Source organism: Dryobates pubescens, chromosome Z (assembly GCF_014839835.1).
Source record: "Dryobates pubescens isolate bDryPub1 chromosome Z, bDryPub1.pri, whole genome shotgun sequence".
In the NCBI taxonomy this organism is placed as follows: Eukaryota; Metazoa; Chordata; class Aves; order Piciformes; family Picidae; genus Dryobates; species Dryobates pubescens.
In genome coordinates this window covers 114,160,463-114,441,060 of record NC_071657.1, presented here as the reverse complement: position 1 = coordinate 114,441,060, position 280,598 = coordinate 114,160,463, and the positions used below count along the sequence as shown (strand labels likewise).

Below are 280,598 nucleotides of genomic sequence, written 5' to 3'. Positions count from 1 at the left end.
CCTTCACTTCCTGTTTTGTTTTATTTTATTTTATTTTTGTTGGGTTTCTTTCCCTGATATCCTTTCTAAATTTGGGGTACCAGAGATAGGTGCATTATTTCAACATCAGGTCTGGTGGTGCAAGAAGCAGAAATGAAAGATTTGATCCCTACTCTGAATTACACAGTCAGGGATTGTGTCAATCCTTTCAAAGAATAAAATGCAAACCATCACAGAACACCACACTGGCAGAATTATTTTGGGTGGCTTCTTTAGTATGCCTAAATCCTTCTCAGATGTTTTGTGCTCCAGTTCCTGTGTGTGTGGTCTGCTTGCTTAGTCTTAGACTTGAAAGCTTGCTTACAACTCTACTAAGAGCACTTTTGTGTAACTCCTAGTCCTCTCCATTATTTTCCACTGTTAGCGGCAGCTTTAATATTTACTTCCAAGTCATTAGTGAAAATATTCAATAGCACTCAGACCCATTACTGATCCCTGCAGAACCCCTCTAAAAATACTTTCTGACAGTGATTCCTCTTTGACAGCTTCTTTGTTGACATGTCAGCCAGTTCTTAATCCGTTTCATGTCCCTTGTATTGATAGGGTAGAATGCTAATTTTTAATCAGGATCTGCTGCACCATCAAGCACACATAAGTCAGAATATATTCCATCTTTGCAATTACTTTTATCAGCCAAAACCTACAATCACATCAAAGAATGAAATTGAGTTTGACAACCTTCCCTCCCTAAAAAAACCCATGTTGATTGGCAGTAATTGTTTGCCTCTTCTTTAACATCTTCTACCCCATTATGCCCATATCTGTATTTCCTTTATTTTGCCAAACTGATGTTAAACTAGCCTACCATGAACTGGATCATCCTACTTGCCTTTTATGAATGTGAACATGAGAATGGCACATTCCCCATTGCCTGGGATGCTGTTGGTGTGCTTAAAGAGTCCTAAAGGTTCATGTCAATGGATCAGAGCTTTCTGTCCCATTCTCAACCCAAGGTAGCTGGGGCTGTCTGCTTGGAAATACTTTAATAGCAGTGGTAGCATTTAATAGACTCTTACAGAGTTGGACCAGAAATTATCTTAGCCCCTTCCTGACATAGGTATCTGAAAGAAGAAAATTTATGACAGTTCCTTTTTCTCTGTGGCATAACTAGCAGCTTTCTCATCCCCATAAGCTTAAATTCAATGCAAACACGAACACACTTTGAGATTTTTTTTTCCAATTTGCCCTTCACTCCCAGGTAGTTGACAACACAGAGGAGAGCCATGGGGTAATGCATTTTTATATATATATATCAATAGGAAGCTTGGGTGAAGATAAAAATACTTCTTCATTCAGTCCTCCTCCTCTGAATAAATACAACCACTCCTGCCTGGTACATGTGAGCTAAAGCCCTGTGACTCTCAAGCAGACAGTGGAGAGGAATCATTACCACCTTAGGAGTGGGACCTGCATGCACAGAACCTATTAGAGAAGAAAGGTCCTTTGGAAATCAGAAGAAATTCAAGTTAGTCAAACTGACTCGACACCATGTGAGTGCAGAGAACAGGAGCAGAATTCAGTTGTCTTGGTAGAGTCACCAAGTATTGCCCCCAGCGCTTGAGACTATCATGCTGCAACCACTGCAGCAAAAGGGCACAGGTCTCCTTTAGGTCCTTTGTCATATCTTCCAGCCCAATGGGGTTTTCTCAGGTGTCACTAGGCACCTCGAAGCAATTCAGTCAAGCCCTAGATGACTAGCTTATACAACTCAGAGACTCAGGTGCGCCAAGAGTCTTTGCTCCCATGTTGGGCAACTGGTCAGCAGAGTTATTCTGCTTGCCTTGAAAGAGGCAAATTTGGCTCAATTTTTTAGCCAGATATAGGCATCTAGTGCTGTTTGAGATGTTCTAGAATCAATAAAACATCCATGAAGGGCTTGCAGACATGATGCAGAATGAATAGGACGTTTGTGACCTCCACATGGGCTATCCTAGGCCATTTCAAGGGCTCTAAATAGCATAAGCTGTGATTCTGGTGCATCCAGATATCCAGCTAAGGATGCCTAAGCTTAGAAGGATGTCTGGCAGCTGTTTCTCACTTTAAAGCCTTTATTCACTTTCCTGGGCCATGTTGGGTGCTCCAGGGTGACTCAAACAGCATTGATGCCTGCATTTATTTTTTAAAATTTGAGCTCTAGGGGTCTAATTTGTAGAAGGCTGAAAGTGAAATTCAGTGAATTCATTTGTTAACAAATGAGGCCCTGGTGATATTCCACAGGCCCTAAGTGGGAATTGTGTCAAAAAAGCTAACTGACTGCAGTGGGACTGCTTTTCAGGGGATAGGTGCATGCAGACTATCCCTATGACTGAAGGGCCAGCCCCCCGAGGATTTGTACTTACATGATTTATAGAGCACCTCTGACATTAGTTTCATTCTATTCAGCTTTTGGTGCTGAGGATTCCCATAAACAATCACTTAACTTTCTCATGAATGTGGCCAAAGTATCACAAAATTTGTGCCACACCAACCTTGTGCCTTGATCCTGGTGTAATCATGCCATACACTGGAGCATCCCTGCCCCCAACCACAGAGGGATCATAGACTTATTTAGGCTGGAAAAGACCTTTAAGATCATTGAGTCCTACACCTAACACTGCCTTTACTAGGCAGCTCTCATTTATGCCAAAATATAGTTCTCAATAAAAAAACCCTACACTATCCCATCTAGACCCATGTGCCTCCATTTTAGTGTTCCTGATACTCATAAAACAGTTGTAGTTGCATCCAGCTTCTGAACAGCAACAAGGTTGTGGAGTGAATGGGGTGTAAGCATTTCCACACCTACTGAAATTGTACTCGTGCTTATGCCACAGCCTGACTGTTTATATCTCCAGGATCTTGGCAAAATGGCTTGTCACTGGGTCAGAATGCAATTTCTTTGCCATAAATCACCTCCCTGGATCTGGTACAGGAGCAGATGCCAGCCATAAATTTACTGTCAATGGAACAGAGCTCCTGGATGAGAGGTCATGTTCCCAAGTGTCAATAAATAAAAAGTGCACAACTCATGGAAACAAAAGCTGGAGTGTAGCTCTGCAAGGAGAGGCAAACAGGCTTAACATGAGGTGTTCACAATGCTCCCCTGCTCCTCCAGCCTAATTTTCTTCAGCCTTACTGTTTTCTATTAACAGTTTTCTATCTCCCTGCTTGCTGACCGCACTCCCTTCCCTGGCAAAGTACAGAACTGTTTCCTACCTACACTCCCCACAGCTGTGGAGTTCAGCCCAGGGTACTGGTGCCAAACTGTCTACTTAGACATAAGACCTTTTGTGTGGCAAGCCTTTGGGCATGCTTATCTGAAGTTCTTGGTTGTTTGAACATCCTTGCACACCTATTGAGAAAGCTAGAGAGATATCACCAGATCTAGATCATACCTCAAGAAGAACCTGGTTTTTCCCACTGTAGAAGTGTGAAGAAGGGATTCCAGCACACAGACCTAAAGAAACAAAATGCAGCAAAAAAAAAACCTAATTAAAAATAAAAAGGGGGGGGGGGGGGGGTGGGGGGTGGAGGGGGTTGCGGATGAAACAAAACAGCCTTCCACCAATGTCCTTGGGAAAACAAGCTTATGAGGAGCATTACTATCAGTGCTGGAAGCTCTCTTGAGTCCCACTTCTGCATGTAAGCAGAACTGCCTTTCTCTGAGTAGCTTTCACCTGCTGAAGGCTGTTAGGGCATCGAAAAGGCTGCAGGGCTTATGTTCATTGTGCACTTACCACCGCTCCCATTTTACATCTGGTTGCCCAGCCATGCCTGGGGAACTGCCTGCATATCTTTTCCTGGTTTGGACTGACAGACATCAAAGGATACCTTCTGAGCAGAACACTTCAAGACCCCACAAGGAACTGTGTTTTGCCTTCCCAAATTAATATGCAAAAGTGAGCTGCATGAATCAGCCACAGGGCACTGCAGTGCTCCCAAATCCCTTTGACTCTTACTAGCAGCTTAGATTTTATGCTTGGAGCATCATTCTTTGCCCATTCCTTGCCTCTCAACTACTCTTCTCCCATCCAGTTCCCATTGCTTTTCTTCCTATGAGTAATTCTTGCTCTCTGCTCTGTATTCAACAAGTGTTTGAAATGAATGAAGGAGGTGATTAATTATTTACAATTGTACAAGGGAATCTAACTAGGTGCAGTGGGAAGGAATTAAGCAAGTGAGACATAAAGGCTGAAGATCAGGAAAATATTTCCTTAAAGTGAAATGTAATAGAGGGCAAGCCTGCCTCTGGGGCTGCATGGGAAGTTTCTCCTCCCATGGGATTCAAGACTGCAACGAGCAGAAAATGGTCTTTAAGAGCAATCCTTCTGGGACAAGGTTAGCTAGCCAAAAAGGCTGGATTTGTCTCTCCCTTCTAGGCACAATGGTGGGACACAGTGTGAGAAAGCACTGAAACAGGAACACAAAGAGATTTATTCATGCTGCAAGCTTAAAATGCAGCAGGCAACTTCCCTGCAGTGCAAACAACTCTTTTTATAACCTGTTTGAAGATATTTTTTAATATATATCTTTATTATTCAAATAATTAATTCTCAGCAATGAATGTGAGAAGACAACATGTTAGCATGGCAGGCAAATTTGGGAGTGAAAAGAAAGCATGCTAGCCCTTAAAATGAGAGTTATTTGTGAAGACTACATCTGAGATTTCTAATAGTCCTCCAAGCAATACCAGGGTTTTCTGCTTTCATTTGCTGTGCTGTCTCCTTTCATTATAGAATGTCCTAGCACAAACCTATCTGCCACAGTCTCGAATCCTTTTATTTCTCGTTAACTCTACTTCTGTTTTTTTTTTCATTGATCACTTCCTTCTCATGCAAAGACTTGATATGTTTAACCTTCATAATCTTCCTGCTTGGCAGTTGTGGGTCTGTAATTACAGGCTGTTTGAGGGCTCAACTAGCAATAAATGAAGTTGTGCTAATTCAATAAAAAACTTCTACAAAAACCTTCTCACTGAAGTGATTATTTTGCCTCTTTTGGGAAATCTTGTTGTTTAGAAATGGCTCTCAAACTTGTTGTTTATGTGAAGTCTCAGAATTATTTTGGCAACTCACAAAGCCCATCCTGGTTGCAGACAAAGTGATACCTTCCGCCAGGATAGGCTGTGTGCTGTGAGCAACCCAAATGAGTGGCCAAATGTCTTGGGTGAAGCCCATTGTCAGAGGCCAATTTTGTCTCATAGAACACTGTGACATTTTAGCACAAACATCCATTCCAGCCTGTCTGAGGGCATTGCAACTTAACAGTTCCCCGAAACATCCAAAATTTTGCAGCCTTTTAATAGCTTTGTTAGTGGTGTTCAACAATTAAAGTACGTCTATGCAACACAATGCTGTCTCGGGAGCAATTCCCACTCCAGAGATGAATTAGTTGCTCCAAGCCCTTGAAGCTGCTGGAGCATCGTGTTCCTCTTCACCTAATTAGATAGGCAGCGCACAAGACTATTTCATGCAGTAAAGTCAATATGCCTGATACATCTGTAGCACACACAGCCTGTGAATGGTGGCTCCAGACACGAGTCTTGAGTTCACAGCAATTGAGCCATGAGCTAATGTTGGTGCAACCATCAGGCATTTGGCCAAGCAGAAGCATGTATGTGGCAGCATCTGGCGACAGGACTCACAGAGCTGATAGGAGATAGGTGTTAGCACTGAACCTTCAATCTACACCAGCTTGCGGACCAGTATTGGCTGACAATAAATGATTTGTAACTTGCTGGTAACACCAAAACCATTTGTCTTCCTTCAACTACCACATTGCATAGGAACCCTGGCCATGCATATTCTTCTCTTTTCTCTAATTTACCACAGTTGAGGTGAGGACTGCCTAGTATCTTCAGGCAGAGGCTGCATCTTCAAACCTTCAGTGCTCCAAAGATCTGACAGATTCAGAGTTTTAAGAAGAATAATTTTATACCAGTTTCACAGTATAGGATCCTGATGCTTCAGAGTTGCTCACATGAAAAGCCCCAAAGAGGATGCAGAATAAACACAAGAGGAAGGTTTCCCGTTACTTTTTGTTCCTTTCAAGAGAATATTAGCTGTACATTGATGCCAAACAACATTGTGCATATTCTTTAGTCTGACAAAATACCTTCTGCTTTGCTCTTTATTTGACCTCCTGGATAAATCAGTTGACTCGTCTTCCAAAAACCTCAGCTGAAATTTCTCAATGTACCAGTAAGCAAACTTCTGCATGTCCCAGTGTTTTCAGATTCCTTCTATCTTTAAATTAGTTTCTGGTCACCAGGAACTGCCCTGGTCACCAAGTGGTCACCAAGTCTGCCCTGTTTTTCCCTGTGGATTATGAAAGTCTCATTTACAAATTATCTCAAGAAGCATCAGGTCACGCTGACCCTCAACATTTTATTTACACTTCTGCTGAGTCTTAATTTCCAGGCCAAATGTTGGGACAAACCAACATCAGTGGAGGATAAGCAAGTCAAGGATTTTCCTGCACAGTGCCAATTTTTGAGGAACAATTTGAGACTGTTAGGACACATCACCCAAGTTAACTTTACCAGCTGTCAGATCCAGGTCCCCCACCACTAAGAACCTCCTCTTTGCCCATTGCATTATGGCACACAGGCTGCTGAATACAGAGAGACTTGTGGCCAGCCTGATCTTGAATAGCTTCCAGCGTCAGTAACTACCCAATACACCCGAGCACCCCACAGGCATCTGAATGACATTTTCCTTCACAGAATATCAAGAAATAATGGTGGGCAAATCTGCACATGCCCAGAAAGACTTCTTATTGGTGGCTGGTAAGCAAACTTGTGGAGAAATGCTTATGTGCCTTGGATTCAAGAAAAGCATTGATAGGACCATGAAAAGCAAAGATTCTGTCCATACAATATTTCAATGAGCAAAGTTGTGGCAGGGAAAAGAAGGGGAAGGTTAGTAGGGAAAAGCAGCATTTTTCAATTCCAGTGGGAAAAAAAAAAAGAAGGGGGAAAAAAAAAGAAAAAAAAAAAACAACCTACCTCATGATATTTTTTTCTGTGAAAAATATTTCAATGTAAATGTCTTCTTACAGTGAAAAACCTGAAGTGAGTCTTTCCCATCTGTTTTTCCACGTTTCTAAATAAGCATATGATTATTTTTTAATGTTTTCTCCATAGGGTGTTAAAGTATTAAGTGACGCTGGCTCCTGAGCCTCTATTTTTAAGACCTCACCACGATTGCTTTGCAGCAAAGATGTGCCAAGGCTTGCATTTGACTCTGTATTGCTCACAGACTTCAAGTTCTCATTATCACTATGGCAACTATTAATCATTCGTTTGTTGTAACATGATAAATACATGCCCTCAACTAGAAAGCATGTCATAATCACTGGAGTACCCTCAGAGCTGCTCTGTGTAGCACTTAGTCACCCAAAGGAAAGCACAAGTACAGCAGCAAGTATGTGAGAGTGTGGCAGCAAACCTTGTGATTTGGGTCATCAGAAGACCAACACCATCAAGTTCTCAGGTTTTTGACTGGTTTCTCAAAACAGCATGTGCTCTTGGTGTAAAGCATTTACTTCCAAAATGTAGAGGTTTACATGTGTGATAGTCATGCATGTCTTTGCCATGCACTGGGAGATGGCATGGTGACCCGTGGCATTACCTCCAAGGAATAGCATCCACAATGCAAGGATGAAATTTCAGGTCTTGTATTCACAGGATGTTAGGGGTTGGAAGGGACCTCTGGAGATCATTGAGTGCAACTCCCCTGCCAGAGCAGGACCATAGAACCTAGGGCAGGTCACACAGGAACACATCCAGACAGGTCTTAAAAGTCTCCAGAGAAGAAGACTCCACAACCTCTCTGGGGAGCCTGTTCCAGTGCTCCATGACCCTCACAATAAAGAACTTCCTCCTCATGTTGAGGTGGAGCCTCCTGTGCTGTAGTTTACATCCATTGCCCCTTGTCCTATCACAGGGTGCAGCTGAGAAGAGGCTATCCCTTCCTTCTTGACACCCAGCCCTCAGATATTTATATACATTTATTAGATACCCTCTCAGTCTTCTCTTCCTGGGGCTGGTACATGCTCCAGTGCCTTAATGATCGTCATAGCTCTCTATTGGACTCTCACAAATAGATCCCTATCCCTCCTGAACTGGGAAGCCCAAAACTGGATGCAGCATTCTCACTAGGATAGAGCAGAGGGAGAGGAGAACCTCCCTTGGTCTGCTGGACACACTCTTCTTAATGCACCCCAGGATACCACTGACCTTCTTGGCTACAAGGGCACATTGCTGTCCCATGGATAACTTGCTGTCCACCAGGACTCCCAGGTCCTTCTCCATGGGGATGCTCTTCCCTTTACAGGAACATACAACAAAAGGACAAGAAGCAACACAGCCAAGATGACCACAAAAATTTTCTGTAAGGGCAATTCCAATTAGATATAAAGAAGGTAAAGTTCGCTGTGAAAGTAGTTGAACACTGGAACAAAGGTCCTAAAAGGAAGTGGGATCCCCATCCTTGGAAACACTCAGATTGGAATATTTTCCCCATTGGAAACTGGGCATGGCCTTGAGCAAACTGAACTGGCACAGAATTTAGCCCAGCTCTAAGCAGTGGATTGGACCAGGACCTCCTAAGGTTCCTTCCAGTCAAAATTCTACTATGGTGCCATGATATTTTACTTAGGTGATTTCTACCTAGCTACTACCTAGCAGCACATCACTGCAGAATACATGTCACTTAATCCATCACTCTTTGATCTTTAGGACTGCAGTCAGAGAGTGGATCACTAGATGAACATAGCTCTGAAGAGATCTCGTCTCCAGAGATTTATGACAGTTAACTACATTCCTTGCTCAGCCTACACGGCATTTTATTTTCTTTTATCCCACCCCCGCAACTCCCTGTGCCTGGTGTAGCAGTTCTCCTCTGTGTCATACAGAATCTGAAATAAAGAATTAAAAGATGTGTTAGCAGCACCAGGAAAGTCTTTAGAATTAGCTTGTTGCTGTACATCTTATATTCAGATTAATCAGGGAAATAATCACACACAATGTTGATAAATAGATGGATCCTGTGCTCCTAGCAAAGGCTAAACTTGAAAACAAAACAAAACAAAACAAAACAAACACAAGCTCTAATATAAAAGGATGATTTGCATCTGAGAACAGCAGGCTTAGCAAAGGGGGAAGGAAAATCTTCTCATGGTATTTCTATTCAAGTCCAGCTTCGGCATAAGGTGACCACATTATGTATTTAAAAATGAAAACCTCCCATTTTTCTGAAGGAAACTTTATCACAAGGATTATCTACAAAGGCTACCCAGAAAGATGTCACAGCAAGAAATAATGTGCCAGACCGGATAAGAGCAGCAGTAAAGGGGCTCCATGATGCCCAGCACAGTCAAGATTCTGAGATAACGGCCTCTTTGTTCCATAAATGCTTTCCTTAACGCTCATTGCTGAACTACCAGAGCACTTTCAAGTCATGCACTAGGCAATATGACTAACATCTATCATGGTTTTTTCCTTTCATCCTGTCCCCAGGGGAAGAAGCTTGTGTAGTCATGGGGAGAGTGAGTTAATTACATCACATACATACACTTGTACATACATACGTATGCACCCACGCACATATGCATCGATGATATCTCTTCATGGAACACATGTTGCATTATTTTGGGTTTTGTCAGTAAAGGGAAGAGCTAGAAGATGTACTTTCCACAACAGTAGGGGTGGAGATTTGCCACACATTTAGAAGCGGAGATACATTTCTTTGAAGTTCTGAAATTCAAAGGTAGCACACTCAAAACTTCATCCTACAAGTAAAAGCCAAATATTATCTTAAAACACACAAACAAAACCACCTCTCCTCCAAATTTGCAGCCCAGAATACCCTTCCCTTTTCTCTAAACAAACAACTTTTGACTGCAAAAAGCACCATGGGATGTGACAAGGCAAGAGCTGTAACAGTGTTCTCTTCCAAAGCAAACACTCCATGCTTTTATTGCAGTGAAAAATAATAATGGGATACAGAGTGTACATGATGTAAACACCTTTAATGCAATTCTATTTTTATTATTGCTCCAAGATCACAGATTGTTATGGCAACTAAAGAGGGAAGGGGGGGGGAAACCTGATCACAGCATTAATTTGATATTGGATTCATTTGTTCCACATTTGTGCTTCAATGCATGCATAATAAACAATCCTAGTTACAGAAAATTAATAATATTGAAGCTATAATAATGGCATAATGTAATATCCACTTAACCTCCAAGTCTGGGTAAAAAATTAAAATAAAAAATAAACAATAATTTCCCTATGAATCTATTACAGTTCCAGCTGCAATACAACTCCAGTTGTGTTCAACAACACTTGTAAAGCAGGGAGGCCAATTTTCAGAAATGCCGCCTATCAAAACACTGAAAACTGCAGCTGTGGCCCCATGTCCCAGCTATAAACTCTGGGCAGGTGACTGAGCAGCCACAGTAGATCCCACTCCATTTCCTCAGATGAGATAAAGCCATCATTTAACAAGTTCAAGTGCCGGAGGCTGCACTTTGGTTATAACGACCCCATGCAGTGCTACAGGCTGGGGACAGAGTGGCTGGAGATCAGCCAGGCAGAGAGGGACCTGGAAGTAGTGGTTGGCAGCCAGCTGAACTTAAGCCAGCAGTGTGCCCAGGTGGCAAAGAAGACCAATGGCATCCTGACCTGCATAGTGTGGTCAGCAGGAGCAGGGAAGTCATTCTACCCCTGTACTCAGCACTGGTTAGTCCACACCTTGAGTACTGTGTCCGGTTCTGGGCCACTCAACTTGAGAAGGACATTGAGACACTTGAACGTGTCCAGAGAAGGGCAACAAGGCTGGTGAAAAGCCTTGAGCACAAGCCCTATGAGGAGAGGCTGAGGGAGATGGGGTTGTTTAGCCTGGAGAAGAGGAGGCTCAGGGGAGATCTTATTGCTCTCTACAACTACCTGAAGGGAGGCTGTAGCCAGGAGTGGGTTGGTCTCTTCTCCCAGGCAACCAGCACCAGAACAAGAGGACACAGTCTCAAGCTGTGCCAGGAGAAGTTTAGGCTGAAGGTGAGGAGAAAGTTTTTCACCGAGAGAGTTGTTAGCCATTGGAATGTGCTGCCCAGGGAGGTGGTGGAGTTGCCATCTGTGGAAGTGTTCAAGAGGGGGTTTGACGTGGCACTTGGTGCCATAGTCTAGTAGGCATGAGGTCTTGGGTGACAGGTTGGACTTGATGATCTTTGAGGTCTTTTTCAACCTTGTTGATTCTATGACTTGGGCAGAGCTCCATCCATGATAGAAGAAAAAAATCTTGTCCACCATTTTCAGAGAAGTAGGCTTTACTCATACTTCTTTTTTTGAAGAGGTAAAAGCAGTAAGGCAGGATGGACCCTGATGGTCAGAAAAAGGAACGCCCTGTTAACGCAGAGTGAATTAAAACATGAAAACAAATCTCATACAATTGATTGATAAATGTAGAAACCAGAAATCAGTTTGTTCGGTTTCCAGACAATAGTCCCATTCAAATGTGATGGCTGCAAATCTTCTAACTGATTTCAGGATGTGCAAGGTGTAGGACCAGAGGCTGAACTTCCCAGGGTGGATCTGAAAGCTTTTTCCTGATGAGTTTTAAAGTACTGTTAGCTTTAATCACAGCTATTAGTGAACACTGAAGTACTCAGAGGTCATTTTCTTAACTGACATCCAAATTAAGTTTTTAAGGAGGCAGAGGGCATCCAAGTACTTTTGAGGTGCTGCAGCAATTTCTTGGTTTAACAAGTTGTGGAGGAAATCTACACAAAGCCCTATGCAAGCCTGGTCTGTCCATGGAGTACTGCCTACAGCCATATAAAACAACACTCAGAAATGCTTGATAGACTATTGTTTCAGGAAATACCCTCATGTTGGGAAGATGAGGACTAGGGTACAATCAGAGAGGCAATGAGCTCAGCTCAAACAAGTGATATCTTGGTGGTTCAGATCTTCGCTCAGGCTCAAGTGAGGAACTCCCTTGAGTACTGGGGGTTTTGTTCTAGCCAGATAAGTGCTATATATAGCTTGTGTAGGTAGGAAGTATAATATGTACATTTACATGTGAAGATACTCACACTCTATCAACAGGTCAAAATTCCTCCTTTTATCCTTCCTTAGAATAAAAACTAACTGCAAAACCTTAAAATTTTCCACTAACCAGAATATCCATTCTGCCCAGAAGATCAATAAGTGTAAAGCAGAAAAAGATTGAAGCTACTTAAGTGAAGATTCTTAAGGGAACCATATCCATCTCTGAAAAGGGGAAAAAAATAAGCTGCATCAGAGAATTGGAAGATAGAAGCTATTGCCCTCCAAGGAATGTGATGTCTACAGCTTACCCAAACATAATTCTGGAGGCTTTGGGGCATGAAGTGTGGTTTCACTTTGAAAAGGACCCATTATTAATAGTGTCATGGGTTTCTGGGATTACTGTGTCTCAGAGCTTTATTGTATGTTCATTTGCTCTGTTTACTAGCAAAATATTTCTCCTCCAGATTCTCATCTTCCAGGGCTGTAAATGTAGCTTAGGATCTGAAAGTCAAGATGAGCTCTACCAGGCTCATCCATCAAGAGTAATAAAGTGTCTCCTGGAGGTTACACATGGGTAAGCAAGAGCACAGTCTGACAGCAGTGGGATTACATCGTGTGTCCTGCAATTAGAAATTAATGATCAATTCTTTCAGATGATGCAGAAGATAGAAAAGGCTCCAGTTCTGATAGTACACTGGGGCTGATGGTGCTGAAAATGGCATACACTTCCCCAGCTAGAAAACAAGACAACACACAAAAAACATGCAGGCTTACACAGGTGGAAAAATGATTTTCCTATCACCACCTTTTTCACAGAAGTAGGTTTTACTCATACGTCTCTTTTTGAAGAGGTGAGACCAGTAAGGCGAGATGTGCCCTGAGGGTCAGAAATATGAACAGCCTGCTAATACAGAGTGAATTAGAACATGAAAACCAGTTTCATGTAATCAGCTAATAAATGCAGAAATTAGTTTGTTCTTTATCCAGACAATAACCTCATTCAAATGTGAGTCCTAGCGCAGTATTCAGAAGCATCATCCTGCGCCTGGGAGCCAGGTAAAACCATGCTTGTTCCAAATGTATCTGTATTATTCTTTCAGTGGTAAGAGTAAAGGCCACAGGTATCTTTACAAAGGATTTGCAGAGTAGGTAACACTCACATTTGCAAACCCTAAACAACCAAACTCAGTTCAGCAGAAACACTGCCACAAAGGCACCGGCTTCTAGTTTCAGTATTATTTAATTATTGCCAGAATCATTGATTCTGGTTTGGGGTTTTTTAAGCTTATTTCTGGCTATTCATTCTACACAAGGAAAATCACTGTCATAAACTAACCACATATTGTGTTAGCTGTCACTGACACTTAGTGCACGAGATGCAGCAGTAAATTCTTAATTAGTCAGAGCTACAGACAGGTCTTTTATCTTCTGTACTGAACTGTCATCAGTCACTCCAAAGCATGGAGTCAAAGACTTCTAATGTTCTTGGTGATCAGGGGTGACCAACATGCAACCTCTGAAAAAAGCTTCAGTCTCTCCAGGACAGGTCACCTCCAGAAATCTCATCACACAAAATCTTCACTCAAGCATACACCTAGCACTAATACAAATCTTTAAGTTCTTCTGACCCGCCAGTGTAATGTGTATTAATTGACATGTCACACTGAACTGTAGGAATTCATTTGCATGGCTGAACCAGCCATGATAGGAAATTGAAACCTGACAAAACCTCAAACACAAAACAGGGTGGAAACGATGGGGTTCCTATAGAGGAGAGCAAATTAGATAAGACAATGATCCTTTCTGAGCTTACAGGCCAAGAATTGCCTGTTTCATAAATAAACATGCAATTGGTGGATTGCTCATCCAGGTACTTGGATAATGGTGTTTTTTTCCTTCTTTTGCACACAAACCATCATCCAAGGCTAACAAGGACAGGCTATTTGTGCAGAAATGGAAATATTTGTCCTTCATAGTTCACTTCTCATTTGACATTCTTTATTCCTGATTGTTCTGCTTTAAAAGATAGAAGCATCCAGCCATGGAAAAGCAATAACAACCAGCAACAGAGGAAGCTGATGACACAGCACAAATGTTGTACTTTTTGCTTGGTGCATGGCACTCAGCAGCACTGTGGGAGCTGAATCCAAAGTGGGGTTTTGCACAAACCCATTTAGCAGGTTCTTCACCATAGCAAACATGTTTAAATGAAGATAAGCCCATAAGCAAGGGGTAAGCAATTTTAAAAAACCGAATTACCCACCCTGCAACTGTGTTACGAATGTTGTCCACGTGGTCTTGAAAGGAGGAATTTACCTTCCAGATATTATCTTCATTCTTCTTCTGGGAAAATGACCACTTAGACTGGGAGTTCCCATGCTGCTCACAACATCCTGTCTTTTTTGGGTCAATCTAAAAATGTCTCCTGTAATATAAAGGTCAGTGTCCTGGTCAGGTAGATAAATAACAGGCATGACAAGTCTGCTTTCCAGAGACACTGCAGCATAAAGGATCTCTTTATGTGATTTATAAAGGGTATAGTTTCTATAATGCTGTTTCCCATTATCCTATCACTGATCACTGCAGGGAAGTTGGACTAGATGACCTTTACAGGTCCCTTCCAACCCAAAGCATTCCATGGTTCTGTGATCTTTTTCCCTACCAACTGCTGCTGTTTTGGAACTTGAAAGCACATGTTGAAAGAGAAATAATCCCAAGTAAGGATTCTTTGGCAATTTGGGCAAAAATCAGATGTTGTGGTGGTTTGGTTTCGCACCACTGTACAAACTGGAGTTTGCCTTAAAGAGTAAATTACCACACTACTCAGAATTTGGAAATTAAATGAAATTATTATTTACAGAAGTAGGCTAAACATAAAAGGTAATAAAACATATACAAATACATATGATACATAGCACATATACAACTAGACAATAGCCCAGCTAATCCCCTGTATACCCTGCATGGACAGACACCCCTGGACAAAGCCCAGAGGGCTGTTACCAGCTAACAAGTTATTATCTCTCTCATCCCACTGCTGTTTTTTACCAAAACCTAAAGAGAAACCAGTAAGCCAAGCAAGAGACAGAGAGAAAGAAGCAAGCAAGCAAGAGAGAGAAAACAAGCTGTGTTTTCAGACTATATAGAAATTCTGCAGACCAATGAAAGGGGATAAACATATCTCTCATGTTTTGTCCAGCCCCTTAGGGACTGTTCTTTGCCTAGACACTCTTGAACTCTCTGGAAAACTCTTATTTACAATTAGGGCACTAACCCTACACCTGTAACAGATGTTCTTCCCCATGCCTTCTTTTCTATATGAAAATAAAACTTCTTAGAGTTCTTTTCCAGCTACAGAATACAGCATCAGCAGGGTTTTTGAAACTCCCCTCACCACACCATCTTGCAGTACTGCTGCCCAGAGCTGAGAATGTAAATTCAGATGTGATTTTTTTTCTTTTTACTTCTTCTGGTCACTATTGACCAGAGTGCAACCTCTAATAGGTTTTTTGTGGTATATCTTTGGTGAAGTTGACTTTTGCTAAAAGAGAGCAAGCAAGCAAATAGAGCAAGCCAATAGAGCTCGAGTTTGCCCTTGTTTTTCATCCACAAGGTCCCAGTTGTAAGCAGTATAAAATAATTATAACTTGAAATTCTGAAGTTGATTTTTACAGTGATTCTGAGTTTTTCTTGTTTAAGTTTGTAGTCTTTGGAGTATTTTGCTCTTTCAAGTCTTTCCTGCCTATGATGTCTCAGCAACTTATAGTGATTAATGGAAGCTCCAGTATACTCTCATATGATAGAGAAGACAGGATTACAGCAGTTTCTTCTTCAAGAAACGAAAATTTCACTCTCATAGCCACTAGAATAGAGTAACTGATGATGAATGTTAATGTTAGTGGCTACTAGGGATCTCTCACTCCACTACTAAAATTCAGCCACTCATAGGATGAGAATACAGCTGCCACCTAGCCATCTGCAGCCATGTGAAAAGCAGTTCAGAGGTGGCTGTTTAAGGGCTGCAATGAAACAGAAATGATAGTAAAATGCTGCTGGCATTCAACAAAAGTAATTTCCCTAATCTGAAAGTTATTTCAATGTGAAAATTGAAAAACAAACAAACAAAACAAAACAAAACAAAAAAGAAATGTTAAAAGGACTTACCTCTTTAAGTTAGGAATGGTTCAAAGTAAAATGTTTTCATCAAGCTGAAATTAAATATCTAAGGAGGTTATTTATTTAGAACTGTCATAATTTGCATTGAGGTTTAATCCATTTCAGAAAATGCTTTTAGAGCTGCAGTGTTTTCAGTGCAGTAGAAATACTGGTTATAACACTAACAGCACAGAGATGAGCCCCAAGATGCTCTGCAGATGGGTAGGAAAAGGCATCCCATGTCCCAAAGAAACTGGAGTCCAAAGAGATGAGTCAAAGACTGGAAAGAGATGGCAAAGGCCAGCAGCTAACCCAGGCCTCCCAAATCCCACTCTGGTGTCTTGAATCCCCCTTTCTGATGGTATTTCCATGCTTTCACTATTGAAGGACTCAGCAGGTTGAACTGCACTAACTTGCATGGCCAGACATGATGGCAGTGCTTTCATTCCTGATGTTTCATTCTTTTTTTTAGTGATTACAACTGGCTCAGGCTTAGACTAAAAATAAATGAGCAAATGATTTGCAGTTAATGCATTTGGCATTCGTGACCTTACCCAAAAGGTAGCTAAGGTGAGCTTCCTGGCAAATATAGCATGCTTTCTTTAAAGACATAAAAGCCATTATGCAAATGTTGGAGCCTGCAGACGCACCTCTCCCTTAGCCTCACAGATACAGCCAGCCACTGAGTGCAGGGCTGCTCTGATATCATGCTGTTCATGTCCTAAAAAAAAAACAAATGCCCCTGGCCATGGTTAATGTGGCACAGATTAAAGACCTCCTTTGCTAGGCAGCCTTCAGCCAGTATGGCAGAGCTCCTGCTGACTGAAAACAGTTGTGCAAAAACACCTTTAGTGACCCAGGCAATGCTTAACCATCCCATGGACTCATTGCCCAGGGAAAAGGCCTTTTATCTGTGAAGAGTGAGCATGGCAGGATCAGTTTTAAATATGCTAAGACCCCTCCTAACATAACTGAACATCACAGCTTGAGTCCCTTGGCCAGGATTTCCAGGTTCTCTGAATGTCCTACTCTGGGTCCACAAGGAGGCTGCACTTACCAAGCCTGAAAATGTTACACAGGGAAAACCCCAGGAGAAATAGTACATCACTTCTAAGCGATAAAAACATCTTCTCTCACCCTTCCTCTAGCTGTTAAGTAGATACACAAAAAATACCTGCTCAGCACAATCAATAAGCACTAATTGCTGGGACATGTTCTTCTCCATGGACATGAGACTGAGTGGCTGCAAGGTCATGCAATGCAGACCCATCCCTGGGAAGAACTCCTCTGTGCTATGCAAGCTCTCTGCCACATCACCCAGAGATGAAGCTGTCAGCTGTCGAGTGCATGTGTGGGAGACATGCTACAAGGCATCGATTTTTATCCTCTGATGAAGCTTCACGTATCAAATCTCCTGCAAAAGGGAACGAGTCAGAGATAAAAGAGACTCCTTAATACAAGGCAAAAATAAGGTTCCTCTCTCCCCCGTCAGATGAGCCCAAAAGGGCGTGCAGCCACTCAACCCAGCATGAGGCAGCCCCACAGTGGTGCAGTGGCCATGGTGAGGAAGATAGCCACCTTGTGCCCAAGGTTCAGGGCTGCTGGACTCCCCGTGAGCCCATCATGGTGGGCTTATGCTTGTCAAAAACACAGCTAACAGTTAAAAGAGGCTTACCATGATTTGCAGGAGACTTCCCAATATTGTGAGATGCCCATGTGGTGGATTCAGCCCCTCCAGGGCAGTAAGACTGTAAGAGGAAGGAAGAGAGGTGTTTAGTTAAAGTCTAATGATTGGCCCTTTGGTATCTCAGAGGAGAGGCTATCCTGACTGATGGAGGCCAAGAGATGGTGGTTTCTCCTTGTAGAGGTATGAGAGTCAAAACAAAGAGACAGGATGAACAGTTGGGAAGGGCTTCATCTCCGACCTCTACATGCCCATGTGGTGAAAACCAATCAGCATATCCCTGGTGCTGGCCCAGCCAGCCTCCCTGTGCTGCCTGTGGGAATCCAGAATGGTCTTTAGTGCCTGTTCACCCATTCTCAACCACAGAAAATGTCAGGATGGGGCAAGATTTCTTAGTAAAGACATTAAATGTGGCTTTCTGGGAAAAGCAGGATCCAGATATGGCAACCAGTGAAATGTCTCTAGAAAACACCAGAGATGGTGGGGACTGGAATAACAAATGTGCTGACAAGAAGGCTAATGGATAGGAAATGGAGGAAGCGATCTGAAGAATGGACAACTAAACAGTCAATCAAAAGACAAGGAACCATTGGGTGAAGTAAAAGTAGAGCAATTAGGCAGTGGAGAAATCCATATAATACAGTACCTGATAGGTAGGTTGGGCAGCCATGGTCCCACCAGGCAGGGGAAGGTAGGGAATAATGACAGGATCCTGCATTCAGGGAAGCTCAGGCTCTGAGGAAAAGCAACTCCCTCTCAGGATGGGTTGTTTTAGCTGAATGTGTGTGTTCATTTGGAGTAACCACACCACTTCCATAAGGTGTAGAAAGAGTGAGAGCCAAGCACAGAAGAAAGGAAGAAACAAAATAAAAGGTTAAAGGCAGGTCTTGCATATGACAGGCCTGCAGTGGTCTCTAGGGTGTCTGGGGCTCCTTAAGCCCTCTTTGGGCACCACCAACCTGAGCTGGCTTGGTACAAGGAATGTGTGAATGGGATCTGTATGACCTTCTCAGCTCATCTTGGGTTAGAGGGGAGGTGAGTACAGCACAAGAACTTCATTGTCCCCAGCCATTACAACAAATGGAGAACAACAAGGGAAAAAATAAAAAGAAAACTGAAAAAACCCAAACCAAACCAAACTAAAAATTACCTGTGACATTTGGGATAGCCTGTTTCCTGACAGATTAAAAATGTCACCACCAACTCCCCATACATCTGTGACAGATGAGCTGGCAGCTGCTCTAGGTCACAGCTAACCTTTGCTGAACTCATGCTGGCCCCACAGAAATGACCCCTCCAGCACTAAATTCCTGCCCACACACCCTCCTGCCTGTCCCACCACAAGCCCAGGATGTTATATAGAGAGAGTTTGCTCCCTGGAAAAGCAGCAACAGGTAAAACAACACTTTGTAGGTTTTTTTCAGTAGAATCCAGTAAATTATTTAGAACCAGAAAATAAATAAATAAATAAATGGAAACACATACACACACAAAAAAAAAAAGAAGCCAGAGAGCCTCCCCTAAAGCTCACAAGAGTTTAATGTTTCCTTTTCCAGGATTTCCTATTTTCCACTGCTATACCAAATTGTAACACTTCAATAGAACCAACACCGTTGGGATCATGAAATAGCTTCTGTGTGATCTCAAACTATTTTTGAGCAGGGTCTAGTTAAGAAAACTTGACCCAGAAAGAATAGAATAGAATAGAATTAACCAGGTTGGAAAAGATCTTTGAGATCATCAAGTCCAACCTACCACCCAACACCACCTAATCAACTAACCATGGCAACAAGCACCCCATCCAGTCTCTGACATAATTTAGAACTTTTGTTTGGCTTGGCCCCATTACTGAACACCGAGAAGCTTTTTTTGCTGTGATTCACAACTGTTTTATAAGTGTTTTGGATAACAAGAAGGAAATTACATGCAAAACTTTTCCTTCTGCCACAGATGGCTTTTCAGGACAGCAACCAAGGAAAAAAGCAGTACAGAGAATGAAAACTTGAAACACACTGAATTTTTCTAAAGTTGCCAAAATAATTGTTAGGATTGTTTTCAATAAATGATGTTGTGGTTCCTCTCCAAAATATGTTCTTGAAAATATTATAAAAACAGGTTTTCAATAATTAAAACCTACGGTTTTTTTCCCCCAAAGTACTATTTCCAAAGTTCATGAAGCTGGAGAAGGAAACCACTCTGTTAAACCATTTCAAGAGGAATATGATTTTTGCCACAAAACTCCATGTTTGGAACATTTGGCTTCTAGCTCATGGCAGCTCTGTGAGCCACAAGGTGCTGCACAAGACAAGACATCCCACTTCTCAGCTGTGTGAAGATGCAACATCATGAGCCCCTTTTGGTACTTTGCTCCAGCACTTGGGGTGCGGGGGAAATATACGTTCACAGGCTCAGTGCAGAGGAGGAGCCAGGACATACACTGGGAGCTGGGAGAATGGAGATGGTTGTGACACAGAACTGCCATGGACCAGCTTAATGTTAAGGACACATTGAATCCCAGAGTGGTTTGGATTGGAAGTGACCTCTAAAGGTCATTGAGTTTCCCCCCTGGCCCTGCAGTGAGCAGGGATATCCTCCATCAGATCATGTTGCCCAGAACCCTGTCAAGCTTGGCCTTGAACATCTCCAAGGATGGGGCTTCAGCTAACTCCCTGGGCAACCAATGTTCCACTACCCTCATGGTAAACAGCTTCCTCCTAATGTCCAACCTAAATCTAATTTCAAACCATTGCCCTTGTCCTATCACTATAGGCCTTTCTAAACTGTCCCTTTAAGGCATGGGCAAGTTATTAACGTTGTTCCTTGAACTGAAGGAATTGTCCCTTCCCTCTTTATTTCTTCCCCTCTTAAAGGAGAAAAATGTCCTTTGGTACCTTTTTGTGCTCCACACAAAAGGCACCATTTGGTGGGGAGAGAACATGGGATGCTCTAACTCATTCTTGTGAGGTTGCACCAGGACCAGGAATGAAGCAGCACAGCATTTCAGCTGATGGCTTTCCTTGGGCAAGGAATATTTTTAACTTTCAGCACCTGAAAGCTACAATTGTTTTTAATCTGAAGGGGTAACAACTTCACAACTTCAGCCTTTCTCCTTTGCCTCAGTGAAGTTTCACTGAACATGAATAAAGTCCAGCAAATGCTGAAATTTTTTTACTTTTTTTTTTCTTTTTTTTTTTTTTTTTTGGCTGTTATCAACTGGGGGGAGGTGGTGGAAAGAGAAGTCTGAAAAATAAACTTGCCACCTGTCTTTTCAGCTTGTGGGTGTTGAGATGATTGCAAAAATATTAACAGCAATGTCATAATGGTAGCCAAATTTAGAGCAAACATCATATTTCATGTGAACTAACCACATCATTATGCAACTTCTAAAAGACAGATGATAGCTACTGAAACCAAATTATAGTGAGTTCAGATGGAAGTGTTAGGAAAATTCATAGGCAAGCACACAGCTTAAGCTTGCAAACAGTGTGTATTGAATAGACTCTAAACTATATATTTTAAGTGAAATGAGAGTGCAATGTTCCTTAGAAGAGCAATGCCCTATGAGTTCAATTAGCCATTCACATGCTGAGCTCCTAAACAGACGTCGAATTTCATGTGTGTGAGCACATATTATAGATAATTACCCAAAAAAGGAACATTTAATTTCATGAAACATTTCATTAAATAATATAAAATTAGCATAGAATAGAATAGAATAGGATAGGATAGGATAGGATAGGATAGGATAGGATAGGATAGGATAGGATAGGATAGGATAGGATAGGATAGGATAGATTGGAAGAGACCTTCAAAATCATCACATCCAACCTATCATCCAACACCACCTAATCAACTAAACCATGCAACCAAGCACCCTATCAAGTCTCCAATTATGTATTAGAGTATGTGTATAAATATATCCATACACATTTATCTATCAACTTATGTTGTTTTATGTGCTAGAACATGCACACACATCTACCTATATATGCTGGTGGAGGCCTGAGTCTCGTGAACACGACTGATCATATTTTGGTATAATGGATTTGCAAAATAGAATGGCAAAGATCTGAAAAAAATGAACCCTGCTGCAAGGACAAATTAGCATATTGTGAGATCCCTGCAGAGGAAATCAAGCATTTATACATTTCAGCCTACAACGTCCTGCAACAAAGAGATCGCTCCAGTTGCCTGCAGCCATGTTTTTAAAGATGAGAAACTAATTAGCAACATTATCAGCATATCTTTATCAAAAAAGTCTTTATCTTTCCCAGGTTGAAGAATGCTGCACACAGGGAAAACATTGACTTCAACAACATAATAAGATGGCCTCAGTGAGTTCTTAGCATTATAACAACAACAATAATGACAATAACAGATAAGATAGATTTCTCTTTTTTCCATAGTGTTTGGTGACAGATCTCACGTACCTGATATCAGTCTCTCTTCCTTTGGATAGAAATAGAAAGATCTTAATTTAATCCCATTCCAGTTTAATGAAAATATGTGGTGCCTCACTGTGGGGTATAGAGGTATGTGAGGGCAGAGATGACCAGCCTTGGTGGAGTCAAGAGAAGAAATCCATGGAGCAAACCATCCTCAGAGTTGCATGCTGGGGAGAACAAGCTGGGTGAAGTCTGGGGAATGGACCTACAGCCATGTACACAGTACAGAATGCCCAGAGGCAACCAGAAAATCAAACCACTTGTATAGAACACTTTTGTGCCGGGAAGGGGGCAGAGGAGGTGGGGAGGGAAGTGTCTTCTCCTCTCCTTTCAATGGGATGAATCTGGAGGAAACTTCATAGTCCATCTATCAAAAACCCTCACTCTCAGCATGGGTCATCACAGAACTCCAAAGTCCAGGGACAGCAGGAATTTCATAGAAGATCAGAGAATTTGCAAAGAAATGTCAATACTGAGGCCAGAGAAGCACAAGCACCGTTAACACACTCAGAAAAGCAGCTGGTTTGAAGAGCAGCTGGTTTCACGTAGCTTATGTTTGTTGCTTGGTGTTATTAACTGCCATGGTTTTACTGAGAAACTCAGTAAGTTGTGCTAGTGTTCCTGGAGTTCCTGCACATAATTTATTACATATCACTGAAACATTCATGATTTCTGCCCTGTATGTACATCTGCCTAAACAGAAAGCAAAGTAGGTTTGGTTTTCTATCTTCCTTTTTAAGCCATTGTTGAGATTTACAGGAATGAAAATAAATAAATAAATATGCTGGACCCTTGGTGCCACCAAGCTCTTGATGACAGAGGTTTCTCCCATGAGTTTTAAGGTTTTACATAAGAAACCCACTTCCAAACAGTGCATGCCATGAGCTGCAGAAGTCAATGTATTCACTGCTGAAGGGCCAAATTATGCCTGATGGGTTGTAGTCCAGGGTAGTGTAGATGATCAAATTGAAGGTTCCAACAACTGGACTTGGGAAATGTCACCAAAGCCTGAAGAATAGCAAAAACATAGAAGCATCTCCTGAGGGAATGTGTGTCACTTACTGCTTCTGTCAAGGAAATTGCAGAAGAATCTCAGTCGACAAACAGACAAATATACACTCCAGAAGAAGGACTACCATGGATGACAAACCCGTCACAGCGAGGAACAGAGATTGCTGCACCCCTTCACACAGTGTTCTCAGTGCTCTGGAGCAAAGTGATTCATAGGAGACAAACAACCCCTAATTCATGTAAATCACCACACTTCCTGCAAAAATATCCTTCCTCAGATCACAGAATCAGGGATAGCTGTCCCAGGAGAGGGAACAATATAGTTTTACCCTTCACATCCCACCCAGTTGCACCAGGAGAGATGAACCAAAGCTGCTTGTAGAGTTTTTCCACCCAGAGAGCAAAAGGCAGCCAACGATTACTAAGAGTCCTTTGGACTTCTGGGTGTGGTTTCACCTGTGACTTAAGTGAAATTAGTCTGCAGGGACTGTGTGTGGCCAAAAGTGACTGTAGGTTCTGTGGTGACTTCATTGCTCACACACAAAAAATCATTTCTTGCTTTGGGAACCACCAGCAGTGCTGCCCACAGCATGGCCAGGGACAACGCAGGGACTCAGCAAAATACACAGGTTTCTTCACTGGCTCCTGTGCATTTGGTGCAGCAGCCCAACAGCTGTCCAAAAGCTGAGTCTGGAAACACACCTGCTTGCATGTCAAGGTGGAAGAGACGAAGGGAGAGCAGAGTTATATAAATCCCTGTAAATCTGTGTAGCATCTATGTTGTGTCTAAAACATTTTCACTGGGAAAACTGTGGACCTCCAAGCTCCAAACATTTGGAATGTTTTACCCGAAAAATAAATGAGGTGGTGCATCCACAGCAGAGCTCAGCTCTGAGGCACTGGATTTAAATAACGTTGTGGGATTTCAGTGCTTGGGCTCCCAGCAGAGCCCACAAAGCGAGTCAGCTCCACTGAAAATTGAGCTTTGAGCAAGGGGCTGGAAGATATGACATGGAATCTAAGGAATCATAGAATGATTTGGGTGGAAAAGGACGTTAAAGACCTAGTTCCAACCCCTCTGCCATGGGCAGGAACATCTTCCACTCAACCAGGCTGCTCAACTCCTCATCCAATCTGGCATCCACAACCTCTCTGGGCAACCTGTTCCAGTGTCTCACTATCCTTACTGCAAAAAATTTCTTTTTAATATTCACTCTAAATCTCCCCTCCTGAAGCTTCAATTAATTCCTTCTTGTCTTATCACTACAAGCTCTTGTAAAAAGTCTCTCCCCAGCTTTCTTGTAGGCCCTTCAGATACTGGAGGGCCCTTACCATATCTCCCCTGAGCCTTCTATTCTCCAGGTTGAACAGCCCCAGCTCTCAGCCCAAGACCTCTGCTCTTCTGGACTGACATCTGCATTGGGTCAAACAAATAAAGCAATGACTGTCTGGTCTGCTCTGCTTCTCTTTGGACTGACTTCATCTCCACTGAAAATACTAGAAGCTTAAAGACTTAAGCAATACATACGGAGGCCTAACATTGGTGTCACTTTAAGCTGAATCCCACCTTGAGTGCTAGAACTAAAAGGACAATTCATCCTTTGTTATGCATCTGCTTTATTTCACCGATTTTCATTTTGCCCATGGCCAAACATGAGAAAGGAACCACAGAATAAAGACAAGCATCAGCCACTGGCCAGGAAATGGACAGGCATCACAAAGTTCAGCAACTGAAGCTGCCCAGAAACTGTAGCCAAAGATGGCACAAAACTGTAAACTTGCAGATACAAGATGTGACCCTTGGTGAGGTGAAAGGAGAGAGAACAGTCTTGAGAACAGTCCCTGTCAACTGCACAAGTGGTTTGCGTGGCAGGCAGGCTTTTTGCTAGTGCGATACAAAGCCTGAAGGCTTTACACTTCCCTCTTATTCTTCTGTTCATCCCAGAACTCCAGTCTCATGAGCAGCTGAGGAACCACCAGTCACCAACTCAAGGGTTCAAATACAGCTATTTGCATACCCTTCCTGTTGGGTATTTCCCCAGGATTATGAAGCACTTGTGCAAAAACAGAGTCATCCTTCCTGGTGAGTCCAAGTACTGCACTCTACTTGGGATCATCTATAGATATCACTGAAGAAAATATCCATTAAAGAGTGAAGGGCCTGAGAGGAGTAATATTGTTGAGCAAGGAGTTACAGCAGCAAGGACTCTGCCACTGAAACAATACCCAAAAATCTTCAGCACTGCCAGGAAGGCCGAATCAGTTGGAAAGACACATTTTGTAACAGATAGGTAAATTTTCAGAGGCCTATAAAATACACTATGTTGGGAAAGCTTGAAAGCCCAAAGAAGCATGAACTACCAAGAGACAAGGCAATAGTCTTGAAAACTATGCAGCAAAAAGGCAAGGGAAAATCTGTTTTCCATCTCTAGGGCATAAAGGACAAGAACTAATGAGATTAAGTTAAGAAGAAGGGAAGGAGATTCAGTTTATATACAAGAGGAAACTTTCCAGGGGTTGGGATAGTAGAAAACTGAAGTGCGTTTTTCTGACAAGGTGAACTCTACATCATTAAAAGTAGGTTTAAAACAGGTACTTTAAAACAAGCCAAGAGAAAAGCAGTTCTCAAGAGTGCTACTGGCATAGCTGGTCCTCTTCCATTCCTTCTAGCACTATCATTCTACAAGTTAGTGTAAATAGCTGTTACAATTTGTACCTGCTCTTTGGAAATTTTGCTTTTAAACATGGTGCAGAAACACACACACACAAAAGAGGAAAACTTGAGTAAGGGAACACTTCAAAAGAAACACTGAGAGGTTTGTAGCCATAAACCTTTTGGATTTTAGAATAATAAAGTCTATGACAGGTAGCTATTCACATATTATTTTTGTAGGTTTATATATTCTTATAGTGATTTACTAGCAAGGTGCCAGGTTCCTCATGAAGTCATGATCTAGTAGTATTTATTTATCAAAATACGTGTAAGAAAGATGCCTGAGTCTGGAAAAAAAACCAAACCAAGTCAAACCACAAAACCAACTTTCTGCATGTCCCAAATGGAAAAAAATTCTGCTCTGAGGTTCAGCAAAATTTTGCAACTGCTTCTGCATACCCTATTTCAGCACCTGGTTCATATGAGTTGTGGTGGCCTTGGCAATATGCAATCTTTCAGCAACCTGCTCACCTGCTCCAATACAGATCATCACCTCAATAAATCTCATCTCTCTTATACATATGCACAAGCAAACATGTACACACAGAAATATTTAAGGTCAATGCCTGCAAGTGGAAATAAAGAATATTATTTGAGATGGGCCCAACAGATTGGATTTAAAAAAATGAATTAAACCAGCAACAAACAGCCCTTGAGTACCTGTGTGCCAAGTTTAATCCCCTCGTTAATTAAAAATGGCCAAATTATAACCCCTTTCAAAAATTAGGTTTACAGTGGAAATGCCAAGTGAACAGACTCTTCATGTAACAGCCCTGCTGGCACCTCCAGAACACAATCGCAGAACAGCAAAACATATTGGCACCTCCTGGATGTGCCATTGAAATATTCGCTCGGTGCCGTCTCTTCCTGTTAATTGCTGTGTGGAAAGTGGTCCCTGTACAACCTCTTTATCTGTCTGCTTCAGAAGCACTGCCTACCGCCACATGCACTCGAGGGGCACGCTTGGCCAGGCTGCTGGGCTCGAATGCCAAGCTTGGCGAAGTCGCCTGGTCCATCCTCCCCTCCCCGAAAGTGGCAGCTGGATCACCGCTTGGCTCCCAGGCTGCCACCTTGGCTTGCTCCGCTCTTGGCTGGTGTGGGGCTGTGCAACAGCTTGCACGCCTCGCTGGGCGGGATGCTAGCTCCCACAGTCCCTGCTGGGCTGGCTCAGCAGCCTCTCCTTGCTGTTCAGATGACAAGTGCTCCTGAGGTCCCCACTTTACTAACTTTTCAATAACTAACAAGTATCAGCATAACGCCAGAAACCCACTTTGAAAATCAGTTTGCTCTTCCATACATTTCATCCTCTCCTGTCCCTTTATTCTGTTTTCTACTTAAATCAAGAGCTTTATGCAGCTTGGTTACTCATAACTTGGAATTTCTTCAATACCTTGTAGGATGCAACAGCACCCTGAAATTTGCTACTAAAACCTATCAGGTAAATTCAGGCTGCAAAAATGGCTTCTGCCTTCACAGACGTATTCCTTGTATGAATTCAAGACCAGGGGCCAGATCTCCACTGGAGCCATGCCAGTCCACACCAGCTGTCAGCACAGCCACTGAAGATCAAGTATTTCTGTTCCCCCTCATCTCATCATCGCAATTGTCGGCTCAGGCCTCACCACAGAATATTTATTTAGTGGTGACAACAGAAATAATAGAAATATCAACTCTTGGGTTGACTTTTGCAAAGTCAGTAGGTAAAAATTTCACAGTTTGTTCTCATAAAGTGATTAAACATGTTGGGAAAGATGGGGAGGGAGGAACACCCTTGGGGCAGGCTTGTTTGTTTAATGAAGGACTGGCAAAGGACTGACACTGCACAGAACTTGAGATTTCTTTCAAATTCATATACAGGATTAGGAAACAGAGCAATTAATGAAGATACTAAAGTATAGGTGTATCTGTAGGTCTGACAATGGAAAAGTCATGAACAGTGAAGTGATAAGGGATGTTCTGCCCTGAGACAGTATAAGCCTTTGCTGTTGCATACCACCTGTCATCAAGGCTTAAGTGTTTCCAATCTTGTTACTGTATTTTATACTGTGTTTATGTGTTGGAAATTGAGGCACAGAGCCTGCAAGTCAGGGTGAAAAAAAAAAAGGACAAAGAAATACCAAATGAGGTGGAAGGGAATTCAGGTGCTTAAATGTACAGAAATCAATATTTAAATCCCTGCTCTGCTGCTGTCTAAACTTAGAGAATTCCAAGCACCCAAAGTATAATTCTTCATTAATCAAAAATTCTTTCAGTCTTCTACAGTGCACTACACCATTTGCAATCCTTACTGATGAATCATCAGTCCAAGCCCCCAGCAAGCATTGCCCTCTACATCCCACAGTCAAGTCTTGCCATGCTCCATCATCCCCCTTCCCACAAAACTGGGGTAAATCCCAGAGAAAAAAATCAATAAATTAAGGACTCCCTGTGTCCCTGGCTGGCTGTGGACCATGCCTGGTTGGAAGAGCTTCCCAGAGACCCATATTTGGGACAAAAAAAGGAGTTCTTTGGTTCTGCAGCTACCCAACAGATTTACAGCACTATTCTGCTCCCACATGGAAGGTGGTTGAGACTGACTCTTGTTTTAAGTCCCTCTTGTTTTGAGAGGGAGAGAGAGGGCAAGAGAAAGAGAGAGGACAAGAGAGAGAAGTGTGCACCAGGCCCCTGCAGTGTGATGTCTGTCACATGGTGCTGTAGCACACTGCCTTTCTGTGGTGCTGCTGCAGAGATTCTAATTAAAGGAAGAGGGGATTCCTACCTCCATAGAAATTATCTCATTTCATTGTTGAAAACCCCTGCCAGGCCAGCATCAAAACCACCACCCGGTCTATTCAAACCAGGTATGTCATACCTTGTTTGAGACAATAGAGTCATCATGGGATATCAGCCCAGCCCTGCCCTGCCATAAGTTATTTTGAGACAATGGAGGCCCATAGGTTTTCTGCTGGGGAGACATTTTGAGGTACCCCATGGGGACTCCAGCCCTGAGCACTGCACCTACAGCTGTAAAGGCAACTTTGTGGCGGGGCTGGGGGGGCTCGTGTCAGCTGATTTCCTATCTGGGCTTGCTAATAGGAACTCCTTTGACTAGGAAGACACCACCACAGACAACAAACCATCTCCTGATGAACTGATTATATTTACTGTAAAACATGGAAGCAAATGAAATCTCTGATTGAGAGAGAAGGAGAATGCTTTTAATCCCACTCTATGATGCTTGTGAGATTGACAAGCCTAGAAACACAAATGGAAGTGTAATTATACAAGACTCACTTATGTTGCTGTTTAGATTTACTCTTTCAAGTGCAGGAAGGAGAAAGCAACAGAAAGGCTTGGCTTGTTATATAGCTTTCTTTAGCTGTTAGAGCAAATTGATCAGAAATCCAAACTCAAGGTGTACCAAACTACTCAAAAATCTTCTTCTCTTAGATGTGGCACAGTCACAGCATTATGGACTCATACCAGACAAAAGGAAATATAAAAGGAAGAATACATCAATCTGGGGCAAAGTCATATTTTCATTGTTACAAGTCCTGCAGCTCCTCATGGAGGGAAGGGGAAATGAGTGTGCTGCTTGATCCCAGTTATTTTAACATTACAGGAGAAAACCCTTAGAAAACCCTATTAAATCTTTGAATTCAATCAGCAAACAAAAGCAACCAAGAGAAAGGAACACTGAAGTGTCTGGCAATGTATAGTCACTAAATATTAGGAAAAGATACATCAGGGGTTTGGGTCACGCTTGATCTCAGCACAAATGCACTTCTTTGAGGGCTCTTGAGGACACTGAACTTTTTAATTGGACTTGTACTTCCAGTTTGAGACCTGAGTATCCATCACACAAAGCTTTCTTTTTTTTTTAAAGCATCATAGACAGGATTAATTTTTTTGCTTAATTCAAAACATCCACGCTGGAGCCATCTGTGTCTTACTGAGCCTCCCATGCTTTGTAACTGTAAAGAGAAACAAGCACTTTTAGAGCACGCTCAGCTGACCTATTTTAGATATCAGCTTCAGGGCAAGATGAATCATGCCTTGAATGTGCCAATTTCCCTGTGGTGCCAAACCAAGACTAGACAACCAGTTTATTTGCTCAGATGAATCCCACGTGGCTGGGGCTGATAGACTTGTGCTACAATCTGGCTGAATGTGAACTGTCTTTGGCCCCAAATCTTACATCAGCCTATGGAGAATGCTGTGAGTTGCATGTATTAGCTTGGGTACTTAGGCAATAATTCCATGATATACCACTGGTACCAGAGCTGTCTTGCATCCGGCCAGATAAAAAGGACAGAAAGGTGGAGGAAATAGGCATATACCTACCCATTCACATACTTTCAATGCAGTAAAGAAATCATCACTGCTTTGGTGTCGCCATGTGAATGTGAAGGACCACATGAAGCAAAAGATGCAAAACCAACTTGGCCGAAGTCAAGCATGATGAATGTAGGACTAGAAGCCACTTCTTCCAGACCCACTCCTACCTATCTCAGTATTCATCAGCTGAAAGCTGATCGTTGCTTCTAAACACTTTCTCAACCTTTGGAAGCCTCATTCTCTTTAGGGAACCTCGACCTTGGTGTTTTAAGGGTGAACCAGCTCTGAGATGCCTTCAGGAGCCTCAAGGCCTCTCATTTCTCTTGAAACAATTGCAGCACCAGTCTGCAGGCCTCAGTGAGTGAATGTAGGTGTGTTTGGTGGATCCTTAGAGGTGAGTGTGAAAAGAAGAAACTGTCACCTGAACCCCTGAGTGTGGCTGTAATAGTGTGTCGACAGTTGCCATGGTCTACTCATGAATCTGGTTTCCTTTGAGAAACAAATCACCTGAACTTGTAAGTTGTCCCTTGAGATTAATTTTATAATGCCTGATTCAAACAATGGCAGATTCAGCAGTGTTGGTATGGATCTGCAGAGGGAATCATTTGCATTTTCAGATTTTGTTTCTTGGTGGATATATATTAATGCCCCAGATAGCCGTATCAGGAAAATAATTTACATTCTAGTCCTTTCTCCTTTGGTGAGGACTTTTTCTGAAAGACAGCTTTACAGGTCACACAGGGACACTGAATATTGAACAGGAACTTTCCTTCCAAATTTTGTTTCCAGCAAGGCTTAAGAAAGATAACAAGAATTTTATGTCTGATTAAAAAGCCAACACTCCAAACTCAGTGTATGTAGGGTTTTGGCATGATTTTCATTATGGTCATAATCAGCTGCTTGTCCATTCCAGCTGCTAAAGCACAGTAGACAAGACTAGAATTCCAAATATTATTCTCATCACCATGGTATCCTGTACACAGATCCCCAAAGGTAATTAAAGAAGTTTGAGGCTCTGACTCAAAAGGCCAGGTCCATAAATAATTTCAGCTCTTACAATTAGGTGACATTGTTTGGAGACTTGTGTTGCAGGGAGCGAATCCAGAGGCTGCTTTGTCTCCAAAGACAGGAAAGATCAGGGCACTCCAGACAGGCAAAAACCCCCAACAAACAAACAAACAAACCAACCCAACACACACAGAGCAGAAAGTCATATTAGGTCAAGCTCATAAAAGATGCCGCACAGAGGGACACGTCTGCATCCTCACCTCTCTTGGAGGATCCTCACCGAGGCTTGCAGGAAAGCAACTCCATCTCCTCAAGGTCTTTGGATAGGATCCTCCTTCTCTCCTGATTGTCAATATTAAAACCTATATTAAACTTAGACACAACCGGCACACAAATGACAGAAGATGGCTTTCTGGTCACTCCCTCCTTCACCTCCCAAATTCCCAGGAAGAGCTTTAATTGTGAAGTGATGAAGCAAAGACCCTTTGCTGTGCTGAATTGTTTGGCTCAGTATTCCCATGAACAATCTAATTTATATTCTATACAGCAGCTCAAACAAAATCAATCCACTCTCCCTCTTCCAGAAGAGAACTTCCAAAGGAAGTTCTGAACCCCTTAAAGATGAGGGATATGAACCACACTGGTATACATTTCCATGTTTTCAGAAAGGGAGATTCCACTACATTCTTCAAGCAGTATAATCTTGTCACTATTAGGTTTGCTCTGAGAACTGCTACCAGATTCAATAATACAGTGGATTTTCCTTTGTCTTTAATCCTCTGTCCCAAGATAAACAAGAATAACTTCAGATTGTAGCTTTTCGTGCTTTTACTCAACATCAAAAAGCATGACTGATGAGACCCAATGCAATGAGACACATAATCAAAGGAAGAACCTCCAGAATGAGATGGTGGTTGGAGACAGCTATTATGTAGTGTCTTTCTATGTTTTACTTGCATCGACATTACACTTGACTTTAACTCGTAAGTCCCTTCTGGACACTGCCCTTATTGCATTGCATGGCTAACACCTGGTTCCATTCGTTTTCTTTAAGGGAAGGGAGTGGAGAGCAATTCACAGACATTCATAAAAGTGGTCAAAGGAGAAAACAGCAGAAGGCTGTTTTGAGATAGAAAGGGCAGTACAGGTTCCTCACCTGGTTTTCAGGTCCTGCAGTAGCTCATACAGCAGTGCAGGGCCAGGCCTTTGGAAGGTCACCACCTCTACATAAGGAATAAAGGATTGGCTTTGTCTGTGGAGCAATGATATTTGACCTAGAGTGCCATCCTAAAAAATCCAACAATAGCAATAAATGGCTCTTAGCATGCAATCTTATGTACTTTTAAAGGTGGCACAATAGGCACAGGACTGGCATTATTCAGTTGCATGTTTACTCCTTTTAAGGTCCTACAGCCCCAAATTTTTCCTTTCTGTCTGCTCCAAGGCTGAGCTGCTGGTGACCCATCTCAGGTTTCTTGTTAGCCCTAAACACAGTCAGTTAATTGCCTTCTGAAGAAGACTTGGTCAAGCTGGTTTCTCAGTTGTGACCCTCTTTCTTGAAATTACAACCCAAATTATACCATTTGTCATAACATACAATCTACGAAGAAAAAGAGAATAAAAACATTGGGAAGAAGAGATGAATACTTTTCCCTCAAGTTCTCTTCTGTCCCTGACATCTTCCATCAGTCTCACAAAAAGCTGTTTGTAAGAGCCTCTTGAAATGAAGAATCTAATATTCAATCACAAAGAGATTAGCCTTTGACTATACTTCACTCCATGCTACACTAATACAATCAGCATGGGAAATGTTATCCAGTAAGAGGTTAGGGAGAAGATGGAAGACCAGGTGGTACAGAAGACCTAAATTATAAAGGTTTATTTTCCCTGAAGCATGACTTCTATTTGCTTCTAACTTTAGGAAGCAGCAATACTGGAGATGAAACACACAGCATGAAATGTTCAGCCATGTACTTGAGGGCAGGTGTGCTGCTGAGTCACTGCTTATAGCACTCCCATCATGCTGATCTTGGGCCGACCTGTGAAAAGAATACAGGAAAACTGGGATTACTTTGGAGAAGTTGATTCAAAACTAAAGCAGCCTGCACACACCATGCCAAAGGTGCCACAGAAGGCTCAAGGAACTGTAGGAGACCTGAACAGAGTCTGGGCACTCAAATGTAAGAGTGCAATTCACAACACATTTATCACCTGGGGCTCCTGAAGGGCCATAAACACATAATTTTGCCACTGTAATTATCCAGCTATCTGGAGTTTTGCTACTGCACTCAGGAATGCTGTCATCTCAGCAGGATTCTGTGAGTTAGCATCTATGTCATGTGCATGCCTGTTGGGATCTGCAAATTAGGTCTTTCTGTGCTTATGTTCCCTGAGCAGGCTCAGCTTTCTCCTAGGTATGAAGCACAGGGGAGGATGTTTCACAGAGATTTTTCTCTCATGACCTAGAAGCTCAGACACCTCTTTCAGAATGGGAGATCGAACACACCACCTCTCCTCCCAAAACTGCCTTGGCTTGGGAGGAAATCCGAAGCAAAAGAGAGAGCATGATATTGTGCAGCCTACCTACAAAAGCTCTGACCCTGCACAGATTTGGACTTTCTAGTGTCTTTATAGGAACAATGTCTGTATTTTTCATTATTTTCAGTAAGTCATACACTGGTTCTACACATTTGCTACCTCAGCAGTAAAAGAGGCTTCTGGTGTCCTATGACAGAAGCTGCCCTTGTAGGATAAACACGTTGTTTTTGTGAAGTGCACTGTCACATGCTCTCTCACTGCAGCATAAACCACAGCTCATGGCTTTACAAAGCGGATGATGAGTATCGGTAAATCTCCAACTAACTTTCCCCCCACCTCGCCCCACGTTGTCCTTCCTGAAGCTACGGTGAAGGACATTCGATACACACACGTGTCACCATTACTTACGTCAGTAATCTAGCAGATGAGACCGTGGGATTGACATGATGGCCACAGGGCCTGAATTTAGGTCACATACGAAATGAATTAAAAGCTTCTCTTTATCTTCGTGCAACATCTCTCCCTCATCCACATCCTGGCACAAGGACGAGGAACACCAACCCACTGCTTGCTAAGTGACTCTTACACACAATAACTCCTAAATCAAGGTACTAGACTACATTAAATTGGTTTAGCCACAGCAGCAAATCCCTGAATTGTGTTTGTCCCCATGTAGTTACTGCTACAGATCTCAATGACAAGGATCTGTCTATGAGCTTATCTTAAAAAAACCCCAAACAAACAAACACAAAAAACACCAACCACCAAACAAAATAAACAAACAAGACCCTCCCCCAACAACTTGGGGGGGGGAATGGACTAAATCCAAGTCATTGGCATATACAAGATCAAATGTACAACCCAGGAGGAGAGAGGGTTTTGAGAAACCTGATCTGGTTAAAGATGACCCTGCTTACTGTAAGGAGTAAGGACTAGATGATGTTTATAGGTCCCTTGCAACCCAAAGCATTCCATGATTCTATGAATTCTAAGTGTCGGTTGAGCCCTCCCCTAGGAAGGTATACATATACTCCAGTATGTTGAGGATGGGGTGAAACAGGGAAGGAGCTTTCCTGGTTAGGTTTGTCACTTGTATTTTTTGTTTGCTTTTTCTTTTGTTCTTGAGGAGCTTCTTAAAAGGTTGCCAAAAGAGGCAGTAGCATATAGGTGTGCATATAGAGATACAAGAGTAGATCATAGGGAGATGATAGGATGGCATGTCCAACATAAATATATCTGCCTGCAAAAGGAAGAGGCTGTACATTAGAAGCAAGTGGGCATAAAAGAGTGTGTGCTTGTGTGCCAGTGCATAGAGGTAGGAGCAGGTGCTGGACATCCACAGATGCCAGGAAGGGCAGTGAGCCAATGTCAAGTGAGAGGCTACTGGTGAGGTGAGCTGTTGAGACCTCCAGCCCCCTGCTTTGCTTCTGCAAAAATGTAGGCCAGGTCAGGGTGGTCAAGACACACATGCAGATGACTCAAATGGAGACTCAAATGGAGGATTTCTCCTCTCCTCAGCATTTTAGTCTACCAGACCAGGAATTAAGACAGCCAGTTTCAACACGCCTTCCGTTGTGCTTTAGTCTATTTCATAATTGCTCTGAGATAGAATTTGGCTTTAAACCTATCATTTTTCATCCCAGGGACAAAGCCTGTTTTCAATCAGTGTGCCAAGACATTCTATGAGATTAAAATTATGTCTGTCTCTTGCAAGACTGTCAAGATCCTGCCTTCAAGGGTCTCTTTCTAATTCTTTTCAGACGCTGCCAGCCTTGCAGGGTGTACTGCTAACTTCAGAAGATGTGGGGTGGAAAAGTCTTTTTTAAATGGTTTTTAAAATCAGAGGAAGAGAGGAGGCTATTTAATTCCATACAGAAAATCACTTCTTCCTGCCAAGCAGCAGTGGGAGCACAGGCCTTGGAGTTCACGGTTCAAGAGTACAATCATCTGACACGCAGTCATTGCCAGGAGGGAAAAAGAGGGGAGGCCAATCTAGGTGGAGACTCTATGACTCTGACCTTCCAAGAGAAAATCCCAATTTGCAGAGCTATCCTTCAAGAACCTGTCTCCACAGATATTCATTCCATTCACCTTCACCTGGCAATCAGAAAATAATGATAACAAAGGTATCAAGGCTGAAAAGTTTGGACATGGCTTACAAGACTGAGGAAAGAAAAAAGGGGCTATTCCCACTCCAACAATAACCCAAAAAGCCCTCATGAATATCACTTAGATTTTGGAAGAAGATCTAAAACTTTTAATTTTTCAGTCTCAATATTTAATTAGGAGACTTAAAAATGCAGAGGAGCAGAATGACAACAGCAAAACACAGACACACCCCGCCCTGGGATTAGTCTGATGCCTGGCATTGAGAAAGTCACCAAATGACAGACAGTATTGTGGCAATTCATGTTGGTGACATTACAGTGATTGGCTTTTAATGCACTCACCAATAAATTACTGCTAGTCAAACAAAGTGCTCTGAGGAGAAAGACAGACAGAAAGAAACACTCAAGGTTCGTGATTATTTATCAGTTGGCTGAAACATTTGGAGACCAAAGAGAGCATTATGTATCCTAGCCAATGAATCACCTCACAGTGAACGGTTTTGCATTCACATAAAGCAGTTTCCACCAAGGGTTGGAGGAAAAGGATGTGCAAACAGCTCGACTTAGCCAAGGTAGCATTAAGATACCATTAAGAGGCCAGAAATTCTTGAAGCCAATAACAAACTGTGACTTCAGCCAAGCTCCCTGTGACACAAAGGTTTCAGCAGCACAGGCAGCAAACTTAGATCCCCAGAAGCCACACCAAGGATAGTTCATTAAAGGGAAGTTATTGGACTAAATGCATTTCCAATTTCTGTGCTACCATCTTTAATTAAAATTAAGGATATTTAAACCACCCAATTTATTCTTCCCTCTTTGCCCTGCACTTTTTCAGGATGCTTTATGCAGCCACCTAAGCAGCTTAAAGACTTTGCCTTTCATGAGCTCATATTTTGGCTCTCCCACGCTGTACAAATGTTGCACCATGAAAATACCATGCTGGAGAGCAGCTGAACAGAACTTCGTCTCAGTTGACATTTTAAACCATTCAGGAAACACCGATTCAAACTAGATTTTTCCAGTATTCTGTAAAATAAACCAAAATACATTAAATGATTCTGCCATGAATCACTTCTGTTCATCCATTAGTGGATAATAACTCCAAAGTGTAATGATTAACTTGCAAGTGCAGTGTGATGGGAAGCACCACGTTGGTGGCAAGAGACAGCAATAGGAGACAAAGTACTCAACGTTTCTAAGAAACCAAACTCAACAGCTTGTAAACTGTTACAATACTTGTTTTTTCTTCCCCTGTCATACTTAAATTTGCTTTGCATGACAAAATCATCGCTGAGGAGCACTGTAGACTTTGTGCTGGTTGTTTACCAAGCCATTCTGAAAAACATTTCATACAAGGAGAAAAAGAAACTTAACACAAATCATAAGGCCCTGCATGTGATGGCACCCTCCTCACTGGTGAAGTCTCCCACACTGGATTTGATCTGTTCTCGGTGACAACACAATTCCTGCATGAGCCAAGGGAGATAAGGACCCCTGCAGGTCTGAGTTGCCGTCAAGCTGGACTGCATGCAAGTGATAATTTGGCACTCGCATTTTGGGATTAAAAAAAAAAATCATAAATAAATCACTGTGTATTTTACTCTCTTGGAACCTTCTCTTCATTTTAAACTGCCTTTTTTATGATAATTTGAAATATTTTCCTTGGACCTTGTCTCTTCAATAAAAGTTAGCCAAAGCCTGGATCATCCTGTAAGCTTGGGAAATGTTTTGCTGCGGACGCATTTTTAAACGAACATCTTATTTGAACATCCCAGCGGACAGTGTTAAAGTGGGATATGCTGCTCTAGCTCTTCACATTTCTACCCAAATCTCTCACCACATCTGTGATGCTGCTGCGTCACCTAATGTTAGCACATGCAAGTTATGGGGGGGCAGGGGAATTGGAGAGAAGGAATGTGCTGAAATAATTTGCCTATAGCAATATGCAGAGAGAGCTGATGCCAGGGCTAGGAATTAGAACTCAAATGATTTCTGGTATCCAACCCCTTGCATAATTCACTAGGTCACAGTGGCAAGATTTAAATATGGGACTAATTGAATGTTCACATATGCACTGCTGCTCTCATGGTCCAGCCTGATGCAAAGTTGGAGAGGGGGAAGGGTACCGAGAAAAAAATGAGGTCTCTGGGGGAAAATCCGGGCAGGGGGAAATAGTTGAGACAGAAAGCTGCTTAGTCCTTCTTCCATTATCTCAGTGGCAGGTTAATTCTGGATGACAATCTGTGTCTAACAAAGTCAATCAATTTCACTAGGGAAAAGAAACCATCTCCTCATATCTCCATTGACATGGGACAGAACAGAGAGTTCCTGGGCCTCTGGTGGATTGCTAAAAAGGAGCACGTTGAGCTCCCAGAGAGTCCCAAAGCTGCCTTCAGCAGTGGGGACATCTCCTGAAGGGTGTAACCACGCACTCAAGGGTCATGCAGATCATCTCTGAGTTACCATGAATCATTATAAACAAGAACACATGAGATGACAACAAATATTAATGTCAGGGTGAATGTTTCCAAAGGAAAATCCTCTCAAAGGCCTGAAAAACAAGACCTAGTTGCTCAAGGGAATTATAGCTTCCCCTTTTCCTGAGCTGTCCATCGTATCCTGCACAAGATTCCTCCTTCTACTTAATGGACAGATAGTTTTAGCCCCACCTGCTTCTGCTTTGATTGAGCTCCTAAAGGGATTGATGGTGCTGTTACCCTTGCTGGGAAGATGCTTTCTCTGAGTAGTGAGCCTTACAAGCAGCTGGTGGTATAGAACACAGCTCCACTGAGCCACTCAGGTATTGCTGCATCTGTAAGCAGGTGCACTACAAATATCCCTATTCTTCCCTGCCAGAAAGCCAGAACTAGCCTTAGACTCCTGGGGAGCTATATCATTCTACCCACACAGGAGAGGGCTTCATTGTTAACTACTTTAACCATGTGGCTTGTTCCTGGGGATGGATCCTGAAGCAATTGCCCAGGTCTCTTCCCTTACCTTGGCAGCATTAAAGGATATCCTTCCCAGGTCTTTCCCTTGCAAGACAGCTTGGGATAGCATGAAGTTTTTAAATGTTTTCTAATCTCCAAAGCAAGTAATTCTTCCTCAACCACATAGCACTCTTCAACCACCTATTAATTTATACAGAACATCTGGCAACCCTGGGACACTTGGAAAATGTTCTTCCAGGTATGTTTTCCAGCAACACCTGCTTTTCCTCCTGTGCCATAAATGCCACACATTGGCCATCTGCTCCCCTTTTAGGGCTTCTGGGATCTGGGCTGTCTCCCAGGTAGTTTCCAAGGAGTGCAATGGCAAAACGGTGAAGTGTGTACAGATGTCCAGACAATGCAGCATATTCTACTCTCCAAACATAGTTGCTACCAATTGCTAATGGTTTTGTTTCCCAGTAGATAAATTATCAACCAGTCTTTCTAAAAGCTCCCTTTAAAAAAAAAAATAATAAATTCCCTTTTTTTGAACTGCCACATTGAAATACTTTTCAGAGCTCCTTCAGAAACCAGAGCAAATCAGTGGTTCCCATCAGCACAGGAGAAGGCTGCTCAGCTGCTGGTCTACAAACCCCATTCCAACTCTTCAGTCCCCATGTAGAAGGGCTCGTTGAGCTTGGTAATATTTGAGGTTATGGTTAAAAATTTAAATCCTCCAAGTCTTATCCTCCCCCTAGAATGAACCCCTCCACTAAATCTGACCAAAAGAAAGCAAAGCCCATTTGAAAAAAAAAAAAAAAAAAGAAAAACCAAGAGTTTTTACTGTTTGCTTTTGTGGCCACAGACTTTTTATTTTATTATTTTATTAATTCATCCAGCCAAACATATCCAACAAAATTCCTCAGGAAAACTTCTGATCAAAAACTGTTGTTGTTTTTAAAATCACAAACTATTTAGAATGTATCACTCACTGCAAGCAGGACAGAGAGGTGATCTGAAAGAAAAGGAATGCCTGGTGTCTCTTTCATACGTCACCACCTGGGGTGTCTTCCCTGTTCTCGGCCAGGCAGCACTGATTCCTGTGCTGGCCAGAAGGCTGGAAACTCTGGACATGCCAGAGTTTCTGCCACACTCTGGTGGGGACAGCCAGTTCTCCCAGATCTCTCACACTCGGATGCTTTCTGAAGGTAGGATTGATTTATGGAAACCTAAATCCTTTGTCTGGACTCTGAAATGATTTAGACTGGTTGAGCAGCTACTGACTAAATTCATTACAAATCTTGCTCATCTTCACAGGGTCATTTGGAGATGAGCAAATACAACTCACCTTTGGGCTGCCACCAAAGTAATATTAATAATTGTGGGATAAAACACAACCTTTCTCTTTGCATGACATTGCAGATTTACAGTGCTACATCTGGAATTAGCCTTCCCTCAGTGACCAATTCTAAATAACAAACGTTCATAATACAAGTCTATGAACCATTGACTGTAAGAGAGAATAAATCCTTCAGCAACACGAGGAGAATAGGGAAAGCTTCCTGGTACAAATACTATTAACAGTGTCTGTGCATTAAAATGGGACACCTGGGACAGCTCTGGTCAGCAAATACAATGAAATCTTTTACAGAAAGTCTTTTGGGGAAAGGGAAAATCCTAAAATGTAATATAGGACATTTTTGTGGTAGTGTGGAAAGGTCACATACAACCCACTCAGTAGAAAAGCTGAGAGGATTGTTCCCAGAACCAGATGCAGAAGGAACAAGTGCTTACATCCACGAAGAGAACCGGAACTGCACCCAGATAACTGTAGCAGCGGGAAGTGGAGTCGCCGTCATTGGAGGTTTTCAGGAGGAGACTTGATGGGGTGCTTGGTGCCATGGGTTAGTTGTTTAGGTGGTGTTGGATTGGTTGATGGGTTGGATGCGATGATCTTGAAGGTCTCTTCCAACCTGGTCTATTCTATTCTAAGTGGTGAGTAAGTGCTTTCAGCCATGCTCACCTAGAAGAGTGCAGGCTGCACAATGCACCTACAGCTGTAGTTTGCATTGAAACATTGATTAGGGTTAAAGTTCTTCACACATGCCATGATACCTAGTACAGAAATACATGGTGCTTTCAAGAGTGGTTGCTTCAGACACCATTTATCTACCAGCAGTTTCACAGCTCTGAAGAAGGATGTAAATAAGCCCAACAATTATTATGCAAAATGTTTCAGATAAATGCTAGCTGAGGCAATACATCCACCTACTCTATTAAAAATATTTATACTTGTAATAGGAAAAGAAATTTTTCATTTTTTTCCTAGTATTTCATATAAAAGGTTTCCTAGAAGAACCAGACAGAATAATCTACTCAAGTAGGTAGGACAGTTTTTTAATACTGTTTGCCTCTCAAAATCATTCAAGTTTTAATTCAGCTTCTTATGGACAAGTGTCCACCCTATGGCTGAGTCCTCCAAGACACCCAGACTCCTAGGTGTTTGAATACTCAATGCTACAAGCAACACAACACTGGCTTCTGTAACACACACAAAAAAGAATGTTGTGAGATAACAGAATTATTCTTTAAAATCTGGTCTACAAGGTGGAGAAAAGAGAGCTCATCTCTCACATGGTGGACATAGCCTGTGGCTAACAAAATTTGGTGGAGGGGGAGGAAGTTTCCTGGCATGCAAAACCATGGGGCAGTTTGATTAAATTCCCAAAAGTAAATCATTTATCAAGAAATTAGTGCTGGTCTCAGTGCTAAGAATTGTGGCTTGGTGTCATTCACTGTGTGCAGCCAGACACTCAGTCTACACAAGCTTTTTGGGAATTTTTAAATGGCAATCTTTTTCAAAGTGCAAGAGAATCGTTGGCAATTACATTTGGGAACATTACTTGTGGAGCAGAAGATACACAAACAGTAAACTGTCCAAGGTCTTCCACCTGACACAAAGAAAACCCAAAACAACAACACAGGTGATGTTTAGAAAGTTATGCTCTGAAAAAAAAATAGGAAAACAAATCAATCCATCCAGCTAAAAGAATACAAGTGTTTCAAAAAGGAAAATGATAAAAAGCAGAGCAGAAAATGGCAGAGTGTTTCAATCAGGCTGAAAATACAGGCAAGTAATAATGAAGACTGCAGAATTCAATGAAAACATCATAAACTTCAAGAATTAAGCATAATAAAGAAAGCAACTTGAAACAAAGAAATCCCAAGTGACACATACTGCTTTGTTGTCAGATGTTAAGAATGTAAACACTGATACAAAAAGGCAACTTTGTGTAATTGCATTAGTAGGAGATATGAATCAGGCTTTTCCCAGAAGATTCCCCTAGGGACTGGCTCTTGGCTCAGTATTGCTTAATAATTTATCAATGTTCTAGATGTTCACATAAAAATCTGTGTAGACCCCAAATAGATGGGATGGTAGCAAACGATCAGAACTCAGTTTTACAAGATAAACTTGTCTGGAGGTTAGTTCTTCTGTTGGGGGGTTTGGTGGGTTTGGTTTTGGGTGTTGGTTTTTGAGTTTGTTGTTTGTTTGTTGAAGGATCACAATACGAGTAAATGGATTTCAACAAGACCAAATGCAAGGAAATCCTTCTGGGAGCCACAAAGAAGGATGTTGGGACTTTATCAACAAAGAATCTGAAGCAAAAACATGATGAGTTCTCTTCTGCCATAGGGGTCTCAGTTCAGCTGATCTTTGCTTGGGGAACAAGAATTTAGTTTCACAATTCCTTCATATTAACACACTTACTGAGTTGAGTTTGAGATTAAAAAAACATATTATAAAAAACCCTAAAGACCTATGATATACTGCACACGCTCACTAGTTTAACAAACATTAACTACATTTGCAAACAAAGTAGTTTGCAGATACAGGACAACAAATGGCCAAGGCCAAGGCCAAGTAGGGGCTGATTTACAGGGAAAACAGCCTGGCAGTCTACTTGGAGCTGCTCCCAAGCTCTAAGTGGGCAATCCAAGGCATATTAACAGCTTACTATCCTAAAACGTTCATGAAAAGCAGAAGGATATCCTCAGTTTTACAAAACACAGAACTAAGAACAATAAACTATTAACACCACAGTGTTTCCCTCCCAGAAAAACAGAGGAATGGGTACAGGTCCCTGTTAGGAGAAGCGTGGGGAATCCATCCTGGCCCTCCTCACCTCCCCCGTTGCCCTTGCACAATAAGTATGATGCCCTGCAGGTTGAGGGCAATGTGGATGAGAAGACAGAAGAGGAACCACCTGAGGGGATGCCTAAAGCAAATCAGTCCCCACCAACCATCAGGACTAGTGCCAAAAAGAAAAACAGGAGGGTAATTGTTGGTGGTGGTGGTGACTCTCTCCTGAGGGGAACAGAGGGACCTACATGTTGTCCTGATCCATCCCACAGAGAAGTCTGCTGCCTACCTGGGGCCTGGGTAAGGGACATCACCAGGAGTCTACCAAAGCTAATCCAGCCCTCTGACTATTACCAATTGCTGGTAATCCAAGCTGGAAGCAATGGGATTGATAAGAAGGGTGCCAGGACAGTCAAAAAGGAATTCAAGGCCCTTGGACGATTGATGGAGCAGGAGCTCAAGCGGTGTTCTGCTCAGTTCCCTCGGTGGCAGGGATGTACACTGAGAGGAACAGGAGAACCCATGCCATCAATAAATGGCTCAAGGGATGGTGCCAGCAGTGGAATTTTGGGTTCTTTGACCAAGGGGCAACTTTTACCACACCTGACCTGCTGGACCTAGATAGGGTGAATCTATCTAGAAAGCACAAGAGGGCTCTAGCACTAGAGTTAGCAGGGCTCGTTGGGAGGGTTTTAAACTAGGTTTGAAGGGGGTGGGTGAGGAAACAGTCTCTCCAGAGCAGAGGCACACAAACTAGAGTTAGCTGAGAAATCAGCAGCCCAGCTGAACTGCATGTACACCAATGCATGCAGTATGGGTAACAAACAAGAGGAACTGGAAGTCTTGGCTCACCAGGAAAACTATGATGCAGTTGCCATTACAGAAACATGGTGGGACGTCTCACACAATTGGAGTACTGCACTGGATGGTTACAAGCTCTTTAGGTGAGACAGGCGAGGGAGAAGAGGAGGAAGGGTGGCCCTGTACATTAAGGAATCTCTTGATGCCACAGAACTTGAAGTAGAGTGTTGCAGTTTGAGCTGGGTGCCCCCCACCTGGTGTGTTCACTTCCTGTGTCCAAAAGTCCAGCCCAGAGGGATGGACACAGGAAATTGTGTATTTCCTACCATAATTCTTTGCACCACTATAAGATCCAGTGCGGAGTCTAGCACGTTCTCTTTTCTTCCTCCTCCGCCAGCCGGTAACTGGGGGAGATGTCTCCTGGCTTTGGGCCTGGCTAGGCCCAAGGCCACAGGGGGATGGGCAGTCTCAGGCCTGGCCAGCTGAGACTAGCCCAGCAGAGGGAGGGGGAAGAAGGAGCCCTGAGGGTCTCGGGTGTACCCTCAGGTGGGAATGGGATGCCTCTGGGTCTGCTTTGGGATCTTTCTTTGTCACTGCGCTTTGGGTTTTCTGTAACATTCACTGCTTTCTATTTAAACTTTCATCACTTTTGCAATCCGTTTGCCTGAGTCGTTATTTCTGCCTGTGGTGGGGAGGGGACCTGCCCCAACCCATTACATAGAGGATGAAAGGATTGAGAGCCTGTGGGTTAAAATCAGAGGGAGAGCTAACAAAACTGACATCCTGGTTGGAGTTTGTTATAAACCACCCAGCCCAGATGAAGAGGTAGATAAAGTATCCTATAAGCAACTGAAGGCTGTCTCAGCATCATCAGATCTAGCTCTTGTGGGTGAATTTAACCTGCTAGACATCTGCTGGGAACTTAGCACAGAGGAGGCAGTCCAGAAGGTTCTTAAGAGTGTATGGAGGACAGCTTCTTGATGCAGCTGTTAAGTGAGCCTACCAGGGGTCGGGCCCTGCTTGACCTGCTGTTCTCAAATAGAGAAGGGCTGGTGGGAGATGTGATGGTAGGAGACTGTCTGGGGTGCAGCGACCATGAGATAGTGGAGTTTTCAATATGCAGGGAAATAAGGAGGAGCAATAACATAACCCTTACTTTGGACTTCTGGAGGGCAGACTTGAGCTTATTTAAGCAACTGATTTGAAGAGTACCCTGGGTAGCAGCCTGTGATGGGGTACGCCCATCCTGAAAGCAGGGAGGGGGAGGGCTTGAACGTGTCCAGAGAAGGGCAACAAGGCTGGTGAGAGGACTCGAGCACAAGCCCAGTGAGGAGAGGCTGAGGGAGCTGGGGTTGCTCAGCCCAGGAGGCTCAGGAGAGACCTTATTGCTCTGTACAATTACCTGAAAGGAGGTTGTAGACAGGTGGGGGTTGGTCTCTTCTCCCAGGCAACCAGTGACAGAAGGAGAGGACACAGTTTAGGCTCAAGGTGAGGAGAAAGCTCTTCCCAGAAAGAGTAATTTGCCATTGGAATGGGCAGCCCAGGAAGGTGGTGGAGTCACCATCCCTAGAGGTGTTCAAAAAAGGATTGGATGTGGCACTTGAAGCCATGGTTTAGTTAGTCATGAGGTGTTGGGTGATAGGTTGGACTTGATGATCTCTGAGGTCATTTCCAACCTTACTGATTCTATGTGTGGTAGGTTTATAAACATTTAGCCAGAGTGCCCCTTCCTTAAAGGCACAGCCTCAAATGGTCACACTATGATTCTATGAAAAGACACCACTTTTCTCCTCTTTTAAGGAAGGAATAAGCCACAGAACCCCTACCTCCACAAGAGGATTGGCTCTTTGGAAGTTCATGTATCTGTAAATCCACTCTCTACTCTTAGACAATATTTCAGCTTCAGCTGTAAGTTTTGCAAATCAACCAGAAGTAGAGACATTCAGGTTCCTCTGATTTGTTCCCATTTTTACAGCCAAATAATAGATATATTCTTGAATGGTTTTTTTACCCACATAAAATTATATCAAATATTGCTGAAGAAAACCTCATAGGTAAAGCAGGTCAATAATTTCTATGTATGCATGTATAATACACACACAGAGCCAGATCCTGCCTGTCTAGTGGTAAGTGGTGACTTTACTAGTCACAAACACAGATTGTACCTCACATGACACATCTTCGTGACTGTTTATTGCATAACGAAAAAAGCCCTTTCAGTCTCAGAGGCCAAAGACTTGTTTGGCCTTAGTGCTGAGAGATGTTGCTGAGTGCTTTTTTAATTATTATTGTGATTTCTCTGAAAGAAGCCTGAGCGAAGAAGTCTCACTTACATAGGAGGTCTGGGTCCTCCATCTTCAGCAAGCCTTTGTTGGCATCTTCGTCCTTGATTTCAATGCTCCTTTATACCTGAGACCTCTGAACCAAAGCTGTGAAGAACTTTCAGAGATGTAGTAAGTTTCTTGAAGTTTGTTAGAATTAATACAATTCATTTCCCTTCTGCTACATCTGCTACATTGTACTGCCACTTCACAGAGCCCACTTAGCTTCTTCTGGAAGACTTCAAATGTCAAGGCTATGAGGTTTTTGAGCCTCTTGGAGCAGTTACAATAAAAATCTAATTTCAGATACATGCTTTTTAAATAACATCTTTACAGGGGGAAAAAGAAAAAACCAAAACAACCAACAACCAACCAAACAAACATAGAACACCTCCAAGGGGGGGTGGGGGGCTTAAGTTTTTCAGGGTGAATTAACACATGTGTTGCAGAGCAACAAGTTCACCTAACTTGAAGAGACAAAAATACTTGGTATCACACACAGAAACTCAGGGAGCACCAACACTTAATTCAGTACTTCTGAGCAGACATAAAAGCATCAGCCCACATCTATGTATGCAAAAAGCCCTCTGAATTAAATGAAAGATTAAAGAAATGCAATCTAAAAGGAAAATGGAAATCAGACGTGGGAGGAATTGTTTGTGCAGTGCCAACCCTACATGAAATGCATTACTAATAGGTATGAAGACTTGCCCAAAATATTCAATCTCAGGTACCAAACATGTAAAGACTTTGCTTATGAAAAGTTCTCACATAAACATTGTGGTTCTGCTGAGCTCATTGGGCTCACGCACTGTGTATTTACTCCTGGAGGACAGAGCTTTTGCCATGGAAGGCTTTCCTCTCAAGGATGAAAGATCTCTCCAGCCGCAAGCAAGGACAAGCTAAGAAGCAGGAAATCCTGGGTAGGTATCAGGCAAGAAGAGCAAAGCCTGGGTAGGCATTGGGCAAGAAGAGTGGCCCAAATCTGTACCAGCCTTTGCTGTACATCTGTGACTGGTGATTTCTTGGTTGGTATGGTTAAGAAGAGTGATCAGGTTGGGCAGGGTGCAGTGCAATAGACAATGATGGTTGTCTGTGACAGAGCTTACACAGAAGAGAGCTTCACAAGCGGAGGGCAGGAGGGCAGCAGAAGGAATTGAGAGTGAAAGATTGGCAAGGAAAGACTATGCAGGACTGCAGAGAGATTAAAAAAATGCTGAGTGGGGCAAGGAGCAGAAATGCCATGGTGACAACTCTCTGCAGATGAGAGGGAGCTGTTCAGAGGTTGCAATAACCCAGAAAAACATGGCTGGGTTGAGTTAAGTCCTGGAGGAAAAGACCTGCACAGGAAGAGACTTAATGGGCAAGGGCAGAGAGCACTTAAATATTTAAGAATGCTCTTTGTCGCTCTGAATTCCAATTAAGATAATTAAGTATTCTAGCTGACATTCTAATACAGCCTTTTAAATTCAAAAAGCCATTCTCATTTTCTTTTGTAAGCTAACTGTAATGAAGGGTTCAGGTATACCTACTTCAAATCCACCAACAGCATCTTCTAGGTCTAGTTCAGTTTCTAGTTGGCAAAGAAATGCAGCAAGTGACCTAAAACAATGCCTCAAGCAAAAAATGAGTCTGGAAGGTCAGAGTAGACTTTGCAGAAAATGGTTGGATAAAACAAAAATATTTGAGAAATTCTGTTCATCAGAACAAAGAGCTGTTACAAAGATACCTTAGGAACCGCATGTTGCAGAGCACAGGACACCTTGCATCTTATTAGGCTGACAAGCATTTATTATTTTTTTCCCAGCAAAAGCAAAAAAACCAAAGAGTAAATTTCTCCCTAAGCATACTTGCCATTAACACATGGAATTAAAAATAACAGGGCTGCAGGGTTTTTTGATAAACAACCCTAGAAAAGAAGTGTCAGACAGAAGATGCAGGCTGGGAAGGTTTTATAAGTGGCTCAGCTATGAGCTAAGGGTAAAGCTGAGCATCTGTTAAATGCCAAGGATATGAGGAGAGGATTTCTTCCTTGCCTTTGCAAGCAATTTGGACATTGGCTCCTCAGATTCTATGAAGAACAGCAAGTGCTAAGTCACTTGAAAAGCTGGACACAAGTTCTTTGACCTGCTTCAGTCACTTAGAATAATTAGACCCAACTCTCTCAGAGGAATAATGTCACAGAGAGTGCTCTTCCCATGCTGCATAAACATTCAGTGTTTGCTTTATGGCTGAAAACAATTCCAACCCCACAGCAATTGACTGCTACTGTATTGCCTGAAGAGAAAAACAACTGCAAGGCAGGAGTTCAGGTAGTTCACCCTCCTTATTCTGAATATCAAACCTGTAAAATTTACTTATAGACCCCCAATGACCTCCACGGCTTCTGGCTTAGGCTTGCAGATGGAAAGTCTTTGGTTTACCTCTGCAGACAACTACTGAGGTGGCCAACTTGTCAACTAAGATTTTACTGAACCCACTCCAGCAAGTGGTGCACACAAAGATGAATCCTGCTGCATACGGTGCTGAGAGGATGATAAACCAACAGGTGTATCAGGTCCAGTTCAACTACCTTGTTAGTATCTGACAAACTTCTTCAATGGTATAGCTAACTCTGCACCTTTGGATGGATAGTTAAGTAAGATGATAATTATAAGTCATGGAAGTTTGACTTCCCCCCCTACAAGCCCCATCAGTCCAGCTTGAAAGGAAATCAGAGATCTCAGCTTAGGGTCATTCTAAACATTAGAACGTGATTCACTTCTAAAAGGGGAGGTAGACAAGGGAGCCTATCCTTAGAGTTAATAATAAAGTAATTATTAGGGTTGCATGAAATATGATTCTGCAACTTGAAGGCCTCTGTAAGAAATCACTTAAATCAACAGGGAAAAACACCACCTGACCAACCCTACAGACTACAAGAAGAGAGTTAAAATCAAAGTGATCTGCTTATGTGCCCAAAATCACAAGTTATGAGAGCATTTCAAAGCCTTTCAGACATAACATTTACAATGATAAATCTGTGCACAGTGTGACACCCCACCCATTCACTCAAATCATGTGTTTTTTATAATGGCATTTAAAGAGCAAAACTATTTTCTTCCTTGCCTGAAGTTTTGTCATCAGAACTTTTCTCTGCAGGGAGCAGATAGAGCTGCACAACTTCCAGCAGGTCAAGCCTGATGATGTTTAAGACAAAGAGAATTTATCATCTTCCTCTCTCTGATAGTGCATAACATCATTTGGACAGAGCAGGGAGGACCAGGTGAAGAAGATATTCTGAAAATTGAATTGTCTTTAAGCTTTATTGCAAAACAAATAAACAAAAAAACCCTCTTGCAAACAGCACCCAGGAGCCAGGTAAACACTCAGGAGAAGTCAAGGGGCTTATTTCTTGCACTGTGACACCAGGCATGCTCAACAGAAACTGAGCACATCAGCAAAACAGCTGCTGCAGGCAGGACATACACTGCCAACGTGGCTGCACAACTGCACAGCAAAGAGAACACCTTGGGTTAATGCTACATTTTTGCACGTCACATAGCAAAATTACAACTGACAGCATCAAAAAGGTTGAGGTATACCTTTGGATGAACTCCAGCAGCTATGAATGCTGGAGCATACTGGTGATATGGCCAAGAGAGGCTATTCTTTCTTTACTCACTTCATGTGATTCAATATTTACAAGTAATGCTGAGTTTGGCCATCCAATAAAGGCTGGCTTGCTCCCTCATGCTGGCAAGCAAAAAGATCTCAAATCATGGATGCTGCCTCCCACTAAAGGAAGCTATCACCAAGGGAAAATTCCAGCAGGCCATTTATCATCCCAGTCCTTCAGGGTAAGTAGTAATACACAAACACCTCTATCATTTTTTACCACCTAGGTGCTGCATACAGTAAAGCACAGCATGCCGACCAGATAGGCCCTTCTGAAGTGTTTGTGATTGGCTTTTATACTCACATGTGCCACTTTTATAGTCTCCAAGCCATGTACTTTATCCTTTTCCCAGTGATTTCTCCAAAGCAAGCTGCAGTGCTGTCACTTTGAAAACAGACTTTGAGATGGATTAGAGAATGCAACAGATAGAGCAGGTAGTCCATGACAAGGTGACATAAGAACTGGAAAGGAAACTCATTCACTGCAGTAGTGAACAGGTGGACGTTTCTACTGGAACTGAACTAACTGTGAGGGGAACAATCTGACACAGTAAAACCTGGTGAACAGAAGGCAACAGAGCTATGAAGGGTATCAGGAGTTACAGACACAAAGATTTAACAAGTGAAGGATGTCCAAAGCTCAGAGCATTAGCTGACAACAAATAAAGATTTTCTAACATGTCACTTTCTTTAGAGAGGGAAAGGTTGATGGTGAGTTGCCTCTAAGGGGACTGAGGCCAAGATGTTTCTTTTAAAACCACTTCAAAGAAATAAACATCTGGTTCTAAGTCACCTTTGCAGAGCACTTCTCCAGTAATTACAAACCTGTTGACTTGGTTGCATGGTTCAGTTGATTAAGTGGTGTTGGATGATAGGTTGGACACGATGATCTTGAAGATCTGTTCCAACCTGGTTTATTCTATTCTATTCTATTCTAATGGACCCAACCCATTCTGCTCTGAGAGTATGGGTTCTCCAGGATGCACTCCAGCTAGGGAGTCATTCAACTTTCAATGGAAGAAAGCCCAGGGGTTGCTAGAAGCAACACTTGTACTAAAGTCCAATTCCCTTCCCAAACATTAAGACAGTTAAGCATCACCACCTTTGAAAATCCAGCCCTTTTGCTTTTAAGCTTTGAGGGTTTTAGCATAAAACATAGACATTGCTGCTGGATTCAAGTAGTCTTCAGCCAGTAAAACCTTTCCACTTACCTGCACTGCAAAAATCCAGTTTTGATAGCTGGGTGTCAGCTTGGCTTAAAACACCATCCAACCAACCTGACAGTAGTACTGGAGATCACTTACTACTTTTGGTGTGACTCCCAGTAACACACAGCCCACCCTGTGGGGGAGAAGGTCTGCAAACTGCTAAGCTTAAAAAGAAGACACAGTTCAGACAAAATATTCGTGGAAACACAGAATGTTTGGAGTTTAAAGGGACCTTTAAAGGTCATGTAGTCCAAGCCCCACCCCTGCAGTGAGCAGGGACATCTTCAACTAGCTCACGCTGCTCAGAGTCCCACCCAACCTGAACACGTATGTCTCCACGGATGGGTCATCTACCACCTCTCTGGGCAGCCTGTGCTAGTGTTTCACCACCCTCATTGTAAAAAACTTCTTCTTTGTATCAGTCTAAATCTCCCCTCCTGTACTTGAAAACCAACCATCACCCTGTCCTGTCATAATAGGCCCTACTAAGACCATCCCCATCTTTCTTATAATCTAGCAGAGCTCTGTTATAAAAACCCAACAGAGATCTGTTTTCTCCTAAGGGGCAACACTGCAAAAGCATCTAGAAGATACTGTTGAACTTGCAAACATATCACTCAGAGTGGATGGCTTGAACCAAAACCCAGCTCTAGGCCTCCCAAGTAAGGAGAGTCCTAGTTCAAAACAGCAGCTTCAGTTCTCTGCCCCCTCTCACTTGGGAGCAGAAACGTGAGAAAAGCAAGATGCTATCAGAAATGAGGGAGTACTTACCTCCCCAAATCAAGCATGTTTTAGCTACATCTGACCTGCTGTCAGACTGAGGTGGTTTGTTGCTGTGGCACAATGCAGCACTTTGCAAGAAATGCTTGCTTGGCGCTGCCTGTAATGCAGCTTTTGTTGCTTGATACTGAGCAGAAGCAACCTGTGACTTTGGACTGCAAGGAATAAGGGTGTCTCCACACTACAGTGTCCTTCGCCAATTGCTACAGGGAATTGCTTTCTGGCAGGAAAAAAAACCACCAAAACCCACCAACAAAAAACCACCTTCCTGGAGAATTTCTGACCAACTGCAATATTGAGAATTATTTTTACAATTTTTTTTTTTAAATTTAATTTGCACATTGTCTGGAGAGAGGAAAAGCTGAGGAGGCAAACAGTAACCTCTGATATTAACTGTTTTATCATGCTCCCAGTGAACAACCAAAACAACAGCAAAAAGGCATCACGCAACCTCTGAAAAACACAAGTTGGCTCATTACTGGAGTAAGCAAGGAGGCAGAAGCAGCAGACACAGCTCACCTTGACAACGCTGATGATAAAATCGCCAGTAAAATAAACAAACTGGAAAAAAAAGGGGGGTGGGGAGAAAGAAAAGTTAGAACAAGGTATGTTCATTTTCAGGTTATTCAGGACATGTGGGTTTGGACCTTCATTGTTGATTTTCCACTAACGTATTAACTCCATGAGCACAACAAAAGGCAGTCAGTGTTAGCATAGAGAATCAAATCACTCGGGATAGGGACCTGTCTGTTACTGTATGAAGTACTCATGGCACACAGAAGCCAGAAAATGTTGTCTTTCTCCAGCTCACCAGGTCTGGCAACCACTTAAAAGGCTATCCTGAAATGACTGCAATTTTATTTCCAATTTCAACTGTGGGCCAAGCCACCTCGTTGCAACTCTGCCATTAAAAGCATTTGGATTATCTTAACATTCCCCTAAAGAGAAAAACACCACCACCACAACCAACCAACCAACCAAAAAAAAACCAACAACCAACCTTGCAGCAAACTCCATGGCATCTAAAGAAAGCCTGAATGATACTTGGTTAAGTAACTGTTAAGCTGTAATATACAACATTTACAGAGCTTGGCAAAAATGCACTATTTAAAGGACTACAGAAAAAAAATCATATTTTCCTCTCACTGAAGTATTGAAAGTAGAATGTGCTCTGCTGGAAATGAAACGGTGGGCGTTTGATGGCATATTTTAAATAGTATTCCTCTTTGTGCACGCAGTGTAATGCCACCCAAGGGGGAGATTAAAAAAAAACACCTCTGCAATTTGCAAGTCCATTTCAAAGTCATATTGAGGAAGATGTGAAATTCAGGATAGGATTCTTGAGATAAATCTGCCTGGAAAAATATGTCTGTACCTCAGGGAAGCTTTGGATTTGCTTTCCCACACTGGAAGGCTGTTCTGTCTTTTGACATTTCAGTGGTGTTTACTCCTTGCCTATAATTTTGGAATTACTGAGTGGTTTATTACAAAGGTGTATCTTTAACTAACAACATCACATTTCTCTTCTGCAACATCCAAGATTTCTAAAAACCCCTTACTGTTTGTCTTGAAACTTCTGTTGGCAGTGAGCTTACGGCAGTTACTTTCACAAAAAAGAAGTCATGTCTGTCAGGTACTGCAGAGGTAACAAACACTGACATGTGCGAACGAACTTCCTTCTTGGCCCTGGGAAAAACAGGATTGCCCACATTGGCCTGATCATTTTCAAGATCATTCTTTAGGTAGTCATCAGCAGGGGTTGGAAGGGAGCAGTCTCCTAAAGAGACTCCTGGCTAAATGAGTTTTCTCTTTCCTCTGTGTCATCCTCCCTGAAGTGTTACAGACTGGCCATGGATGGATCCATAGAGAGGAAAAGGGTAGGACAATTTTTCTGAGGTCAGATTCTCTTCTTTAGATGCTCTAGTGAGTGGGTGCTTAGATTCAAATTCATCACTGAACCTGGTGTCAGAAATAAATCTTTGCCTGGATGAGCAGTGGTGGCTTCTGTCTTAGCTTTTAGTGGATAACATGGATTGATTATAACCCACCTGACTATGTAATCAAATCCCACTCATCAAAAAAGTTCCAAAGCACCACAATCTTTCCTGTCTTTTTTTTCCATTGCTACAATTTGTACTGCAGACGACTGAAGTGCTTCAGTCTGACACTGAAATCTTTATACTCAACCTATCATTGCACCAAAATGAGAGGAAACAGAGCCAAAGACGAGCAGAGCATACACTCAAGTTATTTCCTTTTACTCCCAAATTCTAATTAATTTCACTAAAATTTAAACATACAGAAGTTGGACAACTATCCTTACTTAGTTCTCTGTGTTCTTCTGTGGTAGTGGAGAGAGTATGACAATAATCACCCCCCAAACTCCTACCCTGAGGTTGTCTCACTAGGCACAGGGAGCCACAACAATCAACTTGAGCAAGAAACCTACAGTTCATAGACCTCAAAGCCCGCAAATTTTGGAAAATGATGAAACCACAGGGAGAAAAAGCCTCAAGTATTTTACATTGATACTTACTGCTTGACTGTTTCCAGATTAAAGAAAACAGTGACAGGAAAGCTCTCACAAGGATATCTAATCCATTACACTGAGATGATTCCCTGTACCAGCAGGACAGTGGCACAGCTGTGCCTCACTTTACATGAAGGGGTTTTTTGCTACTGCTATGACTGAAAGGTTTGAATCCAGCAGTACCTTTAGTTTGGTTTGACCAGTTAAGTGAAGATCAAAGTGCATCTTGCACTACAAACAGATGAGACAAGGGGTTTTGTTTGTTTTAAACTCTATACCATCCTCTAAACACAAGATGCACATGGCAGCCACAGCCAGATGACTTATTCTGCACTTCGATCAATGCAGGTTTGCAAGTCTCTCATGCCAGCAATTCTCCACTTCCAATGACTAGTGTTGGGTGAAATTACTGTGACAAAGCCAGAAAATTATGACCACGGTTTATACTCTAAGTTTTTGCAAATGACAGGTTGAGATTCAGCAGTGTAGTAAACTAGAAGCAATAATCTTGCTGCCTTTGTAATAATGCAAAAGCACTGTATAGATTGTATCCATATTGCTTAGTCTAAAAATGAACATGTGGAAATTAAATAGGACATACATCAAAAAAATGCCTGTGTATATATGATTCCTTTATGAAAAGCAACTATTTGCGCTGAGAAGGGCCAAAGTCAGTTTTGAGCTGATGCAATAATGAAGACAAAACAAAGTAAGCGTAATAATTATTATTATTTTTAACATGTTAAAAATACAGTCACATCAAAAGAGGATACACAGTTATAAAACTGCTGCAGATGACATAAGAAAATAGTGTGTATATATTTTATATATAAAAATCTACAGTATGTACTAATGCTGATACATATTCTGGAGCCTTGTGTTGCTTGCACAAATAAATTGTACAGCTTTGTTATGAATTACAGAACACAGATTATTACACTTAGCCACAATGTTATATACATACATTTCTAAGCTGCTGCAACCAATTAGAACTAAGGTAAGCCCAAGTCATACTTATCTTCACAATTTTAGTTCAGAGTTTCAGTGTAGTGCTTTGCTACTGTTATTTTGCTGCAGTTTGCAACTTTTAAAATATAAAATTGCCCAGTTTTCATGAAAAATTACATCAGACACATTATATACACACACAAAAAAAGGTTTTGAAATACACTAAGTAAATGTTACTTCCATTTGTAAAAACTGTTTTACTTCTGTACCTTAAACTTACAGAACCAACCTGCAGCAATAATAGGCACTAAAGCTCATTCTTTAAAGGAAAACAAAAAAATCCATTTCTATCTTTTTGTTAACAAAACATACAACCCAAACGGTAACAGGACAACTTTCCAAACCATCTGAAACTGGTGTTGATCCCAATGTTTGGTCCTCTGTTAAGCTCTCCCAAGGACCTCTTCTGTCACAACACGCACTGGTTCCAACAGAAGCTCACTGCACTCAGCACTTCCCACACAGCACCCAGCAGCTCACAGGGCTGCATCCTACGTGTGCCACTTCACCTGCCTTTCCCCCCCACCCCCACCCCCACCCCCATTTCACAGTCAAGGAAAGGAAAAAAACCAAATGAGAAAAAGCTGCATACACTAATTAAAAATACTTACATTGCCCGGCATTTAAGCTCCCTATTAACAGTCAAGATCGTTTTAGTGTAAACCACCATACAGTCTCTCAGCAGCCTGACAGCTCAGCAGCACATGCCCAATCACAGACATGAAACCACCAGTTCTTTGGGGTAAAGAATGGGCACAACAAAATGGAATTGACAGGACAAAGATGAAGGAAAGGGACACTGCATACTCACACAGCTCAAGGAATATCAAGCTTTGACCAAATCTCAGCCTCCCACATGTACTTCATAGGAGTGCCAAATAGCTGGCCATTCTCTGATACCTATGAGACTTGGCCCTGCAACTGGTTCGCTTCGCTTGACAGCACAGCATGGCAAAAAGTGAAGGGTGCAGCACCATTTCTGTATCTGGCATTACACTCGCTCTGCTCCAATATTCTGCATATAGGATAAGCTTCTGAAAGTAGATTTGGGTGAAAAAGTAAAGATTCTCTGGTTTCAATACACCTAAAAAAAACCAAACACTGTCCTGAATTTTAAGCACCATTTCTTAGCCAGATTAGAGAGACATTTTTGGCTTTCTGCTTTTGCCTGCCTGCTCCTTCCTGCTGAGGACAATGATAAACAGTAGTCAAAGGAGAAGAAAGTAACTCATGTAAGATTAAATTAACAATAATCCCAAAGCATCTCTCCTGCCCAGAACAGATACTGGGATGCTGAGGCAGCTGTATTAAAACAACAGAAATTCCCATTCAAAATGAATGGCTTCTCAAATAAATTACAAAGAAAAATTAATATGAAATAAAAGTACTTCACATGCTTTGCCCAACATTAAATGCAGTTACATTTAAACCCTTTAGGTCTTTTCCACATGTGGTCGTGTATGGTAAGTGCACACTCGCACGCATCTCTACAGTGCATTAAGGATGTCAGTCAAAGTACAATTGGTCACTGTGTTACAGATTTTAGGCAGAAGGATTGTAACACAAGTTACTTCAATGTAAGGAACAATGACGGTATTAACCACACAGTCTATATGGTCTTATTGCTATGTCTACGTGCATCAGATCACTTCCAGGAGCTTCAATGCAAGTCTCAGAACTCAACTAGTCTTCAATCAAAGAGTGAAACAGCTTTGAAATAGTGTTGCTGCTTTTGAGACTCATGAACCGTCTGCATGTCACAGAACTGCTGTGGACTACTACTAACATCAGTGTTCAACTGGGGTTTGGGTCCTGCCATTTTACTAAGAAAAAACAGGTTCTCAGAGAAGCACGGATTCATGCATAGACAGTCCATCATTTCTGTTTCGATAGTGCTGGGCTTGAGCTGATGGGTTTGAATACTGGTATTGTGGTGAACCATGCTCTTCCAAGGTTGGTGAAGTCCTGTATCTTATTGGACTATCCACAGAAACAGCAGGAAGACTATGGTCTTGAAAAGGTGTTGACTGAAAATGCTGGTATTTCTGGAAATTATCCAAGTGGCCTCTGTTAACATCTTGGTTCCAGGGTTGTCTGTAGGGTTCATGTCTGTAGCTATATGCAGCATCTGGCCACTTTCTATCTTCTGGTAAATAATCCACTGGAGGAATTATGAATTTGACACCTGTGGGGGACCTTGAGCTTCCCATGTAAGCATCAACAGAGGCTACTTCTATCTGACCAGGGGCAGGTGAAATTGGATTTTGGTGACTGGGAGGATAGGAATTTATTTGTAGTTTATCTGGAGAATAATCTGCTGAGATAAAAGAACCATATGGCCTAGCAGAAGGGCTGCTTCGATTCCCATGATAATGCAGAGGTACAGAACTTGTATTGCTCATACTGGAAACATGCTTTGGGGAATTTCCATGGTAAATAGGTGGATTACTGTAACATGGCAGTGGCTGTTTTACATTCAATCCATGAGGTGGTCCCTCAGGGTCTGATGAATATTTTGGAGATCTGGGCTGTGAAGTGAAGGTGTAATTATTGGGTATTTTTAAAGGAGCTGGTATCTTTTCGGTTTGCTTTCTTGGACTGCTAGAAAACGTTACGTGTCTAGGGCTCTGCGGATGAGCTCGCTCAAGCACCTCCTCAACAAGATTCTCATTCTCAGCTTCTGGAACATTGTCATACTGAGATGCATTAGACCCTCGCTTACCCTCATCAGCATCCATAACCCTCATCTTGTGCTTTACATTCAAAGGCTGTGTTTCTCCAGGACTTGGTGGTGGGCCTGAAACCGAATGGTTTATTTGCCCTCCTTTGGCCTCTGCAGTAAATTTCATTGTCTTTTCAATTATTTTGGTATCAGATGGTTTATTCCACTTAGGTACAAATTCCCTTCTTGCATTTGAAGTAGCATTAGAATTCTGATTAGCAGCTGCATTATTATAGTGTCTTGAGTTGTCTTGCTCTGTTAGCAGAGGCTTTCTTCTTGTATCTACCTCGTTCTTAGATGTACTACTTTGTGTCTCCATCGGTCGAGTCTTCTGCTGTTTTAAGGAAGGTCTCTTTTCCAGTGAATTAATTCTTTTTCGGTTATTTGGTGAGCTTTCTGGTTCTTCTCCTGAGGATGGTATCCTCTCTGTCCTTCTTGTTGGTTGTGTACCAGTGCTGTTTTGTCCATTAAGCATTGGAGTGGAGTTAACCGTAGCAGGCTGAGGTTCTGATGGAATCTGCCCCAGTGGCTTCTTTGGAAATTCATCTTCTTTACCTAAAACAAGAAAAGCAGTAACATAAATTCACCTCTGCACAGAAGTCGTCTTTGATCTGTTTGTCATGCAAGCAAAAATAGCTAAGAACTCAACTTCCTGGGCCTCTGAGTCACCATTCTGCTAAACACCTCACAGGTTGTTCCTGTATACTGACAGTGAACAAAGGTTTTGTTTAGGCTGTCATCTCAACCAGTTACTCTGGTTCTCCTTTCAACAGCTGATGTGAGCTTTTGCTCATTCACAACACTGCTGTAAAAAATAATTTTCCTAGGTGACTTCAAGTTCCAGTGCCTACTCTGTATGTAACCCACTTCACATTATCCCTGTCACATTAACTACTTTCTCCACTTTTAAAAATCTTTCTCAGTATCCTTCTTTCAATGTATTGTCTTCCATTCATTCATCATTTAATGATCACCTCTGGTAAGCTATGCTACCAGCTCCTCGCTCACATGCATGCACAAGCACCCTGGCAGACATCTTAGAACTTTTTCTCACTATTTTTTCTGGATGGAGCTCCCATTAACATTTGCATAGTGAAGCCCTTATTGCCCCTCAGTCCCTGCCTAGAAATTTCAACTTCAGATTAAAAAGCTACAGTGTAACTAAAAGGCTTTACACAGAATCCTGCTTTTTTTTCAGTTCTGTTTTTTATCAGTTATGGAACAACTTAAGCAGATAGTAGTGATACTGGCTACATCATCATTTCAACTGAGTGTTCAATGGACAAGTTTTGCTGAACATAAGGACATCATTTACAGCACTAAGGATATGAACAGAAAGTTCTCCCAGACTGGAGCTCAACACATTGCAACAGCCAGTGGTAATCACTGGTTACATAAGGACCCAGAACAATTCACATTGCCACTGAAGAAAGAATAAAGAAGCATTTCATTGCTTGAAGCTGCTCACAGAACAATTCACATAGAATTTTCTACTGCAGTCTTTCTTCTAAGCAGTCAACACCCTTCATATTCTCAGCCAAAGTCTTTTATCCTATCTGCTTGCATATAACTTACTTAATCCTGTCATATATTATTTTCCCATTATAAGCAGAAAAGGTCACATACTTCTCATTAAATGTATTAATCTGAATGTAATTGATTTGATGTTCAGTATGTCCCAAATAATAATAATAATAATAATAATAAAAAACCTTTTAAAGTCAGCATAACAAAACAAATCCTACTCACTTTACATCTATTTATTAAGCAAAAAGTCTGCCGTAAAGAGGGAAAAAAAAGAAATTGCTACCCTTGCTTAAAAGTCAGGCAAAATAAATGATGTAAAATCTCTTTCCATAAAATAACTGTTAAATCCCTCCTTCTTCCTAAGACAAGAACTGTAGAATCTTTCCCAATCAAAGATCATAAAGTTAGCACTTCACTCTTTCTAGATATTTGCAATTAAAATGACTTTTATGTGTCTGTATGGCCTCAGAAGAGTGAATCCATAGAGATGTCTCTATACCTGACATGAGTGCTGCAGTTAGACGTGAGCTATGTTCATTTTTACAGTCAATAGTACAAGTCCTGTCTTTGATGACTGCTTCATGATAGAGATCACAGAGGAAAGGCAGCAGCCAAGGTCAGTATTATTTATTATAAGAGCTAAGAAACTACCATCATGGATCAGTTGCTATCTAAACCAAATGAAAACTTACGAGTTTGTGCCAGCTAGGACATAGCAGGAGGACAGCAGAGAAGAACACAACACCACCACGTGTCACGACAAGATAACTAAATAAGAATTACCTCCCAGAAACAGCGTCTTTGCCAAACAACTCCCCCAGCCTTTTCATAGAATCAGTAAGGTTGGAAAAGACCTCAGAGATCATCAAGTCCAACCTAATACCTAACACCTCATGACTAACTAAACCATGGCTTCAAGTGCCACATCCAATCCTTCTTTGAACACCTCTAGGGATGGTGACTCCACCACCTTCCTGGACAGCCCACTCCAATGGCCAATTACTCTTTCTGGGAAGAGCTTTCTCCTTACATTGAGCCTAAACTTCCCCTGGCGCAGCTTGAGACTGTGTCCTCTTGTTCTGGTGCTGGCTGCCTGGGAGAAGAGACCAACCCCACCTGGCTAGAACCTCCTTTCAGGTAGTTGTAGAGAGTAATAAGGTCTCCCCTGAGCCTCCTCTTCTCCAGGCTAAACAACCCCAGCTCCCTCAGCCTCTCCTCACAGGGCTTGTGCTTGAGGCCTCTCACCAACCTTGTTGCCCTTCTCTGGACATGTTCAAGTATCTCAATATCCTTCTTAAATTGAGTGGCCCAGACCTGGACACAGTAATCAAGGTGTGGCCTAAGTAGTGCGGAGTACAGGGGCAGAATGACTTCCTCACTCCTGCTGGCTGCACTATTCCTGATGCAGGCCAAGATGCCATTGGCCAGGCAGAGAGGGGCCTGGGGGTACTGGTCAATGGTAGGCTGAACATGAGCCTGCAGTGTGCCCAGGTGAGGAGAGGCTGAGGGAGCTGGGGTTGCTTAGCCTGGAGAAGAGAGGACTCAAGGGTGACCTTATTACTCTCTACAACTACCTGAAGGGAGGTTGTAGACAGGCAGATGTTGGTCTCTTCTCCCAGGCAGCCAGCACCACAACAAGAGGACACAGTCTCAGGCTGTGCCAGGGGAGGTTTAGGCTGGATGTTAGGAAGAAGTTCTATACAGAGAGAGTGATTGCACATTGGAATGGGCTGCTGGGGGAGGTGGTGGAGTCACCATCATTGGAGGTGCTCAGGAGGAGACTTGATAGGGTGCTTGGTTGCATGGTTTAGTTGTTTAGATGGGTTGGATTGGTTGATAGGTTGGACGCGATGATCTTGAAGGTCTCTTCCAACCTGGTTTATTCTATTCTTCTTGGCCACCTGGGCACACTGCTGGCTCATGTTCAGCCAGCTGTCAATCAGTACCCCCAGGTCCTTTCTGCCTGGCTGCTCTCCAGCCACTCCGACCCCAGCACTGCATGGGGTTGTTATGGCCAAAGTGCAGCACCCAGCTTGGACTTGTCAACCGCCATCATGTTGCACTCTGCCCATCTGTCCAGCTTGTCAAGGTCCCTCGCAGAGTTCTCCTACCCTCTAACAGATCAACACCTGCCCCCAGCTTGGTGTCATCTGCCAGCTTACTGATGATGGACTCAATCCCCTCATCCAGATCATTGATAAACATATTAGAGCATAGGGCCCAACCCTGATCCCTGGGGGACACCACTAGTGACTGGCCACCAGCTGGATGTGGCACCATTCACCACTACACTCTGGGCTCAGCCCTCCAGCCAGGTCCTAACCCAGTGCAGAGTGCATGTGATTTTCAAAGTCTTCACATGAGACCAATGGACATATGGAAACCTAGCCCTTGCTTTAGAAATACACAACTTCAGAAACCTCACTTCACCTATTATAAGCACAGCCTACTCACATTTTCTGGAGAAAAACCTTCCACTCTTATTTTTCCCTAGTTACTCTCTGCTCAGTAATCATACAACCATAGAATGCACTGGTTAGAAGGGACCTCTAGAGGTCACCTAGTCCAATACCCCTGTAGGGAACAGGGACAACCCCAACTTAGATCAGATTGCTCAGAGCCCCATCAAGACTGATCTTGAAAGTCTCCAGGGATGGTGCTCCATCACCACCTTGGACAACTTGTTTCAGTGTTCCACCGTCCTCATATTGTTATTAATAATACACAAGCCAATGCTCTTACACTGAAGGTCCCCAAAGGGGCGATTTCACATGTTGAGTTGTCTTCCAGCATCATACCCCTGGCACACCACACTCTGATGGAGAACACCTATGGAAATAGTTGCAGGACAGTGCAGCAGGTTACATGGCAGGGCAGGGCCTGTGCATTAAGTTCTGACAAGCAGGTCTTCAAGTCTTGTGGGTTGTTCACTTTTGCAACAGGGCCCCACCATCCCCAAATCAGGCTAAAATCTGGAGCACAGACTTTAGACTTGCAATCCCCAATAGCACACCACTGGAAGAACAGATGAAACGACAAAGAAATGAGTTGCATGGTTGCTGTAAATGGATGACTTAATAGCTCTGCAGTATATTGTCTGCTGCACCAGCCTCTTCAATTTTTTTTTTTTTTGAATCTTTATGAACAGGAGTTCACTTTCTGAGCTGGCTTTGATTTGGAAAAAAGGCATTTGTACAATTGAATTCCATTTGCATCTTCAAACAGCCAAACTGGCAAAGCTGAAGATCTTGTCCTCTAAAAAAGAATTGATTTCCCCCTCCCACCCTCCCCAATACTGGAACTACAAATTACAGTGCTTGCAATCTTAATAATTTTTAGGGATGGGATGTCATCCAGAGGGACCTGGTGGGCCCAGGTGAACCTCATGAAGTTCAACAAAAGCAAGTGCAAGGTTCTGCACCTGGGCCAGAACAATCCTCACTATCAATACAGACTGGGGGGTGAGGTGTTAGAAAGCAGCCCTGCGTAAAGGACTTGGGGTTACTGATGGATGAGAAGCTGGACATGAGCAAGCAGCGTGCGCTTGCAGCCCAGAAGGTCAATTACATCCTGGGCTGCCTCCAAAGAAGTGTTGCCAGCAGATCCAGAGAGGTGATTCTGCCATTTTACTCTGGTGAGACCTCACCTGGAGTACTGTGCCCATATCTGGAGCCCTCAACATAGGAAGGACATGGACCTGATGAAGAGGGTCCAGAGGAGGGCCACGGAAATGATCAGGGGGTTGGACCACCTCTGTCACGAGAACAGGCTGAGGGAGCTGGGGTTGTTCACCCTAGAGAAGAGTCTCTGGGCAGACCAAATAGCAGCCTTCCAGTACCTGAAGGGGGCACACAGGAAGGATGGAGGGAGACTGTGTACAAAGGCCTGCAGTGACAGGATGTGGTGGTTTTAGGCTATGCCTTTAAAATTTAGTAGCAGATTTTGATCAGAAAAGTAGAAAAATATAAATAAATCATTATTGACTGCAAAAAGGAAATCAAAAGATGATTCTAAACAATTCATTGGATAAATGTCTGGGATAAGAGGAGCTGTACCATATCATTTTTTTCTCATTCCTTTTTCTCTTCTGATCTCAGTGGTTTTGCTTTGCTCAGGATAGAGATAACATGCTTCTGGCTGGCCTTGGATAAGTCTAACCCAGTGCTTTCTCTCTCAACTCCTCTGTCTCTCTGGGACAGGGGGATTTGGGGAGGCAGTGGAATAGCTTCCTGGGTCTTTTGTCTGGGGGGGGTTTCGTGTTGTTTGCTAATTGTAAGTATCTGTATAATACTGTAAATACTGTATATTTTGCACCTATTCATTGCATTCCATTGTAGAGTGTAGTTTTTGCTTGTAAATACAGCTTTGTTTGCTTCTGAGTTAGCCTGTCTGAAGTTAATGCATGTGCATATATATGTATATATATATAAAACTGAAGACAAATTCCTCTAGTAGCTGCAGTGCTGCTTCATTTGTTCAAAGACATTAAAAGCATGAACTGCTTTCCTTTCTTCCAGCTTTTACTCTTTAAGAAACAAATGCAAAGCAATATGAGACTCTTTGAAATGCACTTGGTTGTACAATAAAGGTGAGTCTTGTGTGAGGTTCTTTTCAAAATTTCACACACTTAAGGTTTCTTAATTACCATTAAGCTCTAATAAAACCCAAGTGAGAATACTGCAGACATTTTCACTGAATTCTATCTATGCTTTGAAGATAACTTTCTGTCATCTTTCCTTCACATTTTAGGCTAAAAGAACACACAACAACTAGGCATATGTGGGCTGCACTGTATAGATGATACATGCTATAACATGAATTACAGCCGTAACATGAACACCAGTCTTGCCATGTCTGTTGTGAAGCTGTTAAAACTCAACATTAATTCATATACTGAGTAACAAGCAAAGCATTCCAAGACAATAGTTTAGAAGAAAACCTCTGCACTCCAACAGCATGACACCATGTTTATAGGCTTAGTGCTTTAAGGGAAAACAAAAATGTGGAACAATGTGTACAAGTGGTCAGTGAGAAAAAGAAGACATACGCCTTTAAATCTAAGACACCAGCCGTCCACAGAACGTAGTTTAACTTGACCTCAGACAGAAACAACTGACACAGCTTTCTAATCAACCACATCTGCATGTGAAACTTTAAGAAAGGCCATGCTGCTAGAGTCCCAGTGGCACTGCAGGTGACATTGGTACTGGTGGGCACTGATAAGTAAGGACACGTCCTGCACAATGCTTTGGCTTTGTGAGCAGAGGTTTAGGATGGGAATGCAGGAGTCACTGGAGCAGAGGACACTCCAGGAATGAAGCAGTTCAAGGCAGGACATTGTCTAACACACAGCCAGGTGAAAGAACATACACAAGGTCACAGGGTTAGCACCTACAAAGCTACAATATTGACTTTAAACCTCCAGGGTGGAAAAACAATCCCAAGAATTTGTATACAAAACTCAAGATGTAAAAACACAGCCCAATGCTCAACACACGCAGAGCACTGGAGGTTTGTTTCCAGCTTTACTAGGGGTGGCAACAGTGTTCTGCTGGGCTGGTGTCAATATTTCACTGCTTTTCAAGTGGACTGCAGTATTTAGGAATCAAAGGGGAAAAAGAGAAGCTAGAGCCATGGTTTAGTAGTCATGAGGTGTTAAGTGACAGGTTGGACATGATGATCTCTGAGGTCTTTTCCAACCTTATTGACTCTATGATTCTGTAAAGGTACTCAATCCAGTAATCAAAGCTAGGAAGCACAGAGCTTGTTCTGGTGCAAAAATGACTGAGGTCTCATCACCTCCTGCATACAAGACACTGGAGAAACAGAAGTTATGTAAGGATCTAGGATCCTGCAGTACAAAGACATCCTGCAAACCTGTCACCTTCTCAAAGGAAACTAAATATGTTTTGAAGCACAAAACAGGTATTTAATTCTAATTTAAGAGTACAGATCAGACATACATATACATACATACACATACACACATACAGAGCTGTCACTTCCAGTAGAACTAGCAAGTAATTTATACGCAAATAAAAACTCCTGAAGTTCAAGAAAGGTCCACAAAATGAAACAAGTAGAAGAAAATTTCATCTACCAACATGCACATTGACACTTTGAGCCATTCCTCAGATGCATAAAATAGCATGTGTCTATGAACGCTTTAAGCAGCCCTCTATCAGCAAGAACAGCAAGAAAACCATGATGCTGCAAGCAAGCAAGTTAGTAAAGGCAAAAAGCTTAGGAGGGGAAACCATAGTGAAAAAGCAAACAGAAGAAACCAAATCACAACAAACAACTCTACTATTGAGGTGGACATAAATAGCCTGCCAAAGCAGCATGCAAAAGCACCAAATCTTCTTACAGGCCACATATCTTTTATCTGCCAGTTTTCCACTCCAAATCTGCCTAGAGCCTCACACGGAGATTTTTACCATCATCTTTACTACTTCAGCTAAACTCACTGTTCAAAATCCTCAGATCTGAGTGTGCAGGAATTTTAATTGTATGTTTTCAAGGACATTTGATTGTGTATCTGTTAGTGCTGCTGGTCCAAAGCCTGAGTTAATTCTCCAAGTATGCCCAGAAAGTGAAACTACTGAATCTGACAAGAAGTATTTCTGGGACAAGTGCTTTTCTATACAATCTATGATGCTTACACACAAGGTTTAAAAGCATTTTAAAATTAGAAGTAAAGACAAAGCTGTCCAGTCCAGCTGGGACTGTTTCGGCAGCGACCTTTACAGTCATCGAATATGCTTTTTTTCTTCAGAAGCACACTGGGTAATCAGATTTTTCCTGGGCTGCCAGTATTCACATGAGATGTGCAACTGGGTAGCTCTCAACTTCTCTCTCCCTCTTCCTTCAACAGAACAGGTGCCTAGGCAGAATTTAGTTACTGGCTTTTTCCAAAGGCAAACATAGTAACTTCTATCAGTTTACAGAGCTGGGACTATAGGATTCTCCATTTTTGCCTCTGTTAAAAAAAGGTGGTAATTTAGTTGGGTAGTACGCAGTATAGCATAAAATAAACAAGCAACAAAGACAACAGGGTAAAAATGGGTGAGGAAGGAGAGAAATGGAATGAGAGAAGAGACAATTTAAGCAAAACATGAACAATCAGATGCTTGTTTGCTGCTGGTAAACATATCTGACATGAAAAGGGGCAAAATAAACATGAGCACATCTGACTGTTCTCAAAAAGATAAAAAATTCAAGTCATATTAAAGGAAGTTTTGGTCTCCTGACTTCCTTCTGTTTTAACATGTCTTGGTCACCACCCAGTGGAAGTCGGTCTCAACTACAAGACTTTTACAGGTAATTGCTTCAGGAGGCACTAACAGCCTTTTGCATTGAATACCAGACATATAATTGGAGTAAAGTGCTTTAAGTGCTCTCTCCGGTGAGTAACAGCCTAATCCTCAATTTCAGCACCAGAATACATGCACTTTGACTGTTCTAACACAATTTTCAAGGATGGTAATGGTCACAAAAACAACCCTTAAAATGACATCTTGATATTTTGTGTTTATCTTCCATTAGTGACATTTCATCTTACTGCTTCAGTTTACAAGTCCAAGAAAATTTCCAAGAAATTTTAAAGTGCCTGTACTAGAAGCTCAAGCAGCTGTCTGAAAGTCAACCTCTGCTCCTCCTCCTTTATATGCCATCATTGGCAGAGGAGTTACTAAAAGGAAATCTTCCCTGACAACTTGTCAGTAGAACAAAATACCCTGCTTGCCTTTCTACTGTTATGCCACTATTGTAGTACTGACAGTAAGGAAAAGTTATTTTATAAACATTTGCATTTAGACAAATGAGAGAAATAAACCCCATTTTTTCATCAGCCAGAAGATATAGGTGGGCACTTGTATGTCTCTAAGTTGCTAGTGCAGGAAAATAATATTAATAATAATCATCATCTATAATTAAATACTTTGCTGTATATCCCTAATTCCACATTTCTTCCAGGAAAACGTATTTCCTCAAAAGGTCAGTTTAAAATAGGAATATGAACTAAGACCAACATCACTATCCGGTCACATTCTAAAAAAGCATGCAAGTTCTGAACAGCAAAGATTTTAAAATTATGCAAAGCCAAAGCCTAATACTGCAGAAAATAATATACCAAATATGTTAATATACATATATATACACATATTTATATATGTATAGAGTATATATTATATAATATATATCCATATATTAACATCCCTCATAATACTGCAAGGTAATTGTATCACACACACCAAAAAACAAGGCAGAAGAAATTAGTTTAGTTAATTAAACTATGAAGTGCAGTGTATGAAATAGCTACTTGTATATTCTTCAAGCACAAGTGAAAAATCCAAAATTCCTCTGAAACAAAACACAATCAAGAGAGAGACACCATCAGAAACAGGAAAAGTCAAGTTGACTTACATACTCCTATCGTCAAAAGGTCCATTAACAGCAGAAAACAGACAATACTTAAAAGATTAACAACCTAGTATGTATTTCTGCACTGTCACTGATGAGTATTTAAAACAGCTATTTGAATAGAACATATTGATAACAACTAAATAAAAGATATACTTCAAGATACACAGTAGACAAACATACAAACATCTAAAAATTTATGCCAAATGCAAGATTCAAACTTAGCCAGTTTTCCCTGCATACAGAAAAGTCTCAGAGACCTAGAACTGAGTCAGAGTTTAAAGCTGCTGTTTAAGGCTTCAATAATTTAAACGTTCAATAATTTAAAACAAAATAAAATCCAACCCAGGACCCCTCTCTGTCCTCCCTTTTCAGGACAGTGAATATCAAAATGCAGGTGAGAAATTGTGTCAAGAACAGACCTGAGAGCCTTCAGTCCTGAAGGTGGGCCTGACAATCTTGTTTATGAAGCCCTAGTTTAACAAGCTATTTTCAGCCATGTATTTGAAACCAGAGTATGAAACTTCCACTGGTAAGCACTTATGTTTATTAAAGTCAAGCACTGTTTAAAAAAAATTAATTAAAAAATACTGTTTATTAAGCATTGCATTCTTTGTGTAGTCCTGTAGGAATAACTCGTGGGAAAGCTGGAAATTCTATCCATATCTTTGTGAACATTTAAAGAATTTTACTGCTGATTTAAGTAACAGCCAAGGAAATAAACTGTGCCAAGAAATTTTGCAAATGAACAGTTTTTAGCAAGAAAATTCCTTCACTGTGCTCTTCATATCATTCTTGAATTAAGGAAGAGATTGTCAGCTCCACATCAGCTTTGGTTCCTTGAGAAGATGGAAACAGAAGTCATACAAATTTAAATACAGATGCTGTTGAAGAACCTGTTCAAGCAGCACAGACACCCTTCGTAATGTTCCAGGCAATCCAGAAAATACCAATTGTCTTTTCTACTAAATTTGCTTGAGGATATGTCAGAGGAGAAGTCTGTTAAAAAACATTCTCCTGGACAGGTGTCACAGCCTGCCTCTCTGAGGGCTTGATAACCAAGACACTTGCCCACAAGAAGCATGCTTATCCAGCTCAGTGTCTCCAGAGAGTCACTGGAACATGCGTGACTACCATGAGCATTAAGAACAGCACTTAGGTTGCAAGCCATCCTCTGAAGGTTGTAGTTGCTAAGTATAGGCTAGCCTACAGCAGCCAGCAGTTAATAGTTACCATAAAGAGGAATAAAAATCCATGGTGTGCTTTTATGCAAAATGGCCCTAGTATTGGCAGAAGTATTTCACTGACATCCAAAATTTGCATGATCCCCTTAATGTCCATGTTCTGGCTGAGCATTTTAAGGATTTTATCAGTGAGAGAACACTCAATGAATTCCCTTCCTTCATCTCTGCTCTGGAGGGAACAAGGAGCTCCTTAATTCAGTGGAAGAAGACATGCAGGAAGCAAGCCAGAGAAAGCTACATCAGACATAGGCAGACATCCCCTTTAGAGTAATGCAGAAAGTTATTATCTCTTTTAATATCCTACTGCAGCTTACCCTACTAGGGCAGGAAAATCTATACAGCCTAACAAGGATGCCAGATGGAAAATTCCACTGAGCTTAATTAGCTTACTGCTATTCCTGGATGACTGATACTGATGTAACTGTAAGATGGAGATATTTTTTTTTTCTTTTCCCTACTATGTATTTTTAGTTTAGTTCTTAAAGGTGTAATTGTTGATCACTGAAAAAAAAAAGTACAAGACAGGAAGCAGCACTTTGATTTCAGCTGCATAGAGTAAAAAACACTATTTTGTCAAGCTACAGTAAACGAAGACTTTCGGCTTATTATAAGCACTGATTTTGTGAATTTTACGTTACATCAGAAGACAAACAGTAAAAGGAGACTGCAGGTAGTAAACACAGTGTCAGACAGATACACGTATTGTGTTTGCACAGCAAGGGTTTGTAGCGGGGAGGCTATAGGGGTGGCTTCTGTCAGAAGCTGCTAGAAGCTTTCCCCATGTCTGACAGACCCAATGCTAGCCAGCTCCAAGATGGACCCACCACTGACTGAGGCTCAGTGTCAGTGGTAGCACCTCTGTGACAACACATTTAAGAAGCAAGGGGAAAAATCCTGCAGAGAGCCATCAGAATACTGAACACATAAGAGAAAACAACTCTGCATATACAAACATCAGAAGGAGGGGAAGAAGGTGCTCCAAGTACCAAAACAGAGATTCCCCTGAAGCCCGTGGAGGTTAACAGTGGAGCAGATATCCACCCTGCAAGCACGTGGACGACCCAATGTCAGAGCAGGTAGATAACCAAAAGAAGTTGCAACCCGAAGGGAAGCCCATGCTGCAGCAGGATCCTGGCAGAACCTGTGGAGAGAGTTATCAACACTGGCGCCAAGTTTACTGGCATGATTGTGACCTTGAGGGACCAACGTGGGAGCAGTTTGTTCTGGAAGGACTGTACCCCACGAAAGAGGAGGATTCAAGTTGGAGAAGTTAGTGGAGAACTGTCTCCCATGGGAGTGACCCTACATTGGAGCACAGGAAGAGTGTGAGCAGTCCGCTCCCTGAGGAGGAGGCAGCAGCACAAACATGTAATGAACACCCACTCCCTGTCCCCATGAGCCACTGAGGGGGAGGAAGTAGAGAAAATTGGGTGGGGAAAAGGTGTTTTTAAGGCATGAGTTTATTTCTTATTATTGTACTCTGATTTGATTGGTAACAAATTAAACTAATTTCCCCAAGATGAGTCTCTTTTGCCCATGATTGTAATTACTGAGTGATCTCTCCCTATCCTTGTCTCGACCCATGAGCTTTTCATTGTATTTTCTCTCTCTGTCCAGCTGAGGAGGAGTGGCAAACCAGCTTTGGTGGGCACCTGGCATCTATCCAGTGTGCAAGATGCAAGTAAAGCTGAACGTCTAGAGAATGCCAAGAACCTGTAGAAAAACATTACTGTCTGAAGATGGTGAACAGTAAAACCAAACTGAATACCTGAGTGGAAAAAGGAAAAAAAATAAAATTAAAAAAATTAAAGGCCTCTGAAATTCATAAGAACAACAACAAATGAGGCATCCTCACTCAGATACGGAAAAAAGCAGACAAACCAGATAGATTCTCAAGGATTAGGATAAAAGCAATTTGTATTTATTTTGTGAAAGGTTAAGTATTTACCCCTGGCAAAAGTATACCACACAGAGAGGCCTTCCCAGGCTACTTTCAAATTAAAAACAAAAACAGCTCACTTCCTCACCTAGCACCAAAACATACCTCACTTTGGCTTTGCTTTCTGTATGTCCCTTGTCATTGTTCTCTGTAAGACAGCTTGTTGTGTCTATCAGTTTCTGTTACTGAATTTCAAGGTGGATGGCTTTTACATAACCTAGAGCCTCCTTTAATTGTCTGTGAAAATCTAGAGTATTCTCAAAATTTCACTTGAAGGAATTTTACACTTTCCTAAAAGACAAGCCTTAAAACATAAATAAGTTAGGAACAGACTTTCTGCCTTTCTTTTTTTTCTCCCCATCAAGAAAATTTCCAGTAAATTCTTTTTCCACAGAAGTTCTCAACACAAGTTACAGGCGTGGGATTTTCTAGAAAATACATTAACTCCATCATTTGGCAAACTACAAAAATCCTTCCCCAACTGTTCAGCTACCACAATTTTAAGTAGAGACTTGAAACTCCTCACTGCTGAAATTTACTTTACCATATCCATGAAAAATTTACCCATCTACAAATAAAGTTTTCTGGTGCAATCCCCTCCCCATTCAAACATAATCACAGAGTTTAAGAGAAAGCACTCCTATGATCTATCTTCCTTCAACATGATGGAGTGGAATTGATGCTAAAAGACAAAGTTGCTCATTGACTTATTTGCTCACATCTAGTCACCATGACCAAGCGTCAGCGGTGACAAGATGACTGACATCTTTCAGCACATAGCTGAAAAGCAGTGCTGAAAAGAGAGGCTTGCTCTGAAGAAATAGACTAAAAAATGATGGAGAGAAGGCAGGATGGGAAAGCTGTGACTAGAAACAGGAAGCAGCAGTGCATGCAGTAACATGGAGAACAACTGTAGTCTCGTAGAACAGTCTGCGGATGAGGACCAACAGGACTGATGAAGATTAAGATGAAGATTAAGATGAAGAGACAAGAGCAACAAATAAGACTTACACCTGAAGAGAGTGCTGAACAGATATTACAGAAAGAGGACAAAACACAGAAACAGAGAGCATGAGAAATAGGAAACTGACAAGAAGGCACGATGATGGGAAATGAATGTATAAAAAGCATTTGTGTTCAAGAGAAACAGATCTGCTGAAGAACCAGATGAAACAGGCATCTATTTACAATGACTAGATTTGAAAGAGTCCCAATACTGCATGCAATATATAAGAGCAATGGAAAAATGAAGTTCATTAATGAAACAGCTTCAGGAAAAGATTACCACAACAATACCACACAGGCAACCTTTACGCTGACAGTTCTTAATTTCTGCAAACTAACCACAGCAACTCAATACAGTTATTTGCAGGTAATTTCTGCTGTATTTTACAATTAGCAAGGATAAAGAAAAAGGACTTTGAACAACCTCGAGAAAAATTCTAAATAAAAATTGTGGAGGGAGGGACAGAAAAGGTAATAGGATCTCCATAGAGGAAGAAGAGATCCCATACACATTTCGTAAGTAGTGACCCTCAAAACAACCACTGCCACTTTGCAACCACAAAGCACAAATACAAAGGCTGAGAAGAAACAAAGTCATTAATTCAGCTGAACACCTGATAGACCTATTGCAGGTCTACCACCTGCAAACAATTAAAAATCTGGGTTTGACTAACAGAAGAAACTATCTGACCTGAAGTTTGTTTCATAGCTAGTTAAGCTACAAACCAGTCTGGATTCTCAGGCAGCATCATTGCTTCAGATGATTTTAAAATTTGATATTTAATCTATCTCAAAGATTTTATAAAGCCAAGTTAATAAAATCATCAATACATAGGATGTTTTAAAATGCTTTGCCATTAGCATACAACCAGTAAACAAAACACCAGAAACAGAGCAAACTCATGAAAAGAAGGGTGTTGATTTTAACCTGTAAAGTATCTTTGAGTGAAAAACAAGCAAACATGTCAAAACCTATGCAATTATGAAGAAATAAATGTTTGTGCATCTTTTAACAGCATGAATTACACTTTAGAAATGGACAATGTGTGAATACTACAAATATCTAAATCTGCAAATGTGCAAGTTTCTTACCAGCTGCTGGTAAATCCAGCTTTGCTCGTTTCAATTCTGATATAGAATTTTGGAGCTGGTCTATTACAAAGTCATCTTCATAGAAGAAATCCTTGGCTAAAGACTCCTGCAGAAATTTCACAAGTTCTTCCATTTGTAATTTCATCAGATGCTCTGTATAAAGCAGAAAGCATCAAACATTAGAACATCTTGATTATGAACACTGGAAAGTCTACTTGAGGCATCAGATGTTTTTCTTTTCAAAGAGAATGAAAAACACTTATTAATTAAGCAGATAATAAAATTCTACACCAGAAATCTCTAAAATGCATTAAAAATTCAGCTTGGAAATACTTTCTACTTATTATTCCTTACTTAGAAGGGGCATCCTCAGAAAACTACATGCAGCTCACTCTTCTTCAGCTTTTTTATGTCCAACAGCTTCAGGTCTTTCTGCATCCTCAACTTAAAAAACACTGCTGTGCATCTGTACAACATACATTAGCTCTCAAGTGATTCACCACTGCATTAACTCCCAAGGAAATTACGATGGCAGTTCACACTTCAGAACTACTATTCCAAGCTCTCTGAAAACTCAGGTACCTTTTGCTACCTCAATCAAACTCAGGTCATATTTTGAAAGCCATTTTACACTTAGCAGATTATTTGCCTTTCCTTTTTATTTTACACAGCAGTGAAGTCACGCTTCCCACATGAACCTGCTCAACATGCAAAGCTGTAACTGGAGATCTGTGTAGATTCTTTAGGCACGTGTATGCCACTGGAAGTTCCTGAATGTACAATTTTACTACTGAAACCATAAAAATCAAATAAATAATGGATTTTCACATGAAAATGTTCTTGGCATGTACTCCATGCTTGCACTTTGGACAGCTATACCATCAATATTTTTAAGAGTAGACAAGAGACTGGAAAACCAGTATCTGCCTTATGCTGTCTTCTTTGCCAGTCCTCTAATCTTTCTCTTCCCATAAGGTGTTGTGATCATGGAGGAAGTTGCTATGTACTTGCTAAGCAAGCAAACCTGCACTCCAACTTTTCCCTTGGGTCTTCCCATTAAAAGAACAGTGAATAAAAAGAACAAACAAAACTCAAAAGTCTATTTGCAAATAAAGAAGAGAAACAAAATTGTTAAGCTTAGCAATTTGTCTCTCAATATTTAGCTTTCTTACATACAACTACTAAAAAGGAAACCTTTTTCATTTTTCAAAGCAGCTTATGGACAAACTAATGAAAGCACCCCAGCGAGACAGTCAGGTAGTATGACCACAGTTCAAGAAGGGTAAACTAGAAGGCAAATTAAAACAGCAGCCCTCTTGAGTTTACAGAATCAGTCGACTTCACCGAGCAAGCCTAAGTCCCAGAGTAAGACTGTATCAAACTTGAGCTACAAGGTATCATCCTGACAAATGCTCAAGTACGTTTAGAAGCTACCAACCATCCTCCAAAGCTCCTTTGGAACTTAAGGTGCTAAATCACATTGATGAACCAGGCATAATTGCACTGGACAATTCTTTTCTACAAAGTATCCCTTTTTACTTCACTCAAAGGCAAGGGATGGAAAAGAAAGCAGTCTATGGAAATTCCAGATTTTAATTACGTTTGTGGACACACAACAGTATAGAAGTGATTACTCATTGCAGAGTTGTTTGCTGATATTTTCAGGTATTTAGTAGCACACTCTGGATTCTTTCTGCACTTCTGATTATTTAAATCCTGTGGGGTTAACAAGCTATTTCCAAACTATGGAACCACAAAATGTTTTCCCCATTGTTTAATCAGCAACACAGCTCACCTCATCTCAGAGTTTAAATAACTTCCTTACTGTAGTAAGTATTTTTCTTTGGCAATCCCACTGCACTTGGTCTGGCTGAAGCTGAGTTAACTTCCCCCACAGCAGCCCTCATAGTGCTCTCTGCTTTGTATTTGTCACTGGAAAGGTGTTGATAACACACCAGTGCTGCTGAGGAGAGCCTGCACTGCATCAAAGCTGTTTCTGCAACATCCCCATTACCAGTAGGCTGGGGGTGGGCAAGACCTTGTGAGGGTACATAGCTAGGACAGCTGACCTAAACTGACCTAAGGGATATTCCATAGCCTAAGACATCTGCTTGGCAATAAAAGCTAAGATAAAGGAGGAGGGGGAGGAGAGGGGATATATTCATTATTAGGACATTTGTCTTCTGGAACAACAGAAGCAGAGAATAAATCTTTTGTTTTCTTTTGCTTCTGCATATGGCCTTTGCTTTCACTTTATTAAACTGACTCTATCTTGACCCACAAGTTTTTCTATCTTATTTTCTGCCCTGCTGAGGAGAGGAGTGATAGAGCAGCTTGGTGTCCAGCCAGGGTCACCTCATCACACACATACATTAACAAAACAAAGATTTGCTTTTGGGGGTATAAAAATACTTGCCAGAGATAGCATAAGGCAAATGAGAAACTAAGATTTTCACAAAAGGTCAAGCTACATAAAATAAGAACAAAATCAGCCAACTCTCTGCTGAGCATTCAAATATTTGAGAGATTTCTTACTTCTGTGTAGCTTCAGAATTGTGTAAGACATAGCAGTGAGAATCCGCTCTCCTTCAAGTATGTATATATCCCATATCCTGAGACTTAATGTAAAGGGAGTCTGCAATGACAGAATCAGCAACACCATGAAAACAGTTTGTCCCAAGTCACAACTGAAAACAGAAATAGAAAATGAAAAACATACTCACACGATCAAGGAAACACTGGAAAAACCACTTAGTTGTGTAAAAGCTTGTGGACATATCCTGGGAGTCCTGCAAAAAATGTCAAAGTTCAAAAAATACTCACAAAAATTAAGTAATGCCTTGAACTGTCCAGGAAAAGCATTTCCACCTTGAGGCCTATGTCCCAAATATTCACCATAAAGAATTAACTCAACTACATGAAACACTGTCATTGAATTTTAACTTTAGTATAACATCATATTCCATGCTTGCCACGTCCAGCTTCTCCCAAATTTTCAAGTATACAAACACTGAATAGGCAATGGATCATATCCCTCTGGTGTATCTGCAGACTTTACCTTCATCTTTCAGCCAGTTAAAATAGGCTCATCTCAGGAAGTAGTGAAGAAAAATGATTCTTAGAATAACTGAAATAATCTTTGTGAAATTTGAGAGTCTTTTTAAAAAGCAGAGAACAAAACCCGCCTTAAGATTTTTCTAACCTGTAAGAAAAACCATCAGCCAGACAGAACAAGACCATGCCTTTCACTGATAAAGCACTGATTGGTGTTAAATTCAATGCTACTAAACAAATTCATACAAAACCAGAACTAAGTTCTGATTTAAAAATTAAAGTAAGTAGAACAAATCATAGAATGCTTTAGGTTGAAAGAGACCTTTAAAGGTCATCTAGTTCAACTTCCCCACTGCAGTGAGCAGAGGCATCTTTAAGTATGCTCAGAGCCCAAATCAACTTGACTGTAAATGCTTCCAGTCCTCGAATGTCTCAAAACACATGGAGAGTAAATGCCTTCTGGATCCCTCTAAACAAGTATCCAAGAACTCCCTCAGAAGGGAACTATCAAAGCATTTTATTTAAATCAGCCTTTTCAGCTACTAAAGCAACTTTCTATGCTTTTCATGATTCTTTTTGGATTTTTACGAAGTATAAGGGTCTTTTACCATTTTCTGTTAAAACTACTTGATCGTCTCGGATTATTCTAGATTTTGTTCCTGAAATGTGACAATCTCAAAAATTAGAATGAGTCTATGTGGCTAAACAAGAATCATCATCTTGCATGTACTATAACAATTAAATCCACAGCTTTCATTTCAAGAGTTACAGAAGTGGTTTTGATTTGGGGTTGTTCAGCCTGGACAAGACCTAACAGCAGCCTTCCAGTACCTGAAGGGAGCCTAAAGAATGCTGGAGAGGGACTGTATACAAAGGCTTGCAGTGATAGGACAAGGGTCACTGGTTTGAAATTAGAGAAGAAAAGATTCAGATTGGATGTTAGGAACAAGTTCTTTACCAAGAATGTAGTGGAACACTGGAACCGGTTGCCCAGGGATGCAGTTGAGGCCCCATCCCTGGGGATATTCAAGGTCGGGCTGGACAAGGCTCTGAACAACCTGATCTAGCAGAGGATGTCCCTGCTTACTGCACAGGGGTTGAACTAGATGACCTTTGGAGGTCCCTTCCAACCCAAACCATTCTATGATTCTACCATTGACTTTAACTTTTTTAAATATGCCAAAATTGTTTGCATGACTGATTTTGGCCTAATCTTTTAACAGAAGAGTGGGTTTCCTGCCACCCCCCACCCCCCCCCCCAACTAGGCCTGCCTAATTCCATGCTATAAGCAGATCTTATAGCATGTTGTTAAAGAAAGACATTAAATTCTATTTTATTATACAGCAGGCACATATTAGGTGCAATTCATCACTGCCAAGGTGCTAGTCTGCTCCCAAATTGTCTTTTTTCTTTTCCTACAGAGATAAGCATACTAAACAGAAAATAACACAGCCCCAGGAAGGTAATGTTTGTAAGCAGCTATCACTCTTCGAAGATGTTGCTGCAACCAAGCATCTTGTACACTACCTTTTAATACTTAAGAGATAAATTCTGGCAGAACCAATATGACTGAAATTGAAAATTCTTGATGACTACTGAAAGGGCATTTTTCTTGCATTAGACAAATAACTTGTTCCTTAGAATAAATACAGTCAATACGAACAAGAGAAAAAAAAGAGCACAGAGGGACTGTTTCCAAAGGCTTGCAGTGATAGGACAAGGGGCAAACATTTGAAATTAGAGAAGGATAGATTTAGATTAGCTATTAGGCACAAGTTCTTTACCATGAGGGTGGTGGAACAGTGCAACAGATTGTCCAGGGAGGTAGGTGTTGAGGCCCCATCCCTGGAGATATTCAAGATCAAGCTTGACAAGACTCTGAACAACCTGATCCAGCAGAGGATGTCTCTGCTGACTGCAGGGATGTTGGACTAGTTGACCCTTGGAGGTCCCTTTCAATTCAAACCATTCTTTAATTTTATGATTATTTCCCATTTAAGAGCTTTAGAAGAGATATTGCTCAACATTTGCCTTCCTGAAAACACTACTGACTATGGGTAATTTTTTAAAGAACAGTTAACTCCTCTTATAAAGGTTATTTTTTAAACACAAATTAAACCTGGTTGATTGCAAAGTCACCTCTGCCCAAAGGCAACAGACTCTTGATAAAATGTTTTAATGTCAGGTTGCTACACAGCAGCTTGTACAAGGCCAGGCAGGAGGACCACTTGTTTTCATTAACTCAGAGGTCAAAAGTGAGACAGACGGACACTCAATTTAATTATTCTTAGGATCCAATTTTATCACAACTCTGCCAAGGTGCACCGTAGCTTTGTCTATAATGGAAACAGCAGCACTTCTGCCTCTTAGAGCTTTCCATTTTATTCTGAGGTTTGATGTATTCTTAACCTGGTGGCTTAACCTGAACTGAAGCATGGTAGCAAGCTGCCAATTAAGTAATGTGTTTATTGTGATATAAATACTTACCAAATGCTGCTTAAGTTTGGACAAAAATTTTTTCAGTATTTTGTCATGATGTTCTTGAAACCTCAACAGTTTTGGAAAGCCAGGAATAAAAAAACCTAAGAAAAGAAATTGACCATGTCACACACATATGTAATATAAAAATGACATTAAAAGAGTTCTGAGAGCATTATCTTTCTATAAGGGCCTGGATCCAAACAGATATTCATAGCAATATGATGTCGTCTACATACAGACATCCACATACTCCTGGCTAAATGACTACAGCAAAGCATCAGTATGTTCCCCTACTATTACTAGATTTGATTAATGATGGTAGATGACAGCAGATCTACCCACTACAAAGTCGTAAGAACACCAAATTTATAATTATTATTTAAAAAACCAAAACACACCCCACAACTATCACCAACTAAAATTTTTAAAGGCAAAAAAAGATATTAATGAGGATTATACCTAGCAACCTCACGACAGAAGGGCACATAGCATAGGTAGCTACAAGAAATGTCTGCAATAAAGGGAAGACCATTGAAAAAGACAAATATCAATAATATACAATATAATAGACTGTGAGCTCACACAAGTGGAACTAAGAGAATAAAAAAGAAGCCTGGAGGACGTTTAGTGATCACGTGTTGGAAAAGGAAAGCACTAAGATCCACTTTTAAAGGAGTTACCATGAGAGTTAAAAAAAAGTATCTCCAGTTAAACATAATACTAGCCAAAAAACCCTTGAAATGCAAAAACTAGCACAGCTACACAGCAGGAAAAGAAATCATTCAAAGAACATCCTTCAAAAAGCTGAAGCTGTGTTCAGATCACAAAACCAGAGATGATCAAACACTGGCAATACAAAAATGTGAAAAACAACCCTCCTAAAAAAAACCACAACTTAACAAAAAACATTAGAAACGTACTAATGGACCTGTTTTCAAACACCTTGGAAGCAGAAAGCCTAACAGAGAATTTGTGGATACAGCAGTCTGAAGATTTTTAGAGCTGCTCAGAGAAGATAAAATCAAGATTAAAAACAAGTTACATTTTCACACGGAAGATAGCAGGAAGGTTCCCAAGCAAGACCCTTAAACAGCTCTAAAAGAACTCAAAGTCAACTAACTAAAATATTGATTGTGTGAAAGCCTTTGCCTTAAATAACCAGGAGCCTGGAAACTGGCTGATATGATGTCAGCTTTTCTTAAACTGGTTTTGAGACCAGTATCAGCTCAATATTCAGGCCAATATTCCAAGAGGAAATCATAATACAGAAAGGTGAGGTAAAGGTGGATGCAACGCACCACAGAGGAATCAACATGATTTGTTACAAAGAGAGGTCAAGTCTCCAAATCTACTGGGAATTTCCTTGAAGAAATTAGTGGGCATGTAGGTACAGAGAGCCTACATGGATATTGTCTATTTGACTCGCTTAAGTAGTTGCATCCTTTCAGTACACCTTCTAAAGCAGTTAATCCAACAAGTTAAAAGTTAGACTCAAAACAAAGCAAGAAAAAGAGCTGCACAGGAGTTTGTGCTAAGACCTAAGCTATTTGACACATGCCATGTATCCATAGTGAACAATCAATCAAGTCCTAGCCATCCTGAAAGAGTATTAGAAAATCTGGAAAGGCAAGACATCAGAGAAGTTATCTCAGCATACAACAACTCCTTGTGTCAAGAACAGATTAAAATGCTACATCTGATCATAAACAGCTGAGGGGAAACACAACCAAGCTCCCACAGCAAACAGTTTATGAACTTTCACTGTCTTCTCTAAGGCAAAATCTAGAGAGCATCATTGAAAAATCATCATGTGGCAGAGCCAAAACAAAAATGGAGTAACACAACTTAGGCAAACACAACTAATTATTTAAGGAAGAAAAGTGTACTGAAGACTGTTAAAGACAAAAGTTCCTCCACGTATTTGTTCAGCTTCTAATACATTTTTCAGGAGGTGTTGAACTTCAATTGTCTTATTCTCAGACAGTTTGCTGAGCATCTGTTGCTGGTCGTTATCAGGGACATGACACCAGGTTAAATAGGTCTAGTACAGCAATTCTGTATTCTCAGGATTAAAAAAGAGGTTACAAGCCACCCCCAAAAGTTTTTATTTGTTAATGATAAGCAGCATGGAAAATGGACAAAGTACGGACCAACAAAAAATGTCACTTTAATAAAATAAATAAATCAATCACTAAAAATAGTCACACTCTTTAAAAAATACAATTCTCTAGTTTCCTATTCTGTAATTTAATGCATGGTCACCAAGATGCAAGATTTACCGCCTCAGATTCACACAGTTTAGTATTTCATAGATACACATTCTACCACACTTAAATGTCAGGTTGCACATTAGGAAATTTTACTGTCACACTGTTCTGTTTTCTTCCTTAATGTAAATAGTTAATGATCAAATCAAAGCTTATTAGCCATCAATAAGAACATTCAAAGGTGGCTTTTTCCATAGGAAGCTGCTCTTTAAATTTATATATATACCAATGCATTATCTTGACTTTTTAACACTGTAAAAAACCCCAACAGAAGGTTTTCAAAAACCTAAATAATTCTCAAATCATGATCGAAACAATCAACTTAGAGACATCATCACCCCTACAATACAAAACATCACAGAGGTCAAATTCATCCCATGATTTCAAGGGTTGTCATGCTAGAAATTAGTCTGGTTACGTATCTGAGGCACAGGGATTGCACACAAAAGCATTCTATGTTTCCAGATCCCAGGTAGATGAGAAAAAACAGATGAAAATCCTTGATTCTGGGGAATAATTTTTAACCACTGACTTCTGTCAATATGATGCTAATTGAATTACTCAGCCGGCCCTGATAATTTCCACAGAGAGATGCTCAATTCAGAGAGCCATCTGATGGTCATTGGCATCAAATGTAATTACAAAAGTTTTCCTTCATGAGTACCAGCAATTTTAAATTAGCTGTAAAAAGCTGGCAAACTGTGCATGAAACTGCTTTCACCAAAGGAGGACACAAAAAAAGTGCAGTTATATTACAACAGCTAAGCTAGTTTTCAAATTTCCCTTCCATACTTTAATGCTGCGCTGTGACATAAACTATTTTTAAACAGATGTTACAGGTGTTGCCAAGACAGTTTCAGTGTGTGTGTATAAACCTGTGGCACAATGGTTCACACACCCTGTGGAGAAACTTATCTGGTCTTGGACTACTCAAAGCCCTGTAACCACTTGACAGATGTATGCTCTGTAACTGTCAGTGGAAAGGAGGGAACGAAAGAGGAAGAGATGGAGATGTGAACAGGGTGTTCAGTAACAGTTACACAGGCAGTGCACAAAGTCCCATAGCTAAAAAAGGTATAGCTACCTGAGTAAGTCCATCAGCAGTTACCAAATGAACCCTCTTGTTCACCACAGCAAGTTAAAATGATAGCTACAAAATTCAGCCTGGGAAATTCATGGTAACTCTTCTCCATTAGCATCACATTTTTGACATGGACAAAACAGTAAGACAAAATCTCGGACAAGTTTTTAAATCCTGTTCAACAGGCTACAGCATATTAAAAGGCAACCAGGCCTGTGCAATGCTCTCAAAACCAGATCCACTGACTTGGTATATAATGAGTTCATTTAGGCTTCATCCTCAAAACACTTTAAATTTACTATGACCTTTGAGGAGCACAGAATTCTATGTGGTTGTATTTGCACAGTTGCAGAGCTCTTGATCATTATTAACTCCGTATTTTCCATAAGATTCTTTTAGTTGGTGTTATTGTGTAAAGCATTTGATAAATTCCAAATTTCAAGACACTGATCCTCAAAAAAAATAACCAACTAGCACTTCATCTTGGGGGTGAAGAACATCCAGGAACACTGAAAAGCCAGGGATGGAAGTTATCACTGTATGAAAAACTCTTAAGCAGGGAAGAGGAACTAAACCATGTTGGAAATTTGCTAAAAGTTTTAGACAGGTTTTACTTCTTAAGGCTTCCAAGACCTACAGCTTTTCTGAATCACCCCATCAGCATCTACAAAAGATGCCGGAATCCCTAGAGTCACTCTACCAATAGACATGGGAGCATGCATAGATCATGCTTCATTTGGCATGCAATGAGAGAACTACCAATAACACAAATGTAATGAGACGGTGATAATAGGAAATGTAGTGCAAGGCAGAAAGAAAACCAAGAAACCTAACGTTAATGCTAGATACAAGTCCATTTTTCCCTATAAACTCCGGTCCTGCCAGATAACAACACAGCCACAACGTTATCTAACATTCTGTGTCAGATTTACATTACTATTTTCTTGCCATATGGATGTCTACAGAACCAGCTTCCTTGAGATTAAGAAAGAAAACCATTAAGAGGAAAGGAAACCACCTGATTTTTATTAAGAATTTTTTGAAAGATATCACATATAAAAACACTTACTATTATAGGTGAGAGCTCCAGTAACATCCAACAGCCCCCCAAAATAAAGCTCCCATTGCATCTTAGTTTGCCTTTACAGACAGAACAGTGTAGTTTCAAATTCAAATTATTCACACTTATTTGCAGTTTGAAACCCAATATATACTAAGCAACATGAAACTTCATACCATGCATAGCATGCTTTGGACCAGAAAGAAGCTTCACCAAGGCCCAGAAGGCATCTTCTTCATTCATGTACATAAGGAGCAATGCTGTGATATGGCTCATTCCCTGACAGTATCCAACTTCCTGAAAAATCAGACAGTGAAAGTATTATAATGCTGAAAACAAAAGCCTTAAAACCATGAGCTCTTTTTTTCTTGACCTAGTGGAGGATAGAGGATGCCAGTCCTGATGGTTTAAGTTGCCTAATTATGACATCACCAAACACATTAACATTTAAACATTGTCCCCTGTATTCAGCACTGTTGAGGCCGCACCTCCAATACTGTGTCCAGTTTTGGGGCCCTGACTACAAGAAAGACATCAAAGTGCTGGAGCATGTCCAGAGAAAAGTAACAAAGCTGGAGAAGGGTCTGAAAAACAGATCTTATGAGGAGTGTCTGAGGGAACTTGGACTACTTAGTCTGGAGAAAAGGAAGCTGAAGGAAGACCTCATCACTTTCTACAACGCTTTGAAAAGACCTTGCAGTGAGGTGGGTGTTGGTCTCTTCTGCCTAGTATCAAGTGATAGAACGAGAGGGTCTCAAATTGTGCCAGGGGAGGTTTAGACTGGATATTAGGAAAATTTTCTTTACTGAAAATTAGGAAAAATTTCTTTACTGAATGAAAGAGTGGTCAGGCTTTGGAGTAGGATGCCCAGGGAGGTGATGGAATCACTGTCCCTGGAGGTATTAAAGAAAATGTGTGGACATGGCACTTCAGGACACGGTTTAGTGGCCATACTGATGTTAGGTCAATTTGATAATCTTAGAGGTCTTTTCTAACCAAAATGATTCTATGATTTAAAATACTGATATATACAAGGGATGATACATAACCCTGCAATTGAAAAGTAAACTGAAATTCTTCATTATTCATTAGAAATCTACTGGTGCACAAAATCGTTGTTAGTACTAATGATTTCAATTAACTCATTTCTTTTTCTCAGAATGGATGTGTTTTTCATTTCGCTGCAATTCATGTTTCTTTTGGAGAGGTGGGTCTTGCTTCATTTCATTTCATTTGACAGTCAGGACACAATCTGACAAACATAGGATTCAAGACTGACCCGTTAACTGCTAGCACAAGTAATAAACCCCCAAACCAAAATGTTCAGTTGTTTCAAAACTGAACTTGAGTATATCCTCTGCTATTAATTTTCACGTTTATGGCAGAGACCAGCTGTCATTACCATTTAACTGCTCAGATAACTTCACTGGTAAGTATTTGTAAGGACAATGACTTATTTGTTGACTATGTTTTTTTCAGGTTTACAAGAACTTTATTCCAGAGATAAAACCAAAGCATAGGAACTGCTACATATTAAGGGGAAGAATGCAACAGCAGAAGTGCAAAATAAAAACCTCACTGCAGTGTTCCCATCATTATACTTCAACAGTTGATTTTAAACAGTATTTTTCATATGACTCAAAAATACTGGTCCAGTGGCATATACCAGGGTCTTTGCAGTATTTTATCTCTCAATGTGTTACAGCTGCTTACAAGAACAGCTTAAGACAAACAACAAATGAAAGACAATAAATTCCAGCCACAAATTCTTTTTTAGGACAGCAATTCTGAGGAGACGGAAAATGAAAGAGGACACAAAAGATACATTTCCTTCGAGTGGTACTTAAATTGGAATTAACAGCTTAATTTCACTTTCTCATTATTTCTACATTGAATTCTAGGGTACTACTGATGGATATAAAATGAAAGATGTTAAAAAATGCACCAAATGAACACAATGAAGGAGGAAATAGTGCATTAAAACCACAGTTAAAAGACATGAGGGCATTTGTTTCTTCTATTTTTACCTTGTAGCCAAAAGACATCACAAAACACCCAAGTTGCTAACCCTCATGGTAGTCTAGAAATCCCACTCTAAGCAATCCTCAGCCAGGACTGCAGCCAAGACTGAGGGTTAACTACAGAAGCTGCAACCTTTAAAACAATTTCCTGTTTGTTAGAACTCTCCAGGTTATGAAATATTTCCATTTACTCCAACATGCATCATTCTGCAGTGGTTTTTCCTTCCCATCACTCAAAAGAATGTGAGAGACAGACTATAACAGGGAGGTGGGGAGGAGGGGAAGGGGGAAATATTAGTATAAAACTCCAGGACAGCACAAATCAAACTCACTTTTCTGATTAGACACAATACTTGGTTTCAGTCAACTTGTAGTTCAGTCTGTCCAATAAGATACTTTTAAGCAAGATGCTTTATTTTAACTTCAGCTCAAAACCAGTGGCCTTCCGCTACCTGAATGGTGCCTACAAGTGACAGGATGAGGGGCAATGGTTTGAAATTAGAAAATAGTAAGTTTAGATTTGATGTTAGGAACAAGTTCTTTACCATGAGGGTGGTTTGCTCAGGAAGGTAATTGAGGCCCCATCCGTGGAGATATTCAAGGTTAGGCTGGATAAGGCTCTGAGCAACCTGATCTAATGGAGGATGTCCCTGCTCACTGCACAGGATTTGGACTAGATGACCCTGGGGAGGTCCCTTCCAACCCAAGTCATTCTATGAAATAATTTGTTTCTGTGCAATTCCAAAGGTCTCTGAAATGTTTCTTCGAACCTTCTTTTAGGGAGAAAGAAGATACAGTATTGCAGGTTATTATCTTATGACAAGCTCAAAGAAACCCTATTTAAGTGTGAAGGGTACACAACTTACCGTATTATATATGGAATACGCAGCTAAAACATGGAATAAAGATTGCTGCCTGGAGAGATAAAAGCAGAAAAGGAAAACACTGTAATATTGTCTTTTGTAAAAACACACAAACATAAAAGCAGCGGCCCTATGTTTTGAAAACCTGTTTCCCCAGTTTAAGAACCAGATAAAGTACTCTTCACAATGATATGCACTTCTGATTTAAAAGTCAGCTTATATTTTGAAATCTTCTGATGTTTTGTATGTTGACATGTTTCAAAAAAAATACTGAAAAAAATACTTTGAGCAGACAACAGAGTCAGATCACCATTTTTACAGTAAGGTAAATTGAAACATAGGATAGGCTACATTTCAATGCTGATTTACTCTGAATTCCAAGCTTTAAACACCCCAGACCTGATTTTTGCACTTGCAGACACCAGCAGCTGTTACTAATTCCAAACAGAGATGCAGAAACGCTGAAATACACAAAGCAACCACAGAGGTGTCTTAATCTTGGCCCTCAATGGCTGCTTTAGTGGTTGCTAGGGTCAAACTGAAGTAAAACAGTATCAATTCTGACTTGGCATCCTGTGCTCAGCCCTCCAGAGTAAACTGATCTCCATGTACTTCAGAGTTAGAGTTACAGAGAGCTTTGTATAAGACCTTTACTTTCTGCAAAAGCGGTCTAACTTACGAAGATTATATTAAGGTAGTGAGATCAAAAAAAGCCACCACCAAACCCCCCAAACCCCATCAAAACAAAACTCTGCTCTTCTCAAACTGAGTTATCGAAGTAATGGTGGAAATCTCTGATCATGAATTTTTAAACTCACACCTACTTTTTGTGCTTTGTTGGGGAGATAATTTGGAAACCTCAATGCCTATTTTCATGTACAACTAAAGCTGCTAAAATTTAACTGATGAGTTTTACCTACTGTCCTTTTTCTTTTGCCTGCCATTCATCAAATGTATAGAAAAAGACATTTGCAGGTTAAAAAAAAGGCATAAGAAAAAGGCTGCATGATTTCTTTGGGAAGAGGATTCATACTCGGAAAATGTTACCAAAACATGTAGATGATGGCATTTTTATTTGTCCTCCTGCAGAACTGAAGCTTAGCCATTCTTCAGTACCCAAAGTGAAGTGTAACCTAAAGTACTAGATACTAAGATGCAGTCTTATTTAACAAGAACAAACTCAAAGGCCCCAAACATACATGGGAACCTTCTATGTCTTCAGCTGACCACATGAAACTGAATGTAAGAGCTCTCTTTCATTCACGGGAAGATACATCAAGTAATGGCAATTTTAGTACTATTTACACTAAATGATACCACTAAAGACCTATAAAAGAATGAACCCTCAAAAACAGACAGTCTACTTAAAAGTCAAATTACTCATTTACACAGGGGACTTTATTTCTTTACTATATGAAATGACTTCTTTTTCATCAAGGCATAACTGAAAATGCAAAATATTTGTACAGTAATTCCAAGACCTATTCCAAGTGTGAAATCGCTTTATGCAGGCAGAAGCTTTCCTGTGGGCTCTGAGGGCATGCTTAACACAGTTACAGGGACTGGAAGTGGCTCTGCTGGTGTTAATCCAAACGGACAAGGTAGGGAGCTTCCGCTAACATCTAAAAACAAACTGAGGTCCAGCAGCCACACAGTCACTTGAGCATGGTGCTGTGTCAGTACTACTGACAGGCGAGGCACAGGAGCTCAAGTGCACACAGCTCTACATAAATGTATCTCAACTAGAGTGGCTGCACAGAAGAGCTCTCAGCTTAGGAATTTTGGCTTTGTACTCCATCCCATGTTGCAGCCATCAGGGAAATTCCCCATACTGAGAATTTGCCCACAAAGTACTTAGAATAACAATATGAGAAAAATGTTTGGTTTATTGTCGCATTAAAGTTCACAGCTCTGAGTACTGCTTTTTGAAAACAGCAGACCAATGTAGAATCTGACTTGGAAAGAAAAGGAGATTTAAAAAATTAATACAGTCACAGAACAAAAAAAAATACTCACTTCATCTCAGCAGGGTGCTGATGCTGCACGCTAGCAACAACACTGATGTTTGTATCACCACTTATTTCACTATGAAGCATTTTTAAAGATGACAGCTGCCAAATATTTGTCATCCAATTAATTAAAAAAAAAAAAAAAACTGAAGAAATCCAAAAGCATTAAGGCCTACATTTGTAAATAACTAAATGCTCACATACAAAATGCTTCTTTATTTGGTTCTGAATTAGATACTAGAAGAGGACTACAAAATCCAAATGAAAGGTTAAAATCTCTGGGAAGGAAAGAGTTATTAAAGATGTAAAGCATAATTTTGGTTTTGCAAATATCCAGTTAAATAAAATTATTAATAAATCTTCATTCTTACTGCCTTGGAATTCCCATGCTTTCATATTTATGATATCTGAGACTATTTTTATTACATATGAAACAAGACAAGAACAGTTAGAAATGGTTTTCTTCAGAATGCTACTGACCACCTCACACTGAGGAAAAACTAGTAGGTTGGAAGTGCCCATAGCCAATCCTGCTTTGAAAGTCTGGAGCCTGCAGTGTGCCTGCAGAAGCTGAAGAGGCTTGAGGCAGATCAGAAGCCAGTTTTAAAAACAAGCAAAACAAAGCCTTTGTATTTACTTACTTCACGCCGTATCTGTCTCGAAACATTATGTGATCTCTGTATGTTCGATTTACATCAAGATCAATTTGCCTAATATCTGGTGAAGACCCTCGTGCTTGACACTTCAATTTCTGGGAAAACAGTAAAGGACAGAAGTTTGAAATTGTGAACCTGCCTGACTCTACATCTGTATAGAAGTATTTGCCATCTCATGATTTAAAACACCTAATATAGAACAGCACTTCACAAGACAATAATTTTAACATCCAAACTCAGAATATACAAATTCTAACATCAGACACATTCACACAGTAGAGATCAATCCCATAGCACACATTTTTGTGACACCCATATTCAAGACTATGTTTCAGCATTTCAAATTTCCAACTGCTATTTCCCAGGCAGGCACATCACTGGAAAAAGACAGAAAGTGAATTTTACTACTCAGGAACATGAACCTGAGATACAAGTGCAGCACACTGGGCTTTTAGCAAATGATTTAGTGTGGTTTTCATACTTTTCCTGCCTTTTTATCTAAGCAGAATTAATAGCTACATAGCTGCCAGTTATTATGGAAGTATAGATAATGGGCATTTCTCTAGTCATCTCCTCTGTCTTTCTGTTCTGATTGCATTCAGTGGTAGAATACCTCTACTTCAACACTTGCTTTAATGTTTTATAATTAAATCCAGTTTTGCAATTGAATACTTGGGAAGCCTGCACAGGTTAGATTTCCACCTTATTTTTCACACTTTCAACACCTTTCTCTTGACATTCATTCATTCTCACTTCTGTCCCTAAAAATTGAGTTTACAAGACATTTCCAACTGGTTTCAACACGTTATTTTCAAACTATTTCATGAGCAGGCATTACCAGAAAATACCACAGACAGTCAAAAGGCAAAACTCTACAGATTCTGTTTGCAAGAAAATAAAAAGGTTTAAAGACAACAATAACCAAAATGTAAGCATTGAATAGGGAAGAGTCACCTCTTCTCAGTCTGTTGAATACAACCAGATGCTTCAGGCATATCATAAATTACCTGTAAATCTCTGAACCAATTCACAGCACAACAACTAGCTCAACGCTATCCACAACCTCAGCCTTTTTTCCAGTATAATTTAAAGTACTAAGAGCCAGAATGATTTGTCTAGCAAACAGAAAACAAGTGAAAATTTATAGTTTTAAGATAGCATAAGGACCCAGAGCATATACTTTGCTGGAATATGGGAAAAGAAGCACCTTGAGTCCTTGCTATCATGGAAGCCTACAGTGTGAGAGAAAAGAAAGGGTACTTAGAGTCTGAGTAATGGAAAGGACAGAAGATTAACAATCAGTAATTGCCCTGCACAGAGAATTGAAAAAAAGCTCTTTGACCTACAGCACAAGCACATATTTTCCTTCTAATTTTAAGGTGTGCAATTTGTAAGTGATGCTTGTAATAAGGAGTGTTAGTATCACCTCAGGAAATGGGAAATGGAGAGCAGTAAAATGAGGTTGTCTCAAACAAACAAGCTAGGACAATGCTGGAAGGAACTCTCTACTTCTGTATGTGAAGTGCACTGAGCACTAGATGGCGTTTATAATTTCTGAAGATTATACTTTACTCCCTTTTCTTTCCCACAACTAAATTATTCCGTAAGAACTCTCTTTTATCTCTTTGGAATCTGCCACCAGTCTTAATTACACAGTTAAACTAAATATAATAGTCAGAAAGAGCAGCCTGTCAGACTAAAGAGCAATAAATAATTCAGGAAGAAGACATTGAAAGTTAGGTGACATCAATGCAAACATCAGCCTTCTTTCATGACCCTACAAGATTCTTTGTCTACTCAAGACACAAAGTCTCAGGTCCCAAAAAGCTCTATTAGAAAATACCAAAATCAAACAAGCAAGGCATTCCCCTGAAACTCTGGACATTATTTCTTTTTAAAAGAGTGGACATTTACATTTCTGTGGGACAAAATTCATACACTCCATGATATCGAATTGCCTTTCTGTTACCTAATTTCTCCCTATAATCCTTTAGGGACACAGAGAGGAAAAGACAGTGTTGAAGGATTCCTTTCCCCTTTTGCCTCACTTCCCAGTCTGCATATGAAGTTTACTCTTCACTCTTAAGTCTAAAGTTTATGTCTGATGGACATCAGCTGTATTCACGCCCACAGAAAAAGTAGACTTTAGTAAGAAAGGTTTGTCTTCTTACCACAACAGGCATTTTTATTTTGGTTTGCTTTGCTTTTAGAAGGGCTTTTGCAAGTATATGAGAATAAGAAAAGAAATAGAAGGAAGACCAAATTAATTATATGAATTACAGAGCCCAAAACCAAAAATAAGATGGGAAAGTGCTTTTCAATACACAGCTTTTTTCCTGGCTAAAACAAGCAGCAGAATTCAATTCCATTTCTAATGCACTTGGCTTTTTTAGATCACTGTATGACAATAAAAGATTAATAAAGCCTGTAATCTTACTATCTGCCTTTTTTTTTTTTTAATTAATATTAATGGCAATTCTATAAACTCACTGTATAAAAGTCTTTCATTTCTTCTTTCATTTTAGGGACATCAAGTAGTAAAGACCAGACTTGCCCTCTGAACTGTAGTGGGATTCCTTTATAAATTCTTCTATGAAACTGTGAAAAGAAAAGAAAAGATAAATGCAGTATAATCTGCAACACTGAACAAAGGGGAACAGTGACACACACCATGCCAATGAAAAAAACCTGCAGTTATACCAATCATCCTAGTAAAGGCTTGACCTGCAGGAGACAAAGCGTTCCAGCATTTTTTGAGGGACTGCAAGTGTCCAGTGATACCATCTGGGACCTCTGTAACAAAATCAGCAGGGGTACCGGGAACAAAATGGACACAAAGGCCAAAATATCACTCTGTGCAGGCGATGCTTACCAGCCAGGAGTTCAGCACCCAAAAAGGCCTATCAACATTGTACCAGTTCTGCTGAGCAGCACTTGGTCTGCAAATATTGTAAATACTACTCCAAATTTTATAATTCGGACCCAAAAAATTAGATTCTTAGCGACACACAGTATTTCAGGACAAGACACAGCTCACTATAGTTACAAACTATAAATGGGAGTGGTGAAAGGCAATCAGCAATTTCACAAAGCTTTAAACATTACAGATACCTTTTTTTAAGAAAGCATAACTGCTTTTTGTAAAGCTGCAACGGTGTGCTGAAATGCATGTGTGTATCACACAAAATAGGTGAGATCAACAAAATCATCAGCGTGTGCCATTTCTGAAACAGACTTCAGAGCATATTTCCAAACTAGCAACCAGTTTCGTAAATGCATATTAAAAAAATGCATAAAAAGATATTCTAGCTACAGTTTACAAGAATACAGAAAAACCTACCAGCACTGCATGCAATTCTAGGCTACGAAACAGAAAATTCAGTTCCCCACTCCTGAAATATTTTTTTCTGATATATAAAGCCTGTATTAGAAACAGGTCAGAAGGGGCTAACTCAGTACCTGTGAGCAACTAGCATAGTTATATCAACTATTTATCAGTCTTGCCTCCAACATGTCATCACTCTTGCACTCTCATTCAGTAGTTTGGTTCTCACAGGGCTTATTTGAACAAAACAAATCAGAAGCACTGATGAAAGTGTTCCTCGGTTATCTTCATGCTGCAGCATTTAGGAATGCTAAGACCTCTAAACGGCAAAAGACAGACTAGTAAGCAAAGCCTCAGGGCAACTGAACCCTAGTAATTCTAAAGACACACTGGAAAATGTTACCATCTTTCACATTTAAGAAAAGGAAACCCAAAGAATATGAACCTTTCTGAAATTCTTTTTTATCATTATTTTAATGATGGCAGAGGGAGACAATTAGGTTTAAATGAGAACAAAACACACACAACTCCTCCCCAAACAATTTCTTTGCATTTAAACTACAATGAAGTTTAGACCTTAAAAATTTCAGTTGATAAAGCTATGACATCCTTAAAGTTACATTTGTAAAATAAGATAGAACATAAAAGAAACATCCTCCTCAAATGATCCTTTTTCTCTTTTTCCACAAATTTCAGGTCTCCAGTTTGGGAGATTAATGAGCCCCTGCCTGCAGTAATTTGCAAGCGTTCTGCTGTTTGGGATGTACCAGATTCACATCTGGATTTCAGAACATGTAACTTTTACACAAGTACAGTTATATCTCTCTTTCCTGCCCTCATTTCAAACAAAAATGTTATATTTGTATAAAAAGCAACAGCAATCCTGCCCACAAAGACAATGTTATGCTTTTTAAAGAAAACTTTGCTGCTTTAATATTGTTAAGAATGCTAAAGCAGCAACACTTTTTTATGACAGTTATGGCCTTACAGTTTCCTCTGCAGGATAAAGAACAATACACAATGCTACAGAGCACCCTTCTCTACAGCTGCATACCCAGATGTCGGCTCACACAGAGCATTTCAGTGTGTGTCAGCCCAGACACAAGGATAACTCCTTGCAAGACAGAAGAATTCCATCTTTCAAAAGCCAAACAACACCTACTGCATTGGAGACACTCTGAAAAGGGATTAGCCTTTCCACTGGAAAGCAGAATGAGCCAAATCAGCAAAATCTGTTCTGGGAACTTGGAAATAAAAATAAAAGATTTTTTTAAATGCAGTGTTCTGTGTCGCTGCTGCTCAAGGCTTCATCTACCCTAGCCTTGAACATCCCCAGGGAGGAGGCATCCACAACTTCCCTGGGCAGCCTGTTCCAGAGACATAAGTTCTAGTCTAAATCTACCAGCTTTAAACCATTCCCCCTTGTCCTATCATTAGACACCCTTATGAAAAGTCTCTCTCCAACCCTCCTGTAGAATCCCTTCAGGTATTGGAAGGCTGCAATGGACCACCTTGATAGGAAACCTTTTTGCCAGTTCACGACCGTTTTGTAACTTGCTTTCAAACATTTCTAACAACCATAAGTTTATTAATGTAAAGAATAGATTGAAGAATAAATTCTCAAGACTATTGCTGCAAATTAATATTCTGGGAGGAGGTAAGGTGGACATCAAAGGCCAGAAGTAAACCTTTGCAACAATAGTTTACTAGTAGAATACAATTAAAGCACATTCAAATCACACAACATGTGGGGTGGTTTCGTTGGGTTGTGGTAGGTTGAGAGAGGGCCTAGCTCTCCCTCCCCCACAGAGTAAGAAACCACAGCTAAACTCAGTCGGAGAAGCAGACTTTTTGTTGTTGTTTTGGTTGGATGGTTGGGTTGTTGGTTTTGTTTTGTTTGTGTTGGTTGGGTTTTGTTTGGTTCATTTGTTTCAGTTGTTTGTTGTGGTGGGTTTTTTTTTCCCCCCAGGAGATAAAATAGAAGTAGAAAAACAATCAGTTCCAGAGGACTCTATGGCATTTACAACTTTTCCATCTTCTGCAATTCCCAGATGGAAACAGTCATACACCAAAGGAACTCTTGAAGTAAAAACTGAAACAAAGATTTGTGGAAGAGCTTTTAAAAGAAAAGTTTGAAAAATGAGTCTGAAAATATAACTATGCAGTTAATCCAAAAAAAAACAAAAAAAAAACAAAAAAAAACCCAAACAAAAAAACACACCACCAAAACCAAACACAAAAAACCACAGAAGGAAAGCAAACATTTTCAGTAGCTAAGATCAGAATTATTGCTCTACCTGACAGAATAAACCCAAATAACATTCAGAGCTTCTTACAAACATTTTATGTCTATATCCAGCTTTCTCAGCTGTTCCAACTATTCTTTTATTTAGGTGGAGAAAAAGTTCCCAAGCATCCCAGTCATTACAAGGTCCTGCTTAAAGACACAGCAGAACGTGGGACTAAAGACTTGGTCTGTCCCATACAGGAGACAGTTAACTCAAGCACAGACCCATTCATGGCACAGGCTCCATCACACAGATGGTAACGTGGAAACTTGGGTAAATAACTTCATATACAATGGCAAATTAAGAGGCAGGGCTGATATGCCAGAGTCATGATACCACCCAGACAAGCTGGAGAAATGGGCTGACATGAACCTCATGATGTTCAACAAGGAGAGGTGCAAACTCCTGGACCTTGTGAGGAACAACTCCATCTACCAGTTGGTACGGGCTGAGGGCCACTCAGCTGGAAAGCTGCTTAGCAGAAAAGGAGCTAAGGTTCCTAAGGTGGACAACTAGTTGAACAAGAGCCAGCAGAGAGCCCTTGAAACAAAGATGTCTAATGGTATCCTGGGCTGCATTAGACAAAACTACTGCCAGCAGGTTGAGGGAAGTGATCCTTCCCTTCTGCTCCTGAGTAGTAAGACCACATCCAGAGTACTGTGTCCACCTCTGGTCTCCTCAGTACAAGACAGACATGGACACACTGGACATAGTCCAGAGAATTATGAAAAGGAAAGAAATAGATGCTACTTTCAAGAGGGTGAGGCCAGTCACTTTTCAGTGATGCCCAGTGATAGGGTAAGAGGTAATGGGCATAAACCAAAACACAGGGAATTTCCACCTCAGCCGTGACAGAGCACTGGAACAGGCTGCCCAGAGAGGTTGGGGAGTCTCCTCTGAAGATTTTTCAAAACCCACCTGGATGCAATTCTGTGCAAACTGCTCCAGGTGGACCTGCTGTAAAAGAAGGACTGGACTAGATGATTCCCAGAGGTCCTTTCCAACACCTACCATTCTGTGATTTCTGCTGTGAGTAAAGTGTGAAAGAGCCTGAACTGTTCAACCTGCAGAAAAGGAGACTTAGGGCAATCTCACTGATGTATATAAATACCTGAAGAGAGGATGTTAATAGCATAGAGACAGGATTTTTTCAGTGGTGTCCAGTGACAGGACCAAAGGCAATGGGTACAAACTGAACACTGGAAGTTCCCTCTAACTTCAGGAAACACTTCTGTGTTGTGTGGGTAACCACCCAGAGAGTCTGTGGAGTCTCAATGCTGCAGATGTTCAAAAGCTGTTTGAACATGGTCCAGACCATCTGGCTTGTAGGTGGCCATGCCGGAACAGGGCAGGTGGACTAGATGACCTCCAGTGGTGCCTTCCAACCTCAACTACCCTGTGATTCTATGTGATTCTGCAGTTCTGTGAAAATTCCACAGCAGGATTGCATCGGGGCGGGGGGGGAACCAGGCAGGGGAGGAGGGCAGGGACAACACACAAGAAGGGCAGGAGAATCTACACACACTTCAGAGCAAAACTGATTGGGGGTATTTACTCTATCATCAAACAGTTAAAGACAATATAAATGAGAAAACTGATTATTAGTTAACTGAGACTCTTTCCCATAAGCACCATACTACTGCCCTCTGCTGTTTTTATTTCCTTATATAATGTAAGGTTGAAAACACAGTGACAAAATGCTGGGATGGGGTCTAGCTGCTTGCAGAACCCTGATGTCTTCTGTTCTTTCTGAATCAGGAAGTAAAATTCAAGAAGCTACTTCACTTTTTCTTCTACTTCTGAGATGATGAAATGATGAGTGTATTTTCAACAAGTTCTTTAAATTTAAGGTTTTCTTAAGATAATAGCTCAAAATTAAATACCATTATTTAAAATCAGAGTTCAGAAAATAGTTGTATGAAAATTTGTATCATTCAAAGAGTGGAATTATGGAATCTGGGATTGGGAAAGTTACTCTTGTAGATATAATCAAACAAATATATAAAAATACAGGTTTAAGTTCTGTGTCACATCTGGGCTGATATTCAGCCAAAGATAGCTGTCATAAATTCTTGAAATGATTTTTAATATTGCTGATTCCAAATAAGATAAGACAAGTGGACACTAGATGAAGGCCTCTCATCTGGGGATTCAAAAGAAGCTTCTCACGCAGAAATAAATTAGACCTGTAAATTGGACCTTTCCACTGTGAAGCAAGAGAACATACAGAATTAATTTAAAAGACAGAAAGAAAACCCTCTCATAAATGGAATATTCCAAATTAGCTATCATCTCAATTACCAAACTCTGTAACATTCAACATGGCTCTGATGCAAAAAAAAACAAAACCAAAGAACCTATCCACCCCTCCCCTGTTCCAAGCATTGCAGGTCACAAACCCAGTTAGCTCCTGGACAAGAAATAAGGCCGCCTTCACAGAGAACTGAAGAGTGAACTGGCATTCTTACTTCCACAAGATATGAAACTGTTTTTCTTGAAAATAAAACTTGGTTATGTCAAGAGCTGCACAAGCAGCAAGGGATTCTGCCACCTCAAAAAGAATCAGTGATGAGAAGCACAAGAATTAAAATCTGAGGCCTGACAAGAAAGTATCTTTATAATGAAAAGAAAGTGTATTTATAAAGGCTGCTGCCTTTAGAGGGTCTTCAGCTTCTGTGGGTCGCATAAGAGGAAGAAGAAGTCTATATACAAGAGTTGCTCCATCTCATTCAAAAAAATCTCAGGAATGCAAAGAGGGTTCTTCATTAAGGCTCAGTGTTCAGACTCCAGACTAAGTGGAGACTTGATTATAATATTCTGTGTGAATGCCAGAACAGCTGGAAATTGCCAGCTATCCTGATTGTTTCTCTTCTTTCTTTCCTTCTCAATTTAGGGAACTTCAATCACAGAGAGATGAAGGTAGACAGTGAATGACAGAAATACTTTGGTGGAAATACTCAAATGGGAATAGAACATATAACAGTTTTATTTAATCTTTCCTTAAAGTTATGATCATACTAAGCCAGGAAGGATTTACTGTCTGCAGTGGTTGATTGCAGCCTGGATTATTAAGCAGTAGAATACAAATAGGAAATAAAAGCAATAAGCTAGAGAAAGACCACACTGAAACATAAACTTTACTGCTCTATGACACTTCCTGCGTAAGAAATGAGTGATGGGAAGATGAAAGCTTTGTTTTGACAAATATAAATCATGCAAAGACACCAGGGCACTTACACACTTCAGAGACGGGTGTCTGTAAGAATCATGATGACTCCATTGAAAAGATGCCTAAATAATCGCAAAGGAATCGAGGAGTTTCATACACAAAGAGGAAGGCAGGCAGAAACACCAGAGGGCAGCATGGATGAACAAGGAGCTCCTGGACAAGCTCAAATACAAAAAGGAGGCCTACAGAGGATGGAAGCAAGGAGAGGCACCCTGGGATGAATACAAATAAATTACCTGAGCAGCCAGGGATCAGGTCAGGAGAGCCAAAGCCATGACAAAATTAAGTCTGGCCAGGGACAACAAGGGCAACAAAACCAACCTCAAATAGGTGATCAAAGGAAGACTAGGGGAAACACAGGCCCTCTCTGAAAGTACATGGGAGACCTAATTACCCAGAATATGGAGAAGGCTGCAGTACAAAATTACCTTTATGCCTCCACCTTCATCAGCAAGTGCTCCAGCCACGCCACCCAAGCCGGAGAAGGCAAAACCAGGGACTGGGAAAATGAATAACCACCCACTGTAAAAGATCAGGTTCAAGAACCTGAAGGTGCGTGTGTCCGTGGGACTTGAGGAGATGCACCCATGGGTCCTGAGGGAACTACTGAATCAAGTTATTAAGTTACTCAAAGATCATGGAGATTATGCTCCTGCAGACTCTGCTAAGGCACACAGAAAATAACAAGGTGACAGCCAACATGGCTTCATTAAGGGCAAATTGTAGCTGACAAATTTGATGGCCTACTACAATGGGGTTACAGCATTGGTGGAAGAGCAACTGACATCTACCTGGACTTGTGCAAAGCATTTGACCTTGTCCCACACAAAATCCTTGCACTGAATTGGAGCTGTCAAGGCAGATAAAAGCAACAGGTAGTGTTCTACATGTGTTTGTACTGCACGCTGTTTACATTTTTGTTAGCAACATGGACAGTGGCACTGAGTGCACCCTCAGCAAGCTTGCCAACAACACCAAGCTGCAATGTGGGCAACAAGTTGGAGGGAAGGGATACCATCCAGAGGGACCCTGACAGGTTTGAATAGTGGGCCAGTGCAAATCTCAAAGTTCAACAAGACCAAGTGCAAGGTCCTGCATCCAGTTTAGGGCAATCTCCAGTATCAATACAGGCTGGGAAGCATGTGGGTTGAGAGTGAGTGGGGATGTTGCATGACAAGAAACTCAACATGACCTGGCAACATGTGTTTGCAGCCTAGAAAGCCAACCATATCCCGGGCAGCATCAAAAGAATTGTGGGCAGCAGGTTGAGGGAAACAGCTCTATCCCTCTATGCTGCTCTCATAAGACCCCACCTGGAGTATTGTACTCAGTTCTGGGGCCCACAATGTGAGGACATGGACCTTTTGCAGTGAGTTATAAGGAAGGCTACAGAGATGATCAAAAGGCTCAAGCACCTCTCCCATGAAGATAGGCCAAGAGAGTTGGGACTGTTTAGCCTGGAGAAAAGGCATCAGCCTTTTAAAGGGGGGCTAAACAAAACTGGAGAGGGACTTTTTACAGGAGTATGTTGTGACAGAACAAGAGGAAATGGTTTCAAACCTGGAAGAGCAGATTTTAGATTAGATGCAAGGAAGAAATTCTTCACTATGAGGGTGAAACACTGGAAAGCAGGTTGCCCAGATAAGTTGTGGATATCTTATCCTTCAAAGTGTTCAAGGCCAGGTTGGATGGGGCTTTAAGCAACCTAATTTAGTGAAAGGTGTCCCTGTGCATGGCAGCAGGATTAGAACTAGATGATCACTTCAGTCACTTCAGTCACTTTCAGTTCAAACTATCCTGTGACTCCACACAGCTTCAGAGTTGTACATGAGTTCATTTTATTATGTCACCCTTCATTACCTCTAAATCATTAATAAAAATACAGTAGAGAGTGGCACATTTCTGGTCTCAATGTGACAACTCGGCCATCTCCTCATGGTCACACACTCCTGCCCTCCATTCACTCTCTCCCACCTCCATTCTTTTTTTCCTTTTTCTCTCACATTTGGTTTAAGAACAGAATTTCTTATGGGAAAACAGTGTGACGTTCCCACACTCCTCCCTCTCTCAAGACAATCTACTACAACAAAGACATGGGAAAGATGTAAATTGAAGGATCTCTCACACACATCAGTATTAATACTTTCTCATTAATTCTCCTTGTGAAGTTATGATGGAAAAAAAAAATAAGGAAGCACTCTATAGGTAGCCCTGCAAGTATATTAAATTAAAACTCTATTTTGCAATTAAGCATATGTTAGTTTTGGATCATGTAATCAAAAACATGGATTCATTTTCAGTATGTGTGCAGTATGAACACATTTCTTCAAGCCAAATTTCTCTCAGCTGTATATTATGAGGACTTATTACCAACAGCCCCTCCGAAGTCCTGTACTTTGTACACACCTGCTCTATCCCTGGGACCATCACCTTCTCTGACACTCCCCTGCCGTCCTTTTAAGAACACAGGCATCTCAAGTATGCCCTTTTCCAAAAGACATCACTGCAATTATAATCAATAACCATGCAACATTATTACTGCTGTTCCTGTAACGTTCCTTCAGTGCCGTTTCTAAAACAAGGCTGATGTCAGGAGCAGCCTGACTGCCCAGAAACTATGGGATTGCCAGGTGAAGTGAGTCTTTTTAAGACAAAGGCTGTTTATTTTCTCTAGCAATTTGCTCCCCCTGCGTTAACCACTTTATCCAATCAAGTGAAGACAGCAAGCAAGACTCTGCAATTGTTCTTTCTGCTATTGCTTCCGTGCTTCAAGAATATGAACAAGGAAAGCTGATGTATTCTTCCAACACACTTTTAGATAAAAATTGTCTTTGAGTTTTGTACAACCCTGAGAACATCACCAGGTGTTTCATAAAGAGCACTGACAATGCCTGACTTTCCACTGCATGCTCAGGAGGAGAAGGAGGCTGAATCTTCTAGTTTTATGTTCTGGTTCACCTACCACATAACATGAGAGACAAAAGAATGAAAACGCCCTTGGTTTTGAAGTCTCATGTGCTCCACCAGAGTTCAATAAGCAGTGAGAAATTTTCCTAGCCTCCAGCAAAGTTCATCCCCTTTAAGAGCATATTGAATTATTTTTGCCACTATTTATAGTTCAGAGTCTAATTTGCTACATGAACTGAAACTCTGCTCAGCTGACCTGCTCTACTTTCTGCCTGCTTGGTGACAGAGGACTATTTACTTAAATCAGTGTATCATGCACTGACATCACCAATGGCTGAAGAAGAAGACAATATGTAGTTATTGTGTTACCTGAAAGGTACTTAACATTTTCTTTGCAAACAAAGTAGCTGTTACACAGATTTTTTGATCATCCTTTACACTTGAGAACATATTTGCTCTTCAAATTACACAACCACCCCAATAAAGAAACAAAGCCACCAGTGTTATGAGCTCCAGCTTCTCCCTCCAAAGATACAAGGATGGAAAGTAGGATTACAAGAAAAAACTTGCAAACCGAATTATTACTCGTTCATGCATTCACTTCATACTTTAAGAAAACTGATTTGCTGGCTTATAATTTATACCCTGAAAAATACCAACCACTGGCTTTAGTGCTTTCAACAACAGTGAAGTGCAAGACATAGCTACTAGTCTCAAAACCAAAGGTAGTGTTATGGGTTGAATTAGATCCTCCCAACATTTATCTTTCAGTAAATGTGCCCCAGAGAGCAAATCCACCACACTCAGAATTTGGAAGTAAAAATGGAATTGTATTTACAAAAGAAACTAAATATAACAGTATAACATGCAATAAACATATACAGAATATGTTTACATATATACACAGGATAAGAACAGCACAGGACACCCCCTCCCCACCCCATAACTTTGATTAAGCTCTTTGTCCCCTCTTGGGGACAAAGGGCCCCAAAGAGCCCCAAGACAGTTATACAAACCACATGCTCTCTCTCGCAGCGCCCCCCAAGAAGTAACACAGAGAAAGCTCAAGATCTGAAAGAGGACACTCCAAAAACCAAAGCAGAGTGAGCAGCCCGGAGCGAGCAGGCAAAAAGAAGAAAACAAGCAAAAACTCTACTGCAAGATATAAGGTTTTCAATACTTCAGTGAAATGATTTTAACCTATCATTGTTATTCTTCAGACCAATTAAATTAGATGGACTTATTATTATAATGTAAACTCTGATGAGTCCACCCCTCTCAAACTGTCCAAAACACTGGGAAAAATCTGTTTACAACTACATTTTAGTTTCAAACTGTAACAGGTAGTAAGCAGACAATCAGTAGGGGACATGCTGAGTACATTTCTCCTCCTACTTAAGTTATAGTCTCTCAGTTCCTTGCTCATCAGGCTAACAAGTGTTCTGGTCTCAGTCTTAACATTTTCCACTTTGCACAGAATAATTCACTAAAGCTAAAGGCTAGTAAGGGAGTAAGCTAACAATGCAGGCCAGTCAGCCAGGCAGTATCCTGGGATGTGTAACAATTGTCCTCTAGCCCTAAGCAAAATAGAGTCGCAGCAGCAGAAAATATCAACAGAATATGAAATAGCAACTTTCAAGCCATAGTGAGAAGAGGTAAGCTGAATTTTGAAACCTCATACTCTGTGCATTATCCACCAAAAAGCCTCATGGACACTTAAGAAAACCTCCCCAGCACAGTGCTGGCAATATGGCCTCTTCCAGGATGCTTTTTCCCATCTGGAATTCTTCCATGATTTCAAGGTGACCAAGACTACAATTCCAACAAATAAACTATTGACAAAAATCCCTACCTAGCTTTTAAAGCAAGTAAAAGCACTTAGGACTTAAGATGATACTGAACATAACCCCCTTTTTGTCAAAACCCCCAGACCGTTACTTATTGCCTATGTAGGAGAAAAACAATTCTGTAACTAAAAATTCCTAAAACAATTAAAAAATTATTAATGGCAGATTCACTTCCTTGAAATTCACCTGCACCTACACATAGGGGGAAAAAAAATCCACGTAAAATTATGTCTAGAAACATTGGGCACTATTAAGAAGCTGGCAGCAGACTTCAGTTTTTCCATCTTGATTCCAAAATAGAAAAAGTTCATTACAGTAGTTTTCTGTTCAAAAGTAGATCTCATTCACACCACTGAAAGAATTCACTTCTCTGAGATTACAAATGCCACCTGTCTGAGATTATAAATGCTGTGTGGCATATTATTCACAGAAAAACCAGACTTGTCCCAGGGGGAACAGTACACTGAATGCTTTTCTATATTTATTTTTCACTTTCTAACTTAGGGCAACTCTACTTCTAAGCAACCAACTCTCTTATGATGTCCTAAGGTATCTGTGCTGGCAAGTGTGATAGTTTAACCATCAAACTATATGCCCTGTGTCATGACTAACCAGTTTCTTTGGAGAGCTTTTTCAAGGCAGTTTGCACTGACCCATAACTGTCCTAGGCTGCTCAGTAAAGCTGGGCTACCAAAAAAAAAGGCAGGAAGAAAATACATAGGAAGAAAGAAAATAAAGGGAAATGAAAAGAAAAAAAAAAGGAAACTGGAAAAGAGATTATTAATAAACTAAAATCATAGATCTTAATAAGAAATTTTAAAAGTAACTTTAAATGCAGATATTAATTAGTACAATATTCAGCATACAAAGTCGTAAGTGAAGTTAAAATTCATAACCCTTGATAGGAGATCTATGACTCCTGAAGAATTCAACTATACCCATATTAAAGTGGTCCCTCTTTTCAAGTTCATCAGGATTTTTCTTTCTTTCTACTTTGTATTCTCAAAGCCTAAATCAAACAGAACTTCTATCTCTCTGAAAGACAAGATAGGCAGGTCTGATGCTTCCTCCACTCCAGAGTACTTTGCAGACGTGAAAATAATACACTGTGTGATCCCAGTTCCAATCCCACGGTGTAAGCACAAAGCAGTGCAGCACCCAATTACTACTATCAATGTCAGAGAGCCTATGCAATACTGCCCTGAGAAATTCCTTACATTGGACCACCAGATTTGTTGAGGTTTATCATTATTATTGGGTTATTATGTATTATTGCATTTCAGAAGAATAAAATAAAAGCCTTTTCATTTCGATATGGAATGGGTTTTTTTCAGACTTCAGAGATAATTTAACTTAAGTTTATACATTCATTCAGAATGGATAGTTAATGAAATAGCAGCATAACATTACCTTTTCACTGTTCTTGTATTTTTCCCAACTTTTCAGCATCTTAAGCCATTTTGTAGTTCTTTCGATTTCAAGGTGCTTTTGCTGGGGGAAAAAAAAAAAAAAGGGAAAAAAAGGCAATTTTTTAATCTTTTTGAAATGAATACATTTTAAATTACTGATTTTTTTCTAAAACCATCTGAGGAAAAAGTTTAACACGGTGTTAACTTTTTATTCAGTCATCTATGAGCAGTAACAAAGTAACATCACTTAAAAAAAAAAAAGTCAACAAAAACTGAGCAGAAATCCTCATTTTAAGTAACATGTAAAGAAAGGCATTTTGTAAGAGGAGTTTAAGAAGGACACAGAGCTGTTGGAGCAAGCCCAGAGGAAGACCACAGAGATAATCCAAGGGCTGGAACACCTCTGCTATGAGGATAAGGCTGAGAGAACTGGATTGTTCAGCCTAGAGAACAGAAGACCCTAGTGGGATCTTAGAGATGCCTTCCAGTACCTGGAAGGATCCTACAGGAAGGCTGGAGGACTTTTCATAAGGATGTCTTGTGACAGAACAAGGGAGCATAGCTTTAAGCTGAGGTAGAGTAGGGTTAAACTGGATCTTCAGTACAAAGGTGGTGAGACTCTGGAACAGGTTGCCCAGGAAGGCTGTGGATGCCTGGATAAGGCCGAGAGCAGCTGAGTCTAGTTGAGAGGTGACCCTGCACATGATGGGGAGGTTGGAGTAGATGATCTCTAATGTCCCTTCCAACCAACACCATTCTATGATTCTAAGTACTAGACATAGAGAAGTTTCTTCTCTACATTTTTTTGGCAAGTATAAAAAAAAACCACCTTTTTTTTTTTTTTTTTTTTTTTTTTTTTACTCTAAGTTTCCAGGCAAAAAATTTCTGCTGCAAGTCTCTTCAAAGTTAGCTGACTCTGAAATTACAACCTTCTTTATCCAGGCTTACCCTAAACATAATTGCCTACTGTTTTCCAGTGATCACACAGAAGATCCCTTCTTAAAAGATATAAAGCTAAAAAGGCAGAAAGTACACAAACAAAAAAGAAGTACATGAAGGCGTGACAGTGCAGTATCCAAATGGGAATAAATGCCAATTCTGGACATTAAAAGCTAGAAAGCCTTGGTACAATTCGCATCTCTGGCTTGGTACATTTTTACCTAAATGCTCCTATATATTAACATCACAGATTTCTTCTGAAGCTAAGATCTATTTGCTTAAGTTACATTACTAATAGGAATACTCCAGTAATAAGGTGATAAAATGAGAATTCAGAACAAAAACAACCCTACCTTCTCAAAATAAATAGTTATATTAAATAGTATAACATGATAAGTAATCAATGTGAAATCCATTCATTATTTATATTATAAATGGCTTTAAAAAGCATGGGACAACCCTAATACCTTCATATGTCATTCTGCCTATGAAGGCCTTGCTACAGCTGCTTGCAATTCGTCTATTTGGGAACCAAATAAGCACTTGGAATTACCTATTTTAGGCCATGGAATTTCAAGGCACTTTGGGTCTTATCAACCAAATTTAAAAACAAACAAACAAACCAACCACCACCACACAACCAAACACAACCAAACCCACAAGTGTATTTTATTGGCTCCAAGGATAAGAAGATTTTTAGCAAATATTTTTACAGCCCAGTTTTACATGCTGTAAAGCAGGCAAAGTGTCCCCGATTATCCTACGAAGTTAAATATTAGCTGTATTTAAAAAAATAAGAATGACACTATTTCAACTGTTTCATAAATGCTTTGGAGATGAAGATCAACATGGAAAAGCTAAAGCGGCAAAATATACGTGCATGGTTATTGCTTTCTCTTCAAAGATGCATATCAACAAATATTGGGGGGTTTGTAAAGGACAGCCCCTTAAATGCCAACTTCAAATCCAGGGTTTAATAAAGATAGGAAGGATATTCTGTGTCATATAGTTAGTGATGCAATCTGGGAACAATGTAAGAGTTTCATTTCAAAGCTCTGCAGGATGCTGAAAACTTATTAGTACTTCCATAAAGTTTTAAGTCAACCTGCATCTGACAAAGTGGAGAAAATATAAAAGGAAATTATTACCTATTGTCTCAACTGAAATCTAATTTTACATCTAGCTTTTACTCATCAGAATTTGTGCATTCTTTCTTGGCTATCAATGCAGCAAAATGGGCAAATTACTTTTTTCAATCCAGGAGCCCAAATTGCTTCTTTACACTTGCAGTAAGTATGAGTGGATAATTGTTGAGGCCAACCCCATGATTCGGTCCATGAAGTATCCTGGAAATTAGCTGGGTTCGGTTTAAGTTATTTTTATTTGAATCCAACTGACAGAAGTATAATAAAGTTATGGGGAAAGAAGTGCCTCTACTCTTTCAACCTTAACTTACCTAACTACTTACACTGCAATCAACTGCGTACATTCTTGCTCAGATTTCACACTGTATTTGACAATGCCTTAACCACTTGCCTTTGTTTAATTTTCTTTTTCATATAAAGCACCCTTCTTTGGAATTAGGCTAGAGGGGAACTGTAGAAAAACTATGGCTTGCCAGATTTCCTAGGTTTCACAACACTGTTTCCAATTCTCCTCCGCACTTGCAATCCCCTTTAAGAAACCATTTATAACATCTCTTGGAGCAGATGTTCTCTAGGCATAGTTTAGATTGCAGGAATAACATTGCTATCAAGTCAGGAAAGGTCTCTGCCCTCAACAGGTTGTTCAGATAATTGGTAAGAAAAATAAAGCCCTGTCTGCTCCCAGAGTCTTTTTGTTTGTACGTTTGATCTACTTTCAAGATTTTTGGTCTTTTGAGCCAGAAGCTCACTTCAGTTGTATGTTTGTTCAAGCTTTTATGTCTCCTGTGTCAATTTATCCCAGTTCTCAAGTGATGCTACTGTAGTCAAAATAGCAATTATTTCTCGTGTTCAGTTGTTGAAAACTTTTAGCTATTTTTTCCTCGGTCTGAGTTATGTTCACTTTCATGTCTAACAGGTGCAATACTGCAAACATGGATAGATCTGATGTGCTCATTGCAGAGTAAAGGGATGTGCTGCTGCTCTTCCAGGCAAGTTCCGTGTAGTTGTCACAAGTAAAATAAAATAAATAAATCCTTTTATCTGTCTTCTAAGCACATTTTACACTTTGAGGCGTTTTTGCCATTGGGAATAACAGAATCCCTAACTGAAGCCGAGAAGGTTTCTTACACTCATGTCAGTAAATAATACACTATTGAAAGGAAAAAAAAAAGAGGCATGAAGTTAAGTTGGCAACCATCCATCTTGTGTACAGCACTCTACCTGCCTGGAGAGCAAGCATGCTGAAGTTGAGGTTTAAAGCAATGCTTCAGCAGAAGCCTGAGACAAAACCAGAACTTGCTGGACTGTTCTCTGGACAATTAGAATCAAGTAAACCTAAGGTAAAACCAAACAAAAAGAAAATTACCTACAAAATTTTATAGCACTTACAAAAACCAGTCAGACACAGACCCCAGATTTCCTGAGGTTGATTCTTTCTCTCTCTGCTTTTCTCCCCTAGATGATCCTTCATCCCCTAGTTTTATCTCAGATGTGTTGGATGATTCATCTAAAAGTTGAGTAGTTCATAGTGTAGGACAATGATTCAATACAGTTAAGGAAAAAAATGCCCAGCAGGGTAATGAAGCATCAAAATTCACATTAATACTATATACGTAGTATTAACACTATATATGTAGTATTAATATATATACACACTCACATCAATACACACAATGAAAACACAGCTTAGGCTTTACTCTAGAGTGTATATGAAGAATAGATTCAAAATTCACAAGCATTTACATAAGCTGCAAAGGAAATGGAAACGTGACTTACGAATTGTACAAACTATTCCTAAGTAAGGCAAAAGAGTTGGTCCATCAAGTAAGTGCCTTTGAAAGATACTGCACAGAAAGCTTTTAGCCTTAGCCTGTATTAACATGACAAGTAATTGTCATATGAATGGTATCTTGAAAATTGTGAACATTTAAACACCACTGACAGAAGACAGATAAACCTCAAACCAGCAGAGGTCAGGATACCATCAGGAGTGTAACCAGGAGTCTAATAAAGAAGTATTACCATATAATTAGAAAAAGACACTTAGAGCTGCAGTTTAATGTTGATTTGTACAAATGCGGTTTCTCTGCTGACATTCTGTCTGAGACAGCACAAAAACAGTATGGGACAGAAAATGAAGACACTAAATTTCTCACAAAATTTAAGGTCAACTACAAAGCCATAGTGAATCAGAGATTCAAAACACATATTCCATAATAATTGAAAGCTGTCTAATATTTATGTTCCTAGACTCATTACCCTGCTGCGTCCTTCTGATGGAAATGAAATTATATATACCCCTAGTATGTTATTAAATGTAATGAAACAGGGCTGGAAAATGTAACTATTTCAGGCTGTGTACCCCAAACCACACATGAACCAACACAAAAGACACTCAGAAGTTCCCTGCTTTTGTGAGATATATTTCTTACCAGCCCTATATTGAAACTCAAAATAATTAATTTTCAGAAGCACTGCTGCTCTTAACACTCAGGGAGCTGAGCTTAGGACAAGTTCACTTCATCCCTTCTCCATGCTCCCTACTGATCTGTCCAGCCAAGAGGGTTAACTTCAAATATTTAATCTTGAGGTCTTTGATGACAAAGAAAATCACATGAACAAACAAGAAGGATATGATCTGGCTTTGGAGATAACAACAGGCCTGACACACCAAGAAGAAACACCACAGTAACCAGGCCCAGACAAGAAGAAATTAAATTCCTGATGATTTTTATAAAGACTTTCCACACCCCCAAACATCTCTTCTAGTAGCCTCCAGCAGCAAAATTACTTCTGGAATAGGGCCTGCACCAGCTTCTGACAGTTCTTGCTGACATGTCCAGGATACAACTGGCTCATCAACTCAGAGGTCATCAAATTTCAGTGCCAGGCAAGGTATTTGTCACCATTTAACAAACTAGAAAAGCACGCTACACTCTTCAGGGGACAGCATCTTACACCTCACCATCAAAGCCACCTCATCACTTGGACAATCCATCCACCCAACACAGCTGATGACAGCTCATGACACAGAGACAATAGGTCTCCTCTTACAGGGAAGAGCCGGCTGTGATTCCTTAAGTAGCTCTGTTTCCTTCACTAGGTAATCTTATGGGTGAGAAAACTCATGTCTCACTCATTAGAAATAGCAATGAAAGATTGTGTGGGCCTCAAGAGATCCGTGGGCAAGTTAACACAGCCTCAAGGACCACAGTCCCTATGGGACTTGAACACATTTCTTTGGGAATGCCAATCACTAAAATGCTGCATCTCATTTCACAGCGATTTATATTTTAAAAGTAATAAATCTGTAAATGTATAACTTCTAGCCAAAAAAATTAGAAGACACTGGACTTACCTTTTCTATTGCTGCATCATGGACAGGAAGCTCCTCTGGACTGAAAACAAAGACAAAGCTCAGGTTACTCTCAGTTAATCTTGCAACAGAATTATTTCTGTATAGGTTCTTAAAAGTAATCCCTTCCAGTAGCACTCTGTAGTAATGAGTAAGCAAGAATTCTGAACTTTAGAGTGCTAAGACAATGACACACATGAATGCTGGAATTTATTTTTTTAAACACAGTAAACCCCACAGTATTTTAAATGCAGAACTAGAATTATTTCAGTCTTAAACCTTCTAAATCACAAGTAGTTACACAGCTTAAGAAAACAAGGACTCAACATAAAGTTCCTTTTTAATTTAGTAAAACCATCCTGTGCTGTACCACTGAACTGAAGCCTAAGCAATTTTTCTTTTTGTTTTATTAGACCAGACTACTGTAAGGTGAAACACCCATACAAAAGGTTTTTCTCCTTTACTACTGTGCCCTGTTTAAGGTATTGAGGTTTCACTTAGGAAAGTTAACTTCCAGTTTTCTCAAAACTCTACAAAGCTGAATAAAAAGGAAGAGATGGAATGAAAACAAACAACAAACATCCATCTTGCTACTAGATACCTAGTTAGTATTTTTAAAACAGAGTCTTTAATTTCTTAGTCTAAGTCTGAAAAAAAGGTAGATTATTAATTGAAATATAGAAATGCAGCCTTTCAACAGAGTTTTCAGACTTATAACATATTTAGTTTCATTCTCAGGGCTCTAACTTCTGATTTTCTTATCATAGAAAATGCTGGCTCTCTCGTCAAAAGTAACTGGACCACTCTGATGCCAAATGGGTCTGCTTTGCTTTGCCCACATCACCTGCAGCTTCTGAAATACAGCAGCTCATCTGTAAGTATCAAGGCTGCCTTTTTCTGCCCTACAGATCAGATAAATAACACCCTAAGTAAAACTCTCTTTAAAAGACCTGGAAAGCAGGAACTATGTGAAAACCTCTTTCAAAATAAAAACAAAAATGCCTAATTAATCTTGATACTATGAAAAAAATCCTACCCAAATTTCTATAGAAAGGACATTTAAATCCAGTATTTTAGACCCATATCAGATCTGTGCAAGGGCAACAAAAACACTAAGGAAGGCTACAAAAGTAGCTGCTGCTGCAGTCAATGTAAAAAAACAGTCTTGTGCAAAATGCTTGGATTATATTTGCTCTCTTTTATTTCATTTAAAAGATGCCATTTAAGATTCAGAACTTGTATCTGACATTTGAATTACTTCATCCAATGGAAAAGCTTGCTCTGGTCAACTCCTTTTTGAAGGCCACACACACAAGTCGAAGTTTCCAGTACACAGCCTGGAAACTAATTTAAAAACCAAAGAGTGTACCTATTGAAAAGCACTGCAAAAAGCATAATCAGTTCATTTAGAAGCACTTTCCAACTATTTGAATGTTTTCTAGACAAATAACATCAACTTTTAAAAAAAAATAAATCTGATTGACATCTGTTTAATGCACTAAAAGTAGCCTATATTCAGTGCTACCTGAGGTTGTAAATGCTAGAAAATGATAGTACTGTGCACATTCCCATATAACTAAATTAAACTGAAAGTAGGCCCTTTGTATGCCAAGTATCGCCTAAGAATTAAGCTTATTTGAACAGAAGCGGAAAAGATTAGCAAGCAGAGATGGGGGGGCAGGAGGGAGGGGAACAAAACTGCTTGAGTTTGAGCTGCTTGTTTTGCAGTTTAAGATCAAAAATTTTAAAGCTTTTCAAACATCACTTCAAACGTTCAGCTCTTTCATGACAGTTGCAGGCACTGTCTAGGTCCACCAGAAGCATCAATCTCATAACAAGACAAGCACACAGCATCCTAACTCTTCATGGCCTTACAAGACCACACCAGCAGCTGACTGCATACACAAGAAACTTTCTCCTCCAGTGCCACCAGCAGCATGCAACATACCCATCTGATGGCAAGACACCCATCAGATGCCTCTGCATCCCTGTGACTCACACTGGACACAGCAACTCTTTTGCTTAACTGGTACCACTTGACAGCTTATCTTCACATTTGCTGATCTGGTATGGAAGGCAGTCACTGGAAAAATTAATCAAACCTTACTTCATCACAAGGTAGGAATGAATCACACAGTTTACTGAAGTATTGCTTCCTGCTAATTTTGCAATTTAACACAGATATGCAAACAAAAGGCATGGCTGAATCTACCAACCAGGGAAAGAAAGCTCTTTTGTCCTGGGAAGGAAGTAGAAACCTTACCCCTACCTCAAACTAATTCAGCAGCACATTTATGACCACATTCCTCTGTATTTCTTCAGCTGCACAGCCATGTACTAATACCACATACCTATACATTTGAAGCACTGAAATTCCACAGGAGCACATTAAGCCAGCCCCCATGATTTTATTCCCTGAGATGCTGCTGGCAGCTGATCACCAGGAAAGCAGGGCAGAGCAGAAGCTAAGCAAACAGCCCCAGGCTACTCACTAACTCACTCACTGGACTGGAACGCGGCGGTTCCTGGAGATCTTCCTCTCAGCTAGCCAGACTAACTACAAGCATGTACTCACATACTTAATATTCAAATCTATCCTGCAAGGACTGAGGGAAAGGCAAACAAACTACGTCAAGTACCTAAAGGTATTTTAAATAAATATATACTTCTCCATTTTGTGTTTTCTATGCAGAAGCAGCTTACAGCTTTGCTTTTTTTCTAAAAAGGGTTAGTGGGGATCAGACACAAAATCAATGTCTGTTAATCAATGGAATTTTATCATGTTTTTAAATGACTCTTCCCCTTCCTTCCCCAGCCTAGCCAAGTTAACATTGTTTTACCATCCTTATTTTTCTCAATGCTGAGTCTTCTCTCCCACCCTCCCCAGCCTATTTCAATTTGCATTGTCCAATGTTTTTGATCTGTGTACTTGAAGTAATAATGGGAAGCAGTAAACAATATTAACATAATATAGCCACATCCTGCATTGAGATGACTGCTTTCTTTTAACAGCTCAAGTAATATTCTTTTAGGGGATACAAAGAAGAAGAACAGGACTGATTAACATAATCAGCCTGGAATTGTACAATGCTTGATATCCAACAGGAGTCACAGAGACAGCTTTGATCTAAGCTCATGTAAATAAGATCTTGCTTAGCAGAAACAAAATCTTAACACTCTGTTGTGGCCAATAATGAAAGATCCAACCGAACTAGGTACATTCACTCATTTAATCAGACTGGAATCAAGAGTCATTACATCTGGTATGTGCCTTTCCCCCAGGAATAGACTACAGACGCCCATCTCCAGGCTCGGCAGCCTAACAGCAGTTCAAGGTTCTGGTTGCCCCTGATGAGCAGCTTCCACATTAAGAGAAAGGCCTGAAGTTGTTGCCCTCATCTCGGGTTTGGGAGCTGCAGAATGCTGGGATCAAATCCTGATTCAAATAAGGTGCAGAGTCCACTTGAAAACATGCTGGGTTTCCTACTAAAAGGCAGCTTGAGATATTTCACTGGGAGGAAATATTAGACTCTGGGATTTGACAGAAGCTCAGGACCTTTTCCTGTGGTACGCACTGGTGGTGCTCTGCAGCACGAAACTAAAGTCATCTTGTTACTGTTCAGTCTGGACTATTATCACCTTACGGTGAGGACTATAAGGCCTCCAAGATCAAAGAAACAAGATTTTGTCTTTAAGAACAAAGGCTTGACTGAAAACACTTTATTAGACTAGAGGTAATGAATGGATTTTACATCTCTGAATTCATCACAATGGCTAACATGGGTTTTCATTAATTTTTCAAGAAAACTTAACAATATATACTACTCTTAAATGCAGAAATATCTGACACTTTAGAAACTCAAACATGTGGATCTATGCTTCTGACCATTAAGCTACATGTTGTAATTAGCCTCCTCCAGTAACAGTGGTAGTTTAAACAAATCAAAAATTCTCAGACTTAGTAAGCTTACAGTCACCTGCTCACTGCTGCTGTTCAAATCAGTCTTCCTTAAACAGCATTTTGAAACAGTTGTTCAATATAAACACAAAGAAAGACTTTCTCATATAAGTAACTCATCAGATTTATTTTTCCCAAATTTGCATTTAAATCCCAAATAAGTTCCTGGGATGACTCAAATCACACCATTTTCCTGATTCTAGTTTGGCTTAAAGAAATTTAAAGGCTCCTCAAATAACCTGCGGCTTCGGCAGTCTTGATATGTGGATAACCTGTCAGCTGTAAATTCCAGAGGATAAATTCAATTATTCACAGTTCCAAGATACGTAACTCCGACATTCAATTTTTCATTGAAAAAGGCCAAAATGTACTATAATAGATTAAAAACCTTTGCCACAAAGTTTAGTTGCCTGAAGAGCTGTTTTGTTCAAGCATTTCTTTGTAAGTTGTACTTTCATGTCTCGTTAACTTGTATTTCAAAACACATCACATGCTTAAAAACCCTCTCTACTTGCTGTAGTATTTCTTTCTCCAGAGAGAATTAGCCAGTGTACTATGAAGACAGGTGCAGAAATTATTCTGATACATGCAGGCCATTTTTTAATTATGTTTTTAAAGTAAATTACATTCAATATTCCTATGCTATGGAACTGACTATAACATGACTATTAGAAAACCTGAATCCTCATAAAACCTGTGGTGCAATTGCTATGCAAAATACTTTTCCAAACTATTTCTCAATTATTTTCTCATGCTCAGAGTGCAATAGCATCACCTTTTATCACTGCATACACATTTTAACTGAAAAGTATTTTGAAATCATAATATGTGACACCTAATAAATACAATGTGGGGATAGTTTCTTGCAGAACAATTATCTTCATGGTGTCTGACTCAATCATGAAGAAAGAGATGCTGTGTTCAGTTTCTCATTTGTGATGCAATGTTAGGTGTTTAAATCCATGAGGGAAATGCACCCGCTGCTGCCCAATTACTCTGAAGGATTTATTTTTTACAGATAAAAATAAAAAACAGTCATTTGTATTGTTTTGTAACTTTTATGATAAAGGAATTTGCAAGTGAAACATCCACAAAAACATTACCAAGCCACAAAGCAGAAGTGTGATGAAGAGTGACCGTGCACAGGTACACCAGCCGACCAGTATCTGAACAGGAAAAGCTTTACTACAAATAGAGTTGCTGCGCTGTGCACAATAGAACAGAGATTGCTAGGTACAAAATTGCATCAACATTTCAGGGCTTGGATTTTTAGGAAAAAGTAAATATTCCCAAGTATGAACAGTTTTTAAGCTGTGTCATTTGTTAGAAACAAGCTGTAGGAGTCTATAGCTTTATCAGACAAAAAACAGTGTCTCCACAAGGGGAAACCAGTTCTACAACAATAAACACACTGCCCAGGTGTTCTCTAAGATCAGCCTCCCTTTCAGTGTCTGACGCGTGGCAGAAAATTGTCAAAGCAATCCACAGTATTAAGCATAATTACATTTGCAGCAGAATGCCCCCTTATGTTTTATACACACACACACACTTCTTTCAGGAAGTTTTACTGCTTCATATCAAATCACATATACACATTTTTGTTCTCAAGTTGGCCTAAAAAGTGCTTGACAATCATCATACAGAAAAGGAAGATAAATAAGACTCATTTTGTAATTCACAGGACACAGCATTGTTACTTAATAATGACTATCTTTACATCTGCATTATGTCACAAGATAGGCTACAAAGCAAATTGTTTTCTGAAGTAAACTGGGTAAACTGGGGGGGGGGTAGTCATTAACCTTTCTAAGTGGAAATAAAACAGTATTTCAATGTCAAATCTCTCTTTAGACCTATATTTTAAGTTATTCTGCTCATCATACCAGAAATATAAAGCAGCTCAGTGTTGAATCTGGATCCTTTAGTCCAAGATAGGCAATTTGATTACAAATGACTACTTTAATCTTTCAACTTTTGAATGGAGATTGAAGGCAACAGTGTCATTTTCAAAACCAGTAACACACAGAAAGGATTTCTGAAAATATTAAAAGTAAAGTAAGAACACTGGGTTTTAAACTAAGTGATGGATGTTCCACAGGTAAAATTGTGTGAGTCACTTTCTTTCTCCATTATCCATTTCAGTAATAGGATTCACAGTTCTGATGGGGTGTGTCTATCAAAATAATTGGCACTCTGGTACTGTAATCGTCCACTTTGAATTTTCACCAAATAACCTCTGCACAGTATGGGGGTGGTGACTACAGCAGATTAAGAAACAGCTTTCAGAAGTTTCATTAAAATTCATAAGCAAGCCAAAGCAATTAATTAACATACAGGATAAGCCAATGTGATACTGCACAATAGAATTATCAGGAAATATGCTGCAAGAAAGAATTTAATGCTGGTAAAAGACTGGATCACATATGATTTTGCATCTAGGTTTTAGTTACAATTATTATTTGTGGAGACTGTGGATGTCACTGCCAATATGCACAGCAGAGTGTCATGAATATGTAGCTCCTGGGCAGGAAGTCTCAAGTACAAAAATTGATGTTTTCTTATGTCTTAAGTAAAAGACATGTTCTATATGCAAACTTTCACATTTTCCCAGCTTGGCTTCAGAAAATCTTTGAGAGAATCTGTAATTTGCTTAATTGAGCACAGCAGCTTTTCTAGTGATGTCTGTTGTCACATTAATTGAGAATAAAGAAACACTGAAATTACAAATGTCTTCAGAATCACATTCCAATACTTTTTTTAACTGAAAAAAGATTCATTTATGCTTCCTTAAAACTCTCAGGAGGCTAAAAGGACAAATGAAAGAATTTATCTGTTCGCCTTGTTTCTGATTTACATTTGATATATAAATTCCTAAAACACCTAGGATTTTTTCCTTAAGCATATATATATATATGTATTTTAAGTACTGCTTGAATGTTAGTTACTGTACAGTTCGTTTACATTATACGTTAACAGAAACCTGGGACTTACTCATGGGTAGCTTCATCTGTATCAAAATTCATGTGCTATGCAAAGCATATTCCCAACATGAATTAAAGAGATGGTAGTGTTCCAGCAATATATATTTCTTCACAGAAACAGAAGGGTTTGGGTTGGAAGGGACCTCCAAAGGTTACCTAGTTCAGCCCCCCTGCAGTGAGCAGGGACACCCTTCACTGTATCACGGTGCTCTGAGCCTTCTCAAGCCTCCTCTTCCTCCAGGGATGGGGCCTCAACTACCTCCCCGGGGCAACCTGTTCCTACATTCCACCACCCTCATGGTAAAGAATTGGTTCCTAAAATCCAATCACTGCTGAAGCTCAATGTTTTAGCATTGTTTCTCACCCAAAAAAAAAGAAAAAACAAAAAATTAAATCCTTACACTTTAGGGCTTAAGCAGCATCTCAAAACCAATGTGTATCACTTTATGAATGTTGAATAAAGTAATATATTACCATATTCATCGATTTTCTCAGTTCTGCTCCCTAACAGTTCTTTTCATAAAAGGAAGTAGTCTGTGAATTCCTAGTACACAGTGGATGGTCTTTTAGTCAATTCAAGTAGCAGCAGCTGCTCTAACAAGAACACACAATTTGTCCTTAGTTGGCACAAGTATCCTGCAGCTTACGTGTGTGTTTGCAATCAAATCCATGGGATTGCATTCACCTGATTTCTTTCTGTATCTGCAGAGGATTGTTGAAGTGACAGCCTGCACTAAATTAGCTGAAAGAATGGATTTAAATTTCAAATTTTAACTCTAGTCCTAAGAATAAGTTGAAGAAATGAGTACAACTGTGACAGTTGGGGGGGGGGGGGGGGAAATCTATACCATTCTGAATGCTAGCAAATAGTAACAGAACATTCTTTCCTTCCTCCCTGCATGAAGAGAGAGTAGTAGAACCACCACAGGCTAGATCATGATGATAAGAAGAAAAAAAAAATACAAAAAATAAAACCCCTTTGATAAAATAGAAAAACCTTTTTAAAAATCCACTTTCATGAAGATCACAGAATCAACAAGGTTGGAAAAGACCTCAAAGATCATCAAGTCCAACCTGTCACCCAAGACCTCACGACTACTAGACCATGGCACCAAGTGCCACGTCCAATCCCCTCTTGAACACCTCCAGGGACGGCAACTCCACCACCTCCCTGGGCAGCACATTCCAATAGCTAACAGCTCTCTCAGTGAAGAGCTTTCTCCTCACCTCAAGTCTAAACTTTCCCTGGCACAGCTTGAGACTGCGTCCTCTTGTTCTGTTGGTGGTTGCCTGGAAGAAGAGACCAACCCCCTCCTGGCTACAACCTCCCTTCAAGGTAAGCTGTAGACAGCAATAAGGTCTCCCCTGAGCCTCTTCTTCTCCAGGCTAAACAACCGCAGCTCCCTCAGCCTCTCCTCACAGGGCTTGTGCTCAAAGCCTCTCACCAGCCTCGCTGCCCTTCTCGGGACATGTTCAAGAGTTTCAATGTTCTTCTTAAATTGAGAGGCCCAGAACTGGGCACAGGACTCAAGGTGTGGCCTAACCAGTGCTGTGTACAGGGGCACAATGACTTCCCTGCTCCTGCTGGCCACACTTTTCTTGATGCAGGTCAGGATGCCATTGGCCTTCTTGGCCATCTGGGCACACTGCTGGCTCATGTTCAGCCAGCTGTCAATCAGTACCCCCAGGTCCCTTTCTGTTTGGCAGCCCTCCAGCCACTCCAACCCCAGCCTGTAGTACTGCATGGGGTTGTTGTGACCAAAGTGCAGCACCCAGCACTTGGACTTACTGAATGTCATCATGTTGGACTCTGCCCATCTGTCCAGCCAGTCAACATCTCTCTGGAGAGCCCTTCTACCCTCTAACTGATCAATACCTGCTCCCAACTTGGTGTCATCTGCAAATTTACTGATGACTGACTCAACCCCCTCATCCAGATCATCAATGAAGATAATGAATAGGATGGGGCCCAGCACTGATCCCTGGGGGACACCACTAGTGACTGGCTGCCAGCTGGATGTGGCACCATTCACCACCACCCTCTGGGCTCAGCCCTCCAGCCAGTTCCTAACCCAGCACACAGTGCTGCTGCCCAAGCCACGGGCTGACAGCTTGGCCAGGAGTTTGCTGTGGGGGACGGTATCAAAGGCCTTGCTGAAGTCCAGGTAGACTGCATCCACAGCCTGCCCCACATCAACCAGGCAGTCACCTGATCATAGAAGGAGATCAGGTTGGAGAGGCAGGACCTGCCCTTCCTAAATCCATGTTGGCTGGACCTGATCCCTTGGCTATCCTTCAGGTGTGCTGTGATTGCCCCCAAGATGATCTGCTCCACAATTTTCCCAGGCACTGGGAGGTCAGGCTGACAGGCCTATAGTTTCCAGGTTCCTTCACCCAGCCCTTCTTGTGGATGGGCATCACATTGGCCAGTTTCCAGTCATCTGGGACCTCTCCAGTGAGCCAGGACTGGTGGAAAATGATGGAGAGAGGCTTGGCCAGCTCATCTGCCAGCTCTCTCAGCACCCTGGGATGGATCCCATCCAGTCCCATGGACTTGTGAGTATCCAAGTGGCTCAGCAAGTCCCAAACTATCTCCTCATGGATTTCAGGGGTACTACACTGCTCCCTGACCCCGTCTACCAGTTCAGGAGGCCAGTTATCCTGGAATTCTCCTGCCTTACTGTTGAAGATGGAGGCAAAGAAGGTATTTAGAGCCTCAGCCTTTTCTTCATCTTTGGTTACAATGTTACCCTCCAGGTCCAATAAAGAGTGGAGGTTCTTCTTGGCCCTCCTTTTAGCATTAATGTATTTATAAAAATGCTTTTTATTATCTTTCACAGAGGTGGCCAGCTTAAGTTCTAACTGGGCTTTTGCCTCTCTAATTTTTCTCCTACATGTTCTAACAACATCCTTAAAGATGTGCAAAACTGAATTAAAGAGAAGGTCATCTTAAATGCTTTTGTAAAGGAATTGAAATTAGCAGTCCAATCAACAGAAAAATTATTGCTAGCTACTAGAAACAAATAATAAAAAACTGTTGTGACCATGAGAGCACAGTACATGGGCTAAGCTGCTTATTTTGCAATGGAAGTAAAAATCAATTAACAACAAAACCATGGCTGAGAAAGATACACATGAAATCTCATTCCTGCCCTTTTGTGGCTGTAAATACCACCCTAGAAAGTGGGTTCTCCAGCTGTTGGTCAAAGCTTTTTCCCTTCAAACAGGTCCTTACAGTTACCAAATTCTAACACAAGCCTGTCTCAGACAATGGTCTAGCCAAAACCAGAAATAAGGCACTTCCTCCTTCTGTTGCCTACCACCAAGAACACAAGCGGTGTGCAAATATTCTTAGGATCCTGTATGACAATGAAACTCACAGGTGAGCATGTGGGAGGGAAAGTCTGGTTTTTCTCCTTCTACTAGGTCTGGTTTAAACAATTTTCATGCAACAGCTTTTGAATAAATGACCACTTTGGGCATCAGGCTGGCAAAAGACTTTTTAAAATAGCAAATGCGAGGAAAAATGAACAGAAAAAGCACTGAAGAATTCCTCATAGCAACCAAAACACATTCTAAAGCAGTATTTCTGACCACACGCTGCTGCAAAGCAAGACATTGATTTAAGGAAGCAATTACTCCTAATTGCCACGGACATCTCATGCTTTTAGAATTAAGTTCAAACGCAACAATACAAAGAAAAGGATCACAATGTAACCACCACCGTAACTGGAAACAAATGCAGAGATAAATGTTCAGTGTCCATCATGGAAGCAGAGCTGTAAACTAAAGCAGTCAGAGAACAAGTAGCGTCTAAGCAAAATTTACAGCAGGTCCAATGCACTCTTCCACCACCTGTGCTGTTTAAATAAAACTGCCTATTTACCTTGGTCTCTGAAAGGTCTGCCTCTGAAACTTAGCCCCATCACTTCACAACTGCACAGAAAGCAGAGTACTTATAAGGAGTTCCATAAGTAATGAATAGCAAAATTTGTGAAGCATCTTCATTAACAATTACTGTGTATCCGTCAGGTTTGTTACACAGAAACCCAATTACAATTTATTTTTTTTCCCACAAGTAGTTTCCAGTGATAGACCTAAAAGAATTCTGAATCTCAATTACTAACACAAGAAAACACACATTTCTCTCCTTAAATAAAAAATATTTCAGTGTACGTTCAGACAAAGAACATAAAATAGAGCTGGAACTTGAGGACTTGGAGTTTTGGGGGTAGGTTTGTTTTGGTTTGGTTTTGTTGGTTGGCTTTTGTTTGTTGTTTTGGGAGGGGGGGTTAGCAACAACTCCTCAATAAGATTTCAGATTAAAATCAGCCCAGGGAAGTGCACCATGTATTAGAGGGCAGAATCTACCACGTGATACAAGACTACAGGGGAGTTTTCACAGTAAATCTTTCTAATGCCACACGAGAAGTTCTGCACAGTCAAAATGAGGCATATATTCATATATTCAATAAAAAAGAATTAAGAAAAAACACTTTTCTCTAACATGAGAATTTATATTAAAAAAAAAATCTTTATTAAAAAAAAAATAATTTGTCTCTAAGAGTTGAAAAGCCTGAACTTAGCACACTTTTTTCCTCAAAGGAGGGCATAGTTAAGTCATTTTCCTGACAAGCAGGTCTGACCCTGTCTCACAAAGCTGAGAAGAGTAGAGGAAAATGACAGCAAGTCCCTACTGAACGACCTCAACACACAAAACACAGTAAGATTTACATTGATAATCAAACCTTTATGTGCACACCTTATTTGTTCCGCAATACTTACTGTGCCTAGAAAATTAAAGGTAGTGGCTATAAACAATAAAACCTTGCAACTCTCTTAGTGACCTTAGAGCTCTTTCCTTCAGCTTTGCTGTCCAGAATTTTCCACTAAAAATTTGAAATGAATGTTATATAAAACTACCTTGTTTTTTTAAATATCACTTTATTACCAAATTACTGTCACCATTCTTTTTTCTTTCATTTCTGTCACCCAAACCTTTTGGTATCTCAGCATAACTGCCTTGGCTGCCAAGAACACTCAAAAGACCAGTCTCTACATGTCATCTGCAGAGACTTCACCTGTGTACCCACTGAGATCAGCAAAACTAGTTGTATAAGAGTCCCTGTTCTTGCACATGTGGTTCGACAGGCACACAGTAAAAACTGTTAAGGAATGCACAAAGAATATTTTAGAGACAAGGACTGTTTTCCAGCAAGACTACATATACATTCCCATGAAAAAGAATGAGAGAGAGGATAACTAGTTGCTCATCATATTGCTCATCAAAAAAGTTAGGGGCAAGATAGAAATACTGGGGATGGGGGAAGGGGGTGCAGGGAAGAAAATCAATAGCGTCATTCAGGGACATTTAACAGAGTATCTCACAATTCTTGATTGAGCTCATCCCACTTTGGTCTCCCAGATCACATTGCAGCCTGCTGCAGGAATACATTACAGACCTAATCAAAATGCAACCCACTTTTTTTTAAAGAGTCAAGTTTGATGCAGATGAGCCTCTCGCTTAGCAAAAGAAATAATCATCAACTCTGCTATTTGAAAAGTGCCTCTGGCAACACAACACACTCCAGCATTAACAAACTATTTTCTAAAAGCATGTTCACTGCTTTAACAGACTCATGGGATAAATAAGAAGAGGATGAGTCAGATTCTCAGCTGCTGTAAATTGGTACAATTCCATCAAAATACAGCACTACTGTAAGAGTAACAAAAATCTAACCCTTTTTTTTTTTTCTAATAGAGCTTCATGAAGAGGGAGGGGAAGATGACACACACTCCCCCCACAGCTCTGTTATTTACCATTAATATTTTTATTGTACATTTTTTTCTTCACTACAAAAAAAAAAGAAAAAAAAAAAAAGAAAGAAAGAAACCAAAATCAACCTTGCAGAATAAACCTCCAATCTGCCCAACCTACTGAACTGATCCCTGGATATTTGTCCACAGAAGAGCATCTGCCACACTGTACATCCATCCAGTATCCATCCACTTCCCTTTTATTAAACAGGCCATAAAAATATGTCTAAGCTGAATCACCCAAACTAGACCACAATATCTAACCCTATTGGTTACAGCTGTAAGATAAGAACTATTAATACAAGGTAATGGAGACGTGATCATAACAAGACTTGTGAAGAAATTATACTGTGCCAGCTGGCGAAATAGAAGTCTTTAAAATAATGGCTGCATGTTTTTAAACAATGTCATGGCAGCTTATGCTTTTCACGGCTCATTATGAGAAGTTAGCAGGACAATTCCCTATTGCTGGTGCTCATCAGTGAATTGACAGACGGAAAAAGGTTCTTGAACAGTTGCAATAAATATATAAATAGTAGTTTCTTCTGTTATTTCTCCTTTCAATCTATTAAGACCTGTACAACTGTAACATTTCCCACAATATATTAGTTGGTACATATTAGTCATAATCTACATTTCCCAATGTAGAGTAGTAAAATTCAGCCTTGAGCAGTACCTGCCCCAAATTGCAAAAGGCAATGTCATTCTCTTCTTGCTCAGAAAAGCACAACTGAGTCTTAAAGTTTTCTAAGAAAATAAAACTGGACACCTCATTCACAGCTAAGTGATGTACAAAGATAGATAAAAGAATCAAAAAGAATATACAAACAAGTATAGTTAATAAAGGACCAGATCAGGTGAATGCTAAATGGGATCTAAGAGGGGAAAGTGGGAAGTTGTTTTGTTCTTTAAAAAGCAACCCACAAGCCAACAATAAACAACAAAACTTTTTTGCTTGGTCACAATCTGATAAAGAACTGAAATGTTAAGTTTCAGCAAGTACCAAACAAATTACCCCAGCTGATGTCTCATCCTAAAGACAGAATGTCATTGAATTACAGGACTTCCAGCAGAGAGAATAGAATAGAATGAACAGAACAGAACAGGTTGGAAAAGACCTTTGAGATCATCAAGTCCAAACTATCATCCAACACTATCTAATCAACTAAACCATGGCACCAAGTGCCTCATCCAGTCTCTTCCTAAACACCTCCAGTGATGGTGACTCCACCATCTCCCTGGGCAGCCCATTCCAATGGCCAATCACTCTTTCTATGAAGAACTTCCTAACATCCAGACTAAACCTCCCCCGGTGCAGCTTGAGACTGTGTCCTCTTGTTCTGGTGCTGGTTGCCTGGGAGAAGAGACCAGCCCCCACCTGGCCACAACCTCCCTTCAGGTAGTTGTAGAGAACAATAAGGTCTCCTCTGGGCCTCCTCTTCTCCAGGCTAAGCAAGCCCAGCTCCCTCAGCCTCTCCTCATAGGGCTTGTGCTCCAACCCCCTCACCAGCTTTGTTTGCCCTTCTCTGGACACGTTCCAGCACAGAACCTGGCAGTATATTGAACTGGGACATACTGGTGTGCAGACCTCTGTAAAGGAGGTATTCTACTTGTTTGCTCAATTTTCAGGGTTTTTTTGTGCCATTTTAGGAAGACACTGAGGCCATTATGCTTACCCTGCTCTCTGACCTTTGGCCTGATGAAAGACCCAGAAGAGGACCAGCTCTTTAAAGGTCAACACCAATTTCATGTTTAGAGTTGCAAAATGCTGCCTGCAGCTTCCACGCCATTTTAGGAGCATGTATAAAGTTTAGGCTGTTTTGCAAACACCAATTAGCCAATCCTCTGAACATTATACAGGACTGGGAGGAAGGGAAAGGAAGAAGCTATTTTGTCCTATTTTTGTTCACAAAAATGTATCTTTAAATATGTGGAATATGCTTCAATGACCTTCAGTTAAAGCTTCAGTTCTTACTGATTGGCATTTTGATTGTCATTTGGACCTTTAAGAATTTTTTAAAATATAAAAATCATTCATATAGTTTCCACTTCAAAGCAAACAATTTAATAAAGATAATAAAGTTGTTAATAATGAAAATAAGCAACTGTAGGCTTAAAAAAAATACATAAAATAGCTTCTAAAATGTTTCTAAGAGTAGTAGGGAACTTGCCACCACTCAAGAAATAAGACATTAATTCCAGTAACTGTTTTTAACCATTCCAAAACAGTAACAAATTAACTAAAGAATTCAAAGAGGGGGGAGGGGGAAATCCAAGATCCCAGGGCATTACTGGAATGCCTGCTATGAGCTTTGAGACACTCAGAGATTCCTTAGTGTTTTTTTCCCCCTGAAGTTATTCCCTTATCATGACTGCTGATAGAAAAACTGCAAATAGAAACATCTACAAGGCAAAGCTTCTACCTAAGAACAGTTCACAGTATAAAGATTAAGACTATTTACTTCAAAATTTAGCCAGGCTCCAAGAGAGGAACTGCTGGTGGTGTGGGGTGCAGGATCTTTGGAGTTTGGTTTTCTGGGGTAGGGGATCTATTTTTGGTTTTCTGCTTGTTTGTAGTTGTGGGGTTTTTTAATTGCAATATTCTGGTGCATTTCTCTGTGTGTTCTGAGCATGAAATGAGAACTTTTGATTAAATCTGGAGAGGGGAAAAATAAAAAAAATCCATGAGGTAGCTTGACATAATGTTGACCAAGACAACAATATAATCAAGAGAAGGGGGGAGGGAAACCCAACAAAACAAAGAGGCCAAACAATTTTTTTTTCATGATTATCAAACACATTCCATCTTTTTCATTTCCAAAACCAGCTGAAACAGTTTTTGTTATGACTATCTGTGAAGAGATCTGAGGCATTTCACCCATTCCTGAAACACTTGATTGAAAAAGACATGTATTATAGACTATGTCTTATCTCAGCACTACACTGGTCCTCTAAGATGGGTCTGCTAGACTTCACCCAACTACTGGTATAGAACAAACTATCCATCAGATACAGTATGCACTTTCTAGAAAAGACTAATCCCTTATCAGAACATTGGCAAACTGAATATACAAACACTGGTGTTGGATTTCTTGGAGGAGAAAGTCATCCTTTCAAAAATAAATTAGATTTTCCAGATCAGCCCCACCATTCAGTGTTCCTGCACTCACGATTTTTACTGAAAAACAAACTCTATTGAATAAGAGCCATGCCTGAGGTTCTCTGGGTTGGAATGCTGCTTTTGGTTTTTTTACATGACTGCAATAATCACAGTGTGCCTGTGAGAAATACCACGGTCTGTCCTCTTAAGACTCTTGTGGTTGTGACTAAAATGAGCTCACCGACTTAAATAATATTTGTTTAGGAGAAGCCCAAGTGAACAGTAAACTTCTCATAAGCACTACTCCCTGTATACCAGGTGACACTGAAGACCACCAATAGTACTTGACAGAAACAAGCCTGTATTAATTAAGATGAACAATACTAATGGAATTAGTACTGTATAAAACAGTATCAAGATGAACCAATGCTAATTCACCTTTTTTGTACTGCTTTGCAAACTGAGATTAACCTAATGGGGCTGGAAATACTACACTGGCAAGGACAAGCAGCTATCATCTGGGCCTAGGTGGCACATAGGCAGCATAATTTCAGCTGTGAGAAGACACTTCAGCATTCAAAGCATAGCTCTCAGAATTGAACTGCAACCAGAGAGTCATTTGACACCTTGGACTCTGAAGTGGCCCTTTTTTCCCCCCTTGAAAAACAGAACACTGAAAGCATTTCTCTTGGAATACATCCTCAGCCTTGGAGAAGGAAGCAAACACACAGCCAGGTCATACAAGAGACATTCTAGTAACCATCATCATGTTGACAGTTTTCTCGTACCAACACATCCAGAAAATATTGTCTCCCTTCACCAACATCTCAGTTACCAGTGTGCCAGTGAGTTTCCAGTGCTTGACTCTGTATCCAGAGGGTAGTTCTCATCACTACATGTACCAGGCAGAACTACAAAGGTTTCAGCAGCTGAGGGCTCCAGGGGTGACCTGTGTGGGAAGGGTCTATCAACCTGCTCTGTGCCAGCTCTGAAACCACTATAACCAAGCCATCAAGTGACAAAATTTCAGTTAGCTGAAGGAACCCAGAATGTCTCTACTTAAAACATTTTTTTAGAGCATGGCAGCTACCAGAGGCAGGAAAAAAATGTAGGAGATGTGTGGGAAGGCAGAAGAGACACATGGAAGGAGATGTTGGGGATTCACCTGGAAATGCACTCTCAGAAGGAGGCACAACATGCCAGAGGCACACATCCAGAGCCGTGAGAAACATCTCTGAGGGGACTGCAGCCCACAGGAGACCCATGCTGGGGCAGCAGGATATGAGAAAGACACAAGGAGTACTAGACAAAACAAGAAACCAGGAGCAGAAGAAAGAAGCCACTATAGGACCTCAACCCCTGCACTACCTGTTGCCTCACCAACAGAATTCAGGCTGAGCCAAGGATAACTCACAGCAAAAAACAAGGGAAGTTTGTCCTGGAGGCAGAGAAGAGAGATGCCTTTCCCATAGGCATCCATTACAGTTGTATGTTTTGCACACACACACATATGCACAGAGTATCCAAATCAGCAATCCAAATGTCGTTACTCAGCAATAAATTATGTACAAAATTAGCCAAATTGAAACTGGTTTACGACACAGCTTAAATGAACCATGACGACCACCACTGCCTTACCTCCTTGCAGCACTCATCAGTAAGGCCAAGTTTCTACATTTTAGTTAATAATGAGAATTTAACTCTTTCTGATTTCTGCATGCCTCTCAAACACAATTTATGAGCTACTCTGCTGAAAAAAACATACCAGGACAGAGTAGTGGGGGAGGAGAACCTCTCTGGACCCACTAACCACACCCCTTCTAATACACCCAAGAATGGCACTGGCCTTCCTGGCCACATGAACACATTGCTGGCTCATGGTCAACCTTCAATCCACTAGGACCCCCAGGTCCTTTCCCCCTTCACTGCTCTCCAAGAGGTCAGTTCCCAACCTACACTGATCCATGGGGTTGTTCTTTCCCAGGTACAAGTCTCTACGCTTGCCCTTGTTGAATTTCATTAAATTTCTCCCTGCCCAGCTATCTAGGCTAAGTCTCACTGAATGGCAGCACAACCCTCTGGTGTGTCAGCCACTCCACCCAGATTTGTGTCATCAGCAAACCTGCTGACAGCGCATTCTGTTCCCTCATCCAAGTCGTTGATGAATATATTGAATAGAACTGGTCCCAGTACCGACCACTGAGGGACTCCAGTAGATACAGGCCTCCAACAAGACTCCATCCCATTGACCCCAACTCTCTGACTTCTTTCCTTCAACCAGCTCCCATCCACTTCACTACCCAATCATCCAGATCACACTGCCTCAGTTTAGCTGCAAGGATGCCATGGGAGACAGTCAAATGCTTCACTGAAATCAAGACAAACCACATCTACTACCATCATCTATCCACCTGGTTACGTCCTCATAAAAGGCTATGAGGTCAAACATGACTTCCCCTTGGTAAAACCATGTTGACTGCTCCCAACAACCCTCTTGTCCTTCATATGCGTAAGGACAGCACTGAGGCCACGTTGCTCCATTACTTCCTCAGGGATGGAGATGAGGCTGACCCAGGTCTATAGTTACCTGGGTTCTCCTTCCTACCCTTTTCGAAGATTGGAGAGATGTTTGCCGTCCTCCAGTCCCCAAGTACCTCTCTTGTCTGCTATGACTTATCAAAGACAGTGGAGAGTGGTCTGGCAATGATATCCAACAGCTCCCTCAGCATGGATTTATGTATGTCCAGATTACTTAACTGTTCCCTAACCCAGTCGTCGTTAACCCAGCCAAACTCCTCCATCATGTCTTCCTCTGGCACCTCAGGGATCTGGGGCCCCTAAGGACAGTCTCCAGCAGCATAGATGGAGACAAAGAAGGTATTTAGTAACACCACCTTCTCTGTATCCTCTGTCACCACGGCACCCACCTCATTCAGTAGAGGACCTACATTGCCTCTAATGTTAGCTTTTCCTCCAACGTATTTGAAGAAGCTCTTTCTGTTATCCTTGACTTCCCTTGCAAGGTTGAATTCCAAGAAGGCCTAAGCTTTCTCAGTTGCCTCCCTACATACTCTGACAACAGTCGAAGTTCTGGAGTTCATAAGGGATACCAAAATCAAGAATCCAAATTTGAAGGCACAAATGCAACTCCTGTTGAAGTCAGTGGTGAACTTAGCAGTGGCTTCAATTAACTTTGCACAAGAAATAATTCTGACATCCATTCTCCAGTAAAGGCCTACAACTGCAGCTACACCACCAGACATGTGGTGTTGCAGCTGTAGTTCACCAGCACAAAGAGCTCTTTGTGTACAATGGAGCTGTTTGGAGGTCACACAGCAAATTAACTCACCCTACTGAAGCAAAGGGAGTCTACAGGTGAAGCTGACTGTTTTAACTGACAGCTTATACAAACAACAACATGACAAAACCAGAAGGGTAAAGGGAAATCTCCCACAAGACAAAACACACACACCCCCCAATGCTATAGAAGTACAGTTATTGGTAAGTTTTCCATTCATCACTGATTTTCCTGAATGTTAATTGCACTTCATGTATTCAGCCATAACCACCAAACATCAAGATTATAGAATCATAGAATTGTTTTGCTTGGAAAAAACTAGAAAGCTTTTAAAGTATTTTCTTCCTTTGTAAAAAAGCAATGTATATTTGGAGCCCCAAGAAGTAACATGTAAGAGTGTAATTAACAATTTCTCTGATATTAAACAGCTGTCAGGCTAAAGCAATCCGATACGTCTATTCACAACCTCTTTGTCTGCTGTAAAGAGCTTATTCCCTAACTCCTTTATTCTGTGGGTGAGTTGCAAGGAGACTGTAAGAAAGGAACAGAAAATTCAGGGCTACCAATTTCTCTGGAGGAGCTGGAGCAAGACATAGGAAGTTTTAAACCAGAGCCCTTTCTCAGCTGAATAGCACACAAAGTGAAACATTCAAGGTTAGAAGCTAAAGTCATAAGATCACTCAGTCCAACCCTTGACCTAACACCACCATGTCCAGTAAACCATGTCCTGAAGTACCATGTACACAAGGTTTTTTTAACATCTCCAGAGACAGTGACAGCACCACCTCCCTAGTCAGCCTGTTCCAATGCCTGGCCACTCTAGCAGTAAAGAATTTTTTCCTCATATTCAACCTAAACATTGCTGGCACAATTTCAGGCCATTTCCTCTCATTCTATCACTTAGATTATTTGTTACAAAGGAGGTACTTATATGGTAAGTGAATCTAGATTCTAATTTTTACTGCCTTGAATTTACAATGCAACTTCAGGTCCTAAATCAGCAGAAGCTTCAGTGAGGTTACTAAAGCCATGAAGTCAATACTTATATTGGAGGTACAGGGATACAGTTGTACAACCATTAATTAACCTTAAAAAGGATTTTTTAAAACATCTACATTGTAGCAACTTTATGCTAGAACAAGAACTTCAAGTCTGTTTATTAATCAATCAGTTATTTAAGCTCAACATCTATAGAATAGAATACATAGAATAAACCAGGTTGGAAGAGACCTTCAAGATCATCGCATCCAACCCATCAACCAATCCAACACCACCCAAACAACTAACCCACGGCACCAAGCACCCCATCAAGTCTTCTCCTGAAAACCTCCAGTGATGGCGACTCCACCACCTCCCCAGGCAGCCCATTCCAATGGGCAATCACTCTCTCTGTATAGAACTTCTTCCTAACATCTAGCCTGAACCTCCCCTGGCACAGCCTGAGACTGTGTCCTCTTGTTCTGGTATGTACAAGTCGATTCAGCTTGGTGAGACTATCAATTTTCATTTCCAAATAAAATACTAATATTTCACTATCTAAGCAGGACACAGTTACAGAACTGAAAACCCAGACAGTTGGAACTGAGAAGCACTGTGAAAGATTACCCAAAACTTACATGAGAAACACTTTCAGAAGTAGTAATATCTTCATCAAATAGGCAATACAATAAAAAACATAAATAGTAACAGTAACAAATGTGTAATCTTAGTTTCTTTTCAAGCTTGCTACTTACTGTAGAAACCCAAATCTATCCGTGACTTTATAAAGACGATAGTCAGCATCTTCCCATGGTTCGATCTGCGCACCCTCCCGGCCCTAAAGGGAAAGGAAAAAGTTACAAATTATGTTTTGTGACCAATAAGCTGAGACACAAAAGACAGAATTCTAATACTCAGAGCACAATCTTTGGGACACACTGGTAGAAGGGTAGAGGAGACGCAGGAGAGCACTAGTCCTAAACTGACCAAGAAAACAGAGATCAGAGCACATCTTTCCAAGGCTACAAACAATATTTCCATGACAAGACATCTCTTTTGGTCACTGCCATACAAAGAATAAATTTCAACCACTGATTTCAACCAGAGACTTGTTATAAACTAAGACCTGCTGCTAACCTCCGCAACAGTCCATCAAGGTCTTCACAGAGTGCCTCCTACTGGCTGTATTTCCATAGTCCATCTTTTCTGAACCATCATTTGACAACACCATATACTGTGGACAGTCTTGAGATAACATCCATGCTGACTTCCAACACCTATCAAACAGAATTATGCACTGAGTTTTCCCTCAGTACATTCATCCATGTTCTTCCCCTCCATTCCAAGCACCAATTTTCGTAAGACCTGCAGAAATTTAAGTGTATTTCAGCTATATATTCTACCACTATGGTCTATGCACAGGTTACTGGGTACAAAGACCATCACTCAGAACACCGAATGTATTGATTTCACAAGACAAGGTTTTGGTAGCAGTGGGACTACAGCGCTGGCTTCTTTGAGAAGCTGCTAGAAGCTTCTCCCTATACCTGACACACAGTGCCAGCCAGCTTCAATACAGACCTGCCACTGGCCAAGGCGAACAGTGATGGTGGAAGCACATCTGTGATAACGCATTTACGAAAGAGGAAAAAACAACCTCTGCACAGCAGCAGCCAGAAGACAGGAGTTTGACAGGAGAATGAGACAGAAACAACTCTGGAGGCACCACCGTCAGTGAGGGAAGAGGGAGAAGGAAGTGCTCTAGATGCCAGAGCTGAGATTCCCCTGGGGTGAAGACCATGATGAGAAAAGCTGTCCCCCTGCAGCTCAAGGTTAATAACAGAGCAAATATAGTCCATTCAGCCCATGGAGGACTCCATGCTGGAGCAGGTGGATGGCCAAAGGAGGCTGTAGGAAGCCCACACGGGAGCAGGCTCCTGGCAGGACTTGTGGACCCATGGACAGAAGAGCCCATGTCAGAGCACGTTTGCTGTCAGAACTTGTGACCCTGCGGGGAACCCACATTGTAGCAGTCTGTTTCTGAAGGACTACACTCCATGGAAGAGACTCATGCTGGAGCCAATTCATGAAGAAGTGCAGCCTGTGGTAAGGACTTGCATTGGAGATGTTCACTGAGAACTGTCTCACATGAAAGGGATCCAACACTGGAGCAGGAGAAGAGTGCACCGAGTCCTGCCCCTGAGCTGGAAAGAGCAGCTGAGACAGTGTGCGATTAACTGATTAAAACCCTCTTCTTTTGTCCCCCTGCACTGCTGCAGGGGAGGAGACAGAAAATAAGGAGTGAAGTTGAGCCCAGGAAGAAAGGGTAGGGAGATGTTTTTAGTTTTTATTATCTTACTCTGATTTGATTGGTAATAAATTGAACTAGATTCTCCAAGTCAAGCCTGTTTTGCCAGTGACAGTAGTTAGTGAGTGACAGAATCACAGAATGGTAGGGATTGTAAAGGGATCTCTAGAGATCATGTAGTCCAAACCCCTGCAAAAAAAACTGGTTTTGAAAGTCTCCATAGAAGGACACTCCACAGCCTCTCTAGGCAGCCTGTTCCAGTGTTACAGCACCCTCAAAGTAAAGTTTTTTCTCCCTAAGCTCAAGTGAAACCTGTGTTCTAGTTTGTACCCATTACCCCTTTTCCCATCGTTGGCCACTAAGTAGAGCCCCAGCGCCATCTTCATGACCTCCACCCTTTAGATACTTACATGCATTTGTAAGATCCCCTCTTAGCTGTCTTTTTCCCAGGACAAACAGCCCCAGGTCTCTTAGCTCCTCCTCCTAAGAGAGATGATCCAGTCCCCTAATCATCACAATTTCTCCCTGTCCTGCCCATGAGCCTTTCATTATATTTTCTCTCCCCTGTCCAGCTGAGGAGGAGAGTGATAAAGCAGCTTTAGTGGGCACCTGGCATCCAGAGAGAGTCAACCAACCACACACATGCAAGTGTTTGTTCTTACTAAAAAATCCACAGCCACTCAGTGAAATGCTCACTGTGCAAACCACCATGAAGTCTAGCATGTAAAACGCCTCGTGAACTCTACAAACGTATCTGCTGCTCAGTACTCCAATGACACTTAAGAAGTATTTAAGTGTTACAAGGATACATGAATATGGTGCAGGCATTCTACACATACTCTGTACCAGGCTTTTACTTGACAAAGGCCTAAAAAAAGGGATACAACCAGGGTACTTCTTCAATTCCTCACAGCAAGAGATTCCTTGCAATGCAGTTCACTCATCTTTTAAGTTCTCTGTAATGCTTTAGATATTTCTATTAACAAAAAAGTTAAATTAGAAGAAGAGTCCTTCTGATCTCATAGATATACTGCACATCCTGAAACATCCCATCTTCATTAATTCTAATGCATTACACTACCTTAAAATAACCTCAAAGCAACTTGCCAAGCACCTTAAAAATGAGTTGTCATTACCCACAATATTATCTGTGGAAGGAATTTAATTCAGCCAGAGGCTGGTGTATCATGAAACCATCAGATAAGTACTAGTTTAAAAACTAGCAGGAATGATGATTCTTTTTTTAAACAGACATATTAATATAATTAATTAGAAAATGTCTTTTAATTTATTATCAAATCCACTTACTCTGTCATACTTGGCAACTATCTCTGCTCGTTCTTGGGCAAGCTTGATAGCAGCATCCTGCTCAGCATCTGCACCTGTGGAGAATTAAAATAACACTGTTCAGATTCTATCTCTTGTGAACAAAGAGTTGAACCTAAATACATGGAAAATAAACTTCAGAGAGACTACTTACATGGAGAATTGGCAAAACAATTGTACCAAAGCAAAATATGACCTTGGTGCGTGTCTTGAATACTGTTCAGATTAAAACAATTATTGGATGGTATCCCAATTACTGAGTTTAGAATGTTCCAAATTTTCCACCAAAGAAGCAGATATTTAATAATGTTAAAAAAATAATACCCCACAGCCCACTAACTGAAAGACTGAAGAAAGCAGTAAAGTAACTAGTTGCCAATTGCACAAACATTCACAGAGTCTAAAAAAGATGAAATACACATAACTGGTTTAAAATCCAAGTGTGAACTGTTTACAAGATTTGTAGAGAGGGATTAGAACACTGATGAAGTACCAGTGAAGAAGTACTGCATGGCTCTCAGTCTGTCTACATTAAGAGAGGTGCTTCAGAGCTCCGATCCGTTTTTATTTGCTCTCCTCTGGACCTGCTCCATCAGGTCCATGTCCTTCTTGTGTTGAGGGCCCCAGAGCTTAACACAGTACTCCAGGTGAGGTCTCACCAGAACAGAGTGGCAGAATCCCCTGTCTCAGTCTGCAGCCCATCTTTCTTCTGAAGCAGCCCAGGATGTGATTTGCCTTCTGGGCTGCAAGTGCACCTTGTTGGCTCATGCTCAGCTTTTCATCCACCAGTACCCCCAAGTCCTTTTCCACAGAGCTGCTCTCTCGGGTTTCTCTTCAGATCATATAAATCTTTCACCTTTTACTAAAGATTTCTATAGAGAGGAACAAGTACAAGTCTCGATGAATTTTTGAGGCTTCACTTTGCTGTTTGGTTTTGTGGTTTCTTTTTAATAGTGAGGCCAGCAGTAGCAGGGAAGTCATTCTGCCCCTGTACTCAGCTCTGCTCAGGCCACACCTTGAGTACTGTGTCCAGCTCTGGGCCCCTCAGCTTAGGAAAGATGTTGAGTTGCTGGAACATGTCCAGAGAAGGGAAACAAAGCTGAGGAGGAGAGGCTGAGGGAGCTGGGGTTGCTTAGCCTGGAGAAGAAGAGGCTCAGGGGAGACATTATTGTTCTCTACAACTACCTGAAGGGAGGTTGTAGACAGGTGGGGGCTGGTCTCTTCTCTCAGGCAACCAGCACCAGAACAAAAGGGCAGAGTCTCAAGCTGTACCAGGGGAGGTTTAGGCTGGATGTTAGCAAAAACCTCTTCACAGAAAGTGATTGGCCATTGGAATGGGCTGCCCAGGGAGGTAGTGGAGTCACTGTCACTAGAAGTATTTAAGAGGAGACTGGACGAGGTACTTGGTGCTATGGTTTAGTTGATAAGATGGTACTGTGTGATACGTTGGACTTAATGATCTCAAAGGTCTTTTCCAAGCTGGTTAATTCTATTCTATTCTCTATCACATCAACTCCCAGCCTATATTTATAATGGAGACTGCCCTAACCCAGATGCACCTTATGATACTCACAAGGTTCATGAACCTCATGAAGTGTACCCAGGCCCACTTCTCCAGCTTGTCCAGGTCCCCCTAGATGACATATTCCCTCTGGCATATTGACGTCACCTTGGTGTCATCTGCAAACTTGCTGAGGGTCCACTCAATCCCACTGTCTCTGTCACTGAAGAAGATATTAATCAACACTGGTCCCAGTACATCCCTTCTCACCCATCTTCATCGGGATATCAAGCCATTGACCACTATCCTCTGGATGCAATCACCTAGCCAATTCCTTATCCAGCAAACAGTCCACCCATGGAAGCCACCTCTCTCCAACTTAAAGAGGAAGCAGAAAGGCACATACTCAATGCTACGCTATTCTGCATGCATTCAGCACCACACACTCCCCAACACAATTACAACAATGTGCTTTTTATCCTTTACTAGTGGACATCCTAGGCCTACTAAAATGGCAACATCCACTAAAGCTAACATATCTACACTGACACAAAACAGTGGATGAAGCCCAGTGTAACTTTTAAAGTGAGAAGGTAAAGGAACCATAGTAAAAAAAATATGAATTGCATTTTCTTTTCTAATTCACAAAGAGACCTGTTCTTACTGCAAGGGTTTTTTACAAGTGAACTTTATGCTTGCTTCAGAAGCTGACATTCCTTCAGAGAATTCAAGTACTCAGTAATCTTAATCTTCATATCTCCAATGGAGAAATGTCAGAGAAAAGCTTGTGTAAAGTACAACTGCTGCTGGGCTTCAAGAAATGGTGACAAAAAAATATTCTATCACTATCTTCCCAGTAAAAAAGAGATTAGAATTGATTTGAAAGTGTGCCTGAATAACAAGCAGTCAACACTGCAATACAGAGCAGTCAATACCTTTTTCATTAACAGAATTTTTTTTAAAATAGATTATTACATTTAAATAAAAGTGCACTCAAAAGGAAATGAACATCACCTCAATAACACAGATGGAATAAATGGCAAAAGTTGCTTACAAGAATGCAAAACTGTATTTGCACCAGAAGGCGAGTCCTGACATGCTGAGAAGGTGACCACAGTTTTACCTTCCCATCCTCTGCATAAGTAACACATGAATCCAAGTTTGGTATGTTCTATTCCTCATGACAATTCAATTACATCTAGCGTGGAAATTATCATATTCATTGCCTTTAAAGTAATCCTCTTCACTCTCTACCAGAATCATCTTAACCTTCAAGCTGCACTGAGATAGTTTCTTGTTACATTAATCCACCCACATTGAACTCTGAAAACAGCTTGAAATAGGGACAAGAGGTTATATTTTGGCAGATAAGCATAAAATGTTATTTTTCTTCCAAGAGGAATTACTTAAATATCTCCAAGTTAAAAATTACACAATGATTCCTGATAAAGTAATAGCTAAATGTGAGCACAAGACAAATTCTTCATGAAATACCTTCCTAGGCATAAAAATAGAGCAGTACAGAACTGAAGACAAACAACTGGTATTTTAAAATCTTACCAGTTTTATTCAGTAAATCTTATCTCACTGAAAGCAGTTAAAGATGTGAAACAAGTATGATTCAGGTTTCTAATTAAAAATTAACATTACAGATGACCAACACCACGTCACACAGGAAACTACGCAATCTCAGATAAAGCCGATACTAGTACACAGTCATTTAACTGGTACAGAGAACTGGTTTTGACTAAAAACTGAGAAAATACGTTATCAACAAGTTGGTGATAAAATCTGCCAATAATGGCATGCTAAAGGCTGCATTTAAGGCTCCCCAAAAATTGGGCAGGTGTACAAGGTACGACAATCCTGCCAATGGAGCAATATGACACACATAGCTTTTGAAAAATCATAGGAAGAAAATCCAGGAATAAACGTTTCTGAATAGTTAGTCTGACACACAACATTCGCCCCCTAGAGAGTGCTTTCCCCTTATGACTCCATCATGCTAACTTGTTTTCTGTATTTACAAATTCTACAAGTTCACAGGTTTTGAAAAGCAGCATGCACAGGACCTGAGGCATTGATACAGGCAGAAAAACTAAATAGAAAATCCCAATCTGCAGTTACATGAAAAAGTACTGATACAACCACCAGATTACTGCTTCTCTGCTAACCTCCACTCCTTAATGGACATGGAGGGGAGTATTTTAACTAAAGATGAGGAAAAGGCAGAGGCACTTAACACCTTCTTTGCCTCAATTTTTAATAGCAGGAAACGTCATCTTCTGGACAACTGGTCTCCTGAGTTGGCAGTTGGAGTCAGGGAGCAGTGTAGTTCCACTGTAATCCAGGAGGAAGTAGTTAGAGACCTGCTCAGCCACTTGGATCCCCATGGGACCAGATGGGATCCATCCTATGGTACTGAGAGAGCTGGCAGATGAGCTGGCCAAGCAGCTCTCCATCATTTTTCAATAGTCCTGGCTCACTGGAGAGGTCCCAGATGACTGGAAACTGACCAACGTGATACCCATCCACAAGAAGGGCCAGTTGGATGAGCCAGGGAATTCCAGACCTGTCAGGCTGACCTCAGTATCAGGCAAGATTATGGAACAGGTCATCTTGAGTGCAATCACACAGCACTTACAGGAGGGCCAGGGGATCAGGCCCAGCCAGCATGGATTTAGGAAGGGCAGGTGCTGCCTGACCAACCTGATCTCCTTCTATGATCAGGTGAACCACCTGGTGGATGTGGGGAAGGCTCTGGTAGCCAGGTGGGGGTTGGCCTCTTCTCCCAGGAAACCACCAACAGATCAAGAAGAGACAGTCTCAAGCTGCACCAGGGGAGGTTTAGGTTGGATGTTAGGAAGTTGTTCACAGAAAGAGTTATTGGCCATTGGAATGGGCTGCCCGGGGAGGTGGTGGAGTCACCATCACTGGAGATGTTTGGAAGGAGACTGGATGAGTGTGACCGTTTGACACTGTGCCTTTAAGAACAAGCAGTGCTGAGACACTGGCTAAATGTTTTCGGTACTAGAACCAAAACATTCTGATATTCTAAACGAATTTCATTGGTGGATAAACAAAAATTCAGCTTTAGATTGTAGAGCAGTTGGAATTGTTTTTACCTCAGTTCAGTTCAGCTTGGGGAGTTGGGGGGAGTTTCAGCCTGTTCTCCCTGCCTGCTTCTTCTGCGAACTGCTGGAGTTGGCCTTCAGATAAGCAAAAACTAATCCTGCATGGGCTTTTGAAGCTTACTAACAACTCTTTTCCTTAGTAACTTGCCTTTCTTTCTCTCTAACCCCTTTTTGGGGAAAAAGGGAGGGAGGGAGGGAGAGAGGGGGTTGCAAGGAGGGGATCCCTCCCTTGGGGAGGGATTTTTGTTGTGTTATTTCCCTTTGTTGTATATTTCTGTGTATATATTGTAAATACCTGTATATATTGTGTTATATATAACCTGCTTTCCATATATGCTTGTAAATATATAGCTTGCTCTTTCGACTGGGCTAGTTGTGGTTTCTTACTCTGTGGAGGAGGGAGAGCTAAGCCCTCTCTCAACCTACCACAATGAGGCACTTGGTGCCATGGTTTAGGTGATAAGATGGTGTTGGGTGATAGGTTGGACTCGATCTCAAAGGTCTTTTCCAACCTGGTTAATTCTATTCTATTCTACTTTGAAATCAGATTGTCTTACTTGTCAGACTAGTAAACTGCTGGATTTAAACTTTCAAAAGGATACTTAAGGATGGTACTGGAATTGGTCTCATTTTGCTACTCCCTGATTTTAAACTGCCAAATAGTCAAGCCTGCTAAATTAGACATCCATGGACTGCCATCATCCTGGCTAAGCAAGAGGAAAGCACTGTCTGGCATCATGTACTGTGTCCAGTTCTGGGCCCCTCAGTTTAGGAAGGATGTTGACTTGCTGGAGTATGACCAGAGAAGGGCAACAAAGTTGGTGAGGGGCTTGGAACACAAGCCCTATGAGGAGAGACTGAGGGAGCTGGGGTTGCATAGCCTGGAGAAGAGGAGACTCAGGCGTGACCTTATTGCTCTCTACAACTACCTGAAGGGAGGTTGTAGACAGGCAGAGGTTGGTCTCTTCTCCCAGGCAACCAGCACCAGAACAAGAGGACACAGTCTCAGGCTGCACCAGGGGAGGTTTAGGCTGGAGGTTAGGAGGAAGTTTTACACAGAGAGAGTGATTGCCCATTGGAATGGGCTGCCCAGGGAGGTGGTGGAGCCGCCATCACTGGAGGTGTTCAGGAGGAGACTTGATAGGGTGTTGGTTGCATGATTTAGTTTATTAGGTGGTGTTGGATGATAGGTTGGACACGATCTTGAAGGTCTCTTCCAACCCGGTTTGTTCTATTCTATTACATGCTGCCTTCCTTTGACACTCTATTAAGAGCTCCTCCAGTCATCAAAGAATTGGAAAAGACAATTTCTTCAGGAAGTGGTAATGGTATGTAAGAAATCTAAGTGACAGAGGAAAAAAAAACACACCTAGTCTTACACAAGGACACAAGTCTAATTAGTGTTCAGTATTTATTTTCTGAGAGAGGAAGTATGTCATCTTGAGGCACCAGTATGACTTAGCCATAGCTAATTTCCAGATGAATTCTGAGTATAATACTGCGATTCATTATTAGGTGGTCTCTTTGTATATCATAAATACATTTAAAACAAACCCCTTGTTTTTAAAGCTGGAGGTTGTTCAGATTTTTTAATTCCCTGTCCAGTTCAGTCAGTGGATATAAGAATTGAAAAACGTTATGGTGAAACTGACAGTCTTCTTAAATAAACTTTACTAAGTGGAAACTCCCAGCTCCTACTAAACAGTTGCAAATCTTTGCAAATCTTGCAGCTTACAAAGAACATTGGGGCAAACAGTTTATTATTCCAGAATTCTAGATTCTTTCAGTCCTAAGGAAGAAAGGCAAGTGCAGTAAATTAAGGCAAGGAGGAACTAATAACATTAATAGTCAAATGCAAACAAAAAAATAATAGTGTCCTGCATTGCAACCTGCTCTTGCAATGAATGCCAGTCTAAATGGAAGGGACCACTTGCCATAAATGACATATTTAATGCCAAACCCACAAATACAAGTGAAAACAAACACTATTGAAGAGAGAATACAGCTGTGCACTACAAGTAGATGTGAAAATGAAATTCTATCAGTAAACATTTTCTCAAGGACAGCCATTTTTGCACAAAACTGGGTACTGATGCATCACTGCAGTTTGACAAATCTGGTCCAACTAAAGAAGAAATAATCCTGCCTTACTCTTCTCTTTCTGTCACCTTCTCCCTTCTGTTTCACAGAGAGAAATGGTAGCTGTAGATGTAGGCATCAGACACCAGAGAACCTTTGATCCAAGGTCCCTCTATCACCCACCTAAAATATGTTTTTTGAAGTGAGGAGCAAAGCAAAAGACACACACACACAAAACAGTCGTCAGTAACATCTTTTTGTATTAATTTAAATTGGTAAACTAAACATTGAAGATCCTTCTTGCAGCCCCAGCAGTAACTCATTTTTCCAAAGTAAAGAAGGGGGAACTAGCATCACTATTCCTGGCATTTCCAGCAGCCATGGCACAGCTGCACAGCTTGACAGCCAGGAAGCAGCTCTGCTGCTCCTGGTCTAAGTGACTAACACCAACAGCCCATAGCTACACCTAGCTTTCATTGCACAGCCCGACAGAACTGAGCTGCTGCTGTGTGAGAAATTGTCTTAAGACAGTAAAATGCTGGTCTGATCCACAAGAAAAGCTTCTGTTCCTGGAGGTTTACCCAGGTGAACTCTGCCTAACCCTGCAGTGCTTCTAATCCTGTTCAGTAAAACACAGCATTTTTTGAAGTGATTTTCATCTGAACTCCACTGTACATGACTCTCTAGTCCATGCAAAAGTACTCATGCAACTTACGGAATGACCTTTGCAGTAACTTAAACTCACTAGTGATAATCTCCCTGAAATGGCCCAGATGCTTATTTAGATACAGTACCTCACCTGGCAAAGGTAACAACAGCCAGGAACTAGCTCAAAATGAGTACCACTGAGGGCTTCAACATGTTCTTTACACATCTGGAAGGAGTGTATAGGTAGAGAGTACATTATAGTGCAGCACAGGAAAGCACCTCTTCCAGATGTGCTATATAAATTTGAGTAGAATCAGATTCATTTAATTCAGAAAAGATCTTTAAATACCATCAAGCCAACCACAAACCTAACACTGCCAAGTCCAACACTAAACCATGTCCCTAAAAGTCTTATCTGTGCATATTTTAAACAGCTCCAGGAATGCTGATTCAACCACTTCACCAGACATGCTTGACAACCCTTGTGGGTTGTCAACCAGGTAACAAGCAATAATTCACTGAGTAGCCAGTAGTAGTAGAGAGTTTTAGGTAGCTGTAGAGAGCAATAAGGTTTCCTTTCAGCTGCCTCTTCTTCAGCCTAAAGAACCCCAATTCCTTCAGCTGCTCCTCATAAGACTTGTGCACTAGACCCTTTGCCAACCCTTTTTGCTCTTAAAAACCTCCCACATTTGCCTGTCTTTCGTAAAGTGAGTGGCCCAAAACTAAACACAGTATTTGAGGTGTGGCCTCACCAAAGCCCAGTACAGGGCCACCTTGGCCACCTGGGAACGCTGACTGGTTATTTCAGCCAGCTGTTAATCTACACTCCTAGAAGCAATACCTCTTCTTTCTGTGTGGCTGACAGTCAGTACACTAGCAGCATCTTGTGTAATCTTATCCCAAATTCTGAAAAGGAGACTTCTCCCTTTTTGTGTTTTTTGACCCATCACCAACATCTCAACAGTGAAGCAGCCTAAAAACCCTAAAAGACTTGAACATGTTAATTTGTTTTCCATTACTTCAACTCAAATTCTTGCTTGTTTGTACATTACACATTCCACTGCACAAAGAGCTGCACTGGCACAAATTCCTGTCTGCAGGCACTACCACCAGCTGCTACACATCTACACATTCAAAGCACAAAGCAGAGCAATAAACAAAACATTTTGTAAGTCTCTGGTCATATCAGAAAGTCCCTTTAATAGCCAGTCTGTTTATTTTCCTTTCAGTCCATTCCCATAAACAATGAAATAAAAGCTATGACGTGCACTTAATAGTATTTTATTGTGGATAGACGACATTCAAAAGCAGAAATCTTGGTAAATACCTGCATGTATTTATGAAACCTGCTCAGAACAAAAGATTAAGCATCATTTCTTAGGCTATTTTTCTCTTCACACAGAGAAGAACAGTTTTAACATAAAGTGAAACAGTCAGTTAGGAAAGTAACCCCTTTTATATAACAACACTTCCTCCTCAGGAAAACAGTATTTGCAGAAGTTAACTGAGATACATTTCTTCCACCATTAAAAATTATTACAAAATTATCTATCTTAATGGTGTTAAGTGTTTAAAACTCAGAGCTATTGCTAATCTGGAATTAGAGAGAAGTAAAACAACACATGACACAAACAATTAAAGACCAGTACATAAAATAAAACAACATTTTACCAGTCTTTGGATTGTGATTTTCTGCCCAGTCCTTGTAAAGCTCCGGTTTAGTCTTCATGAAGCAAATCAGTTTGTTTCTAGACCATATTCTAAATCAGTTTCTCAAAAATGAATGAGTGAAAGTTCTCCTCCTCCACTTGCAGCATTTGCTCCACATAACTGAGCCACTTGACATGCTCTTTCTTTATCAAGACATGGCCCCTCTACAGTAACAGGGGCTGCAGACACTCTAACAAAGATGCCATTTGTTAGCAAGAAGTGTCACGCAGGCACCATGCTCGTGTTCTCCAGTGCAGCCCACAGCCCTGCATTCCAGCTAATAATAAACAAGAGGATTTGAACAAACAGCCTCAGAGGACGCAGCTCCCGTAACATCACTGTTATGCCCTGGAGTAAGAATTCTTACTGGTATTCACCAAATGGTGCAGGAAAAGCACCTTATTTAAAGAAATTATTAGAAATGGGGCCTGAAGTACCATATTTTGAGCTTATTACTTAAGAAACAATGAAATCAAATCACTCTACAATTAGAGTTTAGATTTCTGTAACTCTTTGGCACTATCTACTTACAGGATGGAGATTTTACGTGTTTGGTTTTTTTAGTGTTCTCTTATCATTCAGGGTATCTTAGGGACTTGATACACCTAGCATGTCAGGAGTTGACAAGAACATTTTCATTGATAGGAGTGTAAAAATTCAAGATTTAATATAGGCAGAATTCACCTGCATCCTCAAAACCTGAAAAATGTATCTCTCCATCAAATATTCAAGGCACATCAAGCCACTCTCCTTCACAGACTTACATCCTTACACATGCTCTCTCAAGCAAGGTGTCAGCTGCTATGCCATGCTCACAGCCAGAAATCAGCCAATTCCATTTCTTAACCTAAGCACGTCAGAGCACACATGCTACCAGACCTGACTTGGGAGACTTGAGTGGGCCTCCAGCTTTTTGTGACACCAACAGAAAGATCACTGAGACTGTCCAGACTGGGGAAGAAAAAGCTTAGGGGAACCTTATCAATAGATATAAGTACCTGATTGGAGAGTACTAAGAGGACAGAGCCAGGCTCTTTTTGGTGGTGCACAGTGACAAAACCTGAAGCAATGGGCACTGGAGATTCCCTCTGAACAGCAGGAAACACTTATGTCACCATCATGGTGACTGAACACTAGCATAGGGAGGCCATGAAGTCATCAGCCTTGGAGATACTGAAAAGCAATCTGGACATGGTCCTGGGCAACTAGTTCTGTGACGCCCTGGTGGAGCAAGGGGGTTAGACAAGATGACCTCCAGAGGCTCCTTTCCATCTCAATCATTCTGTGGTTTCCTTGCACCCTGAAAAGTGTTAAAATGCCAGGAACAGCAGATATGATCAAGTGTGTTGGCCTATTCTTTTTTTCCCTAAGGACTGAAAAAAAAAAGTTCCTTCAATTGTTTTAATCTTCCTCCCCATATCGCCTGGCAGAGCACTGAACCTGGAAATGAGCTGCAGCTCTTTTGTCTTTACCACTGATTACTACTCATGGATCCTACCCAATCCAAGGTGTCAATAGTTTAGTCTAGGGATTCAGTTTGAGTTTAGACTGAGCTACTGTAATATCCACCACAAAAGCTGCATTTTCTTACTGCTGATATTCTGAACACAGCAGTAACCCTGCTATACAACATTCAACTTACATTTTTAATGTAACTACTGCACTGGTTTTGTGACATCAACTACTTTCTGCTGCCTTACCTGAGAGTATATTTGTGGAGAAAGAAACAACCCACCCACAAGCAGTCATTTCAGGTTAACCCTCTCAGGTATCTTTACCACCTGAAGTCAGTCTGCTTTTTAACATTGCTGGTACTATTCTACTACACAGTACCCTCAAGCAGCAGTAAGCTAAAAGCAGTATCAGACTGATATTTTTCTTATGTCTTTAATAGGTTTTCAAGTTTAGCATATCTGGTTTTGTAGGTGTTTTCAAGTAAAGATATACAGAAAAAAAAAACAAAGGAAGATTTGGCTTAATTGAAATTTTTCCTCTATTGAGACAAAAAAAAAAACCAAAAAGCAGATGAGGGTGGAGTAAAACTACCTGTGAAAGATCAGTATAATCCACTATGCTCTGCACCAAAAACACTCCATTCCGACAGCAAAACACAAGCACTCTCCAACCCTCCTCCTTAATAACCAACATTTCTTCAGAGTAGAACCTGTTGGCGTTTTAGTTCACGAGGAGTAGTAGGTGGAAGATACGAAAGTAAGGGTTTAACTTTCTTAAATAAACATGACTGAACTCTCATCTTACTGAAAAAAAAACAAGTTTCACTACAGCAGAATGCTTGCAGTTCTGCAACATCCCCTCTGCGACACTGTACAGTCACTTGTGAATAATGGTCACTTTGGAAGTTAGTATAATTAACTGCTACTGAAAAAAACCTCTTGAAGCAATCTTAAAATGATCCCCAAGGAAGTCAAAGCAAGAGCAGGGAAACCAAAGCAGCCCTGCTAAGGAATATTCTACATAGAAAGCTTATGACAAAACATGATATTAGGATTTAAGACTCTAATATATATTGCAAAGAATTTAAATCACTCTCAGGCTGCGCCAGGGGAGATACAGGCTGGATGTTAGAAAAAAGTTCTATACAGAAAGAGTGATTGCACATTGGAATGGGCTGCCTGGGGAGGTGGTGGAGTCACCATCACTGGAGGTTTTTAGGAGAAGACTTGACGGGGTACTTGGTGCTGTGGGTTAGTTGCTTGGGCGGAGTTGGATTGGTTGATGGGTTGGACGCGATGATCTTGAAGGTCTCTTCCAACCTGGTTTATTCTATGTATTCTATGTATTCTATGTATTCCTAACTTGCTTTTAATCAGCAAATGACTGAAGGGCTGACAGGAACTCAGCTAATATTAAACAGTTATTGCAAAATGTCTATTAGTTTATTTTTAATAACACAGCCTTGCTAACAGATATTTGTTAAAGCACTGAGAGAACAGAACTCAGAATAAACCAGCAATAAAACAGAAAAGGAACATAATCATCAAGTTGTGTTTTATTTGATTTAGTCTTGATCTACAATTATTTTTTGTATGTGTTTCACATAAATAAGTACATCTTAAAATGAAATCATCTCCATCAGCTAAGCCTACAACTAACCCACCTGGAAGCTGCAGCTTGAATGCTCCTGTCATCACCTTGCTATTAAGTCTTACGAATGTTCCCACAAGAGTTACAAAGTGGAGCGACGAGAACTGGCAGAGATCTACTGTAATTCCATCTTACCAAGTGTGTGCAAGCACAAGCCAGAAGATAATTTGCTGAAGGTTACCATAATCAGTTGCAAAGCCAGAAAAAACTATATTTACTAATTTGTGACAAGACACTAAAAAGGGTAAGCCTCATTTTGAACAATGGTCCTTTCCTTAAAGGAAAAAAAACCCAACACACAAGCCATCCTCCTGCCCAGAACTCTCTCACCACAATGCAAAACACTTATGGTAGCTCTTAAATGACTTAAATGTAAAGACCTGGACTGGGTATAATTTGGGGTTTGCCAGCACAAAGATTGGTCTGACTTGTGCAACAGCTAATGCCTTATGTCTAAACTTAAGTCATCCTTTGTTCTCCTTCTCAAGGGTGTAGGTGGCATCTGGCCTTTTCACTAGTTTATTACTATTTTTCTCTTTCCTCACTGCTATGAAAGAGCAGCATTATGACCATTATGAAGTGGTCATTCACCTATACATTTTGCCTTTAAAGAGATGTAAATACTAATGATGATTTAAGAAATATCAGCCCTACAAACAGCTGTTCAAGTGGTGATCAAAGAAGATTTGCATTCTCACTGTTCAAGGAGATGGAGAAAGCCTTGTTTCTGTAACACATTATAAACCAGCAGACAAGAAATGACAAAGATGTGGTCTTCGTGGAAAAACATGGGAAGTTTTCTACTACTCAAATTATTTTACAGTCTTCCACCAAAGATTAAACTTCCTGGAACTCCTAGTGTGGCTAGAACTGATCCTGCCATAGCATGTAATCTGTTTTATCTGCAGCCCCTAACTCCCACACTCCCCTTGAAATCCATGACCTTTCCCAGTACTAGTCCTAGCCTTTATGTCTTAATAAAATTTGCTGCAAATCAGCTGCTGTATTGGCAAGTAAAAGCAGCATTATTGTAGGGGTTTTACCCTCAAACTAAATGAAGTCAGCTAATCCACACTAGCACCTTTTCAGGTGTTGATTACGATTTTTAAGCAAATTTAGCTGAAAACACTGTGCTCCCTTGTACTTTCGAAGTATATTATGTTTGAAGTCCCCAAAGGCTTTTGGAAACTAAAATACCTCTTCTGCAACTGACTCTACTCATACTTCTTTTAACCATGACAGGTTGCTAAACATGCAAGCAAGACCATCTTTCAGCAAGGCTGAATACAACAGTTCTCTACAATAAATTTCCTCTTCAATTTCCCCACGCCATACATCAGGAGGACACATAAAAATCATTTTCCCCAGCAACATAAATTAAAAAAAAAAAAAATTTTTTACATTATCTGAAAGTCTAACATAATTTCAGACATAATTTCAGATTTCCTGTGTTGTACATCTTCATTAGTAGTAGATGGTGGAAGTTTGCACAGAACTGATTTGCAGTATCAATTTAAACAGTAAAATGGTTCTAATATTTCAGATTCTGACACAAGCCAGAACATTTCACAAGAAGTTATGCTTCTCACAGACTTATATTTAAGTAGTCAGATGCCACATTCCACTAATTATGCTGTCTCCCAATTAATCATTTTTATCTCTGCATTAGTCAAAATTAATGAAGCAAACAATAATTATACTTTTAAATTCCACATTCACGATGTGAAGTCTATTCCCAGCTTAAAGCATCACCAAAGTAACATCCACACATACTGTGGAAAAACCTTTTCAGAGTGGCTCTTCATTTTTGAGGAACCTCTTTCCTTCTCTCTCTAGGGCTAAAGAGAGAAGGGCTCTACTTACAGAAGTTTCATCTGTAGGTCTGTCATTTTGCTGGCTAAAATTAAAAAGTTTGCTTCTCTACACAGACAATCTTTGTGTTCCTCTACACAGTGCAACTCATTTAATTACACAGTCAATTTAGCTGATTAAAACAGGAAGAAAAGGAGGATTTGTTTTTGTAATAGATGTTATTCCACCAGTTAATAAGACTAAGAAGCTCCAGCTCAGAAAAATGGCAGCACTGACTCGAGGTGGCAGGATTAAAACTGCACCAGCATCATGGGGAAGAAGAAAACTGCTCTTGAGCAGCCTAGTGACCACAAGCAATGAGCTCTTGACACTTTGTTGTAGCTCAGTTCACAGGCTGCTGAAACCTCACTGGACCTTGAATGGGTCTGCAAATAAGCACTGGATGAGCAGTTACTGACAATACCAGCTATTATCAGCTGCACATATACTATCATATTTTTCTGTCTTCTCTTGGAAAAGGTATCATCAAGTAGTGAGGGATAAATCCTTCCCCAAAAGTGTGAGAAAGTGTCCAGCCTCCATTCACACTTCAGCTTAAGTCACCCAGATGCCACGAAAGTGTGCAGCGTCTCCATGGGGATACCTCAGGTTTTATGCTGACATTTTAAGCTCAGTTTCACCCTGCTACATAGATGGAAAATAAAATCTAAAATACTGTAAATGTTCTGGCAGGATGAAAAAGCATTCCCCCCCGCCCTCCCCCCCTTTATTCCAGCAAAAGCATGTTACCCTAGTTACTATATGCTCTTGGAATCCATATCATGCAGTGTGAATCTAAGATGTCCCTCCACCTGCCACTGTGATACACTGAAGGGACCATCAGGAATCATAGAGCAGTTACAGAGGAGTTGCAGGGCCCTTCCACATTCAATTTAATTATAATCTTAATACATAAAAAAGTGTTTTCACAAAAAAATACTGCAATTTACATGCTACAACTCTGTTCTCTATAGCTGAACAGCTTCCTTCAGTGACTCTGTTTCAGAGCTATTCATCTTTGAGCAGATAAACATTTAAACTGCAGTAATACACTAAATACAAATAGCATCCTGTAAGTAAATCCTGTAAGAAGTCTGAATGGTACCAAGAAGCTCCTGTGACACTAAATCTCCGCTTGCTGAATCTATGGTAAGTTTGAGTAAGTCCACAAAAAGATATCAAGGCAAATTTAGACACCTGCCTGCTTATAATATCAGTCATGTCCACGCAGCATGAAATAGAGTTGCTTTGAAAAATCCAAGTAATCAGCTACTTCAAATATCTGTCACTCACTTTATTAAAATGAAATTTGGGAGAGGGGAAAAAAAGAGTAAAAAAAGAGACTAAAATCCCCTCTGAACATCTGAAATTACCATGTCATGCAGCACTATATTGATTTTACTTTTTTTAATGGTTATAAAGTGGTTAGAAGAAGGGCTAGAGGGCAAGCAAGTTTTTTGAGCAGCAGCAGAAACTGGAGAAGAAAATGCTATCAGTTTCTTCATCCTTGTTACCAGAAAAGGAAGTTAGACAAGAAGGTTTTGGTATTTTCAGTTTCACTGAATGAGGACTGGTAAACAAAACAAAGTAAACAAGCTATGGCACTTCCCATGCAAAACAGGAATTAGAGCTTCCAAGGCTGTCCTGTGTTCTCCAAGTCCCAGTCTAAGGCTAAGGGAAAATGCAGCAGAGCAACTGCAATAAAGCCCAATGGCAAACCCACCAAACTGAAATCAGGTTACATTCATACTGCTGTTCAGCAATAACAGTAGAGATTTGTTTGCATCAGCTAAAACATTTATTAACAAAAAATAATCCAGTGTTTGGTTACAATAACCAAATGGAGAGAAGAAAAATATAAATTCCTTCCCTCAAACTTTGTGGCTTTTTATCCAGAAAACACTGCACCAGTAAGATAAACATTCAGGCTACAGTATATCCATCATCTTTATTTCAATTTATTTTTGCTAGAGGCAACTTTTTTTTTTTTTTTTTTATCTGTCCATAAACCTCAGAACAGTCTGAGATTTAACAGTCTGAGGTTTATTCCCCAACCTCTGGGACATACCAGTTAGGAACAGCAAGGACTGAGATCCTCCCATTACTGCAGTTTTGGGCGTTCCTCTGCACAGTAGTACAGGACCACAAAACAACAATGAAAAGCCATTTGTGTGAATATTTGATTTTAAAAGACAACAAGGGTTAATCAGCACAGAATTCTCTAGAGAGATTATACATCATCTTCAAGTAAGAGATCACAGAAAGATGGAGCATTTCATCTCTTTCTGGATAACCTGAAAATGTTCTAGAAATGTCCAGTGTTCACATAAACCATCTGACTATTTGTCATACTCTCAATCTCAGCAGAAAATGACCTGAAGTAGCTAAAAAGAGTTTTTTGACTCAGTACACAGGAATGTCTACTTCATCTAATCTGAGCACTGATGCAATACTTCAGCAACACCTATTCTAAATTACAAGGATTAGCTCTATGATAGCAGACAAATAAAGCCTTTTAAAGGATTTCAGTCTTGCTCAAACTATTTGATTCCAAGCAGACTGCTTTCAGTGTCTGCAGATTTCCCTTACAGAATCAAAATCCACAGAGTCAAGACTTGCTTGAGCCCATGGAGCTGGCTAACAAGGATCCTGTAACCCAGCAAAAGCAAACCAACTGCAGAATCCTCATGAAGAAGGTCAGACACGAGCTGTCCTCTCCATTAGAGAGCAAGGGGAACAGCAAGGCTGTATACTCAGTGAAGGACAAGTTGAGATGTAAATATAGGTCCACCCACTGTCTGCATATCCCTGTATACAAGCAGTTTGGGGAGGGTTCAAGTTCTCATTTGTGCCACCTGGACTAACCAGACTCAACAGGGCTGACTGGTTACCCAGACATCAAAACATCTGAACTCAGATCTTCACACCATAGCTTCAGCTCTAACTACAACCAGCAACTGCAGATGAAAGACTCATTGGTCAAAACACTTGGCATGCCTAAATGGCCTTTTAAATCCTCCTTTTGACTTCCAGGTGTAGCCATGATGGTCAGACACCTTCCCAGGAGGTGTAACACTCACTCTAAAAGTCATCAACTTCACGAGTTCAGCAAGTTCAGGTCTCAAATTTTCATCAACTATAAACACAAAATAAGCTGGGGGGGAGGGGGGGAATGCATTTTGATTATGAATTGTTGTTCCCTCTTCTCCTACCACTGAAGGTATCACTTTCAGTAAACATTAAAATCCCATCTTTTCTATTACTATAGAGAAAGCCATGGTATTTCCTTGAAACAAGGAACTGTAATGCAGTAAAATAAGGCATCACATCTTGAAAGATATTCCTGAAAGGTCTTGCAATAGGATAGGAAGTTATGAGGTTGAGCATAACAAATGTCGCTTCAGTTACAGCATTTTGAATAAGAGTTATCACTCCAGTGGCATCAAACCTGATGAAAATCCAATAGCCTTTCATCAACCCTTCTATCAAGTTTCCCTGTTTTAGAACTTTTTCTGAATTTGGTTTAGTTTAACAGCAAACTTCTTGTTACAACAGCAAATTCAGAAAAAAATTACAAAAGAACTCAGCGTGGGAAAAGACAGAGATCATTTTCACTGCAAATTTAGTTTAACATAATCCACACTAAAGGCTACCACTTTTGGTGTGTGTTAGCCACCATACAAAATTTACTGCACTCAGTCTAGAAATTCTGATCACTGTTTTTATTCCTTCCCTATCTCACTTTCGTCCCCAGCACAGAAAGAACAAGGGGTGTGGCTCCTGAAGACTATAAAATTACTCATACTCTATTTGCCAACACCTGCTGTTTTGGAAGAGCTCAGGAAACCCAAAATTGACAATAGGGACCAACAGTTCACATTAGTGTGATAATGTGTGCTACAAAAAAATGCAGGAAAGAAAAAATATCAGAAAGTACTTTGTACCCGAGATACAACAGGCTGTTTAATCCCAGGGTAACATTCAAGCCATCTCAGACACGTGTTGCAGACGGGTTTCTCTGAAAAATGAGTCAGGTGCACAACCTCAGGGAAGTTCTGATTGAAACACTCACACAAGTAGCCATTATTCTTCAGGTGCTATTGAGCTGAGGAGGCATTTCACCCAACACAAAGTCAGTCACAGTTTTGTCAGACAGATCTGCAAGGAGTTTTAGTGAAGGTAGAAGACAAATGCACAGATTTACAAGACAACTAATCAGGTCTTCCCACCAAATATTTTTTATTTAGTAGAATAACAAAATGCTACCACTGTTCTAAGTGTTCCAAATCTATTCATCTGCTGTGGATGTAACATCTCTACAGCAGCCAGAATTTCAGGGCTGATGGCAGCAGAGCCTAACTGCTATAGCACAGCTTAAGATACTGCAACCTGTACCCTGACACACAACATTCTGTAAAGAGGCAACGACCTGTGTAATTGCTTTCTGTCAATATAACACGTTCTGAGACTAGAACAGCAGAAGAGTGACAATTTACAAGTCCTACCTAATGAAAAGTACAAATGTAAACAAGGCAGGGGAGAAGAGGAGAGGAAGTATGATGCATTATTTAGGGAAGAGCATTTTAAGAGGATATCTACAAAACTGGCAGAATATAATTAGCTGTGAAGTTAAGGTGTGCAGTGGTCATGATCAGTAAGTGGCCTAAAGTCCCTAGAAAAGGATTTTAAAACCATACCTTGTTTAATAGGTATTTTCATGCATGAAACTATAAATAAGCAAAAACTAAAGTAATTAAAAAATACTGAGCTGCTCTAAGTGTTTACTACCTTGTTATACAACTAATTCCACGAGACCTGAGCATCAGATTTCCCACTACCTTGTACCCATTTTCATTCTTCACACCTGCACCTCAGACTGGCAGGGTGTTGTATCTCGCTGCATACACAAACAGTGCTGAAACAAAATTAAAACAAAAGAATATATGAAGTGTAAAGGAAAAGTCACAGAAGTTTCCATGAATATGGAGGCAATACAACCACAAAGGTTTAGAAAGTGGGAGAAGAAATAGGACACACGGCTGTGCCAGAAGTTAGTGTAAAGAGGTCCACTGAACTAGAAGTAACTTCCTGAATGGCAAACCTCCATAACAGAGAACAAAGCTACTCCTCAAAGCCCACACAACTGAGACTTGTGAAAAACCTTATCAGCATAAAAGGGATACAAATAAGGTGACTCTAAATTGGTTTATTTTTAAAAAATGCTATAGCTGCCTTTTAGGTAGCTCTAAGTTAATCACTAAGGACAGCATACAGATCAGGAGCTACACTATCTGTAAGCAAGTGCAATGAAAAGTGTGCGACAGATAAAAGCCAGGCAAAAATATGTTGGAGAGGGGAAGCTCATACAAAATACTGCAGAAAAGTTGTTTTAAATTAAAAAGGAATCAGAAACTGCCAAGAAAGGAAGCTTAGACAAATAAACAAAGCCCAGACCAAATCACCATTAAATGATTCCACAGCAGCAGGAACATTAAAGATATATCAAATGTTTGGTCTCCCCCATTCACCTGCTCCTTCTCCCCGCAAGCCACTCACATTCAAATGTATTCCCATCAATTCTAATTTGATTGTCTCTTCTACAAGCTTCCCATATCAAGCCATTTAGGTAGCTAGGATGCAAGAATCTGTGGAGTTTTCCTAATGGCAATAATGATTTCAGAAATTCTAATACTTAACAGCTAAAGTTGTTCAAAAAGATCCAGTGGCATACCAGTAAACAACTGTTTCAGAATCAGTTAATACAGATGGGTAGTTGGAATGTTAAGAAGGCAATTTTTTTGGACAAGCTCATTCATGTTTTGAATATAGACATCTACTGGTACATTAAGAGAGCATAAAGGAAAATGTAGGAGGAGGGTATCAATCTGACATCCTGTCCTGAATTTGCAGAGCACATTGAACACGTCACTGCTCTTTGTCTTCAGCTCTGCTGGAAGTTACTGCTCTGGGCTGTGCTGGTAAACAGGATCATGTGAGGGTATCATAACCCACAACAACGAAAACAAAACTGCTGAATTGGATGATGCTTGACAGTTTAAAGGAACTTGCTCTGGAGAGAACTTGCAGGAACACATGCTTGCAACGTTTAAGTCTGTCCACATCCTCAGCATCACTATTGTACGTTGACCCCTGGCTGACTGCCAGATGCCCACTGAGCTGCTCTCATTCCCCCTACTCAATAGGGCAGAGGGAGAAAACAAGATTTAAAAGCTCATGGGTCAAGATAGACAGGGAGATCACTTAATCATTACCCTCATAAGCAAAAGATTTGGCTTAGGGAAATTAATTTATTGACAATTAAAAACAGAATTGGAAAGTGAAACCAAAGCCTTCTTCCTGGGCTCAATTTCACTCCTTTGGTCTCAGCACAGGAGGATGGGCAATGGGGATTGCAATCAGTTTGTAGCACTTCATCTCGGCTGCTCATTCTTTCTTACGCTCTTGCCTGCTCCAGCATGGGGTCCCTCCCACACAATACAGTCTTCCATGACCTGTTCCAGTGTAGGTCCTTCCCACAAGCTGTTCCTCCCAGAAAACCTGCTCCTGTGTCATCTCCTCTCCAGGGGCCATAGCTCCTGCAAGAAGCCTGCACCAACATGGGCTCCACAGTCTGAAGCTTCTCTCATGGCGTATCCACCTGCTCCAAGGTGGGGTCTTCCAAAGGCTTCACAGCAGGCATTTCCTCCACTATTATCCTCAGTGGCCTGCAGGGGAACAACCTGCCTCAACACAGCCTCCTGGGCAATCTGCTCTGGCACCTGGAGATGCTCCTCCCCCTCTTTCTTCACTGACCCTCATGTCTGCAGAGTTGATTCCCATACATTTTACTCACTCTCCTCTCACAGCTTTTGCACCATGTTTTTTAACCTCAGGATCTTTAAGTATCTTATCTCAGAGGTGTCACCAGCTACACTGATGAGCTCAATTTTGGCAAATGTGTGGGTCTGGATTGGAGCAAACAAACCAGCTGTATCCAACACAGGAGAAGGCACACGCCTCTTCTCACAAAGGCCACCTCTCTAGCCCCTCCTATCACAACCTTGCCAACAAGAAACTCTCCCATGAAATTAACACTTAACCTTACGAGGTTCAGCATATACAAACACAAGTCATACATGTCAGTCTTCAATACATTAATGCATAATGTCTTGATCCCATTTCTGCCCCCAAAATATAAACCTATCGGAGCTTCCTCTTATTCCTAAAATAAACAAACAAATAAAAAGACTACCACAAACAACAAAACCAAACCATTAAGACACACTATCCAACATAAAACAGGCTGGGGTCAGAGTGGCTAGAGAGCAGCCAGGCAGAAAGGGACCTGGGGGTATGGTTGATAGGAGGCTGAACATGAGCCAGCAGTGTGCCCAGGTAGACAAGAAGGCCAATGACATCCTGGCCTGGATCAGGAATAGTGTGGCCAGCAGGAACAGGGAAGTCATTCTGCCCCTGTACTCAGCACTGCTCAGGCCACACCTTGAGTATTGTGTCCAGTTCTGGGCCCCTCAGGTCAGGAAAGATGTTGACTTGCTGGAACGTGTCCAGAGAAGGGCAAGAAAGATGGTGAAGGGTTTGGAGCAAAAGCCCTGTGAGAAGAGGCTAAGCGAGCTGGGGTTGCTTAGCCTGAAGAAGAGGAGGCTCGGAGACCTTATTGCTGTCTGCAACTACCTGAAGGGAGGTTGTAGACAGATGGGGGTTGGTCTCTTCTCCCAGGCAACCACCACCAGAACAAGAGGACACAGTCTCAAGCTGCACCAGGGGAGGTTTAGGCTGGATGTTAGGAAGAAGTTCTTCACAAAAAGAGTGATTGGCCATTGGAATGGGCTGCCCAGGGAGGTGGTGGAGTCACCATCGCTGGAGATGTTTAAGAGGAGACTGGATGAGGCACTCAGTGCCATGGTTTAGTTGAGTAGATGGTGTTGGGTGATAGGTTGGACTTGATGATCTCAAAGGTCTTTTCCAACCTGGTTAATTCTACTCTAAAGAAATCTAGGGTAGAAAGACTACCAGTGTTCCAGTTCTAAATATAGCATTTCAGTTTAGACTGGAAGAGTTTAGATTGGGGAGGTGGTGGAGTCACCATCATTGGAGGTTTTCAGGAGGAGACTTGATGCCATGCTTTAGCTGTTTAGGTGGTGTTGGATTGGTTGATGGGTTGGACGCGATGATCTTGAAGGTCTCTTCCAACCTGGTGTATTCTATGTATTCTAAATCTCCAGACCATCTCTATCGGCTGTCTTCAGTTTGGACTGGGAAGCAACATGGAAGTATGCAAAACTCGATGCCTTCCAGATGACAAACTGTGCAATGCACTCCTAGGTCTAACATACGTCCTGCCCAAAGAGTAAGGCCAAGATTTGATCTAGCCTGAAAAACCTGCTGAAACAAGGAGGGATGCTGGACCCTTGGTTTTCCTCTCTCAATCTAGTACTACAGTGCCATGCTACTTGCTAAGCACAGTCCGCAGGCTGCTGTTAAACACACAGCACGGGCCTCAGCACAGGCAGTCGTCCCTTGATTTGCCTAAGCATATTTGCTCATTTTCTCCTTTAGAGCCCATCTGCACTATTTATAGAACGGCTTTACATTCTTATTAGTTACCAGACAATGGTTGTTAATACATGTTCCATCACTACAAATACTCTTCTGTGAAGCTTTACGCATTATGTAAAACAGGCAATTATCACTGCACAGTTTAGAAGGTCATTCCAATGCCTATAAACTAAATAGTAATGGGAATTGGAGTCTGTAGCTTCTTTTTTTTTCCTTTTCTTTTTCCATCTATAGATTTGGCAAGCTCCAAACTAGCATTCATCCCACATGCTTCAAAGCCTAACCAGGGTACTAATTCATAGCACAGAACTGACAAAAACATTTTTATTGATCTGTGTATCTTTGATTTGTGTAATACGCTCCACACAACTGTCTGTGAACACATTTTCTTTTACTGCAAGATGAGAGATGGCAGCTCCTGAACTTGATGCAGCTGCAGCATAGATGTGTAAATTTTTCTAAATGTGTTAAAGTCTTTTCAATGTACAGCTGTCATCAGAAAAAGAGACGGATTAGTCAGGTTTTTTCTTTTGGGAAGGAGAAAAATTAGGACACAGAGGAATGGTGCAGCCATTTATCCGTCACACAGCAAAGTGCAACACCTGAAATCAGCAGTACATCACACACTGGCAAGCCCTGGAAGCATCCCAAAAACACCCAAGGCTTGTAAATGATGCAGAATTGTTCCACTAATCCAAACAATGTGTCTTTAAATGAAACAGAATATTTCTCTACAAAAGATCACAGTATATTCATGTTACAAAAGTCCCTTCACCAGTACAAACAGAATTCCCTTTGATATCAGAAAGAGGAAGTCTCAGATCAAGGCAACTTCTCACATTCCAGTTGAGACCTGTAAACTGTACTATAACTCTTTCCTTCAGACTACTGCTATTTCCCACTCAAAAGGCTTACCAACAAAAGCTCCAATTCCATTGTGACAGGAATCAGTGAACCAAAGATACTAAAATTCTAAAGAACATGTTTTTAAAAAAAGCAAAACAAAACAAACAAACAAAAAACCCCAGAGAGATATAAAATTGGCAGGAAAAAGAGGCCCTTTAGTCAAACTATTTGGCAAGGGAAAATCCAACACATAGTGTAGACTAGCAGACATGGTGAAACTTGCCTTTTCATACTTGGGTTCCCCATAACCCCCAAACACTTGCATATCAATCTCATCTGGTACCTTAGGTAGATCCCCAAAGGAAAATATATCCCATCTAAAAACAGGAGCAAAATATTTTCCACTTGTATTTTCAGGGAATAAAAATATTTGCCAGTCAATAGATGCAGAAAGTTTTGTGCAACCTGATTAAACCATAGCTTACAGGCCTCTGCCACTTGCTTCTGGATAAATAACAGACAGAAAAAAAAGTACCTGTTGAACATTTCACATTCAGACATAGCCTGATGCTTACACTGCTGAAAGGAGATGAAGGTGCAGAGATAATAGATACCACTGTGACATGAATGGTGAGAGGAAAAAAAAACCCAACAACCAACCAAACAACAAAGGCAAAAAAACCCCCAAAACCCAAAAAAACCACAAACACCCCCACACAACACCCTCAATATTTATATTCTTAAATAGAAACCTATTTTCAATGCAACAAAAGGGAAATAAAAGTATTTGTTTTCTTCCCATACTATTTATGTTTAATTAACATCTGCATTAAGATTACCACATAAAGAGCCCCTGATAATGTACAATAGGAACAGAGCATCTGTGTTGTGATAATGTCATTCTGAAACTAGAGCAAAAGGTTGTTTTTCAAAGAAAAGTGAAATAAAAAACCATCATCATGCACAAAAAGCCACACATACAGTAGGAAGGGAGAGAGACATATCAACCACTTTCACTCCCCAAAGACAAGTGGTTTCAAATAGGAGCAGTAAGATCATACCTGGCTTAAAAGCTACACACCCCCTGAAGTCTTCAGAACACCCAGAGACTAAAGGCAAAATTAAATCCTACATGACTCTTCAAATAACTCTTGTAGATTTATTGCTCAAACAGCACATTCCACATTAAGTATGCACTTCAGCTATTTTCAAGTGGCAGTAGAAAACACCTGCAACCCAGCAGCAGTACCGCAGCGATAGCTGACAAACAGGAGCATCAAAAGAAGTCTACAAGCTGAATATTAATGAGCTTCTCCAGATGGGCAGAACCTGCTCACAAGAGCTATTGCCAGTGGTCTCAGATTCGATTTCCAACAAAGCCCACATGTGCATAGAGAGCCCTCACATCTGGCAGGTTCCAAGACCTATAATGCACTCATAAGAGTTAAGGGACCATGACTAACAACGCTGACACTCATATGGGCATTGCACTCTTCCCCTAGAGAGCAGCATGTGCAATCCATATACTCAAAGAAAAGAAAATGGATGTTGCCATGTAATAATGCTACAAAAGACAGCAGTAGAAAACAGAAACCTACATCACCTGGGACATGATGCAGAAGGTAGCAGGGTTTGTTCCTCAAGCAAATCATTCCCACTGAGGACGTGCCCCTCCAAGTATCGATAGAAAATGCTTCATTAGCTGCTTTATCAGCAAAGAGACAGCAGCAGTTTGGGCATCTGTGTACTTATTTTTTCATTTCCACCAAGAATTTAATTAACTGACATTTAAGTTCTCTGTTTGATCTAGAAATTCAGTTCAAATTAACATTTTTATGGATTTCTTTTAGAAGCTGATTGGACTTGCAACAAGGACAAAACAGAGGAACTTATTCCACTGAGAAACCTCTATTTTCATTTGCTGTTATCTGATTTGAGAAGTCTGGATGCTTTGCTTATGAGCTGTACCAAGAGCTCTAGAAGCTCAACAGGACATAAAATAATTTGGAGAAGACAAATTAGATGTCCAGGAAAATTGTGAATTGTCAACCTACACAAAAACACCATCTAAGCCACCCAACTGCAATAGTTTGCTGCTGTACAAAATGTCCAGCTGAGAACCTGTCACACTGAAATATTCACCACATTTTAAGTTATTAAATATAAATAATCTTATTAGCATCTATGTCTGCACTGGGGCTTATTCCAATCCACTGCAACTGAAGAAATGAAACTGTCACCTTCTTAAGCTGTAAGTGTATTAAATAAATTCCATGCAAGCTTCACAACTAAACATGGACACTGATGCTAACATTCATATTTTACATTAGATTCCAGATTCTCGAGGATAAAATATCGGAAACTCAGCAACTTATGGCCAAAAAAAAAAATTTAGATAATCCCCTGTGTTACCCCAAGATTTTCTTTAAGGGGGGGGGAAAAAATATGCTTTGTAGTATTGGATATCAACATGATACTTTAGGAGTCCACAAGAACAAAGTTGTACATACTTGAAAATAGTGTAGGCATAATTGTCATGATCTTACCAAAATCAACATCAGAAAAAATATGTTCACCTGACCCATGAAAATACAAGGCAGAAATGAGGCTTGGTTTCCTAGATCCTGGCTGCAGTGTTTTCCAGCCTTTTTTCAAAGGTCTGCAAATCCAAACCTAAAATGTCTGGGCTTTGTTGTGAAATTCATGTGATAGAAATACAAAAGCAGCTACAGAAGAAAAGGCATGGGACACAAAACATTCTCTGTGTTCAGATCGGGCTCAAGCTCTCTTACAGATCGCTATTACAAATATATTGGATAAATGCCTCGGGCAAACCAGAACCTTCATCTCGACCGCAGCATCGCTGAAACCAGAAATCAACATACATTCGTCCTACCAACTCAAAACTATGTCACCCCAGAATGGGTTGTCCAGGGAGGTGGTTGAGGCCCCATCCCTGGAGGTGTTTTAAGACCAGTCTGGATTAGGCTCTGGCCAGCCTGATCTAGTGTGGGGTGTCCCTGCCCATGGCAGGGGGTTGGAACTAGATGATCCTTGTAGTCCCTTCCAACCCTGACTGATACTGTGGTTAACTGTCTGAAATGTTAAGCAAACACTTGAATGAATCCCTAACTCTCCACACATAGCTATCCTCCTCTTCTCTGAAGAAACATAATGAAGTCACCTTGTTTTCAGTTGGTCTTTCCACCCAGAGGCCAGGTTGCCTCTGCTATGGTGAAATCACAAGGGCCAGGTTGCAAGTATTGCTGCTACTGCTCAGCAACACTCTCATGCTTTGCACAAATGAAGAAAGAAAAAGCTCTGAAGGCCACAGTGGGGCATCCCACCATCTGTAGGATTTAAAACCACAAGACAGCCTAGTACCAAAGAGGATAAACAGCAACTTACAACCATATACCCCCATGCAGTCTTTCTAGCTTGCATGTTGCTTGCTTCTTGGTATATGTTTTTGGTTGTTGGGGTTTTTGCGTAAGCTGAAGGAGAAAGGCTCATTTAGACTCTTGCAACAGCAGTGAAACTAGGCCAGGATTTGCAGCTCACTATTACTTTATATTTGACTATCCTTGGATGGATTGAAAACCACCACAGCATTCAGCAAGTCTATCAAGTAATACCGATAAATAAGTAAATAACAGAACAACAAGACAAGCCAAAGCAAAACAACCAAAACATACTCAGCCTTTCTAGTATTTTTCAAAATGTTCCATTTCATTTACAGGAAAAGAACTGAGAACTCTGTAGCTACATACAAACACACACAATCCCACAAAGAAACACCATAAAGAGACAATATGGTGGTTTTTTTCTTGAAATTTTTTTATTGTGGGTGGGGTTTTAAAAAGATAGGAAGAAACCCCACACCACAAAACATAACAGAGCCCACAAACATACAAAAGCAAACACAGAGATCAGCTTCACTGATGCTAACACAGCTGTGCTGATTCATACCCAACTGAACTTTAGTCCCATCTAGCAGAAACATCACCATGAACCCGTTGTGGTTTTTCCCCTGTTACATTACTGCCCTGTTTCTTACTCTTCATTCTTTTTCAAACCTACTTTTTTTTTTTTAGATGGGAATACTTTATGTAAAGGTGCCACATTTTCCATATGCTACAAAGAAGAAACCTGAAGTTGTATTTAAGGATTATTGAGAATACTGCAGTTGACAACTTGTGGGCGTAGGGTCCCACTACCCCAAAAAAACACCAACACGTATTGGAAAAACAAAGTGTGGTATGAAGCTGCAGATCATATTTCTTTGTTGTGTTTTCCTTAAGTTAGCTTATTTCCGTTAACTAATGTTATGGCATGAAGAAAGAACAAGTACCACTTCACCTTCCTGTAGTTTCTCTACAGCTGAATCAAATTCAACTGATCTATATTAATTTTCTGAACCATCAATCAACTCCCAAGCTATAGCATCTAAGTACTTCATTAAATGATGCTACCTACCCAACAATCAGAGACCAAATAAACAGACACTGAAGTCAGTCATTGATAGCTACATATGGCTAAGCAGCACTGTGACCTTCCTTAATGACTGCATCTGGCATGACATGAATAAAAATGAACTACCTTAAAAAGAAGCTTAAGGCAAAAAATTGTCAGGATAATACATGCAACAGAAAAGCCATAATGTACGCATATCCCATGGAAGTTATTACTATTCACAGAGATGGTGAAGAGCAGCCACAGAAAGAGTATTTTCAGTTAAAAATCTCCTCTAGCTGAGTCACTGAGTGTCCAGTCATCCAGTGATCCATCTATACTATCGCTTGCTTGGGTAATCATTATGCTGCCATTAGTATCAGCCAACATCTCTGCTGAAGTAACAGATTGGTGCTACAACCCACATGCGTTTACCCACATCCCAGTGCTGGCTTATGCCTTGAGCTGGTGCACACAGGTGAACCTGCATCAGCAGCTGGACGGGATAAATTGATCAAGCTTAAAACTAGCTCAATAAGAAAGTTATAGTTTAATTCACCTCAGCTTCCCTTTTCAAATCACTGTATGACTATATGAATGACTGTGAAGCTCTACAGGAATTTGAATTGGGATGAGGAAACATGAGCAGCTCTCAGAAGGAAGGCAGGAGCACATCTCTGAGAGAAGTCATTTGTGCTAGCATTAATTATTTGTGAAACCACAGCTGAAAGGCCTAACTTTAACAGAAATGTAATAATGTCAGTAGAGCCTGTTGAAATAAATTTTGTTACAATAGTAGAAACTTAGCCATGCTAAATAATGAATTGAAGCAGTGTGTATGGGCTGATGACCTGCAAAATGCAATAAATTATCTTGACTGCCATGGGCAGAATTTCATATCTAATGAGACAAAAATATTTAACTGTCTGCTGTCAGATTTGACAGCTCACTGAAGAGCTTGCCAAGTTAATTGTTATTTGAACTAATAAACAAATTAAATTTACTGTTTGTTCACATTCTGACCTCATGAGAAATAAACTGCTCTTCTCTCCTGTCCATTCCACCTTAAAAAAAAGTAATTAGAGAACAGGTGTATAGGACTAGAAAACCTTTACTGCTTCCCAGAACTTGGCTTAAAATACCCAACCTAGATTATAACAGTATCCCTTCATCTGTAAAATTCTCATGACTACCAACTTGATTCATATACACATGAACTGTAGTAACAGTGGTTATACAGAGGAACTGCTATAGTGGATAGTCTGTTCTGGAGCAAGAGGCCACGCTATATGATCAGAGTCCTTATATCAATTTTTCACAACTGCTTTTCTAAATACACTTGAATGAGAAGACTTATTTTCTACCTCCTAGATACAGTTTAGGTAACTAAAGCTCTTCTTAGAGTTCCTTCAACCTAATATATCATTAAATAATGGGGGGTTTTGTGAATCGAAAGACAGTGCATGTATGAGAAGTGATTGTTTTTGAAGGAAAAGATTGAGGAAAACTCTACAGATAATGAAATCATGTAAACTGGAAAAAATTCTTGAAGAAGCTTCAGGAAGGAGAAAGAAATTACATTAAAGTTTTGAAATCCATTTGATTTTATTTTTTTAACATGTGAAAAAAAAATCTTCATCTACTGGTTTTATACAGAACACCACTTGAGTCTCATTCACAACATGTAAAATAAATTAAAAAAAATCAAAAGTCTCCAGAAGTTATCCAGTCCTTGTCTGTGTTCACTTTTCTGGAAAATAACAAATGATTAGCTGGAGAGGAAATGTTCAAGATCTGGGCCCCAGGAAAAAGTTCTGATATAGTAAGTTGACACCAAAGATAGAGGCAAAAATAAATATAAGCAATCTTTGAAAGCATTACTAATTTGTTCAATATTTTGGTTCTGGCTCAAGAGTAAAAGGGAGGAAGAAGAGCTTTCTTCAGAAAAATAAACTTGTTCCTCCTTTGCATAGGATAGCATGCATATGCTTTTGTAATGTCACTTGCTCAATCCAATTACACCAAAAATACTAGTTATCATGACAGTTCTTCCATAAAACCTGTTGAGGGGCAAATCAAGAGCCTGGTAAAAAGAACCAAGAGCTTATCCTGTGACTGAAAAGGAATGAGGATCTGCTATGAGCAGGATTGAAGAGGGGGGGGGGGAAAAAAAAAAAACCAAACACACACAAACCCACAGAAGGTGTACATTGGGCTATGATGTATGCCAGAAACTTTAAAACTTGGGCCAAGCTTATCACAGATGAGATGATGGCCAATGACAGCGAAGAACTTCTCCCAGAAATTGCTCAAGAACTTTCCAAGCTTTAAGCTGCTCACTGCAGTCAGTCAGCACATGTGCATGCCTTTATATAGACATTTTCTACATAGTGTTGTGGTGTATTTAAATGAGGGACAATTCTAAAGCAGTGAGTAAAATTCCTTCAGACACTGGGGGTGAAAAACAAAACAAAAAAACAACGCCAAACCAACACAAACAAAACACCACACACAGAAAACCCAATCCACCCCAAAATTCAGGAAGTGGAGGAAATGGCCCCTCTATTAAATAAATCACTTAAAATATTAAATCTAGAAAAAATCCTAAGAAATAGAATGGAAAATGTATGGAATTATTTCTGAAGGAGGAAGTTGGGGGGGGGGGAGGGAGGAATTCAGGTTACCCCGAAACTTCTTGCAAAAGGCAGAATTCTCAGCCTCCTGTGCAAAGACATTATAACAAAACAAAATTGAGAGAGACCGTGAAGAGAGTTTCCACCATTTCACTAGCTGTCTTGAGGAAATGCATTTGAGCATATTTTCCTCTGCTACCACTAAAGGTAATGAGAAAATACCATGGCTACTTGATGTGGGTGGGACCTTTATCTTTTCTCCACCTTGCAACTGATCAACTTAGTCTGTTCCAGAAGAAATAAACCAAAAGAAGACAGCAGATTTCTTGCCAAGTCCAAGTCTGAAATACAAGGTTCTACCAACGTACCATCTGCAAATGAGTTCAGGCAGTAACTTCTAAAGTGTGAGCTATTACTGGCACATTTAAGCATGATTATCCTTGTCAGACCCAAGGTTTACATACCTCATAGGCTCCTATTTCCATATCTACCTCTGACAAAACTTACAGATATCATCAGCTTCAAAAACCTCAAAGGCTGCAGTAAGATACACCCCCTAAGGAAATCTATGGGATTCTTGATGGGCATTATCTTTGGCTTACAGTCCAAATACTGAAGAGACCAAACAATGCTATCTCTTGAAATATGTAAAAACCTCAAACCAAAGTTCTCTCACGTATCTATCTCTGACACTAAACCATTGCATGCCCTTTTAATTCTATGGTTTGGATTTAGTTATTTCAATACAACATCTCTTTTTATGTTCTAACATCAAGGTAATGCTGCCACTTAAGTTCTACTGTGATCACCTATAAAAGGAAGGAAGAAGGCAGGCAGTAAACAGGAATATTTCTTTATTAATTTTAAGCAACTTGGATTTTAACCAGGATTTCAGTGATGGAAAAAAAATATTAATAGATTTATCTCTACATGGCTTTCTCTGAGAAGCAACATTTTTAAAAATTCAAAAAGGTTTCAGATATTGAGAAATGTTTGGCTTCGAATTAGAACTCTTGATAAGAGTACTCCATTCTGCCATGATTCAGGAATTTGTCCAAAGACAGACTTTCCATTTCATAAACTACTTCAGAAATTGAAGTCATATGAAATAAAATAATGGCAACCTCTTCCTAGTTTCTCTTGCTTTACATCTTCAAACTTACAGAGCATGTAAAAAGTTACTACTTTGATAATAAATGGACTAGCAGCAATTTTTTCCTTTAACTGACCTGATGAATATGGTAAGGATACAGAGTTTCCTAAAAACCATAAAAAGCAAACAGCAAACTCTACACACTTAGCTTTCACTGCAATTGGCAGACTATGGAACACAATTATGGGGTGGGTTTCTTCCTTTTATTAAAAAAAAAAAAAAAAGGAGGCAAGAAAGGGGCAGGGAGGGGGGAAGCATGCACATGCAACAAATTCCAAAGGATTACATAATTCAAGGATTAAAATGTGAGACACTATAAACCCAAACTTACTTTTACCTCATGGCATGTATCACTAGGCAAAAACCAGAGACCTAGAGAAAGATTTTTCTGATGTCAGGCTCAACAAAGACTGGAGACAAATTCATAACCACAGGACTTGCAACTGAGAGACAAGGTGATACTCATACACAAACAGCCAATTTGCAGGATTTTGTCTTGTACTTGTAAACCACCTATTTACCACAGTCTGCTGATACAAAAAATGAAGTCGAATTTAACTAGTGGCATAGGTCATGGCCACAATGAAAACAAACTCTGGCCTGTAAAAAAAAAACAAACACCAAAAAACCACATCTCAACCCATGAAGCGTTGGTAAGTACGTCCCTTTTAAACAACATTCTGCAGGAATTGAATTTTCCTCACCACAGTAGCCAACCTCATAACAAGCTTCTGTTGTTGAACCAGAGAGGCAGAAAGACACTCCCTTGGATAGCAGAATTGTGTTTCCAGGTCTCACCTCAAAAATAAATGTTGAGGAAACTGGAGGCCAGAGAAATCCCTTCCCTTACAACCTTGTGCACTATTTATAAAAATATTTCTATGGTTAGGACCTTCACTCAAAGAAGGAAAGTTTTAAACTAGGTACTACACATGAAATCTGCAATTAATACATTATGCTGCTTTGTAACATTTGTCTCCCAAGTATAAGTTAGGAGCCTGTTGAAAGCCACACTCTTCTTCCACTCCCCACATGCAGTAACCCCTCTGCAAGTATCTGCTTGGTTATTTGCAATTTCAATTTCTTGAGTTCCTGTTTTTTCACAAGGGATAGAGAATTTACAGAAATTTTTCACCCAAGTCAAAGCAATGAATTTCATACTTTTACCCAACAAATTTGATTCTAACAACCACCTTGTTTTTTAAGAGGACGCACAGAAGGATTAAAAACCTTTACCATTAACCAACACTGATTTGAAAACACATTGGTAAACACTTCACGTATCATCCCTCCTATCTCAGCAAATTCACCTCACAGTCACACTGGGATTCCTGGCAACATCTCCTTTACAAATACATTTTTCCATTTTATGAAAACAATAATGAGACTGAGTCATTTCTGTAGAATACACTTATTCACATAGACCAGATGCCTAATGTTGCATGCTGTGAGGGGGAAAAAAAAACCACACACACAAAAAAACTCCAACACAACAAAAATCACAATAATGCCTACTTAAATTGCTGTATTTATCACAGAAGTCTGACAGCCTTTTTTCATCTTTTGCAAATGTTTTCTTCAGAATGATCGAGTTGTTTTTAAGATCTTAATATTGCTTGTCAAAGTGTACCACCAAATTCTGTAAGAGCTAACATCTAATTAGCTCACTTACTAGCAGCTCGAGAATGCCACCCCAAAAATTACTCAAAACTGTCTTTTAACGAGTGAGTAAAACAACAAGGGGGGAGGAGAGAAAAAAGGAAACCAAAACATAAACCCCACAAAGTTTTACAACTAAGCCTTTCCCTGCAAATTCCACTAAATCTGTTCTGATAAGCAATATTTATGGGGGGGGGCATGTTCTCTTAAACCAATTCTTGCACTACTTCTACAAAAATCAAGCCTAACTGGATAACTACACACAGAACAAAGAAGTAGAACTCCTGTCCCCTTCACTTGTGTCTGTAACTAGTGGAGCGTAAGCACACAAATCAGAACATGTACAAGTGACCAGAGAACTGAAATCAAGCCATTCACTCTAATGAAATTATAGAACTGTGGGTAGGATGCTCAACCAACCACTGTAAAATCTGAAGTACTAATTAGGAAGCTCAGGTTTATTAAATTCATGGCTTCCTTTTTTTTTGTCAGAATAAAATAATAATAATTCTACCTTTGCTTACTTCATTTTCTCAGAGAGATGTTTCATTAACTAATTACAGCAGCCTGATGTTATTGGATGAGTGACTGAAAATAAAGGTACTTGCCTATAGCCACACATTCCATGTTAAGGGCAGAACAGAACAATGACATAGTAACAGGCAGACACAGATGCTGTGGATCCTAAATTATTCATGACCTAGTCAATACAAAACGAAGTGGTCATAGAAAATTAATTCTCTAAGAAAGGAATGCAACTTTAAGACATCTCTACAAAACCATGCACTCAGCAACTGCAAATAATTAAGATGCAAAAATGAGGGAGGAAAAAAAGAGTAGTTTATCTGTTTCTAATTAGATAAGTATGCCAGATACCACAAAAGATGGCATTACTTCAGCAAAGAAAAACCAACAAACATTCCACATACTGAAGAGAACGAGAAAAGCATTTAACATCAATTAATTTCAAACAATAACTGAGTATTTCAAGTAATGTTTTGTACACTTGCAAGAGCCATTTCAGATTTTGAAGTTAGTTGTACTCTAGAAATAATCTAATTGTAAAACCTAAACAGCAGTGCAGCTGTGTACTTTCAGACTCATTTCCATAAGCACTAAAGAAGGCTATTTTTGCTCTTATTTTCATTTAGTATATTAAGACTCTCAAAACTATTCCACAGAGTAAGATTGCTGTTTTCACAGCCTGAGCTATCCGGACAAGCAATTTTTACTACTGAAATATAAGAGTAAGATCTTTAGAACAACAGTAGCAGTTACAAATGCTGACATTAACTCCATCTTTAGCATCATAAACGTCATCAGGATTCTCTTTGGGAAAGCTGCAGTTGCAAAACGATAATAATTAGGCTTAATACAGTTCAAAGCCAAATTATGGCAGCTGTACATGCCACAACAAATAGCATTTCTAAGTACACAATTCAACTACAACTGAGCTCCAAAATATTTCTGATTTACAGTAAATTACTCAGAACACTGAATATCTCCCTTTGCTGCTCTTACCTTTCTTGGCAGCATCTGTTCTCCGTCTTGCTGGGGACACCAGATCCTTTACAATCTGTAGCACTTGAATCATTGCTCGTTAGCAAGATCAAAGAGACTAGATGCTCCTCTAAAATTCCAACAGGTTTCATTACTACATGTTAATATGTGGCTGTCTTCAGTATGCTTAAGCAAAACTGATGCAGGAGCAACTCACCTACCTTCCCAGAATGATTTCTGCCTGACGACTCTAGAAGCTGGGGTGACGAATTTAAAGTGACTTCAGCACAAGGAGATAAAAAATTGCAAGCAGTCCAAAATGTATTTCTGCAGAACATTTTAAAATCATTTACTGCAGAGAACATATATGGATTTCTCTAAATAAAGTTTATAGGAAGCATTCACACCAGAAAGTCACTGAAGAAAACACTACTTGCAATGAGTGTTGTCAGATGCAACATACTTCCCTGGGCTCAAGATCTAAGCAGCACGTCTGCACCCTCTTTTAAAGTCGGTCTCAATTCATAAAATTTCACGTAGCGCTTTAAAAGAGCTCTTGGTGCAGTGTAGAGCCAGCATCACACCTAACAGAATTAAAATTAAATCGAGCTTGCTAAACTACAGGCACAACCAAGCACCTACTAAAGAGAGCCATTCGGTTCCTTTTCTCCCCCCTCGAACAAACACCTCTGACATCCTTGTACGTGACAGGAATTCGTGTACATCAGGAAGCGCTGGAAATCCTGGGAGCATTTCAGGCGTTCTTTTCTCTCCCACCACCAGAGGCTCAGAGCTTCAGCTAAGGTATTATCACTTCTGTCAGGCAATTTTAAGCAGACAAATTGCAGTATGTGCCCCCCCCCCCCCAACATTTTTAATGCCATTTGGAAAAGGTACAAATGCACTTCAGAAATGCCTCTGTCAAAGCCTCTACAAAGCTAAGAAAAAGCATCATGAGAAATGGTGTTTTATATGGTCACATTAAATGACTGTCAGCTCTGTGAACACTTCAGGAAACCAAATTCCTACACAGCACTGAGAAGCTTTGCCTACACAAAGACAGCAATTTAGGAGGCCAACTACATTTTCCAAAAACCAAGACTTTGAAAAAAAAAAAAACACAAAAAAAAAACCACAGGCCACAACCAAGGCACAGCAAGATGTATTCTATGGCCTTTAGACCTTCTGTTCCTGTTGCTTAAGTGTTAGATGGTAGGGGGGGGAGAGGTCAGCTCTTTCCATTTCCAGCTGCTGATCACAAAAATTTCAATTTTTAGATTCACTGATGTATTTGCACACATGCATGTCAGCCTCTTGAAACCCATCCAGCATAGGCACGACAATTTCTGTTATGCCACTCTGTATGTCAGCTTCCTACCCACCTTGCCAAGTGTAAGGTCCAGCACATGTGCTGGGGCAATTTTTGAGCAGATCTAAGGAAGGTGGTTTTGTTGGTTGTTTTTTTATGATGAAAGTAGTGAAACACTGGAACAAGTTGCCCAGAGAACCCCTTCCCTGGAAACATTCTAGATCAGGTTGGATGGGGCTCTGAGCAACCTGACCTAGTTGAAGATATCCAACCCTCCTGCAGTGAGCAGGGATGAGCTGACCTTTTAAAGGTCCCTTCCAGCTTGAATCAATCTACGATTAATGTACCTCTGCCAGAAGTAACAGCAACCCAAAGTACTATAGTATTTATTTGGCTTGACAAAACAAAGACAACTAGAATCATTCTCTCTGACAAGCTGTTCAATTTCTTCTCCCACTATGCAAATATTCCAGCACCCACTCAATAGGAAGAAGCTTGTAGACACACTGTGCGACTGTAATTGATCTATTCCTGAAAAAAAAAGGATTCTATAAACCATCAGAAACAGAATTCTATGTATTAAGAATAATTTCTGACTTCTGTACATAAAATTAAATTCCAGGTTTCAGACAAATGACTTTAAATGTAGAGTGGTAAGGAGAAGATAACAAAAAGATGTTTCCAGAAAAACTGCAATTTCAAAATGTATTTAAGTTGTAGAAACAGAGTTGTCTGTTTAAGGTAAACTTTAAGTCCTTTACCTAATAATTCAGTTCTCAAAATATCTGCTGTAAGAACTTTCCCACCATTTTCTTTCAATGACGCATTCATTCATTAAAGTTGTGTCATCGAAACAACTTGTCAAGTTACGATATAAACTCAAAGGAACATCATTACTCATAGGTACATTACATTGGAAATTTTCTTTGAAAAGATGACTTCTGAGTTCATGGCTCAAAGAGGAATAAAACTACCTCTACAGCACCAGTAAACTTCTGATGGTCTATTTATAAACACATTAAGAATTAAAGGGAAAGATAAGCAAATAAATAATGGGGAGGGAAGAAGGGAAGGGGAGGAAGGAGTAAAGTATAATCAAATCTTCAGTAATAGCACCCACTCAACCACCTAAAGTGTGAGTATATCTTGCAAATCTTGAAGGCAGCATCTACCTGCACCAGATGATGTCATTTCTACAGTAACACACGAGCTGGAACAGGGAGAGGATGGTGGACTAAGAGTAACTGTGGGGGAGAGGCAGACAAGACAGAAAGGAATAGGTGTGCTTTGTACTTGTTTTTCAGTTGAAATAACTTTAAAAAATAACACAGAAGAAAGAAATTGAGTACTCCAGGATGTACAAATTAACACCCAGGTAAGGGTTATGGCAATTTCCAATTGTAAAAACAACTCCTCCCTTTTTCTCAAAGCTATCCCTTGTCTTGGTAACCAAGATGACCAACTAGAAAAGGACAGTACAAGATCTGTAGGTCTACTGGACTATAGTGAGATTACAAAAGCAGTACCTACTGAAGTTTGCAGAATAGACAGTAGAAAGGTTTTTATCCTTTTATCCTCTCTCTCTCCATTCTAGGTACAGGTATTTTAAACAGTTGAAGCTTACTCTGAACTTTTAAGACAGACAAGAACTTCAGGGTTAGAAATAATTTTCACAAACACCTGTCTCCCTTGACATGAAATAATCTCCAACAATGTTATGCACAGCAATTTCCTTCTTTGTTTAGAAAGTTTGTCATGTAGAAAGACTGATAAAAACCCCAAAGCTTTAAAATTGATTTAGGAAAATGTAAACAAGTTTACTAAACATCCTGTGTGCGATGTTAAGGAAGAAAATGGTGTAAGTGTTAAGCAGGGCCATGCTATTCATGACAAACAGTGTAACAAACAAATCACTCAGAGGACTTCTACAATAAACTTCGTGGTTGCAATTTCTTTCCTCAAATCAATACACCTATCAAGGCAATAACACTAAAATTGCTTTTAAAAAGTGGCAATACCAGAGGGACTTAAAGAAACAAACACATTAAGCTAGGTAATTCATGCAATTTCATCTGTTACTCATGAGCAGTAACTTGGTTATAGTTCATTTTTGTCTTTGAATCATGAAACCCAACTGGTATTTCCATACAATCTGTCACTACAACTGTCATCTCTTGAACTGTATCTCCACAAAAACACAATGGTGGGCAAGGTTATTCACAAATGGAAAATTCACAGAAATTCTGATGCAGATACCCAAGGCAAACAGTGCCATAAATTTAGTATAAACTTAATTCTGTTGAGGAAAACAATAGTCTTACACATTTAGTGGATATCACATGAATTTCTGCTATGCATGTTTCTTTTTTGGCTTCCAGATTATAAAGCAAAATATTATTGAAGATGTTCTTGCATTTTGCTTTTCTTCCTTCACTTCAAAATCATGGGGAATAAAGACATCATGCACATGTTAGCAGTCTGATGAAAAATACAGGTATGAGAAGGAGCAGTTAAGCATGATGGAATTTTATGGATCACTGTGTGCAGCCCTCGATCTCTCCTAATCATAATGTAAAGAATGACCTGCATCCTGATTAGTCAACTGTCATCACTCAAAAATACTTCCATTAACATAATTATAATAAATTGGTCTTTGAAAGAAGTTTTTTTCATAGAGCATATTGCCAGGAGGTGACATATTTACAGCACAAAAGATGCTACCAAAGGTATAAATGAGTGAGAACTTGTCAAATGACACTTGGGGGGGAAATTTAAAAAAAAAAAAGGTCAGTTTGACAAAACTTTATCATTTCTCCTTCATCTCATATACTTTATTAATGGCATCTGTCTAGGCTTGAAAAAAACACCAATATCAAGCACTCCCAGGGAAATCCCAGGCAGCATTGCAATTACCCAAGAATGCTTGTTGTGCCTTCATTTGCAGAAAGGGAGATGTACAGGCTACCAATAATAAAACAAAACCAACGAAAACAAAACACCAGACATACAGAAAACCCCTACCAACCACACACAATGGGAGGGGGGAAATAAATAAAATAAAATAAATGCCCACTAAAATAAATGCTTTTAGGGCATTCATTGAAATGAAACCAAATGTACACATTTTGAGATGGCAAAGTTATGTGGCCATTCTTTCTTCCATTTCACATGAACCTAAACTGGCCAGAATTCAGGCTGCACATAGATTAGTCTACCAAATCTCTGCAGAAATCCATGTAGATCTGTTTTGAGATTACTACCTTATGCTCCTCACAGCCAGAATTATTTATATAATTTTCTCTACCTACTATACTCTAAGCATGGTTAAGACACCAAGCTTTCAGGCCTGACACACTTAAAGAAATGAACAGCCCATAATGCAAAGGCCAGCAACACAATAGCCCGAGATCCAGTTGTCTTGCTACCTGTCTCAATGAGAGTAGGATCAAGTCTTTCTGTTATCACCTAGAAAGCACATAAGTATACATACACAGAATACTCCTCTAGTATCTCTCTAGTTCTGTGAAAGAGCAAAGTCTGTTACTACAGGCAGGAAATGGGGATTTACAAGAGATAGGGTCCCTTTGCTCTTTGGACCCTTCTTTCCACATCTATATCACAGTATCAGTCAGGGTTGGAAGGGGCCACAAGGATCATCTAGTTACAGCCCCCCTGCCATGGGCAGGGACACCCCACACTAGATCAGGCTGGCCAGAGCCTCATCCAGCCTGGTCTTAAACACCTCCAGGGACGGGGCCTCTGTGAAATACAGAAGGCACTTCAACCCCACAGACTGTGTCACATGCTGTTCAAAACAAGGGCTAAAACAGTGCCACCAGCTGGGAGGGCAACTGTTCTGAATGCCCAACCTCAATGTTTGCTTTAAAAGCTGCAATTTCACAAACAGAACTGCTTCATCTTCAAGCCTCCCATCTTAGCAAAATGGCTCAGAAAATGAAGCAGATTTTCTGATCAAGAGGAACAACTATTTCATAAACAGGAGAAAAGTTTTCAACAATATATCAATATAAAGGATTAAGGAGGTAAAAGTAAGGTCAGGAAAAGATTCTTCAAATATCAAGTAGAAAGAACATTTGCATAGTGAGCTCACAGTAAAAACTGAGTATTTCTTACAGGAAACAATAAATTCAGATAAAGTCTACCTAGCAGCTAGGTTCCAGCAACCACCTGAGTATTAATAGAAACATTTAGGTTTACGATACTCCTCTCTGACTTTCCCTGTCACAATTGGTCTTCAAATCAATATCTCAAAATAAATAGGCACTGAGCTCCAAGACAGGCAATATATCATGATACAATTTTTTACTACAGGAGCTATAAAGTAGGTTATCTATCCTTTCTCACTAATATTTTGATTAATTTTCCAATCTATGAGCTGAAGCCTACAGTTTTCATTATTAAATAATCTACTGTAGCTGGAATAGGAGAATTCTAGAGTCCCAGATCAGTAATTCACCCTCCCCATAAATCTCTGAAACTTTAAATTCCGACCCTCATTACTTTCTACAGATTATTCTTTGACAGTAATGCACTGAAGGGAACTATGAAAAAGATAGAAGAAGGAAACCGAATGTTCACTAGATATCATACATGGAATTCTGGTAGCCTTCACTGTGAAATGTTTGCACTAGTGATATGATACCACTTACTATGCAAAGTATTCTTCTTTCAAAGACAAATGCTTTTGGCTATGCATTCTGCAAAGCATCCATAGAAGTAAATAAATAAATATCCTCTGAATGGTCCTACAGAGCCAGTAAATGTCAGTAACTGCTTAATTCAACATAATTTGCATTTGTTTTGGAATGCATTTCTTTCTTCTTCATTTTTGCTACACATTTCAAAGTGTGAAAGTATGGCTGGTGCTTTTAAACTAACTGATGCAGACATATGACTCTCCTTAAGAAGAAATCTTCTTGGGAGCAGAAAGAAGTACTATGTAGAGGCTGGAGAAATAATAAATAATTTTAACAGAAAGCTATCTAAGTGAATGCTGATTAAAGAGGATGAAAGGCATTTGTTCACATTTTTTTAAGTCTGTTTTGCTTTCCACTTTAAACATCCAAAAAAATAAGTTCATTAAATTCAGGATGATGGTGAGAACTTCAATAAATAGTTAATGAAATTAATTCTGCCTGTTCCAGGCAAAAACAAGAAAAACAAACCTTTAAAATAGGGAAAGGGAAATACAGGGGAAAAAAAAAGAGCTACACTCAGCAGACATTATTGCACACAGTGAAAGAAACTACACATTGCAAAATCCCATCACTGCACAATAGTCTTACTGTCATCCTTCTTACTCAGTTCACATTAGTTTTTACCCCTTAGCTCTTGCTACAACACATTCTGCATGTGGATCTAGATTATAACAAGATAGATGGCAACTTTCCCAGAGAGCCACAATGAAGACAAAGGAACTGCTCGTGTAGATCAGTTTTATTACCCTCCTGATAACAGACACCAGACACTAATGGAGATGAGTATCAGAAGTTTCTGCTCACATACATCTTGATATAAACCTCAAATTATGCATGTATGCATAGTTCATTTTTTCCTCCCAATATGTGTTTCATACCTAGCACTTCCATAAGTAAAATAAAGGCACCACTTAGTCTTCTGACAAATTCTATCATCAGATTTAGACATACCAGTGCATCTAAACTACACAGTTTAACAACACTTTAGAAGGCCTCCAATAGCGGTTTGACACTTAATCTGTAAAGACTTGTCAGAAGAAATAGCTTAGGCTATTATGTGCAGGACTCTGAATCACGTCTTTTGGGACTGTGTCATTAACACTGTGTTAAGCAAGCAACATAGATGATATGACAAAGACTAACTATAGATCCACAGATTATTATTTTGACTCTTCAAAATTACCCCATTTCTTCCTCTTCTCCCTCACGTCCATGCACTTCATAGGGCAAAAGGCAACAATAAAGACACTAGTTAGTAAGTAAAGTAGCACCTAGCACTAGTGCACTACCAGCACTACTGTTAGAATAAGTAAAGCATCAAAGCAAATGGCATTTTCTCAATTTTAAATATTAGCTTTTTTAAGAGAAGGAAGAATGTGTTAGTACAAGATCTTGTCTCAGTTGCCCTCATATTACAGTCAAAGGCTTTATATAGTTTCATCTGAAAATGATAATTAGAGAAAAAAGTTCCATACTGGAAGTCTCAAAAAGAAACCAAACATTTATAAAGTTGTAATTATCACAACAGGAAAGTTTTTGAATACTTTTCCACACAACAAACAGCCTTTCCTTGACATGCAGCATTCCAAATAGTAGATGCAGCAATTTTGCATTCCTGGCTTTGAGTCATGGCTGTAGTACAAATCAAAAGAGATCTTCAAGCTAAAGGATATTAAATATTCTGCCAAACCTAAGGATACAGGAAGAAGCCATTCATTCAAGAAGTCATTAAAAGTTTGTTTTTCAATATTAAATTATTAATAATCAAAACTATTACTATCCTTCAATACTTAAGTCAAACTCACTAATCTGGCAAAGACTGAAAAATGTGCGTTCAAATAAGAAAGATAAAACCTTGGCTTTTAATTCAAATCCTTACTTGGTTTCCTGTTGAAAAGATATGAGTGAGATGAATACCCTCTTACCTCCTTGAAGAAAAACTACACAATTCTGTGCACCACTATTTGTTAACATGATTAAATCCTTTACTGCATGTAACATTTCTATGTTGGTATTTAATCCAAGTAATAAAATGCAGCTGTCCACCAGGAAGACCATCAAATCTTATTAGTCCACTGCAAAATACACAGTACTTTTATTACGCCCATGTATTTTGAGCCTTAATTTATGTAGCAAATAGTCTATGGTCTGGCTTTATCTCTCTGTAATAAAATTTTTCGAACAACTTTTTTAATACTCTGCAATAGGCTAACCTAAGACTAAAGACATTTCTGCTTCCACAAAATCAGTTTACGTACTGACAAAAAAATAAAAATCTGTTAGAGACACATGCTAGGGAAGAAATAATTTAGCACTTCTTAAGTAACTGAAGAAAAGTAACCTGAAGGTCACACAGATCAGAAGTGATCCACCTTCCTCTGAAAGAAATTGCACCTGGGTCTGTTTGCTTACCCGGGATGGGAGACACCATTAACTACTCACTTTCAGACTTTGACCTCCTGTTCTCCTTGCACATACACTTAAAAAACAGACTTTCAAAACATTTTAAACTAGTGTATTCAAAGATTCAGGTTTTGTATCTGAATATAGGAATCATGTTAACCACAACTACTTAAGGTTAATGCTAGAATTATATGTATTCTGGTTAGGTGCCTGGTTGTGATTAACTTCATGGTTATCTCTGCCTCTGTACGAATGGATTTATTTAGTAATGTGCTGTAACCAGCAGGCCACACTTGCTTCATATCAATCCTATTTCCCATAAGATATACATACACTTTGGTTACTAAGAGTTCTCTTGTTTGCTCATCAATGGAAAATATGGGGGAAACACCTGGGCATCTTAGCAACACTGCTTGCAGATAAACTATGCTAGAAGGAGGCAGGAAGCAAGTGTTAAACAGGCTTCTTTATCCAGCTTCACTTTAAGATAATCAAACATCCAAATGAAGAACATCTTACCTATTAGCAGAACTAAGACAGAGGAACTGAACAGTCCCAACTTTGGCAGAGAGAAGGCTGCACAACATTTACTATTCTCTGTATCTATCTGTAGAGAATGTAAACGAAGGGGCTGAACTGCATCATTTTATCTAATGATATTGTCAGGCATTTTATTGCACTGTTTACCAGTAGTCCTACACCAATGCTAAAGGAACAGAAAAAGATGTTTAATAATCTTCCACTTGCAGTAGATGTATACTTGAACTTGATCTGTTCAGTTTCATTGGACAACACATAGATGACCTGGCCTTGCTATACTATCTCATAAGACCACTGAATACACAGGATTAAACAAAGCCATAAACTAAGAGTTAGTTCTCCAAAATAGGTATTTCACTTAATGATTGAGGCATTAAAAAAAAAACCACACACACCAAGAATGATGAAGCACCCGAAAGCCCTAAAACGAGTGTCACATAAATACTATTTATGCATGAAGAATAAACAAATATTGAAAGGTCACTGAAAGCAACTCACTAGCCTTTGCTTTAAAAGAAGCATACTACATACTTAAAGTAAAAATTAGACATTTTTGTCCCTGCTTCTGGCATAGAAGAGAATACAGTAGGATGAGAAAGTGGGGAGGAAACAAGCAAAACTGACACCAGATTGTACGTAATCTTCTCAAGGCAAACTATAAACCTAACTTTTCCTTTCAAATCCTCCAAGATCAATCCCACAATGTCCTTCAAACACTCTTATAGTAATTTGCTCTGAGGTAGAGGTGAGGGAAGAAGCAGATATAAAGTAATATGCAATACACCTGCTCTGAAGCACACAAGGCAAGCGGGGTCTGCGGAACAGCCTGGACGCAAAGTACAGCTGCAGCACAGCATCACTGATACGAACGACAGAGCTGTAGCTGACAAGCATCACTTCCAACAAGTAAGTTTGGCAGAGGACAGGGAAGTAGGGCTTCATCATTATAGCATTTGTACTACTTAAGAAATAGTAGCATCGCAAAATAAAACTTCTTGTACAATGCTGTACAGAATTCTTTTTTTAAAAAAAAATTGTGAGAAGGGAAAGAAGGAAAAAGTTTTCTGTTGAATGCAGCAGAACACATTGAACACATTCGGTGAGAGTCTTACTTCCCTATGCCTCTAAAAAATCTAGGAAGTCTGACCACTGCTCAAAAGAGCTCTAAGTGAGCCTTTCAGCGCTCTACCAGGGAATTAGGCAGATTTTTCAAAGAGCTTTTCAAGGGTAAAACAGAAAGCCTGCATTCAAGAATCCTCTGCTATGGCAAACCAACATGCTATATTAAAACAAAGTGCCCTTTTATTTTAGCGATCTATTAAAGACTACACCAGCCAAAAGCACTGGAGATTCCACATGGCATGCTGGTATGCCTTCCGATCCAGACAATAATTATGTTGCATGGAATAAAACAGAAGGAAAATAAGAGGGGGAAAAAAATACAGGGAAAAAGAAACCACAACATACCAGCTTCCCACATCAGTATAGAAAAACTGTCCGGCCTCCTGCTTACTTTAGAAATTTTGAGTAGGGTAGGTACAGGCATACCAACAGCCTTGACAAAAGTCCAGCAGTATCTTGTCAGTCTCCCACATAATTTCAAGAATTAAATATTCTAAGTATAGGTGGCTCTTTTGCAAGGAGAAAAATAAACAAGCCTTTTAATCAGCTGATTGATAGAATATCACTTAAGTGCAGCTACTTTGTTTACACAAACATCTGCAACTATCCTTTAAACACTGGAAGGACATATTGGATAGTTTAAGTAGAGAAAATATCTTACATTTAAACAAACACAGAGCCAGTCACAGAGCCAGTAATCCTGCTGGGATTACTTGCATAACCCCATTATTTATGGCAACAACCCCAAATATTTTCCATCCATGCTACAAATCAAAAGAAGTTGTTTCCTAGCAAAAATTGGGTAAAGAATGTCAGAGTAGTTTTTCCTAAAATATAGTCTATTTAGCTTAATATAACCACACATCTTGTAAGTCTGGCAGTTTGTCTCTTGAGCATGACCATAAATATAACAAAAAAAAAGGCTGCAGGTCACTTGTTTTTCTTACTTGTAATAAAGTTAAAGTTACACTAATAAGCAGCAACAGCTTCACTTTTTCAATACAGTGTTGCGTATTATTCAATCATTTGTATGGAAAGGGAGAATAATACAACTCACAACAGGCAAGGAAAGTCTTCTCGATACCTTACCTAACACTGCTGTTTGAACAGTTCTTAGTTTCTAATCCTTTACCTGACACAGTGCTTTGTGAATTCTATAACTAAATAAGAAATTATACCACCACTGGTAATCTTAACAGCCTTTAGAAAGATGTCCCTGCAGAAACCAGAACATTGTTATGTGTCTACATAGTGCCTTAAGCAAAGAGAGGGGTGTCTGCCCAAACACAGCTCTTACTTTTCATCTGTATTTTAGCTGCATCCTTCCCACCTTGGACTGTATTTAAACACCACCATCAAGTTATCACAGGATGAATAGGACTCCAGAAATATGAATTGCTTACATAGTGGTAGACACTTGATACTCGCTCCAGGGAACAAGGTTACAGTGCTCTTTTTGCTACTTACTCTTTCTGCTGCAAGAATACTGAAGATACAGGCATTATTGTGCAGCATTTTATATAAAAATGAATACAGAGATAGACCCAAAGACCAAGATTTATCTAAAAAAGAAACCACCCCTGCAATAGGAGAATATTATCATGCCAAAGGCAAGTATTTGTGTATACTAATTAGTCATAGTAATTCATAGAATCACAGAACTGTCAGGGTTGGAAGGGACCTCAAACATCATCCGGTTCCAACCCCACTGCCATGGGCAGGGACACTTCACATTACATCAGGTTGCTAACAGCCACATCCAGCCTGGCCTTAAAAACTTCCAGGCATGGGGCTTCTACCACCTCCCTGGGCAACCTGTTTTGAGTGTCTCACCACCTTCATGGTGAAGAGCTTCTTCCTAACATCCACTCTGAATCTAACCACTTCCAGTTTTGTTCCATTCCCCCTAGTCGTATCACTACCTGACATCCTATGAAGTCCCTCACCAGTTTTCTCATAGGCACTCTTAAGGTTCATAGTAATTACTAATGGTCCTTACTGGCCATCATTCAAACCGTGAGAAGCAAATAAATTTAGAAAGGGAGTTGTTACAGGAATTAGAAACAGAATGGTTTTACATTCCAAGTATATGATTTCTAATATAAATAAAAGGTACTTATGTAAAAAATATACAACAACATATAATACCATGCAATTATGTTTAAATTAATACTAAACAAACTTTACTGCTTTGGATGCAGAGTTAGTGTGTCATAAAATAAAGAATGCAACCTTAATTCTCATTGCAAACATGAAGAAATAAATGTAAAGTGCAAGTGTCTAAAAAGGACATGCTTAGGGAGCAGTAAGTGTGCACATACAAAAAGACTGGTCTTCCATAATGCTCATTATGGTAATTTTCCTGCCACTACTCTCCTGTCAGTTCATAACTAAGCATGCTTTCCTGCTAGGGCCAACACTTTGGTTCCCTTGGTTTACATGTAGGTGTCATGTTGCACTAACTTTACTTAGTGAAGCCACACCAGTCTGACCATCAATTTAAACGCACAGAGTAAGTTCAAATGAAGGAAGATAGCTTTGGAGTTTCATTTATGGAAAAACTAAATCAACAATTCAGCTTTTTGAATGTTCAATAAATGTATCTGAAATACATGCAAACAGTTTTAACAAAATTAGCTTCAAGACATTGACCAATTTAAATGAAACAGTAAATACTACACAATACCTGTATGTTGACAAAGCCTTATAGAAAGTGAGAGTACTGAATTTGAAGGTGCCACCTGGAAGCACAATGTCTGAATGTGAAAAATGTTAGTGGTAGCTGCAACCTCCTGCAAAACTTAAGAAACAAAAAGGTGACTTCAGTCTACAGAGAGTGAAGACACACTTTGTTCGGTTAAAAAAAGTGACAGCACTAAACTAAAAATATTTGTCGTCTTCTTCAAGCTAGAAATAAACTCTAAGTGAAACAAATGCCACAACATACCAGTCCTACATATCCTAAAGTAATTAAAAACAAAGGATTATGAAAAAAATAATTAATCTGAATAATCTGTTTAAATATAGATGAATTTCAAAGAAGCTTTAATTTGTGTTCTGATACATTTAAATGGCTGTACTCTCAGCAAAATAAGAGTCACAAGGTCCTAGAAGTTGCATCATTATTTCATTATGGAATATATAAGAAAAAATCCAACATCATAAAATGTGAATCTTAAAGAAACAAGTAGATACCTCCTAGCATGGTTCCATTTCCTCAATGTGATGAATTGCTTCTGTGTATGTAAAACATTTGGGTTTGTATGCAACTTATGTATCCACTGTATCTAGAGGAGCAGTTTAATTACAGCATTGGTCAGAAACTGGGTCATTGAAGATCTGATAAGCCCTCCAGAGATGCCTCTCCTCACTTAGTATGGAGGAAGCCTAAGATGACTATATTCCTAAACAGTTTAGACTTCAAGAAAGGCAAAACCAGCATTACCACTGGAAAGGGCAGTCTCACTCATCAACCGCTTATTCTTACCCCTGCACTTCTCTCTGTGCACAATCATCTATGCAGCTATGTAGCAAACAGCTTAGAGAGCCCACCCAGTTCAAACCAACCTCATGAATGCTCCTGCAACAAGGAAGAATGCAGGAATTCAGACAGGGAAAGGACACTGTTGGCAATCGCAACATTTTAAGGAGAGCATAAAATTTGGAAGACTCTCAGTTCAGCCCTGGCTCCTACGGGTCAGACCTTTCTAACGAAATTCAACTCAGCTCTTCCCAAAGTCAATACAAGTTTCTGTAACTCATGCATTTCAGAAGCCAGAGTTACTGTCTCCATCATGCTTGCTGACAGTGCAGAAAGGAGCCTGCTGATACAGAATTAACTAGCAATGTCTGGAAAAAACAGATATGAGAAGTTAAGGGAACACAGAAGAGTAAGTGAACCAAGATCAAGAATGGTAAACACTTCCCCTGACTGCTAAGTTCAGGAGCCAAATAACTTTGAATACATGTATTTTTCATGTTTCATCCTCTCACTTAAAAAAAAAGTTACTACATTACTACTTCTGATCCAAGTGCTCCTGTGCCACTGCAATTATGTACAGAGTTAAAATCACCAGACAGCTTCAAGATAAAATAGAGCTAATACAAGATAAATGTCTGTCCATGTCATCGATGAAAGCATTTTTATAAGGGCATTATGTAAAGTACCTTACTATTTTAACTATCACATGGGTTTCATTCTTTTCTAGATAGTTGAATTGCAGGGCAAGTTATTGCTAGTTAACTCCTAAAATGTTTTAAACGTATCCCAAATCTTCAAACTAACCTCTTTCAAATCTCCCCTATCTTTTACAAGTCTATCATTCACATCTTCAGTTTTTCATAAAGACTCAGTTTCAAATTTCAGTAAAGATGACCCAGAAGACAACAGCCGCCTTCTATATTCTGTCACATCACAACACTTCTAATCTTTGTAAGATAATAGTGCTGTGAAATCAGAAAAACAGTTACCTAAAGGAAACATTTCACATACTGTACCTCTAAGCTTGTATTTTATGAATAGGCTTTCAGGTTTTGTGGTTCAAAAGTAAAGCAAAAATGTATTATATTACATGCTAATCTCACATTCTTTATCTATTCATTGTTATATTTCATTATAGAGGTATTTTAGCTTCCTTCTAAGCTTCCCTTTCCCAGTATGCTGCTTTGTGTGTGAATCAGAACTTAGTCTTTTTCACTGCTTTCAGTCTCAGGTCACTGAAAAGAACAGGTGATTAGAAAGCCTCTTAAACTAAGTCAGTCAGCTTTATTATTATTTGCAATACTTTACCCCAAAACACACAAAGCCACCTCACACTTTGTGTAAACCACCAGAGATTGTCCATTTCTCAGGATTTATTTTATGAACAGTTTGACTTGGTTCTCAATTCACTCTGGCATAAAAGGGGAGACTGGAGGTGAAGGGTAAAAACTGAGCCAGCTTTTGCAGACAAACTTTTCCCAGTTTGCTCTAACTCCCAAGTTTATTGTTCTTGAACAGAGAAATTGACAGCCAAAACTATTTCTTTACACACATGAGTTGTGTTCATAATTTTTGTTTGTTTGTATTAAGAGATGACAGAATCCAAAGGTACCTCTGTGAACACAAACTAGAGGACCAGCTGTAATGAGAGGTCCAAGATAACTAACCAACCAACAGAAGAAGCCTTTAATCACTCCACTGAGGAAGCTAAGTTTCCCACCTCATTACCAGGTCATACTGACCAATTTCAAAATGTAGTATTACATAGCATAGCATCCCTCCAAACACACAAGAAGCACTCCTACCCTCAGTCAATCACAAATTAAAACTAGGGATAATACTGAAGTATGAAGAATAGCAGGTTAACTTGCCAGCTGTGTGCAGTATTAAGTTCTTGGGGTGTGGGAAACAAAAGTAAAAGCAGAAAGACAAAGCCAGGAAAGAATTATTCTGTACAACTCATTATGACAGCAGAATAATAAAAAGTTGACACTACATCCTATAAATTTAAGGAGGAGAAAAACAAATGTCAGCAGCTTTTCACAATAATATTTAGTATAGTTGTTTGCTCATTACAGCAGCTCAAGTCAGTTCACTGCACTGACCTTTCTTCAGAGAAGAAAGCACAGGAAAACTCCCAAACATAAAGAGCATAGTTTACACTCATAAGAATTTATCATGACACCACATAATCTCTGGCAGCTAAATATCAACAACTGGAGAAAACAGAAGATGAAGCCCACACCTTCTGTGGTGTGACATTCTAGGCTGGTTACATCCAGCCAGGATTTCTCCCAATACAAAATAAATCAAAACAATCTAACTTGGCTACACTGTAGACTCTTGCCCACCCTTTAAATATGTGGCATCACCAGAATAAGGAACACGCAAAGATTTGAAAAGCAAATTTGTCTTACCCTTCTCATGAAAACAGACAGAAACAAAAGCGTTAACAGAGACTGCCTCAGTTTTAACACCTTTTCAGATTCTCTGTAGTACCCAACAACTAAAAGACTACAGGGAATGGTGGACTTGGCAATTCTGTCAATACTCTTCCCCAATACTGGAGAAGATTGAGTGCAACAGGATGCAAAGCAATTACCTGGAACTGTTAGAAGTCATAAAACTGCAGTTCCCCTATCTGCTTTAAAAAAAAAAAAAAAAAAATTATTCATCCTTTGCTTATAAATAAACCTACTTAAAAATAAACCAAGATATTACATGGGTGCTTCTACAAGCTATTTCAATATAATAATATATTGTATGTAATAAACTGCTGGAATGACAAATACAAGGTAAAAATAACTTTTTTAGCTAGTGAATAAGGTTGGCAAAAAAACCCAAACAAATGAAAAACAACAAGCAGATATGAACTGTCTGTGAATACATTTAGGACTGTTACTTGAAAAGGGATTTAAGTATTTTAGGAGTGAGATTTGGAATAGTCTTCTACAAACAACAACGGAAATAAATACTGCATTAAATGTATTGCAAGACAGTAACAAGTAGGATTCTATAATGCAGTGGGCACATAACAGCATTCTCAATTTCTTTGTAGAATAAGGTCATGGTTTAGTCTGACATTCCCACATTTCAAATGATCAGTCTAGAGAGTTTTTCAGTTTGAATTACAGTAGGAGATGCACAGGTTCAGAATACTAGAGACTCCTATCACTTAACACATCTAGCTACTCCAGGTGCCCATAGATTTTGTGGATAAGTTTACATTACAGAAGAATGCAAATAAATGCATCTTGGTAAGATGATTAATATCTTATCAACTGAAGTATTCAGTAGAGAGGAGCCTAAAACTACATAGACCATGCTTATAGTTCAAGTTTCTCTGAAGTAAACTGTAAAATAAGAAATCCAACACCAGCTGAACACAAATATCTTCTTATAAACCCTATTTTCAAAACACCAAGGCATTTCTGTTCTGCCCTTGAAGCCCACCACTTGACATAGATTTAAGCATCTAATCTACCACAAGGCTGTTGTGTCCTTCAAAGAAGAGATTGTATTTTGAGTAATATTATTATTATTAATCACCATAAAAGGTCCTGCCAAAGTGTTATCTTTCATTCTTCACTCTCCCCAATATAAAGGTAAACTCCCAGTCTAGAATCATGTCAAAATCTCACCAAAAGTAATGATGTTTTACTCAAGTTATGACAGTATTTGTTGTCCTCAAACCAACATCACAGCAGCACCTTGGTGAATCACACTGACTAAAGCAACTATGATTCAAAAGGCAAAGAGCCTTAGTTTATATATAGTCATAAACATAACAAATAAGGCAAGGACAGCACACGTGATGCTCTGTAAAACAAGTGAAGGTTACTATAGCAGTGTTTGACAAATCAGGGGTTTGGGATACTTGAATAACTGCCTGTAAAGCTGTCATCTGTCCAATACAGTAAATACTTTAAGCATCAAAATGTAAATATGTGTGAACAGCAAAATGAAATGAGAAATCCAATGTAATCCAATATAAATACTAAAACAGTTCTGGCTTTACTAAGCAATTCTTTCAGACTTTTTTTTGGTGTGGTTTTCCCTCTGCTCTATTTAGCAAGCATTTCCTTCATCATTCTTTTTTCCTTCCAGATGTCAAGAACAGTAATTTTTCATTTAGTTTGACAAGAAATTTAACCAACAATTTTCTTTACTTGCTTCCTCCCAGAAAATCTAATGGTTTTATTTTACTAACACAGGATATAATTATCCTGTGAACTAGATGCTCATTCTCCAACAGATTCAGTACAGCCCCATTGAAACTAAGCTACAGTGTAAATATAGTTCCTATGGATATGATGTTCTAGCCTTACAAGATGTAGAAATAAGGATAAATAATGTTACCGTCAAGAATTAGATTAAGACATCCCATATATGCAAAAACTTATATGAGAGACCTTTAAATACTCAAAGCAGTTTGCTAAAAAAGAGATTATCTTACCATCAGATAGACACCTATGATAAAACTTCTGGTATCTTTCATCCGTTTTTCCCCCCCCCACCGAAACAGAACTTAAGTCACAGTTTTCTATGGCTCAGATCTTTCCAACACATGCCATAATTCTTTTGGGATCAGACCTCTATACTGGAATTTGAGTAATATATTTATTTTTTCCCCATAAAATGAAGTCCATTCATTTTATGTTGGATTTTTACCAGATATTTTAATATACTGGTCGGTCACATATTTTGGAGTTCTTAGCAAACCCAAGAGATTTTCCCCTCAGTTACATGTTTTATTTATACAGAAAAAGAGACAAACATCGGCTTGTTACAGAAACCACCTTCTTGGAAATTATACCAGACTACCAACACAGAAATCTTATATGCCACACATTGATCAAAAATTTCCAGATTTAGAATAGCATCTGCCAGTTCTCAGCTTTATTCATAATTTTTCAAGGACTGAAGAGACAAACCCAGTGTGAATCTTTCTGAGGAATCACTACAGAAGCGTATTTCTTCCGAAGCGCAAACAAAGGATTTCTTTTTTCTTAAATAAAGAAATCTACTCACTCATGACTGGAAACTTCTTTGCATATAATCCAAGAGAGGTCTTGAAGCAAGGTATCTTCTTGGAGAAGGTTTCTCAGAGGTATACATGTCCTGATGTTGGCAGGAAAACAAAGAAGATAAATTGTTTTTTCTATTTCAAATAACTAGAATAAATGTTTAAATATAAACTGTCATTCCTTTTTATCCTTCTTAAAGAAAACAAAACCACAAAGGCATATTTGTTATGACTGAGGAACTTCACTGCTTATGGATGTATTTTCAAGTCTATCAACTCAGAACATGTATTTTCGCCTAACATTCATTTTATAAACTTGTATGCCTGTACCAGTTCATAAAATGTAACTGCTCCCAAAAAATTGCATGCATTCTCATGTCTTAACTTTAAAGTGTTAATACTTTAAAGGTGCAAGACTGCAATAAGGATATAGTAACTGAAAATTTCATCAAGGTAGTATTTTACTTCAGCAATCTCAGCCACCACGAAGATGCAATAAAAAGGTAGTCTTTAAAACACAAGTTAGTAAACAAGTACATTTACTAAGTAAGCATTGCATGGAACTAGTGTCCAACACTTCCACCTCTGAAAATAACTCTGAAAAGATAACTGTTTCTACCAACTGAAAACCATCAGGTCAGTTAATTCATAATCAAAACAAAAAAAAAGATATCCAAGTAGAGCAGATATGGATTCACTAACAATATGCCTGGCTCTCCCTGAAGCGAAATACAGAGGACTTAATCTCCAGCAATGACAGCACAGCAAGTACATTTTGGAAAAAGGTATTATATAATCTCCACCCTGCTGCTAAAAGCAAATTTATACAAGTCTGACAGAATACTTAAAGTAAACTCACTGCACAGCTGAGATGAAAAGAAAAAACAGTAAACATATCTTTTAAGCTATAAAGAGTTTTCTTGCAATACCTGCATAAATCAAGTTTCCATGAAATAAGGAATGTTATTTATTTCCTCTTTTCAGAGTCAATTATAACTCACTGAACTTGGCCACCTGTGCTAATCCAGCCAGATAATATCCTGTGCTGACTCAGATTTCAAGCCTCAACTTTCCTGATCTCTTCATGTTTAAAAAAAAAAAGGAATCTGAATGTTCCTGAATTATGACTTGACATAACACAGATTTACAGAACATGAGAAAAGTGGAGAAACTATTACAGACTAGATTCACCTCACACAAAGGTTCCTGCATCAATTGCTAAAAGCAAAAAAAAAAGACCAACAAAAAACCCACAACAAACCACCACCCACCCACCTCAAAAAATCCAAATGCCCAAAAGAAGCTTTTGGCAATGGCACAGATTGAAAATTACAACCAAATTCTTTTGCACTGAAAAAGTAACACAGGTAACATGCTGAAGAAATACTTAAGTAAATGTTACAAAACCAGATGAACACAAAGCCATTAGATGGTGCAATCACTGTGGAAGAGCAGTTTGAACTGCAGGTCCTGTCAATTCTCTATGAATAGCTGCTAAATTTAAGTTTTTAAGCACATACTGCCTAATCAAAAATAAAATGGTTGGTTAAAAAATATCATTATACCTGCAGACTTGTCAGCTTCCCTTTGATTACTAAAGTCAAAATCGGCAAATACAACTTGCAAGACATTTAACTATTCACTGGACTAATTAGTTATTATGGTAAGAACATCAAATGCATGATACAGATGGGTCCTGAACCCAGGTCCAAGGCACTTTTGACCAGAGGTCCATCCTGTCTTCAGGCCCAAATTGTTCTTCAATCTTCCACAGCATCAACTGGAAGACCATAGTCTTCCCTTCAACTTGATTTGCAAAGGTATAGTCTCACCTCAGTTTTGGAAACACGAGTTAACAACAGTTTGCCTCACAGACATCTCGTTACAGAGGATTTTATTTGGTGCATGTACAGGAAAAGGCTGTTCATTAGGAAAAAACAAAACACCAGTTCTGAAAACTACTTAAGGCTAATAATAGTATAATTATGCACCATCGCGTTTATAAAAATCCAGTCACGTAGCACTACGGAAATGAGTAGGGGAGAATATAGCAGCTACCTTCTTCCTAAAAACGTGTCACAGCCACCAAAAGTGAATGTTTCGGCACACCTCAGCAGCTTGAGCTCCCAACTTCCAGCCATAAAACATTTCTCTTGCCTTCTGTGTCCAGATACTTTGCTTAGCTATTACTAATATCTGTTTATTAGCTATTACAGATTTCTGGTTAAACTCAGGTTTTGTTCTTTGAATTAACACTGCATATCTGCTCTGTGAATTCCCCTTACTCACAGCTTTACCATCTTGCTGTAGGCCGTTTACTTGACTACTTGAAAGTGCTGAAGTCCCTAAGTAAAGGAAAGTTTCATCTATTATACATAATTTCATGTATAACAATAACAATTAGTACAGGAAAGTCAGGAAAAGTCAACAGCCAAGTATCAGAAAGTCTGCACTTCCCACTGCACTCCAATATTGACCCGCTTCCTAAAAATGTGTGTTAGAAACCAGTTATCACTTAGCACTCTTTAGTCAACAACCTGATTAATTTCAATGCTTGTAGGGTCCTCTGCTGCACAGGAACACTACCAACTATTACACCACAGTGAAAGACAATTACTTGTTGAGCATTTTGCTGAAAGACATCATCTTTGGGGGAAGAAAAAAAAGTCTTTTTATTCAAAACAGTACTTGATGCCCTTCATGCTTTCCTGTGTAATTAACAAGACTATAAAAAAGCACCCCACACACACACCGCAACCAAACCACACACACATACCTTTGATCTTTCTCTTTTCCTGAGGAGTTCACCCTTGTATTCCACCCAGTATTTCCTCTAGTAACACACAACTACTAGCCCTTGGTAGTAATCACACCCTGATCAGCATTTTAACTGAGATTTGAAAGGAACACCTGAATTAAGAAGAGCTCTTTACAACTTTAAATTCAAGCACACTAATAATATTTCATTGTTATCTGTTTCCACACCTAACACCAGATCTATTTTACCCAATACTCTGTTTCAGGATAATTAACGTGATCCACACTGCGAGTAAACGACAGCATTCTACACACTACAGCTCTATGCAGATAAGCTATTTTCTTTCAGTCTGTATATTATTGTAATGTCTAGCCCATATATTATTGTACTATCCATTTAACTTAAATGTTAATGTTAAAAAACTACATCCCTGGTTCCCAAGAACCAGAAATCACAGGAGCAGCACCCAACTGCACTGTTTGAAAACACACACAAAGACAAGATAGTCTAAAGACAGCCTGCCTGGCAGAAATCAGACTTTACTGCCACTTACTTTCCTCCTTAAACCAAAATGTTATGGCCCCTTAAAGAAAACAGATAAAAAGATTTCAGAAGTACATGTTCTAAAGTTTTATAGGTAGCTGGCTGGCAAAACATTAAGTCTGAAATTACCAGTTTCTATGCAGTATAATCAGAGGGCAAAAGAACAGCTGGTTAAAAGGCAGTTTTACTAAATACTTATTTTTACACTGCATCCAAGTTGAATTAACTTCAAAGTTATAATCAGTTACAACAGAAATTAAAAAGTAAAACTAAGTCACTTAAGAGCAGAGACATTAAAAGGAACATAATAAAAATTCTTAATATAGCACCAAGCTTCTGAGCATCTCAGCTTAAAAGGGCAGAGATGCAAAATTCACAACAAAGTAAGACTACTACTGTTTAAGAACCTACACAAAATCATTGACTGGCCACAAGTGAGGAAGCACATCGAAGTACAAATGAAACAACCACAATGACACACCCTCCTCTTTGTTCACAGCAGGAGTATTTACACTACAGAGAGTTGGAGCAAACTGCTTTTAGTTTCAGGCACTGCTGATTGGACGCTGTATGAAACATACACCCGCCTAGCAGAGTTTGAGTTTCGGCTGTCACACTGCAGCTCTAGATTGCAGGGTACACATTAAGCCAAAAAACCACAGAGAACAATTTTTAGTAGAATTACTCTAATTGAACTGATCCTCCACAAAACGCATTTGTTGGGAACAAGGCAGATGCGTACTCGCTTTCATTCCACCGCAATTCAGTGAAGGCTAAAAAACCAGCTGCCCTGATATTAATGTTTCTGTGCAGCTGCCTGCTCTAGACAGAAAACGGCACAAAGAAAGTTATTCTCAAGTGCATGCGGGCAAACAACTGGTAGGAGTTCGGCAACTACGTTTTAAGTCACAACTTGACTCTAATTCAGCTGGCAATTCACTGGCTTCGGTGGTTTCGAACAGGCAACCATCCACACCACGCAAAGAACCCAAAACATCAGATAATTGGCTCTTAGGCTGACAGTCCCAGCAGAGACCGAGGACTAAGAGAGGGTTATGGAGACTGAAGTCTGATGGCAGCACAGCCTGCGGGGAGCACGCAAGACTGTGGACTCTTCTGTACCACACCACGACTTTCAGCCTAGCACTCTTCACCACATACCTGAACTATTACAAAAAGCAGGAGCGCAGGTACAGAAAGCAGTAATACCAGAAATTCACGTTAGAACACGGGTACAACCATCCAAGGCTTCCCTGTTCCCGACAGAGGTTATTACAGCCTCTCACCTTGACAGAAAAAGGGACCCACAGCTCTGACCCCCTCAAATCTTCCTCCATCCACAGATTCCCTGCTTCAGCCTCATCCCCATTCTGGTTGCAGAGGTCCAGGGTACCACAGTCCCCCCTCCCCCTGATGGGAGCGCACCCCTCAACCCGTGCTGGGGGTCCCTTCCCTCGGGGCGGACCCTCCCTCCCTCCAAACCACACCTCACTCATGCCTTACAATGGGACCCAGGGACATCTCCACCACGGCTTCCCTTGGGCTCCGCAGCGCCGGCCCCTCGGAGCTCCACACACTGGCCCCTCGGAGCTCCACCCCAGCAGAAATAGTGGGGACCTTCGGAACACACACACACACACCCCTCACTGGCAATGGAACAGTCTGAAACCACCCCAACACCCTCCGGCAGCCGGCTCGCACCTCTTCCACCTCCCCAGCTCCGCGGGTGGTGTGCGCAGCCCAGGCTCCCCCCGGGGGCGGATGGTACCGCCCGTCTCCCCTCAGCTCTCTAGGAATTGGGTCCCACCCCGCCCGCTTTAATGGAGAGGTCCGGAGCGGCATCTCCCCCCGACATGCATCGCCCTTCGCGCCCCAGGAATTCATGGGTCCAGCTGGCCACCCCGGGAGGCCACACAATGGCCGGACGTCCCGGCTCTCCTCTACCTTTGCTCGCCTTCCTTATCCTTCCGGGGCCTTCGTCCGCCGCCTGATCCCTAGCGGCACTTCCCCGCTTGCTGCCCCGGGACCGACGGCCTCCAACCAGGAAGTGCCCCGGTGTGACACCGGCGGCCGCAGCTATGGAAACCCTCCCTGCCCCCGCCCCTCCCCAGCCAGCGCCGTCCCACAGGGCTGACCCGCCGCTGCCGCCATGTTGAACTCACAACGAGGCGTGGAGGTGTCTGACCCCGCCGCGCTCTCTGCTCTCGCTGCCGCCATCTTGGGCTCGTAACGAGGCCTCGGCAGCGGCCGGCGACTTAGTGCCCAGGCAGCGCGGGGAACCGTTCCTCGCCGATACCGGAGCTGCTCTGGCAGCCATAGGGATGGGTGCCAGGTGACACTCAGGCATTTAGCCCCAGGGCCAAGTCCTGCTCCCACCAATACCCAGCTTGCTGCATTTGCCCGGCCGGTTGCCCAGGAGCTGCAGGCTGAGCCCACGCATCAGTGCTGAGGCATCTGGCAGGAGCAGGCATCCTGTGGAAAAAAAGAGAGGAAACATACAAAACAGGCCTTGTGCCCCTCAGATTTACCTTGGCCATTAGGCTGTGCAGTGTGAATTACCAAGACCCTAATTTTGCAAATCCTGTTCTGTTTTTGGTTTCTCTGGCAAACCAACAGCATTGGATATTAAAGAGTTGAGGTGCAGCATTGTGAATGGACTTCACAGGCTTGTGTATGAAAATACATTCAACAGGATAGGCTGGGTTGCTCTCCTGGCATCCTGCACACATCACAGGAGAGATGACTTTGATCCCAGCTGTACCTCTTTATTAAGCAGAGTGCTTCCACGCCCTCTCTGCAAATGACTTATGCATACACATCCCTGCGCTTTGCATGGAGCAGTAAACCAAGTTGCAAACAAAACTGGAAAGAGGAAGCGTAGAATTGTAACAAATAGCTACTTGAGACAATTAGATATCTTAGATGCCACGGTAGTGTCATGACTTTGGTTTAAAAAGAAAACCATTGTGGTTAAGAGGGAATTTGTAGTAGTAAGAAAATATGTTTCATTAGAAGCAAGATTAAAATAAACAATACTACCAAAAGACATATAGTAATGTTACAAAAGGAGAGCAATATTCAGTAAATGTTTTGTGTTTTAAACAGTCCTGTGTTTGTGTAATAGTTAAATACTTCCTATTCAAATACTAACCAAGGAATTTAGCATAATTTACTAAACTCTTTAAAATAATCAGTTCCAGACAATTTACACTATGAATTGTGGTGCCTTCAACCTCTGATACTAAATGTTGCTAAATCTTGCAATGCAAAGACATTTCATGACAATTTGTAGAAAGTACTGCTCCATTATTTCAGCATAGATTTGATGAGTAACAACTGACTGGATAACCAAGGATCAGTAAATCTTCTCCACAGATATTTCCATTTTAAATAGGCTTTCTGTCATCAGAGTTCTCTCTCATTTAAGATTTAAACCATCCTGAACAGTGTTAATTCTGGAAAAACTGGAACCATCATCCCTGACATAGGAAATACACCTCAGTATATCCAGTATATCTGCCTCTGAGGAAATCTACATAGCCATGTATGAGCAAGGTTGTATATGAAATTCACTTCATGTAGGAGAAAATGGCTAAAGGCAGTAAGATGTGGCAGCTCAGATTACTTTTGGCTGAATGTTTTCTCTCCCTGTGCAGAGGAAGGGTATCAGAAAACAGAAAATATGTATTGCTTTGCAATACACTTCAGAAAGTAACTGGTTAGCTAGCCTGCCAGTATCTCATAAATCCCAAGAGGGATACTGTGGTCAGATCTGACTCCTTCCAATTTCAAGGCTTAATTGTCTTTTTAACAACTTTAGAAGGTGTAGGAATACAACAACATACTTTGTTTTCTTCTAGCTAGGGATTTGTTGCTTCCCAAAACAGCTAATTAGTTAAGATAAATGTCTTTCACAGGGAGCTCTCTATTTCATCTGAACCATCTCTATTTCATACATTCTCCAAATATATATTTTTGTTTCCCCATATGTTCACTGTTTCCTGTTGCACTACTATGACTAGGATGTGGAACAATTCTAAAATCACAGCTTTCCAAGAGGCTGGCAATGATACCATACTTGTTTTATCGCTGCTCCCACCTACAAATGCTGCAGTATCATTTCTACCAACACTTCAGTTTTAGTCCTCTTAATCTGAGGCAGTGTATGCAATCACTGTTATAATGCTTAAACATCTATGTGGCATTACAAGAACATAGAATAGACATTGCCTGCATCGCTGCTGTTTTTGCAGGAGCGTACCCTGGTAATCAGGAAAACCTCAGCATGGTTCTCCAAGATCTTGGACCACTGTTACCTACACTGTCCTCAGAACTAGTCCTTTAAGTAGCGTGACAACCAAGCCCATACTGCTTGGCTTCAGTCAATTCCCAATGTGCTGATTTATCTTCCATGTCACATAGATATAGAATCATAAATTTTCCTTAATATCAGTTAATACTAAGGAATGTTCAGTGGTTACCTCAAAAGATGACCTGGTCTAAATTTAAATTCAAATGTTGTAGCCCCCTACAGCTGTGAGTGGAGCCATAGAAGTGAAGGTACTGAACACCTCGCAAACATTTCATCTTGTCAAGCTTGCACTTAGGATATACCACAAGATGCTGAGCACTCAGCATAGTCACTGACATTATTTGGCAGAAGAATTACAAAGCAAGCATCAAAAGAACAAGAGTATTAACATTGCCTTTTAAAGTATCCTGTTCCCTGTAACACTGCAATCTTTCCTGCTGGACTTCAAAGAAAAATATAGCAAAAAATTAAGAGATTTAATCAGCAATTATTTCTCAGTGTGCTTTTCCCCTTTGGTTTTTGGTTGGTTGGTGGTTGGCTGTTGGTTCCCCCCCCAACTATGAAGCTTATGAAACCCATTCTCCTCAATAAAAGAGCATTTAAAAAAACCCAAGCAGAACACAAAACATGTGTAGAGTTATGTGAACTAACTGCAACATCTCATGGAAATAAATTGGTCTCTCTTCAAGAGTGGTTTAACAGTCTTCCCTCACTGTATTGGTGTGTTTCCTAGCTCAATCAGCCCTGTGAGACTAGAGTCTTGCAATGGGACAAGGGAATCAATTTGATGACCTCTCAAGATTCCTTCTTGAAGCTTCTTTCTTCTTTCCTAGGCTTTCCAAATCTTGAGCACACTCAGCTGTGCAAGGCCATGCATGTACTGGTGCATATGACTATTATTGCCATCAACAAGTCATTGATAGAGTGGCAATCCCTGAGAGAGTGAGGGTTCAGAATAACAATAGCTTCGAAAATCAAAGCCCAGGCTTTGAATTCACTGTTATAGACCAGAAGGCCATGGAAATTTTTGAGCACCTTGCTGTGGTGGCCTATCCCTAAGGCAGCTTATTGGGCTAAACATATGAATTCACATACAGACACAGTTGTGGCCCTGAAAGTTTGACTTTACAAGATTATGAATCTGTGGGCTGAAAAGATTGCAGTTAGAAGTTTATAAGTCCTAAAAGATTTTTTGAATCTTATTTTGGACTGTTCCTTTTCAAATTATATTTGTGCTATAGGTTTGACTTAGCTTGTGTGGTGTGTGGGATTTCAACATATTTTCTGTGGCATATGGCATTTCCACTACTGCTTGCAGATTGTTTTTAAGGCATATGATCTAATGTTGTTTTTAATCTGTGTCTTTCAAAATACAAACCATTTATGCACAGGCATGTGCCCCAAGAGTAAGTGGCTCTGAAAATCCTGCAGGTATGTGAACCATCTATTAGGCTTAAGTTCAAACAATTGTCTGTTCAAACTCTGAGGCTTGTCATTTTTAAAACCTACCCTAATCATTCCAAAGTATATTACTCCAAATGTCTAGTTTGATATGAAGTGTTTATAGGACTGTGAACAATGGGCAGAATAAGGCTATTCTTTATACCATCATGAAGTATATCAATATTTTATAAGATTAACTGTACTCAACAGCTGTACCACCTGCTGGGTTTGCTTTTGTTTATTTTCCTCAAAATCAAAGTTGTGGGTAGTTGTGCTTCAGGTGTTACTTTCAGTCCATCACTTGCCTGATCATGTCATGGGTATTTCCAGGAGTTTACCATCAGCCATCTCTACAGACCTGCTGCTTTCAGCAGAGGTTTGCCTGTACATGCATGGCAGCATCACGTCACCATCTCATATGGAAACACGGCATTATATTGAGGACGGGGTGTGTTAAAAGACTGGATGGAAGTGGGACTCTAAGCAAGAGGGTTTGCCCTTTGCTTCATTACTGCCTGCTGATGTAATTTTTCTGGCTGGCTAAAAGAGTGTTTTCCTTTTGGTTCTGATTGTTTGCTTGCTCTTGCTCAGTCCCATTGTTTGCAGTCTGCCCTGGTGTGCTGAGATTCAGGTTTCACTAATTCAAGTCTCTATTCCTGCTTTTGGTGGCTCCTGCCATGGGAATCAGACTGGAATGTATGCAGTGCTTTCTGTTGCTGCCTGATGAAATGGGCTATTTCTGTCCCCTCTGTCAAGACAGATTTCTGTCTCCTCTAGCATTTTCTTGCCCTTTTTCGTTCACCTTCTTCTGCCTTACTTCTGTTCCTTCAATGTTCTGCAATTTCTTTCTCCTTTTAAATGTTGATGTAGCTTACAGTATTCATTTATTTATGAAAAGTACATGTAGAACAAAGATCAGTACCTCACACAGTACAATACAACTTTTTTAAACATCTCTTTAAGACCAGTTTTTCAGTGAATTGAAAAACATCACAATACCAAAAATGTGTCACCTACTTGTGTATCCATGTTATGCAACTTCCTGGAGATCCCTTTCCACATTGACTAGATAGATAACACAGGATGGTCATGCATAGAAAATGCAAAAGTTAGAATGCCTGACTGAAGAAGAAACGTGACTGTATCAATATCATCTGGCTAAACAGCTCCTGCTCCCCCACCAACATCTTTTTTGCACCCATCCCAGAGCCAGGGGCATGGCCCTCACCAGCCAAGATACCACACAGAGAAGCTCATCCACAGTAAAGAGCCCCAGCCAGCACCCGTGGATGATATTGGAATAGTCATCAATCCTGTTCCTAACAACCGGGGGGCCACCAGGCCCCCCGGCCTTTGTTGTCACCACCACCATCACCCAGCGTGCACCATGAGCACTCACCAGTGATGAGAGGAGGATCCTCCAGCCCAGATGGGCTCAGCTTGGGCCTTCTGCCCTTCCTGGCAGGGATTAAATAGGGGAGTGGGTGGGGAGGGCAAAGTGGCCACACCTGGGGTGGGAGGAGACTCCAACAGAGCCCAGGTGCTCTGGATTTAAGGGAAAAAAGGGGAAAATGGGGCAGGTGAGGGACTGTTAGGGTGTCAGGTAATGATAGGACTAGGGGGAATGGAAGAAATACTAAAAATGGGTAGATTCAGATTGGATGTTAGGAAGAAATTCTTCCCCATGAGGGTAGTGAGACACTGGAATGGTTTGCCCAGGGAGGTGGTGGAAGCCTCATCCCTGAAAGATTTTAAGGCCAGGCTGGATGTGGCTGTGAGCAACCTGATCTAGTGTGAGGGGTCCCTGCCCATAGCAGCGGGGTTGGAACTGGATGATTCATGAGGTCCCCTCCAACCCCAACAATTCTATGATTCTAAAACAATTTTGCAGTTTAGGCTGGGTGTTAGGAAGAAATTCTTCACAGAAGGAGAGATTGGCCATTGGAATGGGCTGCCCAGGGAGGTGGTGGAGTCACCAGCACTGGAGGTGTTTAGGAAGAGACTGGATCAGGCACTTGGTGCCATGGTTTAGTTGATTAGATGGTGTTGGGTGATAGGTTGGACTTGATGATTTCAAAGGTCTTTTCCAACCTGGTTAATTCTGTAAAGCCTCTTCTGTAAAACTGAAGCATCTGATGGGTGTAAAACATGACATCAGGATATTAACAAGAATCTGAAATTCAGATTCAGGATAACTGCTCCCACAGCAGAAAGAGAAGGGATTCGATGAAAGAGAGAGGAAAGCTCTCTCAAATCATACAGCTTGCAAATCAAGGGAAAATAGAACATTGAACAGATAAGAAAACAAGATTAAGTCTGATTGGCAATGATGTACAGCAAAATGAAATACTAGCTTCCTTTTTTTTGTGCCTTAGTGTAGTTTTCCAGGACAGTGTTTGGAAGATACATTTTTTTTAAACTTTGAAGATCCAAGGCATAGTTGAAGTAAGAGAAGGAACCTGGAATCTCATGACAGTATTTTATAGAGTCAGTTTTCAGAGCACGGTCACTATTAAAGTTTATGATTACTCACCTGTAACCACCAGGATGTCAGAAGTAACTCAGAGTCAAGTGAAACAGAGTAATTTCTTAGATACCAACAAATGTTAAAACCTCAAAGGGATACATTTTCATGAAACTACAAGCAAATGAAAATGGGAGCCTATAATAAAATGTGTAGATGCTCTGTGCTGTGACAGTTTATCCTCTAGGTGTAATTACTTATCTAATGAAGTGCAGAAGTTAAATTTTTATGACCTTTTCTGTTTGTTGCTGAAACAAGCAGACAGAGAAGTATAAATGACTGATGGAGAAGAAATATATTCAGTTCATTCAGGTAGAGCTCCTTGTGGAACATCAAAATATTTTATTTTTTTTTCCCAGCAGCATGGTATTTAGAGTCTTTTCCCAGCTCCACTTCATGTAGATTTTATATAGCAAAATGCAAAATGGGGGGTGCAAGTTGGGTTATTAAACACATTATTCCTCCCCTGCCTTGACCCATCTGTGTTTGGTCAGCCTCCTGTTCAGGGCAAAGCATCATGAAGGTTTCATATGAATCCTTAACTGTAGAAATACCTTGCCAGGGAAATGGAAGTCCATATTGACAACCTCAGAGTAGAATAAGACAACTAGAGAGTGGCCAAGCTCTCATGTGGTTTCACAGCAGTAAGTGACTGAGTTCATTTCTCATGGTAGGGCCATTGTACAACTGGCCACAAGACTGCCCAAATACAAGACCATGAGGTAATTCACATCCCTGGCTTATGAAGAAGACATGACACAGATATTGCTGAGGCTGGTGTTTACACCACATGTTACTAGGACCCAGTTACCCAATTTGTTCCTGTGAGGAAGCCAAGGGACACTGTAGACAGCCGTCACTGTCAATAAAGGCACTGCTCCCCTTTGGCAAACACAGCCAGCTTTAGGCTAGTGAAGCAGTGTGAAGCTTCCCAAACATCTGGAGTGTAAACATGTTTTATCCTGTCACAAAATTTGTATGCAAAGAACAGCTTTTTGAACAGTGAGGCACCAGACACCAAGTAACAGGCTCATTTCCACAAAGTTTCCTTGTAATCCAATAATTTACTATCACATCTGGAGTTTTTTCTCATCCCCTAACCTCAAAATAACAAGCAGGATTCTATCTGACCAGGATTCAGATCAATCAACGTCATGAAAGGTGGATTTTCTTAAATAGAGGGATGGGAGGAAAGTGAATTTATGCAAGGGCACACATACCTTGAGATATATGAGACAAATGGCTTAAAATGTTGTTTTACCCTGACCAAACAAGGCTTGCTGTCTCTGGCAACACATAATCTCTTTTGATATACTACCAGGAAGGTGATGGCTATTTGAAAATGCTTCTAAACTGCACTTTATCTCAAAGGCAGACACCTCTATAGAAACTATACCATCTCTTTGGAAACCCTGCTACAAGCAGGAATTAATAAGGGTTTGTCTTGATTCAGGAGAGAAATGGAGAAGGAAAGACTCTGAATGTTTTTTCTTAACAGGTTTTGTGCAGAAGTTTGAAAGAAATGTGTGTCAAGAGGCCACTGCCAATGGAGATACCTGTTTCACTTGAGAAAGTCATGAGGCTTTGTCCTGCACATCAGTGTGTTTTCCCAAGAGTGTGCTTCTCTTATTCATCGCCGTCAGCATGACTCAAAGTCATGCATTTAAGACTCAAGTAAGCTTCTTTGCAAACACTCTCGAGAATAGGATCAAAATGGGAAGAGATTACATGTAATCTAATTAGGGTAGGTTCCATTTGAAATCCTTCACTGTAAAAATTAAAAGAATACAACACAGCTTTACAATATGTTTTAGTTCACAGGAAAGCTGTATGAGCATGTGTAAATGAAGCAACATGTGAAGAAACATCATATGTTGGATATACAGCAATGTTTGCTTTAAAGATTCCAAATCTGAGGAGTAGAATGGTTTGGTGAACTAAAAATAAATTATAAGAACTTTACCCTCTATGTCATTAATGTGAGGGTAGCCTTCACCTCTTGTTATCCAGCTGCAGCTGTATGAAAAATCTGGTGATCAGAAGATCTGTATCAAAAAATCAACACGAAACATGACATTGGTCAGCAAGGTTATGGCTAGAGCAGCACCGACACTGAAGATCAACATCTGTTCATGGGACAGACAGTGAATCTCTGTTGCTAAGCAGCTGGACTTACACACCAATATGTTCACTATATGGTGAGTGCTTTAAGGACATCTGTAATCACTGGAGACCTTTTTGAGTAATTTTTCATTTTCACTCTTTTTGGAAACACACAAGTGAGTTACATTAACTTTGGCTGTAGGATAAGGAGAAGTGGTTTCACTGAAGTTGCACTACTTTAGGAATCACATTGAATCAGGCTTCAAAATATGTATTAGAAGCCTGATACTCATGTGTGCTCCAAATCTGCTTGGAGGGAGGTCTGTAGTCTCACCTCATGCATTAAGTGCTTCAGATGATCTAGTGAGAGGCTCAGGTGTAGTACTTCTCCACATCACCACCATGCTCCAAATCCATGCATGATCAAATTCAGAACTGGACTATGCTTACTTTGTCACTTCGGTTTTGGAATTAGGCTGTCCTTTCTAGACTTGCGTCCAGGGCACCACCTAACTTCCCAAATAATTTCTATAACCCCAAAACTGAGATTATAGAAAGCTCATGAAAAGTTCTTCTCCAGCTATATTTCCTTTATCCAGTTATGACAAAAATAGATTCAGAAAACAGTTTCCTTTCTCATGTTGAATTTGACCTACGAACTTACAAAGTTTCTACAAAACCCCTTTCAGGAGGAAGCAGATAGATTTCTTTTCATATTTTTCTCTGGTTTTAGAAAATAGATTAAAGCTGCAAAATTCAGACCTACATTTTGTCCTCCACCACAGGACTCCCATTCTACAGATCATTTGCCAAGGCTATTTCTAGCCCAGTTCCAAACATTTGGGCATATCTTGTTCTCATGTTGTAGTCTGGGTCTGTCTGATCACAGAAAAGCAGCTAGGGAATCCTCATGTTGTGTGTTCTACAACCAAAAGAAACAAATACATTTAAAACAATGAAATAAGTTCTGTACCAGTTGCTGGCCAGATGGTATTGTGAATTGTTATAATTCATCAGCAAAACAGAGGAAGGAAGTGTTTTAAAGCAAGATTATATTATTTTCCTTAACTTCTTATTATGAAATCTTCTTGAAGTGAACTTTGAAAACTTGAAAACCCTTCCAGAGGGAATAAATGGAACAGGGCAACCCTGGGGCTCACTGGGGAGTAGTTAAAAACAAGGGACAAGTATAGCATGCCAGTGAAATAAAGGAGGAACCCATTCACCAAGTTTTCCGCTTGGGAAGACAAACGAAGAAAAACACAAGCATCAGAAAATGACAAGTTGTACATAAAAGTGTTCAATGTTTCTGTCCTCTTAAGAATTACAGATTGGAAAACACACAGGGTCATCTCTCCCACTAGAGAGGAATAAGCCTGAAAGCTGAGCAAGCAGATAAGGCAAGTTGTGATATATTCACTATAGAGGGAGTCTGCAAGATTTAGCAAATTACTGCCCATAAAGAGCCTTCAGATCCTTAAGAAAAAATGCTGACAAAATGCATTTTATTTTTGCTGTCATTTAAGAAACAAAATATATTTGAAAACCATGTGGAAAAAAAAAAGAGTGTCTGAAATGAAAATGACCCCTGGCCACTAAGTCCACTCTAGTCAAATAAAACACATCCTGTTTTTGTAACTTCTTTATACAAGGCAGATCCTGGTCTGTATACACTCTTTCCAGCCAAGGATTTGACCCATAGTTGAATTTCAGTTAGAAGCAGGGAAGGTGATGGGAAGTACTGTGTACTGCACCCACTTCAGTTAAGATAAAGAGCCAAATCTCTGCTTGGGGAAATGCAGAAAATGGAGTAAGTTCACTGTACTGTCTCTCAACTAAAATGAGTTGGTACAAAGAGTTTAGAAATATCCTCTGGCAGGGCCAACATATCCACTGGATCAATTAATTAAACAGCACACAATTTGTCACTTGAAAGTATATCTTGCACTTGCCATGTAATCATGAAAATCTGTCACACAAACTGCATCACCCTTGTCTTAATAATACTTGTTCTGGAACATTGGCCCTGAGACAGAAAAGCACAATTATGTTGTCCTGCATTAGTCATCCCCCAAATCTTTCCCATGGGAAGAAGGAATCCTTGGTGACCCCCCTCATCCTTATTTTACATAAAGGAATCTTTTTTTGTTCCTCATCTAGGCTTTGTGGAAGATTTAGGAAAAGCCTGATATGTGCAGTGTCTCTGGGCAAACCATAGATGAGCATGATCACAAATGAATCTAACCACCTTTTATTGTGAGCCTGCTTATCCAGAGACTGTACCATGCAAGAAGTCAGACAAGAGGATCTCCTCATCTCGTAGTCACCCAAAGTAGGGTTAATCTCACTTAATGTGTCTGCAGTGTAGGTGCCTGTATGCAAACGAGGTGTCTAGGCTCCCATTTTGGTTGCTGGAGGGCTACTCTAAATTGTTTAGGGCATGATTGAGCTTGTTATAAATCAGACACAGCTGATTGGATTAATCATGGTCTAAGCTTCACAGGCCAGGTCTTCATCGATGAAACTGGGAAATTACAAGTCCTTGCTCAGCTTTAGATGTGTGTTTCATAACCTGAGATCAGGTTCAGTTTGCAGTTTGAGACACCTAAAAATTAGTATCTTCAAGATGCATTTATGTGTCTGTATTGGATTGACATATTTAGGTAGTAGCAGGGCTACAGAGATGGCTTCTGTGAAAAGCTGCTAGAAGCTTCATCCATGTCCAATGGAGCCAGTGCCAGCTGGTTCCAAGATGGATCCCTCACTGGCCAAGGATGAACCAGTCATCAATGGTGGTAGTGCCTTTGCGGTAACATAATTAAGAAGGGGTAGAAGTTACTACTTAAGAGCAGCTGGAGAGAGGAGTGAGAATATGTGAAAGAAACAACCCTGGAGACACCAGGGTCATGAAAGGAAGGAGATGCTCAATGCACCAGAGCAGAGATTCCTCTGCAGCCTGTGGTGAAGACCGTAGTGCAGCCCTTGGAGGCAGGTGGATGCCTGAAGGAAACTGCAACCCTGTAGGAAGCCCATGCTGGAGCATGCTCCTGGCAGGACCTGTGGAGACAGAAGCCCACACTGGAACAGGTTTTTTGGCAGGATGTGTGACCCTGTGGGAAATCCATGCTGTAGCAGCCTGTTCCTGAAGAACTACAGCCCAGGAAAAGGGCCCATGCTGGAGCAGTTTGTGAAGAACTGTCTCCTGTGGAAGGACCCTGCACTGGAGCAGGGCAAGAGTGTGAAGCGTCCCTGTCCTGAGAAGAAAGGAGTGGCAGAAACATGTGATGAGCTGATATACCCCTGTACCCCTGCACCTCTGGAGGGAAGGAGGTAGAGAAAAATGGGAATAAAGTTAAGCCTGAGAAGGGAAGGAAGGGGAGAAGTTGTTTTAAGATTTATTTTTTATTTCTCATTATCCTACTCTGATTTTGATTGATAATAAATTAATTTTCCCAGATGAGTCTGTTTTGCCCATGACAATAAGCGTTGAGTGATCTCTCCCTGTCCTTACCTTGACACACAAGCTTTCATTGCATTTTCTCTCCCCTGTCAAGTTGAAGAAGGGAGTGACAGAGCAGCTTTGCTGGGCACCTTGCACCTAGCCAGGGTCAACCCACCATTCCTTTTTTGGCACCAGCATGGGGTCACACAAAGAATGTGTTGGCTGCGCTGCTTCTCTGTTTTGATGAGCTTGGGAACACATTGATACAAATAATGGCTGTGTGTGTTGCTTTGCTGGTTTTACTGTGCTGGGTGAGCTATTTTGTGGGGAGGATGAGGGAACTTGGGAACATGCTAGTTCAAACCATGGCTATGTGCTGTGCCTTGGCATTGATGGCCTTCCTGTGTTAGTAGGCATTCTTTGTCATGATGTTTGTCTTCTGGAGTAACCACTACATGTAGTCTTTCCTGGAAGTGGCTGGGCCTCACCTGCTGATGGGAAGTAGAGAATAAATCTTTTATTTTCCCTTGCTTCCATGCATAGCCTTTGCTTTAATAAACTGCCTTTTTCTTGACCTGCAAGGTTTTTCCCATCTTGTTTTCCTCCCCATCATGTCCTACTGAGGAAGGGAGTGATGGAGCAGCTTGGTGGGCACCTGGCTACTAGCCAAGGTAAACCTACCACATCATCTAAGCTTCCTTTACAGATAATAGTGATCTGATCAATAGACAATGAGTCCCAAATGCTGTCAAGCTAACCAGCCATAGGTACATCCTATGACTGTGATGGGAGTTACAACAGCTAGGTCACATGTAAGCAGCTACGTGCAGACACCTAAATTTAGGTGTTCTAATCTCTGTGCTGAGTCTCACCTTTACATTAGGGAAATGAATCTGCCTCCAGTCTGCTTCCAGTCAACTTTGTAGAAACACAGGTTTAAAGTCCAGATTTGAATATCTTTGATTAATTAAATGGAGAAAAGTAAACGGTTTGTAAAATGTAATCTGAACTGCAGTTAGAGCTGACTATAAACTGGAAAAAGAATAAAACAGGAATCTGTTCTGTATGCGCTGTGACTTGTCTTTAAACGTATACATACCTCCTACTCAGCTGTTCAGATGCCAGAACAGGATCTGCCTTTGTAGAAATAGATCAGGATCATTTGTCCTCTTCATGATTATAAGCTGATTATCTATTTCTGAAGAGATAAAATACACTGTAACTGTTCGTCCTTACTGACAAGGAAATGTTTGCCTTGTGTTGAAATTTGCTTCATGGTTGATACTTTCAGTCATCTCAACATCAAAATCAGTGCTGATACAGTAATGATCTTAATGATTCTTGATACTTCTGTTGCAAATGGAAATCAGGGGTTTAAAGGTTTTAGTGTTCTCAGGTGATGACACTGTATGCCTATGTAGGTCTAAATACTTAGCATTTAATACAGTGTAAAAACCATCAGGCTCACAATCTCTTTTTGCCAGAGATGGTGCATGTAACTAAACAATTTCAGTGTTAATTAAAGCTTTCTCATACAATGACAATGAGTGTTAGACAAATACCTTGTAATCAGGCAGCACTCCAAATTTGCTCCTGTGTTCACACTGGATATTGCTGATAATTATCCTCTTCCCAAACATATTATCATAGAAAACATAACTGGAATGGACACTAAGATAGGCTCAACCACTGCATTCTCTTACCCACAGCTAGATCAGCTATACCTAAAGTTTCTAATAATACCTTTTAAAAAATGTACTAAAATAGTATCTTGTTCTTCACTGTTTTCTTTGCAAGATTAGACATAGTTTGATACTCTTTTGGGGGACAGGAATTGTTTGGATGAAAGAAATAGGTCAACAGACCACACACTTTTTGGTTTATTCACAATCTTGAACAGTGTGCAGCTACAAATTACCTGTCCATACAAAGAAAGGAGACTGGGGGGGCTGCCCTACCTGTCATATTTGGACATAACTGAAAGGAGAACAGTAGGCTTGAGGATAAGGAGAGGAGAATTAGTCTTCATCAAAAGCCTGCCTCTTCCTACAAAAAGCAACAGAGTCTCCTAATGATAATAAAAGGCTTCCAAAAGCCAGAAAACTATTTCTGAGCAATATCAAATCATGCAGGTCTAATAACAGGAACAGGACCAAATTATCCTTTGGAAACATGTCAGTGATTTTTTTACAAATGAGTGGAAGCTGTAGGTGTGCAGCTGAGCAGGATACAGTTCACAGCCTGCAACATTCCTCATACCTGAACCCTGTCCCATGGTGAATCAGTGTGAAGCTATAAAAAGAAAATGGGGATTCCTCAAGGCAAATTCTAATCCCTGCTGTAGCAGATAGGAGCAGATGGAGCAAACAAACAGACAGCTCAATGTGTAACAGAACTCCCTCAGCAGAGGACAAATCCTGAGGTGGCCTAGAGCTGACATAGTGAAGAAACAAGGGGGCATCAAAACATCTCTGTTTTTATGTCACATCATCAATGAGGCTGTGAGCAGCCAGATTTAATTTAAAACAAGCATCAGAGTTGCTCTAATTTAGCTTGTGGATACCTAGCTTTAGTGCCTAAACTTGAAGATCTGGGCCAGTATTTTCAACACATTACTGCACGTCCTTCCATGTGTGCTGTGTTTCACTCCTTAAGTCTCAGAAAGAAAAAAAAACTATAAATGTTCTTGCTGACATCTAGAATGACAGTAGTCCATGTTTCCCAGAGAACCAGGTCTCAGATGGGGAAAAAGCAAGCTATGAGAGAAGCTGCTGAGGCAGGAATGACAACTACCCCCACAGCCATTCTGCAGTTCTGGCTCATATTTCATCCACAATCAGTGGTTGTTCCAGCCCCTGTGCTCAAAATCTCTTTCATCAGCTTCATTCCACTCCCGTTACTTACTCCAACAATTCTCTTTTCAGTATGTCTTCTTTTCATATGTATGGTTTAATTGTTTAGGTGGGTTGGATTGGTTGATAGGTTGGACGTGATGATCTTGAAGGTCTCTTCCAACCTGGTCTGGTCTGGTCTGGTCTGGTCTGGTCTATTCTATTCTATTCTATTCTATTCTATTCTATTCTATTCTATTCTATTCTATTCTATTCTCCTAACCAGTCTTACATCACCAAAATACTACATAACCTACATGCTTGCTGTCAGATTGCAGCCTGCACTTTTACATATGCATTAAGCTGATTTTCTTCAGCTCTGATCTTTTTTTGGAGCAGGGAGTACAGTGTCTTATGGCAGGGAGCCTCATACTTTTTCAGCCTTAGGCACTCCTGTAATAAACATGATTTACTTTCCTAATGTCCCTGTAATCTCACTACTGTAGACTGATCCAGACCTAGACAACTGATTAATGTTAATGTGCACTGAGGAATAGTAGTTGGTCTTCTACTATCAAAAAGCCATGCAGTTATGTACTTATACTGCTCTGCAATTTTGGGAGCACTGGAGAGCCAAGGTGCTGTCTGAACTCCATTTTGTACTTTTGTGGCTCTAAGACTAGACTGCATATACATTATTAGCACTGCATATCCAAAACCTGAAGTAAGTCTTCACGATGAGTTGCCACTAGCATCAGAGCTTGAGAGTTGCTGTGCTAGGTCTAGAAAACCAGCAGATGGAAACCAGGTGCCAATAAAGTACATCCAGGCATCAACTTCAAAGAGGACCAAGATTCAGCTAGCTTGCAAAAGCAGATACTCTTCCATTCTCAGCAATTCAAATGAAACTTTATGCCACTGTCAGTAACCAGCTCTGTATGTTCATGAAAAACACAAAGAACTTCAAAAACTTCACAGCCACAATTCATTGATGTAATCATATTTTGTATACCTCAGATGTCCAAATATAAGCTGGGAATAATAGGACTACTTGAAGGGCTCAGGTTCGTAGAGCACTTCAGGTTCATAGGTCGTAGATGCCAAGCACAAAAGGTACTCCTGAAATAAGAAGAAATAAGTGTTTGAGAAGCGGAATTTAAATAAATTACAATTACAAAATTCCCAAGTAAGCTCCCAAGCTAAGCATATAAACATTGATGCATGATTGCCCATTGGAATGGGCTGCCTGGGGAGGTGGTGGAGTCGCCGTTATTGGAGGTTTTCAGGAGAAGACTTGATGGGGTGCTTGGTGCCGTGGGTTAGTTGTTTAGGTGGTGTTGGTTTGGTTGATGGAGTGGATGCGATGATCTTGAAGGTCTCTTCCAACCTGGTTTATTCTATGTATATGTATATGTATATGTATATGTATATGTATATGTATATTCTATGTATATGAGAAATGCAGGTAACTGTGGTTTAAAACAGGTGATATATTAGACTACATTTTTTTAAAAAGACTTTGCCAAAACCTTCATATTTGTATACTATACAGATCTAATTGGACAAATAATGTACCCAGATGCAAGTAAATTAATGTTGATGGGATTAAATAGGATGCAAATTGGGGAAGTATTTGATTTCCTTGCTTCTGATGAGAAGAGAAGGGGATGAGAAGAGACAGTGTGCACATGTCTCTCCTGCTGTCTTGTGAAGCCTGAGCACAAGCTCCCCATACGAGTGACACATAAAAGTGAAAATATAAACAAAGACAACTAGTCACTTGTCTATTTAAAATAAATGGAGCTCCACAAATTCACTGTGATGAGTTCATTAAAATGTTCATTGATAATTGATAAGCCTAAGAATGTTTGCAGTACTAAACAGCCTAGCTCTCAGTAAAACAGCTACAGATGAAAATCTCTAGTTTCCCATAGTGCTGCTGTGGTGCAGGAAGTTGTTTTTCATGACAACAGCCTAATTGTGACCATAGGAGGTTATTTTAGCCATATTTCTTTTGGAAATATGATCATACTCCTCATCTGCTACATTTGACATCAGGTGTAGGTTCTCAGTCACTTTAAGTATCCACCTTTCTTAAGAACACCAATGGCCACAGACTAGAGATCCTAACACAAGAAAAACTGCAGACGTCACTGGCCAATCATCTGTTGTGTCTCACCTGCCAAAACCTTGCAGTCTTCACACCACAGCATGTCTTGCTCAGTTAATTAATAGGATGATGGGGAGAACTGGAGGTGTGGGAGTGGAGTGAGAGGGTAGGCAAGGCAAACTGAGATGTAGGAACATAACTACCTGAATTAACTACCTAAAGGGTGGTTGTAGCCAGGAGGGGGTTGGTCTCTTCTCCCAGGCAACCAGCACCAGAACAGGAGGACACAGTCTCAAGCTGCACCAGGGGAATTTTAGGCTTGAGGTGAGGAGAAAGTTCTTCACAGAGAGAGTTGTTAGCCATTGGAATGGGCTGCCCAGGGAGGTGGTGGAGTCACAGTCCCTGGAGGTGTTCAAGAGGGGATTGGACGTGGCACTTGGTGCCATGGTTTAGTAGTCATGAGATCTTGGGTGACAGGCTGGACTTGATGATCTTTGAGGTCTTTTCCAACCTTACTGATTCTATGATAAGTTATTTCTTCAGCTACAGAACTAGTAAAGTCAATTTTCTCCACATTTTAATTCAGTCATACATTGTCGCAGTGACCCAAAGTTCCCCTTCTACACAATCCCCTCCTTTAGCATCTCTGTTTGGCACACATACAGACACACTTGTGCCTCAGCTTCCTTCCACGGCCCCTAACTCCTCTATGGGTGAGAGGCAAGGCTGGGCCTGTCCCCAAGCGATGCATATTGATTGGCAGATTCATGTCGATTAATTCAATGTTAGGTCACATGAGACAGATGCTCACTGAACTTGTGCTGCAACCTTTTCCTCATTTTTGTTTCCTTTCTTTTTGTTCTCAACATTTTCCTGCAACCTTTAAAATCTCTTCTCTTCCAGCCTCCCTCCTGGACAGACTTGGCTGATCAGCAGACATCATTCCCTGAACCTTCTTTTTTTCCCTTCAAAACTAAAATAGTCCTTTATTATAAAATGCCCATTGTAACTTGTGAATTAGTATTCCCTAAATACAAAATAATTTTTTGTGCTCATTATGTATTAATATTTCCTCTGCCTGGAAACAGGAACCATAAGCACTTTGACACAGAGAGTGACAGGATGTTTCTCCACAATACCAGACAGCTGTGTTGAATCAGACCATCGCCCCTTCCTTAGTGCCAACACAGTGAATTTAACATGTGTGGCCTTGATAAGATAAAATGTACAGTGGGAGGACTGAAGCCAGCTGGCTTATGGCCTGAGCCCAAACTCCTACCTGGCGTTCCCTCCCATACAAGGGGAAGGAAACGCACAGGAGCTGTTGGCAACTTCCCTGGTGATTCCTTGTCCTGCCCAATGCTGCTACATTTGACACAGCACAGGGGAGATAAGGTGTAAGATAAGGTAAAATATACCACATTAAGATATATAAGTCACTGACAACCCAAGCAGCATTCTGGATTGAGCCCCTTGCAAGAAATGTTTCACTTGAGCACAACTGAAAGCATCCTTTGTCCCTCACCGCAGTCTGGTGTTGACATGACTGGCTTCAGCTCATAAGGGAACCATTTTTTTTCTGTGACTGTGTAAACTTTTCTACCCAAGATAAGATTTTGTCTGTATCATCCCCATGGACCTTCTGACTTTGGTGTTACCAAGTAACTCTTAACTATTAGGATCCTGTTGTTCCCCTGTTTTCCTATAAAACTCACATTAATTTTTAAGATTGTGAGTAGAAATCCTATTTAATTGAAAATAAGTGAGTATTTTTCCCTAGTTCTAATATGATGCCTCTGGTGGTTGTTATGGGGTGAAAAGAAAATGAAAATACATGAAAATTTGCCAAATGGCAAGAAAGAGGTGAACCAGAAGGGTCCAGAGATTTCAAAACATTTTGCTACAGAAAAGAGGTTACTAGCAAAGGTGGGGAGCAGGGCAGGTGGAGGGTGTAATTTTGTGGTGAGAACTGTTATTTGCAGACATGGCTTGGAGCAAACCCATGCAGCGACAGTGGCTGTCCCCAGGTATGGAAAACTTTCAGGCAAAATTTTGCTCATGGTCCCAGAGAGCAGCTACAATTTACTTCTTCTTTCACATCGATGTTTTTATCCTTAATCACAGCAGAAAAACACTGAAATCTGGAAGTGAATCCTGAGATACAGTCAGAGGATTGTCAGGCTGAGAGAATTCTGATACTCTCTTTCTCCAGAGAGGTCCCTGGGCTGAGATTGGCATTTGTACCTTTTGCGTGGGTGAGGGGAATGTTCACACCATCTGCAAGAGGCATCTGAGCGGTTTTCCTTGGTTCCCTGCACAATCAGTATAGAGAAGCAGGCAGCCTGGAGAGGCAGTGGGAGCAGGTGTCTAATTTAGACACTCTAACCAGCCCTGCAGAGAAGTTCATTGTGTAGGGAGCTTTGCAGGATTAAGTAGCTAAATTGGGAGCCTAAGGTTAGATATTCTGGGAGCAGGAATGAATGCACCGTTTTTCCAAACCTGTTATACCTTGCCATATAGTTCCTAATTCTGCTCATTGTTCATATCTTATTCTCATAATCGGAAGGCGCATAAAAAAAACCCCAAAAATGCTAAAGCCAGGGAAATATGAATTGCTTCAAACCCTCTGAAGAAGTGAGCACAATGGATGAAAAGTGAGCGTGAGAAGGGCAAGAGAAAAAAACAGCAAATAAAGAGGAACACGGATGGGTCTAGTGACAAAAGGGCTTTGAGCACTAACCTGGTTCTCAAGCTGAAGTGAAAATAAGTAGCATCCTTTCCATGGAGCAGTGCTGCCACACAGTGACAGAGAAGAAGCTCTGAGCAGTACTTGGAAAAATTGGAGCATTAATGACACTGGGAGCTGTATGTTTAACATCAAGGCTAAACAGGACACTGGCTTCTTTGCTGAAGGACTGCTAAATGTAATTACAGGAGGCAGCCAGGTAAGGACCTCAGCTGAGCCTGACAGGAGTGGCCAGTATTGAGCTCTCTTTACAGGGTACTACAAAATATCAGTAGCACTCATGGAGTTAACTCTGGATTCAGGTCCTTTCTTTTAGCAGAAAAATGTTGTGGTTTGGGGGTTTTTTTAATTGCTTTTGCTTAGAATGCAGGAAAAACTTTTCTGATAATCTGCTATACTTTAATCCCATAACTGATTTTTATTTACTGTTTTTGGTAATTGAAGCCACTCTAAAGAGAAGGCTGACATAGGACATATCTTTCTGTGACTAAAGTAAAACAGAAAAATATCTTTTCAAAGAAACAAAACCCCAAAGGTAGGACCTAAAGAAGGTTAGGTAGCAAAGTCATATGAATTCCAGGCATAAACAGAGTAAAGAGCCCTTAACTTCATGCCCTTAGGAAATCCCAGCCCAAGTGAGTATTGTTCTGAAGTTTCCATGCTACTTCTATCTTAATACCAATACAGAAAACATAAATTGTCTAAGGGTACAGTAAAAAAGGTTACACAGCAAACATGCATCATGTGGTGCTGGGACTCAGCCTGGACTCCTGGATAAATAGGAACAAAAAAGGAAAATCTTCTTTAATCTTTCCTCTAGGCAGTCCTGGAGGGTTCCACATCAGAGAAAACTGCAATGCACTCATCTATCTATTTGCTAGCAGAAATCACAAAGTAGGAAAATTAATTATTTTCCTTGGCCTGGGTGCAAGAACAAGGTCCTGCTCGCCCTGTTATCCTGGAACTACTACACATCTCACCAGAATTAAGCAGTCCTTGAGTTTTAAAGGTGCTGAACCCCTCTGGCTCCCAGTGGGATTTGAATGCCTTTAGCAGTGTTGAAAATCAGGTCACAAGATCCTGTGGGAATGTCTACATTTCACAAGCAATAATTGGCATGAAAATCAGCTAGGGATATGCCTATGTCACGTTCCATATAAGAGCTGACATTTTTCATCACATGCCAATTAATAGTAGAAGTGTCTTTATGTGTATATTTACTCATTTACTTATGTGTTTTATGTGTTTTATATTTCATCCCTCACCTGGAATACTGTGTCCAGCTCTGGAGCCCTCAACACAGGAAGGACATGGACCTGATGGAAGAGGTTCAGTGGAGAGCCGTGAGAATGATCAAGGGCCTGGAGCACCTTTGCTACAAGAGTAGGCTGAGAAAGCTGGGGTTGTTCAGCCTGGAGAAGAGGAGGCTCCAGGGAGACATAATAGCAGCCTTCCAGTACCTGCAGCCTACAAGAAGGCTGCAGAGGGACTGTTTACAAAAGCCTGTAGTGATGGGATGAGGATCAACAGTTTGAAATTAGGGAGGAGTAGATTTAGATTGGACATTAGGAACAAGTTCTTTACCATGAGGGTGGTGGAACACTGAACCAGGTTGCCCAGGGAGGTAGCTGAGGCCCCATCCCTGGAGGTAGTCAAGGTCAGATTCAACAAGGCGCTAAGCAACTGGATCTAGTGGGGGATGTCCCTGCTCACTGCAGGGAGGCTGGACTAGATAGCTTTTGGAGGTCCCTTGCAACCCAAACCATTCTAAAATTCTATGGTTCTATCCCAACAAGGTTTACCTTTGTCCTGGGACAAGCTGCTATCCATATTGACCAGTGGGGTGAAGCAGGTACTGCTACAAGGTGCATGTCCCATCTGGCCTCACTGAAAGGAAAGAAATAAAGACCCAAATAAATACTCTCAGGTGGGGAGAGGGAAAAGTTGTGAGGCTTTTGGGTATGCTTTTGGGACTCTGTATGCTTTGGGTTTCTTTTGTCACTCTGCTTGTACTTTCTGTAAAGCACCACTTGCTTTTCCATTTAAACTTTCCATCACTTCTGCAATCCATTTGTGTGAGTGTTATTCTTTTGCCCCCTTTGGAGGCAAGAGAGGATCTGCCTGGCCTCAAACTGGGACAAGAGGATCCTGTATTTACTAGACATGTTGTCTGTGCATGCCATCTAGGATTAGAACAAAGACCCCAGAGTGCTTTATAGCAGTTAAGTACACTTGAATTTCAAGACATTTTTTCCTAGAGCTGCCCTGAAATTGCTGTAATGAACTAATGATTAATTTTCATTATGTCTTTTATCATATTTTATAAGAAGGATCAATACAGTTAAAGGTTAGAAAAGCCCCATCTGTTACTTGCAATCCTAGTTCCTAGTTGTCTCCAGCTGGAAGTGTGAGCTCAGCCTTAACCACAGCACTGCTATCAAATGTTATAAAAAGGAATCTGCCTGAAATTGGAAAAGTTCTTCAGCACTTCCTCAGAGAAGGCAGCAGCAGGTCTTGTTAATGCACTAGTGAAGCTGCAGCCAAAAAAAAAAGAGTCTGTAATGGGGGTGGGTGTGAAAGGAAACATGAGGCTGTCAATCAAAGTGAAAAAGAACAGAATTTCCTGGGAGCATTTTGGAGAGGACACAAAAAAGTTTGTTTTCCTTGGAGCTGGACAGGAAAAGTCCAAGATGACTGAGAAGGAATTGAATGGGGAAGGTGGGGGGGGAGAGGGGAGAAAAAAAGAGAGATTGTATTCACAAGGTCATCTCGAAGAGGTCACTGGTCAGAGTTGCAGGGGACAGAGAGCTCCTCCCAGAGCTAGCGCACACATTGTTTTTCCTGTGTGCTGGCCATACCAAGCAGGGACTTTGAAAACTGAAGTGATCTATTTAAGATGATCTCATTTTCTTCTAAATGGGCAAATTTTTTTTGTTACAGATAGCACAAATTAAATGTAAATTTTTGAAAACTTTCAGTGAATGATCATGAAATACAAACTACCATAAGAAAATGAAAACAGGAAGTAGTGAAAGCCCAGTGCAGACCTAGCTCTCAGGTGTGCCAGTGTCGTTCAATGCTTTAAAATTTACATAAACCCACTCTTGCCACAGTAGAGGCACAAAGCCCAATGGTCTGATGGTTTGTTGGTTTAGGCAATACAAAATCAGTAAGGAGAAAATGCATCCCTACACTAAACTGTTACTATCCATATAAGTAAATACATTATTAAATACAGAATTCAGCTGTTTCTTTTAGGAGGCTGATGCTCAGAACTGAAAAGCCACAATTGCCACTACAGTCAGAAGAAGCTGTAGAGGTTCAACAGGCACTAATGAGGACTAGAGACATATTTGGGGACCTACAAATACTGCCAGAACTTACAAGAGTGGGGAGATCAGGAAGTAGGAGCACAGATTTATATTTACAAGGAACATATGCTGGACGTATGTGTATTTTATTTTAGGGTACCTACGCCTCTGTCAGAAAATGGAGCACAAACAATGGAGACTTACATGTGTGTAAAGCACTTCAATTACTAAAACTTCCCCCTTGCATTTAGGAAAGGACACATGATGAGTAGGTGGCATAAGAAAGAGAACCATGACTGGGGCATCCTGTATCTCCTGCTGGAACAGCACTGCTTGGCCTTTGGGCTCATCAGCATCTCATGGCAGATGAGATTGTTTGCCAGTTGCCTCATCCACACAGCTGCTCCTTTCCCAGGAGACTCTTACACAGCTTTTTGCCTTCTCAGATTGCAAAGTGCCTGTCCTCTAGAGACAGTAGCCAAGTCCTTTCATATTCATTTTGCTAGAGCCCAGGAACAGCACTCTTCTCATCCCTCTTAACTGGTTCTCCATTGGATGCTGCATCTGTTGTCTCTGCCCCTCATTTAGTTTGTCTTCTTGAACATGGATGACCAGAAGCAATAAACAAGATGAGCTGTGAATGTACCTGCATGTCCCTAAAGGACTTAGAATTTTAAAATAGCATTTGAATTTTAAGATCACCTCTTAAAATCACATGTGATTTTTTGTTTCTTAAATGTGTCACAGATTATAGACTGTGGAACTAGTGAAAATACCTAAAGCCTTCTGCACAATCATTTCCAAATGATGACCTCCTACTGAATAAATTATTATTAGTTCCAAGTTATGATTCCAAACACTGTAGTACTGAATTTCATCCGATGATTTTGTCTTTAAAGTGACCTCATTATTTCCAGCTGTCATCTCTGCTGTTCACGGAACTGTTTAGGTTTAAGATCTAGTCCAACCCTTAACCTACCACTGCCAAATCACCACTAAAACATGTCTCCAAACACCACATCTACACATCTGTTAAATACCTCCGGAGATGGTGACTTTGCTGGGATGTCTGTTCTAGTGCTTGGCATCCCTTCAGTGAAGAAATTTTCCCTAATACCTAACCTAAATCTCCCCTGGTGCAACTGGAGGCCATTTCCTCCTGTCCTATTGCTTGCTACCTGGGAGAAGAGAGTAAGTCCCACCTCATTACAACCTCCTTTCAAGGAACTGTAGAGAGTGATAAGGTTACTCCTGAGCTTCCTTTGTTCCAGACTAAAGCAGTTTCCTCAGACACTCCTAGGAAGGCTTGTTCTCTAGACACTGCCCTTCTCTGGGCATACTCCAGCACATCAGTGTATTTTGTGTAGCAAGAGCCCCCAAACCAAACACAGTGTTTTGAGGTGTGGCCTCACCAAGCACTGAGTACAGGGGCACAAGCAATTCCCTACACCTGCTGATACAAGCCAGGATGCTGTTGGCCTTCTTAGCCACTTTTGCACACTGCTGGCTCACATATCATACATCCCAACTTAGTGTCATGGAGAAGGTTTCTCACTATAGTCTGTATCTCCATCCTGCGGTTCTAGATGCAAACACACAGTGGAATCAGAAGAAATTACAGCAAGAGTCAACGTTTTCTAGTCCCCTCAACATCCCAGAGATACCCATTGATAAATGCTACCTTTCTACACAGTTCTTCCAGAACAAGACTGTCCCAAGAGGTCTGGACACTGAACCGTCTGGGCGGGCTTATTCTGTGCCCCGGCAGCAGACACAGGCCGTCCTTCCCCGCAGCGCTCCCCTAGACTCCTACTGCCGTGAGGACGGAGCGCTGAGAAGGGCTCGCAGCGACTCCGCTGCTCGGGCGAACCACTCACTGCCCCGTGGCGGCCGGGTCCGGAGCCCGCCCGGGCTTCGGCTGTGGCTCAGCAGGGCGGCAGGCCGCCAGCCTAGGGGTCGGTATTGAGTCGACCGCCGTGCCTGCTAGAAGCTATGGCAGCTACCAAGCTGTGGCGGGTGAAGAGGCCCCTGGCCGCGGCCTTTAGCAGCGGCACAGCGGCGAGACCCGGGCAGCCGCCCCCGCCGGAGAAGCTGACGGTCCGGCGTCAGGCAGGGGGGATCCGGTGAGGCGGCAGTCGGGGAGGCGACGTGGGGAGGAACCACCGCGGGTCCCTGGAGCAGCGACTGCGGGGATGTTTTTCGGTGGGTTGTTTGTTGTTTCTTTTTTTTTGTAAACTCCTTGTATTTAATGGCTTTCACAGCAACATAATCTTGAGCAACCCCAGGAAACGAAACGCCCTGTCGCTCTCCATGCTGCAGTCCCTCAAGGAGAACCTGCTGTACGACGTCAAAAGCAAAGACCTGCGAGTTATCATCATTTCAGGTACTGCGTCATTTAAAGCCGACGGAAGAGCAGGGGTGGGTGAGGGAAGGAGCAGAAAGGCGATAAGAAAGAATTCATACCGAAGTGTCTCCCAGAATTACAGAAAATGGGAAGGGACTTGCTTATTGTTTTTCATACAGCTGGCTTAGGACCCTGTGTAGGGTATGCTATGGACGCCTCCACCCTTCAAACTCTGCCCGCATGCTGCTCTTTTATACTCACTTCAGTTTCCACTCTCACTTGCTTTATTCCTTGAACATGCCATTAACAGTTGATTTGGGTGTTGTGATTCTGGGTCTAAGGAAAAACATTATAGAAACACGTTTCAAAATGTCTGTATTTCAGTCAGCTTATGCAGTATGTTTACACAGGCTGTGAGGTTTTGCTTTACAGAAAACCAAACAGTAGATAAAGTAATTGTAAAAAAAACATTTTAAATAAATCAAAAGCCAGGTCCTAATGGTTACCAAACTAAAGAAATAACATTCTCAGCTGCAGGGGTTTATGCAGGAACAGGTTGAGCTGATACGAGGATTTTTGCCTTTGGTGGCAGCTATAGATTGCAGTAAACAGGGCTCACATGGTTTCTTCAAGTCATGTACTCTGTTTCCTTGTTCTAAGCCAGGATCAGCCTCACTGTCTTTGTTAGCAGTTTGTGAAGACTGGTTTCAAAACTCTCCAAAGAAGGAGACACCATAATACCAGTATCAGTCACCTGTAACCTGCAGGTGTAACCCATTTTCTCTTAGCCTATTAGCGTTTTCTTTCATGCAGGTATTAACCTGTAGAGTTGTTAAGGATAGTGCAACTTGAGCTGTTCTTTTAACCCTTTTGTTCTTTTCCCCCTTACCTATTTTAAGGTATTCTTCCCTTCCAAACATCTTGGAAAAATAGCTTTGGTAATTTAGGATGCTGTTGTTTCCTGTAGGTCAAGAAAAATGTTGTGTTAGTGGACACAGATGTGAGAGTGGAAGTAAGCTAACGTCACAGGGGTCAGTTTAAATATATATTCAACATTTTAAACAGCAGGTATGAAACACTTCAGGCTCTCCTTTGGGAGTACAGTAGTCTGTGAGTTTGCCAGCACTGTTTCTTTTTGTTGCTTTTGTTTTAGTTCAAAAGGAAATTGTAAGTTCACGTTGATTTGCAATTCCCTTGCTGAGTGGAATGCAAAAGAAATCTTAAGGCAATAAAAGGCTTCTCAGGGAGTGCTTTGAGTCTTTAGCACAGACTTTGCAGTCGATTCTTCAGTGAGACACAAATGGAAATGTGATTACTTTCCACATATGTGTTGCTGATCTCATCAGCTGATTGATGTTAATTGTGTGGTTATTTCTGGATAGACTGTCACATAGGAAACAACTGCAAGGTTGTGGCTGCATAGTTGTAGCTGGAATCATCATGTCTATACAAATATCTAAAGTTCTAAAGGATTCAAAAGCATCAAATTGGCTTATTTTTTATGGAAGACATCCTCATGAAAAAAGGAAAACCTGTTGTAGATAGTGTACCTGTAAAGGCTGCTAATCTTAGCTGTTACTGGAGGCAAGCACATCCAAAGCTTACATTCACAGAAACTTGCTTTTTTGTTGGCCAAACGCTGGACATGCTTTTTGGGATTCTCTAGATGAGAGTTTCATCAGTAAAGGAGAAGATGCCCCAACAGTCTTTGTGGTTCTCTTCTTGCAGAACAGTGGGTTTGGGTTTTTTTATTTCCCCCATTGTGGCCTTGAACACCGTGACACAAAACTCGTGATGCTTATTTAGCAAAAGTTAATCATTAATGCTGGGTAAAAAAGAGACTTAACAGTATGTGTTGGTCTGAGAGGAGACCACTCCATCCTTCCTGCAGCTGACTAGTTTACATTGTACCAAGGAGCTGTTTAGAGCACTACCTTAAAAGAAACTGGACTCAGCATTGTAAAGTGTCTGATTTTTAACAGAGTTAACCTGGAATAGAACTAAAACAAGGTTTTAAAAAATGTTTTGTGAGGGTTACTGTGCTTATGTGGCAATTTCAAGTTGTTACAAAACCCAGAAAGCAATGTTTGGGAACTCTCAAAGCTCCTTTTTGACCATTGACATCTATTTACCTGACACATCAATATGCAGCTACTCCTGGTTTCTTGATAAATTCAGACTGACTTTTCCTGAAATTCTTTGCAGCTGAAGGACCTGTCTTTTGTTCTGGTCATGATTTAAAGGAACTGGCAAGTGAAGATGATGTGAAGCATCATTCCCAAGTGTTTGAAATATGTGCAGAGGTAAGCACTTCTTAGGTGCCACCTGTTTTGCCTAGTATTCAGAATAAGCAATGCTGTTGGTTTAAGGAGGGATAGCATTGCTCATGTACTAGCTAAAGGACAGACTGTTGCTCCAGGTGGCTTGCTTTTTGCTGCACTGCCATTTTCATACATGATCCTGGTGAAATTGTGTTTTACCTGAACTTCTTTACATGCAAATAAAAGGGCTAGAATGCCAATGTGCACATCTCCTATGACATGGTGTGTTGCCGAGTTTAGCCACTGTTCAAAAGATGTTACGGGTTGGAAGGGGCCTCTGGAGATCATCAAGTCCAACCCTCCTACCAGAGCAGGACCATATAATCTAGTGCAGGTCACACAGGAATGCATCCAGATGGGTCTTGAAAGTCTACAGAGAAGGAGACTACACAACCTCTCTGGGAAGCCTGTTTCAGTGCTCCATCACCCTTACAGTAAAGAAGTTCTTCCTCATGTTGAGGTGGAACTTCCTGTGCTATAGTTTACACCCACTGCCCCTTGTCCTATCACAGGGCACAAGTGTGAAAAGGCTGTCCCTTCCTTCTAGACATCCAGCCCTCATATATTTATAAACATTTATTAAATCCCTTCTCAGTCTTCTCTTCTCCTGGTCTCTCAGCCTTTCCTCATAAGGCACATGTTCCTTGCAGCTGAATATTTGGGCAATGTCTTTTGTAGAAATCTAGGGATAACCACCTTCAAATCACTTGTGATCAAATGTCCATTCCCAGCAGCAGACTAATAACTGAAGAGCAGCTTGAGTAGACACAAGTAGACAATGTGAACGTAAGAGCCGACTCACTGATTGCCCAGTCAGCAGACCATAGACATTCTGATTACAAAGGCACAGACCTGGAGGTTGGGAAATGAAAGGGAATCCTGGAGCCTTTGGAGAGAATGGCAAAATCCCCCCTTGATTCTAACAGCACTAGAATCTGATGCCTATCCTGTCCAGAGTCACCACAGAAAGTATTCTAGCTCCTTAAGTAATGATGATCTCTGTGCACATTCTCAAGCCCATATTTAACAAGTGTAAAAACCGTGTGTGAAAGTTGCCACTGAGGGGCATTCAGTGTAATTTATGAAGGAATCATACTGGAAGTTTTGCCTGGGTTTCACCTTGGTGTGCTGATCACAAAAAGGGAAGCACAAATACAGCTGAATGACGGGTTAGTCCTTCCATTAGAAAGCAGCCAGGATTCAGTAATTTAGCAGCCAGTAGTTTAAGATTAATTTTGCAGTTACAGGGTAGAATACCAGTATGCTGTCAGTGGAAAACTGAACCATGAAGCATCTGAGTCATAGAATAGGAAAGTTAGGTAGAAAAACTGTGAAACTTATTCCATATAATGTGATATCAGGAGTTGATAAATTTCTAATTTTAAGGACCAGGAGAATTTAAATTGTCCTGTATGTATATCTAGCGTTGCAGCTATACTCAGGCTTAATAAGTAGCGTAGTAACCGTAAGTTTGATTAATAAGGACAAATAGCAAAAGAATAATAGAATGTCAGCATTTAGAGTTCAAGACATGCCTAGCTTTCTCTGCGAGAATGGTGCCCTGCTGTGCAGTAAGTTTAGTAAGGGAGCATTATTACAAATAAAGAATGGTATACCCATTTTAGATGAGACCATGGAAGTCAGTGACTGAGATACTCAAAACACAATTGGACACAGTCCTGAACATCTTGTTCTATTTGGGCCTGCTTGATACAGGGGTTGTACTTGGTCATCTCAAGAGGTCACTGACAATCTCTGAAATTGCAAAGCAAGTTCAGGAAGAAATTAAATATAAGCGATGAAATAACAATTGAAGTGATCCCTTTTCTGATGTTCGTGACAGTGGTTAAGTGCTTTAAACTCAATGAGTTTCCTTAAGGGATTTAAGTTTCTCATAAATCACAACTCAGTATTGTCCTTGTGGAGGAGAAAGGTCTTACTGTCTAATAATAATGGCACTTTACAGGCAAACAGAAATAGATTAATTTAAGCTTTATTTAGGACCCTAACATACATTTTAGTTGCCAGGTAGAATAACAGACTTTTGCTTTTTGTTGCGGTCAATAGAGAGAGAAAGGTACTTTTGAGGGTTTCCAAATCAGGATTGTTTCTTCCTAAATACCAGTACTTAAGTAGAGTGGATCCTACATTAAATTACATGCCTACAACATTGTGGACTGGAATGCAAAGTAAGCCTAGAAAGACATCCAGTGATTGGGTGAGATCAACCCTGGCTTGAGATCATGCAGAAAGCAGCAAGAGGATGGTTTATTTTCTTGGGACAGAGAATTTATTGAGTCATCTTTCCATTATGAAGCAAATGAAGGTGGGGATGGTATGTCTCGGGTAGGCATCTTTCCGTAGCCAGGAACACCAGACCTGCTGTGCAGGACACCCACATTCCATGCAGATCTGACAAGTATTCCTGCCTTTAGTTCTTGTGATTTCTATTCCCACTGGAGTCAGCAGGACCAACTCATGCTACATAAACACAACTGAGCAGTTACTGGAACAGCAGTGGTTGTGTGCCTTGTGCATGAGAACAGGTTTTGCAGAGAGCTTATTTCTTTTACTAAACTCCAATTTACAAAGCTGAAAAATGCACACGGGGGGTGTGAAGCAGTTGGAAGTGTTAGCACAGCCACTGCTTAAATGTCAGGCACTGACTGACCACTTTCTTTTGTGCATGCAGGTTATGACTTTAATCCAGAAACTACCAGTACCAGTGATTGCCAAAGTAAATGGCTTGGCTACAGCAGCAGGCTGTCAGCTTGTGGCAAGCTGTGACATTGCAGTGGCAAGTGAGAAATCTCAATTTGCTACTCCCGGAGTAAACATTGGACTGTTCTGCTCCACACCAGCTGTGGCCTTGGGCAGATCTCTCCCAAGAAAGGTAGGTTTCCTTCACAGACACTCACTGTAATTCTGCAAAAAGGAGATTCCCCCTTTAGGAGTTTTAGTTCCATTGCCTAATCTTATTTTCCTGCAGTACAACATTCCATTCAAAATCCTTCATTGCAAAAGACATCCTCATAACTCTTCAGACTGTGAAAAGCAACAAAGTAACTCTTGTTCAGGGAAAGTAGGTTCCTACTGATGCGATTCCAACCAGCATGAACTCCCAACAGCAGCACACCAGCTCAGCAATCCCTTCCCTCTCCAACAGTCAGCTCTGTGCTTTAGACAACGATGTTCTCCCCTGGTGAGGAAACCCCTGCAAGTTCAGGATATCAGTCCCACCAAGTGATCATTTATTGCCAGGCAGTGATATTTCACTGCCAGCATGATCTGCATGGGTGTAGATCAAGATGCTTTAAATAGCATCTAAAACCCCCCTATATTTTCTTCATGCTTTATTTCCTACTGATGCCGACTACACATCTCTTGCTGCATAAACAATACTGTGCTCTGTAAAGCATCTGTAATGGAGAAGATTTAAAATTATGACCCAGTTGGATTCATGTGGACACTCTCCAAGCCCACCTGGGCTCTGCTGAGGTGCAGTGACTTAACTGCACAAGTCCAATTGCTGCATAAGAGTTTCAGCTTTCAATTTCCTATCCACAAGGCCATCCTGATAAAATACAGTCTGTGGGCTTCTCCCAAGTGTGGTATGATGTACAGTTATGGCTGTTTCTGAATTAGTGTTCCTGGGGCTTGTGATCACCTTTTTAAAGTGTGTGGGTTATTCTTTTTTCTGTTCCACTTTGCAAAGTAGCATGAACATTCCCTGCAGTTCTTAGGATTACTGATTTTACCTTCTATTAAATAAAGTGTTGCCATTGTTTGTAGCTACTAGAGCAAAAATACTAACAGAATCAGCTCATGTGATTCAGAGCATTGGTTGATTGCATCAGGAGTCATGGAAAAAAATTCTTATGACTATATAATATGTAATAGTCACTGAGTGTTTGGGGGATTATTTCATGTGATACCTCAAGTACAAGATCCTGGAAGCAGCAGGGAACTAAAATAAATGCAGCTGTAACATTTGAAAGTGCCCCAACCAAAATGAACACTAAGGCAGGTATTTTCAAAACCTACCATTGACACAGTGTATCTCTATTACGTGTCCAGCTTAAATAACTGATTGCAGTCACTTGTCATTGTGGACTATCCACATCTCTCTTAATTCCTACTGCAGTCAGCAAGGATTGTGGGCTTTTGAAAAGAAACCCGGCAGTGTCAGCCTAGGACAGCAGGCATCACTGGGCAGGTTTGGAAAAAAGCCAGCTTTAGGCCTAACTCTCATTGCTGAAACCTCTTAACACTTCACTGGCAGTTCAAGAGGCCAAAAGATGTAATTCTTACATTTGTCAAAAGAGAAACTTGCACTTGAAGGAGGCTGAAATTCCCCAAACAAGCCAAAGCAGCGAGGCAGTTGAACTGACATAATACAATATTTTTCTCTTATTCAGGTGGCATTACAGATGCTCTTCACAGGAGAACCTCTTTCTGCCCAAGAAGCATTAATGCATGGGCTTGTCAGCAAGGTGGTACCAGAAGACAAGCTGGAAGAAGAGACCATGAAAATCTCTCAGAAGATATGTGAAAGCAGCAAATCCATACTGGCACTGGGGAAAGCCACCTTTTACAGACAGATTACCCAGGACCTTGATACTGCTTACAAAATGACTACTCAGGTCATGGTAGACAATTTGACATTAAGAGATGGGCAGGAAGGTCTTGAAGCCTTTATTCAGAAACGCAAGCCTGTCTGGTCACACTCTCAGGATGAGAAGAAATGAATCTTATTTCTAAGCTCACCTTAGCTATGCATTATGACTCTGCACACAGCTGCCTTTGAGAAATTCATTTTTGTTCTTACTGGAAACTAAATTTCTCTTCTTGTATATGCCAAAGACACAATGAATTTATTCTAAGTATATAATAAATGCTAAAGAAAATCAAACCAAACGTTTTTTTTCATCAACTGAATTTAATCTGTGGTTTTAGAAGGGACTCTGTGCTGCAAAAATCTGTTTAATATGTCCTAGGTTACTAGGAATCACAGGTACTAAGAGTTCAGATGACCCTGCTCAGTACCTGTCTCCACAGTTGTGGATGAGAATTTCCATTTATTGTTTTTAACATGGAATTAAAGGTCTTGGACACATTCAGAGATGATGATAGTACCTAAAACAGTGGATTCCAATATTTTTAATGTGCTACAGACAAAAGCCTGTAACAGTAGTCCCTTGCTCCTTAGGAATATATTGTTTATGAACTGTATGCAATATTGCTGCCCCCTCAGCAAATCCTAGTTTTCCACTATCAGTTCAAGCATTTGTCCCAGCTTTAGAGTTTTGCTGTTGACTCCAGTGAGGCTGAGCATAGAATCATAGACTCAATAAGGTTGGAAGAGACCTCAAAGATCATAAAGTCCAGCCTGTCACCCAAGACCTCATGACTACTAAACCATGGCACCAAGTGCCACGTCCAATCCCCTCTTGAACGCCTCCAGGGACTGTGACTCCACCACCTCCCTGGGCAGCCCATTCCAATGGCTAACAACTCTCTCTGTGAAGAACTTTCTCCTCACCTCAAGCCTAAACTTCCCCTGGTGCAGCTTGAGACTGTGTCCTCTTGTTCTGGTGCTGGTTGCCTGGGAGAAGAGACCAACCCCCTCCTGGCTACAACCACCCTTCAGGTAGTTGTAGAGAGCATTGAGGTCTCCCTTGAGCCTCCTCCCTGCTAAACAATCCCAGCTCCCTCAGCCTCTCCTTGTAGGGTTTGTGCTCGAGGCCTCTCACCAGCCTTGTTACCCTTTTCTGGACACGTTCAAGAGTCTCAATGTCCTTAAATTGAGGGGCCCAGAACACAGGACTCGAGGTGTGGCCGAACTAGTGCTGCGTACAGGGGCACAATGACTTCCCTGCTCCTGCTGGCCACACTTTTCTTGATGCAGGTCAGGATGCCATTTGCCACCTTGGCCACCTGGGCACACTGCTGGCTCATGTTCAGCCAGCTGTCAATCAGTACCCCCAGGTCCCTTTCTGTTTGGCAGCTCTCCAGCCACTCCAACCCCAGCCTGTAGCACTGCATGGGGTGGTTGTGGCCAAAGTGCAGCACCCGGTACTTGGACTTACTGAATGCCATCCTGTTGGACTCTGCCCATCTGGCCAGCCGGTCAAGGTCCCTCTGCAGAGCCCTTCTACTTTCTAACCGACCAACATCTGCTCCCAACTTGGTGTCATCTGCAAATTTACTGATGACTGACTCAGTCCCCTCATCCAGATCATCAATAAAGGTATTGAACAGGCATGGAACAAGCATGGCTTGGGGATGTTTAGTTTCACAAAGGGCACGCTGCAAAACGACACACTGTGGGCTTCATCAGAAATTCTCAGTGGCAGGGTTTTGACCCAGTTGTAATTTCAGGCTGTATGTCTGTGGTTTATCACAGAATCATAGAAGTGTTAGTTGGAAAGTCCATCCTTGTGCTTAAAGCTGGGCTTTTAGCAGCACTGCAGCAGTTCATTTGTGGATTTATGTTTTTGACAACCTCCAACAACAGGGATTCAGCTGCTCCTCTGGGTGGTCTGAGCCTCAAAGCAGCATTTTTTTGGCCATTGCCCCTGTTACCTTTGTAACAATGATCAAGGAGTCACAGGCTGCAGTTAGACCATGTTTACACTCCTCTTTGCCAGACTGAATAATGCAGTTTCCTCCACTCTCCTTGTAGGTCATGTTATCTAGGTAACCAACTTGGTAGCCCTCCAGTGTACCAATTACAATTTTTCCATATCTCTTTTGTACTGTTTTTGTCAAAACTGGACTGCATTCCAAGGATGCCCTTACAAGTGCTGAGCAGAGGAGGACAAATCATTTCCCTCTATCTGATGACCACTTCCAGCCAGTCAGTATTGCTCAGTGTGCATTTTGTCTTGTGATGAGAGTGCACTTTTGGCTTGCATTCAGCCAGACATTGACTGCAAGCCTGGGTGCAGCAGGACTGGTGCTCTGCCAGCCAGATCCTAGCCTGTACTGGTGCTTGGGGTTTTCTTTCCCTGGGTGTAGAACCTTCTGTTTCTCCTTAGATTATGGATCTTTTGGGGTGAAGCCAGGCCATTTGTTGTATCAGCCATTCTCCCAATTTCACATAATTGGTGAATTTGCTGAGGATGTGTTATTGATGATGACTCTGAATGACAGCCTCAGAATCAGTCCATAGTGATGGGATGACCTTTCAGCAAAGATATTTATTCTGAAGTTTCACATAACCAAACCATGAAGACTCATCCATTTCATCCTTAACTGGGTAACTAAGAAAGACTAAGTGAGTTACTGTATAGATCAGCCTTTTTTCTTTTGTTGACAATAGAAGTAGCCTGAAGTGGCTACCTTAGACTTAGGTGTCTTAATGTGGGTTTGGTTGTGTGCCCTTGGTTCCATGTCTGTATGACTGTGTTATGATCGTAAGGAGGTTATTAATATTCAATAGGTGGGATTATTAACAAAAATATTAATAACTTGATTAATTTAAAAAATCCCATGAATATATTAATAAAACCTATTTACTGGTTAAAAATATTCGGTTGTGGAACAGATATCTCATCAGCAGGAACATGTAGCTATTTAAGCAATATGAGCAAAATTCAGAAACAACAAACAACAATTTAAACTGTAAAAAAAAAAGGGAACATCGGCAACAAAGCTGGAGATTGCCCACAAGGTGGGGGGGGGACTCTAGAATTCTCTAGGGCAACTGACCTTTAATAGATGCTTATGAAAATCAGATCTCGTAATTACTCACTGATGGTGGTACCTGGTGGTTGCTGAGGCACATTCAGGATTTATCTCTGAAGGCTTCATAGCTGAAAGCTTTGTAGAAAAGAGGTTGCTGCTGACGCTTGCAGGGCTTGTTGGCTTTGTAGCTTTGCCTATTTGGAGACATTCTTCAGCTGCAATCTTTGCAGCGGTGCTCGTTACTTCTTCCAATTAAACTGTCGCAGGGACTCTCAGCTCCTCCTGGGGTTCGTCTCTCAGTCTGGCGAGATGTGTTCATTCTGCTTGTGGGTTTTACAACACTATACAGCAAGGGGTCTTTGCAGTCTTATCTGGGTAAACAGAAAACACAGCTCAGATTCCAAGCGAGGCTTGTGATTTCTCCCAGAGCTTGGACAATTGCAAGGCAAAGTGCTGGCTCTTTGGGCTGGTACTTACAGATTTCCTGAGACAATAATGGCCAGTGACAACAAAGACTGAGAGATAAAAACCTGACACTGTAACCTGTAGAAGGGGTTTTCTCCAAACGTGGCCAAAGGCACACACACCTGGCCCACTTGGACGCCAGGGCATGTTCAGGCAAGCCTGGGCAATGTGGGCATTTTCCTGAAAAACCAGACCTGCTGGCTCCTGCCCCATTGTCTGGTTCAGAGCATTTTGAGGCTTTTTGTCCCTTCAGGACAGACTGTTAGTTCAATTTTTCAGCTCTTCTCTGGAATGAATCAGACAGAAGTCCTAGGACAGTTCTCTCCAGAGATCAATTACTTCGAGGCAGTATGGATGAATTCATGAGCTTTAGCTTGCTCAGCCCTTCACAGTGTCCTGAAACTATCCCCATAGTCCTTGCCAAACATTCCTGAGCATCCTCAGCATTGTGCTAAAAACCACCCTGCATGTTACTTTGGGCATTTTAAACTGAAAAATTACAGCAATGAAAGGTCAGCAATTCTGTCTTTGGGCCAGGAAGGTGCTGTGTGGAGCTAGAGGAAGTCCGGGACAAGTACTAAGCAATGCAGTTGCTGCAGGTCAGCTTCAGAATGACATAAGCATGAGAGCAACCTTGCAAAGGCCATTGTTGGTAGTGTCAGCCTTGTGACTGTCCCCTTGTTAGGAAAAGTGGTCTCATGGTTCAGTCACATAGTGACAATGGGCTGTACTCTATCATCAGCTGCAGTGCGGAGATCAAGGTGCTGCATGACACTTTGCTGCTTGCACACAGCAGAATTAAATTCTGTTACTGCTTATACTGGAGCAAGGCTGGGATAGTTTGGACCAAAAAGCAGCCTCTTTTCTTTCTAACCGGCCTACCCATTTTCATTCAAACTAGTGATATTAATACCTGTATCATTTATATGTATACATCCCCACAAAGCATTTCTCTTTGCCATCTACAGTGTGTACTCAGGATGAAGAGAAAGCAATTCCCAGTTCTACTCTATTCTTAATTTGAGGAATGGAAACTTAAACTTGAATTCACCATTAAAAATAGTTCATTTCTATAGGAGTGTGAAAATATGGATCATTTGGAAGAGTTGTTTTAAAAATACAAACTTCTATAGTTAGCATTAGGAAAAATGGGTTAGTTTTATGTGAACTCACGTCGTTTATATAGGATAGGAACTGTTGTTGGCAGTTCAGAGATAAAAGGGTTAAATCTGGAGCCCAATAACCTTCATCGTGTCCTTTTTAATGCAGTAAGATGCACTTAGATGCTGTTCCCACATGCTGCTCTAAAAGCATTAGGAAAGAGTAAATTGTTTTTAAAAATATTTATATTTAATGGCTATCTTGCAACTACTCAGCAATTCTCTACTGGCTCTTTTGTTCCAGGCTTTTAGAAATAAGTACATTATCTGATTTTTGCAGAATAGTGCTCTTTCCAGCTAACTGCAGCAATAAAAAGGTTTAACTGGCCATCTTAAAACATGTGTGATAGTTTAAATGAGCACATTCTTTTAGATATTTAGAAATTCTCCTTCTGAAATGAATTGCCATCTACACAAGACAGACTTTGGCATTATTAACTCCTCATTAAAATTTTTGAGGGAAACAAAAAAACCTGCATTTTAAAAGAATAGTTACTTGATTTGAAATAATACTGCAACAGAGTCAAGTTCTGGTTATCTTATTCTTGCACATGGATTCATTGAATTTGAATGGGCTCATAAAACACTAATCTTAGAGATATATAGGTGTCCTTGGTATGATGCACTGTGAGCAGGCTGCCATTAATGGAAATGCTGTGTAAAATTAAGAACAGTCCTACTTAAGCAAGACAAAACTGCTCAGAAGAGCAACCAAGGCTGGTGAGGGGTTTGGAGGTCATGTCATTCAAGGAACATCTGAGAGGGGAACTGGGGTTGTTTAGGCTGGAGAAGAGAAGGCTAAGGGCTGATCATACTTCTGTCTACACCTACCTGAAAGGAGATTGTAGTGAGGCTGGTGTGGGTCTCTTCTGCCATGTAAGTAGCAATAGGATGAAAGGAAATTAATTTAAGTTGTGCCAGAGGAGGCTTAGATTGGATATTAGGAAAAATTTATTGCTTGGAGAGTGGTGAGGCATCAAAACAGCCTGCCCAGGGAGGAGGGGGAGTTGCCATCTCTGGAGGTGTTCAAGGAGCGTGTAGATGTGAATTTCAGGGCATAGTTTAGTGGACATGGTAGTTGGGTTGCGGTTGGACTCGATGATCCTGAAGGTCTTTTCCAGACATAATGATTCTATGAAAATGGTGATGAGAGAGGAAATTCACTATCAAAAGTGGTGTTCTGGTTGTTTATGGTGGGTTGGATTGGTTGATGGGTTGGACGCAATGATCTTGAAGGTCTCTTCCAACCCGGTTTATTCTATGCATTCTATGTATAAGACAGAAAGAGGGTAGGAGCATTACCTTGTCCTTGGCTTCTCCTATAAAAGACCAAATACCACAATGCCTCAAGCTCTTTCACAGTTCAGACCCACAGAAGCTGAGGAATCACAGCACTCTGACAAGTGAGTTGAGATCCATAAGAACACTGCTTTTCTAGGCGCCTGGTCTTTTTCAGTCTAATTCCCAGGTACAACAAATGTTTGTGTTGTGCTTTCAGACCTTGAAGAGAAAAAACATTAAGTATGTTTTAACTCAGTTTTTACAATATTTTTTGGTACTATTTTTTGCAATAATGTAACAGTGTATTTAGTAATCATCAGTTCCACAAATGGTGGCACCCACAGGAACATTACTCTCTTGCCTAAACCACTTGACAGAAAAGCTTCAGAAGGTTACAAAACATTCCCTGTGGATTGACAAAGCGACATAATTTTTCATTTCTGACTTGTGTGGGATTTTCATTTTTGCCCACATAGGCTTTTGATGTTTCATTTAATGGATTTTTAGGCTATTCCTGGAAAAGAGACCAGTTTCAGGACTCTTAATTTAAGTTCCACAGGCAAGAAACAGCAAACAAAATGATAGATTGAGAGCCTTACCACTGTGGCTATCTACTGCCTCAGGAAAGAGTTTGTCCCAAAATAGTAAGGATTCTAGTCCTTGTCGCCCTCTTCATTCTTATTAAAGAGTCTGCTCCGCAGTGATGTCTGCCAGGTAATTAGCCTAGTTTCAAGGGACCCTAATACCATGTGGCACACTCTTATCCTCCTCTGTAAACTAAGTACAACTCCATCTGTGTACACAGCCTCTAGGATGCAGCTTATCACTGCAAATGACAGGCAGAGACACATTTTCTATTCATATACACTGGAACAACTGGAAACTGGACAGGAAAATGCAAGCAAGGAATTGCCAGTATAAATGTAATGAACTATCTAGGCACTGACCTCAGGGTCCGTGGAGGCCTCAGAAGAATGCTTTTGAACCTTTAACTGGAAATGTTAGATAAGACACATAGTTAAAATCTGTGATGTAACTGATGAAGGACTTGGGGGTACTGGTGGATGAGAAGCTGGACATGCACTTGCAGTCCAGGCCAGTCACATCCTGGGCTGCATCAAAAGAAGCTTTGCCTGCAGATCTCAAGAGGTGATTCTGCCACTCTACTCTGCTCTGGTGACACCTCACCTGGATTATTGTGTCCAGCTCTGGGGTCCCCAGCATAAGACCGGCTGGAGTGGGTCCAGAGGAGCACCTTCCTACAAGGACAAGCTGAAAGAATCAGGGCTGTTCAGCCTAGAGAAGAGAAAGCTCCTTAGGAGACCTTATAGCTACATTTCAGTATCTGAAGGGGACCTACAGGAAGGCTGGGGTAGGACCGCTTAGAAGGCCTTGTAGGATAAGGGGAAATGGTTTTAAATGGCAGCAGGGTAGATTTAGGGTGGGCATATGGAAGAAGTTCTTTACAATGAGAGTGGTAAAATACTGGAACAGGTTGCCCAGGGATGTGGCTGAGGCCCCAACCCTGGAGCCATTCAAGATCAGACTTGATGTGGCCCTGGGCAGGCTGATCTATTTGAAGGTGTCCCTGCTCACTGCAGGGCTTTGGACAAGAAGACATTTGAGGGTCTCTTCCAACCCAATGCAATCTATGAATCAGTAAAAGTCAAACAAACCAAGGTGCAGCAATAGTTAGAGTAACACCCAGCACAGGGTTGTTTCTAATTTATGAACCAGGCAATAATCTGATTCACCACATCATTTGGGGGATACATGATGAAGACAGAGTTAAACAGAGGACTCGGATGATGGCCAGGGTATTTATACCTTCCATGTTCCACAGAGCCAAAGAAGAGGCTAGGACTTTATTATATAAGCTTTTATATAAACTTCATGTGCTGTCTGACCCAGAATTCAGCAGACTGGCAAAGAATCAGTTTTGCATTGGTTTGTAGTAATCTCCTGTAGCTATCAAGGAGAGAGCTTGAAAATATATACTACAAAGGCACAAAACCTGGGTGCAATTAGCATTAAAAATACATGAGTAACTCACTGGCAAAAGCCAGCCATCTAGCCAGCCATCTAGCTCCTATTTCTGAGCATTTGGATGGCAATACTGTGTCCTTCACAGAACTGCCTCTGGGTAATTCCCGTCTTATCATTCCTGTATTGCAGATGGGGAAATTGAGGCCAAATGTCCTGTGCCCAAGGTCTCACTGTGAGTCAAGTGCCATTTGTAACAGTGGCATGGAGAATTCCAACACCTGCTCCTCCTACTTCTTCAGCCAGAAGGTTTTCAGTAAAATCAACAGAAATGCAGGATGATTGCATACCCTGAAGAGACAGCAAAGGCTTCCGAATGGGAATTATGAGCTACTGCATCAAAGGCCCCTGACAATTACTGGATTTTTGATGAATGTTGGGGTAATTTTACTGTCAACAGTATCTCATTAGGAGCCTGGTAGTGTTATTTCTGACTATTATCTTGCTCAGCATCACATTGGGTTGCTCCAAAGAGCAGAGATTTTACATAAAACCCATCTGTCTCTGTAACTGTAAAACTTTCTAATAATTCTACATTTAAATAATCTCACGGAAATGCTCGCTGCCGTCTCTAAGCAATAAGGAGACTAGACAAATGGCTACATTTCCATGAAGACCTAAAGCTATGAGACAAATCACATCCTGCATTGAGTAGGATTCATTTGTCTTGATTTCACTGCCATTGCACCTCCATTATATTAATTCTGAATTTAGCCACTGAGTAATGCATCCTCAGCCTGTCTTACACTCTCAGAGGAGGGAAAAAAACCATGAGCTATACCTTTCTCGCTCTCCCTTGTATAATGTACCATCTTCTGCCTGCTTCTTGTCAATGTTAGGAATTATTTTTGTCAAACACATAGCTTTTATAAAAAACAAAATAGTCAAAATGCACCCTTAATACCAGTATGCATTTGAAAAGAGGAAAATTATTAATTACATTTTGACATGGCCAATTGTAGTAATTTTCATTATATGACTTTTAAAACATTGTTTTAAGTATTGGTGTTCTGGAGTCACAATAATGGGAGCATCACAGGGTTATTGCTTATGTTATTGTTTGCTACAGAGAAAAAAAATTAAACAAAACCAGATAATAATGTAACAACTTAAAGTTGTACTACTAAAACTTAAGCCAGATTCATGGGTTTCACTCATGACTGTTGTACATAGCTACTTAAGAAACTTTAATTTTCCCTCCTTAGGTAGGGCAGGGTTTTTAGCCTTATCCTGCTGAAACCAAAACTTGTAATACTGTGGAGTAACTGAAGTAAGAAACATTTCTGTAGCGTAGATCAAATCATAAGCAGTTCTTCAAACTAACTGTCATAGCAGTGCAAGTTAATCTGTTGGACTTACTACAGATACATCTAATCCACCAGTTCTGCTGAAGGAAAGTCACCTACTGAAAAGGCAGAAGAGGTTTGGATGGCAACATCTAGACTATCTGCAGCTTGGCTCATTAGAGCCATATGTCAGTAAGCTCTGAGGTAATGGGTCATGTTTAAGTGAGTGGAAGCTCCAGCCATACTTGAAGCCTTCTGAAGGAGTCTTTAAGGACACATTAACTTCAATAAGATAATGTTCACATTGAGGCTGCCTCAGTTGCTGATGACAGAGAAGTCATTAGGTCTTCCAAAGTGCACTCAGGTTTTAGTCCAGACAATTATAGTGGATGAAGTAATTTCTGGAAAGATGGGCAATGTTTTCCCTGTCAGCTCTACCCTGTCAGCATCAAGGATAATGTGATATATACCTGCTCCAGTTTTCTCTAGTTCCTGGCCCAAAATCATTCTCAGTGTAGACATCAAGTGATGCTTCTGGAAAGAAACAATAAAGTAATATGTATATAGAACATGAGGGAAAGGAGAAAGCAAATAAACACATGAAGTCATCCTCCTAATATTACCATCAGTCTAGATATTAGTATTTTGTTTCTTGTACCTGTTTAATGAAATACCCTTCATGCCATTAAACCTTTAGCATCTGTTGGTTAAGGGAGTTAATCCTGTAACAAAAATCTCTGCTCTGAGTGTTAGGATATCGTATAAATATAGACATGGGGAATACTTCTGAGTTAGTCTCCATTCTCTTTTAAGACCTCATTAGATTAGGGTAGAAATATTTTCATCTTGTTCTTATTGGTTGGGTTTTAGTCCTTAATATGAAGCCATTTTTTTTTCTCTCCCTCCTTGGGTGGGTGGTTGATTGTGTTTTGGTGGTGGTGGTGTTTGGGGTTTTTTTGGTGTTGTTTTGTTGGCAGTGGTGGTTTGGTTTTGTGCCTTTTGTTGTTGTTGTTTTGGGGTTGGTTGGGTGTTTTTAATGAATGCTTTTATTCTTATATAAGCACAAAAATCTAGAAAGCTTTACAAAATACCACATATCACATTTAAACAACTGGTAGCACTGCCATGAATACTGGAGTAGGGGAAAGCATCAGGTTTTAATGCAAAACAAGTAAGAGAACAGAAAACTGACCTAGTTTACCCCTTAATTGTGACAAGCAAGAAGATTCATTAAGGACAATGAGGCCCTTATTCATTAGCCTGAGGTTATTATTAATTATCAATATTAGTGTTTATTATTATTGTTGCTATTATTCTTGCTATAATCTGCTTAATACAGTGACACCCCTACAGTTCAGTCATTTAAATTTTGGTATCCCCTCCCCATAGCTGGGCTTGGAAACTGATCTTAATCACTGAAATCAGAAGCTTCTGCTGTCTGAGTGTGGGAACACTATTTGAGTGACTTTGAGAACAGACTTTTATGCTTATGCATAGCCTGTAAAAGAATGCTTAGTACTTACCATGTACTCAGGGTAAAATGGAAGTTGTCAAAGGTAACAGTTCTTTTTTGTGTGTTGTTGTTTGTGGATATTCCTGTAAGATTTTTGTCCTTTTCCATGTGAGCATTTATTCAGAGCAGACAATCCAGCAATATGTCCATAGACAGCTTGAAATCTTTATGAGGCACTGGATGGTGGAAACACATCACCAATTTATTCAGCACTCACAGCTACCAAACTAGCAAATTCCAACAGGAAATTTACTGCAGCAGAAGTCTTGGTAAAGAGCTCAGTAGCAGTTTGTAGGCTAACCCCAAACTTCTAAAAGATCCCAGACCTTTCTATCCCATTCATCACTACAATATTTAAATACATTTTTAAAGGCATTTGTTAGGTAATTCTGAGATGTAAAAAAACCAAGGGGGGAAAATTTTAAGCCCTGGGCACAATATTTTAACCCAACCAAACAAGAAAAAAATAAAACAACCAAACATACAAAACAAAACCAAAACCCAACCCACAACAATGGGATTCACTTCCTGGCTTTTTCACAAAACTCTAATGTGACCTTGGGCAAGCTGGGAGAGGCAGAAAATAAATGTGGCTGTGTAATCTAGCCTCCTATTTATCATAGCCTGCTTACCCCCATACAATGTTTGACAGAATTACAGCGTTGGTTGTGCCAAGGAATTATCTAGCCTTGTGAAGGAAAAAAAAGGAAAAAAAAAAAAAAGGTACCCCCAGTGTGATCCATTCTCCTTGCAGACAAAACTCAAAACTTCTGGCTTATTTCTGTTTTGAATTATCTGACGACAGCTTCCACGCAGGGTATGGAGAGCTGCCTTATTTGTGGGCTCAGCTACATCTTTCAGTATGTCAGCAGTCTATGCATAAAATAGGGCAAATAATTCTTTGCTTTTTCACTAGCCTTAATCTTGTCCTGTCTCTGTAGAATGCAAGCTCTCCAAGGGAAAATTTGCTTCCTTTTTGTGTACATTCTGTGCCTTGCATAACAGCTTAAACTGGAGTCAAGTTTGATGTGGGATGATTGTTATGTAGCATCTAACAGTGGGAAAGGGCATAAAAACCCCAAGCAATAAACCCTCTAAAATCTCTGTGTCAGAGAAGTACATTCGGTTTACTTCAGATCCTCAGAATTCCTTGTCTGTGCTACAACAAAAGATACATCGTTTGTAAAGCGATGGCAAACTGTCGGCAGAGGGCAACAACAGCTCACATCTTGAAACAATTGCTGGTCAACGTGTTAAGCCAGTTCTGTCAGTGTGTTTTTTCTACTTGGCTGCGCACGGGGAGTGAGCCTCTGGTTTATTCAGGCAGCTCTCTGTAGAGCCTGTGTGAGAAAGTACTCCTGAAGTCATAGAAAGTCATGCATCTAAACTCTCTTCTGCTTTCCCTGCATCTCCTGTCTTTGCATCCTCACTGATTATATTGGAGTACTGGTTGCAATCTGAAAATCAAGATGGGCAACTCAGTACCAAATTCAAAGAAGATCTTTGGAAGTAAAAGGAGACACTGTCCTGCTTCGAGAAAGACAGATGTTTTTGGGGACCTGAACCATGCAGCAGAGCACAGTTTAGGAAAGTCTGTTTGGGCTGTCATAGGAAGTTTTAATTTTAGATCCACATGAGTTTGTGTAGATTGGTAAGAGGTTCTGGTGTGAACAGTGATTCAGAAGGACCTTCTACAAGACTGGATCAGCAAGCCAGGCATAACTGCCAAGCACAGTGGGACAGACATGCCTTCATGCTTCAGATTTTGAGGAACAGCTGGCAAGCCAGAGGATGTCTGCCAGCCAGAGTTCAGCAAGCCAGGATCGCAGTGTTGCTTCTTCCACTTCCTTAACAGGTGGACTGACACCATCTCTTCTCTCCATGACTCAGTTTCCCCACCCTTAAATAAGTTTAAAAGCATTGAATTATAAAAATTAATCAACTGTGCTACTCACATCTTGGTGATGAATTAATGTGCTTGTCACACTGCTGGGCTAGTCTGATGGGTAGAGAAGAAAACTGCTGAAGGTGTTAGCCCAGCTGGACTGTAAATGCCAAGGCACAGCAAGCACTGCTGCAAAATAAAAATATTCAAGTCTTCTCCCAGCAGGAACAGTATTTCAATTGTAATGCAGATATCCTGTCGAGTCATTCCAACCCTCAGGGCAGGTGAACACTGCGAGAGTCTGCAAAGGTAATCATTAGACTATTGCAAATATTACAGAATACAAATGCCAGGTGTCTCTTTATCTGAGCTTCAGCTCTATGTCTGGTTTCATGAAAAATAAGAAAGTGTAACCATCCATAATGATACCATTAATAATATTTGGAATTTCAGGGAAACCTGGTTATCAGCCTGAATTAACCAACTCTCCCCAAATTCCTGTACTGTAGAAGAGCAATTAGATTTTGCAAAGCCAGGCAGTGAGGGAAGCCTCTCAACTTCAGACATCAAAAGAGCCAGTATATGGGGCTGTGCTGAAGCTGCAGAGGAATTCAAATAAACAACATTCAATGACCAGCTCTGGAATGCAGCAAACCCAGCTAGGTCAACAAGCACACCGATAAGCATGACAAGCAGGGTCCAGCCCTGGCTAAACCTCCAGGAGCCCATGGTAATGGGGTAGGGGTTATATCAGTTTTGTGTCAGGCAGCTTCTATACAACTCTCACCAGCAGACTGAGTGGTAGATGTAATTTAACTGCTTCATCAGTTTTTACTACAAAGGCTCCATTCACACCAGAGTCATCCCTATCAGTCATGATTCGATGTTTTTTACATTGGACAACCTTCAATCCTAGGGTGCCATTGTGCTCCCACACTGCTGAGACAGAGGTGATCTGTGCCCTCTGTCTCATTTTCCTCTCTGCTACTTTTAATCCTTCTCTGACTCAGTGTGGAGGCTTAAGCTGTTTCACCCAGAAGCCATTTCAGACTATGGCCATCTGTAACCACAGTATTGAGCCACTGACAGTAATAACACTAAAAGCAAGCAATTGAAACTTTGAAACCAAAAGCAACTATTATCTCAGAGTGATAAGCAGCTATAATAACAATACTGGCAAGATTGTATTTTAAGCCAAAATTGTGCTAGAGAAACATTTTTGCAATTTTTTTTTTTTAATCCTCAAAGAAGCTAAATTGTTGGTCCTAGGGAAAAAAAGGAAAAAACATCAGTTTTAAGCAGTTAGTTTTCTCTTCTTAATGAAAAACTTGCATCTTAAAGGTTTGAAGCAAAAGTTTATTCAGACATTTCCATATAGATGACAAAAAGAAAACCAATATTCTTTTATGGGGACAGAGAGTTCCTGTTAAGGGTATGGTTGCATAGAGGATACAAAAATAGCTGATAACATAAGAATATACAGGATGCCATTAAGAACTCAGGTGCTAATAAGACTGAATCATGACTGCCCTGTGGCTATTCCATTACAGGTCTTCTAGGAGGTGTCTCTACCCACCATGAGTCAGATTTCTGCCTCTGTGTCAATGCTTCTTCAGGAAACTCCCTATAGACAAGCTGGCACTTATGTTCTCAAAGGAAAATGAACCAGTCTTCCTATGCTTTAGCTCTTCCAACTTCAAGAACAGATCACAGAGGCAGTTTGGAGTGAGCACAGAAAAAAGAAGCCTGAGAAGTCTCTGTACACTGGCACAGGCAGGAACCCAACAGCACTGTAAAGGTACAAAAGATGGCTATGAGCCAGTTTTGTTCCTGTTGGTCTTTGAATTGATGTTGGCTCTGACACTCTTGTGATCTTGAACATTCAGGCCTAGAGGACAGACTCTTTACTGCCTGAATTAAAATCCTGCCCTCAGTTACCCTAGGCAAGGTTAATGACTATAATTTAAAGGCCTATAATGGTTTGTTAAATGATGTTGAAAATGGTACTTTCTTGAAAACAAGTTATAAAGAGACAAACAAGAGGGTTGCACTGTACTTCCTAATGGAACAGTCACAAACCACACAGTTGTAACCTGTTTTGGGGCAAGAACAATGCATTAACACATATGTATAGCTGGCCTATCTCGTACTGTTTTCTGCTATGCCAAATGCCACTGTTGATGGTTTCTTTTCCATCATGGACTTCACAAGAATGGCACCTGTAGCAGAGCCTGCATTGCTGCCTTCTAGCAATGTGGCCTCAGTGAAGCAGCACCTTTCCTGATGAGAACCAGCAAAGTAACCATAGGCATTACCTCCCAAGAGGCAGGGCTGGCCAGAGAGGGAGGGAGCAGTGCACAGGTGACCTCACCTGTTCTGTCTGTACGGATGCTATTCATGAAAATGTTTATAGCTATTAAATAAAAACTTGGCATTAAAGACTAGCAATGCAACTTTGGTATTTAGCATTTGCCAGAAACACCACAGGGCTGGAACTCAAAACAAGCCTCCAGCATTCAATTTTTTAACTGTTCCCAGGGTCAAATTCTCTCACTAGCCTGTTGCAGAGTTCCTGCTATCCAGTGTCTGGAGCTTATGTCCCCAGCCAGAAACAATATCCAAACCCAGAGGTAATTGTCTAAGTTCCTTCTATAGTTATAAAGAGAAATAAATGCTTCAAAAGATAAAAATACCTGAAATGCTGCAAGATACATGAGTCGCCTAGTGATAGATGGTAGGGAACTGATGTCTCTGAGCACTTGACCTTCACTCGGGAACTTTTTGGGAGCTGGTCTTTGAAGTTGTCCTGAGCATAGAAATATCTTCAAGAGTAGAACAGGGCCACTGTTTTCCTCTGGAAACCCACAGATTTTAAAGTAAACTTTAAAAATATTATTTTTCTCCTATATATAGTGACTTTGCACTTAGTTAAGGGCTTGAATTGTTGATACAAGCCTTTTTTGACATGCCTTTTTTGTCTTTTTTGTTTTTTTCTCTTGGGAATGTGTGACCGTTTGAGGCTGTGCCTTTAAGAACAAACTGGCTAAATGTTTTCGGTACTAGAACCAAAACATTCTGATATTCTAAACGAATTTCATTGGTGGATAGACAAAATGCAACTTTAGATTGTGGAGCAGTTGGAATTTTTTTTTCCTCAGTTTCATTTGGTTTGGGAGTGTGGGTTTCAGCCTGTTCTCCCTGCCTGCTTCTTCTGCAAACTGCTGGAGTTGGCCTTCAGATAAGCAAAAACTAACCCTGCATGGGCTTTTGAAGCTTACTAACAACTCTTTTCCTTAATAACTTGCCTTTCTTTCTCTCTAACCCCTTTTTTGGGGAAAAAAGGGAGGTAGGGGGGGAGAGAGGGGGTTACAGGGAGGGGATCCCTCCTGGGGGAGGGATTTTTGTTGTGTTATTTCTCTTTGCTGTATATTTCTGAGTATATATTGTAAATACCTGTATATATTGTGTTATATATAACCTGCTTTCCATATATGCTTGTAAATATATAGCTTTGCTTTTCGACTGGGTTAGCTGTGGTTTCTTACTCTGTGGAGGAGGGAGAGCTAAGCCCTCTCTCAACCTACCACAGAATGCCTTTCCCATTCCAGTTCTAAAGGTGCATGTGATAACAGTGTCCTGACCTCAGAAACTGAGCTATTAGTGCAAGATCTGGTTTTAAGTGTCTCACTGCCTCTTCAGTCTGTCTTTGCACAGCATCAAGAAAAGCAGGGGGGAAGCAGTAACAAGTGTACTTTCCTTTGTCACTTTTAAGGGTGAGTTTTCCCTTTTATGGGGACATCTGTCAGATTATTTACTATTGGAGCCTGATATCCTTAATGGTACCTTCTTTTACCAAGAGAACAAATTATGCTGTAAAAAAGCCAGTTCTTTGCCTGTTGCCACTGCCAGCTGCACACAAGTACAAAATTACAAAGCACTCACTTAGATGAAGTGAATACTTCATTAAACAATTAAGCAATAAGGCAGAACAAAGGCTGTGGTTTCCAGGCCTTGTTCTGTAATTGTATCCTACAGCATTAGCAGAACCAATGCTCAAGCACAGGGTTGCAATTTGGGCTAGGATTATCCTCTAATAGCCTTGTCTTGTGGGATTAGAGGATTGCCACGACGGAGAATTTTTTTTATCCATCAATGGCAATACAGAATACATGGTTTGTGCTTAAAGGTCTGGAGGTGAGGGTTTCCATCCCTTCTCCTTCTTTCATCTCCTTGCTCTAACGCCTTGATTAGAGGCTTTTTTCTCTGCATTCACTTTCTGAACCTTGAAGGTTCTCCACCAGCCCCATTCCTGTGAGGGTATAATACATAGAAATCCAGTTCATAAATAAATATTACTGAGTGTCCCCAAACATGCTGTGCACACTTTGAGCCTGAGTGACACTCAGGATGGAAAAGGTGCTAGGCACAGTGTTGAAAAAAGGATAAACTTGTGATGAAATTTTCTGTTCACCTCATACAGCATGTGCTGTATAGGCAGGTCAAGCCGAGAGGCACCTACCAAGATAAAGCAGATGCAGGTTTAGATGGCTGATAAGCAGAGGTTGCTTGGATTGCAGATGAAATTTAAATGTCTAAAGTCCATCTACATTCTGCTACAGATGTCTAAACACCTTTCTTCATTTAGTAAAGGCCTGATTCAGCTCATAATGAAATTACCAGGGTTTGTTCTACTGACTTGAAACTGACCCTGACAGAGCCCACAGCCATATGAGAATTCCTTGCCAGAACAGTTACAGAACATTCAGCATGACAGTGGCAAGTCTTTCCCTCAAACATGGTATATAAAGGAGTCCCTCCATGATGCTCTGCTTCTCTATAAATCATTCAGTTCCACTGAAACAGAATATACAGCTCATCAAATGCAAGCCATTCCTCAGTATATGACAGGACACCCTGTCCTTGGGAACTGGAATGAAGATCATCCATACTCATATCATGGGCCAGTAGAAGACCATTAGAAGAATTAACTTTCAGTTCTACTAGGAATCAAACCAGAAACACAACAAATTTATTTCCAAGTATATATAATTTATGCTCTCTTAGAATAATTTTTTAATTATTTCTACTTGCACTCCTCTCCTTTGGAAATAATATGATTAATATTTAATTCAATGTAGTGACATATGTCTCCATTCCCCACAAGTTGCCTCCACTTCAGACTAGTTGTCTATAGTCATTGGGATAGATGGGAAAATGAACTATGACTAAACATCAGAAAACATGTTTTAAATCACAGAAGCCAAGGAACAGCTATTAGGGATATTTGGTTTTTATTGCATTTTATTGCATTATTGCATTTAGCAGGAGCCTGCTAAATCTGGGACACTTGCAGCCAGGTACTGCAGAACCAGTAGAAGGCTGTCCCACACCTCTCTAAACTGACAAAATACAGGAAAAGGGAAGTATTTGCTTTAAGATCAGGATCTGCTGGAGGAAAAGATGAAGGACTAGACCAAATGAAGGATTTAGGAGCTGATACTAGAATGTAAGTGAAACTGAGGTATTGAATGCCAAAAATACAAGCCAGCTCTCCTTTCTCTCCCCTCAGCTGAACTGCAGACAAACCCTGAAGACAGCACAACTCATAAGGTAACTTTATCCTCTCCTTATATCTGCAAATCTTGTCTCAGCTGTGAGGTGCATTAACATCGTAAGTAAGGAAAGAAGAAAAATTAAGTCAAACTTACTAGACAAGTCACTAGTATGCCTATCAGATTAGGCTCTTGCTCTACCAGCAAGGAAATGAGACATGGCTTGATGAGAGAGAGAAGGCAGTAGGAAGCCCTGAAGACATTATGGAAAGTTCTGGGGAAAGAAGGTGGGTCAAGAAGCACTGATGGGGTGGGGTTAATGCTAGAGGCTGCAAAAAGTCACAGAATCACAGAATGTTAGGGGTTGGAAGGGACCTCAAAAGATCATCTAGTCCAACCCCTGTGTCAGATCAGGACCACCTAGAGTAGATCACACAAGAATGCATCTAGGCGGGTCTGGAATATCTCCAGAGAAGGAGACTCCACAAATCCCATGGACAGCCTGTTCCAGTGTCCCATCACCCCCACAGTGAAAAAAACTTTTCCTCATGGATAATGAGATGGACTCACCAATTCAGGAAGGAGATAAAGTATTGAAGATAGAAGGGGGCAGGGGTGAATCTGAGTATCCAGAAGACAAAAGGAAGGCTGTAAAGACCAGAAGGAGAAACGTTAACAATGAATAGCTCTCAATGCTTCCAGTTCTGCTTCTGTACAGGTACAGAATGGCACTGGCCACACTAGCTTCACAGCTACTTCTCAACTAATTTAGAACATAACCTGGAAATTAGATATTCTTCTAGCTTAATCACAAATTCCTAAATGCTAAAGCTGTTCCTAGAGAGTGCCCAATAAATGCTGACTATCTCTGCTCACCACAGATCCTGTTTGGGCCATTTTTTACAGCAAGTGATGTTATCTGAAGTGCTTATCTACAAAGTTTCTGTGTAAGACACTCAGCTGTCTCTGAACCATCAGACTGTTCAAACTCAGCTGTCTCTGAACCATCAGACTGTTCAAACTCATCTCTCAGTTGTCACACCCTGATCACACAGAAGAGGAATGGAATGGAAGTTGCTTTCTGAAGCTCAGAGATATCCCTATCCCTACTGCAGTGTACTGGAACCAGTGCTGTTCAGTATCTTCATCAATGATATTGACAGCACAATTGAGAGCATCCTCAGCAAGTTTGCAAATGATACGAAGATGAGTGATGTGGTTGATAAGACTGAAGGACAGGATGCCATCCAGTGGGAGCTGGACAGACTGAAGTGGTGGGCTGAGGAGAATCTCATGAGGTTCAATAAGGTGAAGTGCAAGGTCCTGCACTTAGGTCGGGGCAGTCCTTGGTATCAATAAAGGCTGGGGAATGATGAAATTGAGAGCTGCCCTGCAGAAAAGGACTTGGAGGTACTGGTGGGTGAGAAGCTGGACATGAGCCAACAATATGCACTTGCAGCTCAGGTCAGTTGCATGCTGAGCTGCATGAAAAGAAGCATGGCCAGCAGATTGAGAGAGATGATTCTGCCATTCACTCTGCTCTGGTGAGACTTCACCAGGAGTACTGTGTCCATCTCTGGGACCACAACACAAGACGACACATGGACGTGCTGGAGCAGGGTCAGAGGAGGGCGACAAAGATGATCAGAGTGCCAGAGCACTCTGAAGACTGGCTGAAAGAATCAAGGGTGTTCAGCCCAGAGAAGAGAAAGCTCCTTAGGAGGCCTTATACATTTCAGTATCTGAAGGGGACCTACAGGAAGGCTGAAGAAGGACTGCTTGGAAGGCCTTGTAGGATAAGGGGCAATGGTTTTAAATGGCAGCAGGGTAGATTTAGGGTGGACATATGGAAGAAGTTCTTTACAATGAGAGTGGTAAAATACTGGAACAGGTTGCCCAGGGATGTGGCTGAGGCCCTGACCCTGCAGACATTCAAGGTCAGCCTTGATGTGGCCCTGGGTAGGCTGATCTAGTTGGAGGTGTCCCTGCTCACTGCAGGAGTTTGAAGATGACTTTGAGGGTCTCCTCCAACCCAATGCAATCTGTGAATCTGATTACAAGGTTGCTATCTGTTTCCCTAAACCTAGAGTTTGGGGAAGATCATATCTCGATCTCTGCTAGTAATTCCACTGTGGATGCAGCCCAGGATCCCATTTACTTGCATTGCTGTAGCAGTGCACTGGTGACTTGCATTCAGCTCATTGTCCACCAGGACCCCCAACTTCCTGTCAGCAAGGCTGCTCCCCAGCCAGCCAGATCCTGGCCTGTACTAGGGTCCTGGATTATGTTGTCCCTTATACCTAACTTCATACAGTTCTTGCTAGCTCACTCATCCAGCCAGTCCATATGCTCCTGTAAGATGGTTTTTCCTTTTGACATATCCATCTCAGCACTCAGATTAGAGTCATCAGCAGCTTGGTGCTTCTAATCCCTTAGGATCATAGAATGTTTTGAGTTGGATGGGACCTTTAAAGGTCTAGATCTACTTCAACCCCGTAGTGAGCCAGGACATCTTTAACTAGATCAGGTTGCTCAGAGTTCCATCCGGCTCAGTGGCCATCCCTGGGAGACCCCAAGCCTAAGATTAATGATCACCACTGTGTGAGTGTGGCCTGCAAGCCAGTTTATTACCCATCTTGCAGACCACCCATCCAATCTGCATCTTGCTCATTTGTCTCATTTTAATCTAGATCACTACACTGACATGATTGCACAGCACCACCAAACCCACTGACCTGGCATGAGAAAGGCAGCAGTGACATCTGGGCTGGGATGTCGGCCTGCTGCTGAGTCACAGACAAATCCCAAAGTTTTGATTACTGTAACTTTATCTCATTGCTTGGAAATTGTCTCTGCCAGCTAGGCACTGAACAGCAAGGTATGCTGTGACACCAAAGCCTTTAATTTGCTCTAGCTATAAGTGCCCTGCCAAAAAAAGGACATGGTCAATCATGAGGAAAAGTTGCATAAATGAGTCATGAAGGATATTTTGTGGAGGATTACTGATTGTAAACAAGAATAACAGTGACTGCTTGCTGCCTGGTATTTGTTCAATGCTTTGTACAACAAGACATAGTCTTGTCTTGAGGTTTCCAGTGGCCACTCTCACACAAATAGCAAGTCATAGTACCATGTTTATCACAACAGTAAGTCAACTATAATGACCATACATGTAACTTGACCTTCACTTTGACTAAAACTTGTTTCCTTCACAGTTACCTCATGTCTCAGTGCATATTTATTCCTTGCTTTGTTTATCTGCTGCTTTATGTTCAAAATGTAAATTACCAGCTTTCTAAGATAGGAATCTTTTCCCTTATATACACTGCCTCACACAAGAGGGCTCAGAATTTCAACTCCAGAGCTTTCTAAGCCTACTGAAATTCCAACACAGAGAGCTTGCCATCATTCTACAGGTTCTGACTGCTCAGTTCTACTCATTGCTTATCAAGCTCAGGCCACATGGAGAGAGAAAGAGGAAAAAAAAAAAGAAAGACCCAAAGCAAAACCAATTTGTGAATAAAGTCCAGAAGAGTCAGATGAGATCCTCTGACCACAGTTGCTCAGTTCAACATATCTAGTCTCAGCTATTTGAAGTATAACAAGCACATTATCTGAGAAGAAAAGTGGAATTTTGGCCTGTAACACAGGGGAAAGGAGACAGATTGCCAAGAGTAGTTTTGCAAACATGTAGTTTTGCTGTAGTGGCTCTGGTTCGGGCAGCATTTCCATCTGCAGAATGGGATAGGCTGTACTGACGCCTCACAGTTGAGTGTGTTGTGACATCAGTGTTAGAGTATGATAGAAGTTAGAAACTTCTGTGTTGTTTTATTAAGTAGCTACCAGAAATGTCAGTATCACATGTTAATCAATGATTAATGTTAAAGGAAGGAGATGCATGCCTGACATATTTTTAAACTGGTATAACAAGTTTTCACAGCGCAGAGGAGGGAAGTTCTGTACAATACATACTAATGGGCTGTGTACTTGGAACTGTGCACCATTAATTTCCCCACCTTCAGGACAGAATGTGTCAACACAGTTGCTCTCCTAGAGCAACTAAAGTTAGTGCTGGTATTAGCAGTTGGTAATGCTGAAGAATGAGGGAAGAAGAAAAAAACAACTGTATGTTGATGATCAAAAGGACGAAAAATTCTTTCAGACACACCTGGGGTAGAAAAATGTTGACGGAGCACATTTTTAGTGTAAGACTAAACCTGGTATTGTAAAGTACTGAGAGTAAATCAAGAAATAAAAAAAACAACACTGTGGAGAGAGCAAAGCCCTGGAACTGTAAGATCTTCTTCAAGATGATGTCCTACTTAGCAAGGAGAGCTTTACCTCAGGCAGGGTGAGTTAGCATATACTTACACATACTGCTGTAAGTATAATACATTGAAGTTATCTAACATCCTGCATTGATGAATCTCAAAGTGCTCTGCATCTGTGTACGGATGTTCCCACAGTGGAAATCGGTAAAGCACATGCTTGCCTTTAAATGTATTTCTTAATTAAAGATGTTTCCTAAAGAAAGATGTTTTCCTTAACTAGCATCTGCATGCTGTATGTAGTAGGCATCACTCCCACTTCACTCCTTGAAGAAGTAAGGCACTTTCCTCTTCTGTACTGCTGTGTAACAGATATTACAGGGACACTCAGTTGATCCTGTACCAAGCTGCTGGCAGAGACAAGAATAAAAAAAAATAGAGGTGGGATTCATCTAGCCTAATATTAGCAAGCTGTAAACTAGGCCTCCAGTCAAGATGGTAAGGCTTCACCACTGTACGACCACTGGAGGCATATTTTCCTCACAATGTGATTTGTCCAACCCGTCTGTGGAGACATCCTATCTCTCCAGACTGTAGAATGACCAAACAGCTTAGACTGGAGTCCAGCTTTAAAATAACCCCAAATTACTTAAGGTAAATGTCTTTTTAGGATTTCAACCATTTGTTCTCCTCCTGAACAACATTCCTGCAGCTCTGGAAGACGCTCAAGAGAAATCTGCAGACAGGGGACGATCTTACCATTTCCCACAGCATAGGTGAGGAATAATTATTTCTGAGAGTATCTTGAAACTTTTACAGTGTGAAGTAGGTCAAATTGTTAGTTCAATGGCTGTCATGGCTTTGTGCAATGAAGGAAGGAAGGGACCATTACTTGATAAATACCAATGAGTATAATGTTATATTAGCAATAAATAAGACCACAAATAGGCAATATTTGTTACTGAGCTGTAGAACATATGGGTGGCACAGATTTACCAGGCAAATAAACCCCTTTCTTTTCCTCACTGAAGATGCAGGCTCAGACCATGCAGCCTGAAGGGGAGACAAAAGGTTGAGCCAGTCACTTTTTACCTTCTTTTTTTCACCTTTTACCCTCAACATTTCATATAATCATATAATCACCAAGGTTGAAAAAGACCTCTAAAATTATCACATTCAACCATCAATCCAAAACCACCATGCCCACTAAACTATGTCCCAAAGTGCCATGACTACACATTTTTTAACATCTCCAGGAATGGCGACTCTACCACCTCCCTGAGCAGCCTCTTCCAATTCCTGATCACTCTTTCAGAGACATTATTCATAATATCCAATCTAAACTTTCCCTGGCACAACTTAAGACTATTTCCTCTGATCCTATCACTAGTTACTTGGGAGAAAAGATCAAACCTCACCTTGATCCAACCACCCTTCAGTTAGTCGAAGAGGCCAAGATCTCCCCTCAACCTCCTCTTCTGCAGAATAAACAACCCCAGTTCCTTCAGTGACTCCTCAGAATACCAGTTCTCCAGATTCTTCACCAGCTTCATTGCCCATCTCTGGGCCAATGCCAACACCAACACTTCAATTTCCTTTGTGTAGTGAGGGGCCCAAAACCACACACAGTATTCTAGGTGTGAATTCCCAGTAGCTCAAGTCCCACAGACACCAGACCCAACACAACTTATCCCTCATGATCTGGGCTGTCCTCACCACTCTGAGGTGACAGGGCCAGACAGGGGTTTACCTTGTGATTCTCAGATGAAGCCAAAGGTATGACCTCACCACTGGTCCACTGCAGCCCATCATAGTGCCCAGCTTGCCCTCACAGGGTGGCTGTAGAGATCTACATCTTCCAACCCGCACACGCTGTTAGGGGGACACTGGGGAGCACTTCTAAGCAGAACCTCCTCAGCAACCCTCCTGGCTGCAGGCACACGCGTTTAAAGCGCGCTCCGTGGGCGCTATACAGCAGCAGAGAACCACTCCTCGCACCACAGCATACTGCAGGCTGCCGCCCGCATCCACCCGCAAGGGTGCAGTACCGGCCTCATGCCCTGCCCAGAGGGCCCAGGACAAACGCAGTCGTCCCGCCCGGGTTAGGCGGAGCCGTGACGGTATGCCGCTCCCCGCACTGAACGAACCACCCCAGCCCGGCGTTGCGTCTGTCGCTCTAACCGCCCTCCGTGGGTGGTGGCCGGGCGCAGTGCGCATGAGTTCGGGGTTGGCTGCTCCACGAAGCCCGTGGACGGCTGGCGATACCTCTTCGGACACCTGCCTGCTATCCTCCTTCGTCCGCGCTCCGTCCCGCTTGTCGCCCTACCTTCTGCCGCCCCTTCCCGGAGAGGTGCGGACTGCTCCCCGCAGCCGGTGAGTGGGGGCTCCAGTAAGGACTTGCTTCTCTTAAGAGGTCTCTCCTCGCTTAGTTGCGGTGCTTCGGCTGAGGCTATCTTCGCTTCTCTCCTCGGCTCTGAGGTGCTTTGACTTCGGGGATCTCTGCTCCCTGTCGGCTGTGGGGCGCTTTAGAGGAGGGGAGCTTCCCTTCTTCCCGCTCTAGCTCCTATCCTCGCTTCCCGGCAGAGGGGACTGGCGGTGAAGGAAGCCGCTGGCGTGAGGCAATGAGCTCCCGCCGTTCCACCTGGCTCAGTCTTTCTCAGCGGTCCCTTCGGGCCCTTCCGCGTGTTTGTCAGCCCTTGGTAGGAATGGTTCAATATTGGTCTTATTACTCACTAATGGATTTTTAATTTATTTTTCCCCCCTCACGTCAGTTGCCGCGGTTCCAAGAGCAGCGGCGGGACACCCTGCGTCTGCGCGGGTTCTCGCCCCTCTGTTCCCTCGCTTGGGGAGCCGGGCTGGGACGTGCCCGCCCGCAGCTTTATCAGCGGGGAAGAGAACACGGGCACAGCCCCGGAGAGGTGCTTTGGGTTCTGTTTAGTTTTGTATATCGAGGAGGGGAGAAGAGAAACTATGAGCTTACTGCTTCCCTGCTCTATGTGAGACTGTTTCCTGGTATTGAGCTGTGTTAAGGACTACTTTATCCCCCCTTGAATTTCTTTTTTCGTCACCATCATATCCTCTGTAAAAAGAACTTGTCCGTGTTAACTGGCAGCTTAAAGAAGAAAGGCTTCATACCCGTGCATTGTTAAACTTTTTATATGTATGGTGTTACTGACAAAAGGTGGTGGAAAAGCCTTATTCCTCCTCTTTCTTTTCTGACTGTCTGCAATTTAATGTTATCATTGGAGAAAAAAAAAAACAAGTTGGCTTTAAGAGTAGCAGGTTGTAGTTCAAAAATGCCTTTCCCCCCCCCTTTTCCCCCTATCAGCTGTGTTTTCCATCTGGAGATAGACTGAGATGGTTGGTGTGTCTTAAGAGCGTAATCTTGAGTAGTTCAGGCAAAGCTTAGTATGTGTAAGAGAAACCACACTTTCAAAAACATTCTTGGGATTTTCAGTAATCCAGGATCTCCAGGGCATGTTTCCTGAATAGTTTTTGGTTTACTGTGGGCACAAAAGGAGGCAGCTAGAAGTGGAGTTCTGTTGTGCATTGTCCTGTGCACTGGTGTAGTCAGCGATGAAGGAATCGTCTGTTTTTCTTTAAAAATTCGCAAGGATTTTTAACTATAACAATGATTAGAAGTGCAAGTACCAATTATTTCCTTTCCCCTTCTTTTTATGAAGGGCACAGGAGGAAAGACTTCTTTCCAAACCCTAAAACATAATTCTTAGTTTTAAAAGCTGTTCCAATTTCTGGTTTAGGCTAATAAAAATGTATGATTTTGAGATTCTTCTAGACGTTTGATTAATGCAGCATTGCAGATGGACTTGTGCAGGTACTTCTGTAAAGAATGATTGTGATAGTTCTCCTTGCTTTGCAGTATTTAGTGCTGTAAAGGGGGAGAGATGGTGTTTAAAATGTAAAAGAAAAAAAAAAAAAGAGTTGCTCACTTGGGTCTCCAAGAAATAAAGATACTGATTATTTCTTGGAAATGGTATAGATTTTTTCAGGCTATGCCTTTAATTTCAAGGACTTATTTGGGGTTTTTACAACAGAGAGTGGATGAGTAAAATGAAGTTTTGACTAGAAGTACAAGTAATGCCTGACATTGGAAAGGAACAGTAGTAACTCTTCTCCTGTTGGTCATAGCTGCTTTTTTTTCTAAAACATCTCAGAGAAATATTAACCAAGAATGTTGGCAGAGGGGCTTGCTGGTTGGATATAGTAAGTGGAACAACTTAACTCTGGAGCATTTGACAGGTCTCCGGCTGACTGACTTTCTGAAATACTGGAGCATGAAAATAAATGAGCATATGAACGTGGCTTTCAAAGCCACCCAGACAGGCTGTGTCAAATAGTGTTACCATGTCTTCCCTCCCTCTACCATGTCTTCCCTCCCTCCTTTTTTTTTTGATTAAAAAATAAGAGCAAGGAATTTTCATTTCCAGTGTAACTAACTGCTTTAAAAATCCTTTTCAATTAGGTGTGTATTGATTATCCCTGTACCAAGGAATGTTCAGGGTAAGACTTTAGTGCTCTGTCTTGCCACTGCTGTTTTCAACTCTGTTTGCCTTGGGCAGCCTGACCTTTGTGTACTTACATAGGAACGAAATGTAGATTTTTAGTAGCTACTTTTTAAAGTAAACACTCCTGCTCTGAGTTTCAGATATCTTCTGCCTGTCTCAATACACCAGCACAGCAGTTACAAAAAGAAGTGTATGAAAGTTGATTAGGTGGTGTTGGATGATAGGTTGGACACAACGATCTTGAAGGTCTCTTCCAACCTGGTCTGATCTATTCTATTCTATTCTATAGCAATTTAAGATTGTGACTGTGAAAGGGCCATATTTGGGCTGGGAACTATCTTGCTGTCTTAAATACTTTGTAAAACAGGATTTGGTTCACCTTTGCTATGACTGTAGCAGTTAGTTACATAATGAAACTCTAAAGCCCGGTGATGCTACACCTAAAACAAGACAGAAGTTGACTAATTACAGAGGAGTCACTGCCTGAAGTTGTTTATGTACATTTCATGTTTCTAAAGTATTAGCTGTCAGATAGCATGACTCTGATCTTAGCAGGGGAGATTTTAAAAGAGTAAATGACTTGGACACTTGTTGAAATTTCTGTGAGGACATTTGAAGTCAGAGGAGACCTCGGTCATCGCCTGGATGTGTCTAAAGCTAGATTAGACAGCTCTGGTTATCATATGTAGTGTTCCCACTGACCAGATACTGGTCATGAAGTCCCAACTGGAGAGTACCAGTGAGAGCCTTATCATTATTCTTGGGTAAGATGTTAATCTAAAGAAGGGTAACTATTTGTCATTGGCTGTAGTTTTATTTGTAGTTGGGCCAGGGAGGGATTCTGTTGGTGTAAATGCTTGGGAAATCACTTCAAAGATCCTTCTCTGGTGGTTTAATCCATGGTGTTGTATATGAACCTTTGCCACTGGCCTTCACTTTAGGCAACAGGATTCAGCTGAAGCTGTTGTAGTGAACGGGGAATGGAGTTTGCTTAAGGGAGAAGGCAAAGATGTATGAGAACATGCTTCAGTTTTTTCAGAAACAATCTGTCCCGAGAGTGGACCAATGTGCAAAGGATTGTGAAATTCTGCATGAGTATTCCACAAAGAGAAGCATCATTTTCCAAACATTGTGGAGAGGAGAGTGAGGTAACAATGATCTTGGTGGGCCTTTGCAAAATTTCCTTGTCTTGTGTTGGTTTGGTTGTCTTCAGTAGGTAACAAAGTTTCTAGAGTCTCAAAACTTAAAAGGCTGTTTTTGAAAATCCAGAATGACCATTTAAGAATGAAGCACGGTATTGAACCCTCTTTTTCTGGTACCTTGAGGCTTGGATTGGCATGGTCAAAGGTGTGACCTTAAGCACTGTTTCTGAGCAACGCATGATTTAGAGAATTTAGTGTAGCAATTCAGTTATTACTGGGGTGATGAAAGTGTTGGTTTGTGATTGTTTCCTCTCTTTTCAAGCGGTTGCTGCATTTAATTTGAGATCTAATTCACCAAACCATTCAAACGTGATAAAATATCCTAGTGAAGTCAGCTGGCTTTAAGTTCTGCTGAACTGGTGCTGTGCCTGTCTAGTTCATTTAAAATGTATGTACACAGGATTCATTATTTCACTGTTGGCCACTCCTGCAACTTCTAGTGCAAGTTATATGAATGACGTTCAGTGTATTTCTTGAGGGTCCAGATTTAGAAGACTGAGAGAATCTTTGTTGTTAGTTTTAAAACTAACAGATTTTGTAGCTCTCTAGCCCGTAGAGGAAAGTGTGGATTGTCATGAATGCACCACTGAAACCAAGTTCCCACTTCACTGAACATTCTTCAGACTTACTTATCACTGATTCTGAAAATATCTGTCAGAATTTATATCCAATTAAGTGTCTATAAGAATGATGTTGACTTGGTGGTTGTTTAGAGGACCATCGGTGGCTCTGGGGGTGGAGTATATTTTTTGTTATTTTTTTTCTTCTTAATGGTCAGCATTCCTTTGTGACTGTATTATGGTGACAGTCCCTCTCTAAACAAGGGCAGGGACATTTCCTGGTTACTGGATGTTAAGTAGCCATGACCGTTTTAGACAGACAGGATTTTTCATGCACAGATAATGAATGTGCATCCCAGTAAAGCACATTAGCATGTTATAAGCTACTAAGCATCATGTTGATCATTGTTACTTCAGTTTTGTTTTGACTTTCCTATAAGAACAGCTTACAAATTTACTGTGTGATTCTGTTTGGTTTTTTGTGGGTTGTCTTGTTGGTTGGTTGTTTTATGCTCAGAGCAATACCTCTTCAGCCACCCTCTGTACTCCTAGAGTTAAGTTAACTTGTCTGTGAGGTTTGTCACTTGTAAGGCAGTACTGTTACTTAGCCTGTTCCTCTACCAGAAAGCTTAAGTCTTGCTGTGTATCACAAGAAAAGGAAGTGGGTGGCCTCTAAGGCTCAAATATTTATATTCCATATACTGAAGTTGGTAAGAAGAATTCAGTTGCTGATACATCTGTTCATAAGGAGGAAATATTTCCACCATACTGGATCAATTAGTTTTGAGGAGTCTGCAACAGTAGTGGCTTAGTGAAGACATGTCATATGCCATTTGGTTTTGTTCAGCTGTGATCTTGTACAGCAGGTTCAGAGGTATGTTGCAGGGGCACTTAAAACAAGCAAAAATTCATCAGGCTATTAAGCACAAATACCTGACCTGGTTTTGGAAGCCTTGTGGTCTCCTGACCACAGCATGAAGAATCTGAATCAATTTCTACTTTCTGCTTGCTTTGTTCTATATGCTTTTCTATGGCATCTGCTGCTGTTGGAGGCTAGTAGAGATGCTGGTCTCTAGTCTGCCTCTGTACCATCATTTTTATAAAACCTGTCTCACAGCTCCACTTTGAATGACCTTAGAGTACTTTCAGATGTTTTTCCAGATGCTTAACTCACCAAACTCAAGCAGGGTTGTAGAGTGCAAGACTGCTGATGGTGTGCAGAGAGCTGAGTTGTGAGCATTGGTACATCTGCATGAAGCTGACAGATTAATTAGACTTCAATTCTCACTGGCCAGTTCTTCTGTTTCAGTTGTGTCACTGAGAAATGGCTGCTTAAGAACAGGTGAAGTGTGTGCTGCTCAGAGTACAGTTCAGGCTTAGAAATCTAGCTTCAGAAATGATTCATGCAGAGTGTTCTAGAAATTTTCTACAGCAAAGGAAGGGAGAAACTGATATTGTGTCCTTTTAAAAATGTATGATGACTTCCTAAGACTGTTGACTGTGCATTAAATACATGGTGAAGTAAGTGGTGGGATGTTGCCTGTCTGCTGTCTTTCAGCTCCTGGTTTATGTGTGGTTGACTTTTAGCCTCTAAATGTCTTCCATTCTTGTGGGATTGATCATTTTGCTTATTAAGCCATCTTTCAGATAGGTTTGTTTAATAAACAATTGTTTTTCAGTCTCCTGCTACTACAGAAGCAGGTTCTTGGAAATTGAACTTCAGTGAAGATGTAACCTGAGTCAGCAAAGCTATAAAGATACTCATTGTAAAAGGACAGACCACACCTTATCTTTGATGGCAGCTTAATACAGTGTCTGTAAATTATGTGCCTCTGTCAAAGCAAAATTAAATCTCTGGAGGTAAAATTGCATATTAACTTCAGAATATTTCAATTTCCTCCTCTCTGATAAACAAACATGCTTGATATGTGAATTGTATGCTTTTAAATATCTCATGAAGACTAGCTCTAGTGTAAGAGACAACCATTTCAGCTAATACAATCCCAGCTGCCCTAAGATGCCTTTTTGGTTTAGTATTTGAGCTCTTCTCTCCAAGTAGTGCTGTTCCTGTCATACTTCTGAACTTTTGTACTATGGTGTGATTTTTTTATTTTTTTTTTACCCCCCCCTTATTTTATTTTTAGTTAATCCCTGATTAACACATCTCTTAAACCAAACAAACCCCCCAAACCAGTCAGTCAGTACAGTGCATTGAATAGACCAAGCAAGAAATCGTGTTGTGAGCAACTTTCATATTTAATGCGTCTGTGAAGGTCAGGAGGAACAGCTGCCTGTTGTCCTGCTGTTCTTGCTCTTCAAGCCTTTCACTGAACAGAGGGGACATTAAAAGGGTGAAGGGACTTCTGTTAGCTGTTGTTAGGAGGGGAATTTGTCTGCAAATCATGCTGTATGTATTGTAGCAGTGCTGGGCAGCCTCAGGTCAGCTGTACCTGCTCTGGGCACTAGAAAAATATGTAGGCATTTCTTCCTTAAAGCACAAAAAGCAGAGCAAAGAGAAATAACTTACAGGTTATGATCTTATTGATGTGTAGCCTTGAAGTGTTAAAGATGATGTGAAAGATTGAAGGGAAAAGATCTTGGCCCCATGCCCTTTCTGCAGGCTCCCAGCTCCTGAGCTTTTCTGAAATGAGTAAAACCTCCAAAGAAGCCAGGGCTGGCAACACAAAAGCAGAACCTGTGCCATAATGCTTGCTACTTGATCTTGTGTGGGTGGCTCTCTTAACCAGTGCAGTCACTGCCTTTATTCATTGTTAAGGAGCTTTGTGAAACATCTGAGCTTGAGCACCAAAATGAGTAACAGGAGCTTGCTGGAAGCAGTGTTAGTTGTTATTTAGAACACACGGCTTTAGCATTTACTGCTACTGAATTTGCGTGTTCTTGCTGTTCTGGATGCACTGTGAAGCCCAGATCTGGATGTGCTAAGCTTTTGCTGTTGAAGAAAGCAGAGCCATACTCTTAAATACTTTCCTCTGAGTTTTGGACCATTGTTTGGTGTCTTGGTGACTTGGATTAATATCTTCATTTTGTAAGTCACTGAATATGGGACTATGATATCTGATGTAATCCGGAGCTATGACCTCTCATGGTGTAGCCTATAAAATGTTTACACACATTTTTGAGCATAATTCCAGAAATCTAATAATTGCAGGATTTGTGGCAGATGGAGCTGCTGTTGCAGAGCATGTTCTAGACTTGGGCTGCCTTTTTCTAGTTAGGTGTCCTGCAACATGGCTTTTTGGTTTGAGCTTGGGTGTGTGGCAACCAGAGGTACAGCAGCTGCTGCAGTGCTTTCATGTCTTCCTGTCTTATTCTGAAAATCAGGACCAAGAGAACGTTTCTACCTCTGTGGCATCACTTCAAGACCATTATCCTGAGGATTCACTGTATCTATTTGTAGCTAATATTATTAAAAGAAGAAAGGAAGAATGTTCTGTTATGTAAAAGCAAGGCTAAAGCTTAATAACTAGACCTAATGCTCATAAGAAAGGCTATCAGATGCTTTTATTGTGGCATCCAGCGCTCTGTTTTTGTCGATTGTGCTTCTAGGACTTGCTGGACTGCAGCCTAGCTACATTGTATAGGAGCCTTCCTGCAAGATATGTTGGTGCTACAGCATAGATGAGGTAGCGTTCCTACATACCTCTGGTAATGTCATAGCCCTCTCCTGGGAGGAAACGATCAGCAGAATGGAATTGTTTCTCAGTATTGGCAGATTTTATCTTGCTGCTATGGAATACTAATCAGCTTACCAGGAGGCTCTGGTTTCTCAGCCCTCAGCCAACAGGGCTAGGGAGGAAGGAGAGTAATCCAATTGAATTGGAAATGCAGAATTGATTTTGCTTCTCATGTCACCTCTCAAACCATAACAATGGGAGAAGCACTTGGGAAGCAAGACCATCTCATTTCATCTGTACAGTGTCAGGGTAATGATACCCAGTTCACAGCTGGTTGCCTATAATATGGTACCTCAGAACCAACTGTTTGGAGGAATTTGTCACTGCTGTGTTCTGGTCATAGGCAGCGTGGACGGAAAGATTAACTGTTAAGGAACAAGGCAATTTCTTGTTTGAAAGTATGTTTTAACATGTGGAGGCAAGAAATGAGTTGGGTTCTGCTTTTTAGCCACCCTGTCTTTGCACTGTTAATGCCCAAGGATGACTTCTGTCTTTGGCAGAATTTCTTCCCTCATTCTCAAACTACCACAAAGTGTTTTGGGAGATGATGACAATTTGGAGAGGTGTTACAGAACTGAGCACTAGGATGGCTTAAACTGGGGGCTTTTGCTTCATTAATTGCTGGTGCATGTGTCTGTTCCAGTCAGCTTCTTCCAAATGTACAAGCGCTGTTTATTCATGGCTGAGTGAAATAAAAGCTCTGTGAGGTTTGAAATGCAATTCTGCTGTGTAACATGATGGTGCAAAATGGTACTAAGTTCTGTTCATGGATCTTTCACCAGAAGTAGTTGGCAGGGAGCTGCTTCAGTAACACATGAGTTAACTGCAGCAGTGTTAGGAAACGAACTGGATTCTGTTTCCCTCATGTGATCTGATAAATAGAATCCTTGTCTAAAAGCTAATAAAAAGATGAAGCTATCTGAACTAGGTCAGCTGGTATCTCTGCCGATTAGGATTTTATTACTGTTAGTGATGTGTCATAATGGAAAACAAACTGAATCTGTAGGACAGGTATCTGTGCAGGGTCCATCCTTTAGACATCTGCTTTGGAGGCACACAAGATAGGGATCTTGAAAATCTGGATCTTTAACGTCACCTTTCAGAATAAGACCATTTTTCCTTTGTTTTTTAAATAAAGATCCCTGTAGATGGTAGATGTGTTCTGGCCCATGAAGATATGCCCTTTATTAACTTGTTGGGGTGACTTTTTACTATTTATTTTTCCACTCCTTTTCAAGTATTAAAAAAAGAAAAAGATTAAGAGTTTAAATGCAACCCATTGTTTTCTGTTTTCAGAAATGACTGAAGACAGCAGCCCTGAGAGCCCATACATAATATGCTGATGGCATTCTGCGCCTCATCAGGACTGATAAGCCAAGAGAGTGTGATGCCTAGAAATCTCCTCTCAGATTCTCCTGAAATGGCATCTGAAATCTCTCCAAAGCACGCATGTGGGAGCATGGAAATGGGTGGTGGTGTGGAGAATCATGGCAGCCAAGCTAAGTGCAGAAATCTTGCCTTGGTAAGTGTTTTGTTTCACTTAAGCTTAAGGCTCATTAATTACATTTTTTGGTTTGGTTTGTTGGGTTGTTTTGTTTTGTTTTCCATTTCTAGCCCTAAATGGTTGCTTGTACTCTTGATTGTTAACAAATGATGACAAGGGATAATTACTATGATCAAATATTTGTGTGAGGGTATCTTGTATTTTCATTGCTCTCTGGAGCTGGCTCACTCTCCTAATGGTTGAGGAAGGGAACAAACTCTATCACCACCTTTTCCCACCACCCCTACCTCCAATCAGGATTTCTCCCTGGAGGTGTTCAAGGCCAGGTTGGGCAGTGCCTTGAACATCCTGGCCAAGGAGGTCTGTATATCTATGCAAAGAGTTATTTGGGTGGATTTAGACTGGCTATTAGGAAAAAGTTCTTTACAGTGAGGGTGGTGAGATGCTGGCAAATGTTGGCCAGGAAGGTCATGGATGCCCCCTCCCTGGAGGTATTCAAGGCCAGGTTGGACAGGGCTTTGAGCAAGCCGGTCTAGTGGAAGGTGTCCCTGCCCACGGCAGGGGGGTTGGAACTAGGTGATTGTCAAGGTCCCTTCCAACCCAAACCATTCTATGAATCTGTAAACTGAAAGGCCAGAAATAACTCCTTTGCTTTTATACATGAGCTTGATATTCTGGACTGATTATCTCAAAGCCTGGAGTGTGCTGCTCCATTCCTCCCAGAGAACAGCAGTAAGGAGCACACATGGCACTGGGCTGCTTGGTGCAACCACCTGTGTGTGGTGCACAGTTTGCTGCCCATCTCTGCCCTTGCTTTCTTAAGTAGCTTATAAAAGAACTTAAGGCTGGCATTGGTTGTGTACGCTGTTTCTTGCTTAAGCTCTTTGTTGACACTTCTGAGTGAAGGTCTCAGCTTATTCCACCTTCATATAATTAGGTGAGTAACAAATACGTCACCACAAACAAAGCTGTCTTCACATGAGTGAATGAGTGTGTGGCCATTTAAATAGTATGTGAGTAATTGAGGGAGTAGGATGCACTTCTGCATTTTTCTAATTAGTGGGATGATTCAGGCAATGAACTCAACAGTACTGCTTGTACTGTGACAGGCTGAGCCTAGAAAGCAGGTAGGGGGCCTCATATGTTTTTTTTATCATCACAACCATTTGAAAAGCATCCATTTTTAATCGAAGGGCAAGCACTCCAGTAAACATGCTTTCCCTAAATGGAAATCCAAATCTCTGTCTTACCTTAAGTGTGGAATTAGGCTTTTTGTGTCTTTCCCTCTGCCTTCCTTGCTGCCTTCCTTTTAGTGAAGTAGTTTCCCGTGAAAGAGTAAGTAGCAAAATTAAGTTGACAAGTTGATACCTCTGTTTATCTGTGTACTCCAAGAATGCTCAGTGTTATTGTGCTACTTGTGAGATTTTGGCAACTGGAGGTGCTTCTAAAGATGTTCCTTCTTTGTTTCCAGTGGAAATACAACTCTGTTAATATTATGCTGTATCCTTCAGCTTGTGTTACTACTTAAAACACAAAACAAGTATTACTAAACTTAGTCCTTCAAGTGTTTCTCATCTGCGCTAGTTACAGTAGCAGGCACAAGACTAGTAAAAAGCCCAAAACTCAGTATTGAAGGCTGTATATACATTTTTATGTTTGTATAGTGTCTTCCTGAGTCTGTCAGAAAGCAACATAGATTCCTTTAGCCTAACTAGATTTTACCGTGTGATAACCCAGATGATGATGAGTCAGCTAGGATTGGAATCCCTTCCTGCTATGTAATGAAGTAATTTATAGACGGAGCTAAAGCTGGCTCCAGGTTTTTGCAATTCCCATCAGACCTGTGCATCAGCAAAAGTTCCCAAAGCCTTTAGTCTGTCTTGTTTGGATTTGTGCATGAAGAAAGCGAAGCATTTGCTAAGAAGTTTCATTTTAGTGTCACTGCCTTCCATGACTGTTCTTCCAGCAGTATAGTAAGTGGCAGGTCCAGTAAGGCTGACAAATAGTATGCATGGAATAACAGAATGGGGGATGGAAACTCTTCAGCAAAGGCATAATTTCAGTTTATGAGTTTGAGAAGGTGTCTGCGTTGAACTGAACGGTAAGGAAATTCTACCAATTGTAATTGAATAAAGAGCCTTTAGTGCTGCTCAGATCTTTGCTTTTTGTGAACTGAAGTAAGAAGAGAATTGTTCCACTGGCCACTACCTTTTGTCTGTTCAGTACTGGAACAAGTTTTAGAAATCCTCAGGATAAAGAACAGTATTCTTCAATTTATTTTTTTCTTTTCCTTATATCTTTGTGTAATCATGTACTAAAAAGCATGATTTTCACAGTCCACTAAGCATAGTAGGGTGTTTGTAAGAGGAAAAGCTAGTTGCTGGAATATGCTTGTAGAGACCTTAACATTTGCTTCAGTGGTTTTTGTTATTAAAGTTGGGAAAATGCAGAAGCTTTGGCCTAATAAGGAGGAGGGGATAAACAGCTTTGTCTAGATAAGTAATTTTTCAGTACACCAATGCTGAGAAAGGAAGGGGCAGACTTTCAGGCACACTGAACCTTCATAGCCCTGAAACAGAAGCAGCTACAGACCCACCTGCCTCTTTATTTACCACTTTTCTGGGTCTGTTTACCTAGAGGCACAACAGGGAGGGTCAAGGTTGAGTTTAAATTTTATTTTTATTTGTTGAAGGCCCTTGCAAAGGAAAGAAGAGCATCAGTGCTCTTTTGTGACAGGCCCATACTGCTGCAAGTTTCTTCTTCCTTGATTACAAAAAAGAGGCTATTAAGCTTCTTGGTGTCAAACTACATCAGTCACTAAATACAACCTTTGTGTTGCATCTGTGAAATTCAAACAAACCCAGGGATGTGATAATAGAGGCAAACACTTGGACTGGCTGTAGCCTACGCTGACTGCTTGGAGCTGGTTTGGTTGACTGGTGGCTGTTCTTGCATACTGCGGGTCTGTGCTGGCATTACTTGCTGTGGAACTGGTTGTCCATTTAGGGGATGACTAGGAGGTGGATGTGCATTACAGTGTATCAAAAAGGTCTTAAAATTCTGTGTGTGCAGTTCTCACAAGTCAGCTCTTGTCAGTTCAGTTTAATTTTGCCAGATTTCTTTGCCACTTCTTACCTACATAATGATGCTTTTAGTTATCTTAGATAATTGCAGTCCTTAAAGCCAAATTACTATTTTTTTTTTTAAATGGCAAGCAAAGTGCTGATGTCCTGTCTGGATTGCAGTAGAATTTTCTGTATAAATGATAGATGGTCAGGTCTGAATTTGTGCTGCCAGATCTATCACAGCATCCAAAGACAAGTACAGGAGCATGTGATTAGATGGGAGGAGTGTTTGCCTCGATATTTTCATCTCACAACAACTTTTATAGCCATAAAAATTCTTCCATATGAGGCCATGAATATGCACATATTCCTGTGTCTCCTTAATGAAGGTGCTATTCATACATATGCTTGGCAAAAGCATGAGTCAAATATCCCTTCTTCAGACATGGAAACACTGTCCGAGGTGGGAGGGTAAACAGAACCACTCTGTTCTGCTGGGCATGTATGACTTCCCAAAACCCTTTCTTGAATGTCACTCTCTGATACATGGTGTGAGAATTAATCTCCAGTGAAATATGGTTGCAACAATTTAAAGACAATTTGGAGATAAAACCAAGTCTTAGTTTTTTTGAAGCCATTTGTCTTGTTCCATTGACTGAATAGGCATGGACCCGCTTCTTAAAGCCAATCCTGTTTTAGTGCTTCACTCTGGTAATTCCAGTGTGTATCTGTTCTCAGCCATGAGTAACTGCTTTAGTTTCTAGGTGTGAATAACATGCTAGGACAATGGTATCACCTGCCAAAAACCTACCAGAAGGTGCTGCCTGTACCTAGTGAGCTGTGCTACTTGGATCTGTGCTGGTAATAAGCTTTGTCAGTGCCTTGGGTCAGTCGATGTGACTTCACTACTGTACCTTCTGCATCTGAATATATTTTACCAAGCACTAGGTTTGAGGGACAGTGACTTCTTGTTACTGTCAAAGGATCATGCTGTGGGTTTTTATATTTATTTTATGTTATCCTTTGTTTCAGACCAGTCTTCAGTTAATGCTGCACTACTCTTTCTGGGGCAGTGGTGTCCTCTAGAATTTGTCCAAGTGGCTGTTTCTTTTGGTCACTAATTGAGTGGCTTAAATTAGCAGATGGTCACAATTCTGAAAAGATGGGTTGCTTATTCTGCTTATTTCTTGAAACAAGCTTCCTCTGTGGCTCTGACAAGACTTGTTCTCCATCACTGAAGATGGTTTGTCCCTGCCAACCACTGTGTGTAGTCCAGGTGATATTTTGAACATAGCTTATCTGGACAAGAAGAGCAAGTATCTTGTGAGTAGTCTGAGCTGCCTCAGTGTCTCATTCCCTGCATTCAGACATTTAACTCAGGTCTGACCTGGTTATTTTGTAGTTATGATGTTTCTTTGAGTCTGAATCAGTTGCTATGACCTTTATCCTTTTTTGCAACAGTACAGATAATTGAAGTACAAGAGACCTGGTTTCTAAGTGCACCCCATTGCTGTGTTTTTGACTCAGCCTCTCTGAAGAGGTCCTGGGATTCCAGTGTGGTTTCAGGAGTTACTGGGAAAGGACAGGATATGTCTGTTTGCCCACTGCAACTTTTGCTCACAATTTGAGTGCGTGAGGTCTTGCGATGCTGAGCTGTGCTTCAGGTACATTTAAGGGAAAGTCCTGAGAGACTCTTTTCATAATGTGTTTTTTCCCCTGGATACTGATAATCTTAAGGCTTAACTGGGTTAGAGTTTCTGTAACATGAAAGCAGATTTTCAGTTGTCTTGCCTTCATGCACATTGAGAGGGTTTGTTGTAATGATGTGGGTGGTCAACAATTATACACTAAAACACATTCAGGGCTGTCTGCCTACCATCCACTCATTCTCCCCTGCTTTTAAAACTTGCTGGGCTCCATCCTTCCAGCCTTCCTGTGCAACTAAATTGCACTTCTTGCTTTGTTCTGGACCATCTCCAGCTTGGCTGCGTCCTTTCCAAAATTCAGTGACTGAATCTGAACTCTGTGTTCCAAATGAGGATGTGCTGTTATTTCATCACCCTGGTTGATATATCCCAGAATGACATTTGCTTAAACACTTTTTCCTCTTTATGGCATTCAAACTGACCTGCAACTCCTCCTGTCTTGTATTGCCATTTTTTCATCACTCTATATTCATGTGTTCCTCAACTGAATTTCATTGTAGGGCCTACCAGCACACCTCTGTGACTCTGAAGGTCTCATTCTGTTCTACCCAGTTCTTGCAGCAACTTTTCCAGCATATGTGGATTAGCAAATACAAAGTTAATTGTCTGCTATTGTTGGTGAAGTATCAGAAGTTTAGAGGTGTAGGGATTACACCTGTTCACAACATGTCTTGTTTCACGATTTATGAAATTACAACTGAAGGCAGACTGCTGAGCTAAATGGACTTTTTGATCTGATCCTGTATGGTAGTTTCTGCTCTTAGCTGTAATTCACTTGCTCCCAACTTGGGTAACAAAGCAGTGTGATCCATTGTTTTCCTTTTATGTAAATATAATCTGAGGTCCTTGCCTTTTTCTTCCATGCTGAAGATTTTATATTTGTTCTGATACTATTCCTGCATGCAGGGCTTGCTTTCCCCCCACCCCCCTTTCTTTTTACAAGTAGAGCTGCCTGCCTTGTTGTTAACAGGCTATGGCCTAAGTGACTGTGTCCATTAAATCTTTGACATTGTCAAGTGATTGACAAGTCAGTTGAGTCTGGTGGTCTCCTGATACTTTGCTAATTGAAGCTTGGTTCTCTAGCAGTTTTCAGAAGAATGATTTGATTTTATTTATTAACCACTGCAGATGTCTGGGGATTTCCCCTGCTGTTCTGTTTCTGTCAAATCTTTGCTGGTCTTGGAATTGTAGGTCTGCATGTGATGGTAAGGATTTATTCAGGTGTACATGAAAAATTTTGGTCTTTTGATACCAAGTCACTATTTTGGACAGGTAGGAAAAAGATCTTTTCTGTGAAGCAGCCTCTGTTCTTCTGTCTCTTCTCATTTCTTTTTTTTCTCTTCAATGCCAAACACTGCCATAACAGTTTCTTTCCTGTTTGGCATAAGCAGGAGATGTTTGGCTGCACAGGAAACTAAAATATTAATGCCAGCTGAGCATACTCAGCTATTTCAGCTGTTTGCATCCCAAATTTCTGCAGTCCAAGCAGTTGTTTTAATCTACAACTAGGACAGTCTCAAATGTAGTCTGCCTTTTAACAGTAGCTTTAAAGTCAGCAGTATTAGGTGTATATGAGATCAGGTATATTTGTATGGCACGAGTAGGCAATTGATGGAAAGTATTGAGGGGAATAACCTGAGTAACTGAAAAGACTCTGCTTTGACTGCTAAAACCCCAAATTGTTCAGGGAAGCAGCAGGCCAGGATAACTAGCCTAGAAAGAATAGGAACTGTTCCAGTACTTGGAATATGTAGGATATAAACTAATCAGAAATTAGACTTGGTAACCTTAGTTAAAACTGATATCAGTTAATCACAACAAAATTCCTTCCATAGTTCTGAAAGCTCTACTATGAGTAATACAAATGAGCATTTTATAATACACCACTGTTCTCAGAGTGGTGGTAAAGCAAGTCACTGCTTGCTTTACATCTCAGCTCCTTTGATTTGACCAAGTTGAGTAGGTTTATTTTCACTGTGCTTGCCTAAAATGGGATTATTTCCTTGTCTCACAAACTGAAACATGCCTTGCCTTGAGGGAGTTTCTAGCCAGGCTGGATGCCTTGTATCTCAGTATGGTGACCTGCCATAATGCTGCGTAATCTCTAGTGCTGCTGTCCTTTTCCTTCTCCTTCCCCCAAGGAAACATGACATTGGTCATCTTGAAGAAAAACTGCATGAGGAAAGTGCTGAGATGAGGTTGGCCTTTCAAATTGAGGTATGCCATTTACTGCAAATGTATTTGCAAAGGAATGGTTAGTCGTTTCAGATTCTTCTAATGGGATACTGCTCATTTTGGCAAGTTCCATTAGGGATGGTAAGTTAGGCAGAGTTCTGCTGGACCCATCCTCCTCCAGACCTTACCTGGTATGGAAGAGCACTGTCTTGCAGCACGGAAATGGATGGAAGGGCTTCTGATAGTCTGCTTCAATTCACATGCTGTTTCACTGAGCTCTTGGTCAAATGAGTTAAGCTCATGTTGTTCTTTTAAATGACCAAAATGCAGTGCAGTCATTTCTGTACTGCACTGCAGTCTGGATCTGCTGCCACTATGAGCTTTTTACACATTCCTTTTTCTATTTTTTTTTCTTTTCCCTTTGCCTGCGGAAGTCTGGCTCTTGCAATGAGCTCACCCACAACAAAAGCTTCTTGGAGTCCTGTTCAGCTCAGCTAGAGCCTATTTAACAACAGCTCCTTTCCTGTCATTCTCTCGCCTACTAGACATAGCAGCCACATGAGTATTTGGGTGGGGAAGGAAGGAGATTGCAACATCCATTAAGAAGAAAAAAAAAAAAAGGCTTGTCTGTCTCTCACTTTTCAAGTGCAGCTGTGAAACTTTCCTTGGCCTTTGAAAACTGAGTTCTGCCATGTGGTGGGTGTGAGGTGCCGAATACGTCAGCTTTAGAAATTAGTCCTTTAAATAGGCAATTGCAAATGGCATCCAAATTCAAGATTGTGTGGCAGTTTAGCTGCAAACTGGAATGTGCTATTTATTCAGCAGGACATTGTGGAGGGTAAGAGCACCTTACAGGTACTCCCACCTGCGCGTACCTTCCAGATATCAAGCTGTGTTGATGACAATAAATCTGACTCTCTAGAAATGTAGTTCTAGTATGAGCTTCTTATTGAAACCAACTTTGTTCCCCTGCAAGATTTCAGTCTTCTAACAGCAGACTCTGCCTGCTGTGAGTGAAGACTGCTGTGTTTACATGAATGCAGCCACAGATAGGCAAATCCATCCTAAAGTGTCAAAGAGGCAGTGTGACTGTTTTCTGAATTTCATTCATTTATTTACAGGGAAAATGTTCTACAGACCACTCAGGAGAAGGCAGCTAAGAGCCCTAAAGCATTTGTCTCATCCATAGAGTTTTGAGTGCTTAGAGTAGGTGCCACTTGGTACAATGCAGCACTTCATGGTTCTTTGTGGGTATTACTTTTCTACAGAAGTACATTGTTCTTATTTTTAATGCTGGGGGCAGGGATAAAAGTGTTTGTGCAAGGAGCTGAGGTAACAGGTAGAGCTGCACTCAGTTTTTCCTATTGTAATCGAATGTAAGATGGTCTGAACAGGCATGGTAAGTTTGAAGCAAGTCGTGCTGCCCTAGCAAGAACATGTCTGCCACTACATTTGCACTGTATACCTTTATTTACCTAAACTCCCCCAATCCGCCACTGAGAAGTAGCCTTGTTACCTTACCTGTATGTATAATCTGATGTCCTTGAAGTGAAAAGTAGAGATGAGCAAGGAAGCTGTCTTGTGTTGCTTTGCTGGTGTCATTTGAAATGAGTGATGGTAAAGATTCCAGTATATACCTGGTGGGATAGCAATTCAATCCAGAAAAGGGAAAACCTCACTTACTCTGCAACAACACTTAGTAGCATTCCAGAATTCACATGGCTCTCCTGGGAAATGTCTTTCCTGTATCCATTGTCTTAATATAGTGCCTTACTTAATCATTCTTTATCAACTCCAAGGTTCTGGAAAAGTGTTTTCCAGGGTGTAGGGAAAAGTCTGCATGTTGCTGTCTAGCTTCTCATAGAAGTACTGTGTTAATCAAGCTAATCAAGAGCAGTGGCTCAGAGAAAATCAAGACTGGATAATTCAAGTGATAAATAATCACTTCTGTGGTCTACAGGATTGCTTCCTGCTCAAGAGAATAACCCAAGGCACTTTACTGCTAGGCAGCACATATTTGTCTTTGTTCTAATTTTTTCCTTTCTGTAACTCAAAGGTAAAAATCTTTAGAAACCCTCTCCCTCATTATTACTACTTCATGATCTTCCAAATAACTCTGGAAAACTCATGTGCAGGGGTATAGAATACATAGAATACACCAGGTTGGAAGAGACCTTCAAGATCATCGCGTCCAACCCATCAACCAATCCAACACCACCTAAACAACTAACCCATGGCACCGAGCACCCCATCAAGTCTCCTCCTGAACATTTTCAATGATGGCGACTCCACCACCTCCCCAGGCAGCCCATTCCAATGGGCAATCACTCTCTCTGTATAGAACTTCTTCCTAACATCCAACCTAAACCTCCCCTGGTGCAGCCTGAGACTGTGTCCTCTTGTTCTGGTACTGGCTGCCTGGGAGAAGAGACCAACATCCATCTGTCTACAACCTCCCTTCAGGTAGTTGTAGAGAGCAATAAGGTCACCCCTGAGTCTCCTCCAGGCTAAGCAACCCCAGCTCCCTCAGCCTCTCCTCATAGGGCTTGTGCTCCAAGCCCCTCCCCAGCTTTGTTGCCCTTCTCTGGACTCGTTCCAGCAAGTCAACATCCTTCCTAAACTGAGGGGCCCAGAACTGGACACAGTACTCGAGGTATGGCCTAACCAGTGCAGTGTACAGGGGCACAATGACCTCCCTGCTCCTGCTGGCCACACTGTTCCTGATGCAGGCCAGGATGCCATTGGCCCTCTTGGCTGCCTGGGTAGAGTCATTACAGTTTTGCTTCTAGAAGCCAAGTCCCCCTCTGGTCTACAGTGAAAAGGGAATCAACCAATTTGCTGGGCTGCATTAGGTGCAGCCTTTCTTTGCCATGCTGCTCACAAAGCCTTGTCCCTTCAACCTGACACAGTTTGCTTCAGTTTGGAGCCTGAAAAAGTTATCTTAACATCTGTGAAGGCATGGGTAGGGGGTCGGTGGGTTTTTTGTTTGGGTTTTTTTGATGAAGTCTGCTTTTATAATCTTCAACAATTTGTTCTGCCCAACTGAAAGGGAAAATTGCTGAAGTTGGGTACTTTGAAGGATGAAATACCAGTTGCTAAGTCAAAATTAATGCCCTGTAATGGTAAAGAGGAGATGCTTCATGCTTCTGACATGATATTGCCTGTTTCATCCTGCCTCTTTCTGCCTTTGAAAAGGGGTGTTGTGTCTGCTATCAGTGGCTTTACCTGTACTCATCTGTAGGGTGTTAATCTTCCTCGCTTTTTTTTCCCATAGGATGATGAGAGTCTGAAATACTTAACTCATGAAGAGCAGGATGTTCTCATGTTCTTTGAGGAAACCATAGATGCCTTAGAAGATGACTTGGATGAGCCGATCCAACGTGACAGTGGTATTCACTGTCAGTCTCCAAGGTCAACAGAAGAAAATGTGTCGAGTCATTCAGAGACTGAAGATATCATTGACTTAGTACAGTCCACACCAGAGAGCAGTGACCATGAAGGCCCTCCTAGCAGAGACACAGAGCCAGGTAGTAGTATTTCCTCAAAGTGTGGTGTAGTTTTGGTTTATTGCTGCCTTTTTCTTCCCCTTGACCCATCCCTGGCACATACCACTTCTTATTAGAAACAGCTAAAGAAATTCTGTACCTTACTAACTACCTCCAGATGACTCTGTTGCGTATCAGGAGCTCCAAGGACTGTGATTGTAATTTGACTTGAGATTTCTGAAATTCTTGCTGTTACTGTAATTTATTTTTTTCTCATGGAGGTCATGCCTATGATTAAGCTGTTGGGCTGCTGTCTTAGTCTCCTATGTGATGACTGACTTGTAACAGTTCTGCAGAATCATCACAGCAGGGCAGGCTAGTGTTCATCGATGTCTTTGTTGTGGGTCTCCCTAAGGCCTCTTAAAGTGTTTCTCTGAATTTTAAGACAGCAGATTGTGTCACTTTGTGGGACTAAAAGGCCAATGATCATGACAAGATAACGTGTGGCATGTTGCTCTCTTCACCCTGTAGAGTTTGTGCTCTCTGGTTTGGGAGAAGGATTTTATCAGCGAGTGCATACAGGGGGGTGTAATATGTACTCTCCTGCCTGTTAGAATGAAAAAAGAATTGCAAAACTTAAAGCAGCAGCAGCTGTTGACACACAGTGAAGCTGATGTGCAGATTGTGAATGAATGGCAGGAGGAGGGCTTCTAGTAAAGCACTGTCAATTTTGTAGAATCATATCATGGTCCAGGCTGGAAGGGACCTCTACAGGTCTAGTCCAACCTCCCCGCAGTCAGCAGGGACATCCTCAACTAGACCAGGCTGACCAGGGTCTCATCAAGCCTTACCCCTGAGTATCTCCAGGGAAGGGGCCTCAACCACCTCCCTGAGCAACTTGTTCCAGTGTTCCAACACCCTCATAGTAAAGAACTTCTTCCTGATATCCAGTCTACACCCGCCCCTCTCTAGTTTGAAGCCATTGTCCCTCATCCTGTCACTGCAGGCCTTAGTAAACAGCATCTCTCCATCCTTCCGGTATGCCCCCTTCAAGTACTGGAAGGCTGCTATTAGCTCTCCTCAGAGCCTTCTCTTCTCCAGGCTGTTTATCACAGCTCCCCAGCTCCCTCAGCCTGTCCTCATAGCAGAGGTAGTCCAACCCCCTGATTATTTTTGTGGCCTTCCTCTAGACCCTCTCCATCAGGTCCATGCCCTTCCTATGTTGAGGGCTCCAGATCTGGGCATAGTACTCCATGTGAAGTCTCACCGGAGCAAAGTGGTAGAACCACCTCTCTGGATCTACTGGCAACACATCTTTTGATGCAGCCCAGGATGTGATTTGCCTTCTGGGCTGCAAGTGCACACTGTCTGATCATGTCCAGCTTCTCAACCATCAGGAACCTCAAGTCCCTTACACAGGGCTGCTTTCTAACACCTCATCCCCAGTCTGTATTGATAGCAAGGATTATTGATAGTGAGAATAGTTTGGTAAGTTGAACTGTAGCATCATCTACAAGATGCTGTTGTGAGCAGTTCAGTTGTAGTTTGAGTTGAAAATTCATAGGAGGACAGTACTGATGCTTGCTAATCCTAGGTGAAAGGAAGCCTTGTATTCTGCTCTGTGTGAAGACTTAGTGATGTTATTGCTGCTTTGTCTTTTCAGTGTTGGATGCTGCCTGGAGAACTGAGAGCCCGAAGCCAGCTGTACCTGCTGACCTTCCCCCACATCCCCCTCTACCACCACCATCGATGTCTGAGACACTTCCTCCTCCACCCCCTCCTCCAGTGCAGCATCCGAAATTGCTTCGTTCTATCCCTACCCCACTTATCATGGCCCAGAAGATATCTGAGCAGCAGATGGAGAACAAGGTGCGCTTCCCCAGTGTCCTCAAGGAAGGGAATTTGGACAGGAAGAAAACGCCAATAGCCAACGGTGATTATTCGGCAGCTCCAAAGCACCCCCCTGCACCAGCACCCAAACTGCACCGGTTTCCCAGCAACATCAACATAACAAATGTCGGTGGCAAGGAGTTCAGCGAGACAATTTCAAAAGCAGCAGTTAACGTCCAGGAGCGGAGAGCTCAAGTGCTGGCCAACATCAATGGAGGAGCTTTTCTGGCAGCAGAACTGGAGGAGAAGCTGCAGAAAAATGATTTCTTGTCACGTAACAGAAGTTCTTCCTTAAGGGATCTGTCCTCTGAGCAAACACGGTATGAGGCCCTGACAAAACTTGGCCTAGTGAAAGGAAAGGCAGCTCAGGACCAAGTGGACCATGCCTCAAGCACTCAGCAGCTTGATGTGCAGCCTAAACAGGCAGACACTGTTCCCAATGGATATCAAAACATCCATGAGGTTTTAAAAAGTCAGCCCAGCCCTTTCCTTCCTATGGGCAAAACAGTAACAATCAAATCAGAGGTAGCTCTTGCTGCTAACAAGGTCAGGAGTGCACAGCAGAACACAGAAAAAAGTTCTAATGATTATAAGCAACCCAGTCTAAACCTGGATATGAGGAGAAGATCAGGTTCACTGCCTAGACCTTCTGGATTTCGATCCCAAGGGATAACAGTGAAGTTCTCTGGCCGTGGCTCAACAGAAGAAGCGAGGAAAGAGGCGCTTCGGAAGCTGGGACTACTGAAAGAGACAGCATAATTCAGGTGGGAATGTTGTGGCAGTGGGGGGAAAGCCATGGCATGGCTTCCTGTTTGAATAGGCCCAACAGGATTGGGATCAAATGGATTGGAAGAAGAAAGGGGGAAGTTCTCTGCTTCAGGAAAGTTAAGGAGGTACTAGACACTGTGGAATGACCACTTGTGTTTTTCCCAGGAGGACTTGTCACCACATACAGTCATGTACAGCAGTGGGCTTCAGCAACCCTTTCTACAGAGATACTCATCTGTTGCTCTTTGTGACTAAGAGGAATTTTATTTAAGTAATGCTGGACTACAGCAGACAGCATCATGTTAATGAAGTGTATAGTGCAGTATTGTTGTACATAACAAACCCAGTGGTGAACCTTCCTTTTGCTCTTTCTGAAGCCAAAATGGGAGCTCTGTTTGTCTTGCCCCAGATGATGTCAAAACTGAAATTTCTGACCAGAGTGGCACACTTTCCTGACTTTGTCTATATTAGCTGGCTTGCCTTTGTTCCCTAGCAGTGGTGGAGTCTTCTGCTTCCATGCTCTGTGCCCGCTTAAGACTGTACGGAGGGTGGTTTCTGTTTTGACCTTCTTAAGAGAGCAGCCCAAGCTTTGAGGGGATGTCTGCATCACTCTGCTGCTTCACTTAAGTGTTGCCTTTCTTCCTGGCCACCTGCTTCTTGGTCACGCTCTAGCTACCTGTGTGTCCAGAAAGGCACCAGATAAGCCTCAAGGACATGCACCACTGACAGCCAAAGAGCCTCCTGACAATCTGTGACCACAACTGTTCTGTACCAGTGAGGATCTCAGAGCAGAGAAGCCATAAGAACAAGTGAACTTTGTACCAAATTCAAGAACCTTATGTCAGAAGTCTTGTCTTTTGTCTTGGGGTTCTTGTGAAGAAACTGTTACTTTTTGAACAGTAGCTGTACTATGCTGAATAATTGCAAGTTCTTTCACTTCTGAAAACTGTCATTTGGTCTTCCTGTAGTTTGACAGGCCAAACAACCCTCTGTTCACAGCCTTAGTTGATTCTGCCCTGCCAATGCATAACAGAAATTACAGCCAAAATTATTGCAGGCTAAGTGGAGGTACAGGAGAGATTGGTATTTAAGAGCACATCACTCATGAGTGGTCCAAGCTGGAGTTATTTTGCCTTTGTTCAGTAGACATGTTTTTAAAGATGGCCCCCAAAAAAACATTTGTGTGTAACTTTGGGGCAGTTTGTTTGGTTTTTTTAACGTGACAAAGCTGCTTTTCCACATTACACCTACTTTCCTCATTTGTACACCTGAAAAATACCAAGAATAGCCATTTAAAAATCAAATGCCAAGCTCCTGACCCTCTGAATTTCTTATTCCTGCACGTGTAAGAGTTCTCAGTGTTCTATTTCCAAAGGCAAAAGCTCGCTTATCCTCTGCACTTTCTAAATCCTCAAGCAACTCCCTCTTTTATTTTTTCCCCAAGTAGCTGAGTAATAAACCTTGGAGAAGAGGAGGGGAGTGGCTATAATAGAAACTGACACACCCTTCAGCCAGGAGCTCTGACATAACTGTGATAAACAAGTTTGTAGTTCTTGATAGTGTTTCAAACTTGCTGAGCTGGTAAATGAAGCTGTTGTGAAGGAAAACTCTTTTGTGCCATTTTCAACCTGTCTCATAAGTTAAAGGTGTTTTGTTTTAAATTATCTGCTTGCAGCTTCAATTTTTAATTATGTTGTTATGGTATCTGGCTGGTTCTATTATGTAGTTATTCTTTTCAGCCTTTTCAGTGGGTAAGTGATCATGTTCCTCATTGTGACAGGCATACTATACATAAGCAATCAGTAATTAAAATATGTGGCCATTCCTCTGTCTGGCAAAGCAGTTGGGCATGCATAATCCAACGTGAGAAGTGCTGCTGAAACAAAAGAGGCTGCTTGTGTGCTGCAAGTAAAGCACAGACTTATTTTGCTGGCCTTTGAGTCTGCAGTCCTAAATCCAGGAGGACAAGCACATAAAATACATGCAAACACCTGCTTCACTGGCAGCCTGGAGTGGAGTCCTACATGTGTGTGATGCATCATAATTTATTAACATAACCTACTAAGTAATTTAAATGTTTCATGGCCGTTGTGCTTTTAAATCCTGTTTAAGCAAATTCTTCAGTATAAATGTGAAGCACATACAAAGCCATCTTCACATCTCATCATTTCTTGCCAGCTTTTCTCTGAGCTGTTTACAGCTGAGTGTCCATGCTAAGCAAATAGGGGGTGGTGGGAAGTAACCTTGACACTATTTCATTAAAATTCAGTCCTATTCAATAACTCTGTGACATAGCCCTATTTAAAAAAAAATTAAAATTAGATGTTTAATATCTAAAGTACAAAGTTGCAGTATGCTGAATTAGCTAGATCATGTTCTTCTAGCCTTTCTGCATGGCTGTGCCCTCAATCAGTGGGAAGTGAGAGTTAGATCTTCAGCAGGTAAACCTAAGTCCTCCCTTGGCAGAAATTGAACCAGGTATTCATTGTGGCCCTTCATTATAGCAAATAGCCTACTAGTCAATTCTTCTCTGTGCCTAAAACTGTAGTAAATAAAGCCATGTACTAAATGAAGTTAATTAAGAGTCTAGCTGCTAATAACCTGTATATAAGTTCAGCTGTATTTTTGTGTATCTTGTTTTGTGTGTATATGTTGCTGTGATTTTATTTTTTCTTTGTTAGAGGTAACTGTCTTGCACAAGTCTGAGAAATCATCTCTGAAACTGGGATAAAAAACAATAAAATGATGGCTGAGGGGAAGTGGAATTTTGTTGTCACTCTGTAGCATGCATTCTTCTTGAAGGAGGGAAGTGACTGTTTTAATGACTAATATAAATTCAATAACTGCTTGCAGTTGTGGATGGGTGCAGGAAGCAGAGCTCAATCCTGTCACACCATGAGGAGAGGAGCAAGAAAGAGGTGGGGGAAGGATTTTGTCTTCTGACAACAGATTTGTATTCTCACTGCTGGGCTGCAGGAGCCGAGAGTCTTTGCAAGGAAGGAGGTTCATCCTGAACAGTGAAGTAGAGAAAAGCCTTCCCCCACCCCACCCCACCCCCCACCCCAATGGTTTGCAGTATTAGAATGGCTTTTCCAAGAGGAATCTTGTATGTGCAAAAGAACAGTAATTCATCTTCGTGTTTCCACAGCTGCCTTCTGTGGGTATTACCACAAGGGAGTGTGATCCTGCTGGGAGTGGAGGTCATTGTTGCACAGGACCAAGATCCCCTTTAGAGAATATCCTTACCTCTCCCTTCTGCATGTGTGTATGCGTGCTGCCTTTCATTTGGGTACTTAAGATGATTCCAACCAAGAATTAGTGCTGACTCTGCCACATGCTGCTGAGTACAGATGTAAAGATTCCCAGCAAACACAGAGCTGAGGTTGTTGAATCATCTTGTGCTGAGGCTTGTCCTACTTCAAATAGGGGATGGTTTAGAGCCAAAATTAACACACTTTGACTTAATAACAAGGATGCCAAAATCCTCAGAAGAGCAGATGCTCAGGACTGAGTGGCTGCTTTCTGTGGCTTCAACCCCATGTTCTTTACACAGGCTGCCCTGAAAGGTTCCATTACCCCCCCCCTCCCCCCCAAACTTGGGAAGAACCCCTGAAATAATTTTTGAGGATGGATTTCTCTTTTATAGGCAGGTGCTGTTGAGCATTTGTCCAAATACCTTGTGTCATGACAGAGAGTGGCAATTGCTCTAGAAAAAATAATGTTTGCGTGAGCTACTTTATCTCCCAGATAGGATGGTGATGGAAGCCAAAAAACAGCAGCAGGTCTAGCAGCCTCTCCTCAAGCTCTCCAGGGCTGCCTCAGGGCTTGGGTACATGTCTCAGCCAGGACAGAGCAGGTGCCCTCCTCTGTGTCCAGCTCCAGCCTGGAACCAGTGTGAGAGAATCAAACTTTGGCTCAGTCTACAATGAAACTTCAACTAAATTACAGTGCCTCACCTTTGCTGTCGGGTAAACCCTCACACAGCTGCCCACTTACTGTAAGCCTTTCAAGTGGCTGCAGCTTTTGATGTTTTGACTGCTCCTGTGCTTGTTTTGTATGTACACAGAAATAAACTTGGCTTCTCCCTCAACAACAAACAGCTTCAGAAAGGGTTATCCATGAAGTGATCAGGGAAGGCACAAGGCAAAAGGGAGACGATAGCTTTAGCCCAGCGACTGGGGCTGGTTTTCTGTGCTGCTGGGGACACAAACTGCAGCTGGGGCTGCAATTTACAGCACTCCTGAATGAGCTCCAACTGCTTTGTAACTGAACCCACCAAGGTGAGAAGCTCGGAACACATTCTTTAGCTGGCTGGTTGGGCATCACTACTCCTGGCAGAGCCAGACAGAGCAGTGTGAGCTGCAGTCAGGGCATGGGATTGCTCAGGTGGCTCTGGAGGCAGCTACAGGGCCAAGCCCTGACAGTTTGGTTTTCAGATGTATTCCATACTCCTACAGCATCCACAACTCCAACTAACTTGTTCTTGATGACTTTGGCTCTAAGCAAGTTGTTTGATGTCTTTAATAGGTCAGCACTGAAAGATGGGAGGTGAATGTGAAATGAGTGGAGAAACTTCAAAGTGTTTACTTTATTTAAACACATTTATCTCTAAATGGTACCTTCTATGTTGCTGTAAGAATCTGACAGCAAGTTGCCTTGGCTTCACCTGCCAGTCTGCTTTTAATGTTTTGTCAGGTTATGGGCTTACATCCATGCTAGAATAGCACTGGCTGCAGCTATGTTGGCAGTAGTCAGGCAGAGGGTGCTTTAAGTTAAGTTCCATCTAAACATGAGAAGAAACTTTTTTTAAGGGTGTCAGGGTGCTGGGACAGGCTGCCCAGAGAGGTGGTGCAGTCTCCTTTGGAGACATTCAAAACCCACCTGGATGTGTTCCTGTGTGGCCTTCTCTAGGTGAACCTGCCTTGGCAGAGGGGTTGGACTCTATCTCCAGAGATGCCTTCCAACCCCTACCATTCTGTATCCCAGGGCCTGTGTTCAGAGGTTGCATGACTGCAGAATAGATGAGCATAAGCTCTTGTACTGGCACTAGCAGTTGAGTTTAGCAAGATAATTTAAAACCAGATCTGTATGTAGATGTGGATGCTCACTTAAATATGAATCTTACCAACTTCCTGCCATCTAAGTCATTATTTCTTGCACAGAGTCTTCCACCTGCACAGGGTCTTGCTTTCAGGTAATTTCTGGATCATGCAGAGGCAAAGGCAGAGGCGTCGTCTTCACCACAATGTTGAGTCTCAAACTATAAACACCTTTTCTCCTAAGGTAAGTAGGGTCCTTAAAGTGGATGGAGCTAAACCCTTCCAAGGGAACACATCCTTCTCTTGCGTGTTCTGCTGTTGTTTGGTCCTTTCTCTTTTTGTCTCCTCAGAACAGGGCCTTCTCTTCCCATGTGAGGTGACTCCTCCCAGATTAGGAAATGCCTTCTTTGGAAGGTAATCGGTGCGTCCCTGACTACTTCAGTGAGTAGTCAGATGTATCCTTACCTCAAGGGACCTTCAGGGAAAGATTAGTTTTTCAGTAGGGCTGGCAATGACATTTTAGCCTTTGGATTTTCCTGCTGGGTCATAATTACCTGCTGCTGCTTGCAACCAGCAGAGCCTTCAGTAACTTTAAGATTAAACTGAACAGGTGTGAGAAGAGTAGAGAAAGCAGATGGCAAGCTTGAAGCTGAACTCAGATTCAATTTCTCTTTTGTTCACCAGCCTTCACACCTGCTCTTGAGTTTTAATTAATGTTTTATGGAGCCTCAGGAATCACAAACTAATTCTAAGCTGTTCCCCAAAGCTGCTGAGGCCCTGGTAACCCAGGTGTCTGTACCACAAAGAAACACGGCTCTTACACTGTCCTCACCTGAGGAGCAAACAATGACTTAAGTATTTTTTGTGGACTTTTCCCCCACTGTTTTATGAAGTATTTCCATGGGGAAGGGAACTACACCCTGCTAAACACTAGTGTGGATGTTGATCGTTGAATTTAAAAGAAAATAAATACAGAAGCTCCTTTGCTTCACTCTTGAATGAGGGGGCAGCTCCACTCTATGCAGCCAACCAAGGACTCCATTGAGCTGCTGCCTGAGGTCTATCATAGCTGTTTACTTTAGTCCCTTCACTTGTAATTGCTGCAGTGAAAACAGTCTCCTCGGGCATCCCAGAGCAGTGTCACCTCAGCCCCTCTGTTCACAACTTGGCCTTCCCATCAGCTCAGCCCTTGCTGCAAGGTGCAGCAGCCAAAGCCAAAGCAGCAAAACACTGCACAGGGCAGAAGACACCAATTACCTTGCTGTAGCTATGGCAAAAATTTACAGTAATTCTCCTTTGGTAGCCAACAGCCCTACACAGAGCTAGGAGTAAGTGGGAGCAGGTCCACTCAGGAAGTGTGGCTACCCTGAGCCTTTCATCATGTAGGAAATCGCAGTCACCTTCCACCATCAGGCACTGGGCACTGCTGTACAGTGGAGCCAGGACATCCTTCCTCTGCATTTCCCCATTGGCAGACACAAGTTTGCAGCAGAATTACTGGAAAAGCATCAGACAAAAAAACTAACCAGACAGGGCTGGCAACAGTCTAGAGATGTTTCACCCAATGATGAGCCAGAGCCCGGGGCGGGGGGGGGAAAGACTGCCTGAGGGGTTTGCTGCCGAACAGCACACCTGTAGCTGTGAGCAGATGCACAAAACTACGTCCAGGCTCTCCCAGTAAGCATACATCCACCTCCCACTGTCCTCATACTCCCTGACAAAGCCCCACATGGATCTTAGGGCAGGTCTTATCTCCCTAAGTCATGGGTCATTCAGCCCAGGAGTGAATCAGAAGCCTTAGGGAGATCAATGTAGCTAGGTGTCAGGGTACAAGCACCCTTCCTGAACTTGGAGAGCCAACACTGAGCTGCACAGGGCCTCAGAGATTCCAGCTCTTGCTGGGCACAGCACACACTTGCCCTTCCCAGCAGCTCTTGCAGCGTTCTGCTCTTAGCACTGACAGTGGCTTCTTGTGCAAGTCACTTCCCTCTTTGGTTCAGCCTGAGAGGTCTCTGTTACAACAGGATCACTCATTTCCTCAGGCTTGAGGAGGTCAGCTTCACCGTCAAATGTCCACGATTTGTTTTTTTCCCCATCACTTGAACGGAAGCTCTCAGCTCTTTGGACTTTTGTTGTTATAAGCATCAGAAAATTGTGTAATTTTTTTATCTGTTCTCTGTTGGTTATCCAACCCATGAGGAAAGGCAGGAGCTGCATTTTCCCAGCTGGGAAACGAGGACAAGTGATGTTAAGCCAAGAAAAAACACTAACTAAACACAACAGCAGCGGTGAGCTTGACCTTCCAGTTCCCAGGCTTATGCACTAATCCTGAATCACCCTTCCTCTCCTACCACCACACCTATCACTTCAGGAGCATTTACTTGCCAGCCCAGGAGAAAAACCAGCAAGCCTGGAAGCTTAGCCCCACGTGTGCAATGACTTGTTCGTACTTTGATTACCAATGATAAACCAGCCACTGTACCCATGCTCTGAGGGTGGAATGACACGAGAAGAAGAATTTGAATAAGCTGTCACAGCAGGAGGGAGATTCTCTCTTCATATCTAAACATCTATTAGGAAACAGCTGTCAGCACATTTCTATTTCCAATGTATAAGCCAGCACAGGGGTAGTACAGTAACAGGGTCTTCAGGCTTCATGACACAAACTTCATTACCATAGAACATTTCCTTCCTCCTAAATGGATTTAGTTTGCCTGATTAAGCTTTATTTATGCCAGGAGTTTTCTGGTGTGCTCAAGCCCAGGAAATGGGCATTGAGTGCCCAGCACAGCAGTTGCTGATACATCCTTTAATAAATCCCTGGGCTCTGCACTAGCCCTGCCAAGAGCAGACTTTGCAGTGTGTCACCCTGCAGGCAACAGCAATGCTACCCCTGACACCAAAAGCTGGTTTGGGTTTATGTTAGGCAAGATAGGCAGCTAGTAACAAACCCCCTGGCTTCCTAGGGTGTGGGGATTTGGGACCAACCTGAATAGCAAACCACAGACAATTACACCTCTTGGGCCTTCAAGTAAAAAAGGGAGAGTTCATCTACTCCTGCTATTTTGTCCATCTTTCCATTGGAAAAGGAGGGACAAGGAACCAGTGTCTGCCTTAAACAGATCAGCTGAATTCCCAGGGAGAAGCAGACTGATCCTCCCCAATCAGGCTGACCTCTGAGTCTCTCTCCCAGGAGAGGGCTCTCTACCATGAGCCCAAGGAGGAAGCTGGAGCCCCCTCATCATATGAGAAGCTTCTCAGAGTGGAGATCAGAAAAGCCAACACCACCTCTGAGACACCTTCCATTACTTGGTTACCTGGGCTTCGTTTTCATCACTTCAGGGATGCAACTTCCAGCAACTCAACAGCAATTTAATAACCCCTTACTGGATGAATACAGTAGAGACACCGAACCTCACTTCAGGTGCTGATGCACTAAAGTCTTCCTTCCCAAGAGAGAACATCTGATATGTATCTGTTCATAGTCAGATAAAGGAGAGAGAGGTGTGTGCATACATATAACATTGAAAATCGGACACTAGCACAGGCAGGACAGCCAGACCAGGTGGACAGTGACAGAGCAGCTCTGGAGCCAGGAACAGAGCAGACATGGGCTTCACCTGACAGCTGGCAAGAACTTCCAGCAATACATTCCTCGAAGAGATGCAAGCATGGGCAAGGGGTGGTCCTGGTGCCAGGCACATGCAGTGCATGGGGTGTCCTGGCCCCAGCAGTGTGGAAGGGTTTCTGAAATCAGGTCCCTTAGAGCATCTGCTGGCTCAGGAAAGGCGGTTGCAGTTGGCTGGTAAGTCACTGCTTTTTCATGGCATGATTGTCTTTGACCATGAGCTGGTCAAGAAATAAGCCAGGGGCTCAAAATGGGGATATTCGATTTTGTTTTATCAAATTAGCCAGAGCAGAGACTTTTAAGGGATTGATTACTGGCTATAAGCCCTAGGAGGTAAGACCAGCAAGTGCAAAACTGCAGTCCTGAGCAGGTTCCTTGGGTATCTCCAACTGCTGTACTTGCAAAGGCTTTTCTCTGTGTGCTGGGGAGGCAGAAGTCACACCAGTGACTAAAGGTTTACAAAATTACATCTCTGGTCAACACTGTTTCAGCTTTTATTCTCCTGCAGCAAGCTGACTGCAGTCACAGCAACTCTGTTTGCTCACACAGAGATGTTTCATGCCCCAAAATAGCCTGTTTGAGCCTCTGCTACCACTGGAGAAGGACACAGGTCTACCCCAAGCCCTGCACAGTGTCTTCCAGTCCCACACAGACACCTTGGGTCAATAGCCAAATAGCCTTAGGCACAGAATCACAGAACATTTGGGGTTGGAAGGGACCTCCAGAGATCATCAGGTCTAAGCCCCTGCCAAAGCACTATCACCTAGGGCAGGCCACACAGGAACACATCCAGGTTAGCTTTGAAAGCCTCCACAGAAAAAGACTCAGGCATCTACAAGATGCAGTTCCAGAAGAAAGCACCTGAATTTTGGTGGCATGGGACCCCCAGTGGAG

General features: G+C 41.0%; 3 protein-coding genes and 1 non-coding gene across 8 annotated transcripts; 3 read left to right on the top strand and 1 right to left on the bottom strand.

Moving 5' to 3' along the window:
- Window positions 1–56,909: 56,909 nt before the first annotated feature.
- On the bottom strand, window positions 56,910–191,896 carry USP6NL (USP6 N-terminal like). 4 transcript variants are annotated; one of them, XM_054178501.1, is made up of 15 exons: window positions 191,777–191,896; window positions 186,537–186,626; window positions 133,067–133,140; window positions 130,206–130,288; window positions 109,322–109,361; window positions 103,881–103,961; window positions 91,365–91,472; window positions 88,860–88,969; window positions 86,213–86,261; window positions 83,502–83,622; window positions 78,924–79,018; window positions 76,105–76,170; window positions 75,917–76,016; window positions 73,382–73,534; window positions 56,910–58,708 (listed from the first exon to the last, which is right to left on the bottom strand). In XM_054178501.1, the coding sequence occupies exons 2-15, from the start codon at window positions 186,538–186,540 to the stop codon at window positions 57,273–57,275; spliced, it is 2,520 nt and encodes an 839-aa protein (XP_054034476.1). In that variant the 5' UTR covers window positions 186,541–186,626; window positions 191,777–191,896; the 3' UTR covers window positions 56,910–57,272. The 4 variants fall into 4 exon arrangements, with proteins under 4 accessions (XP_054034476.1, XP_054034477.1, XP_054034474.1 ...); XM_054178502.1 differs by lacking the exon at window positions 191,777–191,896 and adding an exon at window positions 191,336–191,418; XM_054178499.1 differs by lacking the exons at window positions 186,537–186,626; window positions 191,777–191,896 and adding an exon at window positions 167,954–168,108.
- Window positions 133,903–134,017, top strand: LOC128899532 (U5 spliceosomal RNA). The gene has a single exon (XR_008463126.1). It is a non-coding gene; the product is annotated as a U5 spliceosomal RNA (small nuclear RNA).
- Window positions 191,897–216,645: 24,749 nt separating the features above from the next.
- Window positions 216,646–224,230, top strand: ECHDC3 (enoyl-CoA hydratase domain containing 3). Its single transcript, XM_009900313.2, has 5 exons — window positions 216,646–216,777; window positions 216,916–217,037; window positions 219,204–219,301; window positions 222,012–222,212; window positions 223,738–224,230. Exons 1-5 carry the CDS (start codon window positions 216,647–216,649, stop codon window positions 224,065–224,067), a joined length of 882 nt encoding a protein of 293 aa, XP_009898615.2. The 5' UTR covers window position 216,646; the 3' UTR covers window positions 224,068–224,230.
- A 33,515-nt stretch (window positions 224,231–257,745) lies between these two features.
- Window positions 257,746–273,788, top strand: PROSER2 (proline and serine rich 2). Of its 2 annotated transcripts, none has more exons than XM_009900259.2 (3): window positions 257,746–257,966; window positions 268,169–268,421; window positions 270,043–273,788. In XM_009900259.2, the coding sequence occupies exons 1-3, from the start codon at window positions 257,781–257,783 to the stop codon at window positions 271,026–271,028; spliced, it is 1,425 nt and encodes a 474-aa protein (XP_009898561.1). In that variant the 5' UTR covers window positions 257,746–257,780; the 3' UTR covers window positions 271,029–273,788. The 2 variants fall into 2 exon arrangements, with proteins under 2 accessions (XP_009898561.1, XP_054034516.1); XM_054178541.1 differs by having other exon boundaries at window positions 268,169–268,424.
- The last annotated feature ends 6,810 nt before the right edge of the window (window positions 273,789–280,598 follow it).

Coding starts and splice junctions, on each gene's coding strand:
- USP6NL (XM_054178499.1), bottom strand. CDS start 168,026: ATGATTCAAGTGCTACAGATTGTAAAGGATCTGGTGTCCCCAGCAAGA. Junction 130,289..133,066: donor TAGTTGCCAAGTATGACAGA/GTAAGTGGATTT, acceptor CTTTCCCTTTAG/GGCCGGGAGGGTGCGCAGAT. Junction 76,171..78,923: donor CCAAACTTAAGCAGCATTTG/GTAAGTATTTAT, acceptor CATTTTTTGCAG/GACTCCCAGGATATGTCCAC.
- ECHDC3 (XM_009900313.2), top strand. CDS start 216,647: ATGGCAGCTACCAAGCTGTGGCGGGTGAAGAGGCCCCTGGCCGCGGCC. Junction 219,302..222,011: donor TGTTTGAAATATGTGCAGAG/GTAAGCACTTCT, acceptor TTGTGCATGCAG/GTTATGACTTTAATCCAGAA. Junction 222,213..223,737: donor GCAGATCTCTCCCAAGAAAG/GTAGGTTTCCTT, acceptor TCTCTTATTCAG/GTGGCATTACAGATGCTCTT.
- PROSER2 (XM_054178541.1), top strand. CDS start 257,781: ATGCTGATGGCATTCTGCGCCTCATCAGGACTGATAAGCCAAGAGAGT. Junction 257,967..268,168: donor AGTGCAGAAATCTTGCCTTG/GTAAGTGTTTTG, acceptor TTTTTCCCATAG/GATGATGAGAGTCTGAAATA. Junction 268,425..270,042: donor CAGAGACACAGAGCCAGGTA/GTAGTATTTCCT, acceptor TTGTCTTTTCAG/TGTTGGATGCTGCCTGGAGA.